This window comes from Falco biarmicus, chromosome 7, assembly GCF_023638135.1.
Source record: "Falco biarmicus isolate bFalBia1 chromosome 7, bFalBia1.pri, whole genome shotgun sequence".
Lineage (NCBI taxonomy): Eukaryota > Metazoa > Chordata > Aves > Falconiformes > Falconidae > Falco > Falco biarmicus.
This window is the reverse complement of record NC_079294.1, coordinates 13,678,472-13,966,413: the sequence shown is the minus strand read 5'-3', so window position 1 is coordinate 13,966,413 and position 287,942 is coordinate 13,678,472. Positions and strand designations below refer to the sequence as shown.

The window sequence follows — 287,942 nt, the reverse complement described above, 5'->3', positions numbered from 1 at the left end:
TGCTCCGTGCCTGCCTTTCCGCTGTTGCCCTAAGGCGCGTTGCGGTTACCTCTGCTTGAAAATTCAGCCTGAGAGCAGAGCAAAAACTGTTAAAAGTGGGGTTTAGGTGTTAAAGGGAGCGGGGGTGGAAAAACACCACCTTTTGTCCGCAGCTGGGGAAAAGCACGGGCCAAATTTTAAATCGTAAGGTGCAGTTTCTCTTAAATTACAGCTCGCTCCGGAACAGGGGCCGGTGCTGGGGCCCGCGGGAGCTGCTGAGGGCGGGCGGAGCGAAGAGCGCGGCCACGGGCGAGCGTGCCGGCGTGGCGTACGGCGGCGCCTGGGCACCGGAGCAGGAGCAGGCGGGGCGGCCCGGACCCGCCTCCCGCCGCCGTAGTGGCGGCCACGTCGCCCGGCGGCTGCGTACGCGGCGGTGGGCGGTGCGCCGCGCCGCGGCCGGGCTGGCGGGGCAGGAAAATGGCGGCCGGCATCCGGGAGAAGCAGACAGGTAAGCGGCTTCCCGCCGTCTCCGCCGCGGCAGCTGCGCTTCCCGGGGCTCGGGGCAGGGAGGGAGCGAGGTCAGCCTCACGCTGCCGCTGGCGGCTCCTGCCCGTCGCCCCCCCGCCCTCTCCCCCGGCGGGGCCCCGGGGCGGGCTGTGGGCGTCTCCGCGCCGCCTCGCCTCCGCCGGGGGATTCGCGCCCTCTCACCCGGCTCGGGGCTGCGGCCAGCGGGACGGCGGCCTTCCCCCCCCCGCCTGCCTCGGCCGTCCCTGCGGCGGAGGAGCTGGGGCGCCGCTCGGCTGCCTCTGCGGCCGTGGGCCTGGCCGAGCGGGGCTGCGGCGGCCTCTGGCCGCAGCTGCTGCTGACGGGGCTCGGCCCCGCTGTGGGGCACTGGGCCGCGGGTGCCCCCAGCCCGCTCGGCGGCGGGGCCAGCCCCGGGAACGTGCCCGCGGGAGCCGCCGCCGCCGTGTGGGATCGGCGCGGGAGGGTCTCGCCGGTGCCCGTCCCCCGCGGCCGTGGGGCGCAGGGTGCGCGCTCCCCCGTGCCAGCGGCCGTGCTCCCGTGGCGAGGGTGGCGGGGAATGCCCGTCGCGGGAGCAGAAATAACGCTGCAGGTGTGCCGCTCCTGTCAGGACGATACAGGGGCCTCGCAGTGTGCACTGACCCTCAGGGAAACGGAGAATGCGAGGTTTAACAGCTACCGCTAACTATGCGGGGGGGGGGTTCTGTGGATAAGGGGTTTGCTGTTGCCCCTCCTTGCACATTGCTGTGGGTCTGTAATTGACTCTTCTCTGTCTTGATGCTGCTTTGCGGAGCCTTGAGCCACCGGTTTGAATGTCCTCCCAAGGCACAGAGCGTGTGGGCTCCGTAGCCCTCTGCTACCCTTATTTTGCCAAAGTTTTCGTCAGTAGTTTCAGCTGTAGTCTCGCCACCTTTTCCTTGGTAACTGCAGTGTCTTTATGGTGGTGTAGAGGATTCTGGATGCATTTATTTAACATGAAATATTTGAAATCGTCTGCCTAAAAATCTCAGTCTGAGTCTCTGTGTGGACCTTAAATATTTACTAATATCCTCCATCTTTTTGGACCAGTCTACTTTCTGTAATCTCATTCCTGTGGCTGTCTGCCATTAATAGTACTATTTGATGTTCCTTTGCAATCCTGTACTTCTCTTTGCTACCTTCCTAATAAAGCTCATTGTCTTTGAGTTCTTATTTCATACAGCTTTATTATTCTCTGTTGTGCTTCACCTGGTTACTCGATTATTTCAGGCAACCTTTGCTACTGAACCCACATTGTCTTCCATCAGTGAGGTCATTTGCAAGGAGGTGGATTGAATAACTAAAAGATACTCAGAAAAAGGAAAAGATATATTATCATTTAGTGTTTGTATTACCATTTATGTGCACTGTCTGTTGTGACCTTTATCCTGGTTCATAACCAGTCAAAGCACATAATGGTGCAAGCACAGTAAAAACCTGATCCTTGCCCCGTAGAGCGTTCAGCCTAAATGTAAATGAAATGGCAATATAAATACAAGAAAGGAACCCAGAGACTTGCTGAGTGTTTGTCATGATTGTCACGGCACATCACTGGTCTGATTACTGTCTTCCTTAGAGAGCTTACGCCAAGCTTTAATTTAAATGGTAAACTCTAAAAAGCAGCTGCTTCAGATCCAGTAGTACCAAAATACATAGCCCTGCAGCTTATACAAAATTGCTCATATCACTGAAATGTATGGCAGTTGTCACTGGCGATGAGGGAGCCAAGGCTTCAGGAGCAGTCTGTAATCAACTTTCAGGACTGCTCCATGGTGTTTAAAAAAAGGAAAAACGTATTAAGCACGTGGTAGGGAAGGCTGGATTTTACGGAGACCCAGCACTCACTGCCAGGTTGGTTCCTCCCATGGTCAAGTTTCACTGCTGGTAACGTGATTTGAAAAGGCAGTACACAGGAGGAGAAAGCAGGGACAACTGCAAAGGAGGACATCAGAAACGTTACCCAGGCACGGATGGATGGTTTTAGGAAAGCCAATATTTGACTGAAGTTGAGACTTGTAGCGTATGTCAAAAGCAATGAGAAGAGCTTCTGCTGTGGCATTAGTAGCGGAAATATTAATAACTAAAAATGTTGGGTCATTGCTAAATGGAGCTGGTCATTTAGTGGTGATGGACACAGATAAGGCTGAGGTACCCAATGCCTTCTTTGCCTCGGTCTTCACCAACAAATTCTCCCAGGCCTTTGTGTCACTTCGAAGTCAATCATGGAGTGAATCCTCTTGGAAAATACTTCTCATCATGTGAAGGAGAAGGCACGCATGGATTTACGTATGGTAAATCACACCTGACCAGCCTGATTGCCTTCAGTGATAAAATATTTGGATGCGTAGGCAACGGGAGAGCAGAGTATGTAATTTACCTGGACTTCAGCAAGGCTTTTAACATTGTATTCTTGGATCCAAGTGAGGATGTTATGGGCTGGCTGGTGGGACAGCTGGATGCTTGAAAATACGGCTGGATGGTCAGGCTCAGAGGGTTGTGATCAGACATACATACCTGGAGGCAGGTAACGACTGGAGCACCACATGGGTCTATCCTATGACCTGTTCTGTTTAAAATCTCTATCAGTGACTGGGAGGCTGTGTCAAAGTGCACTCTCATTAAGTGTGCAGGTGACAGCAAACTAGGTGAATCTGTTAATACACCAGAGGGCAGAGCTGCCACTCAGAGGGACCTAGATGGGCAAGAGGAGTGGGCCAGCAGGGACCTTAGGAAATTCAACAGTGGCAACTTACATAAATGCCTGCACCTGGAAAGAAGGTGTGCAAGGGACTGGCAGACCAGAGAGCAGCTCTGCAGAAAAGGCCCACAGGGGTTGTCTGTGGCCAGCGAGCTGACAGTGAGCCCACAGTGTGCCCCCATGTAGCAGCATCCTGGTCCATATTCACAGGAGCACAGCCAGCAGATCGAGGGGAGTGATTATCCCCCCACTACTCAACCCAGGAGACCACATCAAGATGCCATGTCCGGTTTGTGGCTATCAGTACAGGAAAGATGTTCGTTCATCAGTTAGAGGGAGTTCAGCAAATGACTGCCAAGATGGTCAGGGGCTGGAGCACTGTGAAGTGAGGCTGCAGGACTAGGGCTTGTTCTGCCTGGAGGAAAGGTGGCTTCAGGGGGCACCTAACAACAGCTCTCCAGTACCTGTCAGGGGGACATTGAGAAGATGGAGCCAGGCTCCTTGTGGTGGTGTATGGCAGGAGAGGGACAACACGCATAAAATGAATTGAGGTGTTCAAACTGGATATAAGGAAAAACCTTTTCACCACAAGGACAGGTCACAGTGTGGTTGTGGCACCTCCGTCTTGGAGATCTGACTGGATGAAGCCCTGAGCAGCCTGGCCTGGCATCGCAGCTGACCCTGCTTAAGCAGGCGGTGGGACTGGAGATCTCCTGAGGTCCTTTCCAGCCTGAGCTGACCTATGATTCTGTAAACCCCAGGGACCTGCACTGAGTATGCTTACAGGATTCATTTAGCCGAAGACTCAGAAGTCAACCGTTTCTGCGGCTGTCCATTTGTGAGCAAAGTGGTATACATTGCCCTGATTTCTGCAAGTTTTGCCTCTGCAAAGCTTTGCAATTATTTTGTTTATGAGTTTGAAGAGAATAGCCACTAACTTTGATGCAAATAGTCTTTTACTGCTAGTCACAGATGGGGCAACAGCACTTAGTGTATTGTTTATTAAGGTAAATTATAAAACTCCTTGCTTAATAGATTTATAAGCTGGAGGTGGGTGAAGGAATTTGCTTTGGTTTTCTGTGTTGAATGGGAAGTTAGGTGAAAGCACATTCCTGCTTCAGAGAGTTTTCTTGCTGCAAGTTGGGGGTATTTTTGTGCCCCTTGAAGCAGCAATTTCTTCCTATGAGTTCTCAAAATGTTTCAAAATGTGTGTCAGTTTCAGTTAGGTGTAAAGGTATTTTTTTGTTTGTGTGAATAGTGTTGTTCCTGAGGGGTATGAAAAGCAGATCAGGGGAATAAATCAAACTAGTTGCTACTGTACAGAATGCACCTTCAGGAAGATACTGGAATTACTAAGGCAAGCTGCAACAGAATATAGCCAGTATAACTGCAGGGAGAGATTCTTTCTTCATGTTTTGGGACTCACTGCTTTTCCTTTTGCAGCGTCTTCCAGAGCCTGTAAATCCTAGCTGATGTGTGCCACTTGTCAGTCACAGCTGCATAAAAATAATGCAAATGTGATTTGTTGCATTTATATTTGATGATGGTTTTCCTCTCAAATGAAATGTGTAATAAAATCCTGCTAATGTGTTTAATCTCTGTTGGCAAAGTGGTAAAGAGACTAAAGCATTAATCTGCTATGTTTTCCAGTGGCTTTGAAACGTATGCTGAACTTCAATGTCCCTCCTGTTAAAAACAGCACAGGAGAACCAGTATGGAAGGTAAGAAGTATTTTAACAGGAATAAGAGAATTTATAGTGTTCAAAAAAGTTCAGAGTTTCAAATTTTAACCAACTCTAGTATCTTCTCTATTATTAACCTCTACAAAATAATTTTTCATGTGTTGTGAATATACAGAATATAGTATCGGAATTACTGAGCAAAATACATATGTGAGAAATGGGCTGCCTGAAGACCCAATGACTGATCCTTTTGCAGTATTTTAATGAGTAACTAAGTAGAACATTTTTAAGAAGTACTTAGGTCTCATTGGTACCTATTGGCAGAAACTTGCATGATACTTTACAGGTATCTGACCCACAGAGTCAGAAAGAAGCCCATAGAAAGGGAAGAGCTAGTGGTAGCTTTGAATTTAGAAGCAGCTGAGCTCAAGCTCCCTTTGTTAGCTTTAAAAAATAACTAACATGTAATTTGTGAGTTTTTGCTACCACAGAGCATATATTCTGTCTCTTCATCTACTCTGTTGCCTTTTTCCTCTCTGCTTCTCCCTGTTTCCTCTCAAATGCAATCAGAGAGGTTCTTCACTTACAATAACTAATTTCTGACAGCAGATTCCTGTTTGACTGACACATTTCAGGGGGTGGAAGTGGTTATTTTCCCCCTGCCTCTATCATTGGGTTTCTTTTCATTCTTTTTTAAAATGTATTTATTAGTAAGCACAAACGGAAGTCAATGACAAATTAATGATTTATTATACATTGATAAACGTTTAGCACTTTTCAGGTTAAGTAGTAGTTCCTTTAACCTGAATTCCTGTATCCACTGTATCCTGTATTCTACAGTGTTCACTTTTTACAGCTCTTTGTAAGAAGATGTGTATCTATTTCAGGTTCTCATTTATGACAGATTTGGCCAAGATATAATCTCACCTTTGCTGTCAGTGAAAGAGCTGAGAGATATGGGGATCACTTTGCATCTGTAAGTACTTTTAAAATATTGGGATTTTTTTTTCCTAAAAAGACCTTTATTTAGTATTCCCCAAAATCATGAAGAAAACATTGAAAATCATTCAATAAATAACTACTAAAATAAAGGTTATACCCTGACTTGTTACTAAAACCAGATGGTATTACTCAGAATCAGGGACTGGAGAGAGAATTCCAAACACTGTACAGCAGGATTTCTAAGTACAGGAAGCCCCTGTTCAAAAATAAAAATTATCCAGTAGGTAGTTTTTTGGAGTCTGTCTGTACAAATCCCTCTGTATTTACATACGCTAAAATTATTTTGGCACAAGCTGTTTCATGGGACTGTGCATGTTCTTTGCTTGTCTGTTTACATGTAGAATTTAATTGTCTCATCAAACATGAAATCTTTAGGTATTATTTTAAGAGATTTCCCATTTCTCTTTCTCCAGATTGCATTTATTTAGTTCATTGTCATTCCTTAACTGTGATAATAGTTGTGGAGAAACTTTGAAGATACATTTATTTTTTCCAAAAGTTTATCAGCTTCTACTAAGTGAAGACTAGAAATGGAAACATAGTTTAACATGTTGACATATCAGCAGAAATGTGAGAAAAACTTGTAAGCACTTTGGCTTTAAACAGGAAAGGCAAGTTTAATAGTATGAGATATGCAGGTTTTTTTGTTATCATGTTAACAATTAATAATTGGTATATGAGCTTTGTAGATACAGTGTTTTACCTACCTCTGAATAGATTCAAAAATCTATTTTTGAAGATTTGTGAAGCCTTTTCTGAAGCATTGAATAAACATTGGAGACATCTGTTAATATACTTAGCCAAAAATTACACAACTATGATTTTTCGTGATTTTTTCATGTCTTGTTCTTGCTAAAAATGTAGCCGGATATAGGGAGAAATCATAGGAAATTAAATGTGTCTGTACAAATAAATAATTTCTTTAGCTTTTATCATTTTCCACAAATCAGTGGAGAAACACATTAGAGATGTATTTTTCCTCCTTTTAGGCTTTTGCATTCAGATCGGGATGCTATTCCAGATGTTCCAGCTGTTTACTTTGTAATGCCAACAGAAGAAAATATCGACAGAATGTGCCAGGTAGCTTGCATGCTTAATGTTTCAAATGAGTGGACACAACTGAGTGTGTGAAGCAATTCTGCACTCACCAGGGTGTGACTGTTCTATATTTAGTTCTTGTACGTGTCTGAACACCTTTGTTTATATTTTTTATATATTAGCACATATTTATAATAAAAATGTTACCCCACATTTTTACCTGCAAAGCTTCAATTTCCCAGAAAGTAGAAGGGTAAATATGTCTTCTCTGTTTTGGAGAGAGTGTTGGGAGTGAAAAGACAAGAGGCAGTCGGCACAAATCGAAATATAGGCAATTCGATTTAAACATAATATAAAAGCTGTTTTAATGAGGGTGGCTGAACACTGGAACAGATTGCCTGAAGAGTTCATGGAATCTCCGTCCTTGGAGGTGTTCAAAACTTGAGTGGACAGAACCCTGATCCACCTGCTCGGTTTGACTCTGCTTTGGGCTGGAGGGTTGGACTAGGCTAACCTCAGTTTTTCACATTCTCTGGGAGGAATTGGTGGAAGGTTGACATCTTCGCCAAAGGAAGGAGAAAAAGCAAAAGGTATTTTTGGTCAGTGGTAAGGTGTGCAATAGAAATTGCTGTCTGGTAGCTTAAATTTTGTTTCCTGTTTTTTGCAATTCTGTGTTAGGTTGTTTATATCTACTTACATAATCAAAACACTGCGTACGAGGCTGTATGAACAGACAGCTAAACACTTCCAAAAAGTTAGTTTGACTGTGGATAACTGGAACTTCACATCGTGAAAGTATGATTGTTTTTTAGTTAGTCAGAAATGTATTAGTTCTTCTTCAGGAAAAAGGTTGTGGTTTTCCTTCCTTTCAGGACCTTCGAAACCAGCTTTATGAATCTTACTATTTAAACTTTATTTCTGCCATTTCAAGAAGTAAACTGGAAGATATTGCAAATGCTGCCATAGGTGCTAATGCAGTAACCCAAGTGGCTAAGGTAAGAAAATCTCCTAGGGTCTAATGATAAAGATACTACCATTACAGGTGTTACTGTATTCTTACTTGGCCACTTGAGTGCCATACACAGCTTTTCTGACTGAATCACGAACAAAATAAATGTTTGGCTAGGTTCAATGGCACACATAGATTTAGTGGGGGGGAAAAAAGGAAATCTACAGTCGTCTCACTAATGCAGTTTAGTACCATTCTTCAGCTTAGTCAGGAGTCTAGGTGCTGCAAGACCTTTGTGCTAAATGATAAAAGGGGGAATACAGTGGTTTCAGAGAATTCCCGATCTCATCAGCTCAGTGAGTGCACCTGGTGCATATATGGTGGGGTGGGATTTTTAGCTCCTAACTACATGAAAAGTGTGGTATGAGTGCAGTTGTCATTTTAAATAGACATTATACTGTAGATGCTGTTATACAGTGTACAGTTATAATTAATACAGTGTACAGTTATACAGTATACAGTATATATATATTATAATACAGTGTACAGTTATAATGTACACATAAGTGTACAGTATATACAGTTATAATTTAAAGGCAGGTGTCAGGTACGTATCCTCTTAACTTTTGTTGAATGCCTGTACCAAAACCTGCAAATTACTAACTATAATTATTTTCACATATACTTAAATTCATTCACTACTTCTTACTCCTGGTAGGGAGTACTACTGGCATGAGAGAAAGAAACTGTTGTGAAATGAAATGAAAATTACGAGTATTGTTTAAGCCTTAGGTCTTCAGCAGGAGTAAATTGGTGCTGCACTGTGGTGCAGCACTGTGTTTACTTTGCTAAATCTGTTTTTCTGTTGTGATGTCCCATTAAAATTTTATGCTGTAGAGAGGTTTAATTTTTTTCCTGAATGTGTAGGTATGTACAATAAAACCAGAATTTGTCAGCTATAATTTCGGATTGTGTAGATATTGCCCTCTTTCCTGCCTGAGAGCTCAACACTGTTTATGTTGTAGTCCTTCATATTAATAAAAAATAAACCTATACTATTATAATGTCCTCCAGGTTACTTTTTTCAGTGATAACTGGCTACTAAAAATTTGTCCAGAAATAACTTGAACTGTTTTCTTTTAGCACTTTTTAGGTGCTGTGAGGTTTTGTGTTATCACTCAATTCTTACGCAGGCTTTTTAATTCATACATCGTATCTTGCGTTTCTTTTAATAGTAGTTCTGTGAAAGATTCAAAAAGTAGATGGGTTTGTTTATGCTTCACTCTGGACTGTTCTGACGATTATTCCTTGATTTCTAGGTGTTTGATCAATATCTTAATTTTATTACTTTAGAAGATGACATGTTCGTATTGTGTAACCAAAACAAAGAACTGGTTTCGTATCGTGGTAAGTAAAATTTGTATAAAAATTACACTGGAATGTCTAAAGTTGAGATTTACTTTTGAAGTTGCAGCTAATACCAAGCAATGATATTGTTTTGCTTTGATCTACTCAGAATTCAGGATAATCTTGTTAGCTGTGTAGTTTAAAGTCATGAAGGATACAGTCCTTAGATATTAATTTCAGCATCTTTACTACACAGCTATTGTAATATTGAAAAATAATTACGTATTTTTAAATAACAAGTTTAATAAAGCAAAACTGCAGTATAGACATATATGGACAGTAGGGCTTTTTATATTTGGAATCACATAGGAAAAATTTCGAATTGTTTACACATGTAGATACAGACATTGTGGGTGGCTGCTGCATTTAGGCAGCACTATCTAGTCATAATCCCTTCAGCAGTTCTGCAGGAATTCAGTATTTTGTTTCTGTGTGAATTGTCAGCTGGAGAGTTACTGTAAGGAATGCAAAGCAAGAAAAATGACTTCAACTGATAGAGTTTCTAGACAGTGACGAGTTGGTACCTACTTTTCTTATTCAAGACATGAAAATGGGGTGTGCAGGGGGAGGTAGATAGGATCAGGAGTTGGAGTAGCGCAAGGAAGAATCTGGGAAAGGGCACTCTGGAAAAGAAGAAATGCTGATTGCTTCTGCAAGCATGTGAGCCAAGCATATCAGCTTCTTCATAAAGTCTCAAAGTGGCAAGTGAAGTCAGCTTCATGAAACTTTTTTTTGTTTTGGTTTGGTTTTTTTTTTTTTTTCATTTCTTGGGACTTCTGTTGGATCTGTTTTGGAACCTAGCCGAAAAACTAAGTGGCTGCTTTTAGGTCAATTACCTCTACAGCTATGGTGCTAAGGCAGCTCAAGTCAATATATATACGAGCTCTCATAATTGTCCACATAGTTTTCCTTCCACCTTTGCTCTGATTTTTGTGCTCCCTGACCCATTCAGAATGCTAAATCAAGAGAGAACTGTACCTGTCCTGCCCCTCTTACTCAAATGGCTAGCTGTTATAGGGTGGGTTGTCTTGCTTCCCCTGCTGTAGTTTCCCTCATCTTCTCCTGCTTTTAAATCAGAACCAGTAATCTTGGAGCTGCAGAGTGTTTGTTCAATTGACTCATTCATAGAAAATACTAGCTCATTTGTGTGATCCACAAATCCAGTGCAAGGGAAGCAGCAGAAGTGTGTAAGTCAGAGACAAGATAGCCCTTTTTTAGCAACAGCTCCTCATTGCTGTAGCATGGTCCCAGTGTCACACAGTTAATTCCTGCTTTATTTGGATGCACAGAATACTCACTAGTGACCAGGTAGAGATGAGAAGTCTCCATATGCCTAACATTTATCAGTGAGATTTTTCTCCTCGCTGGTCCAATTTTGGAAGTCTGTACCTTTCTTTAATACCGGATCCATAATACTGAGTTCTGTCTCATGCTGGGGATTGATTCTGTTGTCAGAATGAAGGGCATTTTTGTTTGAAAAGCAGACTTTTTTTTTTTTTTTAATGAAACCTGCTGTTAAGAGTTTTAGTAATAATTGTTTTGGGATGTGTTTGTGTGTAGGTAAAGATACTTGACTGAATCTCATAAGATTCCTGCTAGCTAACAAAATTTGAATTAAAATGACTGACAGTGTTTTGCACCCATCAGTTTCTGTGTGCTTTGCTTTCCTGTCTTGGGCTGCTAAAATTTGCTACACGACACGTGGTTTCACACACTGTTTAAACCAGTCTAGAAGTGGGCTGTTTCCAAAAGCTGACCGAACAGAAATCTGATCTCCCATAGAAGGTGATTAATTTTCCCGTAGAGTGCTGAGCCGATCCATCTCGCTGTGTGAGTTCTAGATCTGACATAGGCAGGCAGTAGGAGTGCAGAGGCAAAGAAGAGGTGGTCTGGGTTTGCCTTTGGAAAGTAACCCTAGCAGGAAACTGCCGGTTTGTATATAGTGTCATAATCTATATAAGTCAATGTAAATCTGATGGTGATGACAGGCAGCCTGCTGTTCTTGCAGCGGCAGTGCCATCTGTGGCCATGCATGTAGCCAAATGAGTGAACTAAGAATAAACATAACAAAAAAGGTTAATTTTCAGTTTCCTGGCTGTATGGCTGTGTTTAGAGAGAGGTAATGTCACGACAAATAAGCCTGATAACAACACATTCTCTCTGTCCATGTAGTGATGGACAAGAAGTGGTGAGCTTAAACTGCAACAAGAAAGTTTCTGGTCAGATACTGGGAGCAATTTCTAACTTTAAAGATAGTGAAATATTAGAACAGATTACCTATAAATGTTAGGGCATTTTTATGACTGGGAGGCTTTGGAAATTGGTTTAGGCGGAGAAATAACATGGGCTTAACTCATCTTTGGGAAAGAGGACTGACTACATAATCCCTCAGGCTCCTTCTGGTTCTGTTTTTCTGTGAATTTGTAGAAGGAAGAGTAAATGCGTAATACTGCCATAAAGTCAATGTTTCTGCCATCCTGTTTGATGCTATTCGAATGCTTCTTTACCAAGTTTGGATCAGTTTTGTAAAACAACAAGAAAATGTGTAGGAGACACATTTCTGTATTTGAAATTCAGAAAGTGGTGAGAAGCTCACCACTTCTTGTCCATCACTACATGTAGCTTACTTTTCTTTAATAGATGCGTCCCCCCATAAGCTTGTTACAGTGGAGAGAGAGGATTATATAGAAAAGGTGATAGAACAGCTCACTGAAAGATTATTAATGGAGTTTTTCAAAGGTTGGCCTAAGAAGCAGTAATATTGAATATTTGTGTTGATGGCTATGGTACAAAAAAAAGAAATGTACTCATAAAATGTACATGTTACACAAAATTAGAAGGCACCAACAGTATGCAGATTACTGGAACATCATAAATGAGTATCTTAAATATAATAGTAGAGAGGGAATTAGATTTTAAAATTGAGAAAAGCAAGGGAGTAAAAATAAGATTATTTACCCCCTGTAAACTGGGAGACCATTAATTGGAGATTAACTACAGAATGATAACCCTAGTTAATTTCAAAGCTTTGTCATTACAGAAAAATACAGATATTGGAAACAGTCTGCCTGTCTTCGTGCTGGTATTTCAGAAATTTGAACTTGGAATAAAAAAAAATGCTGAGGGGGGTACTTCTATTGCTGCTCTCATCCTAGCAGCCTAGTAAAAAGTTTGACTTACTAACTATAGCTGCTGGTAGAAATTGCTAATATAATCCATCTCTCTAAAGTTCTTAAGAGTACAAAAACAGGGGAGAAAAAGCACCTTTAAAGTTGGAGAATGATTATGGCTGGCCATGCATATATCTGGAATGGGAGGCTTATTAATGTTCAGATCTTTGAAGTTCATTTTTGAAGAAAGAGTATAAGACAGGTAATTACGTGAGAAATGTTTAAAGGTAAAATAAACAAGGATGGGATTTATGGCGTGAGAAATGAGACAGTGCTTGACTTGACACCAGTGATAAGATTAGGTTTGATGTTTCCTTTTGGCGATTGTATTCTTGTCAGTGTTAATTATTTAATAGGAGTGTTGCTATGTGTCTCTTGTTCTGACCTAAATATGTGAGGGAAGTCTTTCCATCTATAGCGTGAAATGTTTTAGAACTTGGGAATTATCCCTAACCTAGAGACTGACAGTAAATTTATTTAAAATAAAAAGAAAAAAGAAAAATCTCCATTACAAGAAGAGGGATTTAGAATCTTTAAATATAAATAACTGCATAGTGTAATTCTCTTTAAATTACATAACTGATACTTGAAGATTTTATATCTGAAAAATCGTTTCCAAGTGGATGGCCTTTTCTCTTGCATAACATGGTTTTCTAGGAAGTTTTAAATAACACAATATTAACACAACCCAGAAGTTACAATATGCGTTGTCAGAGATAATTGGAAAAGATTGTATAGTGTTTGACCTTATACAATGAGCAATAATTGAGTTCTCCCAATTTTTTGATTAAAAATAGAAAAAAAGGAGAAGAAAACTAATGGATGTGCTAGGAGGGGCATTTCACAATAGGATCTGTTCTGCAACAAAAGCTATTGGCTATTAACAGCCATTAGGAAGAGGATTACTTTCTCAGTGTTGAAGTGGCATAAACTTCTTTACGCCTATTCTTAACTCTTTTCCACACCTTTCTAGCCATTAACCGACCAGATATAACGGACACAGAAATGGAAACTATAATGGACACTATTGTTGATAGTCTCTTCTGTTTTTTTGTTACACTAGGTAAGTTTTCAAATTCTAGCATATTTTCCATATGTTTTCCTTTTAGAAAAGATCCATATTCAATGGGATACCTAGAAGTTTAGTCATTTCCTATAGCAAATTAAAGGCAGAATTAGATCTGTGACGGAAATCTTAATAGTTCGCAGGGTTGGTTAATGTTCTTGCTCAAATTATTGCTGTGCTGAGAACACTGAAACGCAAAGATCCGAATTCACTGTTTTTACAAAATCCTAGTTTGCAATGAAGATCAATAGTGCTTTGAGTTTGAATTTGCAGTTCTCAAAAAAACAAACCAACCTTACAGAAAAAGAAGAAAAACCCCTCACACAAACCTGCAGGTTTTTTTATACACACACACAACTGAAATAAGCAATAGGAAGATATGTTAAATTTACTTATTTTATTGTGTTTTCTTAATGCTTAGGTCATACGTTTTTCATAGTGATGGCATTTAATCTTAAATTCTCACTGAAATCAATCAGAGAGAGCATTCCTACAAGGGGAGCTGGGGATCGCTGTGGGGCAGTGTTCAAGAGATTCCCTTGGACCTATTGAGTTCTTTCAGGTGTTGGTGTGATACAAATTAACTCTCTTATACTTAGTCACTTCAGCTCTGTGGTATTGGAATTTTCATATTTATATAAGGAAGGGAGAGACAGTAGCTAAAGGTTTTGAAACCTGAAAGCCAGTGGAAAATGTGCCTTTGGAAATAGCATTAGTCTGCAGTGAGTTGTAACTGATACATTGTGGTGGTGTTATGGTACTTATTATTCTTGTTCTCAAGGGACTTATAACCTTTTGAAACGTAACTTTTGATGCTTCTATATGAGATAGTTTGTCCCCTCTATAGTATATTAGCTGTCTTTCTAGTGTACACTATACTTTCTTGTAAATTCCTGTATGAGGTACTCACTTTTATTTAACATTTCTATATAGTACTTTTTGTTTCATAGATAAAGACTGAAAGAGATTAATACACATTTGTATTTTGCACTTGAAAAATTTCATCTCCAGAATGTTACTAAAATTTGTTTTATGAAAAGTACACTAAGTTGTAATTTAAAAATTGTAATGCAAGTAGGAGTCAATATATCTTTTATTAGGAGCTATTCCTATAATCAGATGCTCAAGAGGAACTGCAGCTGAAATGGTGGCAGTGGTAAGAAACTATTTTCTAAACAAGTATTATTGTTTTAAAACTTTCCTAACACCTTGTTTATTTTCTCAATACTAGGCAAAGATCAAATGTTACTGTATCCTTTTCCTTATGAAGGAAATAAAACTGGAAGGGAGATACACCAGTTTTCCTTTCTGGTTTCAATTCCATGGAACTTACCTGTAGAAATTTTAATATTATGGAATCACGATGATGTGAATGATCATTCTTAATCTAGAGTTTATCAAGATTTTCTGATGGGCATTATAGTTACAACCATTAAGCTGTGTCTACACAGTTTAAAAAGCTGCTGTCTGGCCTGGGTTTTCCTGTGTGCCTCACTTAGAAATTTTTATCTATCTTACTGGGAAACCCCATAAGTACAGGCATTTTTATTATATCAAATTAAACTGACACTGAACTTTATCATCAAGCAGGGATGAAATTACCAAACTAGATCACAATTAAAAATCTCTACAGCTGTCTTCATTAGGAGTCACTGTGCTTAGTATCTTCCATCTTCCTCACATCTTTCTTGGACAGTGAAGCCTTAATATTGGTTAAACTTAAGCATTCAGTGCGCATGCATTCCTATTAAGGGTAATCTCATTTTTATGGAAGGCTTAGTGTGGCAGTGTCTGACAGCCCCAATTTGCTGCTGCTGCTGTGGTTCCCTCTTGGTGCCTCCTGCAGGTGTTTTCTATCTGCATGTTTAGGAAGAGGGTTCTCATTGCCTGGGAGGACATTAGTGGATGTAAAGGAAGCATCTTCTTTGTGGTCCTAGATACAAATATAAATGCTGGAGGGAGAAAATAGAAGGAAGAGATTTCTTTCTTTCCCGTGACCTAGACTTCCTGCAGCTAAGACATTTATAAACTACAGAACCAGCACAATAAATCTTTAAATAAAGAGATTAGGAAACGATTGGTTTCTTAAAAGCTGTTTTGTTTTTTCCCCCTTCAGAAATTAGATAAGAAGCTCAGAGAGAACCTAAGAGATGCCAGAAACAGTCTTTTTACAGGTGACACACTTGGAGCTGGCCAGTTCAGGTATGGTGTTATAATAGCTGTGTATTTTTGTTATTTGTATTTTAGTTGTCTGAAACATCTCATTGGGATGTCACCACTATAATGAAAACTATATTTACAAGAGTTTGTTCAAATTCTATATTAAAAGAATGTGCATACTTCTAAGGTAGTTTTCCAATCTTTTAGCTTAACCTGTTTGAGAACTTTTATAGCTAGTAAATGTGCAGTCCTAGGGCAGTGAGACAAAGATTATTTAGTGAACCAGGTAATTTTGTTCACCCTCTAAACCCAGCAAGAACCAAACTCCTGCAAATACACTCAGTTTACAGGACCGTGATACGCAGTTGGATGTCTGAATGTGGCTGTTGGCAACCTTGAGTCTATTAAAAAGAAGGAAACGCCAGTTTTCTCACTTGTGAACACTGTTACCAGTTGTAGTTACATCAAGAGCAAGTGTTTCTCAGCTGATCCCTGTATCTATCAGAGGAGGACTGCTTAAGGACCACCACCTGGATAATTAGATAATTAAGGACTGTTAAGTCATGACGATTTGAATCCTTTGAGGGGAAAGAGTGGTGAGAAAAGACATTGTGATGCTTGTATGCTTCTGATAATGTGTTCTCGATAGCCTCCCCTGGGTAGCCTTGCCCCCAGATAGTTGAATACTCCACAAGCTGCCTTGGGAAAGTGTATTACAGTTTACACTGTATGAGAAAATATGAGATGTATTGGGAGTACTGTAGCTGAAGGAGGCAGTTAGGATCTCCTAACTGGATATAAAAGTCATCATATTTTTATCTCAAATTGAGAGCGGAACCTGGATAAAAGACACAAAAAAAATCAAGAGTGGCAAAATGGAATGAGATTGAAAGGTATTAGGAGAGAAATAGCTGTGAAATACAGTTCCTTGGTTTTCAGGGGAACTGAATTGTAACCGCTGTCTTTTTTCATTCAGAGGGGTGGCTTGTTTTCCTGAGAGTATAGCATCATTACCTTCAGAAAATCAAAATACAAGGAATGGGAAATATGGGAACTTTTAACCAGTTAAATGGCTTTGGATGTTTAGTTTGGTTTTCAGACTCGTGACTAAGGCTCTTGAGATTATATATCTACGTGAAGATAGTTACTGCAAGGAAATTCAGAGCGTGGAATTAACGTGCTTTTATTTTGTTAAAGTAAACTGTAATTTAGCCATCACATTTACCATAGGTTAGTGTACTTAAGGGAAATGGTTGCAATACTGTTCTGTCAATTCACAGCCTTTCTGTCTTCACTATAAACGTTTCATGTAGCCGTAACCCAAAACATTTAGGCATCTCTGCATTCTTTTCCCACAAAATTGTGTATTGATGGAATTACCACAGTGCATCTCAGAAGATGATAATTTTTTCTTTATGGACTTGTATATACTAACAAAGAGGAAAATTAAATTAAAAACCCTTGGAAGAGAGATCTTATATTTGAGGTTTGTACTGGGGATTAAGGTCGAACATTAACCACTCAAACAGTTGTTTGGAACTCAAATGTGTATCCAAACAAAGATATACTAGTTAATACCTAAAAGGCTGGTTACTGTTTAGTGTTTTGACTTCATCTTAATATTTATTAATTGGTAATTTCACTTAGTACAAAATAAAATAATCTTTTTATCATGGGTAGGACAGTGGTTCATGGAATTTCTGGCAGTGATCAGCCCCAGATGCTTTGGGGGAGGCTGGAGGAACTCTGCAGTAGGCAGTTTGGCTTTTAACTTGAAATATGATGTAGAAGCTGGCTGATACCACTCAGGATGTTACTGGGGTGTTTTAAACATGTTTAAAGAAATACTAATACAGTGTCATCTTTTCAGCTTCCAAAGGCCCCTGTTAGTCCTTGTTGACAGAAACATAGATTTAGCAACTCCTCTACATCATACTTGGACATACCAAGCTTTAGTGCATGATGTTCTGGTAAGAATAAATCAGATTTTGTTACCAAAATTATTTTTTCACTCACTTTGTTATTACACTTAATACCAGATTCTCTCTTAATCCAAAATCTGTTTAGTCTGTTTTATTTGGAAGTTGTTTAACAAAATGCAATTTGGAAGATTTTCTCAAGAAGGTTTATTTAGCAATAACTTTTGAATAATTAAAAAGTTGAAATCTTAGTATTATCAAACGATTGGTAATTCAGCAATCCCAGCTTTTTCTTCAGTAGTTCATGAATCTTTTATGTTGTGTAAATGCTAAACTCCATTAAGCGCAATTCAGTTTTGGCAAATAAATGCTTTTAATGAGTTTTTAAACCGATTTTATTATGTTTGAATTTCTGAAAATAAGTTTCTGGTTTTCTCCACAAGGTGGTGTAGGTGTTCAATACAGAGATACCAACTAGTATATGACTGCTGTGAGGACTCTACAATAGATTTAATAATTTTGGGGAAATTCGGGTAGCCTTAAACAAGTTCCTCAAGTTCATTTTATAAAACCAGTAGTAGAAATGTACTTGAATGAAAACAAATGCTATTTACCGAAGATGTATGTGTTTCCTAGATAGTTACAGAGTAAATAATAAAAGATAATATAAGTAAGAAGAATTACTATCTGGAGGCTTTTTTATACTGTAGAGTTAGTCATGCAAATCCTTTCAATATCTAGCTTTGAAAAATAATTTGATTTTATTATGGAGACTGTTAGAGGAATATGTAAAATACGCACATGCATCTATGTGTTTCTATACAAAGCTGGTTGTGAACTGTATAGTCATACATACAGTGTTGTCAGAAACTTGCATTGCTATCATGAAAGTATTTTAACATTAATGGGATGTTTTAGGACACTTTTAAATTCTGCTTTATGTAATTCATCCATTTTTCTTAAACTTAAGGGTGCTTTTTGCAAATAAACAATTTTTGGCTTGATTCTTTTAGGAAAGGTATATATGAAAAAAACACAGTTTGCACTGTTTTCTCCAGTAGCTCTTGAACTGGCTAGAGACTTGCAAATATAAGTACTGAATTGCTACAGGTTTCTTTTGAAAAATCAGTGAAAGAGTAGGGGATGAAAACCCGAATTAGAGTTTTTACAGGTGTAAAATGCTTTTGCACAAGGTCTACACTTATTTTGGGTTTGTTAGCTACCAGCCATTTAATCGGCAAATGTCTGCTTACTAGATAGTAAATCCACGCAAAGCTCTATGTAGTTGCCTCCTGCTCAGGTACCAGGTAGAGAAGGTAGTGTCGGGTGGCTTCAGGCATGTCTTGGGGTGGTGCTTCGGTGCATCGAGATGCACAGGTCAAAAAGGTAGTGGAAGCTGAGGACTAGTGCAACAAACATGGAGGGGGATTAGAATAACACTAGAAGAATGCTTTGAGGATCGTGGGACATTTATCTGGACTGTGTCAGACTTCTCTAGTTTCTCTGGAATAACTTGTTAAATGGTGCATGTTGCACCTAGTTTTTGACTGAGGTGATAGGATTATGAATTTGTCTAGTGAAATTGTAACCAAGTGGCCTGTGATTCCACGTCAAGGGCAAAAGTTTAATTTCAAAACCAGTAAAGTTATTCACCCTAAAGGCAAGCGTGCCAGGTTCTTCATGTACTGAGCATAGTATTTCATGAAATAACCACAGTAGCCTTTTGAAAGGCCATAAATTGTAACTGTGCAAGTGTTACCGAGGTGACAATTATGTAAACTGTACTTTGAAATAATTTTTTTCTCATTTAAGCTCTCTATTACAATAGTTCAGGAATTCTGTGGGGGATTGAGCTAAATGTTAACTCAACCACAGAGTTGTGTGCTGCATCCATTTAGATTATAATTGTGGTGTTTCTACACATAAACAGGCTTGTATGAAGAGATTCCCATTTCTGAATAAAAATCCTTTCAGGAGTGGACACAGAAAAATGGGAAGCATGGATATAAAGCCTTATAAAGACAAAATGGGGAGGTGAAAAGAGGAACACTAATCATTCAAAGAATCATTTTGGTAAAATTCCTTGTAAATGCCAAAACTAACTTGGAAACTCAGGTCACTGGTGAGTTAAGTTGAGCCAAATCATAGATCTCCATTAAAAATTGCAGCTGAATTCACAGTCAAATTATTTTTTTTCTTTAAGTTTTTATTGAACATATGTACTTAAAAAATACTCTTTTCACGGAAATGTTAAACACATCTTGTAAGATGAGGTTTGTGCTCGTTGACTGCATGTGCTTTCTTTGAGTAGCTACTTGATTTTGTTTCTATTCTGGCATGGATCGTTTATAGTATTTTTTTTAAGTGTGAACTCTGCCAAGGGATAACTAGAAACATTTAAAAATTTATTTCACAATTTCACTTACAATGATCTAGTTCTGTGCACTGTAATTAACATAATAAATTAACATAATACAGTGGAGTTTTATTTCTGGAAAAAAATATCTGTTCTAGAAGATTTGTGACAAATTCTGTTGAAGATTTTACTCTTTGTCATTTTTTGCCAAGTAAAGAGCACATTTGAAATTTTAAATGTTCTTGAAAAGGGTTGGAATAAAGTCAGCAAGTGGAGTACTTACTAATCTTTGTGGCAAACCAGAGGGCATATATATGCTGCAGGAAATACAGAGCTGTCCTTGGCAAAGAGAATGAGGGAAAGAACCAGAAGACATACAGGGAGCAGTGTGGGTGATATATTGTGTCATCTAGCAAAAAGATGTAGTGTCTATGTTCGTGCATCTGTGGAAGAAGAAAAGCTATATGGAGAAATAGCAGCTTTGTTGCAAACTGTTGCTTTATCATGCACTCACTATTTTACTAGTGTTTTAAAAAATACAGAAAGAGCTGTGAAGGTGTAGCTAAATAGTCCTCACAGTGGATATTCCGGTTGCTGATGCCATGAGCTTCTTTGTGGCTTTGACACGTTTGCTGTAGTTCTGTAAGTGAAATTCAGCCTTGGAGACCGTTTTTGTCTGCAACATTTATACTTTTTAGTTTTGGCCAGTTGTTAGAGCTCAGTTATTGCTAAATAATTTATTTTCTGTACAAAAAAAAGTGTTCAGAGTTCAGTGTCAGAAGATAGCTTGCATGTGAGGTGACCAGATGTCTTTGCTTGACCTTTATTGCTTTGTTTGATGCTTTTTCAGTAAGTGTGAGTGATTTTGGAGTTGTTACATTGTTGCTGTTATTACCTAGTTAGTAAACTGATTCCTGCCCTCTTATGAAATTCTAATAAATAGCTATGATAATATTTTTTAGAAAATGATTCTAGAAGATAATTGGCTAAGTATAAAAGATGATTAAATAAGGAAAAACTGTCAAATATTTACTTAAGATTTCTCTTCTTGCAGGATTTCCATTTGAATAGAGTTAACTTGGAAGAATCAACAGGAATGGAAAGTTCTCCAGCAGGTGCTAGACCTAAGAAAAAAAATAAGAAATCCTATGATTTAACTACATCTGATAAATTCTGGCAAAAGCATAAGGGCAGGTAAGCTGTGTAGGTACAGAGTTTACATGAATTTAGTCAATATAAATTCTAAGTATTCTTCATATTGTGGTAGTTCTATTTTTAAGATTCTTTGAAAATATTTTTGAAGTTTGTTTGGTTTTTTTAAGGTATATTGGGTCTAGCTGAGGTGGAGTTAATTTTCCCCACAGCAGCCCTCATAACGCTGTGCTTGTATTGGCAGCTAGAAGGCTAGTGATAACACACCAGTGCTTTGGCCGCTGCTGGGCAGCGCTCGCACAGCATCCAGGCTGGCTCTCCAACATCCCCCCCGCCACCTCCATCACCAGTAGGCTGGGGGTGGGCAAGATCTTGGGAGGGGACATAGCCAGGACAGCTGACCCAACCTGACCAAGGGGATATTCCATACCATATGATGCCTGCTCAGCAATAAAAGCTAAGAGAAGGGAGGAGGCGGGAGGGGCATTTGGGTTTTTTTCACAACGTTCGTTTTCTGGAGCAAGTGCTATGCATACTGACACCCTGCTTCCCAGGAAGTGGCTGGATATTGCTTGCTAATGGGAAGTAGAGAATAAAATCTTTTGCTTTGCTTTGCTTTCATGTGCAACCTTTGCTTTTTGCTTTATTAAATTGCCTTTATTTTGACCCATGAGTTTAGGTTTGGTTTTTTTTTTCTCCATCTTATTTTCTCCACCCCCTGTCCTGCTGAGGAGGGGAGTGATCGAGCAGCTTTGGTGGACACCTGCTGTCCAGCCAGAGTCTACCCACCACATAAGGAATGATCATTGTCAGTATTCGGTGTCCTTATTAATTGTGTGTTAGCTTTTTGTTACAAGAGCACAAAACTGTTCTTATCAAAATTATATACAAATATTGAAAGCAGTGAATCTGTCTTAGAAAGTTCAAGTAAACCTATAGCAAGATGTCATTATTTTCACTGATTTGATACTGCTGCATGATTTGTGTATTGATATTTCTGAAAACGTTTTCATGATCATCTTGATCATGCAGCCTGTCTGGTTCTAGTGTTTCAGTTTGTTGATTTAACTGAGCCTAATGCGGAGTATTGCATTAGTCCTTTTCCAGAGGTGGCTGAGTCTGTTCAGCAAGAACTGGAATCCTACAGAGCCCAAGAAGATGAAGTCAAAAGACTTAAAAGTATCATGGTAAGTTTTATCACCTGTATCTGCTTTATGTAAAGTGTAATAGGACTTGTGGAGATGCTTCGCCCACTCTGTCACCCCTCCAGAAAAAAAAAATTATCAGCTCATGCTGTATTTTAGGCATAGTACAATCTTAAAAGTAGAACTAGAAGTACCATATTTCATGAGAAGGTTCAATTTCTTGCATTTATTGGTGTTACATTTATATAACTCCCATCTTAACTGTAAAACACAATCCAGACATTAATACCGTTCTGAGAAAATAGGTCCTAAATGTGCTGACTGTATTTGCATGTGAGATCTTCATATTTATTATGACTATTGTTATTCCTCTTTCCAAACCCTTCCTCAAAACCCAGGGTATAGAAGGGGAGGATGAAGGAGCAATAAGTATGCTTTCTGATAATACAGCTAAGCTAACTTCAGCTGTCAGGTAAGGAATCAATAATGCATTATTGTTTAACTGGGAACCATTTCTAATTCTTTCTGTCATTTCACTTTTAATATTGTTTGAAATAAATAACTTTAAAAGTAGGCTACTTAGTTCAATAATAGAGTGTAAATGTTTTATAAATAATTCTGGTAAAATGCAATGCAATGTCCTAGACAAATACTTAACAGATGTGACTTCCACAGCATGTGTATGAGCCCTGTACACACGGCTTTGGAGTGTTTTCTCAGCAAATCTGAATAAGTGCATCATAGATTTGCTTACGCTTTTTCACCAGAAAAAAACAACTGCCTACTTCTGCATTCCTTTGTTAAAAAGATTGCTAGTGAAATCCACTTCTTGAAGGACCTGTTGCTTTGCACAGTGTGTAATTAATTACATTTTGATTAACATATTTACTGTAACATCTGTTGGCAAGATTATTGTCATTAAGAACTCTCCTGCTTTTGGAGACTTAGCCGCCACGGATGACACGGGAAGTCTGAGATCTAGACTTGTTCCTCATTGTAAATCTGTTTTTCATTCCACCGATGCCTTGGAGAAGGGAGATGTTCAATTCGCTGCCTTTTGCTAAGACCCCAGTTGGAAGAAGGAACAAAAATTATTCTGAGGATAAATGGGGTGATAGGCGCAGTGTCCTGTGAAATCCAGCATGTGCCTGCATTAGTTAGCTGTCTCTTTGTGAGTTTCAAACATTTTGTATGCTATGCCCTGGTTAGAATTTTATTGGAGTTACAAAGGATTTGGGATGGATCAGACCATTTCAAAAAAGTGAGCAGGTGTTTCCAAGCTCCATCTTATAAGGTTTTAAAGTTTTGTACTTCTCAGGATGCTGGTTTTCAGGTCAAGGCAGCAAGGTATGAAAGTGAAAAGGATCAAAAGCTTTAAAGTGATAGCAAGAAAAAAAAATCATATAAGTAAAGATTCTGAAGTTTTACTATTCCATTAACCTCTATGTAAGTTTTCTGTAATCTGGCATTATCAAGGAAAATTTTATTGCCCTTCAGAAAATAATGTAACACGGTAAACACTCCTATTGCCATGTTTCGGTTCTAATCCTTATGATTATGCCGAGAAGACCAAATACCATTGAGAACCTCCATTCAGGCATGTTTCTGTTGGAAAAATTAAAGTGTGCTTTGCTGTTTTGTTGTCCGTCATCTGAAGGGTATCTTCTTCCTGCTAGCAGATGATAAAACAACAAAACAGCAAAGCCTAGCTTAGGTCTTGGGCTTTACAATTTCTACAAAATTTCTACAAAAACTTTGGAATATGTATTAGTAATTAAAAAAGAGACTTGAATGTAGGGGATATCCTGTCTTTTTTTCCTTCTTTTTATTAAATGCAGCCCTTTACAAAGGCAGAACTAATCACCTTGCAGCTGTAAGGTCATTAATGGCCAATCACCGTATGTAACATTGATTTTATAATTGCTTAAAGGAGGAAAGAAAGTGTGGTTACTTTAATTTGATGGTTCTTCAGGACATGCCGTCAGTGTCATCAAGTGCCTTCTCATCCGCTTATTATTAAACTAAGACACTTGCCTGTCTGGGTGCTTTTGGATGTGAAGGTGTATAGATCCTGAGCAGTCTTTTATACATGTGATGCCCAGGTGCGATGAGTGAAAATCACTGCTGATCAGTAGATCACAACGCCTTAAGTAACAATTTTTCGACAAAGTAAAATTAACCATTCAGTTTGCCATTGAACAAAAGATTTCTTTTGTCACGAAGCCTGCATAGCCATGTTCTGTGCAGAAGCGCCTGTGACAAATTCCAGCATGTGCAGAAGTTGTGTGTAATTGACAAATATTATTATTATTTAATATAATTTCTTAATTATTTGAAATTAATTGATATTACTTGACAGATACTAGTATTTGACAGATATTGACACTTTTATATGTATCAAAGATTAACTAAATGTTGAGTATATAAGCCGTAATTCTAGTAGATTATTTGTTCAGGTAAGCAGGGCATATACCTGTTGTTGATCATAAGGTTTCAATAGGAATATTAAATTACCCACATTATCTGGCTTTTGCTAGGCAAGGTAAAAACCTGGTTTTATTACATGTGGATAATGTCCTTCTGTTCTGAGAATCATTACATCTATACTTCATGATTTTTAGTTCCAGTCCTACTGTGTTCTGTAATTTTTTTAGTTTAATAATCTTTAAAGGTCCCTTCGAACCCCAACTGTTCTATGATTCTATACATTTTTTTGTACCGACTGTACACAATACAGAATTCAACTAACAGTGCAACTCAGCAGGTTAGTTTGTATTTAATCTCTTCAGCTCTCTTCCAGAACTTCTGGAAAAGAAGAGGCTCATTGATCTTCATACAAATGTTGCAACAGCCGTTCTGGAGCACATAAAGGTATGAGTGCTCTCCAGCTTCAATTTTCTGTTAGGAGTGCTCCTTACTTGGAGAAATACATTTGAGCAGGTGAAGTAAGATGAGAAAGTGAGCCTTCTCAGTTGTGCTGCCTTTTACAGAAACCACTATATAACGTTACTTAGGGTGGGAAGGAATGAATTTTGAATACCTCTGCATGGAAAGTGAAGTAAACAGAGCAGTTTTTTTCTTCTCAGAATTTAATAGTATACCCTCTTTTTTTTTTTTTTTTTTTAAAAAATGATGGCCACAACCTTTATTGTGGGTTGAAGTCTTTCTAAAATAAGTTTATGATTGAAGTGTTTCATTTACAAATGTGTCATAGCAAGTTATGACTTAAGTCTAAGAAATTTTCTGTTCTGTATGTGTTTATCAGAAGGGTACTGTGTACTGTTCACCAATAAAAATAATACCCAGAGGTGTGGCGATAATGATGCAAGTTACTAAACTGGTCTTTCCAGCAGGGTCTGTGTTAGATGTCTTGTGCATCATTTAAGCACTTCAGAAGGATGTTTGTCATCTTTTCTGTTTAAGTCTGCTGCTCTTGTATCAAGAGAACTTGCAGATGGTTTCAGTATCAAGTAAAGACCATGGTTACGACTAGAATAACTTGGAAGATGGATCTGTTTTCACAGTATGAGAACAGAAATTATAGATGAGGCTTTCAGAAACACTGAACTTCTGTTTTTGAAAGTGATTCAATCACCAAGTCTCACTGCAAATCAGTAGTTAGAAATTTTACCCTGTGCTATTTATAGCTTATTTAAGGTGAAGTGTTTTGAAGCTAACTTTAACATTTGTAAAGTGCTTAAGATCTGTCCTCAGTTATTACTGCTACTGAATGTTTTTAAACTAAGTACTATAAATGGACAAAGGATTAATTCTGATTTTTAATGATTATATTAATTTCAAATATTAATAAAATTGGGGAAGAAATGTAAACATGTTTCTGTGTTTGGCTTATGACTGTAGAGGCTAATTTATGTGCTTTTGCAGTATTAGGCACGCCAGTTTTCATACCTGGCAATTTAAAAGCAGTATGTTAATACTGTTGGAAAAAAATAGAAGTTGACAATGTTGATACTGTGTTTGATACCTTGTCTGTAAATTCACTTTTCTAAGAAAAGTACTGAGATGGTAAGTAATGGCAGGCCTACACCAGTAGTATTTTATGTATTGATTGTTGGACAGAAGTCAGGTTTCAGAGGAAGATTTGGAATCGCAGTAACATCAGTTTTGATCACCAGTGTCCTTTTGGACGTGAACAGGAGTCAGATGCTTGGTCATTGTCCACTGGGTGACAGTGACACACTTTTCTGTTACCTGGAGGTGGAAGGAATTCCCTTAGGGTCCCCCAGCTGTAGCACTCTGCTAGCCCTTAGGCTCTCTCCCCCGACAGGGAGCCTGCTATTAAGGGAGCTCCCACCATGTGGGGATCTTGTTTCTCCATGAATGGTTCTTAATTCTGGTATTGCGGAGTGCTCCGGCTCCTTACCTTCTTACGGTGTAGCTGTCAGAGAAGGCTGTGAGACAAGTGGACGTATGGTTTCTTCAATATGTCGATGATACGTGCATCTCTACCATCTCTTCGTTTTGAAGGCAGCGCTTCCTTCATCTCCAGATAGCTGGGAAACTACCTTAAACTCAAACTAATGGAGAAGCACATGGGGTTTTTTCTGTTGGAATTTAGCCACTCTACAGCCTTTTCACTGGATGAATGTTAAGTTTCTTCTGACTGCTTTGTCCTGTCCATATTCTCCCCTCTTTTCACTCTCCAGTGGTACAAGAAGTATCTTTCTGTCTTGAGCTGTGGAATTTTAACATGCAGGATGACATACTACCCAGTGGATCCCTCCAGTACTCTCAAAAAGGGCAGTATCTCAGCCAGTACTTTTAAAAGAAATTCTCATGGCACCTTGAGGCCGTGGTTAATAGGTTTTGTATACAGTTAAATAATTAAAGCAGAATAGGATAAGAGAATTTTTTTGGCAAGCGCTCAGGTCATGATGAGCTAGTGAGACACCATGCTCCTCTTCAGGTTACTATATTTTCACTTTTAAAATAATCTGGAAGCACATTCATATTTTAAAAGACTGTTTGCGTTATCGATTATGGGGTTTTTACTACATTAAGTATTTGAGCATTTTTCTTCACTACATATAGGAGAATCAGCACAAAGAATGCTACAAGACCTGCTTTAGATATACTAAGAATATAATTTTTCTTGTAGTCTTCTTTTAGTGTTCAGTTTACAGCTGCTTTCCACATTCACTTGGATCATTTTCTAAGACGCAGCAACAGGAAACCAGAAATTAATCAAATACTTTGTGGTCCTGGCAGTTTTCTGGCATATCTAGGTGTTTAGCAAAATAATGGAAAGAATGCATCGCTTTTTTCATAAGCTGAACCATCAAGAATTTATTGTCAGTGCTTAAATAAATGCATCCTTGTGTTGCATTGATGTTTTTTTCTCTGAAGAAGATGGTGACTGAAGGACTGTATCGAGCAGATAACAGATTTAGGAGTAGATTTATGGGTATCTTTCTAGCTGCTTTAGTGTTAAGTAATGCTTATTATCTTTGCATGTTATTCTAATATGAATACTAGGATTACTAGTATGTTAAATCTTGTCACATGAAAAAGTGTACATGTACACTTTCCTAAAATTATTAGTTGCAGAGGGGGTAGTTTAGATAACCTCTCGCTAAAATTCTATGCATGTGAATTTAAGTGGCAGGGTTTCATGTGAATTATCTGTCTTAGATTACTTACACTTGTTTGGTTTAAGTCAGGGGTCCTCAAACTACGGCCCGCGGGCTAGAAACGGCCCCCCAGGGTCCTCAATCCGGCCCCCGGTATTTACAGACACACACATCCCCCCCACCGGGGGCTGGGGGGGGAAACCAAGCAGCCGCAGATGGCTGCCTGCCACTGCATCCACGCGCCGGCCCCCTGTTTAAAAAGTTTGAGGACCTCTGGTTTAAGTCTTGGGGGTTTTATTTCTGCATAATTTTTTTATCATGTATCTCCAATTTTGCTTGATCTCAAGGCCTGATGCTTTGAATGACCCCGTTATTGGGTTAGCCAGTAGCCTTTCAAACGATCAAATCATATTTTGTAAAGGAATGCCATTATTTCAACTACTCTGTTTTAAATGAGGTCACATTTTTGTCTGGTATGCGTTTGTGAAATACATATGTCACAGTGGTCCAGGCTGTTTTTCTGTAGTTCAGAACTGATAGAGTAACTTTGCAGTAAACGGGCTTTTTCTGAGATCAGTTAGTGACCTTTCCACAGCATCGTTCTGTGCAGTGCACTCGAAGGGAACCGGCTGCAGCTGCCACTTTCACCCTTCTCCCAGAGTTTCTCTTCCTCTTTCGTAGGAGCACAGTATAATTGCCTGACCAACCTCGCTCATTCTGGGGGCTGTTATTTCTGGTTGCTCTCCGTCAGAGAGATTACAGAGAGATTCCTCTCATTAATTTCTTAGAAAATGTCTCTTCTTTCTGTATGTTCTCTTTCTCTCTCTAAAAGGAAGAACGATTGTACTTAAAGAGGGTAGGAGAGCCTCCCACAAGGCCTTACAAAAATGGCCCTGTAAGAGATTTCATTGGGTCTTGCTTTCACTTCTCTGCTTAAAAAAGAAGGAATTTTCTGTTCTTTTTGGAGTACAGCGCTTAGGGAGAGAGTCCCATGCACTTATCTATAAAATAAATTTTGGCTTATGAACAGGCTGTTTCTAAAGGTGCTAAGTTGAAAGCTTTCACAAATATTTAACGAAACAAAAAAAAGAAAAAGACAAAAAAAAAGAAAAGATAAAGCAACCTCAAGTGTAGCACTTTGACTGCAACACTGATCCTGTCCCTGATTTGGCAGCCAGAAAGGTCTCCTGAATGAGGTTGGTGTGAAACAAGATGTCAGGAGACATCAGAAATCAAGAGCAGGAGGCAGAAAAGGAGTAACTGTAAATGTAAATGCATCTTCATTTTATTATTGGTTTTTTATTATTTTTCTTCACCTTGCTTGCCAGTTTGGCACCCATAAGAACCTCTTCTTTGCTGTCTTTTTTTTTTTTTTTTTTTATTGAACCTACAGGACTCTTTAGCTCCTGTTCCCAGCTTTTCCTCTTGGCATGTCTGTGAGTTTGCCATTGAGTGAGCAAAATTGCACTTAAATTAAAGGGGACATCTGCTTCTTATCAGCACTTCTTAGACAAGTTGGCTCTTCGGGAAGTAACTGTCTCATTGATGTGGCATATCTGGGAAATCTGTCAAAAGGTAACTAGTAGTGTTTAAGGCTATTCAGTAATCCATATTAAATTTGTTTAGGTGTCCTTCTAATCCCTAGCAAACCAGCATAACAAAAATACTGCCCTAATTAGCATCTTCCCTAGTAACCTCTCTTAGTTATCTAGTGAAGGAGCATCTGAATAGACTCACCACATTGATCCATCTCTTTAGTTAGTGCTTTTGTTGCATCAAAAAAAAGTCTCAATAATTTTATATTGCTGCTATATTGCTGCTTAGCTCTGATGTCTCTATTGCGGATAGAAATAAAGGACCTGAAGTTTTAGGATTTTCAGTTTGGGGTTTTTTGTGTTCCCCCAAAGAGTGCTAAGCTCACATTTCAAAAGTAATTGTGCAAAATTTTTCAAGAGAGTGGGTGTGCATGTACCATTAATGTTATAGCAAACACGCAGCCAGTGAGTTTTCTTTGCTGCGGTTATTCTGCTTTGTTTGACAGTCTTAGTCAAACAGTCACAAAGTTGCACAAGGTTGAGAAGAATTTAGTTTGTGCTCCAAGTAAGTTGACATACAAATAAAAGTCTCTCATGTTTGAATTACATAATTTTATTTAAAAGTTGGTCTGTAAACAAATATAGTGAATTAGTGAATTTTTTTTGTATGTTTTACATTTTTACATGCCATCTGAATAAATTTGTCTTAAGTAGATCACCAGCTAAGATAATAAGGGCATTGCCAAATTCAACAGTAGTATATTTATCTTAATAAGATTGTTTCCACATTTCAAGACAATTCTTTGTTTGGTGGATGCCTTTTGTCTGGGAAAAGTTTTTTAAACTTCAAAACATTGAATTTAGCTCCATGGAAGGAGATACAAATGCAGTTAAAACACGGAAAGCAAGTGAATGTATTGGAAGGACTAGAAAAACTGTAGTCACTTCTTTGCAATTATTTTGTTTTTCTAAATTTAAGGAAACTGTAACGCAAATAGTCTCTAAGATGCTGTGGAATTGAAGTCACAGAATGTATCTTGACATGCCAGATACCAAATTGCATCTGAAGGACTTGGAAAAAGGCTGGTAGTTCAGTTCTATGCAGACTTCATTAACCACTGATAATCACTTTAACTTTGGCTAAATACAGGATTAATCCAAGGTTTTACGGTAGCATAATTACCAAAATTTGTCTGTGGCTACTCTTTTAACATGAGTTCAAGGTAAATACAGCTTGAAAGACACTCTAGCTCTTTTTTTTGTTGTTTTTTTTGTCACTTCATTCACTTTATATGTAGTTATTGTCACTATGACAAAAAACAGAAGACATTCTTCTGCGCCTAAAAGTAGTGAATGGTCATTCTTTGAGCACTCTTCATGGTAATTTACTTTATAAGCTGTAATTACAAGCTTCCACAAAGGCTGTAAATTAAATTGCTGGTCTGCAAGTGACAGCTCTTCTCAATGAGTTTAGTAGATGATGAATGAGAAATATAACTGGTTTGTAGCTATCTGCATCATAAGCTGATTGGCAAAGGCTTTCAGAATTAAAATATTCTTGTGACTTACCCCTTATTTTGTATTCTCATCTCCAGCTCTTTTTTGATTAACTTAAAATAGTCAAAAGGTGAAATGTACTTAGGCTAGAGAAATGCCTCCCCCACCTCTTTTTTTCTTCCTTTTTTGGGGGGAGGTGGTGAAATAACTTTTTTTAAATTCCATTTCCTTATTTGTGATTTTAAGAATAATTTTAGTAGAATTCAAAAAGATGTGAAAACCATACTTCTAAAGTGTTTATGTTGCTGTCATTACAACAACCACTGCAGTGGGTGAGAAGGTGCTATAGCAGTTTTGCCTGTCTTGGCATTATCAGGCAAAATTTCCTTAATCTCTTAACCAAAGAAAAGCACCCGTGACTCTTGCCTCACTCTGGCAACATCATTTCAGTCTCCCAGTGGGCATGGTGTGGAGCTGTAACACTTCCAAGGCAATGAGATGGTGATCCACTCTGCCGGTCTCTTTGAGCCAATACATAGCTGAATGTGTCTGAACACCAGGGTGTAGTTAGTTACCAGACATCAAGGTTTTGTAAGCTGTGTACTTGTAACATTGTTGTGATGCTATATTGTAATCTTCAAACACAAATAATGCTCTGTGATGTAACGGGAATTTTTAAAATAAGTTTTGGAATGCATTTTTCTGTCTGCAGATGGTAAGTTCATCATATGGTGGTTGAGCAGTGCAAAGCTTGGCTGTTTGTGCAGTTGTATGGCAGTGCAGTCATTAGTGGCCTGGCCATGTGGTATCTTCCATAAAGCTTTTTCCTCATTAATTTTGTGCTATTGCTGTGCCATCCTCCCTAAAAAAAGGATTTTCACAACTTGATCTACATGTGTCATTGTATAATGAGAGACTTCTTTTCCAGAGTTAGCAAGATAATCTAATTATGAAGTCCTCCATCTTTACTGTGAATGAATTATTGCAAGCCTTTGATCTGAGGTAGTTACTTCGGTACCAGACCAAGCTGGCAGTTGCCACCTTTTCTCTGGGATGATGCCTTAAGATATTTAGGGATTTCCCACATTTATTTGCATTGAGTAATTCCTTGTTGACTGAGGCTTGAGGCTCAGCTTAAATTTGACATAATATTCACTTGACCATTATTTTTTCCTATAACAGCATAACACTAAGTACGATGGCATGTAGTTTTCAGCTGTGGCAAAACCATAGTTGAAAACAGAGCTCCTCTTGCAGTTTAATATTTGCATGTCAGACAACCCTTGCTTAACTTGTGTTTTCACTTTTAGTACGAGAATTGCATAAGTGCCAATTTTCTGAGAGTTAATGAAAACATATTACAATGCAAGCATTAGTTATTTTTACCGATTTTATTTTAAAATAAAGCTTTACAAGCAATCTTGATAACTAAAACTATATACACCTTTCTAAAGAGGAAATAAATATTCTTTCACAGTGTTAAGATGTTAACGCTAACACTTACTCTTTTAACAGAGTCGAAAGCTGGATGTGTATTTTGAATATGAGGAAAAAATAATGAGCAAATCCACTCTGGATAAATCTCTTCTGGACATGATTTCTGACCCAGATGGTAAGTACTGTAAATCTGAACTTAGTATGAAATTTGTTAAGGTGTACAATAAACCTGTACCTGTTGGGACGTCAGGATTGATGAAGAGCTTATGTGCAACCTGTGCAAGACTTGCAAAGAAAATGACTTTGAATTGATTTTTAGTAGCAGTCTAGAGAGCTTGGTACGTCAGTTGGGTAACAGCCAAAATATTGGCAACTTCTGCAGCCCCACTAAAATCCTTTCCTAACTCCTTGTTTCTGAAGGTCAAAGGATTTTAACTTTTGTGCTTCTCCAGTATTAGTACAGCATGGAGTCGTGTGGTCTGAACAGTACTGATTCTTTAAAATCCTGCTGCATGTTTTACAGCACATACGTACCTCACAAACAGAACGAGAAAGGGCATTTTGTAGAATTTGGTTAGATCAAAGTGTTTTACTGTAGGTAGCTTTTGCCTGTGTGAGGAAAAAGATGGATGGGAGGAGGTGAAGGGAAACAAGACATAAATTGGCCGGTCCACTGAGACTCACCTGAAGTTTTGCGTGCGTTAACCCAGCTGTGGCATGTCTGTTTTCATTGTCTGAGAGCAATGCTTCCCAGCTTCTGTTTCACACATGGTTCACACATAACAAAGCTTTATACACTGGGTGATACTCAAGATGTGCTATTAGCAGGAGTCACTAGGTCTGTCTGTAAAAGGTTGAGACTAGAACGGGTTCTGAACTTTTCATAGTATCATAACATCAACTCTTGTTTCAACCTCTCACAACCCGAAGTGTGTCACAACCCTCTGACCAATTTCAGTATGTTCTCATACCAGTTGGCTAGAACAAAATAACCTGCAGAGCAACACTGTAAAACTTAATGGCCTGTCTGTATATTGGCAAGTACATTGGCAAACCTTGAGTGTTTAGAGACCCAGGGTTCCTGCTCTTTTTCCAGTATGTTCTTTAAGAAAATGTTTCCTTACTGCATGTTTAATGTGTAGTCTTGTAGCTACATACTGGGCGTAATGTCTGCTTGGAGTTTGTGTAATGATTCATATTTATAGAAAGAGTATATATAAATCTGCTGACTTTTAAAAAAAATCTTTGATTAGTGTCTGTGGTATAGAATCAAAAGGCAGTAGAGGAAAGTACACAGCTGGTAGAAATCTGAACTAAACTTTTACTGATCTTATATTGGATCAAGTCTAGAAACACTTTCAGAAAATCAGTCGTGCATCAGTCTGTATTTCGGTACAGACATTAATTGTTAATATGAAGCTAATAAGAATATGTGTAATCTCTGCTTTTCTTAAGCATCAGTACAAACTAGTCCTTTTCCATGTTCAGAATTAACTGTTCCTGTACTATTTCAGCTTTTATGTTTGCATGAACTTAGATATGGAAACAGAAATTATTATGCTTGCTAGTATTTCCTACTGGATCAATTACTTACATGAATCCACATTTTCTATGCTTTTTTGGATTGCAGTATAAAGCAAATTGTTTTCCAAGGCTGTTGTATCATAGCAACTTTTCTATTAGCGAAGTTCCTGGGTGTCATGCAAGAGAACAATTAAATTTCCAAGCTAGAGTTTTCCTTCTTAAGCCAAGTATTCAGGTGTTCCTAGTAGCACATTAGCATTTCATATGCATTGCCTAGGTTTAACGTAAGTTTATATAATAAAAGTATTTTAGTTAAATCACAGCAAATATTTCTGGGCATGCTGTCTTGTAAAACTGGCCAGCTTCCTGTGTGATTCACTGAGAAATACCAGCAGAAGACATTTTGAAGAAATAATGTGTCAAGTTGTGCAATGTTTTCAGTGTTGAACTACTTGTTTGCATTGTCTCTGGGGATACTTGTCCTGTGGACAATGATACCTGCAGAACTTTTCATAAAAGCACTTACGCTTGACCAGTTAACAGCTTCAGGTTTCAGCCTCCCATTTCTTGCTAGGTTGTACCGCTCGGGGCTGTTAGCTGCCTCCCAGTTCAGCGGATAGTATCGTGTCCTGGAGTAGCAATAAAACAGGAGTCTCTGGTTTTGCTTTGCTCTAGTGGTTAATCAGTAGCCCTAAAGGCTGTCTGCTGGCTTTTGAGTGGAAAATGAAATTGTCCTGTTCTAGGTTTACCAAGTTAAATTTTCTTCAGAACATTTAGCACCCCCCCTTTCCACGCAGTCACAGACCATAGCCTAGAAAAAATAGTGAACATTTTACAGGCAGCTGACCTGGGTCTCACAACCATTTATCATGGCTACGATTTACATCAGTAGTACATCAAGAGCAAAGTACTTTTGCCAAACAAGGTGGTTTTCCTAATATTTAGTGAAGTGTACACAGTACAATTGCAGACACTTTTTAAAAAATTTGTTATCTTTTATTAAGACAAAATATCACTTACACTCATGTGTAAGCAAGACCATTTACACTACTGTGAGCACACACCTCGTAGGAGTTGTGTAGACATGGTAAATGGGCCCAGCAAGGAAAATGGTGGAAGAGCGCAACCGTATTCCAGTTGAAACTGAAACTTAGTGGTCAGCAAAGCAGGAAAACAAACTATAAACTGGCATGCTGGAAACCGAGTTTCCAAGTCGGTTACAGAAACCAAAATCAGTTACTGTACACTTAGAATGTTTAAGTGCTTTTTTTATTCAAGTGAACTCCAAGTGGATGTCTACCTTGAAAGCTGGCTTTTGGTTTAGGTAATTCAAAGTGTCTTCTGTTCTTGATCTTCTAGCTTACTGGTATTTGGTAAAAGTTAATAAAACTTACTTCCCAGAAAAAAATATACCGAGTCATGAATGTTCATTATGACAGAGTTTACTTTTTAACTTCTGCCAAACTAAATACATGCTCACATATAAACACAAGTTGCAGATTAGACGAGACAATCCCCTGCTGACATGATCCACATTCCATAGTGGGAAACAACCCAAACAAAAAAAACCAGAAAAAATCTTTTTTGTTACCCACAAGTACAAGAAAATGTCTTTTTTTATAAAACATTGTTCTATATCTAAAGCTTCTAAAATGAAGTATCGGGTTACAAATTTGAAGTGTGTGTTTTGAGAAGTACTTCTGAAATCTTAATTTGAAATTACGGTCTTACTAATAGTGATTCTCTTCTAGAAAAACGTAGATGGTGGTGAAAATCTGCTGTAGGAGCTTGTAGTCTGAGTAACACAGGAAGGACCACATCAAAATTCACCCCTGCCTGCTCAAAGTGCTGATTGCCATTGATAATGCTTCCCAGGGGTTTGTAGCAGTGTTTTTCTCCAACAAGTGGTGTGACAGAAGGTGATTCAGGAGGTAAACTCCTTCCTGAAGGCAGTTTGGAAGTTCAGGATTTTTTCCTGACCAAAAGTTCATGTAAGTGTTTTTGCAGCCCTCGAGTGTTTCAGTACAGTCAACCACAGAGCTGCATAAACAAATTGTAGAGCTAAAGAATAATGTTTTGTGGCTTTTATGATTCTTCTATAGTCTCCTCTTTCATGGATTTGCTCCCTGCTAATGCTTGCAGTCCCTGCATAAAATAAGACATAATGCCACTATGTAACTTACTTAGTATGTTATTCAAAAATAATATTCACTACAAGCAAAAGGGGAAGTGTAAGTAAACTTTCAGAAAAAGTGAGCCAGTCTAATCCAACTTTTAATAAAATTGCTATACACTGAACAAGGCTATGGTTGTAGATAACAACTATTATCATGAGAGGTCTGAATGTACATATATATATTGTTACTGAGGAACAAGTAACATAGCAGCATAGTTACAATTGTACTTTCTTGATTTTTTTTTTTTCCCCCCACTTCAGCGGGAACTCCAGAAGACAAAATGCGATTATTTCTTATCTACTACATAAGCTCAGCTCAGGTACCTTCAGAGGTATGTATGTCCTTTACAGCTTCCAACACCAAATTCTGCCACACAGGATTTTTCTGTGTTGTTTCAACTCTAAATAGGTATATCCGCTTGTCTTTGAAGCGAAGTATGAAATGCCCAGGAAATACTAAAACTTCGAATAAATTTTGTAATATTATCAGGGAATCTGCTTACAAAGCTTTAGCCACCATTTCAAAGGATATGAATGACCAGTGAGAAGGAAGACTGTATTTTGAAATACTTAGTTCGGAGTTACTGCAAGACACCTCTTGGCATGCTTTCTATTACTCTGCTCCGCTGCTCAACAGAAGTAGATAAAACAAAATGTTAATATATGACTCTTTTCATTCTGCTCTTCTATATTCAAGAATAATTGGGTCAGTTGAATAGCAGATGAATAAAGGAGAAATGTTTCTTGTGCCAGTATCTGAATAATTTGGGAAACAATATCTTAATATTTCTTTTGAATTTCTGATGATTAATTTCAAGGAAGATTTTTATTATACTGTATAACTATTATGCAGTATAAAAAATATGTTGGGTTAAGCAAAGAGAAAGTATTCTTACAAATGTATATTAATTCCTCTTCATTTTTATTATTTGCTGTTGTGACGTTTTACAGAAAACAGTGTTCTGTTAGGTTTTTTTAAAAGATGCTGGTATAAAAGACTGTTCCCATATCTGAAAGTGTACAGGATTTAATTCCACAAATACTGTTAAGTTTACTGAGAGCTGCTCATAGCAAATTGCATTTCAAGTATGAAATGGTAGGAGATTGGATCAAGGCTTATAATTACTTTTTAACTTTGGTTAATGTTACAGCTTTACACTGCTTATTTAATAGTTAGGTAAGGATATCTTGTCTTTCCAAATAAAGAGAGTTAAGAGTAGTTTCGACCTTTTGCAATTATCCATTTCATAATTTCAGATTGATTTGGAGCAGTATAAAAAAGCATTGATGGATGCAGGTTGCAATCTTGCTCCTTTGAGCTACATAAAACAATGGAAGTAAGTAATTTCTTTTTTTTCCTGCATGAGGCTGTAACTGGGTGATTTTATAGAACTCAGCATTGTTATCAAAGAATTGTGTGTTATTTGTCATACATAGTAAATAATCCTTAAACCTTCATTCTGACATAATTTTTTGCTGCCATTGTTATGATAAGTGCAAATCTGATTTTAAAGCTGAACTCCAGAAATGCCAGAACACTGTTGAACATGACCCATAGTAGTGTACTTAATGATCTGACAGAAACAACTTACTGAACTGAATGAAAAAAGCTGTGCTCGTTAAGAATCCACACTCTTTTGGCTCATACCAAAGGGCCATGCTGCCTATCAGTTATTCTAGTTTTACATGGTATCAAAATAAAGTCTTTGTCTTTTAAGTATAAAACCTAATTTCTTTCAGTTCCTCAACTACTGTATTTCTAGACAAGAGGGATGCATGTAATAAATAGGTACTTCCTGAAAGCGTTTGAGAAGTAGAAGTTTTTTCGCTTTCAGATGACCAGGGCAAACATTCTGCAGCGGTATGCGCCTTGAGATAAGCGGTTGATTTCTGTCCCTGCTTTCACAGGGCTTTCACCAAGATGGCGGCGGCTCCAGCCAGCTATGGAAGCACTACACCTAAACCTTTGGGGTATGCTTTTGATTAATTTGCTGTAAGGCTGTGGGTTCTTTCAGCTGATTTTAGCAGTACTGAATGTGTGTTTAGTGCTATACAAGGCCCAGAATAAACCATTCCCCCGTTTGTAAAAGTTGTACGTTACAGACAATTACAAGCACTTGTCTCCCCTTAACAGTGCATAGGACTTACACACAGGAGAATAAAAGGGTCTGTGACTAAAACCACCAAGTAACTTAATAAAGTGATATCTGCACCTGCACATTAAATGTGCTCTCGTAGGAGAAGAATTTGGCAGCAGGAGATGGATCCATGACAGCCATCGTTTTGAGCCTTATTTAGTCAATGGCAGAAGATAAGTACGTTCCTGTGTATTTACAGCTGGTTCTCTCCGGGGCTTGGAGACACTCAGGGATTGAAGAACATGCTGCTTTTTCATTAGGATGCTCTGGACTGATTGTCGTGTCTTGCTTGTTGAAAGGTGTAGTTATTTATTTCAAGACATGAAAAGAAAAGATAACGACTGTGCTAAGGGTGCTCAGATCCCATAAGGATATGTCACTTGGGGATTTCCATGCTTGAGAGGATTTGAATCCTCATTGCCAACTTTACTTTCAGGAATGCACCGTCACTGTCATAAGCAAACTGTGGCGCAGTATGGTTAGAGAGAACTCCAGTGCTGTCTCACATGGAAAAATTACCGTTTGGTTGCTTGGAGACACTGAGCATCTCTGTTAACTCTGGTGATTAGGACACCCACTTGAAAGGAGCACTCAAACTGTTGCATTACTGAAGTGGTAAAATAAACTGTTCAACGGCTTAAAGACTAGAACTCAAGACTCCTATTGATAGGTGAGGATCCAACTGCTAGCTTACAGGTGTATTGCCATACACTCGACTGCCCTGTGCTTTGAAGAATATATTTCATGACAAATGGAATGACTTGGTACTTAAGTTCCATTGACTTTAGTGGGAATTGGGACGTCAGCATAAAGCTTAAGAATGCGTATTTAAAAAGGTGGTCTCACATCATCTCTGTTTTGGTTTTCAGCCTGTTTTCACGTGTTATGAATACAGGATCACAGTTTGTAATGGAAGGAGTGAAGAACTTGGTACTGAAGCAACAAGTAAGTTTAAAAACGAATTAAAAAAAATCTTATCATATGAGCATTGTGAACATTTAGAAAAACAACTTTCAATACCTCTATTGTATTAATAAAATCAGGTTTACAGTAAAAGAACGAACAGCCTCTGCTGGTGGATAGATCTACCACTTTGTAGCTTCCGGTTTTTAGACAAGTAGAAAATAATGTTCAAATTGTCTTTGAATACCTCCATTTGTAAGGGATTAGATTCTAGTATGTGCAATTAAGACTGATTGCAGTATTATAAAAAGAACAGCTGTGGAATACTCAAAATAGACTAGACTTTCATAAATAAAAAAAACCCCTCCATGTCTTTACTTAGAACAGCATGTATTAAATATGTATTCCAGAGTGACTGAAAAGCTGAAAGTGTTCGTTTTCTGTTCAGTTCCAGTTCAAGCATTTCTAGTTTTCCCATGTAAGTAATGTACAACAACCATAATCTTGAAATGTACTTGAAAAATCACAATATGTTTATAACAACATGGCCACCTTCAAATATTTACTTAACTTCAGAAAATGTTTCCGAGTATAACTTGGATGCAAATGTCAATGTACACCCTGCAAAAGAAAACAAACGACAAAAAAAAGACACTGATTGTATAACTCGTAGCTGAAATATTGAATTGTGGTTCCCAGAAAACTACTTCCCTGTAGAGGACACATTATTTTCTTCAATATGCACTTTCATTAGATGGCAATAAACATTTACAGTTAACAGTCTTAATTCTGTAATATTTTGACATCCAGATTTCTAAGAAAAAGACCATTTGTCATACTGTAATTCATAGTGGAAGAATCAGAATTTAAGTTAGAAATACAGCGTATCAGAACTAAACAAAATGAAATGTTACATCTAATGAAAGGTATGGCTTTTTGACTTCGTTAATCTTATAGTAGCCATTGTTTGTTTAGTCATCCTGTTATACACGTAATTTACGCATGAAAACTATCAGCTATCATGTACAAATTTAAAAAAAAATGGTGTCTGTGGCGTTTGTAGGGTAGTCAACAAAAATAATTCTGCAGGAATTTCACTATAACTACATACAATAAGTTGGATCACAGTTACAAGTCAGTGGTGTGTCACGAAATACGGTTGAGGAAATATATATGCGGCTTGATTGTATGTTATATAGATCTTCAGATAAACTGTTACTTGCAACAATAGATAATTATATTCTAGATGAGACTTCCTATTCTTGTATTAAACATTTTGTCATTTATTTTAACGTGTGGCTTTGAAAAGTTAGTATTACTCTGGACAAAATTACTTGCTTTCTTTTGAGTTCTGAGTAAAAAGTCACAATGCAGGTGTTTTCAGAATATTTTTTTTCTGGCTTTTAGTTCCTTCTCCAGGTGTTTTGGGGTAGCCAAACAAAATGCTGTTCTTCCTCATTTTTTTAAGTCTGATGTAGGTTTGTGGTATTCCTGTTAAAGTTAACTTTTTATTTCTCATTCAGTCATTCAGGGATTTACATTGTTTTTTTAACTAAGTGTTTTTCAGTGTTATGTGTAGATCATCCATTGGAATGTCTTTTTTTGATATATTCTGTCAACAAAGCACATTTCCAATTCTGTTGCTATGTAAACTCTCCCTCAGTTTATCATACCTAAAGTGGTTTGGCTGTTTCATACTTGAGATCTTTTGTCGAAGCTAACATTTCCCGTCTTAAATAAGGAAAAGTCATCTTGAATCTCACTTCAGTTTATTCCTTTCCAGTTCATCCAAGCTTTTGTTGCCAGGATTGCAGTTTTTTACCCATTTCTTTGACAACAGTAGTTATTTTTAAGAATCATGCCCTTAATTCTCATCTTCAGCTTTACAATTCTTTCCTTAAATGGCAAAGTATTTTTTTTAAATAAAAATTCATACATTGTCACGTCTCCACATATTGGTAATGCCGAAATACAACTCTGTTCCTGTCTTCACACTTTTTTGCACTTCATCCTCTAGCTGGATGTTCCTCAGATGTTTGCATTTGCTGTACAGAAAGGTAATTTAGATGATGATAAAAATGGTCAACCTTTACAAAATATAAGAGGAAAAATGTTTAATGTAGTATTTCAAATGCTCTGTAAACATTCCATAAATAACAGTGGGGCTGTGACTAATTCTTAGTAAGCATTTCAGCATTCCATTAATTTCACATTATTTTTTACAGAATCTGCCAGTCACACGTATATTGGACAACCTTATGGAGATGAAGTCAAATCCTGTGAGTATAACTGCCTTCATATGGAAAGAGGTGGAACAAATGAAATGTTGAGGCTGTGATATGGAATATGCCATGGCTTTTTTTTTCTCATGATAACGCAGTTAAATCTAGTCATGCTGTACCTCAAGAATAGAACCGATTTTGTAATTACTTCGTAAGATTTTGTGCATAGGAATAATTTCTAAACAATGACAATTCATTGCGTCTCATTGGAACTAATGTTTGTGAGGTTTTTTCTATTCTGAGCTTCTGTTACACTTGTGCTGTACTGCGTTTCTGTTGCTTCTAAATTTCTAAAAGTTAAACTGTGGGCTGAAGTTTTCTTTGCGTCAAGGTGATTTTGGTTTTTTTTTTTAAGAGTGCAGTCTCAGAAGTAAAGTAGTTACAGAGAGGCATGTTAGAGAAAAATTAGTTTCCTGCATGTTCAGAGCTTTGCTATTTAGAGGAAAATATTTTAGTACTCATGTAGTCGCAGTTTGCAAGCAGAGTTAGTTTTGTGTCAGAAAAGCCCCCTTTTTTCCCCTTGTTTCTGTGAAAATTTACTCAGACTTACGTAAGTTACAAACTTTTGAAACACTTAAATGTTAGCTAGATAGTCAAGATATTTGCTAGAATTTACAGCTAAAAATAGCCTGTAGTCTTTTTATGTGCATAGCCAAAGCAGTCTTTTTTTATGCTATGTATTCCATTCTTTCAGAACTCTTGCATTACTCTTTGCACAAACTTGTTCTGAAAAATTTACCTGTTAAAAGTCATTCAGAAAGCTTTCATATGTTTGCCATATCACATCAGTCTTGCTGTTTTAATGATATCTGTGTCAGACAGAGGCACACTTGCAGGATCTCACCCTGGTTAGTAGATTTAAAACATTTTTCTTAGTCCACTTTCACCTTCATGTATTAACAATATGTAAAGGGAGGTAAATAATGGTGAAATATGAGAATGATAAACACACAAATAATCCTGTCTTGTCTTAAACAGTGCTTGGTGCATAATATATATCATGATTGTCAGCAGAAGATCTGCTTTCTCTTAAAGAAATTGACAGTGTTTTCAGTGACAGTGCATTGTTGTTCTATTTACAAGACTCGGAAAAGATGTACAGGCTAATTTTATCTATTCCACCAGTAGAGGTCACTCAGAACACTTAATACAGAAAGCTGACGTTAAAAATTACAGATAATTTAAATGCAGGTAAAAAATGAAACAATTTTTTAAAAAGTAAACCTTTTTTTTTAAACAGTTTTAAAAGTAAAAACAAAAGGCTACAAGTTTAGGACTTGATGTGGAAAAGTTTACAAGCTGTACAGGGTTTTTTTGCTGACTTGATACTGTCACACTTCACTTACGCCACGATTACTTTGATAACTTGGAGAAAACATTGATCTTCTCACTTGAAAAAGGAGAGATTGACCCAGTCTGTAAGACTGTGGCTTCATGTTTCACTGCCGTATCAGAGACTGGAATTCACTCCCCAAAGGCAGTCCTACTCCTCAAGCCATAGGAGATCAGGCAAGCCCTAAAGAATGATTCTCCTAACCTGCAGGAAAACTGACAGCAACTGTTTGAGTAAGTTTCAGCTAACAGAAGCACCCGCGAGTCATTGTGGAATATGTTTAGACTTGCTGTATCATCAACAGAAGGGAAATTATATCTGGAAGAGGTCAATATGTAGAAATACACCACTGTGGCCTCTGTTCATCTTCTGATGTTTGAGGTCTTTTTTTATTCCCCAGAATAGGAAACTTGCACTGCAGGCAAAATACAAAGGGAGGGGGAAAAAAGCTTCAGGTTTCCGGGATTTTTTACAGCACAGAAAAAAAAAATCTCCTTTGTCGTTCATTGAATCTTACTAGCCACAGTGATCAGTGTATGAGACATACATACAGATAAAAGTTGTAATGCAAAATTAGAACAGATCGTTGAGAAGTCAAATCATTACTACAAAGCATGTAAATAATTTATTTTCTAAATATAAAAATGCAACAGTAAAGTAAATCTATGAAATGTACAACTTACACCACCGACATTCACAAGTAGTACTGTGAGTTGAAATTTTAAGCCTATTCAGAACCATATGGTGTGCAAAACTCTTGTAGGGTTGTCTGTAAATCATTTGTGTGTTACTTGTCCCTGATGCTTCTTTTGTGTCACAAGGACAGCTACCAGGGAGGACAAAGGAGTCCATACCTGTGCTTTCCAAGTTTTTCAGAAGCAGGAACAGATGGGACAGTTCTTACGGTCATAAATACTATCCTGTAATTTTAAAAATTTGTCTAGATTGTTTTAACTATAGTTACACTTTTTCTTGAAATACTTATTCAGAAACATTCATTGATGGCTTTAAAGAAATCCACTACTTGGGGTATTTTTAATAGTAACATTTATTGGTCGAAGCAGGGTTTTAAGCAATTGCTTTTGGATAATGTTTTTGTAAGGAAATGTTCTGTTCATAAATCTAATAACATAGTTGCTTTATTTTGGTATTGCTAAATAGAGATTGATTAAAACCTTAAACGTTCCTAACACACAAAAAAAAATCATACTGTCAAGTACACACAAATTTTAACCCATAGATACGAAACTGACCACCAGTTTCTATAGAGTTTTGGAGTTTAAATATCTTCCTCAAAATGGTTTGAACCTTGAGTAAGGACAATCTTTGATAAGTAAACCTTTAATATTTTTATGGCAAAGTTCCAAAATACAGTATGTACATTTGTATTGGCTTAAGAGGTAGATAAATTGTATTTGTGATCTATATGAATGGAAATATATTTCTGTTAATATCATCCTTTTCAGTGAATATGGTATCTTGCAGGCCTAGGATGTATTGTATTATAACCTTTCATGCATTACAATGAAAAATTCTGAAAATGGGGTATTTCCTTAATCCAAACCAGTTATGTTAGCTTCTGCAGAAAAACAAATACAGACCCAAAATCAAGGATATTTCCATGGGTCTTTTTTCATTTTAAATTGAGGTCTTAAAAATTAAGTTTATACTTGCAAAAGTATGAATTTTATTCTTGAATTGCTTCAGGAAGTCACAAATTCAGTTGTGTGTAAGGAAACTGCTATACAGTTGCTTTTATTGGCAGACTACCTATTTCTTAACGCAAATAAAATCTAGTAGGGTTTCTTTCCCTGCACTCTGAGACCTGATTTTAGCAGGAATAGTATATTTAAACAACAACAAAAAACACCCCTGGCTTATCAAATTTCTATTACTTTACCTCCTTTTGTGTGTCTACTTACACAAGCCCACAGCGAAAAAACACAGTAGTAATACATTCAAGAGGAAATGTTTGTAATATTGGGGTAAAAACTGTGATTTTAGTTCTGGCATTAATCTGTAATTCATTCTAACAAGTAGGGAAGCTGCAGCTCTTTATCAGAGTTAAAAGGTTCTCAAATACCTCTCAGTTTTATTCTAGCAAGATCAGTCCATTCCCAGTTCTCTCATTACTTCAAAGTCGCTCTACCACCTTATGTACGAGAGTGCCAAAATCATGAATGCTGGCAGGCTTTACAAATGCAGTTGAAATTCCTGCTGGAGCATATAAAAGCATTTTACAGAGGTTCAAGGTGAAATCAGATCTAAATTAAATTTTTTAAAGAGCCAAACTTGAGTATAAGAGACTTATTTTATGTAATTACATAAAACTCCTTAATAGCAAATAGGTTTATTTTGTGTGTGTGTAACCACCACGTCTAGTAAATATTTTGTAGTATTAGAGATAGTTAAGCTTTGTAAGCTCTAATAAATTCTCCAGATAATCTGTCTACTACTCAAGAAGAATTATTTCTGCTCTACAGAATCATCAAAACACAGAGCTCTTGCATGTAAGCACCCAGATGAAATCAACTGTAGCCTGCATGCAGTTTATCCACAAACTAAACTTCACAGTACCTGGATGAAAATGCAGAATAGAAACAGAAGGAAGCCAAGTAGCTGTCAGAATGAGTTACTTAGAAGTTTTGTTTTTCATCTGTAATAACTGGCAAAAATCCTTATTGTTGCCAATAAAAATATTGGAAATGCCTCAGTGTTTTGTATGAAGAATTTTTTTTTTTTTTATAGTTCAGTCAGACTTTTCAAATTCTTGTGGAACTCATTTCTTCTTCAGGAGCTTAATTTTGGTTTAATAGTAGTCATAAATCATGAAATGAAAAGGGTAAGTTATGTAACAGTAGCAGATTTTGATCTGTCTTGTATTTGGCATTTATTGCCATAGAAGCGTTTTGTTTTATAACATCAAATTAATAGTAGAACGCTGTAACCTGGAAAAATTTAGCATTTATAACTAACCATGTGATATTCTTCTAAAGCTGGTAACACCTTAATTTTTCTTTCTGCATACTGCCTTTCTGTTGGGATTTATTATGCAACCAATGTATTTTTTGGAATGTGTAAGTCGATTTTAGATGAACCAGAACGAAAAAGCTCAATAGGACCCTTCATAGCTCTCTCACTGTTGTTTATTCTGTACTAGCTCAGTTATGTACAAATACTATAAATATTAGTGGACATCACAATTAATTTTGAAAGATGTGACTGCTGAACGGGAAATGGCATTAGTTTGAATGATGTTTAATGTAATAGGTACAAGCAGAAATTCCAGTATTTTAAGATAAAAACATACTTTTTAATAGGAGACAGATGACTACCGGTATTTTGACCCCAAGATGCTACGAGGCAGTGACAGGTGAGTTTACTATGAGTTTTCCTTCTACCCTGTGAAAAGACTTAACAAAAATCTTGCTGACTACAAGTAATTAATTTTAATCATTAATTCTAAGTCAGGACAGTTGGTGTTGAAGGAATTCACAACAGGAACTTGGATCAACCAGATAAATTTTTGTTACTCTGCAAAAGAAATCTTTTGTTCCAGTGACTGAACACACTGCTAACATGTACATCAGTTCACGCACAGGAATGTGTACTCTTACTTAGCAATAATAAATGTTAGACCTCTTTATATCTTTACTTCTTAATTTCTTTTAAGCTTTCTGATTTTTCACTGTTAAAGAAATTTTGGTGCACTGTCCAACGACTTTTTAATTTATCATTTTTGAAAGAGTTAAAATTTTACTACAACCCTTCTTTAGTAATTTGTTGAAAACTTCTTAAAAATTATTAAAAACTGACTGCATTTGCTTTTGTATTAGGTAGGTTTTATATTTTTATATATAATATATACTGAAATATTTTATATTTCGTATTCACGTGTATGTGAAGGGGGAGTTAGATATGGTTTATTTGGCTAGTAAAAGAGAGGAAGAAGAATTACACTTGGAAGTTTATAGATTTATGTGGTTTGCTTTATATCTTTGACCAATAACTGTGGCTGCTAGAAACGGAGAACATACGTAAATTTAACATACCTTCTAAAAATAATTTTCATTGAACCTGTGGGAAAACAATCAACTCATTTAATTGCAGGGGTTTATTACAGGAGAATATGGATAAAGTAGGGCCAGATTTGGGTTTAGTTATTGGCATTAAAATCTGTACCCACTTCCTCTATTCTTGAAACATGGAAAGTTATTTCTGATAGCATAAATAGTAATAGGAAACAAATTTCAGATAATCATATATGTTTTACTGAAAAGTACTGTTAAAGACTACATAATTTCAAAGATAAGTGGATTTTGAAAGCATCAAAGAAAAGTGCCAGTATTTGATTTTTCATTTTAATTGCAGCTTTCACTGTTTTGTTAAGCTTTTATAGCATTTTTGGAGGATTTTGTGCAAAAGTGCAACGATTTGTTTTATTAAAGCCAAAGGGCTTTCCTCATGTAAATGTGCATTTTTACCCACTCTGTGGAGTTGTTATGTTGCTTTAACAATATAAAGATATACATTTATAGCAGTTCAGGAATGTGCCATTCTGTGTAGCTATAGAAGTCATCATAGTGAAAAAACCTTTAATTTCTGCTGGCGGTTTGTTTGGGTTTTCTACATAAACTCAAATTACATTATTTAAATCATACTTGAGCATGACAACAAAACTCTAGTATAGCCATATAGCAGTTTGTCTAATTCCACCTTAAAATATTTATATAGCTGATAATAAAATATAGGTTAGCTGGCTTGACAAAATATTACTAGTTTAAAATAACAATATCTAGTAGTATAATCAATGGGATGGTGTTAAAAAGTGACCAATGCTTTTTCTAACCTACTTCGGTTTTAAGAAATACTGGCATTTCTACCTATTATTTTTTAAATAGAGTAGGAACTGCATTACTGTAATTCAGTTTTAGCAAAACAGTATCTTTGTGTCCTGTGTAAAGCCCACATCAAGTATAACCAGGCCTTCCCCTCTGACACAAAATGTATGTAGATTTGTCTTACCATACTCGAACAACAAGAGAGATGGGCTAACTGTTCTGCTTCTGGGGTGCCTGTAGTATTCGTGACAGATCAGAGCAACATATTAGAGATAGCCATTCCCTCCTAAAATCAGATTTTCTGATACACTGGAACCTGTGTTGAGTCAGTTGTTGTTGTCAGTCGCTCAGAGAAAACTTGAAATAGTTGAAAGGAAAAAGGCAGTGCTTTTACTCTGTGTTAGAACGTAAGATGTATTTGACTGCCAGGGGCTGCAGGCCAGCACAGGGCAGTAAGGCAGCGGTGGTGTGTGAGCAAAGGGCAGGGAAGCAGAGGGACCCTTCAGAGCTTTCTCTTTGCTTCTTCCCTTTCTCCTGAAGGTGCGAGGTGATGCAGAAAAAGAGGGTTCTCCCCCTCTCCCTGCTACCTCCCTGTGCCTAGGACTGTGTATTCGGATGGAGAGGAAGAGTCTGCACCACCCAAAGTGTAACTTACCTCTTCCTCCTTAGATCATTTTAATCCTAATGTTCTTGCGTTCTGCTGTCAGATGTCACAGCATACCTGCTGCCTGTAGTAGCGTTTGAGATTTTGAAGCATCAGTGTGTACTGCAAACTGGCTGGCTTACCTAGTTAAGATTCCAATAGGCTGTGTTACCAAGTGTCATGAACTGTGCTGATGAAATTTTTTACTCGCTGTATTTGTTCCTAGCTAGCAACGCTATAGTTAGAGCATTGTCATAAAGCTTATGATTCAAACAGCCACCTTAAAACTGAGGCAGTAAAACTCCTATCTACTCATGTATTCAGTCCTGTAGAATTTCAAACGTAGTTTTCCATAACAAATAATTCAAATAAAATACTTGGAGAATGAATGCAGAAAAGCAATTATTGTTCTATTTTATATCTTTGTCTAGTATTCCATAGTATTCCATAAACATGATGTGTACATGATACTTACTTTGCATATTTATATTAATGTCTAATCAAATTTAAGTTGTAATTTGTTTGTGTTTCTTTTTATAGCTCAGTTCCAAGAAACAAAAATCCATTCCAGGAGGTAAGTCATGTAGAAATAATTTTCCTATGTTCATGAGTTAAAAAAATAAAATCCTGAAGCACCAGTCATTTTTGATGATAGTGATTAAGAAAACGGAGGTCTTGTTTGCAAAAACCACTTGGACTAATTATTTCTAGTATTAATTATAATTAGCTCTTATTCTGAAGAACTCTTTATCTTCAAAAGACTATGTAAGCATTGACTAATACTGGAGAAAAAAAATCCAGAAAATTCTTCTAGAGGTATATACGGGGATTTACTAGTATCATAATTGGGGGTTTTAATTTGCTGAATATCCATTTTCATACCAGATCTTCAGAATACTTTCTAGATTTAATCTTCCATCTGGCCTTAAACAGCAGTGTTGACCACTGATATAAGTGACAGTATTTTAAAAAGTCTCTTTTTATACAAATGCCAGTAACTTCCAGTATTTTTCAACATAAATATTTGCAAATAGTAGAAGTCTGTTACTTACCTGATCTTTCTACCAAGTTCTGTAAGCAAAATCTTTGACATGGCAATATACAAATGTCTCTGATTTCTTGTGAAATGTCCTAATTAACCTCCTGAACAAAAGAAATAGCACATGGTGTCATATATTTGGCTAGCACGTGGTCATAGTAAAAATGTCAGTAGTAACATAAATCTATAAATATAAATAGATATAATATATAAATCTATATAGAATTCATACAGGGTAGTCAAACAATTTTGGATAGTGAATGTTAAAAAAAAAAAAAACCAAACAACTATTAAGTCTCCTTTTTCTATTCATTAATTATTCTCTGTTAAACATAGCCCAAGAAATACTGAAGGCCTTTATCTGAAATATTATTGATTATAACAGAAGTATTTTATTTGTGTCCCAAATTAATTCTTAAGCATCTGTAGAAATATTTTAACTGTTCCTATGGCCACTGGAGACATCTGTGCACAAAAAAGTTGAACATGTTGAAACTGCGTATGTTTCAAATACTTCTTAGTAGAAGACAGGGACATGTTAAAAGCTCTCAGCTTGCTCTTCTGAATCCTACTAAAACTCTTCTGTCATCTTCTTTCAGGTTCAGGTAGGAAGCTAGTGGTTCTGTCCAGTTTTTACTAGACTGCAGTGTGATTAGGATGATTTTTCCTGTATATTTAATGATTTGGTATATATATTACTACTGAAATGTTAAGAATTTGAATGCATACCCTGATTATGTGTGTGTTGCCTTTCAGGCAATAGTGTTTGTGGTTGGAGGAGGCAACTATATTGAATATCAAAATCTTATTGACTACGTGAAGGTACGTGCAGTCCTGTTGGTTGTAGTTTATAACTGACTGATAGAAACCAGTTTTAGCAGGTTTTCTGTAACATTTAGTATTTAGAAGATTCAGTCTACGAAATTAGCCTTAACATCCTTACTATATACAGAGTCTGGGGAAAAAAAGTGTGTAAGAAATCTGTAGAAAATGTGGATTATTAAGTCAGACCAACAGCGTTACTGTTTCTGCTATTTTTGCCCATGTTGCACTTTCGAATTGAGTAAATAACGCAGAATGCAGTTTATTTATCTTCATACACACTAACATGGTTGAGAACTGTCAGCAGATATAGCTAACTGAATTAACCTGTCTTCTGTACTGATACCTCAAACACTGTCTGTTTGGCTGGCCATACTGTTTTGGAGTCCTGTCCTAGTGTTCATTTGCTAGTTCCATTTCATAGTTAAGTAAAGCAGCCACAGTACCATAGCCTTGAAAGTAAGGAGCTGCTCAGGATTCTCTAGTTCCTAAGCGTCACGAAAGAGATACTACAACACTTTTTCATCTGCAACTTAGCAATATGAAGTCAGTTCAAAACAAGATCTACAGATAACAGTATCTTATTTTACAACAATCTTACTTGAGCGTAACGTCTGTCATTTCAGAAGCCAACATAATGCAAATGCTATGCTACCTGTCAGAGCAAAGATCAGATTGGCATCAATATCTAAGAATTTATTATTTACCCACATTTAGAAGTTTTCACTCACGAGTTAAAGGAAGCTCATTCTTGATATGCTGCATCATTTGAATCTGTGTAGAAATCATAAGAGGTGTCGTATGCACAAAGAAGGAAATACATAACTGACTCTGTAATGCTGGTATAACAGATTTAATTTCTCTGGTTCCAGCTGGCCAGCCTAGCAGAACACAGGTATACCAAAAATTAGTGGATGGAGAAAAGTAACTACATCATTACAGTTCTTGGGGAGCAGGGCTGAGATTCAAGCAATTTCCAGGAACAAAAAATACAAAAGGAATCTTGATAATTTATTACTCACTTTGAAATTTAAGAGCAGCAGCATACTATTCTTCCTGCCTGATCTTAACCTTGTTCACGGTACGATCACCTGTCCTGTGGCGGACTAGATTGAGGTTTTCCACACAAAAGAATAAATAGGGAGCATTAGTAACGGAAAAAACACTTCTTCCACAGAACTAGCACATGAAAGTGTTATGCCCAGGTAAATCTTGAAGAACATAAAGCCAGAAAGTGTGTGCCGAGTTGTTTTCCCCTCTAACTGGCAGCCATTTTCGAACGCAGCTGATCTGGATAGGGGAAAAGAAAGGAAGAGGAATTTAAGTTAGAGTAATCATTTAGGCTCAGCTTAGCACTTAATCACTATTATTGATAGCCAATTATAGCATTCAGTGGGGCATCTGCCTGTAGCAGAGTACACTGTCAAACCTTTGGCTTGCTCCTTAGCTTACCCAAAGCCACTCCAGGTGCCCTATCAATTCAAAAGATGCCCAGCAACATGTGTGTTTGTGATACATATTTGTTACTTCCTACTAAAATAAAACTCTGGAATCCCCTAGAGGCCAATGCACTTCTCTGATACACAGCTGCATACTGACGAGTGTTTGCTGTGTATGCATCCATGTATAGTGTGTATATACAGCACATTTGTATGACGACAAGTTAAACACTTGGCACTTCACACAGAGTGGCAGGAAGCTGAAGTTTCTGAGAAATAAGAGGGCAAACAGGAGGTCATTTGGTAAAAAAATGGAGAGGACAGAAGGAACTGAAAAATACAGGAATGGTAACATGAAACCTTACAGAGAGTCAGAAGTTGGATGTAGTTTTTCTTCTTCTGGAAGCCATGGACAGAGGTTTCTTCTTCATCAGTTGTCACAGCTGAAGGCTGCTCTGAGTTTCTCCAGACTGTGCGCTTGGTCAGCGGAAGATGACCTCCCAAGAGGGAAGATTCCCTCACCTTTATGCCACTTAGCTATTTGCTCTTGAAAAACCAAGAAAGGTTAATGAAAACCCTAATTCCACCTCCTGCCCTCTGAAGACTTGTCTGCCTCTCCCAGGTGACTCTTCCAGGCTTATCCAGTAAATTTTATTTTTCCCTGTGGTACACTTCCAGCATCTGTTGTTTCAACAGATGTAGCATATTAATTATTCTAATATTCAAGCAGTCTTTCTCCAGAATAAAAAGAGAGAAAAATCAACAGCTCTGTTCTTGCAAGCAGATACCACAAAGATTTTATTCACTGCTTTATTTTTCTAAGCACTATCTGTTTTGCCAGTTTGCCTCTGAAAGCACAGAGAAAGTATTTTAAGGCTTTCTAAAACAGGAAGTGATGTTCATGCAGCTTTTGATATTCTGGGATTTTTTTATAGGAGAATTAAGAGGAACCCTCAAGTCCAATTATTTGCAGTTCTGTGCTAGAATGGACTATCTCACATTGTCAAAAAGCAAATATTTATAATGTTAGTGAGGCAGATTATGCCTTAAGATAAATATATTGGCCAAGCCTCAGTTCAACATGCTGAAAACGTGTCATCAAAATTGCAAGCTATTGGGAGCCTCCAAGTGGAGACTAGCACACTGCTTGTACAAAAGAACTGAGCATGTCCTTTAATTTCCTTTTGTAGATGGTTAGGAAGGTACTGCTTGGTAATCTGTTCCAGTCTACCTGTGACATACATTATCATTTATCACAAGAAATTTAAATCCAGCATAGTTTTTCAGTCGTGAAAACATACTGGACTTTGAAGGGTACTGAGATTATTTTTTAAATTTTTTTAGATATTATGCAGTTTCATCTTGGCTCCAATAATTATCTGGAGATAGTTAATTATTTATTCCATTCAAAGAGCTCTTTAAATAAAAGCATACATGTTTTAAAAATCATACTCTTAGAAGTGTATATATGACAGAAGTGTACATTAATGTGTTTTAGAGCTGCCTGGAAGGCAGCAGTCCCATTTCACAATTATTTGTATAGTTTAAATTATTTATTTTGGTAGTAGACAGAAACAAATGCTATCCAGTCATATTTGTGAAAGTGCAATTTGTCAAAAGCAAATCAAACCCAAACCTATTCAGGCATCAAGATTAAAAAAACCTGGCTTGAAATGTGGGAAGATGCAAGCTTAAGTTCCTGCTCAGTGACAACAGCTTATTACCACAAACCACTCAAAATCAGTACAGATGAGGACTTGAACCAGGATTACCATCTCCCTGCTTAGCGTGCAACCACCAGCTAGGGACTGTTCGAATCTGCTTCTGTTACCTTCTGCTGAAACAGCACACAATTGGTAATATATATGAAACAAGATCATTCTGACAAGGCTTATGTTCCTATTTTTCTCTTTAATAAGTAAGTTTTACCTAACTAATTACAGGCAAACGCAAAATAATTTTAACAGTAAAACAGATTTCTCAAGCCTGTGCTTGAACTTTGAAGAGCCATAGGATTATTAGCCCAGCACTGGAAATAAACTTAATCTCAAACTATGTATTACTTAAACCAGTTTTCATTTCCAAAATGCTAACGTAACACTTTGGTAGCCTTACTATCAAGTGAATACTGTTAAACTAGAAACTGGGTTTATTATGCATCCAATTAAAATCAAATATAATGTTGTATTTCAGAATCCCCTTACAAAAAGAGGGCTGGTTTTAACATTATCATATGGAAATGAATTACAGCTTGAAGTTTTTGGGCTCAAACATAAAAGAAACAGTAAATACGTTGTTACTGTTCTTAGCGCAGGGTTGAGTTGTTTTCAGGGGTAGGTTTTGCTCAAGTATAGGTACCTCAGAGAACGAAGCATTCTAATGCGTATAAATGTGTAAAATGCCCCATTTTTTCCACTTTCCTTCTGCCTCTGGTCTCTTTTCCACTTCAGTTTAATCACAGGGTTTTTCCCTATAGTGGAACAACTGTTCTTTTTCCAGCTGAAAGTGCAAGACTTCAACATCATCAAGTTTTGGTTTTGTTTTTTTTTTGTGGTATACAATTAGTTTAAGCCATTTCTGCTACTCTGTTAAACACCTGATTTCTTCCTGTCTTTTCTTTTCTTAGGGTAAACAAGGCAAACATGTCCTGTATGGCTGCAGTGAACTTTTTAATGCTACACAGTTTATAAAACAGGTAGGTACTTTTGATAGACTAATATTTATTACTGCTGTAACTGTGTGTTGACTTATTTACATCTCCCCATGGATTTTTACAAAAAAAACCAAGCTTAATTTGTGAAAGATTAATACATATTCCTGTTGTCTGTTTTCACTTGATTGAAATGGAGGTTAGGAGTCATTATTTTTAATCAACTTTTGAAGACCTGTATTGCCAATGTGAGTTCACAGGTAATACAGGTGAACAAGTTCATAATAATTGCCTTACCATAAATCCTAATGAAAAAAAATGACCCAGTTCTTGATACTTTCACAAATAGCATGTCTTTCCAGGCTATTCTAGCAACTTTTTACAAGTTAAAAACAGCTGTTCCAACTGTGATCTTTTAATCTTTGTCCTAAATTCTGCTATTTATAAACGCTGGCCTAGTGGGAGCTTGACATAGTCCATACCTATACTAAAAATCAGTCTTTAACTGCACTAAAAAACATTATAATCGCCATTATTTCTCTATGCCTCATTCCAATACAAATGCAAAATAAAAATTATTCACAGTGGTCAGCAAATAGCAGCCCTTCAGTAGCTGTCACCACCTATGGTATTGCTTCCTACCAAGATGAGAATAAATTGTTATTTAAAACTACATTTTAAAGAACTAAATTAATTTTTGCTGCACTTGAAGGAGACAAATGGTACTTACCAGCATATAACTCCTCAGTCAGCTTAAGGCACTGTTTTGTTGACTTGACTGCAGATGCTGTACCTTTACCTCTGGATTTATTCAGATCTGAAGATGTGAAGCTCCGATCCTCTCCTGTGAGGGCAGGGATTAAATGTTCCATTACCAGCATATTTTTAGTTGTAAGAGACAAACAAAGCTTATAGGACAGAAATATTTACTGTGTGAACTAGCTATTAGTTTGACTGAAAGAATAAGATTAGCAACCTAATGGTTTTCTGTCTCTTCATCTTTAGCTGTCCCAACTTGGCCAGAAATGAGACTGAAACACCATTACCCGGATGGCAGCCTGACAACAGAGAATTGCTACGACTTTCAGATATCTTCATTATCTATAATTTTGTCATTATATTAAAACTTAAACCCATTTCATTAATACAATAACTTTTAAGAAAAAAGATCTGTAATTAATATGGTGTATATCAACATTTCGGAAATAAACCTTAAAACCTACTATATTTTTGGTGGGGGTCAGTTTCACATCATTAAATGCAATATTAGCGAAGTTACATGACAGTGCTGGCTGAAAAGCATAGCATTTTCAAGTTCTTGTATATAGTTTCTGTTACAGTTAACAAAGCAATAGCTTGAAGAAAAGGTCAAGTCTGTCTTTAGGAGATGTGTTCTTCTTGAAAGCCAGACTATCTTTATTTGGCAAAATTGAAAAGAACAAAACTGCCTTTTAGGACGACAGACAAACAGCCTTAGTGCAAGAGAACTACTACTTCTGGTTCTTACCCTTTTGTTTTACCGAAGTCGTCGTACTTAGATTTGTGCAGTCTTTGCTTGATGGTCCAAAGATGTACTTGAAGATACCTTCCATACAAGTTTCTGATGCAGTAACTTTGCTTTTCTCTTAAGAGAAAATGGCTTGTCTACACAGTCACAGTTTCAAACTGTAAAACTGAAATCTTTAATAATTTTCTTCTGCACATTTTATTGTAACTGCTTTGACTGTTATGTTTGGGAAGAAACCAAGTCATACTCGACAGAACAGCTCTGAACTGTTTTACAAGCGCATATTTAAAATAGAGTTTTTAACAGTTGCATTAGGTAGGGGCGGTTTAGTAGTTTAAAGAATCTCATGATATAATTAAGTTTCGCCAGTAACGAGAGGTCTGGAGAGTGCATATGGGAACTGAGAGAAAGTCACAAAGTTTCTTTATAGATGTACGTCTCTGCCTCTAGAAATGTTCTCTCTGGAAACAGCACTGCTACTGGTGAAGCAATACTATGTCTTCAAAATGAGGTCTAACACTCAAAAGGTGAAAAGAACACACTTGTGGGTTTATTAACAAACTGAGATTGTAAGAATTACTAGCTTACTGTAAATTTTTCAGCAGTTTTTTGTACTGTTCTTCAATGTTGAATGTTAATTTTGCTTTAAGGCAGTATTTTCCCCAGCTAGATTTTTTCAGAACATCTATACAAGAGATGCAGTTGATCTATTCCTTAAAAGTACCACAGTAAAAATATGTGTAATCTAGACCATGTTATCATAAGGTAGTAACGTTATTCTAATATCTCAGCTGAGTGTTGTAAGCTACTCCAGACTACTGCTATAAACTTCGGATTTTGCCAAGTCAGTATATTGTGGCACTACTGACACAGCAAGGGCTCACTCTGCCAAATGCATTTTTTTATTCTAATTCCATATATATAACCACATTTGTTAGTAAAAACAAGGTCAAAGCACATTTGGAAAAGAAAATTACATTTACGTTGTTTGCTGCTTCCTGTGGGAGTTAGTTCCAGGAGCTTGAATAATGCATCCCCAAGCAAACTGTGCCTCCTATGTAAAGATCTTTAGCCTTGCAGCTGACAACCAACTTTGAAAAATCTGCCAATAGCTTTTTGTCCTGGTCTTGACCTTGCTTATTTGAAACAGGAGCACTCCTAAATCACAGCTTACAGAATCCGCTATTTCAGTGAACTGTAAAGATACCATAAATTGGTGTCTGTGTTCAAAAACTTGATTTGCAGCTTTTACACCGCCTCTGGAGACAGGTTTCATTTGTGCCCAGCTTTCTAGCTGGATCTTCAGGTCTGTTGCGTGAGCATGCACTGGTCAGTTCAGATTTTGTTTTTTTAAAAAATTAATAAATACAATTCAAACACACTTCTCTTTCCTCTCCAAGCTAGTTTTCTGGGTTTGTTGTATTTATAGCCCTAAAGCGCTCCATTGCCATTAAAGTCTCACATTTACCACTTTCTGTAACAGCATACTCATCATCCTTCCTCCCTTCTGGCATGACCGCATTTATGGTGTGCTGGTTTTTGTTACCTGGCCCTTTTCCCTGAATACCTATGTGGAATCAGGAACGTGGAATGCTGTACAAGAAGTCTCCATGGTTCATCTGGAGGCAAACAACGCCAGAGGCACGCTGGCTCTTGGGCAAGCTTATTCAGTTCATAGCCAGTCACTATGCCCTTCACATCCTCAACGGTCCCTCAAAGGCCTGCGCTTAAAGGAGAGGTTATACCTGGCTCAGCAAGTCTTTTAATTAAAATAGTGCCAGCAGCATTCGTGTTGCTAATAAATATTTTAGGTGGCTGCATGGAGGGCCAGGGAGTTTTGGAACTCTCCGAGCCTCCCCTTTGTTAGCAGGCCTCAGGCAGGGCTGGCGGGCAGGGCAGCCCCAGTGTCACCCTCTAGCGCAGCAGCTCCAGCCTCCAGGTCTCAGGACCGGCGATTCCTCACCGGGATCTACCTGCCCGTTTAGGTAAGTAAAAGCAGCACAAGGCTGAGTGCCAAGTGCCACACTTGTTCTCGGGAAGAAGGGAAGCAGTCTGGTCTGCAGCTGTGGAAAAGTGGTATATCTGTCTTTCAGGAAGTATAGACAAACCTTACAAATGGTTGCATATACTTGGCACTTAAGAATTAATTCAGTTTGAAACAATAACCTTTCGCTTGGCTTTCTTGTTTTAAGTTGCAGATTTTAGAATATTTAGATGGCCATTTTGCAAATTAATGATTGGTTTAGTGCTTTTGGGGTTTCAGAATAAGACGCTTTTAAAGAAGAAAAATAATAAAAAAGAAACAATTAGAATGAGGAAAAGAAACCTCTGGAGACGACCACTTGATTTAAATGCTAGTTTAACACCAGTATAACATTATCTGATTCAAATCAATATTTCATCCCTACGTTAAAAACAAATTTTGCTAGGTTTGATGGTGTTTACATAGGTCTGAATGGAATGTAAAATAGCAGCTTTTTTCCCAAAACTCATCAGTACTTCAGATAATAGGAACACTGCTATCACTTGCAGTTACAGAGCCAATACTGCTATGCATACGAAGCTCCATGACTAGAGCTGAAAAAAGTACAGCACTCATCTTTTCAGTCAAACAATACAGTCCGAAATTGCTTAATTGTTAGGCCAGTGTGTTGACTGAAGCAATCCTAAACGGTTTATGAGTAAGTACATAGCAACTAACTCCAAAACTATCACAACCGAGTTCTTCAGATCTGAAATAAAAGATGTTGGGCCAAAACCTCCTATGCCTTGTTTACTGACAGTGGAAAGCTCTACTCGCTCTCTTTGGTTGGATGATTCGTTAGTTGTTACTCATTGCTGACAGATGGCTCTGGCTCCTAGAAAGGCAAGCTTGGTCAGTGTTCTAGCGTTACAGAAAAATTAGCCACAGTGACGATGATTTCTCTGTAACTTCAGAGATCAGAGAAGATGTTAATAATTTTCTTGCAGTGAACCAATAGATGATTTGACCCACTTCTGTTTTATCTGGAAATGGTTTAGTGATGCTACTCTGTGTAGAATTCTCAGTCATTTTCAGCAACATTCAAATATATTCTGCTCCTTAGTCATAGAATCATTTAGGCGGAAAAGATGCAGTCATATGCCACTGAGACATGCATGCCGTCCTTCAAAGTTGTCCAAAAATCTGCATCTTTAATCTACCAACGCATCATAATTTTCTTTCTAAAATTATAAACCCTTTGGTAGTTCAACTGCCACAAGAATTTGAAATTTAATTATAAACTTTGTAGCTTTCCCTTTATCTGCCAGTGTCTTTCCCCTTCTCAAAACCAAGCAGGACCAAATTTTACAGTTTTAATTTTTTTTTTTAATTTTAAAATACCTTAAACATATCCCAGCTCTTTCTCATAATTGCATAGGTTGGCTTTCTTCGTCTGGCAATGGAGGAGTGATCTTTATCCTGTGAAATGAGACACATCCCCAAAAGCCTCAAGTCTATCAGTCCCGAGTCCTCCCGTCTCACATGTCTGCTTTCCTATTTTTGGCAATCTAAGGGGTAGATCATGTGTATAATTTTCTTTAGAAGTGGTGTTTTTAAGGAATTTGGAACAGTAAATAATAGTTACCTTGCATGTCCACAGAGTTCCTATTTGTGTTATGTATCTATCATGATAATAAACGATGAAAATTAACCTGGATGGAAATGAAGTGCCAGAGAGTGTGTAGCTTCCATTAGCAAAAATTGGCGTGGATTCTTTCCGTATTTGCTGGGATATTTTGGTTTGGGTTTAGTAGTAATTACTTGATAGGAATAAAATTCTCCATCTTGTTTCCTATAGTTAAAACCATTCCCCCCCGCTTTTTTCTCCCTCTCCCCAAAAAATTAATGATACCTTCCCTCTTCATATTAGACCTTCAAATATTTTCAAATTATACTGAAGATTTAGTTTTAAAAAATAAAGGGGTTACTTCTACCTCTTTTGGGGGAGTAAAATTACTCGGGTCAACTCAAATAATTTTTGTGTGGTGGGCTTTATTAAGCCATTTGATTTATTCCCTGAAATTAGCTAGGACCAGTTGTACAGCCAGCTACAATGGCAAAGCCTTCCCAGTTCTTACTGCATCTTTTACAAGGAGAATAACTGCAGCACCTCGTATAAGGTGTCAAATTTGGCACCTTATACATGAATGACATCAGGAGCCCTGCTCTGAAACATTTATTACACGCAAGCATATGATTTAAAAATAGAATCCAAGCATTCCATCTCAAATATGCCTCTCAACAGACTTTTTAAACCATAAATTGACACAACACAGTTTTTATCAAACGCAAATAACTATGCTTAGACACTTTTTCAAGACCACAAATATGAACTGTATAAAATGGATTGAATAAGGGCAACATTTTCTTCCATCTATAAATCCCATATGATCAGTGTCTTCCTACTTGATTTAGTTTGTCCTTTTATGCAACAGTGGTTTCTGCTATGTGTCTATAACAAAGACTATCCGATCAGGTCACAAAACCATACCAGAGAGAGGTAACAGCCGAAGATAATGGATTATGACACAAGATGTTTCACAGGCAGGCACACGATTTTTTGTCTTGAGCTTGTGTATTAACAAAGCTAGCTGTTGTATTGCCAGTTTTGCTAGCACTGAAATAAACCCTCTCTTTTTATAAATGAATGAAGTGAAACACTGCTGGTGCAGTATTTTCTTCAGATTCCCTCGCCAATATGTTCCAGTCCTCTCAGAGGATCTCTTCTGCTTCATTTTCCTGGGATTGTTGACAGCTAAACTACTGGGCTCCAGCTGGGATGTGAATTCACCCTTGAACTAGAACATCGATCCGTTTCCCATAGAGCCATCACCAGCCCCGGGCCCTGTCCATTCAGATATAGTTTGAACTGGTAACTCACAGTGAAAGACACCAACTCCTAAACATCACAGTCTGTCCAGCTGCAGTACTGAGGACATTATTTTTCCTTCCCAGTAAACAAAGCTTTGGTTAGCCAGCCTTCCCTCACAGTAACCACTCTCCGATGAGTTCTTTGAAAGCAAACGCCACGAAGATAAGCACTGCTACACAGGAAAGGTAACTATATAAACCTACCCTCTGCGGTTTTCGTATTTCCATCAGTCTGGAAGTAACCTTTATCAGAGGGGGGATACGTGGTAGTTGGCAGGAGAAGAGGGAGGAAAAACACACACATAAACTACTGGAATTCCTCTAGGAGTAAGTACCAAGGAAGACAGGCACTTGCTTTGTAGACCCTCACTGTATGTTGCAGGGCTGTTGTGCAACTCTTACTGGGAAATTGTACAAGTCTGCTTAGTCAAACCATCAGCGAAAACCTGATGAAAACTGATGTAGTTTTATAATTGCGGCAGTCAAACCATGAACACCAAATCCCTGATGTTTTCCAAATTCTTTTTCCTTCTCTAGGTGTCATTAATAATTTGTTTTGCTATTCTGCTGGCGTGGCCTCCCTATGTGCCGTCTCTATCTAGTCAAGATCTAGGCTGCAAGTGCCAAGCTCACTAGAATCCCAGCCAGGCTTTCTACAGGGCCTCAGAAGTTCCAGTGTCCCAGCAGAGACAAGGATTTAGCCCCAAAATGCTCGTATTGATACCTCAAAGGAAACAGCTAGTTCCCTTCCCAAACCCACAGAAATATTTGTACATCTAAAGTTCCTGAAGCAAAAACACATCAGGTTTAGAAGAATCTTTTGGCACAAGATGACTTTGCTTTCTGTTACCTATTTCTAATAAACACTCATTTCGGGAATGAAAACAGCGCTATGAAAATAAATGCAACTCTGGCTGACTTAGATCCAGAAAGGATGAAACCTGGACTGCATTCTTTGGAAATTTTTCACAGTAAGAAATCAAGGACAAATGTCTCTATCATTTAGTTACATATTTTGATGCTGTTCAGATACATATATGTATATACACATTTTCACAATGACAACAGAAAAGCTAAATTACCTCAAAAGGTATGCGCCAAAAGGCAGTCTTGCTCTAGCCGCCTCCTCCTTTTTACTGAAAAGTATTACATTAAAGGGATCTCATTTTATTCAAGTGGGTTTATTGTTTTGCTAAAATGTACCCTTTCTATACACAGTATTCCAATTTCTCTGATCGTGGCTAGTGCTCCTAAATGTAAGATTTCCACTTCTGCAGCTGCTCCCTGAAGAAGCCTGTAAGTGAGCAGCCACTGTGTCCAGGTCCAACTGCTCAGACGGGTTTGTTGATTTTGGATTTTTTTTCCCTCCTCACAATGGAGGGATGGAGCGGGATGGCAGGACTGACTGCAATTTGCAGACGCATCTTGATAACCATCCTAGTTTCCCTTGCTTATTGGAGAACAATTCTGCCTGCGTCCACCAGCTCAGCGCACGGCCTGGATCTCAGCTTGCAGCACAGATTGTCTATGAGAAGGACCCCAGGGCCGCTCAAACTCCAGCGCACCTGAAGCTTGAGGAGCAGCATTCAGCAAGGCACAGCGCCGTGGCCAGAGCTCACAGAAAGCGTTGCTGCCTGGGTAGGGAACTGGCATCAGTGAGGGCCAGGAGGATCTATGAAAGAGGCAGGTCCAGATGAGCCACCTTCCTTCTCCCAACTGGACGCCCAGATCAGAAGGTGTTGCGGTAACACAAGCAGAAGGATAGGAGCCACCTCTTTCCCTTGCTCCTCTCTCCTACCAGAGGAAGATGGACAGGAGAAAAGCAGGGCACTGAGCCATGAACCTCTAGTGACCATCTATGCTTGGTAGCATCTGTCACCAAACAGAGCCAGGAGGGAGACTCTGGCATCCAAAAATCACATCCTGCTGAGCCAGGAACAAGACTGGGGACACACTGGCATTTGTCACTAGAAGAATCAGCTACCAGGGAACCGGTGAATAAATTCACATATTTAGGCACAGTACTGAATACCAGGAAAAATGAATGCTGCCTACCCAAAGAGTATTTGCAGATCTGTTGTCAACAGAAGCTACGAGCACAAAGAGAATGCGATTCAAATGACCGCAGGTGGCTCTGAGATCTGGCATGTTGTTTGGTGCCACAGCTACAGTTCCATTGTACAAAACTTTGCAAGAAGTATACAAAAGATTTAGCGGTTTGGCAATAGATCACCATTAAAAAAAAAAAAAAAAGGTGAAGATTAAAACCTTTAGGTTGATCCTACCGTTCCTTTATTGGAAACCCTGGTTTGGAAAGGAAACAAAACCTTAACTGGTTCCACGTATCAGAAAGAAGCTAGCTATAAACTAAAATCAGCTTTTGCTACTGATACCAATACAGCTGTTTTGACAGGAAGCACAAGAAAAAAATCAGTTTATGCCACTGGGCAGTCCTGCAACGCATACAATCAGCTTCCCAAGTCTTTCGGAGAGGCTGGTACACCTACAAGAATATGCAACTCTATGTGAATCAAATGCTTGAAAAAACAATGAAACACAAACAATCAAGGAATATCTACCTGCAGCATCTTATACTGGTTCGTGTGTTCTTTTGTTCATCCCCAAATTCATCAAAACTCATCAGAAACATCAGTACTTTATGTGCTACAATGGCAGACATGCAACCTGTATTTCCATACACAGAAAGGCAGAAGCAAATTTCACAATTCACAAAAAACCCACAAACCACGGGTTTAGAAATTTGAAATTTTCCATATCAGTTATAATTAGATGAATGTTTTGCCTTCCTTGTTGCAAGTACTTTTATTGTGTTTGATACTTGAAAGGTCTGAACATGTCTGAATTTAAGGCGGCAGTAGGTCTGTTGTTTTGGAATGGGAAAAGAGTTGACACGATGATGTGAATGAAAATAAAATTGTTACTAATCAAATGACATAAAGTTCTTTTACACGCTATTGACGTTAAACCTGACTGGTAGGTGGGTATTATGAGCCATACTTAAAATGGAATGCAAGTCACTTGAAATAGATTTTTTGTGTAATTTTAATAAAAGTGTTTTTCATAACTCAGTGTTCCTTTTTCCTTTCCCTACTGTGATCAGAATTTAACTGCCTGAAAGTTCATCTGGCAACGGAAATGTTATTTCCAGTTTGCCTACAGATACAGTCATTTCTCAGGGGCCGGCTCATAGCAGACGCTTTTGTAGATAGTCTTTAAACTTTGCCATTTCAGAGGCAGTCACTCTTGATCAAAGGATGAATAAAAAGCAAGGCCTCAGGAGATTCCTTCTCCGCTGACTACCTCCAAAGGGTCCTCTCAGGTTACGAGCTCTCTGAATCTCAAAGCTACCTTTAGTTCCTATTTTTATCTTGTAAATTCCTAGACCTGTAGACCTAAAAGCAACTACAAAACTTACTCATAGAATAAATATCACCTTATTTCACACGCTGCTTCTAAGGAGCGAGGGAAGGGGAGCTGTGGATGGAAGCCAATGCCATAGCGTAAGCACCCAATTGATCTGGTCATCTTCTCCACAGGACAGTGTTGCTGCTTCCTGGACTGCAGAAGAGGGTGTATGTTTGTAGGACAAATACACGGTACTTGCTTTGAGGGCTGCGAATGAAGAACAGGACCTAGAGAGCAGCATTTAGAGTGACAGTACGAAGAGCAAAGAGAAAACGCACCACAGCCATGCATGTGAGCACCATCCTTTTTTAGAGAGTGAGGTGAGAGCATTGGTGCAACTGAAGGAATAGGAAAGAATTAGGGAGCCATATGCACAGTAGGAAAGAAATGGCTAAGAGGGGTAAACAGCCACCATTTGAGTCAGATTAGCTCTTAACTGGAGTCTCTTAAAAGATGTAAAAGAAAGTACAGGCACGCAGGCATACAGAACTATCCTTGTAGGAGGGAAGTTTTTGCTACTGCAAGAGAAAAGGGCCCTATTCTACTGAAATAAAGTACTGGCTATTTAACAAGACTTAACAAAAAAGAAAAAAGCATCTGAGAACAATGTATCTATTATAGCCTTGTTTTCCACAGATGTTTTGAGGTGACACAGAACAGCTTAGTAGCTGGGTGTTCTGTTTTAAAGACCATGCTGTGAGTCGTTCCGGAACAGAGCTATTTTGGCTATACAGGGCTTTTAAATTACCATTTTTGAAGTATACTTAAGCTGGTAAACTATGTGTAGCTAAAGACTTTTGTTTGAGGAAGAAGTGCGGGAGGCCAAGAAAGGTACCTCCAAAAGGAAAATGGGCTTTATTAAATCAAAGTGCACAAACAGTTCTAATCTTATCTGTTTTTCATGCATCACTGCAGCCTTAGTAAAATAACGTATTTCACTTTAATTCAAAACTAACATTTCTAGCACCTAGAAAAAGAGCCTTTGCTTTGCAAAAATATTTTTGCAACAATCAGGTGTCTGAATGCACTTCCCACAGAACAGGCACGAGGTGAATAATTATGCTATAAACTACATTTGACCTTTAAACAGCTTTCATTTTGAAATGGGCCTTTGCTGAAGCAATGGCACTATTCATAACGAAAAAATTAAGCGAAGTGTTTCAGCATTACCTTAGTTTCCAGAAGTTTGAACAAATGAACTGCTCTTTAAGTAGCAAGAAACACAAGAATTTCCCCAATCTCATTAGTTCTTTGTGTCTCACAGAAGGCCTGGGACCAGCCACGTGCCCGGTCTCCAGGTACCTCCGTGGCGCTCAGGCTGTAGGCGGTCAGCATCCTCCCTCGTACCCACAGCTTATGCAGATTTGTGGGCGGCAAAACACAACATTATTTTACTCATATCCCACCATAAAGGTATTGCTGCCAAGCCTCTGGGCTTGACCAGCAACTTTCACATAAATACAACTAAACTATTTCCAGTGTTTGTCTTACCCATTGCTGTCTGAAAGACCTTTGCCCAAAAAAACTCATCCTAATACTGCTCCACCATCAAAGCTTTTACAGGATGAAATTAAAATGGCATAACTTCAAATCTCTCCTCAGCACCAGTAAAATATTCAAATACATATGCTATAATGTAAAACGTAGATATGCATTTATGAAGAATATTGTTTGTGGCCAGCAGTATTTGCTGTCATACTATTATTTCTGCCCACAGTAAACACTCAGAAAAGAGCACTTTCATTCTGAGGTTGAACACACAAAACTATGTCACATTTAAGCAGTGCCTTTAAGAAAAGATGCCCATCCAGAAGTTGCAGAGCTACCTCTGAAGATGTTTAGTTTACCTGAACTCCTGAATTAATACCACAGGTGTTTGAATGTATTACATTTCTAGTAAAAATCCGAATGCTTGAGAATAATTGGCTGGGCTAAATTATTTTAAATCTCACAAATTAGAACCTCTATGCAAGTCACAGGAGATAGCTTTCCACAGCTCCTGTCTGAAGGCTGAAGCAGTCCTGACACAAACGGGATATTGCCCAGCTCCGCATCCCCGTGCAGTGCCCATGCCCCTGAGGAGATTCCATTTCCATCAGCCACTTTGGCAAGCACCCATGCACACACTGCAACAACCCGACACGCAGAGGGGACCACCATGTTCTGCCATTTAGTTGGCCAGAAACTACATGAGCACATGAACTGCTGCAGCTGCTAAAACTTTTGATGGCCAGTTTAATTATTTCCATCAATAACGAAGAAATCCCAGACACTACCACTGCCAAAAAAAACCCCAACTATAGCTATTGTTACAAATGGTTAACTAAGAAAGTTTTAGCAACCTTTAATGTTTAGTAATAACATGGGGCACTTAAAACTGTTTTTCAGCCAGGTCTCATGTGCTCTAAAGGCTTGTAAGTTGAGGTCAAAGTTAGAAATTTGCAAACTACTTTGATTTTACTAAAACATGCACACGCTCTATATAAAAAGACAGATTTTTCTAAAGCGCTCATTGTTATCTTAATTCTGCAGCAACTAAAGTCAGAAAAACAAGGGAAACGGCAACAGTCATACTAGCAAGACCAGGCAATCCAGCCAGTCTGGCACCTGACACAGAATCACAGAAGAGTCAGGGTTGGAAGGCACCTCTGGAGATCATCTAGCCCAGCCCCTGCTAAAGCAGGTGCACCCAGAGCAGGCTGCACAGAGTCACGTCCCAGCAGGTTTTGAATCTCCCCAGAGAAGGAGACCCCACAGCCTCTCTGGAAAGCCTGTCCCAGGGCTCGGTCACCCTCAAAGTAAAGCAGTTCTTCCTCAGTATTCAGATGGAATATTCCATATGGCAGTTTGTGCCCGTTGCCCCTTGTCCTGTCACTGGGGCACCACTGATAAGAGCCTGGCCCCGTCCTCTTGGCACTCGCCCTTAAGGTATTTGTGGACACTGAAAAAATCCCCTCTCGGTCTTCTCTTCTGCAGGCTGTACAGGCCCAGCTCTCTCAGTTTCCCTCATCAGGGAGATGCTCCAGTCCCCTCAGCATCTCTGCAGTCCTCTGCTGGACCCTCCCTAGTCTCTTGAACTGGGGAGCCCAGCACTGGACTTGCACCATAGTCAGTACCAGCACCCTCAGAGACAAAACATTTCTGCAGCCCTGAACTTGGTTCTGATGCAGATTTCTATCCACTGTTGGCTGGCAGCAACAAATTAGTCCAAGCTACCAATATTTTGTAAGCTACAATCAAAAGCCTTCTCATTGCAATTACTGTATTTGAGCATTTGATCTCATTAACACTTTGTAGATATGACATCTGTGTCCTAGCTTGCTTGATTTTTTAAAAACCATGAGTTTAATGGTAACAGCCCAACTTGAGCCCTTCTTGAAAATTGCTAATATACGCACATAAAATACACAAGCAATTTCTCCAAGTAAAACAACAATGTATTTTCAAACACTGAGGGCAGTACAATATGTTTCTATGTATAAGACAAGATAGTGGGAAACTGACATAACAAAATCCCAATCACCACTGTCGCTTCCTCACAGTTGAATAAAAGAGTAGAAATAATGAGTCTTCTAAAAAGATCAAGTAGTCTGACAGCTGTGGGAAACCAATCCAAAATTTAAAAGGACAGCTGCCACTGCTAATGAGTTCTTGAGGTATTGTTCACCACCACGACAGACACAAAAGATACACAATTTAAATGCAAGGAAATATTTAGTGTCTTTTTTTTTTTGAAAGAGCAAGCTGCATACGCTTGCTAATCCTAACTGTGGCTTTTATCATTTCAGCATTTATTATGCTACTTCTAGGAAACTAAACAGACATGCTAAAATTATTTCACTATTAATACTAATGGTATCACCCACCGCTGACTCGCTAATTTTCTCCAGACAGGTGACTCTACCAAGTTCTCTTTTCCATTCTAATTTCTTTTCTCTGCTCACTCTCCAGACATTTTCACACGCAGGTTTTCTTTCTCACTTACAAATCTCCACTTGGCATTCACTAAAATACTACAGGACATAGTTAAAAACCAGAGGATTAAACTCCATTTAAACCAACTTGATAGAAAAGCAAGAACCTGGAGGGGTGCAGGAAGACACCAAACTGTTTTCTACTGACCTAATGGCAAATGTCTCCCCTGAGAAGTCCCTACAGATTTCAGGTGGAAAATCCTCCCCCACCCTCCAAAAATCAGCCTTCATCCGACGGAATAGTTTAATTTAAATCTCTACTAGTATCTTAAACAATTCAATCTTATGAAATATGAACCATTAGACATGACAATCCTAAAATACACCCTCTGCCTTCAAATACATCTCTCAAGCAAGCACAGGTAACAATGCATTTTTCTCCATCTATTTCTTTGCACAGCCACTGAAAGAGATACCCCATCTGCTGTCACATAAAGGGACTAGTCTACACCACACGAGAAGAATCTGTTTCTATGAAATTTTCATTGAGGTTAAAACACAATTGCTTCGAGACCTCTGAAGTCAGGAGGACAAGGATCTTTGCACTTTCTGAAGCCTGAAAATCAGTAACATAATGAAGCCATAAAGGGGGAGAGGAGAAAGGAATACCCGAAATTTTTTTGCCTCTTCAAACCACTTAAATATTGAAAAGGCCAACTTCACTTTGAAGTTACACTTTAAAACCTTAAAAGTAAGAAAGTGGGCAAAGGTAAAATTCTAGTGGTAAAAACCTTTTTTTGCTGACCCTCACGTAATCCTGCTCTTTGCACTTGGTCAATAAGGCCGCCTGGGCTTTACAAACTGCATCCCTGGCAGCAACAGGTTGTGATGTGTCACAAAAATCAATGTTTACGCAAGATGTAAATTGCCCTGCATGTTTGCTTCCTTTGTATGCAAAAGCTTATGGCACATCCAAAAACCTTAAAGGTTAATATTTGCAAATTTGAAATTTGAAGATAAAAGGTTCACAGTCTAAATTGAAAACTAATAATTTTAAAAAATCACACTGAAACAGAATTATTTGACATTTCTGCAGAATTTTCAGAATTCCTACATAGTGCCACAAAAATGAAAGTCAGATTAGTTACTGCCCATGGCTTTGTTTATGAGCCTTACAGAGCCTTTTACGTATGTGGAAACTGTTCTAACAGCAAAGTAATTTCAACCACAACTGCTTAACTATTATCAGTGGGAAGAAATCTACTCAACACTACCAATAGTTGCCAAAGCTAACAGATTAAGTCAATATACTCATCTGGAAGGTCTATATTGACCTATTTTGGAGGTATGACGAGCCAAGAGAGTTCGGAAAGTGTTCAAGTAGTGAGTTAATCTTATTTTTCTGAAGCAGAAAAATTTCCCAAATGCCTTTTCTAATTTGTCTTAATTTTCGTAAAATAAAATAAAATAAAAAGGAACCCTAGAGAAAGTTTACAGATGTACCACATTAATTATTTTGGTCATGGTGAGGTTAGTGAATATGAAAAGTGAAAGGCCAATTTTAATCGTAGAGGTAAGGTCAGTCCCTGCAAAGTAAATGTGGAAGAAAAAAATACATTTATTTAGAAGCCTAAAATACTGTTCTACAGAAAAATTTCATGCCGACTACTACAAACCACAAGAGACAGAAAAGAAGATTAATTTCCTAGCAGGTAAGTAAGTAGAAATATTACAAGAATCAGGTACTCTCTCCCTCTTGTCTGCCAAAAGTTTGAGCTTACAGGAAATTCAGGCTGGGGAAAAGGGGACAAGTGAAAGGAATTCAGGTTTCAGGTGAAGGAAATAATCTCTTCTTCCAGAGGCATACAGCCTCTTGGCTTTTTTGTCTGGCCCTGTGGCAAGGAAGATTAAACCCAGAGTAAGCATAGAACAAATAATCCCGGAGCTGACAAAAAAGGAAAAGTAAAATTCAGTGGGTAGAATAAATCTGAGAAGAAAGGAGAAGAAAAGGGATGGATCCGGGCACCAAGGACCAAACTGAATTGTTCAGCTAATAATCAGGAAAAATCCTCTTCATAACACCTGACAAGGGTGTTAAACTGGGAAAAAATTATTACTAGTTGTTGTGCAAGCTAAATAGCACTCCTAAATCTTACTTGAAAATACTGAGTAGTTATTTATCACAAAGGAAAGAATTTTGCTCAGCTCTTGCTGGAGGGCCAGTTATTATTGAGACTGTCAGGTGAGAAGTATTCTCCACAACTTGTTTGAATAGGATAGCCTTTATCAGTAATTTTTAAACAATAATAATCTTGGACCAATGTAATTTAAAAATACAAACAAACTGTCACTGAGAAACGAGACAAAAATCAAATAAACAAACAGTGCAATGAAATAAGGACGGAAGGCCACCTACATTTTTCCTGAAACATGATGTTTTTTCAATGTCTAATTTTTTTCTCTGCTCATGAATTTGGAGTTACCCACATCCTAAAAATGCTCTGTTTTCTACTAAAACTTAGTGAACATAACAATAACAGAAAGGTTTTAATAACATGCACACTGAACACTGCACCCACGAACAATCAGCGAAGTTACTTGCCATTATGAGAGACATTAAAAGCAGAATATAAAAAATAACTTTATTTGCACAAACTGGTTTTCTTCCAATCCCACCTACACTTTTTTCATGAGCTAGTTGGGGGAGATAAGAGAAGAAAAGGGGATTTACATGACAACAATTCTACTGTTGTCAGAGGGCGATATTGGTATTAGTACACAGTAAAACCTAACGTTTTCGCAACATTTCTGTTTCCAGATAAACCCTGTTGCCACTGTTCTTCAATACACCCTGAAAAATGCTGTCCTTTTTCCTCCTCTAGCTTGTTCGTCGTTTTTCTCCTGTCCGATTTAACATTAAATTCTGTTAAAATGCGTACTTCCAGGCACTGCAAAGGATTTACCCTTTGCCACACTCTACATTGATTCTCTGTTCTACCATTGCTACAGCTGACAGCTACTCAGAAGACGGCTGGTGTCAACCAGGACTTAGACCCTGCAAAGGAAGTTTTGTGGGAAAAGAAAAAAAAAAAGCCAGAGCTGAGATGATTTATGCAGGGCAAGGACATCTGCCTTCAGTGTCTAGGGTTAAGGAGAGACCAGTGATCCTGCACTCCACACCATCATTCACTTGGAGCCCTTTGCTCTACAGGGTGTCAGCAGCTCTGAGGGATGCTCCCCCATGCAATTCACACCACAGTAACAAGCTGCAGCAACAGCAGGATACAGCAAATGCAGCATCTGGAAAGCTGTAAGGCTGAACCCCTTATGCCACACTCTGCAGTCACAGGGCACAAAAGAGGCAGGAAAGTGAATGTTAAGCAAGGCTTTGCTGTTAAGATGAGGGAGCTGTGGGACCTTGCACATTGTGGAGTCCTTCCATCAGCACTAAAAGCCTTTCCCAGAATGGTATCAGCTAATCCAAAGCGCTTACCTCAGAAACTGGAGCATTCTTCAAAGCACGTACCAAAACCCAACAAACTTCAGGGCTACCTCTGCATTAATCTGCATGGATCTGGTGACACGGTACACTAGAGAGATCCCTCCAGAAGACAATGCTCAGAGCCAAAGATCTGAAAGGACTTTGGCTTGGATTCAGCTCCTGGAACTCTGAAAACTGTAATTTTCATTTTTTCCTCTCCCTCAGTCCCACTAGTGTTAAGATTTATATTATGTTCCTATCTTTTTCACTCGAAGAGTAAGATTACCTCTATTAAGTATGTTAATAGTTTGACTGAAGGATGTAATTGCAGTAAAATGCAACATATAACTAACAATGTCATAGCATAACCCAGACCAGTCTTGTGAAAAACCAAACAAGCATGCCTTTGCTTGAATTGCACAAAAAATTAATTCTGTTAAAATATGGTCTTTGTAATGGTTTTATTTTTATTTCAACATAATCACTTTCAAATAGGAAGCCCTGTGGATGTGTGTGGCTCAACAGCATTGTGACTGACAGCATGAAACCTGGTGATGATCTGAAGATGTTACTAATTGAAAAGCAGCTGGTAGATCACAAGTAAAGCTAATTTGTTACAGCTGGATCACTATTTGCCACATGATGCAGATTTTATCTTTCTAATCAGTGAAGACTTACACCTGCATGTCTCTCCCCCTCCTCCTTATCTCCAATCCATCTAAGCAAACTGTGGTATGCTAGCTCTGCCGAAATCTGGCTAGCTCCCAGTCAGGTAGATATAACCAGAGGTATACCAGGATACAGCACAGCTGGTGGAGCAATCATCCCCAGAGAAGTTAGAAACGTGGTTTTCATGGGTTTATAACAAGAACTTTACAAGGATCTCAAAAGCAATGGACCTGCTCTAACACTAAAAGGTACAGCATGTGTTGTTCCTTTTGCCTCCATGAAGACACACCAAGGCCCCCCAGAAAACACCTTTACAGTAAATTCCCTTTACCAAGGCTCACTCCTTTCCACGGTATACAACACGCTTACTACTACTTATTTTTCACTAGGACCTCCCTCACACTTGTAAACCTGCTGTTGAAATTCTCTATTGACTTTAAACAGCCTAGGCATCATAACAAAAAGAGCTGAAGACTGCGTGCTAGATGGATTTTCCAAAATTGGTACAGTTCTAATAAAATCCCTTTAATCTTCAAAATAACTCCAGAATGTTTCTTGGATCCTTCCCCAGCTTCTCCACAAAAAATGAAATAGCGCCATTTACAGCTTCTCCTTATTTACAAGCACCCCTTTCTCCACAGTGTTATTTATTCCTGTCTTCCCAGGTATCACAGCAAAAGAAGTTTCATCACATAAAATAGTGTAGTCAATAATTATAGCTACTTCCTAGATCAAGTGCTAAGTTTGCACTAGAAACAAAGCCATATAGAAGAAAGTGTTTCACAGAAAACTACATTAGCACTTTGATAACTGAAATCAGCAAAACAAGTGACTGAAGCAGTGGTAAGCTCTGATCTCTTAACTTTTTGCACTGCTTTTTGTCCACCCTTCCTTATTATCCTGTCTCCTGCCATGTTACTCCTTCTCAATCCTTTTTCTAAAATATGTACATGTGTTTTTCCCAAGCATATGATTTCTAGCCTCCAATGGGCTGCAGCATTTGGGGGGAAGGAGATTAGCTATGGAAATTTTTAAGCACCAGAGGACCTGAAAATGCAGATAAACAGATCTGTCACAGTCATGAATGTCAGTTTTTCAAGTCAGAATCATTTTTTTTACCCAAGCTTAAGGATGCTGCAAAATTACCATTTGGAAAAAAAAAAAAAAAAAAGACTTTTTTTTATGATATCTACCAAAATTAGCTTCCAATTATTTTAAGAATGTTACACGATTAAAAAGAAATAGCATGAATGTATACTACAGCTTTTCACCACATGGCCCAACAGGGAAAAAAACCCCAAACCCAAGCATCACTTATATTTATTTATTCTAGGTATACTATTTCACTGAAATTCACCCAAATACAAAAGAAGTTCTCATCCTTGACTACATGTTTTACACCTTCTGCTTGTGTAAAAAAGTGCATTTGGAATGACTAAATGTCAACAGATTTAGTGCAATATGGTATAAAACAAGTAAAACATTGACTTACTGTGAGGCGTTTACATCCAAATCGTCAGAATATTCTTAGATACAGCAGTTATTTCAACAGAGATTTAGCAGAAAAAAAGTCATTTGAGCCACAGGGTTTTAGCTTGAGCCTTGAGATTTTAAGTTAGCTGAAAAGAAAAAGAAACTAATGAGCCAAACTACAGAAAGAGTTGTGGAACAAACCAGCAGACAAATGAGATCCTCAACTGAAAGTAAATTGCTAGAACGTCATTTATGTCAATCTACACCAGCTGAGGCTGTGTGCCCTGAGATCAAGTGGTCTGCAGCCCTTTCTGCTGGGCAAGGGTCTGCTACTGTGTTTGCGCAATGAGGTGCAAGAACTGAGTGGGGGAAAAAAAGCAGGGAGGGGGGTAGACAAATTCAAGTTCAGTAACAGCGAAGAGGTGAGGTAAGTCACAGCTATGACACCATTCTTGCTGGCTTATCTGTAAGTTAGGGCAGCTCCAGAGTGCACTTCTTGGTCCTGCAGGGAGGGGTGGGGTGGAGCACAGCCTAGCACCAGGGCAGGTGGGTTTCCACAGTCCTGGTTCACTGACTATCAAGGGGAATCAGTTAGGCAGGATTTTATCTTCCTCCAAGTGACACCCTTCTGCAGGAAAACAGAACAAGTGGTGGGATAGTGCACACGCTTGCAATTTGCTAGCAGGAGATGAACTCTGCAGTACAGATGCAGCTGATCTCTCCCCTGCAAAGCAGAAAGTATTTATGTTAGTACTTAAAAAGGTGGCAAAGTGTCATAGCTCTGCATGCGACACCATTTCAAGCACTAGTGACCTTTCATTTTCTAATGTGTTTTTAAACCAAGTTTTCCACACCCCTATTCATAACATTATATTCTTATGCTACCACACTAACATTTTAGATTTCTATAGTGTTTTCATCAGATAATCTTAATGTAGCATGAAGGTCAATTTGCGCTTCATTTCTGCTTATCTTGTACCCAGACTCCCAGACTTACTATAAGACTGATTGATTTAGAGTAGGAAGCAAAGTATATCTTGTGATAACTACTTATTTGACATAGGTGCATAAAAATTGTCAAAACCAAGTTAATAGTACCCAGTCCAGAACTGCAGAAGGAATCAAGAGAAGTGGCACACAATCTGCCAGCAGGTAGCACTGCTCTCAACAAGCTGGAATAGGCTGGCACCCAAGTGGTGGCACCCAGGTGGGAACACTTCCCTACACCAGCCAGAACAGAGGCTGGTCCGTGAAAGGAGAAAACAATCCTTTGGACCAGACAGATCTTGACCCACAGAAAAGTGTATATAAACATCAGTGATACACTGTGGAGCTTGGAAAAAGTCAAGCTTCCCTTGGGGGAAAAGCCCTTGAGCCTAGCCATCTTGGTCTCAGAGGGAAGAAACACCAAAGCCGTCAAAGCCAGTGATGTGGCATCAGACTCACAGCATCATATACATAAGGACTGAGTAATAAATTGATTAATGTCTGGGGTTTAGCAGTTAACAGAAAAATTAGTTATTATCTCAGCATAAATAAATGTCGGAAATTTTGAGGTTTTGCCTGGTCTCTAAGCCTCTCAGAGTACGCCCATCATGCTGGTCCCAAACTCACAAATAATAACAGCAGCAACATGTGCCTTACAGCAACTCTACCGTACAGAAAATTAGTATTCCTTATTTAGATATGAGGACACTGAGGTATAGAGAGGTCATCTGATTTTTTTCCAAAACTAGCAAAGCTAGTGGCACAGCCCTGATCTCCCAGGAGCACGCTGTGTGGTTCAGCAGAGGACTGATGGCAAGCTTTGCAAGTGATCAAGGCCAACAGGACTAGAGGCCTCTATACTGCTGACGAGGATCTGCGCTCACAGTCCAGACCACAGCTCCATCTGGTCCTGTCAGAAATCATAGTTTGTCCTGATAATCAGAAAACCACAGAAACTAGTCATTTTCAGTATTCTTGCAAATAAATTGTTTCAGTTCTTACTCTGTACCTCTCACCAACACATGAGAAATGTAACCACTGACCTATCATGCTCTAATATTTGTGGATTATTTCTAATTTCTGTGGTAGAATATATCTACATTTCATAAAATTCTAAGTACTGCTTTTTTCCAGACCACAGCATAACACGATGGCAGAATGTTCTGTAAACCTATATATATGTGTGTGTGCGCGCGCGCGTTTGTGTGTGTGTATGTCTTGCTCTGCCAAGACATCTAACTGTTGGGTGAAGTTCTGGCAGTTTGGCAGACACTGGGCTCTAAGATTAGTTACAAGAGGACATTTGCATATAAATCTGTCTCTATTTATGAAGCCTAAGAAGAGAACTGTCATTGGGTTTTACTTATGAGAACAAAGTATGAAAATCTTCATAGAAGCTGAGAAAGTTAAACCTTTTTCTCTTAAGTTAAAAGTCTCTGTTAGGTTTGAGTTAGGCTTCTAGACATAGAGACTACAAGCCATATTTTTAATGACCCATGTTCATTCATATAGGTGCTCAGATTGTTTGTGTGGACAGGAACATAGCCATGTCTGCATACACTGTGAAGTTTACATTTGAACTAGACCCATTCTGTTCCCCTTCTTCCTTTTCCCCCAACGGATTTCACTGCTTACCGATCCAGCTGGCTTGCTTCAGGCTGCAAGTCAGCTTGCATGTAGCAGGTAGTTTGGATTTGACTACAAGTATCTAGATGCATGTATAGTCACCTATTTTTACATTTAGTCCCCTCTTTCCAGGAAGGAAACTAGGGCAAGAGAGGCACATGCAACTAAGGAAGATAGGCCACAGGTTTCAGCAAAGTAAGGTGAAGTGTGATGTTGAAATTCAGAGTATAATTCATCGTGACAACGACCAGACCCGAGCTGCATTACAGTCAGTTTGCCTTATGTGACCAGAAACTCCACACCTCTGCTGAATCACCCCTACATCACTGCAGAGCTTCCTTCTGAGACGTTCTCAGGAATCAGGAATGTCATTTGTTAGAAAAAAAGCCAAATATTTTAAACTCCATATCATCTCCTACCATTGCAGTAAATAATCTCAGAACTCCAAAGCCGTTCCTGATCACCAGCACTCCTTTTTTGAAGTTTTCTTTTCTTAATGTTAAAGGCCAAATTCAAAGTTTCTTCTAAGTGATTCTCAATATCAGAATTGATCTCAGATGAGCTTAGCCTCTGCTGTTGTTTTGAATGAACAGATCAGTGTTAGAAATGTGTTTTTAGAAGCAGTACATTATAACTGCTTGTTGGCTTCTTTCTATTCATTTTTGTGAGTGCCTCTGAACAGAGAACAGATTATTTTTGCAGAGATGACTGGCACTGTAAAAGCCTCATCAAAATGGCAACATCGTAGACCTCTTTCTTTGACAATACTTGTAAGGCGCTTAACTTTCCACTTTTGGCCTATTATCCTCCTTTTTAAAAAAAAAAAAATAAACACCATCCTTCTATTAATATATCCTTAAAAGTCTACGGAAATATAACTTCCTGTATCTCTGCTCCCTCCATGAAACAGCATCTGCACTAGGTAGCAAGCTCTCCCACTGCTGAAGCTGTATGTATCCTAGTACCAATAATGACAAAACAGTAAAATGAGCTCCATTTTTAATGGAATGTCAGTTAACATTTTTCCAAGTATAACAACACACATCAACTGCAACTTTAATAATTTTACCAGCAGTTTTTTGTTTGAATTTACTTTTAGTAAAGCTTTAAAATAATTTTCTGATTAAACATTGCTGAAATGCAATGGAAACACTGTAGAAATTATTTTGATACCCACACTGATACCCAGTCAGTTTGGCAGCATAAGCATCAAGTTTTCGATCAACATCTCAACTTTTCTCTGCACAACTTTGCAAACTGGTAACAGTTTGCATGGAGAACTTGACATCTGACAACCCATTTTACAATTTGCTCCCGTTATTCCTGAGCCAAATCCTGCAAAGTCTGCAAACTCCTACAGCACTTGATGGAGTGACAGGTGGTCAGAGGGTTAGAAATTCATCCCCATGTAGGTCGGCACCTATTAAACACAAGAGCTACTGGTTTTTAATCCCCAGGATCAGTTTCTGAAACCTCTATACACATCATCAGGAGGATACAGCTGTTGCAGATCCGACAAAGCAAACACAAGCAACCTAATGCCAAAACGGGGAGACAAGGGAATTTGTCTCTCCATGGAGAAGGGGCTGCTGTGCAAAAAATGTGAAACAGGTCACGGAGGAGGCAGTTGATGCAACCACAAGGAGGAAATTTCATCTCTTTGGATCCAAGTGCTGGATGTGTCTGTGAACAACCATGCTCCTCCACAACGCACATAAAGGGCAAAGAGTAGATGAAGGGTGTTGATATCAAAATGATTCAGGAGAATTTTATGATTTGAAGCTCAGAAATTAACACAGTTGAAGTCCAAAAGAGAGTGTAACCAGACATTGTAACTGCAAGACTATGAGACAAGGAAGACCTGGAAGTTATGGCAGTTCTTAATTTATAAGATTAATACAAGCAGTGTTTTCATACTAAATAACTGAGCAGGTAAAAATTAAAAGACTACGTATTTTTTAATATTCATAATTAAATTAGATACATCTCCCTCTGCTTCTTTTTCTTTGGCCCCAAATCCTTTGATTTGTACAGTGGTTTCTAAATCTGTCCGGCTGATCAGGTTGGTGGGTGGGCGGGTATTACTTACTAAGGGCCCACTCAAACAGGGTGAATTAGTGTTTCCTGTTCTCACACACCTTCACCAGCTTTCTATTTCCAGCCAAGTGGCCTATACATAAACATTTCCAGTTTTACTAGTATAAAAATATTCTGTCATGTGACACTTAAGTGACATGCTAGATACGAGTCCCAGCTCAAGAGAATAAACATTTCAAAAAAAAGATTCAGTTAATTTAAAAGTGACTGAGTGAATATGTGCAAAAGCTCTATTAAAATTTAAACTTTAAAAATTGTAAATTAAAAGCTGTTTTAAAAATAATTTCATAAATTATTTTTATCTAGTCAATTTTGTTATTCAGAAACAGAAAAAAAATTGTTGACATAGTAAATCCACTCAGCTGAGATTTCAACTATCTTAAACACATCCAAAAACTTGTATTAATCTTTAAAGACATTTGCTTTAGTAGTGCACTCAAATCAGAAGTGAATTTTGTGTTGGTTTATGGCAGAATATTCTCAGTTGCTAATTTTTGACTGCAGATTTCTAATTTTACATGGAAATATGCAATTGACACAAAGAGTCCAAATGCAAATATGGAAAAGAGAGGTTTATGTTAAATAGTTCCAGAACTATTAATTAGGAGAGATAAAGCAAAGTACTCTCAGAAGAAAAAATCCGACAAGAAATTACCTTCGCAGTTTTAGTGAGTTGAGGTGAGAAGACCACCTCCTTCATGGCCCTGCTTAACACCAGCAGAAAGAAGCCTGTTGTTTTCAGCAAGAACAGGATCAAACCCGTGGCTGTAAAGGTGTTAATGGCAGCAGAGTTCATCCTACATTTGAGACTGCCGGTGCTGGGCCATAAGACATTGGCATCAGCTGCTCCTTCCCACCTCCGGCTGCGTGGTCCTGCTCTTCTGCTGCAGCTTCCCTGTTCCGGCTATACCACAACAACTGCTTGTGGGAGCACAGGGTAAACAGGATTACTGAAAATAACCCTTTTGCAGAGTTATTTTTAACCTGGATCCCTTCAGATCATGTCAGGGCGGCCTCACAAGCCATTGTGCACCTGGGGTTCGTAGTAGTGCAGGAAAGCGAGCTGCTGATGGCACAGGGGACAGTGGGAATACAGAGGACCCTTTAATCTGGCTTTGCCCCTAGAGGCAGAGCATTGTGAAACTACATCTGTGTTTAACAACTCCGTGTACGATGTACACAGTCTTTCTGTCACACCCAGGAGAGAACAATGAGGTTGCAAAATGCTTAAAAATCATTAAAATACTTTTTCTTTCTTTTTGTGTCCCTATAGCTAAATATACACACAGAGAAGATCTCTTGCAATATTAAACAAATGTTTTCCTCACTTTCTTTATGCTCTCGGTGTAATTCAGTGCCTCTTCTAAAGGAGGCCATCAAAGCTAAGTCACAGGGTGTCAGAGACATTCACAAGAGGAATAATAATTATTATTATGCATATAAATGTATAAACCTGCAGCTAATAAACTGCATGGCAACTATCCACAGCAGAAGCAGTTACTTCCAGTGCTAGTAACACAGTACCTTCCAGACCATTTTTTTAATGACAATGACCTCACAGAGGGGAAATAGCAGTACCTCTCAGATAAAAGTGAAGAAAATATGTGCACACCAGAAAAAGAAGCCACTTTCCATCAGGAATGAAGACTGGCACTGCTCTGAAAAATGGGAGATTGGAGCTGTACTTGTGCCTTGTCAGTGCATCACCCACAGAGACTGAAAAAGTGTCTATGCACTTGCGCAATAAACACTGAATAAACACTGGAGAGAGGAAGATAAAACTCTTTCCTAAGCAGCTCTCTCCTTTATCTGTTGACAGATGAGTCCAATCTTTCCCATATCCTCATAGGTAAGCTCAGAAACTGTGGGTGAGATGGGTGGACAGTGAGGTGGATTGAGAACTGGCTGAATGGCAGAGCTCAGAGGGCTGCAGTCAATGGGGCAGAGTCCGGCTGGAGGCCTGTAGCTAGTGGCTTCCCCAGGGGTCAGTGCTGGGTCCAGTCTTGCCCAACTCACTCACCAGGGGCCTGGAGGAAGGGGCAGAGGGTGCCCTCAGCCAGTTTGCTGATGATACAGAACTGGGAGGAGCGGCTGGTACCCCAGAGGCTGCGCTGCCATTCAGCGAGACCCGGGCAGGCTGGAGAGCTGGGCGGAGAGGGACCTGATGGAGTTCAGCAGAGGCCAGTGCAGGGTCCTGCCCCTGGGGAGGGACAGCCCCGTGCACCAGTACGGGCTGGGGGGGACCTGCTGGGGGGCAGCTCTGCGGGGAAGCACCTGGGAGCTCTGGTGGGCAGCAAGTTGCCCACGACCCAGCAGTGTGGCCTGGTGGCCAAGAAGGCCAATGGGTCCCTGGGGGGCATTAGGAGGACCGTGGCCAGCAGGTCGAGGGAGGTGATCCTGCCCCTCTGCTCTGCCCTGGGGAGGTGCATCTGGAGTGCTGGGCCCAGTGCTGGGTTCCCAGTTCAAGAGAGACAGGGAGCTGTTGGGGTGGGTCCAGCAGAGGGCTATGAAGATGCTGAGGGGACTGGAGCATCTCCCTGATGAGGGAAACTGAGAGAGCTGGGCCTGTACAGCCTGCAGAAGAGAAGACCAAGAGGGGATTTTGTCAATGTCCACAAATATCTTAAGGGCAAGTGCCAAGAGGACGGGGCCAGGCTCTTATCAGTGGTGCCCCAGTGACAGGACAAGGGGCAACGGGCACAAACTGCCATATGGAATATTCCATCTGAATACTGAGGAAGAACTGCTTTACTTTGAGGGTGACCGAGCCCTGGGACAGGCTTTCCAGAGAGGCTGTGGGGTCTCCTTCTCTGGGGAGATTCAAAACCTGCTGGGACGTGACTCTGTGCAGCCTGCTCTGGGTGCACCTGCTTTAGCAGGGGCTGGGCTAGATGATCTCCAGAGGTGCCTTCCAACCCTGACTCTTCTGTGATTCTGCAGTTCTTTCTCAGAAGCTGCTCTCTTCTCCAGGCTTCTGGGAACTAGCTGCTGTGAGGAAGTTTTTGAATAAAAAAGTTTCCTAGCTCAGAGCAGCAGCAGCAAGGGAAAAGCCCACATCCTTGGGCTGGCTTTTCTTGCAGCTTTTCCATGTATTTTTCAAGAGTCACTTGGTCCCTGGCTGCCTGTTTGAAGGACTGGCTGCAAAAACAAACTGTAAAAACAAGCTGTTCAATTGGTGGCTCTGTACTTAAACAGGACATGAATATTAGCTATTTTAATCTTTTTTGGGGGATTATTTTTAATGCTTTCACAACTCTTACTCTCTGAGACTCATCTGGGATTGATATTGCAGCCAGAGAGGTTTTGGAGTTTTACTTCATACTGATACTTTGCCATGTAGCTAACAGGCTTTTGCCTTGTTAACAATATTATACTCCAGTTAAGTAAATAAATATTCACCATGTCTGCCTACTCCTTCTTGTAGCTCCTGGTTGGACAAGAGCCTCAACCATTTGAAAAGAGTAGAATAAGATCAATGCTTCAAATGATACATGGGCAAAATAAACAACAAATACAGCCTATCCAGCCAGTTCTCTTTTCCCTGCCTTTTCTCTCCTGTATCCCACTTGTCACCTTTTTTCAACACCTCATTCTCTGCCTCTTCCTTTTTCTGTGCTCTCCTCACTTGGTCTCACCATCATTGCCAACAGTTCACTGCTGCTCTTTCCAAACTCCAGGTGACATCTTGTTGCCGCAGCAATATCAGACATAAAAATTTACATCTGCAGCCAACTTCTGTTCCAGCCTGTAGCAATAGGCCTCATCTGCAATGCTAATACTTTTGAATTTGCCCCTAAAATTGTCAATTCTAACATTTTCACTGCATGCTATTTGCTCTGTTATACTTAACATGCAGAAACTTTTCTGCTAACCCATCATATTTTCCGTTGTGGGTTCCAGACTTTATAAATACGTCTATAAATTATATGTAGATAAATATATTTGTATAAATACATATATCAGTTTTTTAAACACCCCTACAAAAAAGCCAATGCATGTATGGAGGCTCACACTTACAGACTACTTCCTCCAATCTGCCATTACATGTATAACACCTGCAGATTCATCTCTAATCCTCCTGTTCCTCTACCCACTACCATCCAACCTACCGCTCGCATATGAAAACTGTCATCTGGCTGATGCTACGCCACCACTCTGATTTCAGCTTTCACATCATCTCACACATTCAACTGCCTGTTCCGTAACTCACATCCACAGCGGTATGTGGAATTCAGCTTTACATGCAATGGAAATCCATGCTTTGCTTTCTACCAGTTGTGGAGACAGGATATTCATGACCGGCCAGAATTCCTGGGTCACCTGGCATGGCAGAAAACAGCAAATGGGGTCACAGGCACAAGGCAACTAAAGGCACTTACTTATGGAAGAAAGGACTGCCACCTCCTACCAACCACACTAGCGAGGGGTTCCCAAGTTAAGAGAAAGGTAGGCTCCCTTGGTTCCCTCTGTTTTCAGTGAAGCACATCTGAGTGAAATTACTCCTTTGCCTTCTGTATTACCTGCAGAGAAAGACAAAGCTGATTAACTTCTGAATTATCAAATAAGTTTGCAGTCCAAAATCAGGTGGAAATGGATATTGGTGACTGATTCTTTAAATCATTACCCAGAGAATAATAGCCAGCACTCCCATTTTAATCATTAGAATTTCTACCTGTCAATGGCATGCATGTGCATCACATCTACCATGGCTTGGCTTTCATTAAGGGGCCATCTTTGAAGTACGTGGCAAAATATATACTATGAAATACACTACATATATTCTATTTTCTTCAAAACCGTACAAAATTATTACTGGTTTCCTAATGAGAAAATTAACTCGGCTAACTCAGTATTACATATGTCCTATGAAATTGTCCAGTTTAGATTCTGAATTTTTACTGACAGTTGAATTGTGAAGTTACAAATGAAAAACTTAACTGTCATTAAACTTGAATAGAGAATTTCAAATAACCTAGTAGTTGGGCATTATGAAAAAAAATACTTAAAATATGTATCTAATAATTATTCAAAATGTAAAGAAAGCATTACCTCCAACAACAAAGGACAAAACAAGGAAACCCGGCAAGGGAGGGACAGCAGCAGCACAATATATTTTTTGTAGCCATGGTTGTGAGGGAGGTTGTTTGGGTTTTTTGCATTTGGGCTTTTTAATCCTGGAAGCAAGGAAAAAAACGGTTAGATGTGGCTTTGCATATGTCAGATGCGACAATGAGATCAAATCCCTTTCTGGGGAAAGAATTGCTTCACAGAGTGTTTGATTTTGAAAGAGCAAGAACTCATTGTCTCTAAATTTTGCTGGATACCAATAAATGCTGGCATTAGCGTGACATTTCCCTTTGAAAGCTGGAGTACAGAATTAACCCTAATGAACAGTGCAAATCTGCAGCCCTTGCTAAGGCAGAACAGTGCTTACTGTCACGGACTTCAGAACAGCTCACGTGAACATGACTATGGGTTACAGCCCCCAGGTCTTTTACTAACACTTTCATTTTCTACCTACCAGGTGGAAGTGTGGGGGGTTTCTTATGTTTGGGCTATATTTCAAGCACCTAATGCATTATTAAAATCTTCTGATGAAGTAAAGCATTCATAGTGGTAGCTTACTTAATCAGTTTAGCTTAGCAAATGTTTATAGCATTTGCTAAATGATTAAATATTTCTTCAGAAATGTACTACAAAGTAACATCATAAATTTAGATATATATTTCTTGTGTTCTAACAAATGCTTCACTTACAAAAATGTCTTCTTTAAAAAATATGTTCTTCTCCATGTGGCATAATAAGTTATTTTTTACCTCTCAGACTGGACATGCCTGTAAAATACCAGTTTCTCTCCTGCAATATAGTAAATTACAATCCACAAATAAAACTGTCTAAACAACTCCGCAATGATTCTTTTTCAGGCACATGAAAGAAATATTCATGTGTGATCTGTTTCTTGGTGGTCTTCTTCAAACTGTTTTGCCTAGATTTTTCATACACATACATTTCATAGATGCATTTATATTGGCCTTAAGTTCCGCACATGTATCAGCCAACTTGTTTTGGTCTACATTGGCCTTATCCCAGGTCTTGTGGGCCTTAGTGAGGTGAAAAAATGTTTATAAAACTGAAGAATGGACCTCCTACTAATGTTCTTTTAAGAAATTGTCGGCGTTTGGATCAGAAACATTAAAAAAGTACATTTAAGAATTCCTTTAGCATCATTTCCTAGAAGAGATTCTTAATTTTAATTTAACAAATTAATGTTAATTAAATGGCTGCAGTACAAACAACGACAACAAAAATGTGAGGAATATAATCTTCCCCTGTAAAAGTTAAAAATGTGCACATTCACAAAAAATAAAAATAATCTTTCTCAGCAAGACGCACTTGCAATAAATCAACTTCTGAGGCTTGTAGCAGCTCTTTGTGTGATATTGTGTGACATAAACAGAAAATCTGAACATGAAGTACCGTTCTTGGGAAGAAATTTGACAAAGCTGTAATGTGGTCACCTCATTACAGAGAGATCAACCGCTGCTAATAAAAGCAGATAACTTGGACAGCCAAATCCGTAGAAAAAAATGTGAGCCCGCCACGCCCGCCACTGGCAGCTGAAAAACAAGAAGTACTTGGCTTTGTGGACACTTGAGTCCCACAACTTTTAACTATAGAATAACCTATTTGTACTGCTGGTTGATTTGCCTGCTAAGTAAGGATCCAACCTTGCGCAAAGATCCCCTCGCCTTGAGCTCTGGCCTCTTTAAGTAACCAGGGTATCAGGGACCTGTTATCCTAATACCTGCCTAGAAGATGCTGTTCTCTATTCACCTCATCAAACATGGGCAACTAAAACTTTTTCTTTCTAAGCCCATTTTCCAGTGGAGAAGCAAAGTGGTTTCTCCAACATTGGTGTCACGATACAGCCTCCCTAACAGATCAAGCACACTCCTGAAAGTCCCAGCCCTCCCAGGAGCCTGACCTGCCTGTTGGGGTAGGGCTGTCAGGTGCCTGGGACCCTCTGTGGGATGCACAGCTACCCCAGCAAGTGTCCCCCCCCTTGCATGGGGCCTCAGCTTGCTTGGAAAGGAAAAGTGAAGGGGCACCCACCAGAGAACCTTAAGTCTTCATCAGAGAATGGCCCTTTCCATTTATTGATTTATCTCTATGTCTTTCATATTTCATCCATGTTTTCTTGACTATCACATATTTTTTCTCCCTTTACCTTCATGGCTACAAGACCTTTAAGATATAAATAAAGCTTTTGATAATTTTCATGTTCCCATTAATTATTTCTCCACAGTTTGGAAAAACAAAATGTTCCTTAATGTTTTTTTTTTTTCATCTTGACAGATACTGACAGCTTCACACACACCAAGTTTGAAAATACAGTGTGCCTGTTTTACTTTGCATATTAGAATCATCTATCATATCAGGTGATATATATATATATATATATATAAAATTTTTACTGAACTTATTTCATAGATGTAAGCAAATGCATAAAACTGCAAAAACCACTGAGGTACTTTATTTTTTATGAATAATGAATTATTCAGAAAACAGAACTGCAAGGAGATGTTCTACAAAATACAATTAAATCTGGTGAAAAGATGATTTTCTGTCTTTAATAGTAATATTAGGATATGTCAACATTTCATTTCAGAAATGCAGGGGGGGTTACTGATGCTTTAAAAATAAACCCGACTACATTTTCAAATCAAAATTCCATATTTTTTTTAGTTAAAACTTTGATGTGGAGAAAAAATAATAAAGTAAAAGAATTAATTTGGGATCAAATTGAAATAAAATGCTTTAAAATTTGGTTCAGATATAAATCAAAAATCTATTCTTTACTCTTCTAACAATAATCAATTTGTGTCATAGCTGTTACTACAAAAAGAAGTTAGCAGCATAAGTCATGATATATACAAATAAATGTGCAACTCAGAGATAGTTAATGCTAATAATACTTGAGGTAACAAAATAAGAACTTCAAATCCCATGCCACACTCACATTTTAAGAATTAACTGATCCCCCTGCCAAGCTGGAAGATACAAGAGAATACTTCCTCTCTTTTGATATCATGATCTGAGCAAGATTTTAAGAGCCAACATAGACAACAGCGTCAAAAGAAGGGAAATAAATATCAGTAAAACCAGAAGGAATTAAAACAAAAATCTGAGAACAAAGCGTACGAGTTTAAGGCCTTTAAATCCTTTACAGGGTGTGAGTCTCGGAGACATCAAGGTAAACACTGTCATCCTAAACCGTTCCAACAATTCTATCATAACCTGAGGTACTCTTCATATTTTTCAGGCAGTCCTGAACTTAGCAGTTCAGAAAGATCCTAGTCCTACAAAAATGCGCCATCTATATGTGAATAAAGTATCTTAAATTTTTATCACAAAGGATTACAGCAACACCTGTTTTAAAAAATTCAATTTGGAAAAAAATGCACAGCTATTGATTTCTGCACTGCTTATTATTTCAAAATATTTTGTATCACTTTCAGACTATTGCTAGCCGACAGGGGGAAAAAAAGTTTGCACCAAAGTGAAAATCTGTATTCATCATTCAGCATGACTTTTTAAAACAAAAGAAGCGTTGTTTTTTTCTATCTTTTAGTCTCTGCTGTTTTGGAGGGGGAAAATATTTCCTCTCTTTTGATTTCATGATCTGAGTAAGTTTTTAAGACCCATTTACCAAGACAGAATACACTGTTAAAAGAAGGAAAGAAAATCAATAAAAACAGATGGACCTAATCCAGAAATCTCTGGTGGCTCAAAAATACCATTAACTCACACAAGTTTTAAAGAAATTAATTATTCACTCCAACACTGTGCTGAATACATTTCTTATAATAAATCATCTCTCTGAATTGACTGGAACTGGCAGAGCCAGAGGCCTATATACTGTTTGCTTTCTCCTCTTGAGCTTGTGTTCTTTGCGAAGAAACCAGGCTTGGCTTTCCTTCTACCAACGCATACGCTCAAACAGCCCAGACAAAGAGCAGCTTCACAAAAGGTAAAACTGATGTGCTGTTAATGTGCCGCAAGAAAGACTGGTCACAGAGCACGAAACTTGAAGAGCCTGCAGTACGTCCTTAGAGGACCTTAAAAACATCTACCCTTCGTATTAAACATTCCTCTGAAAAGCAACGTTTCACCACCATGTATTTCACCAACAGAATCAGTCTGTGGCTATACAGAGCTATCCACCCTTACTTCAGGGAAACTATCACTTTACACATGCCTGTGTAGGTGGTATCTTTGCATTTGCCCTGTTATCCACGGCTGCCCTCAAGCCACCTGTCCCAGAAGAGCTGAGTGATGAAGCCAGCTAAGGATGGGTTTCTGAATACTTCTAGTTTTAAACAATCCTTTTTGTTACAAAGGATGTGCACATGGTAAAGTCTTGTTTTTGGCTGATGCCAGAAAAGTTAAGCAGTCTTACCAAGCACACCTACACAAAACTAGATACCAGTCAAACCCGGGCATCCTCAGGCATCATTTCTTGATGCCACAAACTGTCCACAGCTCCTTTCCTCTGCAGGAGGAATAGAGACTGGCACTCACCATTGCCTTCAGGGAAGGAAAAATGTAAGCAGTTTACTTCATGCCCACCATTTCCACACCCTAGATGCAGTTACTGAAGCAGTCACGTTTTTAGCAGTGAATAGACTGGAGTTATGGGAAATCACTGTTGTGGTAGGTACTTCCAGTGTCAAGAAAATGTATTCAAATATCTGCTGAAGGGAGAAAAAAAGAACAATGAAGGACTAACAGGGAGGAAAATGCTCACAGCTCCATCTTTTGCAAGACATGGGTAGCAATCCAACTACAAAAAAGGCAGAGGCCAGGTCTAGCATCAACTGCTTCAAGTTCTAGTTGAGATGCCAAAGGAGATGAATTTTGAAGTATGGATCAAATTTAAAGTGTAAAAAACAAGTGATTCAACAATATAAATGGTTAGATTTTTTTAAAATCAGAAAAATATAAACATATATATATTTTTAAAAAAAACACAAATGCTTAAGATAAATGCTGAAGTGAAATCTGAATTCAAATTTAATTACTGTAAGTGATAGACAATAGTAGCCTTGATTTAAAAAGAGAGGTTTAATCTCTAGAAGCTACAAGCTTCCCTGGATCAACTATTATTCTTCTGCAAGTCCCTATTGCACCGAACATAACAGGAACCCAATACCTTCTGAAACCTCTGAGTGTTATCAGAATCTCAATACTAAATAAAGATAAAATGGTACATAAATAGATGTAATAAATCTTAGTTATCTGTTATTAAAATTCTGCTACAAATATTCTACACAACAGATTCTATTAAGAGGTGTTTTAACAACAGTTCTTTCTAGAAATTGATAAGTGGTTCTCTTCAACCAGCTGTACAGATGCTTAAATAATAGCAAAAGCATGGGGTTTTTCTTTCAATTAATAAACTACAACTAGGTTAGGCTTTCATTAGTTTATGATATCCAAAATCCCAGTGAAATATAAAAGAGTTACAATGGGTTTGCATTATTATGATTTTGGGCGACCCATCAGTGACACATTTCTGCTTGTCAAAATGGCCAGGCACTGGCTAGTTTTGGCAACATGAACTTTTCTGGGCTAGCAATAAGTGTGTGTTACAGAGGGTCTTGGCAGGTCATGCATGTTTAGAAATTATTTCTCACTCATTTCTTTTTTCTTCATGTATCACAGCAATCAAGGGAAAAGGTACCAATTCAAATTCTAACCCAGGGATATTGTTTGTCCAATTCTGCTCCATATATAAGGAGTTAAAGTGGATAAACTGAATTCACTGTACGTTCACTTTATAAATTTAATCAGAATTTTTTTTTCCATTTAGGAAGCCTTGCAAATATTGTGGACAAGTGTAAATGCACATGAAGGAAAGACAAAGAATTCATGTTTTTAAGAACGGCTACAGTGTGTGTGTGTGGTGCCCTGGATTACCCTTGAAATGTGCAGATGACCATTACCGAAGGAAGTGGAAGGAACAGCATGTTCACCAACTGCAGAGCCAGGAATAACAGAAGCCACACATTCAACAACAGCCATATGACTACAGGCAGGCTCTGAGCGGGCACTTCCCATTTAGAATGAACTAATATTTCTATGAAGCAGAAAAATGCACCTTGCTTACCCAAAGCTACATATTTCTCTAAGAAATGCATGCACCTGAAATAGGAAGCAGCACCTCTAGCCTCTTGACCAAATAGATGCGTGAGCCCCCAGACTACAAGTGCTAGCTACAGAAGCAGGATTTGAAATGGTCAGAAGTCAGCACACCTTGGGTTTCATCCCAGAGATCAGCATCCCTAGTTCTCAGTGTAAAAAAAAAAAAAAGATGTTCTGACTGGCAGTTTGCTGCTGCGCACAACCTCATTGCTGCCCAAAGTGGAACAGAAGACCGAATGGGCAGCAGATGGAAGTGGGGCCCCATCCTTGTCACTATTAATCATTTACAGGTGTTTATTATTATTTATAACATTTGCACACAGAAAAACGTTTTTAAAATGCTAATAAAAATACACCTCTGGGCTAACCAAGGTCTTCATGATATCCCAAGCTAAGCATCCAAGAATGAATCCTGAGTCATTAATCACTTCTGAAATAATCACTACATGTGTTTTTCAATTCATATGTGAAGTAATTTTAATCTATTTGCTATTATCTTTATTATTTTGTCCCCAGACTTCATTTTTATCCTCATGTCAGTGACATATGTAAAGATAATTATCTGAGTTTATACAGTAATAGAATCCACAGTATCAAACATGCTTTAAATTTTCTCTTAAAAAAGGTAAGTCTCTTCAGAGATCATTGTAAGAACCAGCCTTCAGGTTACTGTGGAGAGCACACAACAGGACAGGGCAGAGGCAAACTTAGTACTGGTCATGTGTGAGAGGTGGCTGGTGCTTTGCCCGTTTGTGGGGAAAGCCCTGAGAGGAGGAGCGGAGACAGACTCACATCTGGTCCCTGCTCACAGAACTCTGCACTCACCATATAAAATAAATTGCTAATCTAAAACATATAAACTGCAGGCAGGTGAGGTTCTGCTGCTCACCAGGAACTGTATTCTAGCACTCATGCTTGAACTCTTAAAAGGAGAGACCTGTATGCAGCTCCTCGTCTTCCTCAGTGCTCGAGGCAGCCAGGCAAGGTGCCTGCTGCCTCTGCAGCCCCTGCTGAGGTGCCCCAGTGGGCCTTGGCCAGCTGCCGTGGTCTGCTGCATGTCCCTACCTGTGAGCACTCTGCCTCCAAAAGAAGGAGGCAAAGTAGTTCCCAGGCTGGAGCAACCGCCGCACCAAGCTCTGGCTGGGAGCCTGCCAGGTGACAGGGGCCAAAGGGCTGCCAAAGAGCATTTCAATAGTGCGACAGGAACGGTGGCAGAGCTCCCGTACTCCAGCCTGCACTCTGGTGCTGCTTAATACTGTGTGTATGTATACATGCACGTACATACACCTAAACAAGCATTTCCCCTGCCAGACACTGTGGCAAGGCTGTAGCCACTCAGCTCAAGGAGTATCAAGAAGTATGGGGTTACGCTTTCTTTGTTTAGGCACTGCTTTCACCATTCATTTGCTTCCTTCTGGCTCAAGTGTTTTTATTTATTCTGTGTGTTCTTCCTAAGTGGGTACGTTTCAGTATGATTTACTAACGAGCCAGTAATTTGGCAACAAAACAAAAACCACTGTTCATAGAGGAGCCTAACTAAGGTGATAGCGGTAAATAACAAACCAAGCCCAAGGGTGTCAGAAAACGGGCTGTGCCCACAGGCACTGCAAGGTTTGCCATGTCCCCTCTAAGGTGCCTTCAAATTGCCTGTCTCTACTAAGGCACCAACCAGCCTTGCTACAGGTGGCTGCCCAGAGCCAGGCACGCACGTTTGCTCCACCATCCCGGCACCAGTTTGCCTGCCTTATAGTGGCCTTCCTGGCAGTATCTTAATGCCCTTCCCAAGACAGCACAGTTTCAAATGGAAAAATCCCAGCAGAGCTCATTACCTCTTAAACATAAAATTGAAGGCGACGCACACAAGTCAATGCAAAACAGTTTTGGAAGACTAAGTAAGTAGCCTTTGGAAAGAAAGTGTATAGAAAAGCATTGTAGGTCTGAAAGGAATGCAGGCACAAGCCAGAAACACAAAATCCCAGAAGATGAAAGGGATCAGAGAAAAGAAAAATGTCAAGGGGAGGGAAAAGAGGACTGCAATGAGGATGGGTGTGCGCATTTTCCCAGTGAGTGATCTGCAAGGCGCGGGGCTCTCACTAAGGGTTTGTGGAGTTGAAAGTTTAATTACTAACTTTCTTCTGCCCTTTTTGGTCCTTGCACAAAGGCTTTCTTCACACAAAGGACAGAGAGGTTTCTGTGGGGTTGTAGGGTATGGCAGCCAGTGTCCCTTCGTTCAGGCATTTCCCGTGTTTCCTGTGATAAACGGAATGCCTCCCCCTGTTCCTCCTGCCTTTCCCTCAGTCTCCGGAGGAAAACATTCCGGGACATTTCACTGCGGCGAAATACATTAACACGTGTGAAAGCAGTTTCTCAGGCGCGTCGCTTTGCTCTCGCCACACCAGTTATCTGCGACACAAGCCCAGGACACGCCAACAGCCGCTCCCCCCCTCCCCGGGCAGGGCTTCGGCTCCGCGGTGCTGCCGGCCTCCCGAAGCCCGGCTATGGCAGGGGCAGCGGCAGGGAGCCGGCCAGGGGCAGCCCCCGGCCCCTTCCCCTCCCGAGCCGCGGGGAGGGCGAGGGCCCCGGGGAGGGAGCGGGGCGGCCGTGGGTTTACACCGCCGGCCCGGAGGTAACGGGGCAGACACGCCGCCGGCGCTGCCAGCCGCAAGGCAGGCACCCTCCCTAAGACGCCGTTTGGCTTCCCAGAATTTTTTCTTTAAAAAATAAAACTGAACCAAGCTCTCTTCTCTCTTAACTGCCGCAGCTCTAAGAAAACGGTGAACGGAGGGCTGTGAACCGTTTCTGGGAAGTGCCGAGCAGCCTCAGCACCTGCGGGACACGCGGGGCGAGGCGGGCTCCGGGACACAGGTTTCGGCGGCCCCTGCCAACTCGGTAATCGGTCACCGAAGCGGCAGGTGACCGACCCACTCGGGGGAGCCCTCGTTGAGGAGGGAGCCTGGACAAGCTCTCGGGATCCGGAGAAGCCGAGAGAAACGCCGGCAGAAGTTCCTGACATCTGCACCAACTGCCTTGAATAATTTTGCATTTGAGATGCTCCCGTAGGAGAAGAGCATGTCATGAGGGAAGCACCGCCACCTTCGTCCTGTGTGGGAAGCATCAAAATGTGTTTCTGGGACGATTAAAGCCGGGAGTTCGGGGGTTGGGGATGTCGTGTTCTCACCGCTTTTGCGCTTAAAACTAAAAAAAACCAAACCAAACCAAAACAAAACCACAAAAAAAACCCGACACCAAAAAAACCAAACCAAAAACCACCCTAAACAAACCACCCAAAAATTTACGAATAACTTACCCGGTCAGGTTTCCTATTTTGCTCTATGGGCGTGCGGCACGTCTCTGAACGGATAGCAAAGTTCTCAAATATATTTATTTTCAATTACACGAGGAGATATTTCACAATGCGCATTTTTATGCGACCAGCTATTAGGTAAAATAAAATAAAATAAAAAGCCCGAAAGCAAGTCGCATTGCTCAGCTGCCTCCCACAGACGGCTGCTGCCGTGCGCGCCCGCCGCCGGCGCTGACTGCAATACCGGCGCTTCATTTTCTGCCCCGGCAAACCCGTTAAAGTGCTGATTCCCGTGATTTCTGAAAGCTTATTTATATTTGAAAGTTTATTTCTGGGAACAACCATACCAGCAGAAGTTAAACAGCGGATGCCGGCTGCCACCAAAGACCACAATTTTAAGGCTTTCGTTGAAATCAGCGCACTCGGGCCTCGCTTCCCACCCCTCCACAAGTAACCTGGTCATTACACACCCGTGGCAGCTGATACTTTACGCCACATATGCTGGTATGCATTGAACTACGAAAACGAAGCAAGCTCTAAAGTGGAGGGGTTTGTTTCGTTGGTTTGGTTTGCTTTTGTTGGGATTTTTTTGGGGGGTGGTGGTGGCGTTTTCATTTAATTTAAGCAAAGTTTGGCTTAAACCAATAGCAAGTACCTGCAGTATTTACGCTAACATTTTAGCCCAAACAGAAACGTCACAATAATGCTGGTTAGGGTGCTTTGGTCTCTTTGAAAGGTTAAATTAGGTTTCAGTTCCCCGGGTTCGCCCTGCAGCCCAGCGGGACGCGCAGCCGCCGCCGCACGGCCCCAGCCCCGGGCAGCGCGCCCCGGGGTGCCGAGCCGGCAGGGGCCGGGCCGGGCTCGGGGCAGCTTTGCCCCTGCGTTCGCTTCCGAGCAAGGGCCGGACCTTGCGGCGAAGTGACTGACAGCGCGCTCGCATTGCTTACAGTATCTGGAATAAAGGTATCTGAAGTGAGGTATCCAGAAGCTGTAGGTGGAAGGAAAATAGAGGAGCGTGCGGGCAGATCTGGGAAGGCAAACGGCAAAGGCCGTCCTGGCCGGGCACGGGAAGGTCCTTGTGCCACCGCTGCCTGTCCGGAGCGGGGCTGCTCGACCCGGACCGCCTAAGGAAGCTCCGGGGCGCCGCTACCGCAGGGCCCGGGCCGCGCCCCGGTGGAAGGCGCAGGCGGGGGACGCGGCGGGGGAGGGAGGGCAGCACCTGCCGGGCCTTGCTCGGCGATGGGGCCGCCCAGCCCCACGTCCGCTCCCTCCTTCCCTCCCGCCCCGGCCACCCTCGCCCGCCCCAGTGCTCATGCGCCGCGGGAGAGGTTTAAAGCGGGCGCGGCAGCTGCCGCCGGCTGTGCGGCTTCGTGGCGGTGTCGGGGCAGCGCGGAGGGTCCGGCAGCCTGCGGTGGGGGCCCCGGTGGGAAGGCTGAGCTGCTCCGTGCCGAGCTGAGCTAGGCTGAGCCGTGCCGCGCCGCTCTCCCCTCGGCTCTGCTCTCGGCTCCCCCGAGGTGCGGGCGCGCCCCGCCACCATGTGGCTCGCCCCCCTTCTCCTCGGTGGGTACCGCGGGGGGCGGCTCGGGGCCGGCGGGGCGCGCAGCAGCGCCCCGACTCGCTCCCTGTCTGTTCGCAGGCGCCTTCCTGCTCTGCGGCCCCGTGCGCGGGAGCGACGGCTCGGGTGAGTTGGCCGCTTTCCTCCCTCCGCCTCCCCACGGGGGGTTTCCCCCTCGGATTGTCTCTGCCCGTCCCTCCCCGCCGGGAGGTGACGGTGGCCTGGCCGCGAGTGCCGGCTCGGCGCTTCCCCGGTTGCTGCCGCCTTTCGCCGGGCTGCGCTGAGGGTCCCCGACGGGGGCCGCCAGCCCGGAGCCCCGCAGTGCGCCCCCGGGGCCGGCCGGCCGGGCCCCGCCGTGTGAGGCCCCTCGAGCGGTGGCCCCGGGGGAGCCTGCGGAGGGGCACGCAGGATGCCCGGGAACGCTGCCAGACGGGGGGGACCCGCACCCCGCTGGCACGGGCTGGAGAGCTGGGGTGACGGGTGTCCCCGTCAAGGGGGGCGCTGGTAGCGCGTGCGAGTGGGAGCGTGTTTGTGTGTGTTACAAAGGCACTTGCGCAGTGCTTGGCGCGCTGAGGATCTCCGACGTGGTTCAGACCATGGAATCTATTAAAAACTCTTATACCTGCCCTGCCGCTATTCTAACCTGGGAAGCAAAACAACGTACTTAAGATGCTAAGCAGGGCAGGGAATGCCTGTTGCACCGTGCCCTATTGGACTGCATCCCCCCTGCTGGAGAGGGGGCTCTCCTGGAGCCAGAGCCAACCCCTTAGGAACCAGGAGCCATAGCGAGCAGTTGAAGAAATAATGCACCAGAAGAACGCGGGCGGTTTGTCCGCACCTTCCAGCGGAGCCTTTCACCAAGGGAGGGCAAGACCCTCCAGAAGGATGCGCTTCCAGATGCAGACCTGGCCTGCAGAAGGTGAGTGACTTCAAGCTTTTCTGAATGGTTGTTCAGGATTTCAAAGTCATTAAGAAGCAGGATTTGCTGCTCATTTTGTGTTTAGGCAAGCACTTGGAAAATTCTGCTGTGCAGAAGTGATAATAGCTATATGTTATAGGAGTGCTATGGCTAAAAAAAGGGGGAAAATGCACAGCAATAAAAAAATATTCCAACTTAATTCCTTTCCTTCCTGTTTTACAGGTGCATTAGAGGTGAAGTGCTGACAGTCAGGAAAGAAGTGAAAAATTTTCTCTGATGCTTCTTCCCAGGGCTGGAGAAGAAGCGACTGTAACCTGAAGGTATCTGACACCAGCTAAAATAACATTAAGGGAATATTGGCAAAATGGAATATTGGTACCAGGATGTGCTTGTAGTATAAAACGTGAACAGTTGCTGTAAGATATTCTCTCTTACCATTATTCTGAGCCTAAATTCAGCGGCATTTGGTTACTGAGCTAGAAGCTTCCAGGAACTTTTATAAAAAGTGCTTAAATTCTGTTGTTCAGAGTAGCGTAAGAACATCAGTTTCCTCAAATTTTATTTAGGCTCATAACTACTTGGGGAGATCTTAAATGATCTTATATCTTTCCTTATACTCCCCCTGAAATGCATACAAATACTGCAGAGTTCAACAGGTTAGTTACCATACATGATGCTGTGTGGGTGGGTGAATGTTGGCATGTGATGGTAAGTGACCTTAAGCTGATCAGAAAAAGGCAAGTCTCGGATCAAAGTGAAAGATTTAGCCCTGACCAGACTTTTTAAATCCCATTGTCTTTGTCCAGATCTTGTACTGGTGTACTTAAGATTACATGAACACAATCTGTGAACATGTTTTCCAAAATATAAACAGGTATAGCTCTACTAGTATGTCTTTTTTCTTTTCTTTCTAGTGTGGATAAGATTTGTGGGAGTGTTCCTTGCGTAGGATATAAAAAACAGGCTTGTTTGAATACTAAAGGACTTCATATCTTCCTGTTTTGCAAAGATACAACACTAAATACTGAAAGGAAAAAAAAAAGCATGATAGGGATGTACTTCATCTTACGACTCATGAAGTTATCTTATTGTTATGAATTATTTTTTTTTGTAATGCACACAGAGATTATATTTTTTTTTCCTTTACATAAACTCTGCTGTTCCCAAAGCACTTCATGGAAACTTCAGGATTAGAAAAGCCCAGATTTTAGCTATGGATTTTATTTTCCTAGAGTCTTTTAAAGTAATGACTCCTGTCAAAAATGAAGTGAGAACTTTTATAGGTGGGTGTAAGAAACAGCTATTCAAGGCAAATCTGAGTACATGGGATGAAGTGCTAAAAAGATGGAAACTCATAGAATGAATTGAAAGCATGGTTATTGGGTGGATGTTTTAGGAGACTGAGCCTTTACTTTTTTCTTTTTTTAGGTCAACAGTGATGGAAGACATTCATCCCTACCTTTAAATATGGCTTAAATCAGGAAGAACTACAGTTTTTTTCTTTGTTTCTGTGGTGCACCCTGATGTGGTGTGTTTGTGGGGCTTAAAAAGCGTGTGCCTTGAGAGAATGGGATGATGGTCACTTTATTACAGTTCTGAAGGCCTAAGTTTGTATCGCATAATGTAGGTTTCTAGTCTTTATCCAGAATGGATAGAAGTCTAGGACTGAGTCCCTTCTTGTAAATTACAAGCTTATCTTTCTTCCTCCAAAAACATGTGAATTCAGAGTATGGATCTCATAAGTATCAGAGAAACGTCTCCACTGCTACTGCTCTTGAATTCTTAAATTACAGTGATTAAAACATACAGGTTTTCTCTCTGTTACTTAGATATGTATCTCTTGGGTGGTGTCAGCTGTGAAGTATCTTGGCCAGACTAACAAAACCAACCACCTTCAATTTTAATAGTAATATCACATGTGAAACTTTGGAGAATGATTATTATGCAAGCTGGCAAAGAATTATTTTCTAGTCTCTAGTATTCAGACCCGATTAATACATTTTCCTATTCACAAGGGACTACTTGTAGTTTTATGGGTTGGATAGCTGATGATACATTAAAATAGACAAACAAAGTCCACTGCAAAGTTGGTATTGTAAGAATTTCGGTACCTAGTACTACTCAGTTTGATACTGCACCTAACACCCCTAATATTGGTCTCAGCTATAGAATTATAGCTTACAGAAAACTAAAATGAAATGGTGGATTTTTAACTAACAGCATCATGTACCTCAAAGTGTGTGTTTTTACCTCTGTGCTTACTGTATGTTAGCTCTTAAGTCATGCAATGGCAACTTGCTCCCTTCCCTTGGAAGCCCTCCTCTGATGGTGTAGATGAGAATCATGACAAGTCTTTAGGCTGCCAGTACCTAAAAATCCCATGGCTAGGCTACAGTGGATTTCTGTGTTTCCATAGCCAGGGAAGACGCAGCAAGATTTCCCTGCCCCCAGCCTTCATCTTTTGTGCTGTGTAAAATGTTAGTCTGACATATGACTGTAATTAGTAAGTACCTGGTAGTCAGGCGAATACAGATCTCGAAGTGATAAAGGGCTCACTAACTAGACATGTCTAATTATTGTCTTTGTATGCACAGCCTGCCAAGGAATTCAGTCAAGTACAGTACATTAGAAATGACAGGTATTAAAGCTTCCTGTGGTGTCTTGCACTTCTAGAGCCTGGAAAAATGTTGCAGGGTGCATGGCACAAGCAGTACTGTGAGAGCAGAGATTACCTGTGATTGCAGTGATTCCTCCAAGGATATCCAGCTTTCCAGCTGCTGTTTTATCCTGATGGTCTTGCTAGTTGCCATTTGGTGGCTATTGATTAGTGCCCAGTAATCGGCTAACACGCTTGTAGAACTTTCATGAAAGGATTAGGAGACTTGAACAGCAAAACAAATTGACTGTAGCCTAACACAATGATACAGCACTTTTGGTAATGAAAATACGGAGCTTCTAGGTATAATCATGGTGATTCTGCTTGGTTTTTGGACTTGTGTTTTTAAGGCAAATATATAAGACTAAATGTGGAGAGGATGTAAGTAGTTAAGGCTAAGTCCTAAAAGAAACTTCTTTATTTCTTAGGGTACTTTAGAATCAAATGTCTGTACAGTGTTTTGCTAGGTAGACAGCTTTTGTTATCTTAAGAAGGGAAAGATTAAGAAGTGTTTACTGCTGCTTTTTTTTCTTTTTTTTTCTTTTGGGTTATATAGATGTATTTAGCATATTTAAGCACATTTGTGCTGACAAATAGCAAAGATTTTTCAGGAAGATGTGGTTAGGTAGCTTAATGTAACTTCAGTATAGCATTAATGAATGTTATGTATACTTACATGTAAAACTATACATGTGGTCTATGAACATATGACTTGAGCCAGAATTAACAGACACTTCCCTGTACACCTCTGGCTGTAACTGTCCTGCTTTTCAGTTCTAAAGTTTGTGAGATTAGCAGGAGGTATGATCTCTTCCATCCACTGATGAGGAACATGTATGCTCCAAATAATTTCAAATACAAGCTGCTTATGCTGGGGTCAGTAAACGCCTTAGGGTAAGAGTAGAAAGAGTGGGCAGGGAAAAAGGTGAGAGACAGATCCCAGATCCCTGAAACATACTCTCATTGGGATATAATGCAGTGATGCATGCACTGATACATTGGCCAGCCTGTCAGCTCTCTTAATATTGTGAAGAAGTAACATTCCAAGTGCATGTAGAAATGGTTGTTGCACCTTCTAGTGCTCAGCAAGGGCAAGATGTGCTTTTAGGAAGTTCAGAATAAATACGCAGTCATGGGTTGAACTGACAATGCTGAGTTGATGGCAGTCTAGGCCAAAGTCCTAATCTGCTGTGCTGTCAGACCAGCTGAATGTGCTGTCCTGTGTAACAGAAGGATGGTAGTAAGTATCCAAGATACGACCTCTTAAGGTTTTGAAAGAAAAAACATCAATTTGCCAAGCAAAATCATATACTGGTGTAAATCTGTTTCTGCTTACCTCCATTGCGCGCATGCAAGCACAGTGAAAACTTAATGATGATAACCTGAGAAGCATGCTCTAAGAAAAAAGATAAAAAGAGAGTTCTATGTGAAAAATGAATGTGCCTCAGCTGAATAAATAACAACTTCTCACTGGGTGAATTTGACAGTCCTTTGCATAATGATAATATTGTAAACTTCGTTGATACGAATATTCTAGGTGTTAAGTTACTGGAGCAAGGAGATGAGTATTCCTTTTTTTATACTGGCCTTAGTAGGATTTCTTGCAGAGGCTAAGGGAAATGCTGCTGTCAGCCTGCTTCATTAATGGCACTCAAGGGAAGATTCTGAGTTTCCCAAGTGATTTGTAGATGTCCTGTGGCTGGACATTGCTGTGGGAATGTCAGTCTTTTAATTTCTCCCTTAAGAGTCTGCCCACTCCTGTGTTCCACAAGCCTTCAAAGGTCTCCCCCTTACCGTTCTGTCTTTGCAGTAAACTTAAGAGATGTGAATTGCTTTTTCTTCTGTAATATTTCTTGGATTTTTTTTAATGTTTTAGTGTTGTTTGTGCACTTATTTTTACCCATTCTACCTTTTTCGGATGTTCCTTTCCCTTAAATAACTTGTGTGTTCTTGTCATAACTATACATTTGTAAGCTCCAAAGATGTCTTTACAGATGTACTGCAGCGTAAGCTGAGACGCTCCCCAATTCCAAATTCAAACTTTGCTTTAAGCTTGGAAACAATGGAAAGATTAAAAAAAACCAACCCCAAAACAACAGACTCTTAAGATTTTCAGGTCACATTCTTCTTCTTTTCTTTAGCTTTCACTGCTATCACGTGCTTTACAAGAGGACTTGACCTTAGAAAGGGGACAGAAGATGTCCTTTGCCCAGCAAATTGTCCTCTATGGCAATTCTATGTCTTTGGAGATGGAGTTTATGCCTCTCTTTCCAGCATCTGTGGAGCTGCCATACACAGGTAAGTCAGGTGATTGCTAATCAACGTGTTAAGCAAGTTTATATAGTCTTGCCACACTTCTAATCTTAACCTTTTGATGCCATTGTTATAAAGATCTTTCTGGATTTCTGGAGTCATAACTCAATAGGAATGTCATTAGGAGAAAACAAGAAAATTTGCCAGCTGCCTAGCCATTATCTGAGTTGTGTTTAAGTGTTCCAGAAAACCACTTTAACTTTGTCTGAAACAGCACAACAGCAGGTGGACTTTCACTGTCAGATTACTTACGTGTCACTAGTAGGCATGGAAAGATATAGTGTAAATAGTAACTAATTGGAGAATAAAAGCAGATTCACTTTCTGACTTCCATTTACATGACACTTTTTCTGAAACTGCTGAAATGAGTTTAACCTCCTATGCAAACGGACCTACCCATAATTTGGCTGAATGTGGTCCATAGACTATTACTTTTAATCAGTATTAGGGTTGGGTTTTTTTCTCTTCTGACAATTGCTTGCTGGGTTTTAGTCTACTTAATGATATCTTAATTAGACCAGTATCTAGCTGAATTCACTTCTGTATCAAACAGAAAACTAAAGACTAAGAAAAATATCCAGATAACCCATGTTAAATAGAGGTTATTAAAAAAGCAATAATTCCACAGGGGAAGGAAAGCAGGCTGGCAGATATCTGAGTTTGGGGTTGGGGTGGTGGTTTTGGTTGGGGTTTTTTTTGTTTTCTTTTTTTTTGAGGAAGGAAAAAGATTTAATTACTTAGTTGCCAGGTAAAATCTCTCATGGATCAATTTTTAATAAGGATACTTTGGACAAAACCAGCTCGAGACAGCAAGATACCTATTTCAGATGCCTGTGAAAGCCAGACTGATTCCTGACTGTCTGTCTACGGGGAGTTTCAGACTTTGATTTTAATACTTTGAGAAAGCTTTTGGTTATTTGGAGGATTTTTAGCTTCATTTATTAACTGGCTGTACAACACACAACTTGGTCACTGAGACCTTTCACGATATACTTACTATGACAAAATAGATTCAAAACTATGTAAGGTTTTATCACTCTTAAGATAGGACTGATGTTTCAGCAACAGAAACTTGTTTTAGATATGGAGAAAAGCCTAACAGTAAGGACAGAGACTAGATGACCTGCAATATTATAGGAACTACAATACAGTGCAGTTTCTAAAAACAGATAGACATATATCTACTGGAATAACTAGATAACTATAATTGATCCTGTTTTGAAACAAAAGTACAGATTAAACCATCCTGCCCAAATGTTTCCTCATTTCTGAGAGTTCTATAATTACATATTATTGATATCTTTAAAAGCAAGACTTCCATCATGCATATAATCTAGATTACTTACATTTGAAGAGGTACTCTTGGAAAAAACATATTGAGGTCTCATTATTAGAGACATTTTTTTACTCATTATTGGAGACCTTTTTTAATGTCTTACTCCTGTGAATGAGATTTCATTAGCATTTGTGGATTACATCATTAGCTATCCAGAATCCCTTTGAGCATCAGGAACTTCTTAAAACTAGTTTTATTTAGCTTCTAGGTACATTCATGTTAAGATACACATAAACTACAGTTAAACAAAAAATCACAACATCTTCTTATATTTGTATATTCCAGATAAGACTACTGCTGCCCTTGCAGAAAGGCTGAAAGTATACTTAAAAGCTTAGGTGAAGCAAAGTGTTTAAAAAAAAAAAAAGGGGGGGGGGGGGGGGGGGGGGAGAAACACAGTAGTTTCAATCCTTTTTTTTTTTTATCCACAAGCAACAGAAAGAAATTTTCATAATACATTCATGTGATGCTGAAGTCTGCTATCGGAGTATTTTTATTTTAAAAAAAACAAAAAAAATTATAAAAATTACTAGAAGATAAAGGAGGAAAATGAAGGTGGGGTTGAATTAATATTAATTGCTTGATACTTTACATGCTGTAAAGTACAGACTAATCATCTGAAATAACATTTAGGGGGCTATCATTACTATCCAGGAACTTAATTAAAGTATGAATTAAAATCCTATAACTTTTAACAGTGCTTCCAAAATTCAGGCTAGTTTTGTTGTATTTGAACTCCAAAGAAAACTAAAACTAATTTTTTTTTTTAAAAAAATTGGATTTAAGGAGGGATTTTGAGTAGAAACGCTATCTGGAATTTCTTAAATGCTGTAAAGGAGACTTAAGAGCTAAGTACTATAGGGGCAGCTAGAAAGAACTTGGGAGGTATTCTGGGGCTCTGTGTGTATTTTTAAAGCTTAAAGAGTTTGTTTCAAAGATAATTGCATGTCTCTGTGTGTGTTATTGCTAGAACAGGCTTCCTTTTGGTCCTTCTGTAAAAAGAATGAATACTTCCATTCAGTGTGCTTTAAGCGTCTTCATGAGTGTTTTAAAAAAAAATGTTACTTCAGCTCTTCACTTTTCCCACTTTAGATATATGCAAAAACTTTGTGAGATAAAGTCTGCATCAAATGTGTTTTTTTTATAGAATGTTATATGGGAAGACATCTCAGTTTTCTTTTTTTTCCTAAGACAATGTTTGTATTTAGTGATGTAGCCATTTATTATAACATTCCATTTCCTTACGGGTTGCCAAAGATGTCTTTACTTAAAGAGGAAAAAAAAAAAGTTCTTGCTATCAAGACTTTTTTTCCAAAGGGATTGGAGACTTGAGTGTTTTGAAAAGTCACAAAGGTTCCTAACCAGTTCAACTAGGCAGCAGTCTTCAACTTCCCATGCTGGTGGTGACAGTGATTGTTAGACAAGTCCCACCAAGAATGCTGGTGGGGCTCTGCTCTGTCACAGCTGGGGAATACTTTTATAAAAGGAGGTGGTACAAGAAATGGAAGATGCAGATTTCTTTTTATGTTTTGTATAGTTTTCTCCTAGATAATTAAGTACAGGCATTTAAACATTACTTAGCGCTTCAGTGAAGTCAGTACCTTGCAGACTATGTGTAAGATTGTTTTCCAACCCAGAAGCATAGGAGTACAGAAAACACCGTAATTTTCCATAGTAAGTGTCAATATAAATTATACTACAGGTGGCATGTGCACCCCTGTTTGTAAAACCTGCCTCTGACAATCTGTCTCCAGACATTGTGAGGATGAGGGCTCTAACAGAAATGAAAGGATTAAAATATACTTACCCTTCTAATCTGTGCCTTCCAGTAAGGATGTATATTAACAATGTTCAAGTATTCCGTATACGACATGAACATGACAGACGGTAGTAGAGCATTTTGAAAGAGCAGAATATAGGTGAAAATCTTCTGTTTGGGAGAACTGCTGGTTTTGAAGACTGCCTTTAAGTTAGGGGCTATTAGTCTTGGTCTTTCACAGTCAGAGCAGAATTTGCTGCATGAGAATGTTTTGTTGGTTTGGCTGTAACTGTTAGCAGCCAAAAATACTAGTCCTGGTAAAAAAGGATTGATGAACGGAGGAGAGGTGATAGCTGTTTAGCTCTCAGCTAATTTCAGTGCAGGCTACAAAATCCAACAAAAACATACGAAATAATGTGTTCCTTCTCACTGTGTTGCAATAGCTGAACTCCATATTGGTCTCGGAGGTACTCCGAGAAGATATTGCTAATAGGTAATAGTAGTAAGTTATACTGATGTAACTAGGTATGTGCTTTGAGAATTTTGTGATTTTTTTTTCCAAAAAAACTGAAACAACCACATCCAGTTTAAAACCAGGTGTACCCTAAATCACATTGCATGGTGAGTGCAACATAGCTCTACACCTTAAGCACAGCTGAGTACCAGGCCTGTGCCACTACAATGACTGCTGCTGTTACTTGTAGAAAGCACAGACAGACAACTATTCACCATTTCAAGAAGCATCAGCCTTGGGAGCAGTGCTTATATATGTTTTTCTTTTAAACTGGAAATGATTGAGCATGGGTCAGTTCCCCCCTCCACATACATCTCAGTTTGGACCCAGCACACGAACTGGAGTTTAATTCCTTCATTTTATATAAACCAAGTAATGCTTATTCCTATGAGCAGTTCCGTTACTGTGAGCTAATTATTACCACAAGAAAATACTATATAATGCATGTAGAGAATTTAGCAGAATTCATTACAAATATTTCTGTATTCTACAGATGAATAAGCTTTCTGCCTGTTTTAGTTTATTATATTTGGCTTTTTCTCTCCTTTTTTTTCCTGTCCTTACTTTATGTGTAATTACTTTCAGGAAACAGAATATTTATTTAATATTGTTCTCTTTCTGGGCAGAAGAATAAAAGATTTATTTGTTGGGGGAAGAATGGAGAACCTCCTACCAGGCTGACACTATGCAGGCATGAAGAACTGTGTTAAATCTACCACTGAGTGATTAATTGGATTAATAGTTAGAAGGTCAAATGAAGGACTAGGTTCTCAGCTTGTGCAGTTCTGTTCTAGTGCCAGTTGCACTAAATGGAGACCTAGCCCAATGTGATAGTTTTTAGATGCTAAATAGGCATGTAAATTTTTGTCATAACCTTCCTAACTCGTCACAGGGTGGAACTGTTTCTAATTAAACACTGGGGTCCCACTCAAGTGTAACAAAGGCATATCATGGCATTACCAAACTGGCCACAAAGTGAGCACAAACATGAATGGCCCCTGAGCCACTGTAGTGTTTGCTAGAGGAATATTGACAAAAAGGTTGTCCAGCCAGAGGGATTTCAGAGCAGCTGTAGATCCCCTGGGAAACTTTGGTATAATGCCTGCTTCTGCTGTAGAGCCGCCTTTGCTGCCAAAAGCAATAGGGGTGCAGACGAGGCAGAAGGAGCATAACCTAGGGGGCCAGAGAATGCTGGCATGAAACCCTGAGCAGCTCCTTATCAGTGAATGAAGACAATCAGGCAGCAGTAGGAGATTACATTTTGGAGGAGGACGCTTCTTGGAGCGATGGAAAAAGGTGGGTTATGTGGAATGAGCTTGCAGCTGCTGATAAGAAGGAAAGATGGGGATTCAGGTAATACATCTGTCTTGTCTTAAGCCCCTAAGGATAACTTTTTTTTACCCAAGGACCCTGTAGGAAATGCCAGCTGCTACTACAGCCAGCATTCTTAGCAACAGGAACTTTCAGGTCATAAATATGCTGTTGGGTAGTATGGCAGGCCTTCACCTTTCTGCCTTCCCTTCTGCGGAAGAAGCAGATGGTCTGCCTACATAATTAGCATAAAAACATACCATGTGAGTTTCTGAGCAAACATTTTGCTTCTGGACTGCAAGATTAAATCCGCTCAATATATTCTTTCAGCAGCCCAGCTGCAGTGCTGCTGCCCTTGGGCTTTGGACCTTTCCTTGGCATAGAACATTTAGTCTGTGTTCAAATCTATTTCTCTTCGCTCTAACACTTATACATGGGAAAAACAATTGTTGTCCATTCCACTGACAATATTTTGTTACCTTTAAACAGTTTTATCTAGCTGATCCTTACTTACACTTGGAACTAAGCCCATTTAAGGGAATATCCAATTGGCTTCATCTCCAGCATTTTTGAACAAGTCAATAGTTCATAAGCATGCTGCAAAAAGTGTGCTCTCCATCAGCCAAATCTATCACTACTTACAAATTCTAAGAAGCAATGGAAAATTTACCCAGAGGAAAAAGACTTTCACCAGTTGAAAACCTTGTGTTTCCTCTTTCTTTAACGGGAGATAGTATTTCAGCTTTCTACTGCTGTGTCTAAGATTACTGACTGCAGTTACATCTATAAGGGTCACATCCCATGGCTGGAATAGTCTCTTTGTGGTCTAGGCATCAGGTCTAATGTGCAGGCTCCTTGAAAAACACATACAAAAATTGGTTAAGGCAAGCCAGCCGTGTACCTCTTTCTCAGAGAGGGCAGATAAACAGTTCTTGTGCTTACTTGGAGGTGCATGAGGCTCTAAAAAGCTTCAATTCCATCTGCTCATCTACTTCAATTCAGATTCTCAAGTATGTTTTAAATTGAATTCCTGTATTTCATAAGACCTTTCTCTATCTTCTGCTACCCTTGGCCAGTATGCTTTCTCCCATGTGCTATTGCAAAGTGCTGGATTGGTTCCTTGTGTATATGCTTTTCTGTTTAATTTATGTGCAATTTTGAGTGAAAAATACCATTGAAGTGTAAATTATGATTTGCTATTAACAGTGAAGCTAGGCAAGAGAATGGACTGACAGCTTTTATATAAAGTTGCCATAAAGCAGTGCGGGCAGTAGCATGAAACATAGCTGGTAAGGAAGTGAAAGTTGTTCCTGGAAAATCTGCAGAGTTCCAGTTTAATCAGAACAGCCATGGCATGCAAATCAATCACACAGGAGCAAAGAACAGTGGTGAAAATCAAAGCAGATTGTAGTGACATAAAATCATTCTGAGGAAATGCATAGGCACTTCTTCACTATTTAAATACCACTGCAGATTTACACAGGATGAATCTCACTTTAAGTCATTCATAAATGATTGCAAAAAGGAATTTGCCAGTCTGATTCAGAATACAAAGGCAGACTGACAGTATGGTTTATTCCACTTCAGCATATATGAGCATGCGCTCTGAGTAAACTGGCTGGAAGAAACATCCCTGGTAAAACTGACGAGACTGTAAAAGATGGCTTAAACAGTACAAAATGAAATGGCAAGAAAAGAGGAGTAACTTTCATAAAGCTGTAGTTCATGTTATATTTACATCTAATGTCAGCCCCCACACGCATTAAAAATAGCAGAGCTATTACATGGAAATAGCGTATCTTCAGAAGGCAGTCCAGAGCTTTATGGCTTGTGATGAAATACAGAATCAAATATTTTCAATAAATAGATAAGGAGCAAAGAAACGTACTCCAGTTTCAGTGGAAAGCTTGCGGCTTCAATGGAGACTATCTAGATGATAATTTTTTTTGTCCATAATGATCACATGGCAATCAAAATGAAAAGACAAAATGGATCAATATAGACAAAACTGGTCACACTGCCTAAAATAAGCTGACATCATTGCTTCTAAGAATAATTCTTAGGTTGAGCTTTCGGTATAAATGTTGTCTTGAGTTTTAATTCAGCCAGTGCTCAAAGTTGTGAATCCACAACAAAGGAAGCTGGAAGAGATACCAAGCTCTTCTTGGGAGCTAATGTGGGCATAGGGCAAGTTTGCTGATGTAAGCCCAAAGTAGCTTCGCTAAAACTGAAAGTATAAACTTAAACTAGAAACTGTTCCAATTAAATACAAATATTCTCTTTCTGACATGTACTTCCTTATGCATTAAGTCTTCACACCAGTGAAGGCTTGAATGCCAAAGAGAACCAGGTGCTAGAGAAGAAAATTGTTATAATTAGACTAAAATTTTCTAAATACATTAATGTGTTATTTTTCCCAAAGATAATTTTGACTTGCTGAATTTTCCTGTCATTTAAAAATAACCAGTTAGAAGCTCTGGTCTGATTTTTCTCTCACTGTTTTTTAAAGAACTGTTAAGTGCTGTTTGTATTTGCCAATTTTATAATCTGATTTTAAACTAATTCAGGGTAACTTTACTAAAACTCTTCTGACTATATACTGTACACAGTGTTCCCAGATGAGAAAATATCTGTATATTTTTAAACTGCTATCATAATCTTCTAAGCTGCAAGAATTCAATATGTATCACCACAGTTCAATTTAGAAATGCAAATCACATCTATGAAGGAGAAATGTATTTTAACAGCAGTCCACAAGGAGATTTATGTGGAAGTTACCTTTGCCACAGATACAGAGAGTTTGTGTTACCAGAAATATACGCAAGGTTTTCTAAACTTTGGTCTTGATTATTCTACTTTCACAATGTTTTAAATCAGATTAGGCTGGAACCTCTTTTCAAGCAGGAAGCCAAACGTAAGAAAAACAAACATAAAGGCGCACATTGCTGTGTTTACATAGTCTTGAAATGGTTGGTTTTGTCCCACAGTACTGTACCTGCCCAAGTTCTACAAAGTATCAGGCTTATAATCCGTCTTAGAGAAACTCAACATTGAATTTTGGCCTCTAAAAATAATAAACGTTCTTTCAGTAGCACATAAAAAGATCTGAACAGTTCTGATGCCTATTATTGTCAGTTAGGAATTGATACTGCCTTGAAACATCACTCTTCTGCATCAAGTTGAACATTGCCAGAATTTTAGAATTTCCTGACTTTTTTTTTTTCCTAGGTCTGTGTGCTCTGCAGAATAGTTTCTTTGAAAAGTCTTTTCAGCAACTCATATCCTGAACACAACTGCCTTTTTCAGGAGGCTACTATCCAATATACTAATGATGGTATAATTGTATTGCATTTTCTTGTGATTAAAATGTCTGATTTCTAACAACTCTTTTTGTATCTCAGTGGGGTGATCACCAATGCAGGAGGAGCTGTAAGGGTACAGACTCTCCCAGGACAGGAAAACTACCCTGCTGTAAATGCCAATGGAATCCAGTCTCAGGTGCTCGCTAGATGGGCTTCATCCTTCTCAGTGACTCGTAGGTGGATCACACTACTTATTTTTCAAACTATATTTGAAATCGTAACAGAACTGTAGGAAACTTCTTCAATGCTCCTGTATGCATAAACAAATGTGATTGCTATCTGAAGTGTAATAACCGAAGTTTTTGCTTTTAATTCATTAATCCTCGTTTTTCCACAATTTCCTTAAAATACTACTCCAGCGAGACTAGCTAGTCTGTAGCAGAAGCTGAAACTTAAAAATGGATCACAGTTATTTAGAATATAATGACGTGATAGCAGGCGGTCGACAGTGCAGTTCCACAACAGTTTAAGCTGTGATCGAAGTCCGTACTTCGATCCTGCTACTGCAGTCCTGTCCTCCTACCGCTTCCAGCCATATAGTTTTATCCCTTCTGCCCCCCTGCCTGCCTTTGGGCAGGCAGTAGAACTGTCAGGTCCTTCAAAGAGCTTGTGTAGCGTTCCTTGCAAACAGAACACTGACCCTCCAAAAACGGGAATAATGTCAACTTAGATGTGATGTGGTCATTAAGCTACAGTGTGACACAGTGGTTTTTCAGAAGTTTTTTTGTCCTTGTAGTTGACATACTGTGCCCAATTGCAAACCATTATCATGCCCGGCCACTTGGTTGAGGTTAAACCACCCTCATAAAATTGTATAAAGAAGTCTATTGGTTATATATATTGTTTGGCTCCAAAATACTGAAGTGTATGTGTTTTCCGGTATATTCTTTCAGAGCTTGGGAAACAGAGCTCTTTAATGTGTTCTTATTGTTTACACAGCTAAAATTTAGCCTGCTATCTCTAAGACAGTAGTAATCCTCCATTAGTGTTTATTGCAAATTAATGGATAAGAATTTGGGATTACAGGTGCTTTTGGTGAGGGTGTAAATGAAATACACCTCCTCCAGATCGAGTCCTGAATTTATCTGCTAGAAACAATAGCTACTACAGCTCAAAACTTCTCATCAATTGATATGCTGTAATTACACGTCGGCTGCTGCCGTTTCAAATGCAGGAGCTCAGAGAGGTTCATTACCAGTGAAACAAGGAGTGCGATACTGGATTACACCAAATATCTGTCTAGGCCTGTGTCCTACTCCCAGAGTAGCTAATGGCAGATGATGAAGAAAGGTTATTGGAAATATAGTATTCTTCAAGCACTTGTAATTTCATCTAAATACACTAAAATAACATAAATTTATTCTTCCAATATTTTAGCAGGTACCAAGAACACAGCACTTGAAGCAGTTGGACGATCGGTATCAACAGCACGTCCTTCTACAGGTACAAGTTTTCTGCAACAAGGGAAGCTTCTTGTGATAGGATGTGCTGCAGTGCGTGAATCCCTGGCTAAAATGACGTTTCATATGATTTATTTATTTTTAAAGAAGAAAACATACACAATATCTGGTTTTGCAGTACAGCTATCATCAGCAAAAGAAGGAATTATTTGCAATTGGCAAGATTGATTCTAATTTTGTTAATCTTCATGCAAATTAAAAAGAAAGAATGAATTTGGAAGAATAATACAGATATCAAAGGAAGGAAAGAGTTCATGAGCTTCTGTGATATTCTTTGCTGTCAAGTGACAGAGAAGATAATTAATTTCTTCTTAGAGAACTAGTAAACAGCTGAGTGCTGTCAAAACTTGGAGAAATTTAGATGCTATGTGAATTTCTCCACAGAAAATGCTGCATTAAAAGTCTAAATCAGTTTTTGTGAAGCCTAGTGGTATGTAAATACTGGACTTGGATGTTGTATCTGAATAGAACATTTGCTTTACGGTTTAAGTCATAGTTTGCTTCCAAACCATTAAAACCGTGCACAGCACAGCAGGATTGCTAACTGAGAAATGGTAGCACTTGGGGGGGTGAGCTACAGCAACCCACCCAGGTTTCTACCTTTCAGTAGTCAGCTGGGCAGGTGTAAGAAAGGAAGGTTAAACTGTTTCATTTGAAAAAGAATATTCTCCAAGGAGCAAAGCAGTAGTAGTGCAAGTTTAAGAATTAAACTGATTGACAGTTCCTACTGCAGATAGACTGCAATGTAATTCTTGGAGTCTGAGCTTTTTCTGGTTTACTTTTGGCCATTCATCTTCTTGTTCTTAAATGATCCATCTTGTTTCCTTCACTGAAGGTAAAAGACCTAAGAAGCCACTTGATAAAAAGGCTGGAAACAAAGGTAAGAACCCACAGATTTAACTTTTGCAAAGAAAAATTCTAACGTTTATTTGGTGTTAAGTTTAAGTCTGATTATTTTGGATATTCACAGACTGTAAAGCTGATATTGCATTTCTCATTGATGGAAGTTACAACATCGGCCAACGTAGATTTAATTTGCAGAAAAACTTTGTTGGAAAAGTAGCTGTGATGCTGGGAATTGGCACAGAAGGGCCTCATGTTGGAGTTGTACAGGCCAGGTAAGAACAGGTCTAGACAAGGTATAACTGAGTGATTAATAAGAGAAGTCAATTAATATATCACTCCCTATTTTGCAGAACAGTATTCACTCAATAATGGCTGATGAATAGCAAGAGAAAGCAAACTCTTTTGAGCTGCAGTGTTGTGTAGCACTGCAAACTCTTTTGAGTGTTTGCTCTGTGCTATACTGAGATGTCCTTGTGAGGACATGACAGATTTTACCATCTTCTGCCCCTGTGATTCATGATCTTTGGATAGAGAGCAGCTGGACGTTTCATAGCCCCTCTGCTGCTGACAGTTTCATAGCTCATCTTAGTAAAACAGCAGAAAACACTCCACAAAGGAGAGATGGCTGGTTTTAAAAATTGTAGAGAGAGAATAGTCACAAATGGCTATATACAAGTACAAACCAGAAAACTGCTGTTGCCAACCTATAGGTTACTACAGCCAATATCTCCAAATTGTAAATGGTCAGGTTTTTATTTTAAGACTATTCATAGAATCATAGAATCATTTAGGTTGGACAAGACCCTTAAGATCATAGAGTCTAACCATTCACACTACCTTGTATGTTCACAGACTGCAAAACAGTCTCACAGCCACTGCAACATCCAGCATGTTGGTAGAAGGCTTATTTGAGCCACAGCTTAGTTTGCGAGCCCTCAGGAATAGCAGTTTTCCAGGTTTAACCACTTTGGCTATGGCTTCTCTGGAATAAAAGACGCACAAAGAAGTCTTTAATTCATTTATCACAAGACAATGAAACATCTGCTAGATTAACACAGTTTCTCTATTGCGTCTTTCATCATTAAAGTCTGTTCCTCTCCCCAGCCTTTAGGCGACTGTAGAGTAGGTGTCAGAGTCTGAGTTAATGACCTAGGCTTGCTCTTGTAATCACTAGAAAGACCACATTCCTGGCACAAACCATCTAAACTGCTTTGGATGCCTCTTTTAGGACATGATGAATTCCATCCTGAAAAAATCCAGTTTCTAGCTGCTTGTAGGCATCTAAAGCTAGGGTAAATGAACCCTGCTTTTCCTGTCCTGGGTTTAAATACTGTAAGGTGAGGAAAGATTTGTGGAGAAACTAAGTGATCGATTTAGCACCTTGAATGTTCAACTCCTCTTCATTAGAAATTAATCCTACAAGCAATAATCTTTATATCTCAAAACTTACCATTTTTAAGTTACTCTACCATAAGATTCAGCACTGCAGACCAACTCTCCTTGGCACGGGGGTTCATTCTAGTGATTCTGATGCAGGATTGGGCTGTTTATTCATAGCAAGAGCTTTCTGAGCTGCAGGTGTTTATCTGTCTATTCTTAGCATGGCAAAAATAACTTCATTTCTTTTTGTTTTCTACTGTAAATCAAAAGTGAAATCTGGTACTTAGCACAGCTAAAGTCTTTCATTTCTCACACAGAGTCAGTAGCTACTGTACCTTAAAACTTCTCAGATCAAAACACTCAAACTGCATTTCACAGAATGTTTTTATAAAGAAGGTATTTCTCATACAAATAGTAGAAGACCTACCAATTTTCAATTACACAAATGCATTTAGTTTAACATCTGGCATGTTCTTTTTTATTTTTGTGCATATATTTTTCAACCTAATGTTTTCAGCTATTAGATAAGCCTCAGAACCTGCCTGTTCTTAATTTACACACTCAGGTAAATAAGTCCTCCTACTAAGGATTGTGAGAATTATTAAGGAGCATACTTCCGGTTTAGTAATTAAAAATATAGGGAAGAATATATGTTACCAAGAACAAAATGATTCAAAGTGTATTTTAGCTTTCTAATGACTAGTGGTATGAAAAGTAAACTACGCACTTCATTATTCTTTTTTTTTTTTTTTTTTTTTCCCACAGCGAACATCCAAAAATTGAATTCTATCTGAAAAACTTCACTGCTGCGAAAGAAGTTTTGTTTGCCATAAAGGAATTAGGATTTCGAGGAGGCAATTCTAATACAGGTGAGTTCATAGGTCCATGCAAATAGAAATTACTTCTTTACATATGTTTATACATATAAATATATATATATAGCTAAACACACGTGTGTGTGTATATACTGAAGTTCTTATAATTCAGTTAGTTAAGAAAGTGTTTTAAACGCCACACTCATCTTAGTCGGGTTCAACATTTTTCAACTAGAACATTGCCACATCTTCCATTTCATTTCCAGAAGTTAGGGTTGCTTATTACACATTTTGTTAGAGTAGAAGTGCAAATATCACTTCCTGCCATGGACTTTTCACTAGTATCAGAGTGATATCTTGAGACAAACTCATATCAAAAAGGCTTAGCATTTCTTTCTTGCTGCGTGGCTAATTAAAGGGTTAGAATAAACTTGGAATAAGTAAGTGGTTGTGAAGAGATGGTTGCCAAATGAGGAAAACAAGCATTCCAAATACGTTGCGTTTGACAAACTAAATTTAGGTAGCTCCTCAACTTTTTTCCTTCTAATCCATTTGAAAGGTACTAATATATCTACTTCCTGGTACAAAACTAGACCTGTGGGCAAAAAAAAGTCAGTGATTTCTTCTTCAGCTTTATCTGTGAGGATTTTTTGTGGGGGTGGTCTGGTTTTGGGTTTTTGGGTCAGTATTTCTTTTTTTGCCTTTAACGTACGGATTGCTCGAGCTTTGTTATTACCAAATGTCCTGAGACACTATTTCACTTTTACACTGGGATAGACCTGTAATCATAATGGGAATCCCACACAATTTTGTGTAGGAAACTGGTACCAAAATGCACCATTATGATAGGCACTATTTCTTCATATTTTCTTTCTGTTCAAAACTAGGAAAAGCTTTGAAGCATACAGCTCAGAAGTTCTTCTCTTTGGAAAACGGAGCACGCAAAGGAATTCCCAAGATCATTGTAGTGTTTCTAGATGGCTGGCCCTCAGATGATATAGAAGAAGCTGGCATAGTGGCCAGAGAATTTGGAGTCAATGTATTCATTGTATCTGTAGCAAAACCCACAACAGAGGAGCTGGGAATGGTACAAGACATTGGTTTTGTTGACAAGGTAAGAGAGCATATCATTCTTTGTTTTTCATTCACGGGTATTATTCTGGAGAATTTACTTCACGGTAACATTCTAATGAACTAATAAATACACATCTATATAAACTTATATATATAAAAAATATTCTTGCAAAACAGCCAATGAAATTATTCCTGCTAATAAATGATTCAAAAGAATAGCACCAGGAAGGTTAAAGAAACACTGGGGTGTTTTTTCCCTGCTACAGGGGCTACACAAAGGTACCACTGTTCTCCCACTTCAGACTCTTGCCAAGTTGTAGCTCCTGGACTTTGTAGTTTCTCAGTGTAGGAGATTCCCCTATCTCAGGTATGGTTAGATGTGTCAAAGCAATGAAATGCAGATACGCTATCTCCTGTCCTGAAACAGCAGACAGGGAGGCATATCTTTCCATACTTGCTCTATGGATAATTATTTGCCTACTTTCACTACAAACAGGACAGGAAAGATACATCCTAGCAAGTTCATGTGCAAGACATTCACCTTAGATGAAAAGTTTTGGATCTTGTTCTGTATGAGTTAGAGTAGGAATCATATCAGAGATCACCTACTCTCACATGAGCTTTTTAATCACTAGTCTTTACTTTCTCTCCTGTGAGAGAACCTCTCATTTTCCACAGGGAGGTTTTAGGTGTCTTAATTTCAGAAGAAATTTCATGGTTCAGTGTGAACATAATGAAGCACTACAGCACTGCTGCTTCTAGGCACCAGATAGCTTGCTGCTGATTCCAGGGGTATTGCAGGCAGGTCCAACTCTTACATACTTGGAGGCACAGGAAGATGTGACTGAGGCTGTCCTTCTCCTGCATTTTGATCTTAGCCAGATTAGTTATCACCACCTTGGAGAGCTGATTTTAAATTTAACCCCCTTCTCAATCACCTTGTACTTTACACACATCTTATGGAACCTAGCAGAAAAAGAGATTTTACTTTGAATGACCTGGAGCTGTATTTTCTACCCAACTGTAAGTTTGTGTTTATGATGTGTTATACATCAAAAAAAATAAAGGCTTACTGAGTTCAAAGGGAAAACACAAAGACTAGTTTTCAGTGGGTAAGCAAAACTACAGAAGTTTGAATTGTTTGGATACTCAGTAACATGACTTAGTTTGCTTTCAAAAGCCATAGTTGTGTTTTCCAGTTGTTACAGTTCTTGTGAATAAAGTTAAATTATTTGAAATTTCCAGAGGCCAGGGTTGACTTTAATGGATAAAATAAGCTATATTGTAGCTTTCATTGAATCCAACTGCAGATGTTTATCTTCAGTTTCTTTAAAAACCAACAAGCAAAAGATCCTACCACAAAGTCCCACCATTAGGCTCCAGTTCTAACCTGTCTTTGAAAGAAAATCACACAGGTGTTCTGATGATTATCCATTCAGCTGCTGTGTCAGTATTCACCTGTTGACTTCTTGTTTCCAAACAGGCTGTCTGTCGAAACAATGGCTTCTTCTCTTACCAGATGCCCACCTGGTTTGGCACTACCAAATACGTAAAACCTCTTGTCCAAAAATTATGTTCACATGAGCAGATGTTGTGTAGCAAGACATGCTACAACTCCGTCAACATTGGTTTCTTGATAGATGGTTCCAGCAGCGTTGGAGACAGCAACTTCCGCCTTGTGCTTGAATTTGTCAGCACCGTTGCAAGGGCTTTTGAGATCTCTGACATTGGTTCCAAGATCGCAGCTGTGCAGTTCACATACGATCAGCGTACTGAGTTTAGCTTCACAGATTACATCACAAAAGAAAAGGTCCTCTCAGCTATCCGGAACATTCGCTACATGAGCGGTGGCACTGCTACTGGTGATGCCATTTCTTTCATAACCAGAAATGTCTTTGGACCAATGAAAGATGGACCTAACAAAAACTTCCTTGTTGTTTTGACTGATGGTCAGTCTTATGATGATGTTAGAGGACCTGCTGCTGCAGCACAAAAAGCAGGTAAATGATTTATCTTTGAAAGTGATGGAAGTTGATTTGTCCTATCTCTGCTGTATTGTGAATGTTAAGATTTTAAAGTGTGCAAACACAGCCCCAGTAAGCGAATCAAGTATCATACCTGTTTTAAATTTAGCAAAATGTAAGTCCCAAGGAACTGCTTTCCATTAGGATGAAAAAAATGATGTGCTATGGAGCCAGGTATGAGTAGACTCACTCATGGCAGCTTAGTGAAAAACAGGAGAGAAACTAGTAGTTTGAAAATACAGAGACAAGTAGTGAAGCTCCAGTGATGCCATCCACTCCTCTCAATCATCATCCAGGAAGGGAATTAGCAGTTTTGACTAAAAAAACTTAGGCTGCTGATGCTTGAAAGCACCAAACATACACAAAGGATCCAAACTAATTTTCAAAATCATTTTACAGTGTTACTTGGGTTTTAAGACTGACATTCTAACTGCTACATTCCTATGTGTCACTACACAACCAACTAAAACACTAGCTCTTAAGATGCCCCACATGTCCTTCAGGATTTTTACTGAAACAAATCATTTAATTCTTGCTATTTAGTGGCAAAGTGTAATCGTCTTTGCCAGACTGCAGCTATTGAATCTATACTTTTCCCATCCAGATTAATTCATGGATGTAGAAATGACTGTTATTCTTTTAATAGGCAAAATGGTCTTTATTTTTTTCTTATTGTAGGAATAACAATCTTCTCTGTTGGTGTTGCCTGGGCACCTCTGGATGACCTGAAAGACATGGCTTCTGAACCAAGAGAATCTCACACTTTCTTCACTAGGGAGTTCACAGGATTGGAGCAGATGGTTCCTGATATTATTAGAGGCATCTGTAAAGATTTTTTGGACTCTAAACAATAAAGCAAAAATCGCTGTTGGATATTACTACTTTGAAACTAAAAATCATGAAAATGAAATGGTCCCTCTAAAGTACAAATGTTTTATTCTTACATATACTGTCATAATGCAAGGGAAGAAGAAGGGCTACTTCTTGTTTCTGTAGTCGGTCAAGGATTCTTGTGAGCTTGTTAGAAGTTGTACTTCATACTGGAACGCAGAATTTGGCCAACAGCTCTTATTTTCAATACATATGTAGTAGCCCCAAGTTTAAAGCTATGCAGATTGTGCACTTAAGGCTATCAGGTATCAGCAGAGGAAACAATACAGCTCTGACATTCTTGCTGTCACTTGCTAATGTCTTCTTAAGAATTAGAAATAATTTCAAATACACAGTACTTCTATAAGCCTTCTGTAGCTTACGATTCTGTATCTTTTCAAGGAGTTCTGCTGATAGTATGAAGTGCTTCCAGTGCTTCAGTTGCACAACATCCATTATTGCCAGGCAATTTAAGAAAAGAGAGGACAGATTGTAGCTAAACAGTCTATTTGTACTAGTGAGGTTTTGCTATTGTGAATGATACTGCAGTCTCAGTTGGCAAGGTTCACATCAAAAGACATTTAAGTTCTACCCACAGATAGCTGCAGATCTATGTTCAGTTCTTTTGGCACAGATTTTGAAAGGTATTTAAGGCACAGGAGTTATTTTTGGATCCAGATCCTCAAACATATTAGTTGATCCTACTGTTTCCTACACCACTGAAGTCAAGAGTGATATTCCCGATATATCTGACAACCAGATTTGTTCCTGTCTGCTGCCTTCTACTGTCTTTATTTTAGAAAGTTATTATCGGGTGGGCAAAGAGATTAAATTAGACCATACACTGGGAACTGAAAGTGTTCAGATCCAAAGGTAGGTTTCAAAGTTTGAAACCTAACTGATTTGTATCAGATTATGTAGTTAGTGAAGACTGTAGGCAGACATATAAGTGGAATTCAGTAGCTTACAAATTAACAACTTTCTAATGCTAGTAGAAACATCTTTAAGGATATGTGAGGTTCGCTGAAGATGAAAGAATAGTTTTCTTTAAAAAAGGCTTTAATTTGATTACATACCTAGTAATGTGTTGATACATTTAGACCTAAAAGTGCGTAGTTAAAATGATGCAATATTCACTGAGTTATTCCAGATTCCTGGTGTGAATAAGATACTTCAAATATTCTTTAGAAATTACATTTTTTTTGCAAGTAAATTATATAACAGAAAAGAAAACAGGACTTTCCCATCAATCTAGGGTTTCCCTCCTCCCCCTGCTATTGATTATAAAAGTCATAGTACTTATGGAATGGCACAGAAGGGATTGTATTCATCAGGCTTTTGTTGTGCATTTTTTAATAACTTATAACTGGCTATATATTACACTAAACATGAATGGCAAAGAAGCCTTGTATTTTTCTATGGTTATGTGTTTATAGATACGAGTATTCAGCTATTGCTGTATAAATTCATATGCAATATCAACTTCGTGTAAAAGTTCAATTCATTCAGTTTATAAACTTTTTATAGAAATACATATTGCAAGAAAGCTGGGACTGCTGCTATCTGTTTTAATGTCCTGTAATATAAAAGTTTTTATGCTGAACCTCACATAGTATAGCTTAAGTTGCATGTGGTGCTTCCTAACTGTATGTACCATCTTAAATCCCAATTTGTAACAAAAAATCCCAAATCATCCTCAAAGAGCAAGGTTACTATTTATACAAATATTTTAATTTGAATGAGTCAGTATCAAAGTTTTAGTCGTTCGTACTAGGTATGATGCTAGTTGAATCTTCTGAATATTAATCACGTACCAGCTAGTAGAATCACATTTTCTGTCCCACCTTGTTTTTACTGTTGCAAAGGAGGCAGCTTTACTTATGTCATTCATTCATCAATGAAAAAGCAGGTCTGGATCTCTGGGAGACCGAAACCTGCAGAGCTAAAAGTCCAAATGTTTCACAGGAATGGTGATGCCACGTTACTTGCACCCTTCATACAGCCCAATTACATTGAGGGAGGAAGTATGTACAGAAAATACTTCTTGAAATACACAAACTTTGTGTGTGTCAGCATTTGTGAGCACAGTTTTGATCTGGAAAAAAGTCAGTGGAATACCGGTAAAAGGATTGAAACCTTGTGATACACAGAACCAGGGTGGAAAGGATGGGGCCTGTGCTGTAAGTGGAAGGTAAGCTGAGGAAGAACATCATATAGAGGGTAGCACGATGCGATGTGAAGCTTGGGTAAGAAGGTAGGTAAAGCCACGTGCAAACTCCATTTGGGAACTTTGCTGCAGGTATCTGTACTATCCATCAAAAGTATGGCCTGCAGGGGATCAGTTCTGTATTGTGACGCGACTGATGAAAACCATGCCAAGGGGGCTGGACTAAATGATCTTTAAAACATCCCTTCCAATCTAAACCATTCTGTGATTCCTTTCTGCCCTATCCCTGAATAGTACTTAAAAGGCTCAGGGAGGCTTAGATTTGCAACCCCACTGCTGACATGCACATAAAAAAATCTGAGATGCGTTCGCTCAGGAAAGAGTAGAGGATTCTGAACTTAGCTGTTTAAGTACTTACTGCAACTCCCAGGTCTGTTTCTGAATTTTACATTAAACAGTAGTTAACACAGTCCAAAATTCATCCTTCCCAGTGGAGCTCCCAAAGCAACCTAAATTTACAAAGTTCTACTGATTTGCCGTCCTAAATAAACCAAAATTACTTTTTCTAACATGATAACTTCCAGTAAGGGCTGCAACCTATAGCCATGCATATGCATTGGTTCATACATGCACCAGAGCACTGCAATCATTCACTGCTAGCAGACCAAGGAAGACACCAAATCTGTTTCTTACATTTGCTGGCTGAATTCTTTACTTATAGGCTATTTTATAACTGAAGGTAACGCACAACTTCCTCTGTCATTGCCAGTATGCCTTTCTCAGTCCTGAAAGGAAATTGAGGCCAGGGTGTCTGATTCTGCTTCCAAGGCACCTCAAATGCTACAGCTCACATAAATTTCAGGCACTTAGGTTCTCTCTGACCATGAATCACCTTGTACATCTTTTAATAGCATGATGCTTTCTAGCTATACACTTGTCTGACAAGTGCCATATACAGGAAAAGCGGGTAAACAACAGTGCCAGACCTGGAACGTGGTAGCAAAAGTCTTTTACATTACATCCTCAAGCAGGTATTGATATTGAACCAGCAAGGAACAAGGAAGTTCTGAAAGTAAGACCATCCTATCATTAATAGATAATAATAACTTCAAACAGTATTTACTTCGCCTTTCAAAATCCATGCAAATGAAGAGCAGCTATGTAGTAACCAGCCAAAAACATTTGCATCAGAAGCCAATGACTGTACTTCTCTACAACTTATAAAGTAATTTTGAGGCATGAAAAGAGAAGAAAGAAGGGGGGGGGTGTTTTTGGCACATATGAAGTAGTAGTTTCTCAGAACAGTCGTTTCTCCCATAAATGTTCTTAATTACATCTATTTACGTTTCATATTAGTGTTGTCACATAAGCCTCCTCTTTTACTAATACAGATAATGTATTTTCATCTCCTTTGTTCCGAAGAAGAAAAGTGGTGACAACTTATGCCTTGCTTTCAAGCTGTTTCTAATGGGACAACTCTCAATATTACTACCTAGCTCCACCAGTTTTGTCGGCACTTACCTTCCTTTCATTAGGCTGAAAGGTAAGTCAGCTCCAGAAAGCATCAAAGCCATAAAGAAATCACAGAACATTTCTCTGTTGCATGCAAGTGCCACAGAAGGCCTGAGCACACTGTCAAAGAAGATCAACCGGTATCTTAAACTGCCTGAAAACTGGAGGCTTAGATCCCCAGCCTAATAAAATCTATCCAAAAAAAATCTTACTGACTGGCTTTGGTTTGGACCTGGGACAGCAAACAAATGGTTTTCTTGAGAAGCTGAAGCAGAATGTGTTTGTTGGATAGCTTGTGATCAACAATCATCCAAATATAGACAGAAAATATATGGAAACTTCCACTGAACAATTTGTAATTTAAGTATGAGTAACTTTCAAGTTATATATGTCTATCAGCTGGAACACACATTCTTTTGCCCTCTGGCTTCAACAGGAATTTTGCCTCTGGCTTCAGCTGAAGGAAGAATAGATCCTGAAAATTTGCTGTCTCTGATTAAATCCAAGGTCTTAATCTCTGCTTTGAAGCAAGTGCCCACTTTAAATTTAATCTCATTAGGATCAAAATTTCCTTTCCTTTCAAACAATCAAGTTTGGTTAGTGAAGTATCCTTGACCATAAGCACTTTTCATTACCTGAAGGGTATTTACTGTTTTCTTACTCTAAATTTTTTTACGTTCATCTGTGTATATATACAAATGAATGCTGTGTCCTTACTATTTTTCTTTACATTCCACAAGCAGAGCAGTTGTCTGCAACAGTAGCAGGGTCAGCTGAACTCCAGCCATCCCAGGATAAGGAAGGGAAACAGCACTGCTTTGGCCAGCTTGTTTGCTACAGGCAAAGGGAGCAGGTAGCATCGCTTCCAGGCCGCCAAGCAGCCCAGCCTTACGCTGAGGGCACTCTCCTGGAAGCCAGGCACTGTTGGTTTGAATATACCCTCAGCCTCAGGGTATAACTGAACCTACAGCTGAACTTCATACTGGACCAGTTCCTAAGACACCGTCATGAGAATCCTGCATAACTGTTTTTGCTAGCAAATGCTAACAAAACTTTCCCAGTCTTCACTGAGGTCAGATACGGCCTTTACTACTTAAAGGCAATCAGAGTATGGTAGAATGTAAGCAAAGGGATAAGAACTATTTTTCTGCCCTGGTGTATGTGATCAGATTACAAATATGATAAACAATTCTCTGCCAAAGAACACAAGTTAGAGACAACAAGTCAAAAGACTGAGAAAAAGACTGGCAAGATTTAGGAAAATAATTTGAATTACATGGGAAAACAAAAATTACTAAATTAACATTACATTTAAATTTTTGGTAAGTTTCAAATCTAAAACTATATCATTAAAATAGTCTTTTTTTAAATCAAAACCAAATTCACAGTTATGTAGTTTCTGGAATTCTCTGACATTTACCCTTGGGTATTTTACTATTTTTTTCAGAAAAGGAAGATGGGGAGACAACAGCTTTCTGCCATCTAAATATTTTAAATAAAGTGAGGTGTGCAGCTTTGTCCTGTTGAACCAATTCTGGTGAGGACTAGGAGCCAGTTTAGAAACAAAACAGAACCTCTGGCACAGCACACTGATAGCAAATACATCAACAAGGACTTTAGCCCCCCAACCGTCTGATTTGCTCAAATCCAAACGGACGTTAACACCCACAGATCAGAGAAAGTGACCATGATCAGTTGCCTCTGTAAGCCCAAATACCTGCCAAAACCCCCCAATTTCTGATTGTAACGCATGTGTGCCACAGAAACCGTCAGGTATTAGATCACTCAAACTGGAAGAAATATTTCTGGCCTCTAAGAAATTCTGTACATCAGCTGTTAGCTAAACCATCTTAACAAAAATCCACGCTCATTAAGACTGGCAGAATCAGCCACTTGCGTTATCAAAGGCAAAAGAGTCAAAGCACTAACTGAGGAAGCTGAACTACAGTTTCTGTTTTGCAAACAACTACCCTAGTAATGAAGTGGTATTGAAAAAGCACTTTGCAAGATTTGCTGCCCTTAAGATACAATGCAATGGTATTTCTAAGTAACACAGAAAAACTCCAGTGAAAACCTCTGGCTACCAACTAGTCCACAAGGTACATAAAACAGAGCTACAACACAAGACTGCCACTGCGTGCAGGGAGTCTGCAGGACCTTCCAGGAGCTTCTGAGCTCCCGCCAGCAGCTGCGTCTCCCAGAGCCCAATGCTTCTCTCCCCACCCCCGCACAGGGCAGCTTCCCAAGGGAGCTGAAGGGTTTGGAGTTTGTTTTGCTCCCAGCCATGGCTGAGATTTCAGGGAAGGCAGACGTTACCTGTGCATCAAGCAGGAGCTCTTTATTCCCACTGAACTGTAAGTCTGACAAGAGCTGCAAGACAAGATGCCCCTAATCAAATGAGCAGCTTTTTCCTCAGAAAAGTTTTCTTTTTGGAAAGAAACTGCCATACATTAATTAAAAAACAACAAGAAATCTGCCATTTCAAGGTACAAAAGAGCAACTAGAAAGACAACTGAAACAATAGAAAAGCGTCTGCTTAAAAAGGTCAACTAGGCCAGTCACCAGAAAGCCACCACCAGCGTAACAGGCCCTTGGGCCAGCTCTCCTTTCGTAAGAGACAAACATGTCCCCTTGGCCAGCCACCATTCATGAAGAAAAACACCCGCTCTCAGGCCTGGTCTGGGGAGCACCCAGTCGCCATCGGTCGGTCGCTCCCCACCCCCCCAGCCCCCAGACTCACCGGGATCACCCCAGGCTGGCAGCCAAGCAGGAACAACAGCTCCCAGCGGTCACATGGCAAGTCAAGCTGCAGGTGGAGGCAAGGGAGAAACCTCAGGAAACCCCTCAGGGGAATGCGACCAGCAGGGGTGGGGGGGCGGTGGGCAGTAGGATCAGCCCTCCCAGTCCTCCGCCATGGCTGCAGGCAGGGCAGGCCCCACGCTCCCGCCCTGCCCGCTCACAGCTGCTGGGCTCTGCCCTTGGGCCTCCTCCAGGTGAGCCCCATCAGCTCTGCCCCACCCACGGCAGGGGGGCCACAAGCCCCCGCACCCAGCCTGCGGAGTCATCCTCTTGAGTTCAAATGGACACAGGTTGCTGTAGGTCACACACACATCCACGACCTACCACGCATATGAGCAACTCTTCCCTCCTAGAGGTTTCTCAAAGCCTCAGGAGCTTTCCAGAAAAGCTGAGACACAAAAGCAGATGAGAGAAGTTAGCAAGCCAATGCGCACTAACAAATGCTTTAGAGTGAAAGGAATTAAAAGCTTTATAGTATTATCAAAAATGTTCAGCTGCAAAAAGCTTCAATGCAACTTGAAGAGGAAACTGCTTAAAATAATTGGCCACATAGCTGATGCTATTTGTTTTTTGTCAGAAAGGAACCGAGGACAGAGCTGCAAATCATTCCCTTTAGTGGTATATTCTCCCTTCAGTTAAAGGATCTCCAACACATCCAAGACAAAGACATCCCAGAAGCAAATACTCTTTGATCACCACATGAAGTATTTATTCTAAGGTGTCCAGTACTCTGAAGGAAAATGCAGCGTTTCACCTCAAGAGGTCTTAAATCTCATTCCCCATCTTTTGTGATAGAAATGAGTGGTTCTAGAAGCCACTCAAAAATTAACCTAGCATCATTTTTATTTGAAAGACCATCACTTTTCAAAGGTTTAATGCCATTTGTAAGGAATGGGGTAATATCAATACTTTTGAACTTCACTAAAACAGGTAACAGCTCCCAATAATACCTGGCATAAAAGAGGCAGCCTTTAACCCACACAGCTAGTACAAGATCACTATTGAATTCCTACCTGTAGTCTCAGTTTTATAAATATATAAAATCACAGCACTGATCCATTAGCTTAGAAGATTTAAAATTTTGTAATAAATCCATTAATTCACATAGCTTTAAAATGAGAGCATCAAGTCTCACAGTGCTGGTAAGACTTAACAGAACATTGTAGACAGTCTCCACGTAACTGAAGACAAATGTGTATGTTGTTTGCATATGAAAATATTAAATGGTTAAGTAGCTATTTGCTATTTGTTAGAGGTTAACAGCTAACAACCATCAATAGCTTAGGTTCACAGAGACCATCAAGAGGAGCCATATGGTCGTAGGAATCAGTTCTCTCTCCTCCAGTTAAGACGGCATGCTACTCCGACAAGGTTATGTGATAGCACTACATATAATCAAAGCAAGAATTCTTCCACTGCCAGATTAAACACCCTGGCACTGCTGCTAGACACTGCTGGTGAACCAGGATGGCTAAGGGCTGGCCAACAGTTCACCTCCCCAGTGATTTTGCTTGAGGAAAACTAGATCAAATCAGCTGGAACACTAGACATGACCTTCCAGGAGGAAATACTAATCCCAAATTCAAGATGTAGGGAAATCAGTAATTAGAAAATTGATGATGTCCCAATAAAGTTCTAGACCACAAAAAAACAGGCCTCACAGACATCTGTTGAGTGTGATGTGTCTCTGAAAAAAAGAAGACATAGCTACTGTTCAAGTACACAGCTACAGCTTCCAGTTTACAGTCTTCAGCAGACTTTTACAGAAAACATACTCAGAGGTTCAGTGATTCTTGGGGCGGGGGGTGGGGTGGGTGGGTGTTAACCTTATGACCTAGGCTACCTTACATTGCCTCCTTTTCATTACTAGGGATTTCCGAGTTAAATTGAATATCCTTAAATTCTGTAAATATTCAAAAATAGAAGTATTTTGTTACTATACATGCACTTTTCAGAAAGTCAAGATGACTTCTTTTATGGGGGTGGGTCATGAAGATATCCAGGTAAAAGGGATGACTACAAAGCAAGCATGGTCTCCACTATCAAAGTCAGACAAAATCTGGTTCCATGTTAAAATTAAAAAACAAAGCAATGTACTTATGACATTTATAATGTTTTGTAGCTTGAACTCTTCATTAAAACAACCCAACTATTAATATAAGCCAATTAGTCTGCCTAAGACTCAAGGATGTGTATTTGCCAACATTCAACACAGCAAGTGTTAAATGGGGAATTTCAGTTCATGCTCACCTCAGATGTACCATTTAAAAACCATTTTGGAGCCTTCTGGTTTTGTTAATTTTTTTAAAGTTCTTTTAAAAAGAACATAAATATGCATGTGTGTGTATGCATATATAGGCACTGAGAGACACATTGTAATGAAACCAAACACAACTAAAAGGTAAAGTCTGTCATATATCCATACCACGCACCTTTATCTGGGAGGAAATAAAGTTACACTCATTTTCCCAGCAGGATTTATGTAGACCACCTTACCTGTGTGTTTAGCCTCCCTGCAAAAATACCAGTTGTTCAGCTGGGATGCATTTGTTTGAGACAGCTTTTATGTGTTAAAAGGAGCAGCAGTCAGCACTGTGTGACCAAGAAGCTTTCCACTGATTTGCAATGGGTAGTGCTAGAGAAGCACGAAGTACTAGGAGTATGCCAGGACAGAGTGTGCTATCAGTTTTTCAATAAATGAATTAACATAGAATAGGCAAAATGAACAGCGCCTGATAAGGTTTTCCACTAGGAAAAATCTACCAATTGTCTCCTGGCAAATAAATACTTCCTTAGGATTTCTGAATTAGGGAAGGTTCTTGATTAGGGCTTGTTACACCCTTTTTCAGATGTGCTTGGTATTTATGTATACAAGATGCTGGACCGCTGTCACCACTCGTCTGCTTAGAACAGTTCCTACAATAAAAAGCAAGACGGGGTGTAAGTCTTAACATCAGTCATATCCTAAAATGCTAGAGGTACTATTCAACACATTTAGGTATCCTTCCATTCAGGTTCTGAGCCAAAGTCCTTTCGGTCTTTCTTACAAAAGAGAAGTAAATCAGTCCTCTCGTAAGTTAAGGTGTTTTTGCTAAATAAAAACATTTATTTCAGCACTATTGTTTTTCCCCATCACCAGTACTACAGCTCTTCTGTTCAAAAAAACCAAAAGCCAAATAAAGGTTTTAGCGTGTTACACCCCACAAAAAACAAAGACTGTATTAGAAATAATTGTCATTATTTAGTAAATGAAGCATTTGATCCACTATACGTTAGTGAACTAAGATGACCGTTAAGATTTCAATTAAGGAAAATAAGCAAATATTTTTTTTGTTTTACCATTTCAATTTTAATACAATTAAAAAAAAAGATCAGTTATGCATGGCAATGTTTATTAAACAATCACATTTCATTTAAGCATTAAAATGCAGCAGTCTGAAAAGCTGCCAGAAACAATGTTTGGCTTCAGAAAAGGCGATTATGAAATTACTTTCAATAAAATTCAAATACTCTCTTGTCTGTTGATTAGTTGAATGCTTTAGACTGGAAGGAACAAAAAGTGCAAGTCAGCTGAACGTCACTTTCAAAAGTAAAATCTTAGTGTCCTACAAGCAGTTACTGAAAGGCCTCACCTCAATCTTCAAGATAAAGGACAAAATTCTCCAATTTCTATACAATTATAATTTACTGTAACATTTCAAACAACGTAACATTATTACTAAAACAAAATTAAATTCAGAATATAACTGCAGTATTCTGCCTACCAGGAGCACCTTTTTTTCCCTTTTTTTTTTTTCTTTCTTAATTCTAATTTGCTTGACATGAGATGGCATGAGATACATTCTCAGTGCAAAACTGGAAACTTACATGGAACAATACAGTTACAACCACTTACAGGAACATGTTCTAGCTTAAGGTAATTTATACCTAAACATACTACTTTCAAAATCTAGGATTCGTATTGTGGTAGTCTGTTTCTGCTGATACACTTTCAGGAAAGTGACTCATCACAGAGTAGCTAAATGTTGCAAAAGGCTAAGCTCCAGGTCAAAAAGACTGCCCTTTTGTGCATCATCTTTATTGGAGGACTTGTAAAGAAACGGACAAAGGTTAATAGATAACATTTGACATAAGGGCAAATTTTAAGCATTTACAAAAGGATTTTTTATAATTTTCTTTTTAAATTTAACAGAATGATTCATTGGTAGTTTGAAATAAAAACAGAGGACCTTTCTGGCTCCTGAATCTCGAGACAGTGAAAACCAGCGTGATTATCATCTTAAAAAGGCTGTAACAATACACCAGCAATTTTCAATTTGTTCTTGTAAAAATCTCTAAAAATATTGTGAAAACATGTTCTTATAAGTGGGAACTGCTGCTTGAAACTGAACACTTGGTTGACATCCAGACAACTATTACAATTTTCCAAAAGCAAAGCAGCTTATAAGCATAATAAACAAATGGTCATTTTGCTAAAGTTTAGACCTAATTTAGTAATTTGTAGAATGACACTTTCAAACTGTGCAACATAAAATAATGTAGCCAACAGTAAGATACAGGTACACCATTTAATATTTATTATATGCATTTTATATACATTATTTTTCAACAGCTGTACTTTTGCTATGTGGTACAATCTTAAAAATTTGCTGATTCATAGTTTGTAAAACAGAAACCTTACAAAACTCATCAAAACTCGCAAACTGATCAGAAAAGTTTTGTGGAAGACTAGAAAAAATACTTTATTGTATTAATCATGCATTACACAAACAAAATCTTTAGTTACACCATAAACTGAAGCACATCTGAAAATAAAATAAAAGCAGGGAATAACTAGTCAAAACACAGCAGATTTATGAATCTTGAATCAACTACTTTTGTATTCTATTTGAAACGCAAATAAAAATAATTTTCACTCCAAAAGTTCTGAAACAAGATTGCTTTTTGGAATCAACTCCACTCCAGGTACTTAACCAGAAGAAAAAGACTTTCTTGGTTTGCAACTTTAGAATTATCAAATGTCCCATTTTCTCTTCTATTTTAGACTGTTCAAAGAGTGCCATAATAGATATACAGGGCCCTTTAACACACTACATAAAAGGATATAAAGACCAACAAAAAGTGAAATAAATAACAATAGGCCATTAGCAAGATGGGTAATCCTTGATAAATAAACTCGTAAATACAGTAAGATGTACAAAATATCACATAGTGATAGGATGCCAAGATTAATTTTTTTTTTTTAAAGAGTTCATTTGGGGGTGTTAACCCCTCTGTGTTTCATTTGAACACATTTTACAGTCCTTTATTTATGAAGACAGTTATGCGATGATGAAGAATTAGCATCCTTATGCAAGGACTTAGCTGAGCTGTATTAGGCAAAAGAAGGGAAGAGTGTGGTTACACGGCAGCGGGTCAGTGAGATCTCTGTGTTTTAGGGTTCTATAATGCAGAAAAACATTATCAATACAATCTTGAGCACTGTTGTGACAGGCTAAATATATAAAAAGACTTATAAAAACTAGAATTTTATCCAAACATTTTGTGCAACTAATGCTAAAATATTTTAAGTTAAATTTCCTTTCTTTAAAGCAAAATAAAAGTTTAAAAGGGGAATCTGTGGCATTCAACTGATAAACAGAAGATTACTAAGAGATGAAAAGAAAGCTACTCTTGGAGCTCACTTCCCCCCACAAGAGCACCACATTCCTAACCCTAAGGCAGCACACAGAGTCCAAAATAAGTCTTTTGTAAGATCAGACTCCACGTTTGCTTAAAGACACCTAAAGAACAGACATACGCTCAGTTCATATCCAGTCAAGGCTACAAATACTGGTTTTCTTTTTTGTATTTCTCCCCACCCCCCCAAATACAGTAATTACAGTTAAATGAATGAGCCTGACGTTGTTCAAGATGTGGTGATTTTTCACCAACTTATACCTGCCCCACATTAAGAGCCTTTACCCAGGCAGATCAGATGTAGTGTCTTACTGGTAACCTTATCATTGATGGCAGTGACGCATTCCCTCTTTTTTGTCCAAACAGACCTGCTGTTATGACGCAGGTTTGTTCTGCTATGTCACACAAATACTTTGGCAAGGGCATCAGCTCCTGCACTGGCAATATATGCTTTTGACGGATGAAATGCTACATCATAAATTGATTCATCCAGCTTTTTCCTATGAGCTGTTATTTCTTGCACACATGTCTTGCTGTCCAAATTCCATAACCTAATGGAACAATCATGGCCTGTTTAGGAAAAGAAAGAAAAAAGACAAGAGACAAAGTCAGGTTTGTTAGGCACTGGAGTGCATCAGAAATGCAAAATTTATAGATATACAGAATAAGAAAAGAATCCTTACTTCCAGACATTAAATAGATTCCATTAGGATCTACAGCTAGACTTGTGACAGCATCCAAATGAGCAACCATAGAATGGATCATTTTACCTAAAAAAAAAACCAACAAAACCAACAGTGAATTTCTGAATTATTCTTTTTTTAAAAAATAACATTCCCAATTAATGCAATATAGAACAACAGACTTACTTAGATCCCAACAATATCTGAATGATACAATTCTATTAGAAATCACTGTTTCAAATGCAGACTCTTGTATAAGTATATTGGTAAATGACACGCAATGCAAAAAAGCATTCCCATTATAGTGCTCTTTAGCCATCTGACAATTAAGACCAATCCTAAAATGACTGGGTGAGAACCTCAATTTTCAGTCCCTTAAAAGTCCTAATACCTACCCCAGTAGGACAGAGTATTGATGAAACTTTGTAAAAAGAGACTTAGTGAGTCATACCAGAGGTCCATCTATCTCTGTCATTGCTAAGAGAGAGGCTATTGGTGATAAACCAGGGAAGAAAATAAAAACAAGCCAACTGTAAGTGATACTTGCCCAGAATACTCTCCAGCTTCTAACAGTTAATTGTTCAGTTATGTCACAGACATGAGGTGTTATCTCTGCATTCAACTACGCTTAATGCATTTCTTGCCAGTGACCTCCATTCCTGGACTCTTAATAGCATCTTACGATGCTTTTTGGGAAGGAGTTCCAGAATATTTAACTGCACATAAGACCACCTCTTTCTGTTTTGAAGCAGTCACCCATTGGGGGTTATCAACTGGACCTTAGTTCATGTATTGGAAAAGACAGAAATAAATCCCTGTAAGACCATGACCAACATGAAGAAAGTATATCATCTTCACCAAGTCGTCTGTCTTCCTGAAGAACCTCAGCCTGTTTAGTTACTAAGATTCTTCCTGAAGAAGCTAAAAAGCTACTGAAGATCTCCAATCATCTTTTAACCATTCTCTGAAACATTTTAATTTGGCTACATCCCTTTTGAGATAAGGAAGACCAGAGTAACACAAAGTACGCATGTGGATACACCAAGAATTCATACAAAGGCATTAACAGTGATTCTTTTTGTTGTTTATTCCTTTCCTTCCTCCTAACTTTCATTTTGCTGTTCTGACTGCCAAGAAAAGAACTGACATTTCCATCCAGCCTCTTCTTACAACTTTGTGGTTTTACCTTGAATAAGAACAGTCAGCTCAGTGATTATTATTTTATATTATAAAGTTTGTTTTTCCTTACATGCGTCATTTCACATTTATCCACATGGAATTTAATTTGCCTGCTCTTAAGTCTATTAAGATCTTTAGTTCCTCCTCGTCAGCCTTCATCTTTAATACCCTGAATTAATGAATGTCAGTTAACTGTCAACCTACTGTCCCCTGTCCAGATGATTCTTATTATGTTGAACTGCCGCTGATCCCTCCAGGACATGGTAATTTATGTCACAAACAGACCATCTACTTCAACTTTCTGCTTCCTGTTTTTGACTCAATTCTTTGTTCATGCAAGATTTTTCTCCTTATTCTACATCTTTGTTTCCTTGAAGTAATAAATTTTAATTTCAAGAACAATCATTGCAACACATTTAATCACCACAATTCAAATACATTCATGGCAGGTGAGAATGGGAAAAAAACATCTAGTTTTTTTCTTTGAAAACAAAAAACCCAAGAATACTGTCCCCCACTCCACCCAAAACAAACATACTTAAAACAGAGGTTTTGCACATGTGCTTACAAGTCAGCTTATGCTGATTTTTTTCATCTTCCAACTTTTGGTAGTACAACATGCAGGAAGTGACTGATAATTTGATAAATGGGAAGTTTATATTCATTCTTATAATTATTCCAAACTTTTTGTCATGACAGACTGTGCAGTTTTTTCCTATACCTTTCTTTCCCCTTTTTTCCAGATCCTTTTCTGCCTTACAAACTTCATCAGCAACTTAAGTGTAACACAGAATCCCATTACTACAGTGAATTTAGGGTTACTTCTAGTCTAATAGGTACTAAGTAGTGTTCTTTACTCTTCAGAGTTGAAAAACATAAAACTGATATACACTTATGAGTTAAAAGCATGGAAATGATGAAGACAGGAAGAAAATGGTAGACATTCTATAAATTAGCAAAGTGCTAACTTTAGAGGACCTTCTCGTCCCTCACAACTATCTCTGTTTTGAGAGAGTAATTTCTGACTGCTGAAGTCACAATTGCAACAGGTATCACTATTTCATAGAAAAGGTACTGAAGAGGTTTAATCTTAAAAAACCCAGAGTTCTCTTTTTGTAAATCTGCATCACTAGTGAGTTTTCTACAAATGGATTATGTCCTATGCCCATCCAGATTTACTTTAAACATACTGATATATACAGATTAAGTTCCGTTTATCCTTACCCGTTTTGTTGTCAAAAAATTTGATGTGTCTATCTTCATGTGCTGTAATAGTTACAGGAAGTGTGGGATGACTTACTACCTTGTTAATATGATTATTTGATTGTACACCTGAAAATAAAACAAAAAAATATTCACCTGCCTTATAGGGTTAAAATTAAAACGAGATTATTTTAGCACTACACTTTATCTTACTATATTAACTAATATATAATAAGAGCATCAATATTATTTAGGAAGAACATCAATGAGTCTCGTAAGAAATAAGTTTCTTGCTTTACCGGATGGGGCTAAGACTCTAGCCAATGTACTGTCAGGCTAAAGCTGTGTAAGTGGTTTATACACATGAAGGGTTCTTGACTGAGGTAGCAAACAAAGCAAGGAAGTACTGCAGGGGCAGCACTAGCCAAGTAGAAACAAACTGTGGCATCTATAATATATGTTTAGCACACAGCTCTTATACATCCACATCAAAAAAGACTGGGGGGGTGGGCAGGGGAAGGATCCAAATAACTGAAGTCAACCCAATCTATTAAGGTTGCCAGATATGTATACGTCTTATTTCAAGTTAAAGAAACATGAATGGTTTAGAATGTCGTTAGAAGTTTTTAGAATACTCTTTAAAAAACATTTTCTTATCTTGATATGCCAGTGTTTCAAGGCTTGTTCCCTTCACTTCTGTGCTTAGTTTTTGTTGATTTCATTTAAGATTCTCTTCAAACTAGGAGAGGTATTTCTCCAATTTGTGATTTTCTTTCTCACTGTCAATGCCAATTTTTGCACGTTATTTAGAATATAGCTTTTACATGGTTTTATAACCGGTGGTGAAGTCTTTATATAACCTACTTAATACAGTAAGTAGTAAACTAGACTGCTTGGAGGGGAGAAGCAAATTCTCTCCCTATATTATTCTTTAGATCTCATTTCATAGAAAGGAATGACCAGAAACTGGCGTTTTTCCTTATGGAACACTTTCACAGGTTCAAGAAAAGAAGCTATCAATGCTCTTCTATCTATACAGTTTCATCAGATACACTGAATTCTCAGAGCTACATTTTTGTAGCACCTTATTTGTAGCAACAAAATTTCTAATACTAAAAGTTTCACAGGAGAGAGTGTTTCAGCACAACCTGTGTAGAATTCTGCACTGAACTAATATTCTGCTTAACTTATTTATTTATGTTAATATCCTCCGTGTCAAGGGTATATAATGAAAAATGTGTTTTAATATGCAATTCAGACAACAGAATCTTGAGAACCCTTAGCTTGGAGAACAAAAAACCATGGCTTTCAAATCCTGCTAATCCACAATCTTTTCCATTGTTCCTCTTCCAAGCATCTAACCAACTTCCAAAATGCATGATGCAGGAGAGCAGCAAAACTTTTTCATTTACTTCACCATATAATAAAACTTTGAAAAAGGCACCTCATCCAAGATGGATAGTTAATACAAAACAGCTTTACTTACCAGATTCTATTTGTGATGAAAGCATTACCACTGACTGGGATGTTTCTAAATCATAGATGACTGTGCTGCCAGTGTTAAAAGATGCCACCATATGAGCAGGGTCACAACCTATAAAGTCAACTGATGTAGGTATTCCATGCTCTAGAAAGAGAGAAAAATGTCTTTTGAAAGAAACGCTTTAAAAATCCTTGACAGTTTAAACATTTAGTTTGTTTTATACTCATACTTCAAAGAAATTCACTCCCTCCTTTAAAATAGTGCTACAGCACCAGGATTACTTTATTAAAAGATTTTTCCCTTTAGTCCTAGTTTTGATAAATGGGGATAATGAGCCTGGATGCATCATCAGCTGCCTCATAACAGATTTTCAAAACCACTGCAAAAAAACCTTACCTTTTTCTCCATTGTAAGTGCAAATACAGGGCATTTTTTCTGGTGGGTTCCATAATCTAATAGTGCCATCTGCTGAACAAGATAGTAAGTGATTCTTTACACTGCTGTAAGCAAGACCCCAGACTGCATCTGTGTGAGCAATTAATGTGCCAGCTAGAACGTTTGGCTCTGAAAAAAAAACCACAAAAGTTCAGAAATGAAACCTTCTCAGTGAAGAAACATTAAATAAGTATTTTCTTGTACCTCAAGATAAATTAAATTCCACATAAACCTGTCATATGCCCCCCCCCCGCCCCCAGCCTTTCCTGTTTAAGCAATAGCTAGAAAATTACACAGGAAGTAGTTTTGCACAACCATCGCCATAATTCTAAAAAAAAAACCCCAAACCAACCCCAAACAAACAAACAAAAAAACCAAACCACCAACACCCAAATAAAAAATTCCACCAAACCAACGAGCCAAAAATGCCCCCACAAACAACTAGGTCCCTTTTTCCAGAACAATTCATGCTTGTCATCACCTCTTCTCAGAGGCACTTGTTTCTTCCCTTCAAACTGAGCATCTTAAAGATGCTTGGTCACAGCCCTTGCTCTGTACAAGGTGCAAAAACATCTGACAGGATCAGCAAACACTGACAATGCTGTTTTTACTCTGCATACTCTGACAACACAGGAGCATGCTCTAAAACTCTCAAGCACTGTAATAATTAAACCAAGATTATTTCTGCTATGGAACAGGGAAACACATTCTTATTTTCTTCTCTCTGATACCTCATAGTTATCTTTTATAGAGGGTTTCTTAATCTATTCTCTACCAGGCATTGAGTAGAGAAGTGAGACAAAAAGCTAAGAAAAAATAAGATAAGGAAAAGAATAAAGCCAGAATTTAATTTTGTAGAAAATTAAAGACAAGTTGGTCTTGCAATCCAAAACCCTGCTAACAAGCTTTAAGGAGGAAAAAACATCCTATTAAAGCTCTTTTTTAAAAAAATAACCATCACTTGAGTAGAGACAGTTTTGTCTGAGGCCCATGAAAATTATACCAACAATCCTACCTTCACAAACAAATCAGACTAGTCTCAGTGATTAGACTCTACTGAATAAATTTTTAGCAGAGGGGCATCTATGTTTTAGGGGACAGGGTGCAGCAGTCTTCCTAAATTGGCGCAAGACAGTACTGCTTCCCATTCCTGCCCATCTCAGTGCCACAGATTACGCAGCCTGAGTGTTGTATTAGCTCACTCATTACATTGACAGAAGGGAGAAAGGAAGAATTCTTGACTTTGTCCCATTCAGGCTTCACTGAACCATGGAACTGCACCCTTAGAAATACACTAAACACTAAATGCTGATCACCAGCAACAGCAGGAGACTGATGCACAGTTTTCCAAGCAGTTATCAGCTCTTTAATTTTAGAGACATCGGTTATGGGAACAGAGATACAAATCAGAAACATGGGACACAGAATTTGAGTACACTCATCTTAGTTTTCTGAGAAATTCCTATCAGGAAAAATTAAATAAACATTCAAAAATCTGGAATTTTGGTTCAAATTCGTAAGCATAAACATGCTTCTTAAATAAGAGTTATGATAATTTTTTTTCTTTAAACCTCAGAAATTGCCAGTCTTCCTGTTTCAGTTCTGTACAAAGTAGATCACCAGTGCAAGCAGGAGTAATTAATGATTAACACATACAAAAAGTTGAAAATACACAATTTAGCTGATAAATGGCAATTACATTTCACAAAAGCTCTAGAAAACAGATTAGCATCAAGCAGAAAATTAAAGCTGAAGACAACAGTCATAAGTTGTGTCTTTTAAAAGGTACTTACCATAGGTATCATATGGATCCACATTAGGGCTAGGCATGTTCCACCACTGGATGGTTGCATCAATACCACCACTGAAACACTGCTCTCCATTGGAACTAATTGCCAATGACAATACAGGTCCACTATTGGGAGAGACAGAACAAGAGGTTTATTGATACTGCCTGGATAGAAATTAAAATCTGACTTAAAAAACCTGGATCGGAAAGCAGTTTAAAAACATTCAAACTCCAAAGAAACAATTCTGTTAAAACCTTTAAGTCTCAAGTGATACCAACTTCTATTAAAATATTCATAACAAATTCACTAAAACTATCCAAATTCAAGAAATTCAAACCACCACCTTATTCCTCAGAAACAACAGTAACTACACCTACAAATGGTGCTTTTCCACAGTGCATCTAACGCCAATCTAATAGCTACTTATGCTGGAAGAGGTGGTTGCAGGAATTCAGAATCCTCCTAGTCACATGCTTGATCTCCTGATTTTTCACTCATTGAATCTGCGTTCAACGGGGGTTTTTTTGGGTCCTGATGACTGCATCCATACTTTTAATTTCTCAGACCTGTATGTGAAGATACTAGGCAAGCCTAATAAATTCTAGCTTATTTATCTTCTTTATGTATATAAAATCCACAGTCCAAGACATGGGCATCACTCAGGTGATTTAATTATCGTGTTCTACAACCTCTCCTTTCCATTGCAACTAACCACATTTGCCACTTCCTGTGCTTGCGTTACCATGGTCTATGCCAGTTGTGACAGGGACTCAATTTTTACCTGTTTTCACAAAGTATAACAGACCTTGTCTATATGTTGTAAAAATAGAATATATATTTGTGGCTTTTACACTGAAGTGACCTATGAAACCATAAGATAATGACAATATATTTATCAAGCATTAATTATGTCAAACACTTACATATGAGCCCTAAATGTGTAGATGGGTTCTACATCTAAAGAGGCACTCCTAAAAGAGAAAGGAAGAGTTATTACACTACACGAAATTTCTACTGAAAAGCTCTGAGAACTTTTAAGAGTTTAATCAATTTCAAAGGCATTTAAAACACAACTAATGTTTTATAAAAACCCATATACTTGCTTTTTGGCAGGAACGGTTTTCTGCAAATTCCAAAGTTTTAGAGTATGGTCCTCAGAGGCTGTAACCAGCACAGGCTCTACAGGATGAAAAGCTAATGCCCGCACTCCATCAAAATGACTGCGTAGCGTATACTTAGGGTTCCATGTCTTTCGGAAGGCATCTTTATTAGCTGGCAGCTTAAAAAAAACAGAAAAGGAAAGGAGTAATAATTTTATCTTGGGTTCAAGAATACATATAATATGTATCTCCCTGTATTATAGGAAAACACGCTATTTTTGATTCAGCTAATGCATGTTCAATCTTAAACCTGCATTTATCTATTGATCTGTCTACATGCATCTCTAACTCCCTCTCTCACATGCAAGGTAGTCTGCAGATTTTTCTACTGTCATAGTTTCTTTTGTCCCAGAGTGGAATGGAGTACAATGCTGAATAAGCAACAGGAAGTCTTGATTTTCAAGAACTGGCTTTAACTCTTCTGTGCAGTGGTATTTTAATTCTTCTTCCCTGAACAAAGATAAAGGTTTCATTGCTTATCATGTGGTCTGCACCCAAGGAAGAGATTACAACTGCTGAAAGTTTATTATGTTTAAGTGATAAATGAAATGAGCTTCAGGTCCCTAGTGATTGACCTTCTTCAGATGAGTAACCTGACTGAGAATGACAGGAAACACATAATTCTTGAATACTTCTACACATGAAGGTATGTACACACAAATAGGTAATCCAAATTTCAATACATATTTGTCATAATTTCAAGCATAAGATTACATATAAGTATTTTTAAAGTCTTCAGTGAGTTTTAAATATATCTGTGAGACAGTAACTTAGTTACTATATGAAGCAATATATACAAACTTGACATTTATATATTGTGAACATCCAATTCATACTCTTAACCTATAGACTGTTAGGCTAAATTAAAAAAATTACAGCTGCTTGATATTAATTATAGGTAACTCTGAGGAGTTACCAGAAAACCTCAAACTCATCTAGTGACTGCAAGAGACTACTTTACAGCTTTGAATACATTTTACATGATGCAGAGAGCAGACCCTGAAAAGACTACATCCCATTTGTCCAAAGTTTCCATGAGGAGAAATAAATGTGCAGATACTTCTCTCTGCCCCTCAAGTAATAAAAGGAGTTTAGAAAACTGACTTTAGTTAGATGACCAAAATTAGCACACTAAGAATGAACAGAAACTAGTCCTATCCTCTGCCTTGCACACTATCTATTCACCACATAATTGTTAAAATGTTTCTCAACTATAGGCCAGAATCTCTCAGTATCCCAAGATATTTTCACCAACACTATTAACAGACTAAAATCTCCCGTAGCTAAAAAAATCTTAGTAACTTATATGTGTCAGGACTAAAATAAAAATCAGATCATAACATAAAATATGCTGTACTAAGTACTCTTGGACCAAATCTATATCCTGGACTGAATTACCACTACTCACTCAAACTAAATTTGATTCTATCCAAGCAAAATAAATAGAAAGGCTCAGGCAATAAAATTTACTGTTCTGAGTTACAGATGTGCAGGCACTTACTTTTGCCTTATATTAACGTAAATTTCTGGCCTAAGCACAAAGTATGCCAAATTCAGCTCAAGCAACAGAAACTTGCTATACTGACATGTAATTTGTATTTTTAATACCATCTAAATACATATCACAAAGCATTTTGTTTTCAGACTTCCTACTTCAGAGTATATTGAATATCACAGTATTTTTATTGAGACTTAAATTATTTAGCACTACAGTGCATATTATATACAAACTCCTTAAAAAGAACAATCTTTGTTTCAGGAACAGAATGGAATTCTGGAGTTCTGCAATAAACTTGATAGATTTCAGCCCAAGCTGCATATTTATTCACCTCTCAATCTACAGTGGATAAGAGAAGGCGGGGGGGGGGAGGTTTTTGAAAAAGAAATTATGTTTTTCTAGCAGAGTCCCTCAATATTTTTAATCCTGATTACGTAATGTATTCATGCAGCTGGATAACTCATGTTGCCTCATGCATTTGTGGTTATCTGGGGCCTGGACAAACTAAAGGCAAAGATTTGAAACAGCAAAACATTTGGAATAGCAATGGTTAATTTTAGTGCACGTTATTATGTCTCAGATTAGACAGAAGACCTTGATTTTTATGTACAAAGTGCATACACACCACATGGATTTCTATTACAGTTGTGATGAAGAGTCATTCAAGAAAATCAGGACCGAATACAGTGGTCCTTATTTTTCAAAAAAAAGGAAAAAAATTCATTAAATTTTTTAATGGCTGTTGCAATCATAATTTCATTCTCAGCAGTTCTGAGGAATCTGCTAAAATGTGAGGTACAGAATTTACAGAAGTTATGAAAAACAAGGTACATTTCCTATATTAAGTACAGCTTTTAAGCCTTAATTTTTTAAAACAGACTTGAACATCTTAGTTCTTTTAGAAGGCACCATGAACACCTTCCTAGAAATCTAGTTATATATAAGCGCATTTTTTCTTGTTTAATTCTTTTTCCCCCCCATCCAAGTTTCCACTGAATCTTGACATGCTTACTGCAAGAGTAACAGAACTGGCACATCTTTAAGAAGAGATCCTTGCAACCTCTAAGGCAAAACCTAACTACTAGTGCATTTTAAAAAAATATTACACCTCAGATAAACACAGTCAAGGGCTTGGAAAAGGGATTTGCTGATTACAAAGGATAAAACATGAGATACAAAATGGGCCAGAGATACAATGGAAAAGTAGTAAAATGGGACCCTGTAACAATGTTCTAAAGTATGACAAGCCTCTCAAAACAGAAGGTGGACACACTGCCCCATTGAGTCTTAAAGCTCTACTGTAAATGCCAGAAGATAAAGCCATGACAAGACAGGCTATGGAACCATACAGCTTCACTAGCTCTTTCTCCCTTTTCCCCTGAACTTTGGCGGGCTTTACTAAACAGGACCAAAAGGGGTCAGCTGAATCCTTGATCCTAGTCCCTAGTCAGCAAACAGCCACAGAATAGCTGATTAGAATAGCAGGTCTACCAAAACCAAGAGTTGTTCCCCTGCCCAAAACCACCAACCAACACCCAAACAAAAACTCTGCCTAGGTCAGGAGACAAAACTCTTTACATGTCCTAAAAAAATCTTTACCACAAAATCTCCTTAGAAAAATAGAAACCAGACAAACACCACAAGAAATTGCTAAACAGATCAGAGGAGCAATCAGAAATCAGAAATGCCTACTTTCTAATACTTGCTCAATTAAACTTAATAAAAATCTCTTTTTGCCTTCATTTTGTCTGTATGGGAACACAGGCAAGCAACCTATCCGTTCTGCCTTGTAAACCAGTAGCAAATCAGACTGAAAGAAGCTACACCTCAGCTAAAGAAAAAAATAAAAACCAAAGACACCAGGGAAGGAAGATACTCCTTGCCCGTGTGTTCAACAGAATCCTTACAGCACAGTAAGGTGATGTGTATTTCCCTGTCTCAACCAACTACTCATCTACAGCAAACAGAGGAATTAAAAAGCAATACAGAAGAATCGGAAAGCCATAATTAGTAACTGTAGTCAGTGTCTTTCAATGTTTTAATGCTGTTTTTCCTTGATAATGTGACTGATTTGAGATTTCAAATTTAGATGCTCTGATAATTGCGGACTTTCCATTTCACAGCGAGTCCTACAACAGAAAACTACCACCATCCTGTGCAGGTATGAATCCAAGAATATACATTTTTCTTATTTGGTTAACAATATTACTCCCTCGGCATACAAATAATTACATACACTGAGGTAAATATAAAGAACTAGATATCAAAAAGACATGACTTGAGATGACTGTACTGTATTATAGATGGCTAGTCTTTTGGACAACTTGTGCACTAACACATTCACATACAGAAAAAGTTTCAGCTGTAGTTGAAATTCTTAAGGTTTAAAACTTGATCTCCATCTTGTCCACATATCCTTTCCTTTTCAAAACACCACCCTCATCAAGGAGTGATACGTGAAAACTAGTGAAAACCTGTTGTGGCTTAATTCATGCGCTATAATGGCTCACACAAGCCATCTGAACAGCATGGACCTATTGGGACCAAAATGGAAGAAGTAGGATTAAGTGGTTTGGGTTGTTGGTTTTTGTTACTGTTGTTTTACTTAAACTAATTTAGCTGAGCATTACCTGCTTATTCGGAGATTTACTAGAAAAGAAGGTGGACTCAGCTAAGCTCATAGGGGCATGAGATGAAGATGTCCTACAAGTACAAGGTAAGACATGGTCTTCTTGCACTGCAGATCAGTTACGTGGAACAACTTCAGAAATTAAGAACTATCAAGGAATTTTTAACCTGAAGGAACATTGTGATGGAGAACTAACAGCATCTGAATTTCAGTCTCTTCAGATTCATGACAGGATCTGGTAAAAAAAAAATTATTTCCATCTATGTTATCTGATACTTCAGGTTTTTATTTACTGACATAAAAAGACTTCAGAAGCCACCATACACTTTTCAGATATGCTTTAAAAGACAGCAGATATGCTAAAAGCACTGGGAAAGGAGGATTGGATAGGAAGGAGAGAAATCAAGTGATCATTACGGTCAATCACTTCTCATTCCTATTCGGTGAATGAAACAGGAAGAAAGCAAAAATTTACTTCATCTCTCATCTCCTGTATCAGCCAGATATTCAAGTATGAGATAACCTCTCCCCACAGATCTCCTAAACCAAGCTGTAACTGAAAAGCCTCTAATGAAGGGTCTCAGTGAGAAAATTTTGAAAATCCAGCTACACTGAAGCAGTAACATCATCTTCATCTACAGGATCACTGACACCTTCAGCAAATTTGTGAGGTACTGCCTTCTGCTGCAAATTCTTTCTCTCAGGCAGTATTTTATACTTGTGTATTTATCACCTCTATTCTCTGCTTTAAGTTTTTCAAGAGCAAAGGCAACTCCAAGTTCTATTCTGCATTGTGCTTTGCACAATAAAAAAGTATTGTCAGGTTTGTTGCAAGTACCACGAATTCTCCTGAAACAGTCTGATCAGTTGGTGTTGATTGTATTATTCACTGTAATGCTTCCTGAGTTTGTCTTGGCTCACCTGTCTATATTCCTCCTTCCTGGAATAAGAAAAATGGCTGCACACTTTTATGAAGAAGCTGTACTTCACAAAAGAGAACAATATATTGCAACGTTGCAATGTTGCAGTCAAGTATGACATTTTCCACAAAATCAATCTTGCTTCTGAAAGTCTCTCACAGGCCATCCTCTACAGGCCAACTTTCCCTACACTACTGGAGTTCTTGAAGGAGACATCAAAAATTCCTTCTTCTACATGAAAGACATTATTGTAATCTCTTTAGCATATAAAGAAGTATGGCGTATTCACTATTACGGCATCAGAACAAATTAATGACTGCATTAATTTGATCTAAGATGCTTTTAACTCAGCGTTGGCCTCTGACAGTACCTAAAAACCAAATATACTTTTAGAAAAAGTACAAGAATAGTGCTGCTGCTTCTCACTGTTCTTCCAGACTGCTATCATTTCAGCCCAGGAACTTGTTCCTTCTATGTATATAGTAATTCTCAATGGAGAGCTAATTGGAGAACAATGGATAATAATGACCTATAATAGAGATATGAAGTATTCTGCTAATACTGGAGTTGTAGAGAGATAGTGGGATCTATGCTATTAATTGTTGCTGATAATCATTCCTATGACACTAAAAAAGCCAACCACAAATGAAGCCATGCAAGATACAGTATTACAGACCAACCCTAAGGCTCATCATACTAACTAGTCCATGCATTAATTGTCCAGCATACAGGTTGACTTGAGATTTTGGTGGGCACAAGAGGAAGAAAGAAGGGTGCTTAACAAATACATTAGATTTTTAGGAGAAAAAAGAAGCAGAAAATTCTGTGATCGTGAATGTGTGCCTTAAGAGCCACAAGTTATCACGTTACCTTCATAAGTTTAATGAAGGGCAAGTGCGATCCACCAGACCTTGATACTCCAAAGTTCTGAACTTGGAAATAGGACAGACACAGAATGCAATCCAATTGCAAAAACAATTTGTGATCTAATCTCACAACTGTAGCTGCCTCACTACTGAAAGTATACCATTTAGTTTTTTGATGCCTCACATTTACTGTCAGTAAAACAGAAATAACACTTAAAGAAAATAATCATCTGACAAGTTCAGATGCTTGATGAGAGATTCCGAAGTGCTTTAAAATAAGTACTTCTCCTCATGCAAGTTAGCATTAAACTAAACTTTTCTTAGCTCTTTGATGAAGATACAGACAGGAGCATTTAAAACTTACTCAACCAAGTAAATACAGTAGTATTTAAAACAAACTCCCAACTATTCAACTTCATAGTTCCCAGAGGAATTTACTACTAGATAAGAGTAGTGGTTAGGAACATCCAGGTCTGGATGTTTCAAATTTAAGCTGCCTTAAACCATTTACAATTGAAGCTTTTAAAAAACTTTTCTTTGAAGTCCACTTTTTCAAAGATTTCATTGAAACTTTTTTTAAAAAGTGGTAATTTTCAAAACAATTGTACATGACCCTCAAGTCAGACACATTTTACATGTGACTTACACTGGAGATTTAGTGAGACAGAATGCAAAATCCTGAGAAAGTTAAGATGCAAAGAGCTGAAACTGAACTCTGGTATTATGTTGTGTAATTTCCCAGAACTGTTATGTCATTTGAAATGAAAAAGAAAACATGAAAATCAATCTTTACTGTGAACAGGGCAATATATTAAACAAATTTAGAAAGTACTCCAAGTATTTGGAAAAGTTCTTTCATTTGTTTTATACAGTCCAGTAACAGAAGGACGGATAATTAACAGTTTCATCTGTTATTCAGGCAACAGAACTATGGAACATACTGCAATAACAGAGAAATGTAAGTATTTGCTCTTACTTCATTGCAGCAATTAATAATCCTACCAATTATAAATATTGAAAGACAACTATGACTAAAGAACAAGTATGTAGTCACACACAAGTATTTTCAAGACCCTGTAAAAAGCTATAAACAATTTATTTCTTCACTTCGCAGATTTTAAGCTTTCAATAAAATCCCTAAGAATGGTTTCCAGTACGAACACCATGTATCTAACTTGAAAAGTTACAGAAACAAGGGAGGTACCTCACGAACAACCGTATTAGTAAAAAAAACCCAACCAACAACCACAACCCAAACCCACAAGACACTAAGTACAATGTGTGAGACTTACCTGAACCTTAACGAGCCATCAAATGTTACTAGCCAATGAAAAATTCATATACCACTACTGGTAGTAGCTTAATGAATATGGTCAAAGGAATGTCAGAATACTCTGGATTATAATAAAAACACACCCTAAAAGCTTACATCTCAAATACACTACTATATATAGTCTATGCTGTTAACACTACATAAACATAAAGGGTAGAACAAAGAAAAAAGTTAATATTTGTGTTTTGTACATGCCATGTCTTTGCAATATTCCATCAGTACATAATTGCCATTTTTTTCAAATTCATGTTAAGACAACAATCTGTATTTTATGTCATAAAATCTGAATTAAATTATTTCAGTAGAAAACAAACAAGTCAACTCAATTTTTATTACCCAAATTACTTAACCCATTCACAAGGTGCTCCCTCCTCCTCCCAAGTAATACGCTTTTTCTAATGAAACCTCTGTTTTCTGCATCCGTAACGTTCAGGGTGAGGGAGAGGGGACCCAATTATTATTGATTAAACTGTATAAAGAATTTTAAAATAAAATTGCACTTACATCATAACTATAGTCTGCATCATTTGTTACTGTCAAGTCTGCAAGGTCTCCAAGGCCCAGTACACTTAACAACACATCATCAGAACCCATAATAAATGACTTGCCTCCTCCAGGTGGAAACGTTATTGGCTCAGCTACAAAGAACAAAACAGTTTCTTTAAGTCTCAATATAATTCAAACTGATTAAAAACTGCATTATTCATCACTTAAAACCAAAGCAGTTTAAACTGAACTTACATGTAGTACATACTGCCCCAACCAAAAAACAGAGAACATGAAGACACGCACACAAGTGCAAACACACACACATATATATTAAATACACAATTCTTATATCATGCTTTGTCATTTGATTTCAACTTACTTTACAGAGGTGTTCAACAGTACTGATGAGTGACTTGACTGACATTACTTTACATTGCAACATCGAATATATGTCCTAGGTCTCCAAATTCTTGGCTAAATATTTCATTCACTACATCATGCTAGCTGTCTTCTATCCACTTGCAAATAAGTCTCTGTGCTTTATTCTACTCAAATACCTCTACTTTCATGTATAAGTATTTTTCATCTCTCAGGCTAAAGGCCTCCTGCAAAATATCTCTTCTACTTTGATTCTTTTAGATGATTACAAAATGAAAACATCTGTTATTCATTATTTCCCTCACTTTCTCAGCATGATTCTGGCATCTAATTTAAAATACACTCAAATTATATTTATCTTAGCTAGCTATGACTTCCCCAAATTAAAATTCAACATCTCTGTTAATTATAATTTAGAATGAATACATGTTATATATAAACATTCATTCTGAATTCACATCTGAATAATAAAGCTTCAAATACTGACTCACATGCTTTATACTCTTCAGCAATTCTGTGTATCTCCTTCTACCCACAAATATCAATTTAGCAGTAAGGAACAGAACTAAAGGCTTACACATTGTAATACTTTAGCATATCTAAGAAGCTGCTTTAACATCAGTATTCCCCTCTGTGCAAAAATTAAGACACTTGTTAGGTAGCGTACTTTAGCTATATGTGAACTTCAGCTAAGTGCAAACATGTCAAATACGATTTAACATATTTTGCATATCTTTTAAAAATTAAACTTGCCTGACTTTTGGATTTCACTGATTTGGCAGAGTTAACGGTCTCATTTTAATGCCACCCCTTGATCCTAATCCTCTCAGAAAAACCTTGAAACTCAGAGAAAATAAAGTTTCCAGATCTAAAAAACATCCATATCCTGTTTTGTTTCACAAAAATAGCTCCAAACAAGAGGACTAATAATCAACACATTCCTGTTAGCAACATGCATCTTTATTAGTCTGTTTCGCCACTATCTGAATGGTAATCTAGTTATGTTCCACTCCAGCTGAAGAAAAGGAACTAAAATCAGGTATAGTTACAGATGTCTGGCATCACTGCTACGGCTACTCAAAGAGGACCAGCACAGCTAGATGCAAAAAATCACTCCAAGAATTAAACAAATTCTAATGCTTGAGAACTACAGTGCTACTAAAAAAAAGTAACATTACTAGCACAGGCAACACAACTGTATGTGAGAATCTAAGAATATAATCTATGTAAGAATGAAGACCATTGCTCCTACAATTGCATAAAAAGAGCAAACAGTATTCCAACTATGCACAACTGCCTCTTTTTAAAACATTCACAATCCCTACAAAGGTCTTGAATCACCAGAATGCTACATCAACAGCCAAAAAATAGCTTACCATGCCCTTATATGAATAAGCTTTTAATTTCCATTAATATTTTACCAAAACTCTCCATTTGACAGTCCTATTCCAAACCCCTCTTATTCCAGAAAAAGCCGTATTCCTGGAAAATACTCATTTTCCACGTTCTCACCTATTCCCCTTATTAATGGGTTTGGGCTATTTTGAGGGGAGTGACGGGGTATCCAGTCATCCATGCTTATTAGATGAGATCAGAATTTCTAAGGATTGATTCCTTAGTGAAAGTGTCTGAGCTGAGCCTAAAAGGAGGTACAAACAATATGTTTGTTTGTATGAAGCTAGAAATAAAAATAACATCACAAACTATGTCTGGGTGAACCTAAATTGTGAAAGTCTCAAATTAATATCAATTGGCCCTGCAGTTACTTCACAGACCAAGCTCTTCCTGGTTCTTTTCTGACAGAAAAAGTGTGGGAGAAAAAAAATAAATTATAAAGGCTACAAAAGAAACAGAGAATGTTTTTTAGAGTTTTGTTGCTGTTATCAATGTCTGGTTGGTTTTGTGGTTTGTTTTTTTTTTCTTTTCTTTTTTACTCCCACAGGAAGACTCCAATACTTTTCTTTGGAATTTCCAAAAATGGCTCACCTCGACTGTCTTGGCAAGGTCCCAGCCGCCCAAATACAAGTAGCCGTTTACAGCCCAAACCTCCCAAGTCATTACAGAACAGAGCTGATGACGACTGGGGAAAGGAGGTAATATGTTCATTTTAAAATTGACAGCACTTTCCATTCCTGTTGTAATGCTGGGACTCCTGTCTGGTCTTTAGGACAGGCCCACACAAGGTTTAAGTATGCCCTTAACATGTCATACCAATTCTTTGTGAAAATAACGTCACCTGTCCTTAACAGATCCACTTTCATAAGCTTTATAGTAAAAATGAAGTGATACCACAAGAAAAACACTACCACATCAAGAGTCTACATGATAAATCTATCAAGCTTTATTTCCAGAGGTGAATATCCCTTTATTTAAAGCTTCAAAAGTAAATGTTATCCAAAATTTAGAAGCATATTTCACAATACTAAATGTGCCAATATCTATGTGTATGTTGTATAACTATATTTTATTTGCACATTTTATTACTTTAAAATAAGACATATTCAAAGTTTAAAAATGGTTGGCAAGCTGTTTTTATAAAAAGAAAAGGCAGGAAAGTAACACAATGAAAGATGATGTTATAGCTACTAAAAGACCCACGACTCTGCACATCAAAAACAATGCAGTTATATGAAATTGGTAATTTAATAATTTACTTGAATGCTTTCATCTTTAAAAAAATCAAGTATTTTTGTAATACACACAGTACAATATTATCCTCATAGCATAGTAAGTAAGTTTAACTGAGATTGCAATCAATAATTATCAAGTAAAAATGTAAGTGATAGTGTAAGTTTCTTTGTAGGTGAAACTAGGCAAAAAAAATGCAGTTATTAAATATTTGGTCAGCCAATCCCAACCAGCTCTTCTTACCTCAAGTTCTTGACATCATACATAATAACTCAAAATCAAACAGTAATATTTGTACAGACTGAAACTGCTTTAATCTCTAATCAGAGATGTATCTTCATGTGCGCTGTTATTGTCTACTATACAACAGGGACATCTTAATCTTCTTTTCCAGAAAGTTCATATGTGGTACACCAAAAGCAGCTGTTAATGCCTGGGCAATTAATGTTACTGCTATTTTTTTGTCCATCTGTAGATGGACACCCCCACAATCAATAGATATTAAAAGAGACAAATAACGTCAATAATGATTCTCCATACAATACACTGGATGGAGAATCATGCTGCAGTTGATTCTGTTTCTGAAGGTCATGCCAGTATGGTGAAATAGAATCCCCAATTTCTTATGCCCAAAACTATCAAGTATAATTATGGCATAACAATTTTATAATCTTAATTTAACCAGGCATTTGAAAGTTAAAAAGAAAAGCCCAGCAAACCAGAAACACATCTTCAGAGGTATAAGAGATACATTCCCAGCCAACTAGAACCATAGTTTACTTTCCTGCCTGAACCCTCTCCTCCCTTGAAGAAAAAAAGTTAGCTTAACAATACGTTGTTCTCTGTAAGAAAACAAAACTATCAACCACCATCTCAGAACTGTAACACTTCAGAGTCTGACATAAACCTTAGGTGCAGTCACAAGAACATTATTGCTTGGCAACATCCATCAGCAATAAGCCAGTGTGTCCCAGCAAGAAAGCCTAAAGTTATTGACAAAAAACTTAGCTTTTAAAACACAGCTGAGTAAATAATTGAGCAAAATCTGCATTTTATGATAACGAAGTATTTGGCCTTGTTAACAAGACAGACCTAGAAGGAATTCAAAGACAACACTAAGTCTGTCTGCTTGCAGCTTTGGACTATACAGTACAGACAAAACCTCAAAAAGCCACAGTTTTCAGGATAGACTTTTTGATTGAAAAGCAATTTGCACTCTAATATTTAATTTTAAAAGTTATGCAGAAACCACAATTAGCAGATCTGATTGTAGAGATATTCTACTACTACTCATAATGATCAATGCCCAGACTACACTGATAAGCTGAAAACATACAAACACATTAAGTATCATGAAAATAAAATTATGAAGGCAGATATTATTTGAAAATAGTGTGGACAATCTTTATTTGAAGTATAGCACAGTAACTGCGAGAGGAACCAGGCAATAGAAGTCCACCCATCAAGTTCAAATTTAGCATCTATTTCTTTAGAAAGATTTTGTCCAGTATTATTTTAGACATCAAGTCTCTAAAAGAGATAACTGCTATATGGCCGTCCTTAAAAATGAACATGTGTTACTTTGCCAAACATGTATGGCCTAAGAAAAACAACCTAAGACAGACTGAGGGAGCTGTAACTGTAGGGTCACATGCCCTTAATACCTTAACAAGGCTAAAAGGCAACCTAAAGCATGTAAATACTAAACCTAAATACAACCTAGATGTACGTGCACAAGTTTTATCACGTGAAACTTCACCACTAGGTTTTTCAATTGCTCTCCACAGGTGAATGTGATCCTGGTTCATCTTTAAGTCATAAATAAAAAAAAGATGAAAAGGAAGGCAGTAAAAGAGAAGGTGGGAAGACACACATTTTATTAAAATAATAGTTTGGGAAAACAACAAGAAACTTCCCTGCAAAATTCTATTTTTCCACTTGCCTGATGGCAGGCATTTGTGGGGGCAGGGGTGAAAAAGAATAGGAGAACCAACAGATTATCAGGACCAGTAATAATGCAAGTTCTTCCCACTTCTGCTACAACTGACAGCATGCCAGGACTTCCGGGTCAAAGATCATCAATGAGAATTCTGAATGAGTATGTTCTGAGTAGAGGACAGAATTTCCATAAAGGTATTCTAATCTCAAAGTTAATACAAGGAAAATCATTCCTTCAAAACCCAGAACTTTAAGCCAAATACATGATTCTGGACTATTTCGATAATAATTTGCCACTATCTTCCATTGCCTAAGATAATCCTGAAACTGAAACCAATACTTTGAAAAGAAATAATGTCTTTGTACATTTGTGTATACAGACAAAGAGAATTTTTTTTTTAAAATAACATTAAACTTGAGAAAGAGACAAGTCAGTCTCATAACTTAAATAAAAACTTTTAAATTTCACTTTAAAATGCAAACTATCAAATATTAATACTCACCTTTTTTTTTCCTCTCAATCAATAACACCCTATTTGTAAAACGTTTTGCTAATGGGGCAGGGTGGGGGTGTGTGCCTGCAAACAGGGATTTAATAGTAATAATAGTTCCAGAACACACTGCTGTACATGAAGTTGTTTTAAAATACTTATGAAATAATGGTGAGTTACAGTAAGCCACAGAATGTCAAGCCATATTCTTATAAAACCATTTGGGAAGAATTGCAAATAAAATAATAATGTGGCAATCTGCAATTGCATTAAGCTTTATAGAGGGGACAGTAAATTACAGTGTGTGCTTTCTAAAAGAAATCTCCTGAAATATAATAAGTAGCTGAATTTTTTGTACCTTCCTCTGCTCTTGCACCTTCATGATCAGTCATTCTAGAAGAGGGTGACCTAGATTGATTAATGATTCCTGAAGGGATGTGGGGTATCTCATCATCGCCCAGATCAGCTATCATGTCGTGAAGTTTTGTCCTGTTGACTCCTGTAAATTAACGTCAGCAGCAAAGATTCATTTGATTGCTACCGCTTGACTTGACTGAAGTCTAAAAATCCATTAAACTAATTAAACAAGAATAATTACTGACGGGACCTCCTTAAAATAAATACAATGCTTTGCTTTTGTCTTTGTATATTAATAAAAATTGATCTTTTGGAAATCAAAAGAAGGATACAATAAATCAAATCTAAAACTACATGCAAACAGTTTTAATTCACTAAATCAAAGAATAACTCCTTTGTGTTCTGTAGATCTACTCTACAATTTCCTGCAGGAGAGAAAAAAAAATATAATCTTACAGCCCTACTAAGAAGGCAAATGTCAAAAGAACATCAACTACTAAACAAAATACATACGAATTAAACATTTGCTATAGTATTATACTAAACAATTTAACACTGAAAACCAGAGTGCAAATAAAATATAAGCTTAAAAATGAGGGGAAAAGTACAGACAACTCATAATGGGGGTGCAACAAACAATTAACTTTCACCGCTTCTGAATGTTATTTAAATTGTATAAAGTGTTTATTAAACACAAAAGCAAGAATGCTTCTACCACTGTATGAAACTGCAGATGTGTATTACTTTTATTACACAAGTATGCCTCTAGAAACAAAGCATACTGCATTATATGTGCATTAAATTCATAATGTTGACATTAGCAAACAAGAATAGCATGTTAGAAATTTAAATTTTTTAAAATTAGTAATTCCTTCTTCCACCTTACAGCTTGCAGGTCAAAGTGAAGGCTCAACCATAAAGTGAATTTTCAGTAACAGAATTTCTTTAAAGAAAACAATCAACAACAATGCAAGACATTTAAAATAAAACCCCTACTGCCGTGCTGCCAAAAGCTATGCTTTTAAACTTGCTAAAACATAAGCGTTCACCATCTTTAAAAGGGCATATTAGAACTTAATTATTAAATATATCAATTTTTTAGTAAAGTAAACATTAGCAAACAATTTCTTATACCCTGAAGTGACATGTATCACTTTTATTAAAAAGGAATTAGAAACTTAAACAAAAGCTTTATCCTCAAAACAGTAAAACAAACACTAGCATTACAGACAACTTAGCAAAAGCAGAACCACTCACTTAAACAGTTAAACACTAAACCACACTTTCAAGTAATACCGGATCATTTCAATTTTTAGATCTCACTGACAAAAGGTTCAAATTGATGTGTCCAAAGACAAGTATCCACACCAATAATTGAATTCTCTGGAGATAACAGAAAATCCTCTGGGGAGAGGAATGGCAATGAAAAATATTTCTGGACGTAGAATCACACTACAAATATACCATGCATACCCCAAGAGGGATGCCATACAACTCTTTTCATTAATACTTGCATAACATTTTAATTTTGCCAAAAAATATAGAACTCTCATTTTCTGTTTTGTGCTTTTAGTATTTTTCTTTACTTTACAGAACACACTATTCCAATTGAATCTATGAAGGCTGCTACCCAGAAATCGTTTGAGAATACAAAAGGCTTCCAAAATTTTCCCTTATGCAACAAAACAGATTTCTTCAGTGGTTAAGTTTCATTTCACTCACATGTAGAAGTGAGTCTAGAAACTTGTGATCTCATCTGATGAAGCGAGTGTAAAACAATAAAAATGAGGAAAGTCTTTTTTGCACTAACATTTTTTTCTAATAGCCACTAGACTACTAGGATTTCAAGTGTACAATACTTAACTGCAGTCAGCAGGTGCAATCTCATATTTATATATATATATATAAAAAAAAATTTCTTAATATGGCCAGGTCTCTACCATGCTGACCACAAAGCTACCTTTTATCTATATTCCAGTTGGCTGTCAGCCAGCCACCTACAGCAAGCAGCAGCAGATACATTCTTGAAGATACTGTAGAGTAATCAATAAATGATGGGATAAAAGTCTGAGTGGTACCCTAAACTGTTTAATATACCCTTTGGTTGCCAGAAGAAAACCTATTTTCTTCTCCATGACAGAATGCATGAACACATGGATGGAAAATGCCAAAGATGGCTTATGAACTCTTACTCACATCCAAACTGAAAGCATCTTTTGGAGGTGCTTTCACACCAAATGCATAGGTATGAGAAGTTTGTCTCAGAGCACACTCAGTAGTAACTAGACGCAGCTCCCCTGCTCTGCTACCTTGAAACTGCCAGTCATTTAGCATGTCACTGTTTAGGGGACTGATACTGATGCACTTGCCTTTTAATGTTTTTCAGTATGTTTAGTCATTTCTTGTCCTTCAGAGGCTTAACCTCTGAACAGCCCTCAACCCATAATACAATACAGACAAACTCCTTTCTGAAGTTTACAAAAGAGCAACTGTTGTTCCCAACAACAACTCTGTTATTTCATGCTGAAAGATGTCAATATTCAAGATTGTGCCACTATCGCAGAAAACTGCGGATTTCAAGTAAGTGCAAGTGTACCTTCATATAACTCTTGAAGTATTTTAAATATCAAAAGAGATTTTAAAGATAAGGATGTGTTGCCTCTGCATAAGCAGCTATGTTCAATTCTATGACTGTGTTTTGTCAAGAAAACACTAGAACAAAAATAAATCGAGAAACAGGAACCTGTTATGAACAAAAGCAAAACACATACAATCCCATCTCAGTGTATCCTCCTTTGGAGATCAAAAGTGAAAAAATTAGTTGAATATTCAGTGCTTAAAAATTGTAGCCTGAGAAGCTGTAAGCACGTTTCTTTTAGCTCCAAGATGTAATAGCCCAAGTCTCAATATAACACAGGGATCCTTGTATATCCTACAGGTGATGGTAATGAAGATGGCAAAATCCAAATCCGTTTTCATGCCTACTGACTTTTACGCTGTATTTCCAGAATCAAGGCTAGCAAAGTGAGTGGGACAGATAGTTTCATAAATACAGAAAAATTAGACTGAGGGGAAAGGGGCAAGAAAGTAAAAAAATTATTAATGTTTCCAAGGAAACTAAGGAAAAGCAGTAAAAGGATCTTCATTTTAACAGTGATGTACATACACAATGCAAGATGTGAAAACTATTTTTCAAACTGCTAAGAACACATTACACTGACCTGATAGTACAAAATGAGATATGCATCATCATCACTACTACATTCTGAAAGTGTGACAGACTGTATCTGAAAAGCAGTCATCTGCTGATTTACCCACCAAAAAAGATCAAACTTGGGCAAGAAACTGGCCTTAAATTCAGCATATGACTATAAAAGGTAAGCCTGGTTTTGTAGACATCAAACCTAACTCCTTACCTATTTAGCACAATGAAGTCCAGGACAGGTTGTCGTTGGGGTTTTTTTGGTGTTATGGTTTATTTTTTTTAATATAAGAACTCTTCAATAAGCAGGTTTTGGGTTATTTTACAGTACAGCTGATGTTTTAAAGGCAATTAGAGTTCGGGGTGGTTTTTGGTTTGTTGTGAGGGTTTGGTTTTTTTTGTTTTAAAAAAGATCATAAGGAAATAGTATTTCTACCTAGATGGTGACTATTATCATGACAGAAAGCCTCCCTAGCGCCCCATGCCCCGCCCCCCCAAGTGTATTATATTATGAAAACGTATTGACAGAGTATGACCTACACTTAAGTGTTCCACCCAGAAAAACATACAAATGCAGATTACAGAAGTATCAAAATAGAATCCAACCTACTCCTGTTCACTTACTTATCTCTCATTTGGAATGAAAGTTACCATACCTGGGCCAGGGCTATGAAGACCCTGTTAAGAAGACGTCTATATACAGATTATGGCAGTTATCAGAAGCATATCCAACAAAAGAACCAACTAGAATGTCTGCCTGTTATGCTGTTCTCAAAGTATTGCAAGAGGTGATAGTCAAGGTACGTATATTTGATCTTCATGATGAGACACGTATTGCCATGCAGATAAATTCTGATACTGCTCAAAATACGTTCTGATAAAAGTCTGACAATATGCTGAAGAGTGAAGTAAGAGCCGAATATTCAGAATGATGTTCACGAATGATCAGACAAGAGAAGCAGGAATAAAGAAGCCTTCAACATTATTTTCAGTCTCAGAATATTAAAAAGCTGAGGGAAAAAGTCTACGAATCAAACAATTTAAACAAACCTGCCCAACCTTAAACATATACTTTTACTGTGTGTGGAGTTCTCATTCAATTAGCTTAGCGATTTAGAGGCCAATATTTAATCAGAAACTACTGTCATAAATGTGGCACGAGTGCAGAATCCCACAAAGCACCCTATGAGATTACCTATACGAGCTCAGAGTTTCTCAATGGAGAATTTGAATTTACAACCCAAAATTTTAAACAGTGTCTTACGTGACCTCACAGCACTGTGATGCACAGCAGTGTCCTAAATATCCCCTCTACGTGAACATTAGCAGGTTTCAAAATTACTTTAGGTTAAGAACATACTCCTTTTAAGCTTTGATAGCGGAACACACATTATCAAAAGACAACATACGTCAAACAATAACTGATGGCCATCATGTCATGCCATTCACGGTACAAAACATGTTATACCTTGCTGAATGGCAGGAAAGTGGACAGGAAAGAAAGTTTTGATAATAACATTGCACAGTTTTAAATTTTGCAACAGGACATTTTAGAGAGAATCATCATTATTTATTTTAAACAATGCTGACAACAAATTTAAGTCTGTAATGTATACCATTCAAATGCCAATTTTTGACAAATTAGCTATTTTTGATAGAGGAAAATTATGCTCCTCTTCTGGAAATTTTAAGATTTACAGATGGAAAACCAAAAGGTTACAGAAATTCTTGACTGCATAGCAACCAAGGAAGCCACAAGTGCAGCAAAGATGAAATCCTTTCTAGATGATCCAAAATAATGCCACTATAACAAATTTGGAGACCCGAGAAGAGTTTTTTCCACACAATTTATAATCTTGGAACAGCATTACTTGATCCTGTTTTACAGCTGCTTTGCCTTGCATAAGCCAGAAAGTAGAAATTAATTGGTGTGATGGCTGTGAAAAGATTAGAATCAAACCAGAAGTACGGTTTCAAGAACTTTCTGTATGGGATAACCTAAAGGCACAATTTTTGAGAGAAGTATGAAAATCCCCCAAAGAATGACTTTCTTTTTTCCAGAACTCAAAACATTTGCTGTTATTCTGCACTTCCAGAATAACACTGGAATGTTATCTGGAATTCCAGTGTGCTTCCAAGAGTCTAAATTGTGAAGTTTAATAAGAAAATTACAAACAGAAAGTCCCATTTTAGTATTAAAAGGAAATTTCTAACCCTACAAAATACTTTCTCTGAATGTTGTATCAACTGCTGATTTACATCCAGATTACTATTGTAAATTCTAATAAAACCAAAGACTAGGCAAAAATCTTTACTTCAAAGATTTTCTATTCAAATGTATGTGTGTACATGCAAATCATGCAAAATTGCTGACAAAACCAATCAACATGCGCTAACTGAATTTTAATTAGATGTTACAAGTAAATTCAAATCTTGATAATTATAGAATTATTCTTCAAGTGTTATATTTTAATTATCATTTAATTTAGTTAGTACATATTCACACAATTTTTCAAATAGAGAGAAAAAAAATTTTACTAAATATTGCCAGAAACAGAAAAGTATGTTATAACATACTTTCAAAAAAAAACCTGCAATCAAGGCAGCTTCTCGAGAGTGATATTGAGTCCACCAAGAGCTTTGTGTAGTTGATGACATACAAAAGCACTTTTACCAGGTACTTCAATATCGAAGTTCAGTTCAACATACATAGTTCAAATAGGTCAACTGGTTTGAAAACCCTTTGAAAGTAAAGAAGTGCCAACCAAAATGTGGTAACTGCACAGAGAAGTGAAGGGCACCGTAAAATAAAGATTATATCCTAAAGAAAGCCACAAAAAGTTTGTATTTGCATTACAGGCATTTTTTAATTCGCATTGCCTTAAATTGTAAAAATAATTACAAGCCCATAAATACCAATTACAGCTTGATTCAAGCTCATGTTAAAAAACTAAATAACACCCCCCCACAGTACGACAGTACTATACTTTAAGAAGCAGATAAAGTTTACATCTTTCAGAAAACTCCTCAGAGTAGCAATATCCTCAAAATGCAAGTTGTTCATTATTTTTACACTCACATTTCAAAGCATTAAGCTCTTTACCCATTTAACCTTAAATTTTTATGTTTTCAACATTTCTCATCTATGAAATAGCTGTCAAAGGTTTTGACATATTCACATTCAGCAGCTAGAAAGTTAAAGTTGGTTGCCCCCATTACAGAAAACGATGCTTAATGAAAAACACAAAAACAGAACTTGTGAGAAAAAAATGTCCTCTATAGAGATAGGCAAAAAAGCGTTGCATTACAAGATTCAGAATCTGCACTTACTCTTTACCCCTTTCTTCCCCTTTCGTTCCTTCTTGTACTGTTCCTTCAGTTTACTTATTAGTCCCTGGTCTACATCCCAAACCTCAGCAGTTGGGGACAGGTCATCTTTGTCTACATGCAGCATATTGTTAAAAGAAAAAAAATCAGCAATTGGCAATGCAAGCTGTTGGCGATTTACTATTATAGCTGTATAAGAGCATTAATGAAAGTTCTTAAGAAATCTTTACTTTAAAGGTGCAGTCTCAGTTGTAAGTTTACAAAATACTAAGTTTCATTTCATACAGTTTTCCAAGGCACTGTATAGTATCAGTTACATATTTGAAAATTGTATGTTAATTTGTTACTAAGGAGCAAACAAATTAAGCTTCATAAGTAATTGTTTATGTTAAGATACTTCAAAATACACAAAAATTCATTTGTTTTCAGAAACAATTACTGCATCTTTAGAAAGACAATGTTAAGAAATTATTCAGCCAGTGTTGAATAAGCAAATAAAAGTATTCATGCTACATATCTCATGAAAATGCAAGCTGAGTAAGTCAGTGCCAGTTTATTCGTGAAGACCACCATGCATCCTCTCACACTCATTCTACATGCACAAGAAAGAAATTTTAGTCCTACACAGAACAAGGGAAACATGTCTATAGGTACAGGTTTTTACATAAAGATGAAGAAAATTAATTTCGTAGGTGAATAAAGTGTCATCTCACTGCATTCCAGCAATTAAATTACAATTAGCAGAAATACAACATTCCACAGTAGTTTCAGAAGACACATCTTTCTCTGTTTGACCAATATTGCAGAGTTAATTATTCTCCAAGAAAAGTCAAGCCTCCACTTCTCTAAACTATCCATCTCAAACATGTCTAGAAATATAGAATTAATAAAAGAATAAACTCGTTTCTATGACAAGATAAATGTAACATTTGCAGCAGCACTTTTGCTGGGCAACAGCTAAACTTGGTTTGTATGCCAGTTAAGCTTATGCTCGCAAATTCTTTAGGCATAAAATAATAAAACTAAGTTCCTCATTTGCCAACTTCCAATCATATCTACAATATCAGTGTTTCTATAAAATAGCACTTTTTGAAGTTATAACCATCACAGTCATGAAAGTGCACAAGCAGAGCCATACACAGTAGAAACAAAGAAACATGAATTTAGGATGCAAGCCAGTAGTTATTCCAAGTACATGTTTCATGACAAAACATGACAACACATGAGGAGATATCCTAGGATACTGATGCATCTACCATCATTCAAAAAGGGCTGATCAATGACAAAGAGAAACAATCTTCAAAGAGGTGGAATACAGAAACAGCAAGGGTGGGAAAGGCGTGAAACGGGCACCATAAGGGCACAGTCCCCTAGCTGTCCACAAAGAACTGCGAAGAGGGGAATGGAGCAATGACATCCTACACCAAACTGCAGCTACAACTACCAAACTGCAGACACAAAGACCTCAGTATTTATGGTCGCAGGGCCAAAACACTGACAGAGAAGACTAGTGATTTGTCAGGTGATGCAAGAGGCACAGAAAGGTAAGTCAGAGGATATGCCCAACCAAAAGAGGAAGGAAATCAGGAAAGACAATTAAAAAAATCCAAACACCTAAAACCCAATGAAAGAAAATTAATTTAAGAACATGTTAAAATTAAAAAAAATCCAGAGCACCGTTAATAAAAGCAAAATAATCAGCCAGATTTGAGGATTGCAGAGAAGGATTCAAGAATTAAACTGGACTAGAAGCTGACCATATGTAACAGCAATGCAATGCTTGTTGTACAAAATAAAATACCCCACAACAAAACTGTCATTCTGGTATGTTTTTAAAAGTGTGGTGTATTAAACTAGGAGTAGTCTACATAATTCATCGATGGTCACAACAAAACTGAAGTAACACGTTCAGTCTGTGTTCTACACTAGAAGTTTAGAAAATTACTGTAGATGGCAACACAAACAGGGCATTACCGATCAAGACAATGGATCTGAAGGAACCGGGAAAACAGGAAAAAACATAAGCCTGCAAACATGAATACTCAAAAACAACGCTATCAGCTGCTGAAACGTAGGTTGTAAATAGAGAACTAGACAAAACACTAACTGATTAAACACAGAGGCTGTGAAATTAATTTCAATTACGATTTTCAGAAACACCCAGCAGTGTTTCTCTCTGGTGCACCTAAATATATTCAGCTATATCAGAAAAGAGCCACGTAACCAGAAGAGCTCCACAATTCCCCCTTAGTCGAGAAATTCCTCAAACTGCCTGCAGTGTTTATAACCCACACTAAACTGGCATCAAGGATAGTGCAGAGGATCTACATTGTTCAACACCATTTAATGAAGAAATAATGAAAAAAATATTGTAAATAGATTTAACTTTAAAAGATGACCCAGAGGACCACTGGATTCTAGTCACACTGCCACCCAGAATTCTGGGCACAGTCAGTCATTCTCTGACTCATGGTCCATCTGTAAAAAGAACTTTTGTGTTTCATGGAGAGCAGAAATTAAGTGATGAACACGTAGTTAAGTGACTGAAATCATAAGCAGAATAAGAAGACTAGATAATATGTAATATCTGTAATATGTAACAATATGTATTTATTCCTGTTTAAACAGAGATTCTATATGCATCTTTTTCCTGGCAATGCTGTATCACAAGGCATTTATAAACTTTTAAATCTAAAAACATACATTCATTTTTTAAGTATGCTGCATACTTTAAATTCTTTATTTAACTGTTTGAATTTGCTCATCTTTTACTGTTTTGAAGATAAGCCATTCCTAAGTAAAGCATGACACATGAAAGAATTTTAGATCATAATGTTTGAAAATAATTTAAGATTGAAGTATATTAAATGAGTCACAAAAAAAGAACATGTACATAAAAAGCTGTACTATAGGAAGGGGAAAAAAGCAATCCAAACTTCCACACTCAGTGGCTGATTTGAAGAAATTTCCAATAGTGAAGATGTTAACTATCAAATTTGGTGATGAAGTATTTTAACATATCTGAAGTTAGACTTACAGATAACACTTTGATGATTAAGTATTGAAAGTAATAATAAAGCAAAACTAGGCTATAGGTTTTGAGCCTAAACATCACAAGTTTAGTTTCCAGATACTAAACAAAAGCATTATAAAGAAATACATAAGTAAACATTTACATTTTTTCAGAGAGCCCAAATCTTTGCAAGAGCAAGACGTGATAAAAGGATGCCAGTAACAGGAAAGCTAACACAGGAAGAAAGAAAAAAAAAAAAAGCTAAGCAGATAACCCAACAGAACAGCTATTTACATTATGAAGAAAGTATCAGTTTTAACTGAAATTCTAAGGTTGATGATTGATGAAATGGTTTAGAAAATAATGGCAAGTATTCCTTTAAATGAAGTTCCCCCTCTAAATAAATAAATGGATGCACCTGAGATTTCAAGTAATAACAGTTCACTGAGTTAAAAAAAATGTCACAAGCTAAAATAAAATGGTTTAGGCAATATTTTAGTTTAGAAGGCATTTAAGTGGGACAGTATTTGAAATATTATTTTTGACACATAATAAAGAAACATTATCTTTAAATGTCAAACTTATACACTGATCTTTAAAAAACAACCCCAGGACTTGACAGATTGTATCCTTAAAATCTATTTAAAAGAACAGCTGTATTAAAATCAGTGACGTACTATAAAAAAAAGCATTGCTACTACAGTTGGAAGTATGTCTTCTGACTCATTTAAATAGTAAGTTAGTACAAAATATGCAACTTATGAATATTGTCTTCATATGGCAAGACTTAGAACACATACTTCTTAAGATGAAAGTGAGTTTATGTTTATTCCTTCTTTGCCACTTCCTTGCCTCAGACATGAGTGTTTTGGCAGCAATGGAATTACTGCAGTTAAACCAGCTGTCACATAAAAGCAGTCACAAGTGTGTAAAAAACCCTAAAATGTTCTGCCTCACTTTTGCTATAGGTTCACTTAAACTGTAATAAAAGATATTCAAACTGCTTTCTGAAAAGTGTGGTGGGTCAATCCAATTTTTAAAGTAGATTTTTAAATTTTATTTTTAAGTTTGGGACTGTGCTGGTTTCAGCTGGGACAGAGTTGATTTTCTTCTCAGTAGCTGGTACAGTGCTGTGTTTTGGATTGGGTGTGAGAATAATGCTGATAGCAACAACTAAAACCATCAGTATGTTAAGTAATGTTTATACTAAGTCAAGGACTTCTCAGTTTCTCAGGCCCTGCCCGTGAGAGGGCTGGAGGGGCACAAGAAACTGGGAGAGGACAGAGCCAGGGCAGCTGATCCGAACTAGCCAAAGGAATATTCTGTATCATACTCAGTATATTAAGCTGGAGAAGAAGAAGGAAGGGGGGACACGACATGTTTGGAGTGATAGCATTTGTGTTCCCAAGTAACCATTATATATGTTGGAGATCTGCTTTCCTGGAGATGGCTTAACACCTGCCTGCTGATGGTAAGTGGTGAATTAATTCCTTGTTTTGCTTTGTTTGCATGCATGGCTTTTGCTCTGCATTTTTTAAACTGTCTTTATCTCAACCCACAAGTTTTCTCACTTCCGCTCTTCCAGTTCTCTCCCCCATCCTGATGCAGTGGGAGTGAGCACGCAGCTGTGTGATGCTTAGCAGCCAGCTGGGGTTAAACCATGACAGCCAGCAAATGAATCGCTCAAAAACAAGTTTGAAAAAATTTAACTTGCAAAGACAGCATTGCAAATAAATCACAATACCCCCACCACTGTTGTGGTTTAACCGCAGTCAGCGAAGTACCACGCAGCCACTCACTCACTCACTCACTCCCCCCACACCCTGGTGGGATGAGGAGAATTGGAAAAAGGTAAAACCCGTGGGTTGAGATAAGAACAAATTAATAATTGAAATAAAACACAGTATTATAATAACAACAGTAATGAGAAGGAAAGAATAAGAGAGGCATAAAACTCAAGTGAAAAAAAAAAAACCTACGAGATGCACAATTGCTCACCACCCACTGATGCCCAGCCAGTCTCCAAACAGCAATAGCCGCCCGCCCGCCCCCCCCCCCCCCCCCCCCCAACTCCCCCCAGTTTATATACTGAGCGTGACGTTCCATGGTACGGAATATCCCTTTGGCTCGTTCGGGTCACCTGCCCTGGCTCAGCTCCCTCCCGGCTTCTGGTGCACCTGCTCGCTGGCAGGGCACAGGGAACTCAAAGTCTTTGACTTAGAGTAAGCACCACTTAAAAACAAGTGAAACATCAGTGTGTTATCTACATTATTCTCATCTTAAATCCAAAACAGCACTGTACCAGCTACTAAGAATAAAATTAACACTACTGCAGCTGAAACCAGGTTTCTTGGGTTTTATTCCACTCCCTGCCCCTCTCCTTTTCATTACGATTACTAGTATTGTTTTACTTTATTTCAGTTATTAAACTGTTCTTACCTCAACCCACAAATTTTACCTTCTTCCAATTCTTCTCCCCATCCCACCAGGCAGGAGGAGGGAAGCATGCAGTACTTAGTTCCCAGCTAGGGTTAAACCATGACAAAAAGCTAGTTCAGTCAATTTCAGCTGTCTGCTTTGAATAAAATCGATAAATCTTTGATTGTATGAATTGTAGTATAAAGCTGTCTTTCCTTCTATATACAATAGTTATAAGACTGAAGCTAGAACCAGAACTTTCTGCATCACTAAGCTTGCAACATCCCTTCAAATGTAAAGTCAAAACCTTGACCTCGGGTCTTACGAGATGTCTTATACCAAGAGATCTGCTTGTTCAGCTAGATAAAAAGATGATCAAGAAACTAATCAAATAACATTGTCTTTGAAGGGGAACAACACCAAGCCACTAAAATGCTTCTAAAAATACATACGTATCACCAAAACTAGAAGGTAACAGTTTTTCTGGCTTTATCTTCCAACTAGAAATAAGACTGAGTTTTAAAAATAAAGGTAACGGACCCTTTGATACTAATTTCCAGGAAGGAATGCTTTCTAACCCTTGGTACCTTCAAAATCAAGACTTTTCTAGATTTTCCTGCAACACATGCCAGTATTTTGATTTCTGTAGACCCTTATATTCTTATTGCTCACTGAGGTGTTTATCCAAGTATGACAAATTGCCTCAATGACACAAAATGGTCAAACAAGGTGATCTAGTGGCACTTTTTGGCCTTACAATGAAAGGCTTAGAGTATGCAACCACAAAATTGCTTGTACCACAGTTCATAAACGAAGACAAGTCAATTTCCCATTTCAAGGCAGATGTGAAATTACTTAGTTCATATTCTTTCCCTACCCAAATTCTCTCCCTCTTGCAATTTCTTCTTTTGAAACAGGTAGGCTCCAGGAGTTTCTGATTTAGCATATTTTCTTTCACATTAGATTAGTAACCTACTTAATTTTATTATCTACTCTAAAATTAAAACAAATAAATAAAAAGTTGGGCCAGTACAAAAGTGCTTTATTGATTCTACTAATGCAAGCCACATTAGCAGTAACATCTAAAAATCTCAGCCAGAAGAACTAAATATACTAATTGCCCAGTTTAACAAGTACACCAAAAAAATTCATTTAACTTGAGCACAAAAAGTTTACAACTCCTGATCAGAAAAAAATAGGGGGGAAGATAATCTAGATTTGAAAGCAAATTTAATTCAGGTATGAAAACTTTCAGAAGTCTAACCTTTCTTTTTCAAGAAAGAAAATATTCTCTTTTAGTTTTGGAATCAAAACTAAAACCTGAAACAAATGTAACTACTAATTGTATTTGTGGCAAATACAACAGCATAGATATACATATATATATACACGAAGCATCCAATACACTATGAAGTAAGCGTCAGTTATTTGATCATCACAATCATCCACACATCCATACCACCTTAGAAGGTACTGCAACTCTTATGTACTATCATGAACAAGTATTCCTTTCTTTTCTAAATGCTTTTGTTAGCATCTTACCCCACTCTGTTCCATCTCCTGAACTTCGAGCTTCTCCAGCTCCCTCACCATCTTCAGCTGTCACTAAAAAATCAAATTCTTTCAAAGCTTCTTCAGTATCTGGGTCATCTGTTAGGTCAGCAGCTAACCCTTCATTACCAATCTGCAAGCAGATAAACATTTTTCAGCATTTGAATCATGAACAGATTTTCTACTGAAATATTTAGGTTAGAAGTGATATAGACTTACTCCGAGTACTTGGTTACAGAGGAAAACATTTTTCAACATGAAATGTAAAAAGACACGATATAATCAGATTTAGAGCTGCTTTTGATCAGTAGTCTAGTGATAATGAGGAAATTAAAAGAATACTGACACTAGGCTTCACAACAAAAGCAATCTTGTACATCCCGGTCTTAATTTTTAACGTAAAACATATCAGTTGGAAAGTTTTCTTATTTTTCTTGCAATATCAATAGTTCTGCACAGCAGCTTTACAAACAAGCTGTGTTTTCTACTGGTCCAGAAGCGTTTTTTCTTTTTTGCTTTCCAGTTCTATTTCAGTGTTAACCGTAAGCATGGAAAATACAGTGGTTTCAGAACAGTGTCTTTTTACTAGTTTTACCACACCTTCATCTTAAACAACCCTCCTCCCTACCAAGGCATCAGTAAAAAGCTTTCTTTTATTCTGCGGGTAGAGACTATTTCCACATAACATGGGGTTATGTTTCTATGACTTGTAGAATATTTTTAGTTTTGCAGAAAGAGACAATTTTTACAAAGGTATGCAATCCTTCTGTTTTCTATAAAAAGAACAAGCTTTGTCAAGAGTCAAAAAATTAGTGTAGTGTCTTCATACGTGCTTAAGAGATTTACTTATTAGACAATCTTTTTATCAGACTATCTACTGCCTCAGAACAAAAAAAGATTCAACTGATTGGTTGATTAATCTATTTCCCAGAAGTACAAGTTAATACCAAAGGTATGGTAGAAAACCATTCCTGACAAGTCAAGTTGGGAGATTAAGACTTGCATCAAGCCAAGCTAATGCTGCTAGCTATTTCAGGAAATTCAGTGCAGCCAGAGGGGTCATCAAGCTACAGAATATTCTACTGAGCAAAAAGCAATAAAACTGTCAGTATAATGTTTATAAATCAACATCTTTACATAAAGAAGCCCCAATGACAGGAAGACTCTTCTAATACAGAAGAAAAAGAACTAAAAAGGGACGGGTAATACAGCCTATCCTACCCAGAAAGCTGCTCATGGAATGGAAAACTAAAGACGAAAATAAAACAGGGCAAAACTTAATTGAACCTTAAACACAAGGTCACCTGGAGACAACTATCTGCCAGGCTCTTAAAATATCACAGTAAAAAGCTGCATAAAAGGAAGAATTAAACACATATTTGACATGGAACTGGTTTTGCCCCATTACATAATTCAGCTTCCCCTAATGAGTTGTTCCTACCTTCTCCAAAATTCAGAAAGGGTGCAGATTCTAGTATCTTAAATTTGCCTCATTAAGGGACTCAAAATATGCAGAGAAGCCAAGATGAAAAAATCAATTATCACTTTAAGCAATTAATTCATATTTGCAAACAGGTTGGTTGGTTGATTTTAAGTTTTCAAGGTAATATGTTGAATAAACCACCAAATTCACCAGTAACACAACTGCTTACAATCCATTCAAATTACAAAGGGGCAACAACATTTTAACATGACACATTTATAATCATCTGGGCAAAAATTATTTCCATTTTTTAAAGGGGATTTCAGATCTGTATCAAAATTTTTTTTAAAAAAAATATTTTACTTTGTGTTTCTTATTTATCCGGTGCTTTTCTTTTCCTTCTGCAATATCTTCTATCATGTCACTCTCTTCTTCTTCATCACTATCATCTGCATTTTCTAAGAAGTTAAATGTTTCAAGAACATCACCAGAATTCCTACATAAATAAAAACATTAAGGCAGAATCCATTTTACTTGCTGAAGAGATTCTAGAAGATTAATCAGATTAAATGCAATAGCTACCTAACAGCTTAAGGGCTTTAAAATTAGCAGAACAAGAAATGGTTGTACGAAGAAGTTTCTACAGGTGTCTAATTCCTTATGATAAAAGAACTACTCATCAGAATCTTTCCTTAAAATGACAACTCCAAAGTGGTTATATGACAAATTCAACTTCAATACACTATATATTTTCATATATATTACATAAATGTCTTCTATTTATATTATATAGATACATGTGTTCCTATGTATAATCAATTTCAATTAAGTTCGTAATCATTTGTAGTCAGCTGCACTCATAGGCATTCATATACTCAAACTGACTAGTAGATATCAATGACTAAGTAAAACAAACTTTATGCATTACTTATCTTTTCACTTACCTTTTTATTTCCTGTCCCTTTTGTTTTGATGAAGGAGATTCACCCCCATTAAGGATCTGTTCTAAGTTCTTTGTCTCTACTGAACCGTTTGGTTCTGAATTGGAGAGCCCAAGCAAAGACCTTACCCGCTGGGAGCGTACATCCAATATTGTATCTGTATAACCTACTTCCTGAAGATACCTACATGCATTAAGAGAAAAAAAAAATTATATTTGAGGGAAAAATGAAAGAAATTAGTATTGACTGTTAAAAATTAATACCAGCATTATGTTGTTTATGGAAAAATAAGCTTCATCACTACCCATCTCATATGGAAAACCTTACCCTAAACTGCTTAAAGCTCAAGACTATGAAGTTGTGAAAAAGAAACCGCTATTTACTCACCTCAATTACCCTGTTTCATAGAGTAAGCATGTATACAGCTCCTCACACTTCAGGGAAAACTTTGAATAAACCAACATTCAACAAGGTTACTTACTGTCTCAGTAACTGTCTGCCTTGCTTCCAGGTCAATTGGCTATTTTGAGGTACTGCGGGAACCTCCATATCTTTGGTTTCTTCTGAAAGATACAGCATCACAGTTGGGTGGGGTTTTTTGTTTAGTGGGGTTTTTTGTTTTGTTGGTTTTTTTTAAAGATCAATTTACTTTTTACAAGATAGCAATGAAACTAAAAGCAAATCTTAAAAAAGCTTTAAATTAGATGCAGTCTTAAGGAGCATTTCTTAATTTTTTTTATAATTCTTTGCTGAAGCATCAATTAAAAAATCCTTACCCTTTACATGCACAAAAGGAACTAGACAAAAAGATTTAACTTGTACACAAAAGAAAACCTTGGCCTGATCAGCTGAAGTGTTACTGTTAAGAAAACAGGCTTTATCTCTCACAAAACAGAGATGCTTGGAAAGCAACATGGGAAATAACGTTAACAGAAGCAGTGACATGTATCAGCATTTGGAGACCTAGTTAACACCTAACTTATACTGCTTATAAATACATACAAAAAATCCCATCAAACAAATATGAATCATTATTGCTAGTTTCAAGTGGATAGAAAAATACTCAAGATGTGGCACTTCTAAAGCAGAAGAGAAACCAACAGAATTTTAAAAAAGGGGGAATGAGGAATACAAATCTGTAAACCACAATTTTAAAGGTACACTACACAAACACAGGCCAACAATGTAACTTCCCAAAGACCTATATTTCAAGAGAAACCAGGTGCAGTTCTGCTCATTACATAGTCCACAGTTATGAAAAATGTTTTCCTCTCTCTGCAATATTGTGAAAAGTAAAACTGTTATTATCAACTTTTTATCTACATTGGATGCACTCCAGGGTACCAGTAAAGATAGCCTATTTTTTTTCCTCTTAGGACTTTTCTTCCTTGATTTAAGATAAAAACAGAAGCTCAACAAAATTTTTTCCAGTCAATGCAGTACAATACTTTTTCTTCCTCGTTCTTTAAAAACTAGCATCCCATAGAAGTACCAAAGCCTGATAGTATTTCTTATGTTTATTCTGAACTTACGCTTTCCTTCTGAATAGATGGCACAACGCAAATAAATATTAAATCCTTCAAGGGGTATTATGAGAAATAATGAGAAGCAGCAGCTAAATAAGGAATTGTGTAACCTTATTTAAAGCTTTCTTCAACATTCAGACCTCTTTCAAAAAAGGAGAGGTCAATTAATTTTGATTTTCAGATTAAATAGTATTTACCCAATACCAAGCCCTTCTTGGACATCTTCTCTGTAACACATCTAAGCGGGGGGGGGGGAAGACTGCAAGATGCAATAAATTTAACTGAGTAAATCTAGAACAGTATATAAGCAAATTATACTAAAACAGACTATTGTCAAAAAGTTACCTGATTCAAAAGTTGGCATTTTCAAGTCACCTTGGTTCAATTCTGTGCCATATTTCAACTTATGGTATTTTGCCCTGAAAAAGTATGCAAATGTTTTAACAAATTAGCATACAATGCTTTTATCAACTCTAAGCATTCTACTATTCCCATTTAAAACAACCATACTAACACAATACAATTTATCACAATAAAACTGTTGTGGCAATTACTGCATCATACAATTATTTCTAGTCTTTCAAGAACACAGTTGAGATAGTCTTTTTACAATTATTTACAATTAGCAAATAACTTACAAAGTTTAGAATGTTCACCAACAACGTGGGGTTTTTCATGTGTCAACTACTAAAAGAACCTTTCAAAAACCAGTAGGTTCAATTATTTAGCACAGGTTATTTTTTCAGTTGTAGCACTGTCACAGTCAGCCAATCATACTACAATGAATGAGCCTCCTATTTGAGATCCCTGCCTATTTGCCACCCAGAATTTCCACGTCAATTTCTCTCCTGCTCTGTCTTTCCTTATGAAAAGCATCTTTCCCTCTGAAGAAGCAACCACATTAGAGTGCTACTTTCCCTCATCACATGTATTCTCTTACTGATTTTCTCTTCCTCATTGACTGGAGGCTTAGCTTCCAATTCCTGCTCAGGCCACTTATGCAAACATGCCTCACTCCTTCCCATCCCCTGACCTCTCATTCTCCATCATTTTTTAAAAACTTTATCTTGATGATACTATTTCGATGCAAGTATGCACAAGCCTTCCAAATCCTATTCTCTACCCAAGCTGCCTATGAAAATGTCTTCATCTCCCTTTACCTCCAGGAATAGCACATGAACTACTTACACCTGTATCCTGGAATTCTCTAACTTTATCCTAGACTTTTCATAGTTTGGCTTCTACCTCAAAGATCCTTTGCAAAAATACTCAGAATCTCAGGGAAAAGAACTCTAAATATTCCATAGTAGAGCCCTGCAAGTTCTCCGTAAAAATGCTAGAAGCCACATTTTCTATAAAATACAGCCGTCTTCATAATTCCAAACCAAACATTTGACAAAAGTTTTAAGAACACCTTAACTGTATCTAGCTCCCACCAATTTTAAATACTATACCCAAACATGAAATTTCTCAAGGTAAGACACATAATAGAGCACATGCTGGACAAAATCAAGAATTTCGAACACATCTTCTCAAATAGCTGAGCCACTGCTGCAATTTTTTCCAAACTGAAGGTAAAAGTTAATCTCAAATGCTGCCTGATATATTTGATGGTATAGAACGTTTTCTGAACTACAGAAGTTTTGCTATAATTGCAATTAGGAACAGTCTCATTAACAAACTGTCAGTAGATGGCACTATTGACCCTTTACAGTAAGATAAAATCCTGCATTCCATAGCAATTACACTGTAATGCTAAAAAACATGAAAAACTGTAAGGCTCCTGAAGACTAAGTATTTGTGTGACCTGAATCTGACTCACTGCCAATTAAACACAATATTTTTTAAAATTATTTTTCAATAGTTCATATTTCATCCATGCACTACCAAGACTGCCTACCCTAGGTGTTCTCCTTAAAGTGAGAGGCAAATCTTTGTTCCATATTGTAAGAGGGCAGTGTTCCACCAAGCTTTCCAGATAAAAGTGCATACTATGACTTATATGCCCTATAAAGTACTGTACATTCGGGGCTAAAAAAAAACCCAAAACAACCACCCACCACAAAAAAAATAATTAAGAAACCGTGAAACTAAATAAAGCTGATGAAATGTTTTGGCTCAATTCATAAGCGAAACCAATAAAATCACTAATTGGAAAGCCAACTTAAAGCTGTTCAATTTAGAGCTGTGGCGAATACTATTTAGGAGCAGTTGTTCCATTCTAGAGCTACAATTTCAAAACAATTAAAATTCTGCTTTAATTGTTCATTAGAGAAGATAATGATGTTATATCTAATCTAAAATTATACCAATGACTAGTCACTACAAATAAGCCAAAATATTGCTGCATGTAACCAGGTCAGTTGTGTCTTTCACATCACATCTGATGCTCAACTTCAATTTCACAGCAAGAAATTAAATTTTTAAATTCCAATAAACTATATATTTGCACATGTATTCCTTTCCATAATTTCACACAAACAAGGGTAATTATTACAGATCTTAAAAATCACTAACTAGCTACAGTGTTGTTGACAAGTCAGGGATGTTACTCCCCCATATCACACAGTAACTGAATTCTACAAGAGGCATCTTTTGAATCCTTTGAGTATTGACTTGATATTCTTCTAAGGCTAAATTTCCATGAGTGAAAAAAAGAGGACAAACAGTGCCCTAAGTTGTTTTAACTGCTTGCTGCTATTTAACTGTTGAATCCCACCACTCAAGGATACAAGCCAGCTCCAGTCCAAACCACATGAAGTCAAAATATAGCCACAGTTTTATGATCTCAGCAAGCCTTATTAATTTAAACACAACCATGCTAATGAAGCTTGGAGCAGAGTGGCTCAGAGTACACAACAGAAGTGGTCTGACTGGTCTGTAGAGCACCATAAAGGAATATACACTAGCGACAAACAATCCTATACATACAACTACAGGCCTAATTTTATTACAGAAATTGATACAGAACTACCAAAATATTTAAGGATATTAAAATAATTAAAAATTACTTCTCTAAAACTTTATCACACATTGTACACAGACTTAGAGATAAATACCAGAAATATCAAGCTGTTTTGTAACTACTACTGGATTTTATTTAATCTTACATAATGATGTCCTGTTTCATACCCTTCTGAGAAATCACAACAGCTATCATTGCCTGAATGAGTTTGTTTCTGACTCCCTATAATCTGATATTTCACTGCATGAAACTTTTTGACAGCATCAGGGAGTCAGCAACAAGAGGAGGAAAAAGGACGTAGAGAAGAATCAGGTGCAACATTAAAAACTGTTGTCAAGAATTTTCAGACCTGAAATTCTCATGATTTCTTTTGCTTTAGACACTGGTTTTTCTTCATTAGTTATGATTCTTTACTCAGAGGAAGAATGGCAAAAAAATAACATCCATTGTCCTGAACTCTTCATTCAGTGCAACAACCAAGAAACTAACATATTACATTCTTGGATGATTTACTGGCAAGTCAGTACCTACTTGCTTTCCTTACTCAATTGGTCATACTCTTGCAATTAGATCCCCTCAAACTACTGAGCATTTGTAGCAAAAAAAATAACAGAAAACTTCCTTGTTGCCTCCCACACATTCACCAATCAACCCCAGAGTTTCAGTTCCTGTTTTTAGCAATCTTCATGAGAACTCTGGCTGGGACTTAAGCAAGGATTTTCCTCTTGAAAAGTATGCAGTGTTGGCTTGTACCACTAGCCACAAGAACTAAAGCAAACTGCATGTTTCTGCTGTTCTGCTTCTTTTGTACATATGTTTACAAGTTTCTTGCCCATCAGATGAATTTTGGAATTTCATGGGAAGGCAAACTATGAAGGCAGCTGCATTTCAGGAGAAAGCAGGAGTGAGCTTTCACCAACACCACTCATCTTCTGCATTCTGTTATATGATGTCTTCACACTCCAGCTGTAATTAACTGCCTCTGATGTATTTCAATAAGTAGGCAATCCTCACAGCCTTATGGTATGCATTTGCAGAAAGCCTCTTGGTGCAGCACAGAGTTTATTACTGCCAAAAGAACCAAACTGGTCTCCAACTTCACAAAGTTACTTATACCCAAGACACTTGGGTCTGCTATAATAGCATATTATTCCTTTGATACATGCAGTGTTCTTTATAAGAGCACCCACACCCAAACACTTTGCATACTTTTCATCTGCCTTGAATCCAGCGTGACTTGGACATTACCTATATGATGTAAGCACCTAACTTTCAGCCTTACACTGGTTGGAAACCTTGAGTTACTTTCCATTTTGAGGACAGGGCTGAATGAAGAAATAGATCCTTTCTGCCTATTACTTTACCAGAAAACACATGTGCTGATATTGCTTTCCACGTGAACATATGCCCTTTTCTGAAGCACCTTTATACTGGAATGTTCACACAGAGGTATGTCCGCATCCTTGCCAAAACATTATTTTTAATATGAAACTAACTAATCAAAGTTATTTCTGTACTAGTCACTTACCCATACTACTAACTGAAAATTTAACATACATTTAGACATACACTTGGACAACTAACTTAATGTCCAGGTGAAGCCTCACAATACTCTGCTACAAATTTTTAAGATTGCTCTGGCAGAAATGTCCCCCTCAAATCAAAATGAACAACTAAAGCTATCTCTTTTGTTGTCTGATCCTCAAGATGTTTACACTGTTGAATTCAGCTACATTTTAAGAGCAAGATAAAATTAAATATAAGAATTGAGTCCACTACTGAAAATATAGGCAAATGACAAGATTATTTCCCTAGTGGTTTTGCAAAATCAAGTACTAATTTTGGTCAAACAAAATAACCAGACGACAGAAGAACACACAGGTTTGAAGGCCATTAGCCTGCATGGACTGAATGGAATTTTAATTTTTAAAGCATTAATTAATGCTACAGAAAACATACCCACTGAGACTAGAATAAAAACCCAATACTTCAAAATGTAATACTAACTTGTAAAGGATTCTGTTATGTCACAAAATATAGTTTCCATCGTGCAACACACACAAAGTAGTTGTAGGGAATCAAGAGAAAAGTATTTCTATTCCTTTCAAGTTTAATACCACTGAAGAGCAGATAAAGGCATAGTAATAAGGCAGAAACAGTTTTAGAATGTTTGTTCTTCCTTAATATACTATTCTCTAACTCATAAAAGAGAAACTGCAATTTGAACTTTGTGTGTTTAGGACACTAGCCCAAACAATTTGAAAATTATACTTTTTATTATAGCAGACACTAACATTTAGTCAGAAAACATAGTGTAAAAATGACCAACCATAAAGACAGTTTACATAAAGTAACATAGAATCACCTAGCAAAGATAGTTCACAATGTGATCGAATTCCTTCTAGTCTGTAAAGTCTTCCAGGTCAGATAAAAACGGAACAGTTTTTATACCTACCTTTCTTGTTTTAATGCATATTCTAACATTTTTATTCTTCTTACTAAATCTTTCTTCAAATTTTCTTGACCCTTTCTTTCCCCTTGTAAAAACGCTATCCGAGCCTGAAAACACACACAAAAAAAAAAAAAAAAAAAAAAGGATTTTATTCCATTCTGTTCCCAAATCAAAGCAATGAAGTCTGGCTTGGAAGGAAGGAAAAAAAAAAAAAAGACACAAAACACCAAAACCAAACTGTTTCACATTAATAATTTCAGTCAGTCATTAACAACAATATTTCTGCCCTAGAGACTAAGTATTATTTTCTGTTCATAAATGCTGGCAACTTTGCCTTGAAATAAAGGTATTAGTATAGTAACTCTAAAAGAAGGCATAAATAGCAGTCATGTTAAACATTTTAATATATGCACACATTTTCATCCTTATGGCATTGTTTGCATAAATTCTACTATATATTTTCTTCCAAACCCAAAGCCTTATTAAAATAGGTACACAGCATACTTTTAAGCATTTTAGGTTTTAATGCCAGTATATTGAACAGATTACATGAATGCAAATACAGGATTTATAAATCCATTATACAGGAAACAACTATTTTATGGATTCACATTTTACTTACTACTGAAGACAGCTGAAGGTCAGAGTATCACGGGAGAATTGATTTTTGTGTGAAGTTCTATATGGAGAAAAAGAATGCTTTTTTTTTTTTAAAGCATCAATCATATTACCCACCTAACTTACAAATAAGTAATGAAGCTTCCCACTTGCCTGCTTAGTAGATAACAATGAATACAGTAGAACATACAAGCTATCTTAACTAATGCAAAAGGTCTAGTGGAAAACTACAGTAGTTGAAAAATAAAAGTAGTAAAGTTTGTTGAGAAAGAATTAGTCTCTTCACTACAAAGTGAAAGGACTTATATTTTGTCATTTGCAAGCCAAAATCCTATGGAAGACAAGGGAATTTGCACATGTGAATACAGAATTTAAATAGTTAATGGTATTACTGGATTGGCCATCATTACAAGAAACCACAGACTCATTTGCCCTCATTATGACTTTAAATTGACTGAAGTCATTGGACAGCTAATTCAAGACAAGACTTAATACATATTTTTCTTGAAAGAGGGATTAGAAAAATAGAATATGGGGAGTAAAGCTGAGACCACTTTGTTCTACAGAGCTGAAGATGGACTAAGAAACAGCAGAGCTTTAATCAGCACCTAATCCATCCCCTTGAAGATTCTGTTAAAAGCAATGGTTGTACACTTTCATTACTTTCAGTGGTTAAGAGTCTGAAACAGTCTAACGAGGATAGCATTCTTGCATTGCTCCTTTCTCAAGAGTAAGTGATTAACATATAGAACTTCACACATCAGCCCTGATTTTAGCCCCCCTGGCCTTCTGCTTAATAATAAACCAAATTATAATGCGTTCTTTCACCTTGCATTAGCCAACTAATGATTTGATCAATTAAAATTTAAAATCCTAGTGAGAACAAGACAGTTACATTTCAGTTAAGAGTCTGTCATCAAAGCATTCTCAACTAACCACTGCCACTTGGTGAGAAAGAGTAATTCACCAAACAGTGCATGGCAATAGAGAAGGGGGTGGGGGGGAAAACCAACACCAGACTTAGTAAGGATTGCACAGGTACTTCAAGATAAAGTGTAGAGACCAAGATCCAGAATCAGCTGTTTTAAACAGTGGGCTCCCAATGGAAGGGGATGGAGAGAGTTGAACAAACCCAACAAATACACTCAACTGCAATTATGTTTCTTAGATTCTAAAAAATACCGTACCACTGCCTCTAATTCAAAAGAAAGCTAACAGCCTTCTGTAGAAAACTACAAGTATACATAATTTGCCCTCCTCTAGTACCTAAGGCAGCAAATGACCAGACAATTTCACAAGCCCAGCTTGTTACCCCCAATTTTCACTAGCTGAGGATAAGACAACAAAAAAATAGTATCCTTATACATAAATACGGAAGTACACATAAAATAGATATAAAAGTGGCTTGGTTTTTTTTTTTTTTTTAATAATCACTTTACATGCATGCAATACCATACTTCAAACGTTTGGAAATTACTGTGTGCACACAGATCTTTTTTACAAAAAAAACCCCTGCATACTTTGATAATTATCACCTAAGAAAGGTTATGAAAGCTTTTATGCTCATGGACTTGAATGCAGTTCTCAACTCTTTCCAAAACTCTGCAGTTCTCAACTCTTTCCAAAACTCAAGTCACCTGTAAACGATGGTCTCCTTCCCTTCTATTAGTCTTCTTTCATTGGTCAGCACCTTTTCGTAAGTATTTGACAAATCTTAGTTGCCAGCTGCAGCTGCTGGGCCTTATTTAATCTTCAGTTTGCTGATAATGGAGAGGAAAATAATATAGCTGCAATCATACACAGAGGGAGCCATCTGCTCCTAAACGCTCACAGCCAAACTACTTCCTTCTTCTGGAAATACTTCTGCAGCACTTGACGAAATAGAATTAAGTCTCCATATTTACTAGATATTACCTAGATCTCGTATTTTTCAATTATACAGGTTAATGAGCTGAGTGATCCTACAAAGCAATATACTACAGAAATAATGTTACAAAAATAAACACAACCCAAAAATCCACCCTATGAAAAAAGCCCTCAAAAAATCTTTTATATACAATTGTATGCATAATAATCTTCAAAAGGTTGAACAGAAAGATTGCCACATATGAATGTACTTCATAGTCGGGTTTTTGACATTTTTGTCAATATTAGCAGACTTTTAGCATCACTTTCTGTAATTGCTTATATACATATTTGACTGATTTTAGGAATTATTTTTTTAAAACTTCATTTGTAACCATCACATGGTTAAAATGTAATAGAAGTCATCTATGCAGAAGTTAAGAGCTTTATCTTAGAAATACGAAAAAAATCAGTTTAGTCCTTAGGAACACTTAGTCATCAAGTCCCTCAATACAAAACCAATAATAAGATCACTGCAGATTTGCTGTATAAATTACATTAATCAACTTGCTTCCTTCAGTATTGCACTGAGAAATAAGAGGTGTCAAAACTATCACTTGACATGTTGCATGACAATGAGCCCTAAGAATGAACAGAGAATTTCCCAACACTGACTTTTCAGAAGAGCAGTAAATTTCAGGTTCAATAAAAACAAAAAGTAAACAGATCGGTCTCCCTCAAGGTTGCTGTACTCTTACATTCCACAGACAAACACTTAAGAAATGCACTCTATATAATACAACTTTCTCAATCCTTAGATATTCCCTTCCTTAGAAACAAATCTCAGGAGAGCTACATTCAATATGATTTCTAACTACACTGATGATTAAAGATTGACTGGCACTAAAACTAGGAAACGAAATGGCACAGAACAATTTGGTACTCACCTTCCCTCCCTCACTCCCAGTTACAACATATTCTTCCCATTGTCTTAAACCAATCTGCAAGTCCCCAGGCTAATACTAACCGGAGCAATCCTCCTCCTATTTCTGTTCCTTTTACTGTGCTGACTTAGCTGCTTCTGCCACCACACATTAAGCCTACTGAGGAAATCATTCTATTTATTTTTTACTCAGTTCTGAATTACATCAGTTTCCTGATCCTACTCTGTATAGCCATGGGAGTACTTTGGCTGGCACAAGGGATGCAAACAGGATACTGAAGTAACAGCTCCTTTCAGTGACAACATGGTCTTAGATCAGCCTAAACTTACCATGATATCATAACCTGCATGTCCAGGGCATAAAAGTTGCAAAAACAAGAGTAGAGAGGCTAAGAAATTAAAATACAGGACAAGTCCTAACTCTTTTGAATTACAAATTCAATCAAAATGTATTTTAAAAAGTGTATTAGCAAGACCATTTCTTAAGGGGGAGAAAACGTTATTTTACAGAACATGTATAAAACACTGGATCTGTAAGGAAAAACATAGCCTCCCATGGCTTTAAAGAAAATCCAGCTGAATTTAGCTGTGTACAGATTCTGTTGGATTTTTTTTTTTTCTTCAGATTCTTCAAACAAGCTCAACCAGGAGCCTCTTTTGCAGGGCAGATTCCTTCTCTTCTACCAGTCTGTCCCATTTTGATATTTACGGTAGTTTCACAGATCTCCAAGATCCACTATCTTTCTACAAAATTCAGTGACACTTGACAACTCTGGGCTCCCTCTGCACCTTCGCCCTCAGCTGTAAATAAGAGTACCACCACATGAACTTGCACGGTTTTATTATGAAAGTGAATTCAGGGAGCTCTGAGCAGCAGATAAGTGACAGACACTCTGTATTTGTGCAAGGATGCATGAAATATGCCTGAAACCAGGCAAGATGGAATACAAGGATAAAAAGAATTACTGAGCAGCTACTTGAATAGTACAGAACCCACAAAAAAGAACTGTCTGAGGTTAAACAACTACAGAATGCACATATAGCAGGGGACAAACAAAAAATCCAACACCTAATATTCTAGACTTTGTAAACTTAATATTGCTTTAAGGGCAGTTGCATTTCAGACATACATGCACTACATGTCGTATCTGGAAAGATTTTTATCTTTTAAGTAGAAAGTGTGACCATGGGGAAACCAGGCAATAGTCTTTCACACAACGAACTGCAAGACCTCAAACAAGAAAATGAAGTTTTCCTTGAACGGTAGGAAATAAGTAAATCACTGATTACACTGTTTGAGCAAAGTGTAATGGATGATTTAAAGTAGTTCACTAAAGAACTTCCATGTAACTTTAAATTATTAGAAGTACTGCATTTCACAGAGAAGCTGATAAATCAAAACGTAATAAAAAATGTTTTCTGGGAAGAAAATGAGCAATTCCTTTTCCTTCTTTTTAAAGAAGCTTGAAAGGTCCTCAAACTTAGAAATTAATGCTCTGCACTTCCTACAGCACTACCTATAATAGCAGCATTCATATTAAAACCGCATTTTATTGCCTCAACTGCACAGAAAAGCCCGATTTAAAGACAATCTTCACATTGATCAAACATATTCCTCTTAGTCATTTAACCACTGAGGACAAAGGACATAAGTTACTACAGCATTTTGGGCAGGTAAAATTGCATATGCAACCTAAAGGGTGTATAACAACTACATACAGGATTTCATAGTCTTATTTAATTAATAAATCCCGATATGCAGTGTTTGAAATATTCAAACATCTCAAACCTGGCAAAACATATCAAAAGAAAAAAAGGCATGAAACCTGAAGAGTAAAGGAGGTAAGACAGATTAAAGGACTTGCCTTACACTGTTTGTACAGGGAAGTGTTAGTGTTCCATTCAAACAATCAAATTCTAATGGATTTACCAATACAGGAAGGAATGCAATCAGTGAGTATACTTTCTTTCCAGTTGTAAACATTGTTAACTCTCAGACTCTAGAAGTGTTATTTTTAAAAAATTCAAGTATATGTAAAGCAATGCCAGCTGCAATGCAATGCCTGTGTTTTCTTTTTCTAAAGTCTATTCAGACTTCTGGAAGGAAGGAAGGAAAGGCCTTCAGTATTTTTGAAAGAACTGCAACACACTGAAGCAGCTTGAATATACATACCCAGTGCACACACAAGTGTATGCTTATCCTACTAGGGTATGCCACAAAGCTCAAAACAATAGTAAAATATTTTTGTAAATATTTTGTTTTAATCACAAAATTATTGTCACACATAAAAACTAACTTCATCTTTATTTTTAAAAGTTTATTGTGCCAAAGATGAAGGAGAACACTGTTTTCAAAAACTAAAAAATACTATGGAGGTGAAAGATTTGACTCGTAACAGTAAGAGTCATAATAAACAATGGACACACCTGTGTAGCTACTGATGGTCTAGTTCCCATTCACAAAAGGAAAGCTGAACAGAAGAGAAGCCTTCACTTTCAGTTTTCGACACAGTTTAAAACCATCTCATTCAGAACACCTAAACATCACACATGTAAGCGTTAAGCACTTCAAAGAGTTTTAGTGTATCCTTACGGACTTGATTATGTCTATACATTTATTACAATTAATCTTATACTGTCAACTGAGGACTGAAAGAAGATACCTTGACTATTTTAAATAAATTTATATAAAAAAATAAAAATCAATCTTTATTTTGCAAATTAAAGTCTCGGGCACAATTCTCTCCAGTAAGCTGTGCAGTGAGATGTCACTGGTCTTATCAAGATCATACATGTTTCAAAGATATACCACTTTTAAATATCCTGTAAAATGAACAGTAATTGAAAGACTTCAAATGAGAAACATTACCTCTCACATGTTAACAGAAAACCTTTATTTCATACCATAAGCCCAGGTTTAAGGTCCAGAAAAAAAAAAAAATTTCAACGGCTAGTTAATACAAGTGTATATTTGAGCAACATTTGCAAATGAAGATCATTTTCTGCACAACCTTATGAACACTCAGTTAAATATCAGGTCAGTAACTACTGCATGCAAAGTAGCAATGGTATTAAGATGTCTCCTGAAGGTTCCCTTTTTTATGGATCTTTTCCATTTGCACCGATAATCATTTCTTACTCCTCAACCAGTACTTTTTCTAAAGACTCATCTGATCACTTTCTGATTGCTTTTCAAAAGCAATACTTAAGCACTAGGAAACTGACATACTTGAGCAACTGTCCCACAAGAGTGGTAGACAGAAAACTCAGCTAGCTCTAAAGAGAAATTTGGCAGGTTAGTGACACAACTGACAGATACAAGAGAACTTACTCATCTCTAAGTCCCCTTCAGCCCTGCAATGCGTATGGCGAAGACCATGCTTCCAGAACTCCCTCCTTCCCTGAAGCTGTCCTTCCTCTTTACCACTACCACGGTATCACCCCCAGTCATTCAGTTTGCTTCTTTTCACTACAGGGCCAAATACTGTCAAGTTTCATCAGCTTCCTTGAACAATTTACAGAAAATCCAGCCTTCAAATTTGCCCTCTGCGCTAAGGTCAAACTTCTAAGCCACAACTTAAACTCAGTATGAGATTGCCTTCATTCTGTCACTATTCCTTACTAGAAATTTTCCATGGAATCATTTTTTCTTGTGCTAGGATTTTAATAGCCACTCTCCTAACCAACACAGTATTTATGAATACTGGAGTCACAAAACTCAGATTAACTTGTGGATGTGTTTTTAGAGACTAACACAGTCTAAATTTCATGGTCTGGGAACTAAGTAAATCAACTGTCAATAGATGCCTATCCCGCACACAGACACTAGCAGCGGGGGTGTGTGTGTAGTCACTTGAGACTATCAGGCCCCAAAAAAGTTAGAGGCCACTAAAACCTATGGATTCAAACTCTCTTACAACAAACATTCCTGTCAAAGACTATTTTTTTGGAATAACAAATATAAGTGCCTTGGAAGTTTACCATATTGACTGCTCTTGTTCTCAAGTGTTCTTCATGCAACAACAGACTTCCAAAATTTTGTTCCAGTTAAAAACTTACAAAATACTGAGCACAGTTTAATTTATAATAAGTTTTTCTTTTCCATTTTAGTCCCAGAGGCAATCCTTAAGAAAAGTAAGTTGCTGCCTAGGAATTTTTAAAAGAACTGTCATCTTCCTGGGAGAAGATTCTATTCTGTAACACTGAATTAGACATAGAAAAAATTAACTTCAGGAAAAGTGAAGTTAATCTGGTCATTATCATCAAGATACTGCAAGAGAACTACTACAGTGCTCCATGCCACAGTGTTAGAATATTAGCCCCTGTCTCTGTATGCCAGCTCTCCTCCCAACACACCTCAATTTCTGTAGGCATTTTATTTTAGCATCATTAAAGACTCGTCCACTAGCAAATTTTAATTTTCCTTTGCAAATCATCAAGAACATCAGCATCTAAGCAGACCCAAGATCCAGCAAATTTTAGCTGAAAGCTGTTCAAGAGCTGTAATAATTTCTTGAATCAACTGACAGTTAACAGGAATGCTTGCAGGTACTAGATTACCTAACCAGACACAAATGCTCATTTTGACCTCAAAAAACACTCACTCATTTTTACCTCCAAGTTATTCTATCTTCACCAATATCAATATAATTCTACTGAGATATTACAACCTTTCCATTCAAACATCAAATTGAATGCCATAACTCAAGACAATTAAGTAGCCAAGTAAAACATAAGCAGCAAAAGTTATTTCTTACTACTTACAAACACTGTTCTTTGAGGAGTCTGGATAGTGTACCTCAACTGCATTCCTTTAGCAGGTTGAATAATCTATGAAACATGTTTGGACACAAGCTCCCAAGACTCCAAGGCAGTTTTGCTTCTAATAATAACGTAAGAAAGCTCTGCAAATAAATGTAAATTAAACTAAGATCTCTTTACAATCAGAACTGTTTCAAAACATAAGTATCCTTCAAGAAAGTATGTACTTCCTGAACATCAAGTCATGTAAAAATGAAACTAGGAATCCTACATCTGTTCTCTTCATTGACTTGCTATGGGACTTTATTTTCCAATAAATAAGAATATTAGTGTTCACATGACTTTTACAGAAAAAAATTAATGGAGAATGTTAAATAGTTTTACATATCAACACACAGTCACTTTCAATGGGACTACAGAAAACTGTGAGAACTAGTTAGGCAGTTTAGTCTGCCAATACATAGTTTGGTCAACGCCAAAATGTAACACAAAACACATCCTACATTCACCTTCAGTGTTTCTTTATGAAACTATCTAGCAGGTCTCTGCCACGATATTCACAATAGCACAAAGGTAGATCGTGTTAGTGTCCAAAACAGACTGCTGCCAAAAGCCTCTCACACGCATTACCAAATGAAGCAAGAGTATACACCCCACCCACCCACCCCACCCACCCCCCCCCCCCAAAAAAAAACCCCAAACAAAAAACCCAAAACCAAACCCTGCCAAATTTCTTCGTCATTTAACACATCGGAGCTTGAGAGCATCGTGTCTTTCATGCGCCTAGTACTTTCACTGTCTCAACAGTTTTTATAAAGTCAGGTACCTATTGCAAAATATTGGGAATAAACAGAGAACAAAATAAATGTCCTGTATTTTTCCAGGATCAATGCTACCTTCTTTCTTTGCCACATACAGCAGCCAAAAATTAGGGATTTTTCCACAGATTAAAATACATTTTTATTAGACTACCATTTGGTAAGATATCATTGAAGGTTTGCATTTTTAAAATAAAAGTCAGTCATGGTATTTTCTAAAGGTCTGTGCTGGAAAAAATCCACAACACAATTGCAACACCAGCATCAAAATCTGAACTCTTGCCAAAAATATCAGCTATCAACTGGAAGTGTTCCCTCCCCCAATTAACAAGACTTTATACAGTATTTCCTATGTAAACTTTCTATTTTGGAACATTTTGTGTATTATTCCAGTACGAAATGCTTAAGGGAAGCAAAGCTTGTGAGCAGTGTCTTCTCTTTGGGCAAACTTATGAAAGCAGACACAGACAAGCTTGCAGCCAAGTCAGAGTCCAATCACCAGCTTTGATAAGCAACAGCAAAATACACCGTAACCACAGATTAGATTGTTTTAACCACTTGAGAAATACTCTTGACCATCGCAGCTATGACACCACAGTACAGCAAGTACTTTGAAGACATTTAGCGTCATCATAAATGTCAGTTTATTCATTAAATAATGTTCTAAAGTAATGCTAAAATAATTCCTAAAAAATCTGCACTCTACTTTGAAGTCTCTGAAGCACTTTTCTGCCCAGACCCAAAACTCTCGATATATATTTACCCATACCAAAATAATCAAAGATTCAACAAAGCACAAACTGCTGAACATGTTTGTATCTTCTCTGTGTGCTACTGAAACACAGATATAAGCTGCTATAGACAGGTCTGCAATTCATACACAATACTATGTAATGGTTCTAATTTACAGCACAAACGGATTGCAAAACACAGACTGAAATGCAGTGCAACCAAAGCAATGGTAAGAGACCTTAAAGAAAGATCAGGATTATTTTGCAATCAGGAGTCTTAGAATTTACACTGCAAGGGTTCCTGTATGTTTTCTTCTGATTTTAATTCTTCAAGAACAGTTTATAGCCTGACAGGCATATTAAACAGCCCACCAACTACTAAACTACTGTACTTTGATACAGACTATTGGTAATCTGATAAGGTCTCTATTTTAGCTAATAAATGAAAAAAGTCATTGCCTTTCCTAGCAGAAACTAGCTATGTTGAGTACATTTCACCTATGACAGTACAGATAGCACTGGCTTCCTTTCCATTTAAGACAGCCATTCAATCCTGTGAATATGCAAGATTAATCTACAGTACTCTCATAATCAAATTCCTGCTTACCACTGCAGTCTTCTTCATAATTAGATTAGAACACACAAAGCCAAAGAAGTGATACTGAAAATAAGCAAACTATGCATTTGTGTGGCTGTATGTACTTATAAACACACATACATTTTACTGGAATTTGATTTGGAGAATATGCTTTTTCTATCCAAAGCAGGCAATATATAACACTTTTTATTTTCAATCATACACTTGAAGAGATTAATGCATGACTCCAAAGTCAAGGTGCTGGAGATTCAGCTTTTATAACACATTTATAAACTATCTATCTTCCAAGAGGAAAACAATAGTCCTCTAGGTTCTCTAACAGGATAACTGGAGTGGGAGAACCTAGGAAAGTATGTTTTCAAACTAACAATGATGCAAGTAAAATTGATTTAAAAGTCAAGAAGATCAATTAAAGTAGTTTGAAATTTAGACAGAATAGATACTTAATTCAGTTACCTTTGGACTGATTCAAATATGACTTGAGATTTAAATAGAATAAAAATACCCTGAAAAACCAAACCAACAAGAGAGAAAAAGAAATCCCCTAGTTCCCCCAGTAGCTTATTCCAAGGGTCCAGTTTTTCATTTAATTATGATGCCTTACAAAAAAGCATACAAAGAACTTATAAACTTAATAGCAGAAAATTAGACTACAGAGTAATAGATGGCTTATTTTGAATCCATTCATATTTCTTCTGTGCCTTCATGTAGAAAGGATTTGTAACTTTTAATTGTACAGAAATTATTTCAGTATTTTACACTTGTTGCCTGATTATTTCTTTGGCTGTTCTACCAAAAAAAAAAAAAAGCAGCAGCTACCCAACTTAACACATGTATCTGTCACATGATTTATACCCCTTCCTTAGGATAATTTTCCTTTTTTAAGGTGAAGTTTCCGTCTGCTGTGTCGTACCCCTGTAAACAATTTTCTACTTTAAATCAGAAAGCGTCTGAATATGTCTAAAACCCAGGGAGGCACCTAATGAGGCTGCCGCTCAAACTTCTTTTTGATTAGCCAACAGGACTGAATTCAATGGCTCTCTCTTCAAGAGAGGCTGTTATTTCCAGCCCTCAAATTTTTATGTTGAATTTTCAGCATTCTTTTCAAAATTACTACTGAAGAATGGGACATTATATTGCAATGTTGACCTTGCCAGTACTGCACAGATCACAAGACAAAAATCACTTCCCAATTTATAACTCCCACTTAGAAAGCCAGACATCATCAGGGGTTTTACAAATTTCTTTTAGCAGGAAACTCACAGCAGCCCTGGAAGAAAGCAACTCAGCGTATTTATTTCAGCACACAGTCACCCACTGATGCAGTTTCGCTTTCTGCCACTGCCATCTATATTTTCTACATTTCTCCTCAATGCATGAACCTTGCAAGTAGCATCTTTTAAAACCAAGAATAAGTTTCACACCTTGGCCCCATTTCCAACTAAAATTATTCATATACAGTCTTTTAAACTGTTGGGCATTTTTTGGAACACATCTAAGCTAGCAAAAAGTTTTCTTTCCAAGAAAGTCACCACTACAACCAGTAAGACTAATCATACACCATCAGCATCACTATAGTAGTGCATTACTCCATTAAGATGTAGTTATATTGTTGTTATATACAGCTAATAATCAAGTGCCACAGAGTTTTGTTAGACACAATACTAAATAGAACTAGGCTCTTTATTATTACTAGTGGTTGTAGTACAAGAGCACACATGCCAGAGTGAAGCTGAACACTTTGTAGTGTGGCAGGTCCTTACAATCACTATAGTGGAAAGGGAAGGAAAAATCGCAGCATGGCAAATATCCTCAAGAACATACATTTCCTTTCCAGAACCGGCAACATTATTTATTATTTAGGAATACAGAAGGGGAAAGTATAACCTGCAGCACACTGCTAACACAGTGACCTGAACTGACCTAGACTGTTCTAGTGATGAACACTCATGTCAATGTTCATCAGCTGCAGGTCAGTAACACACATCCCCAAGGAACAGACAGAAGGAAAGTAGAAACTACTAGTGTTACAACGAGAATATAAGACGACATCTATATACACATAAAAAAATACAGTATTACAGCGCTAAATGAGCTTCGCATCATTAAGGTAGTGACAATGTTGACAGTAACAAAATCAAATACAATCAAGTTGACGGAAATAAAAGAAAAAACAAGAGAGTAAGACAGTTAAAATACAAGTGTGTAATTAAGTGTTTTAAGGGAAGCATCACAGAAAATTGATAAGGAATGGGTATTTTGCACCTCCTAAATGTTAATCTAGCCTCCTGGCACAGAACAGTGCCAGCACTCTCTTAACTTATACCACTCTATCAGAATTAACACAACCAGTAGTCCTGCCTTCTACCAATTCAACTGCACAAATCTTGCTAAAGCTATAAAACAGAATATGCCTCATAAAACTTGTAAAGGTGTTTACATGTTCTCCTTGAATACTTCTGAGAGTTCTGTTTGTCAGAATAGGATCTTTTTCTTTCCCAGTGTCTCAAGGCGTATCCCAGGATTCTGCTTCTGCACCCTGGGGCCCAGAAGTTAAAGCACCTTATCCTCAAACAATTTTAGTTTCATAACTCTTGAATTGCCAAGTGTTTTAAAGAGTTAAACTTTATACTTATTCCCTACTTTGACATACTGTGATACCTAAAATACAAGCAAATGTACTGAAGCTGTCTGCTGGTAAGCTTCGTATGAAGCAGACCATAGTATTCACCTTGAAAAATGTATTTTGAGATGAAAATTATTTTACACAGAAACAAACCACAGTTTCAAGTTAAATCCTAGAATCAAGCATTCTCCAGCTTCTTACAGTGGTCACTAATATAGAGCAATGGGTTGTGAGGGTTTTTTAGATATTTTTTTCTAGAAGGAGTATTATAGAACCAACCTCAAATTTGGTAGCAGTGGTTTGAGTGACCATATTTTGGGTAAAGAGAATCCAAGGTGAGCAAACGGAAGAAAATACACCAAACAATGTATTTAAGGGGGAGGAAAAAAAAAAAAAGATAATCAGAACTTCAGGCATCTGAAATTTCTTAAGTTCGTTCCCTGTTTCAGGATAATTTCAATCAGCATCCACAGAAGCACAGTTTTTCAGAAGGCTGTGGCCAAGACGCAGGATTTTTCAATACAAATATATATATAAACATATAGAGTACCTTCAAAAAGGCTAAGAATGCACTCCATCTTCCAGTTACATTGTTTGGAATTTACTGTGAACCCAGAAAAATTTGCTTTTACTCCTAATGGCTAACAGCAAGTTACGTCTATTTAGCCATTTTTATAAAAATCCTAGAGGCAGAAAAAACTACACACTACTTGAATTCATGCTGTCGGCTCAGGACTGATCCTGAAGAACAGACAACTTCATAATTAGCTCTTAATACCTGTTGGAGTTGCACAAATGAAGGCAGAAGATATCATTAAACTTAGTATCCTGCTGAGCCATTGCTCCGAATATTTCAAGAACAGTGTGAGTGACAAAAAATAACAATCAGATATGCAAACAAAGCTCTTGCAGGTCATTCTTTGTCCTGAAGATTCACTAAATCAGTGGAGGATCCAACTTCCCTAGCCAGCTCTTCATCAATTAGGAAAAAAGGAAATCATTATCACTTTCTCCAAAGTTCTTAAATGACAAAAAGATGAAGAACACTCACCACTATCTCAAAACCAATTTCCAGTAGGAAATAAATTATTATACCACCAGATACTGCACCCACCAAAAAAAAAAATCCCTCAAAGCGAGTTTCCTTAAAGAGCCATTAAATGCACATACATGTGATAGCAATGAAACTAAGACATAAAATACATGTCACAGTGGGTTTTTTTTTTAAAAAAAGGTAATTTTCATCAAGAAGTGTTACATAACATACTTTTAGGCTGTGCCTAAAAGAAAACCTCACCAGAGTAGCTGTTATCAAGTAACAGTTCTGTGCATTGCATTTAAGTAAGAGTGACTTTATTCCAAATAATTATTTATGAAAAGGCAGTTATTACACAGTAAAAACACTTTTGCGCCAAGTGTTGACAGCAGGGAGTTATTTAGGAACAATATTCCAGGACTGATTACTTAACTACTATGCTGATCAACATCTTCCTATACGTAAACCTCATAGCTATTCAGCTATTTCCTATTTGATTTCTACATGGATCTTTATGTGCCTCTGTGTCCTGCATTCTTTCACTGTCTTTTGCCTCTCTGAGGTGTGTACTGCAAGAAAATTATACAGAAATGTTAAAGATCTGAATCAACCGTTTAAAAAAGAAAACTGGCAGAACAAGGCATAAACAGAAAAGCAAACACACTGGGACTTTTTATGATGAACACTCTAATCCTTTAGAGCCACAAACAGTATCTCAATTTTATAGTGAAAGAAGTTAAATATTAACAAAGTACCTACCCTCTTTTTGCAGCAGAAAATCTTATTCCTATTTACCTTTAACTACATTGAGAAATCTCCTTAGTTCATGTAAGGAGAACTGCCTGTCTTTTAGTGTAAGGTCTGATATATAGCACTTGCCTTTTAATTTACAGTCAGGTCTTCTCTGTGGATGAATAATCCACAAAAAAAAACCCGAAAACAAACCAAAACAACAATAGCTCTGCACATTTTCAGTTTGGAACTGCTGCCAAGAAGCCTATGAGGAAGGCAGGATTCACATATACACACACAGGACAACACTTTCAGCCTTCAGTAAACAGGCACCTGAAGTTCTACCAGAGGCTATCTGCCTCTAATGCAGTTGACTAAACAGCTTACAGAAAGCCACAGTAGGGAAACCCTTGATTATGTCTAATTGCCCTCTACCCAAAATACACAGAACTCTCAATTCAGTGCTTTAAATTTCAAAAGGCACTTAACTCTACAAAATATGTAGCTGTTTTCACCATTAGCTTAGAAAAATTATTAATGAACAGAAGTTTCTGGGTTTTACTGTTAGACATTTGCCGTTTTGTACTGGAAAAAAGTTTCATTATAAAACAAAGGTATTAAATATGCAAATACTTTATAATGTAAATAAACATTATTCACTTGTACAGACAGTTACTTCTGCACCCCTGCTACAGCAAGCACCTTAACAGCTTGCACGAACTGAAGTTAGCCATTTCAGGTGCGTGTATTACCCACACACCTCATGGCATTTACAAGTATTGCAAATAAGAAAGTTGATCAACTTTTTACAGCCTGCTTCATTTTGGTTTTGGTCAGTGCCGGTTAAGTGTCCTCTGTCATTTTTGTGGGTTTTTTTAAGGTCTGCTTTTGTAGTTAGTGATGCTTAATTTCATAATGAATACTGAAATACATCTCTAAGACCCAATGAAATAGCCATTTATCAATTATACATATTTTCTAACTTCAATGATCTAGAATACAATCAATAAACAATGCACATGGTTAAAATACACTGTGCATTTCACAGTTGCAGCATCTGCATTTTCTGACTGTAACCTTTGCATGTTCTATCACAGTTAATGCCCCTGACATCAATCAGGGTTGTTATTTAAGCAAAACAGTACCAAACCAGCACTATGTGTATTTTCAAACAATCAAACCAAAGCATTTCAAAGCTGCCTCATTGGTCATAAGACTAAGACTGGCTACGTCTGGTCAGACCAATAGACTACCAACGCCAGTATGCCACTTGAACTATGGGCAAACAGGTAGCTCCACAGGAGCAGCACAAAACCAGAATAAACCTCAGAAAATATTCCAGATCTCCAAAAACTTGTAAAGCAAAAGTATCCTGAGCCAGAAATAGTGTTTTAATTTAGACACCCCCAGGGACTTTTCTTCCACAAACTCATCCAAACACTTTTTGACCCAAGAGCATTTTAGTATCTACAATAGACCCCTGCAAAAAATTTCACTAATTCCTGAAAAGTCAGGGTGGTGGGTTTTTTTATATATTTTACTTCATGCTTCCTAGCTGCTGACTGAGACGCACCGATTCTTTCCTTAACTAATGACCATTAACCATAACTAACCTCTTCCACTTCAAATCATCAAAATTATTTGCTTACCAAAAGCAAGGCAAAATCTATACTATCAGTATTAATTGTTCCTCCAATTTTAAGGGAACATTCCCAGCATTATCCCCCCTTCAAATCTGCAACACATTAAAACAAATCAAATACTTCAGCAATTGATTCTTGCTACACTTTGTAAACACAGAAGCTCTGAGAAAGGTGGAACACTGCACACTATCTACACTCTGAACATCTTCTCATCTACTTCATGACATTAAGCCATTTACGTACTTACAATTACATGTAAAGTACCTAATTTAGATAATCACCTCGAATCTGAACTATTCCCATGAAGATGCACCTTTTGTTGTTTGGTTTTGTTTGTTGATTTTTTAAAGAACCACCTATTGGGATATAACTGCAATATTGATGAGGTTCCCAAAGTTCATAAAATTCCTTTAATAGCTGTTCTCCACACCCCAGGAGAAAGGGTGGAGGAAAGAGAAGCATACAAGTACCATTGGAAATCAGTAGGTTGTTTCGTTTTTTTTTTTTTAAACACTTACGTAAAAAATACAAAATGCTCCCACAATGTCAGTGAATAGTTGAGAAAAGAGCATTTGTAAAATTAAACTAGGAACTTCAGTTGTACGTCACTAAAGCTGTCTTTATATGATAGAAAATTTATTAACTGCCATATTAATCTTTATGCACATCTGAGTTAAAAGGATGCATACTGTTTATACTGGAATTGTATATACTTTTTTCTGAGTACTTACATTTCTTAATTATTCTTCCTATTCGTCAAAACATCTGGAAATAGTGTCTTCCGTTAATTATCTCTCAACACATTCTTGTGTGACTTTCAAGCATAAGACAGAGTAGTCAATCTCATTTTCACCTAGTTCAGGAAACGCGAGAAAACTGCACAACTGAGACCTTTGTACTAGCCAAGCATTATCAGCCTGCAAGCCCCATAAGAAAGTGGAATTCTTGATTTCCCCTCAAAAGTTGCAAGTCTTCCTATGACACTCTTTTCAACTTTATCTTCCTTCTCTAAGAGTTTCTGTAGTGCACCTCCACAGTGTTTTCCTATACATTTTTCTTTTAGGAGACTGCAGAGCCACTTACCTCCTAAAGGAAACAATTATTTCTAACAAATATGTAATATCCAACAATATGGGCTTGCTATAACTCCTCTAAAGCACACAAACATCTTCAAAAACACCGACTGAACTTATCTCAGTGTAACAGCTACCAACATCAAGGTCATTACACTGACAGATCAAAGTTACAGTTACAATCACAGAACACTGTTACAGTGAAAATGATTCTTTTAGTTAACAGACTAGGGAACAGACCCAGTCTATTACTTCAAGCAATCGACACAGTATGCAAGGCCATATCATTTCCTTTCAACACAGCAGTGAGTAAATGCTAAGAAAGCTACTGTGCTAGACAGCATTACAAGTGAAAGGGGAAAAAGTGTACTATGGTTCAAGTACTGCACTCCTGATACTTTACATTTCTGTACTTGACACAGATTTGTGCACACAGGTTTGGCAAATAGTTATGCTGCATCACTTATGCACACAAACAGAACAGCCATGCACCTGAACAGCTGGAAAAGGTAACGTAACATTATTAACATTTAAGATTTACAGTCCAATAGGAATGAGAACTTAAGTCCTCTAGTACAGGACTTCTAAGAGCCACAGGGTTGAGACGCTTTGTCAGTCATTATGGTTGTGGTACAAACCCCAAGAAAATGAACATGCACTGTAATTATAAAAATGTGTCCCATAAACAGGTAGAACAATAGAACAAGAAGTTGATGACAAGATCCGAGGAAGAATAAACTGTTAATGTAGATCATCCCTCCCTGCACCAACACCCCCATAAGCAAAGAACACTCTTACCAGGGGTGGGCAATTCTTCCAGTCACTTGAACTATACAGGAAAAAAAAAAGGGGGGGGGGGGGGGGGGGAGGGAGGGATATCACTCACGAGTCCCATTAATTTCATACTACAGACGAGGAAGTATCTTATTCTTCCGAAGAATAAGTGTCAAATTCAGAAGGTAAATAAAATCATATATATTGCTAAGGCATTTGGTTTTCCACATACTTGTTATAAAGCATCGTTTGCAAAGTTATCAAGTTAACTTAGAAAGAACATGTAATTGCCAGCACCAAGAAACAATGTTTAGAGAGTTTACTGTCATGTTGAAAGAAGGAATAAATTACCTGCATGAGAAGACTTGCATCTAAATCATACAACTCTCATACTTCCATATTAATCAGCTGTTGTCATGCTGTGGAATTTTTTTTTCTTCTTTCAACCCAGGAGGCCTCAATCATCAAAAAGCTCACACTTGTACATAGTATCACAGATGATTAACACTCTCAGCAGGTTCAAGGGACAAAACTGTTGTCTGTGGTCCAAACTACTAAGGCTTTTTTAGTCTCAAAATGTACAGGGAATTTACAACTCAAGTTGTAGAACAACAGAAAAATGCAGCCCTGGTAAACATATCTCTTCCAAAAATATTTTCAGCACACTCCTGTATCAGTCTTCACTACTATACAGGTTGACATTTAAAATCCAAAGGTAATGCCCTCCCTCCATTCTATCCTGGGCTTCCAAAGTCATAAAAATCCCCACCCTCGTGCATACGTACTGTGTAGTGACTATCCCTTCTCCGTCTCATGACCTGATGCACACATGAGGTAAAGTGAATCAACACATATATAGCCAGGGTCAGATCTGTATCGTACCTTCAGAAATAAGCAACTGAAACAGTATGGCCATGGATGGCAAATAGCAATGACAAACAAAAGCAGCAGACTTGGCAGGAACACATCACAGTGTCTAGAGGCCACATGAGTTCACAGCAGCGCTTTTTCAGTCAGACAGAGCTTTCAAAGTCTCCAAACTGAGCTTTACGTTAGAGTACAGAATGCAGTACTTTGTTTTAAAGTAAGAAGCCCATACATAAAAGAAATATTTCAAGATGGTTTTTGCTTGCTAGCGAAGGGTGCTAAGCAACTTATTTACAGAGAGCTATATTACTAAGACACTAGAGAAACCCAGCGAAATAGTCCGTTGTTCTCTGCTAAAACCACCCACCAATGTCCAACAAACTGATTTTAAAAGCAGCCGTTCCACAGGGCTTAAAATAGTAAAACCAGCAGTAAGTGAAGGAAGCAGTGAAACCTCTTCACTTGCTTCCCTTGGCGTTTTCTAAAATTCCTTCATAATTACAGTTGTAACAAAAATAGTGCTGATTACGTGCTTATTATAGAGTTGAGAAGTCCTGAAAGAATTGCCCAGGCTCAGGTATAGTTCTTGGTTCTGAAATCTGAAAGTAAATACTTTGCAAATGTTGGCTGCTGATGCAGCATGCTATTAAAAACTAATTACAGTGCAATTTGATGGAATGCCGCTTCAAGACAGTAAATATTCACTCAATATAAAAATCACCAAAAATTCTTTGGAAGCAACAAAGTTTGTTTAACTGTTATTGTCTACCTGTCAGTCCAACGAAGGAATGACGACTTCTACATGGACATCTCACATTCAGTAGATTTTTTAACCTGTACATTAACCTGTAATAGTCTATGCACAGTTTTATTTTTATGTACAATAAGAATTAGTAGAAGTGCCCTTTAATAGAAAGCAACATCATTGGCAAGAGATCTATATTGGAATGCCAACACTCGCTTTCTACCAGGGAGTTGTTCGGTTTTGGTTCCTGAGATCAAGTTCACAGTTTTATAAATACTAAAACGACCATGCCGCAGACCCATCAACTCCTCGCTATTCTTCAGCGGTTGTTCCTCCATTAGGAAATCTCCAGAGAACTGAGACAGAAGGAAAGAGAGCATACACACGACCTGTCTCAGACCAACGTGCCCGGTCAAGTCCTTTACTTGAGAAGTGCCCGGACACCCTTTCCCGTCCTCTCCCTGCTCGGGAGGCAGGCACTCCTGCCCCTACGCTGCTCCCTCTTCTGCCCCCAGAGCGACCGCTCGCCGAGCTTCGAGGAGGCGCCGGCCCCGCAGGCCCTCGCTCCCCATAACGCGCGCCCAGGGCTGCGGAGGCCGCCGGCCCGGAGGCCCCGGAGTCATTGTGCTGGGGTGATCCCAGCTGTCAAGGCGCAGCTCGCCCCGCCGCGGGCGGGCGGGGAGGAGGGCCAGCAGCCCCGCGCCGCGGCGGCGCCCGCCCGCCCTTCCCCAGCCGTCCTACGGGCCCCGCAAGGCGCGTACGGGCGAGCGGCCTGCGGAGCAGGGGCTGCCTCCGGAGCCAGGAGCCCAGGCGGGCGCCATGCTAAAAACCAAAATGGCTGCCCCAGGGAAAGGAGCCCAGCTAAGGCCGCGAGGGGCTGCGCCTCTGCCGGCCCCGCCGACCGGCGACGCCGCTTCGCCCGCCGGACCTCGCTGGGGTACCGGCCCCAAGCCACAGCGACGGGCTGGGCCCCAGGGGCCCAACGGGCTCCGCTCGCCCGGGCAGCTCTGCTCCCGCACCCCGAGCGCGGCCCGGGCCCCGAGCCCACCGGAGCCTGTCCCAGCCCGCGCCTCGCTCCGCACGGAGCCCGCCCTCGGCCCCCGTACCTGGAGCTCGGCCCGCTCCACCTCCCAGTGCGCCCTCTCCATCTCGAAGCGGGCCCACTCGTGCTGGATGTAGTGCAGGATCCCCGGAATCGTGTAGTGCTGGGGCCGGGACAGCTCGGCGGGGCCCACCGCCTCCTGACCAGCCGGGGCCGCGGGGCCCTGGGGCGGCTGCTGTTGCCCTCCTCCTCCTCCGCCGGCCCCGGCCCCCACGCAGCCCCCACCCGCCTGCAGGTTCATGTTCCCACCCGCCTGCGGCGGCGGCGGCTGCTGCGGTCTCGGGGCGGCCGCCATCCCACCGCCTCCTCCGGCTCCAGGGTGCTCGTCCATTGTCTGCGGGGAGCCCTCCTCCTCGTCCCGCGGCGGGGGCCTGGAGCAGGGGCCAGGGAGGGGGCGAGCGGAGCTGGCTGGGGCGGGGAGGAGGGGGGCGGGCCGGGCGCGGGGAGGGGGGTGCTGCGCCGAGCAGTATCCGGGTGTCAGAGCAGCGCCGAGCCGCCGCCAGCCGCCATTACAGCCGTCGGCCCGCCCACCCGCGGCCGGGCGGGGAGGGGAGAGGAGGGGGGAGCCACGCGGCGCATGCCGGGAAATCGCTCCCCTCGGCCGCCGACTTGCTCCGCCCGCACGGGCAAGGCGGCGGAGTGCGCATGCGCAGGAGGGAGGTGAGCGGCGTGCCCCGGGGGCGGGGGGCGGGCGGGGGAGCGGGAGCCCCCTCCCGGGGTTGGGGTGGCGGCACGCTGCCCCGGGGCAGGGCAGCCGTCCCTGCCGCCAGCTGTCTCCGTCACGGTGCCCTCCCCTCTCCGCCCCGGGGCAGCCCGCTGCCGGCAACCGCTGCCGCGAGGAGGGGGAAGGCCGCGCCCCGCCCGCGGCCCGGCCGCAGGTGGATCGGGGCCGGGGCCGGTGGGCCCGGGCGCGGCCGGGGAGCGCGGCTGGGCGGTTTCCGTCCGCTCTGAAGCGAAAAGGGGAAGCGGTGGCGTTCGGCTGAGGCGGCGGGGTTTGGCTGGCCGGTGCCGCGGCGGCTCCGCGCCTACGGAGTGTCAAACGCCCTCGGGGCAGCCGCCGGGCCGGCCTGTGCCTGGGGGCCTGTGCCCGCTCCCCAGACCGGCGTGCGAACGGCACAGCGGGGCTTGAACGCTTCAGCCTGTAAAACTCATGGCGGTGTAATGGTGCGCTGAATTTGCCCTGCAAGGAGGTGGTTTTGGAATAGATTACTTAAATTTATGATATGTCCCTGGAAGTTGGCTAATCTTTTAAATGAATGGTCATCTCCATGGTCTCTATGGTAAGGCATGTGTGTACTATATTTCCTCCTCAATGAGAAAGGGAAAGTGCGCAACGTTTGCCATTTAAAAGCCTTTTCCACGTGAGGAAGGTTTTGCCAGAAGTGACTGGTTTATTTTATTTGGCCCAGTTTTATTTGTGATGGCAATGCTTTGTTTGATGCCATGGTTTGGATATGGTGAAATTACCTCAGCTGCAAAATACTGCTCTGAAACACAATATTTAAAAATGACCATCGCATCCTATTTGAAACTATCTGTAGGTCACCTGTTGTAAGGAACGTAGGAGTTTGGTTTTGCCTCCCTCCAAAATATTTACGTGCTGTACTCATTCTGTAAAAAAATGGGTAGTTTCCTAAAGAGGGCTTATTCTTGACAGGGTTGGAATTCCGTTCATCACTGAAAAAATAAATACCGCTTGCCTCAGTACAGGCGTTTCCTTTCTCTACTAATCTGTCCTCAGGTCTGTATTGATGTTTTAGTTGGTTTATCCAGTCCTTCCTTTCTTCTCCATTAAATCATTTCCTACTAAAATTTCATCCTACAGTCTTCCTGATTCCATACAGATTAGCCAATCTAAATCCAGCTCCTTTCCACCTCAGCTGATTTTTTTCATTGTCTACCAACAGTGTCAAATCATTACTAAAAATGAATACTGACCTCATAACCAGTTTAGCCTTTTGTTTAGCTCCAATCTTATGGGACATTCCTCATTCCTGAGTATATGGGAGTTACTGCAATTTAATTCCGTTACTATGTTCAGCCAGCATTTTGACAACTCAACAGCAAAGGAAAAACTTTTTTACTCTTTCCTTCCTCCCTGACTTCCCTAGATGAATAAGGTTACTTTTTTAAAATTCCTGATCCTGAAGTTGAACACAGTATCTTATTTTAAACCTTCATAGATAATAGTTGTTTCATCTTTGAGTGAATTACAATGTGCACAATAAAAAGATCTAGAATACAAAAATTGCTTTTACTGATAAATATTATTAACACTGCATGTGATTTTTATTAAAGAGTTGTCCATGGTCAGAACAAAAATAGGAAGAGCAAGGGGTTTCAGTTATGTGAGCGATCTTCATTTGCTGCATACTTCTGTACAATAATTTCATAGCCAGAAAGCTTCAATAGACATATATCTTAAAAATAGTTGTTCCAATGTTGACACCTGCTTGTGCCTCTGCCTCTACTTAGCCATTTTTCTTGTTTTCATTAATGCTTTAATTCCAGTTTAGCCCATTTTGTTCCACATTTAGTACACATATAAAGTGCCATTAGACCTCTGCATCCAGAAAACCAACTTGTTTAGAGATGGACAGTGCAGTAAATTATTTGCTTATAATTCTATCTAACATTTATTTTTAACTCTTGATGAAGCAATTCTGTAAAAATGTGTTCATACATTTCTTGTTTGTTAGATCCTATCTTACTTAACATTTTAGCTGAGAGCTCCAGAATGTTGCAAAACATTGTTATAGCAGAATAACTAAAATACTTCTAAATCTGTGGACATTGACTAGTGATTTTAGCTTGAGAGACACATCTGATTTGAATGATAATGTACTGCAAGAAGTTTCAAACTTAGGTTGTTTCTTTTTTTGTAATTTATGTGTCAGATTATGTATAAATATTGGAGAAATCTTGGACAAAATAAATGAATATTAAGTTCTTGTATCTACTGGAGGAGTATTAAAATTATGTTTACAATACGTTTTATATTACTGCACATAGAATCTGCTGGATTGGCCATGCTGGAGACTTAAGACATTTTTATCCGCAGAACAGGTATTGCAGGCTTTGCTTCTTAGAGGTCTCAACCGGTATCTGAAAAGACAGCGTTTAGGGGTGTGACTCAGACACAGGGATAACTTACTTTGAGGTGTCTCATGCGGTTATGTGGCCTACAGAGCTGGCATGTCCAGGAAGCAGTTCCTGCATGGCTTCTGTTTCAGCATCTTGAAGCAAACCAGGCAGGTCTCAGTTTACCTTGAAGTACAAGGCTGGAGTTACCTGTACAGGCAGAGGGCAGTGAGTCTGCCTAGGGGCAGTAAAATCAAGAAGCATCTCTCTTGGTGAGCCAGGGTCCTTAGTCTGCTGCATATGTGCTAGTTTAGAAGGAGTTTGAAGCCATCATATTGTAAGTCATCAATGGCTACATACTCCGTCAGTCTACCAGCGTGAGTTGTCCAAGCAAATCACAATACCAGTTTTCTCTCGTAGATATTTATCTGTGAGAGATACTTTAATGAGGGTGAGATCAAACGCAGTGAAACAGCGCATATTTAAATCACAGTAGTTAAACAGTATGTTGTTTGTGTGTGTGCCAAATAATCCTTGCAGAAGAAATATTTTGTAAAGGAAATGAGAGTGCTACTCAGTCACTCCAGAAAGTTCATTTCCTTTGAAGGAAAGTGCAGTTTCAAGACCTTTTACATCATCACCAAGTGATACCTTCTCAGGTTTTTGTTTCTAGGGAGTCTTCATTCTGTCACAGAGTTTCGTAGGTGTTTCATAGATCAGGTATGCATGAAGCATATACTGTATGCTTTTCTGGACAGTATTTCTAATGCATGGTTGACTGTGATGGGGCGAGCTGGACTTGACAGTCCCATCAGGTTCTCGACAGTCCCTTTCAGTCTTCGGTTCCTGAGTGCATTTGTGATGCAGATAGTTGTCCAGTGACCTGGAATGAGACAGCCTATTCATTTCTGACAAACAGCCTTCAGATAGTAGTGTCTTTTCATTACTAAAATGAGCAAAATAATAGCAGAGATATGAAAGGTTTGCATCTTGTCACCAATTCCCTTGAACCGTTTGATTCTGTGTGCATAAAAGCATTGTAATTTGTGTGTATGTGCATGGATACATACGGGCATGTGCGTGAGAATACACAGAAAAGCACGTAAGAGTTGTATCAGAACAAATGGAGCTATTTTCATAGCCAGACTACCAATTATTGATCATAAAAGGTAGCTTCTCAAATACATAGAACTTGAAGGGAGTTTCTCCACCCATCAACATGCACAGATATGTTTTGTTTGTTTATTATACTATACGTGTTTCTTTACATCTTAAATATGCAAAACTAATTCTACGATGTTGCCTGTGTCTGAAAGCCAAGATGAAAAGAGAAGAAATAAACTTTGTTTCTTAGAAACAAAACTCAGTAATTTCCTTTTTTGCCTAAATTGTGCAAGCAAATATTTTTATTTCTACAAGTGATTTTTTTTTTTTAGAATTATTTTTAAAGGAAATAGAAAAACCCTTAAGATGTTTTTAACACTGGCATTGCTCTCAAAGTCAGATTCCACAGCTATGCTTGCATGGTTTTTGTAAATAAAAAAAAAATATTGTTTGTACATGTAAATTTATTCCAGTGTTTCTACACAAACCTGTGTGCTTGTGCTGCCATTTATATGAGCAAAGTTCTGACTAACATTATGGAACCTGTCTTTGGGGCTCGTGGGAGAATACAGAAATGACTAGTGATACTAGTGGTCTTCTTTCCTACAGATGTTAATCACCGGTTCTAATACTGCAAATAATGTTTGTCTCATAAATTACAGATAACACATTTGGGTACTGCTGTGGCTCTACCTCCATTACAACATGATTCATTTTTTAATATATCTATTCTGGATAAGAGCATTTGTGAGGATTAAAAAACCAGAAAACATCTAGTCTGAAGTATTTTCATATGTAAAACAATCCAGGCCATTCATAAGAATACATGCAGATACAATAGTCACAACGTCAGAAAGGGATTAACCATGTAGAAAGATTAGGTTAATAGAGGAATAATTAGGATTAGGGACTGATCCTGCAATAGGATCCATACCTATCAATTCTTCGCATATTTTTTCTATTATGTATTGCTTAATAGTAACTCAAAGTAGAACAGCTCTGTCAGTGCTCCTGGGGTAGTTTTACTGTTTTCCCATTCTCAGATCCCACTTGAATATCTGCAGACATTCAAATCAAAAGCCTCAGCTTTTTACTTTTCTGGGATGGATTTGTGCAACTTGCTGATTTGTGGGAGCAGGACTTGTGCTCCTCAGTACCGGTTATAACTAAATTGTTAAAGTAGCTTGGAAACAACTTGTTCAAAACAGAGGACTGTTAATTCGTGCTTCAGCAGTACCAAACACAAAGATGAAGCATAGAACTAAGAAGAAAAAAGAAAAGCTGTCCATGTGGCTGTCATTTTCTGTTTAGCTTGAACAGACATGTTTTGCAGTTGGTAGGAACAACATGCTTAGCTTTTGGGCTCCTGTGTCTGAGCTTGCTATTTTTTTCATTAAAACAGTGGGCAGCAGTTCTTAGGTTGTCTGTCTTTCAGACCATAACCCTTTTTAAAGTAGCTTTAAAGCTTCAGGTTTGTTTGGTTCGTGAGGTTGGCCCTTGCTAGAGTACCTCATTCTGAGCTGGAAGGAGTCATTCATTCTTATCCTTACTTCTTGGAAGGTGTGTATCAAAAAATGACTAAGACATCTCACTGGTTTACCTTTCTCTATGCCTCAAATAGTTAAGACATCTCTTTTTACTGCAACTCTAACTTCAAGCAGCAATACAAAATAGGACACGTGTGTGTGTGTGAAGAGCTACTTACGAAACACAGGACAGGTTGTATGGATGGTACTCTCCCGTTTAGTCATAAATGTCAGCCTAAGCTGCCATCTCACAGTGAAGATCCCATCATAAATTTCCACCTGGGCCCTTTTTTCTCTTAATTACCTGGTTCATACTTTCTCAGACCAATTTGTGGTGGTTCAGAAGCCCAAGGTGCAGTGGGCAGGCTGTGTGCACCACTGCAGCAGCACTGACCAGCATCCATGATTCTTCTGTTGGAGTGAATCAACAGAAGTGTGCTCCTGTTCTGGATGTGAAGAGACTTCACCGTGCTGGGCAGAGGTGAGAAAGTTCTGAGGCTGTCTTGATTCCAAACAGATTCTCTTGGTCTGAGGACTGATTCTGGACTCCTGTTCCCTGGAGGTGTCACTTAGTTGAGAAATGAATTCTCAGTAACAAGTCTCGTTGGTGAAGATATATTTGGTATGGAAACCTAAACTTCTTTGTTTTTGGAATCAATCACAGTACACTGAGGAAAACGGGATCGCTTTCTTGACATCCAAGTGATGAGAACAGAGGTGGCATTTCCTTCTGAAAAGAATTATGTGACCAGTATGAATCAGAAGTAAGCAGTCATTAGTGTCAGCACAATATATTGGGATTTTTTGTATCACTGTTCAAAGATTTAGATGTTATCACCCATGAATGGTACATAGGCAGTTTATTCAAGTTGCTAATAATATATGGCAGCACCGATGCAGCTTGCCTTGTTACAAAAAATCAGCGTATGTTTAAGTGTGTATGAAGTTGCTGCCTCAGAGACCTATTTTGGTTTTTGTATTTTTTTCCCCTCTTGCTTTTCTGCATTAAGTTACCCTGTTTTACACGAAGAGCTACACTGTATTGCTCTGTGGATTCCTGAAATGTTTTTATTCAGCTTGGACTTTCTGACAGGAGCTGTGAGACCTTAGGAGAGAATATTTGCACCAGGCAAGGAGTGACTCCTCAGAACTGGAGTAAAGAAATAGCTTTTGTGGTAGTTGTTGTATTTCCAGTGCACAAACCTCAAGAGCATTTGGGCCAGTAAATCTGTGGTCCAAATAGAGATTCAGATGGAAAACATTACAGTGACTGTTTTCTGGCATTAAAGAAAATAACCCAGAACTTGTACTTCAAAAAATTACATCTGCAGCTTACCCTTTTTTGCATGCTTTTCAAAACCTGAAAGATTTTAGTTGTTTAGCAAGCAGATTCTGATACATGCTGTGCTCTTTTTAATAGCCTTTTTCATTGTTTGCTGCATGTGGCATGTTTATACGCTACAACTATATTTTAGTGGCATTGTATGAATTAATATTTATTTAGATTGAGGTTAAGCTGTTTTGAGTAATTAACATGAACAAGTTTCTCCTTAGGTATCAAAGACACACACTTGGTTTTCATTAAGTGCAGAATCTACCTTGCATATCAGGGTGGGAAATGAGATGGGAGAAAACATTTTAGCAGCTCCTGGTCTGGCTCAAGATGTGTGTGTTGCTACTTCTGATACCCAAATATTTAGGAGGCTCTCATTCTGTGTTAAAGAAATGATCATGTGTTGTGGCTCATGCATTTCCCTTTGTCCTCTCTCCCTTCAGTCTGATGTCGGGATGGTACGAATGAAATTGTTGAATACAAGTTGGGAGCAAGGAGTGGTGAGGGTGCTCATAGGCCAATTTTGCTTTTATCAGCTGTGTTAATCTTATGTTTTGGTATTGGGCAAATTTCTGGTCATGTTCTCAAACAAGTTAGCATGCAGAAAGAAAATGGGGAGTAGATTTATGATTTTGAAGAAGTAACTGTTTAGTCTTCTAATTCCACAAATCCTACAAAGAAATTAAATTGCCTGATAATGTGAAAGCTCTTATTTATTAGATAGTTTGTGGTTATTTGGGGAGGGGGGGGGAAGAGTTTTGCTCAGGGGATGCATGCAAAAGATTAGAGATTTTTTTCTTATGTTCTGTATTTTGGCAATAAACTCAGTCTTAAATATATGCAAATCTGGGCTGGTTGGCTTTTAGGAAGTCTTTTATAAAACTCCTGATTCTACTACTTTTTTTTTTTTTTTTCCCCTCACAGAAATACTCTTCTTGATTCCTGCACCCCATATTAAAATCTATTGCTGAGATCAACAAAAAAGAAATGATAAAATTTTTCCTTATGGTAAACAAACAAGGTCAGACAAGGCTCTCTAGGTATTACGAGCATGTAGAAATTAATAAACGGACAATGCTGGAAGCTGAAGTAATCAAAAAATGTCTCTCCCGTTCAAAGGATCAGGTAACACTTGTAGTTTTTCCCCTAGCCATTTTATTTTATTAACATCTCACATCTTTCATGTCGATAATTCTGAAAACACATCAGTTTCCATTGCAGGTCATTATTTCATTTGTACCCATGAAGAAAAAATTGTGTTTCTGGATTATGGGTTCAGTCAGTTGAACTGATACTCTGCATTAATAAATATTTGTTCCTGAGGCTTACAGAGATTTTGGAGTTTTGTGTATCACTGTCACAAAGATTCCTTCTGTTTGTTTGAAGAAGCTCAGAAGTCCAGGAAGAATTTATTTTATCCTTTGATTGCTTGTCTGGTAGAGATCGATAGAGTTGTTACTGCTGCTTTGCCAGAAGGTGGTAGGAATTAGCATTGGCAGCTCTAAGTTAAAAAAATTAGGAGAGAGGATTCCAAATTATGAAAATACAGTCTAAAACACAGGGGGTTTTGGAAACAGAATTTTTTAGGCTTCTGAATTAGGCATTTTTATGCAAAAAAATGTTCACGCTTTCTGCAAGAAAGAAAATTCAGAAGGTGGAAATTTTTTTAGATGAAAGTTGTTTTCATGGCTCACTTAATTAAACCATTGGTTCTTTTAAGAAAAGTACCAAACTGAGCACAACTTTTGGGCACATTACATTGGAGGAGAAATCTGTGACTTGGACCGTGAGTGTTTTTTGTTTCATGTTCAGAATTCAGCTTCTTCAGTTGTGTGTGCCCTTGAACTGCGATCCTCACAGTTCAGTCTGGACAGCTTGGGGGCGGGGGGGGGAAACAGCAGTTCCTATAAAGTGCCTTAGTTCAGAGGCTTGACAGTGGCCGAAGACATGAACCCCCTCCACAGGGCTGTTGCGAGAGGCTGTCGGGACAGAAGCCCCCCCCCCCAGGGCGCAGGGGTGCTGCGGTCCCGAGGGGCGCAGCGCGGGCGGGAGGCGGCCCCCGCAGCCGTGTGTAACAGCGCCATCTGCCGGCTCCGGCCCGCTAAAGGCACAGCGGCTCCCCCCGCCCCGCCGCGGGAGGGCTAATGCTCTTCATTTTTATATAAAAATACCCATCTTTTTTTAAACATGAAACTGACCTTAAGGTTATCTCTTTTGGAAGTGCTTCCAAATGAAAATTTAGGGAAAGTATTGACTGCTTTGTAACCGTGAACAAGTCGCTTCAGTTCTGTATGTTCCAGTTTTTCCATTTAAAAAGTGGTAGCGTGTTTTCCACCAGCAGGTGAAAAGTTTTGTGTAAAGTAGTTAACCCTACTACATTTCTTTCAAGTCAGAATTGTTTGGTGGCTCTTGGGAAATCCGTTGTTCTTTGTGGGCCTTAAGAACGTGAAAGCTTTGGGTCTTTTCAGCATTCTGTGCTTAATACTGTTTAATGCTTAAATGGCAGCTACTATATTTGACTTGTTTTACTTCTGCCTAGTGCTCTTTCATTGAGTATAAGGACTTTAAGCTGGTATATCGGCAGTATGCAGCCCTTTTCATAGTCGTCGGAATCAATGAGACAGAGGTAAGAAATTACATACCCTCTTGAAATGAAAGCTTGTGGTGATGATCATGGGCGAGAGCTCAGGTCCTCTTCCAGTATGGAATTTTGCAATAGCAATTAGAGAATTTCAAGAAGTCACTGCAAAAAACCCACCCATTTTCATTTCTGTGAAAGAAGAGTAGGTATAAAAGAAAATGTGGTATGTTTGACTTCAGTCTATAGCAGTATACTGAGCTGTTATCATGAGTCAGTCTTCCTGAGCCTTGTACTGATTCTGCTTTCTAAATTTATGTTTGATTAAACATAAATTTATGTGGGGTGGTGTTTCTCAACAAATGTTAAGCATTACAGCCAGAGCAGCTGTCTCATCTGTGGTGACTTTCCAACTGCCCACTGTTTTTAACCTCCTTGGGCAAAGAAAAAATTCCCATACTGTCAGCTAGAAAAATGCCAATTTATTGTATTTTTTAACAAAAGGGGTGGGGGAGGGGCGAAATAAGAGTTCTGAAGTTGACAATTACCATTATTTCATGCATTCAGGCTGAGCCTTCAAGGCTTTAGTGTTTACATTGATTCCTGGTTCTCAGAAATTAGTTAAAGCTCACTACTGGAGATCTGAACAGGCTGGTGTGGAAGGTAGCTGCTACCTACCACTGTCTTCAAGTCAGGGCTATAACAGCATGCCCCGTGGGGCAAAGTCTTGTGGCTTTGCTAGAAAAATCACCCACCTGTACTGCTGCAGCATAGCCCGGCCCTGTGCGGCAGCTGGCTGGCCTGACTTCAGCATGGGAAGGCAGAGCCTAGTTAGCTGTATCTATCTATGTATCTGACCTGGGTGACGGTGGAACGATGGGTGTGATGGGATGGCAGCAGCCCAGGCAACACGAATCCATTGGGTACTGCAGTGCTTACTTGTGTGGCTGGCCTGAAGCTTCTGCCCCTGAGTGCTGAACCACACCTCCTCTTGCTATGAGCTTGTGCGCTTTATTGTATTTTGTAGTTGCTTTTCATACACCACAAACTATACTATTACATTTTCTAGCTGTTTCATTTAATATTCACTTGGGTTTAATTGAATTTCAGAATGAGATGGCAGTATATGAACTAATTCATAATTTTGTGGAAGTTTTGGACAAATACTTCAGCAGAGTGGTGAGTGAGACATTGACTCTAATATGAAATATTTCTTATTTTTCAAAGCTTTCGTACGTCAGTCATTTGAGGGAATAATCAAAGGGGAAATTCTTTTTTATATTAATTTAGAAATATGAATACTATCACTGTAATAAATAAAAAGAAAAAAAGAAGAAGTAGTAGCGGCTGATTTTTCAGAGAAGTAAAAGTATGCATGGGCTATAAATCATCAGACAAGGAATATCAGAAATATTTGTGTTAGAAAAGCATGTTTTTATATGCTTATGCTCTGGGGTTTCTTTAGGTCCTCTACTTGTAAATTAGCCACTGGCATTTTATACATTTTAAAGAAATAAAGAAGTTATTCTTTACAGTTCTTTTTTGCGGTTCTTAGCATGACATCCCCCAAATGAACTTCATTCATGACAAAGATGGTGTAAGCATTAAGCAGGGAGCTGACATCACTCTCACTGAACAAGATCAGAGGGATGGAGCAAATGAAACCTCAAAAACTAGTCTGCACTTGTGATCCCCACTTTGTTGTCATGCAACAGCTATTATATAGGCAGTAATTTTGTTAAAGATTCAACATCAAACATAGCTCCAGTTAAAATGACACTGTTCCTGTTAGTGAGTTTTTTTTTGCTTGCTTGTTTTCACAAAGTTTGAAAATGCAGCAGTATAATCCTGGTTAGAACGTGCTGTTTAATACAGGGTTTGTAATAATCTTGTTATAGAGAAATTTGACTGAAAGCATACTTAGGCACAATTTCAGTTTATTTATGCTGAAATGTGTTGGATATCCCTCTCAGAAAAGAGGACTGGATAGTTTCCTCTGTTGTCCATGTGCTTGAGGGTATTATGTTAGTAATTATACATAGAAGAGTTCAGCGTGCAGGATCTGTAACGAGTTTCCAGGTCCTGGTACCACAGCAGGAGTGGCAGAGCTCCCTCTGTGGATTCAAGAACATGCTTGAAGAAGTCATCTGGACCCTTCGCTATTTAGATGCCTGGCAACTGTTTTAAGCTATTATTTCAACTAACGTCGCATCAGCCTGTTGAAACTGCTGGTACTAAGTATACCACTTTCTGACAGTTCAGAATTTGTCTCTTAAAATTGTTATGATTGTAGTCCCAGCCTAAGCAGTGATAACCAGGAATGGAATTTGATCCCAGCAGCACAAAGAATGCACGAGAAAATTTGGTGACTTCTTATTGATCTAATTGAGCTAATAGTTGCCAACACTTCTCTTTTTTTTTTCTTCACTTGAGGCCAGCAAAAATGCATGTAGTCCTTATACATGTAAATGCAGTATATATAAATTACTTGACCACATATGTAACCCAACCACTAATAGTTGTTAGAAATTTGCTGAATTCATCGTACCACAGTTTTGTGTATTTTCCATTGCATTTCAGGTTTGAAACTAGGGGAACCTAAAAGGGGTGGGTGGTTAAAGAAATCTCATGCCGTTCTGTGGTTCTATTTTTAATAGCATATAACATGATAAATGCCAGATCACTGAAGAAGAGGGCTATAATTCTAGCTGGGGTTTCTGGCAGAAACCACACAGCAAGAAAATATAAGTCTACTATTATGGATTAATGCTTAGGATTTGCAGAATTTTAGCAGAATCCAAAATTATGATGATGACAACGGAGACAGAACTCTGGGAAAGGAAAGAACATCTGTCCTGCTCTAGAAGGACATTTTGTCATCTATTATTTTTAGGCTTGTGAGCTTTAAACATTCTCACATACTCTATTCTTGTCTAATGGAGTTTACAGAGCTCAAATATCAGAATAAACATTAACAGAATTAGGGGGAAAGCTTTCAAAGTTGCTTGTGAGCTGTAATTCCGAGTCCCCTTCACTTTTATCTGGCTACCCAGATACTCTGGATACTGTTCAGAATACTTATTCCAGTGTTTTCAACTAACATCTTAATGCTGATGGAACTTAAACCGATCAGGCTCTTAAAATACAGTTCTTGTGATGCATAAAAGATTCCTAATTGAAGAACGGCAAGAGTCACTCAGCAGAGGCCTGTAGACTAGAATTAGTGCAGTTTGGAGGATCTTTAGCCTACAGAAGTAGTAGGAGTTTTGCCAGTGGGAACTCTGCCTAAATCCAGGGTTAGACTGGAAATGTTATGGAAACCATGTTAGCAAAGTAAATTCCCTTGGTAGCAGATAAAGATTCCCTCTTTCAGCAGGCTGGGGAAGCTCCACCCCAGCTGCGCAAGATCTTAACTGCTGAGGCTTTGATTAATAGTTTCTAAATGTAGACATTTAACTGAGGCAGCTGAGTTAGAAGTTTGGTCATCCTAAGCTTCCATTACTGGCGGTGGAGACCGATGAGTATCTCGAGGAAGTGAGTCATGCCTCAAGTGCGCCGAGTCAACTGTTGAAGGTACCCATCTCTTCTGTTGACTGCAGAGAGACCACAAGTGCTTCTAACTTAGAGTTTGGTTAAATGAATAAAACTACTTGGGGTAAATCCAGGCCAGGACTGGGAAGGAAATGATGACTATACAATGAATTGTGTTGCTGGGGCAGGGGAGTAGTTAGAAGTGCTAAGGGTCCAAAGCTTGGAGCTGCGTTCCCTCTCCTAATATATCCAGCCCAGCTACCACAGCCGTGGGTATATACAATGTCTAGATTTTGCTGTTCAAATTTTTTAACTGTGTTTTTGTATAAATTGTAAGGTTGGCATTAACATCCTATCTCTGCAGAAGGAGGATGAGAGAATATAGGGATGGAGTTGCCACGTTTAGCGATGTTGGTTTTCCACCCACTCATTCAGATGGCACCGTCTATATTCAAATTGTGGCTTGTGGGTGACAAGGGATGTGTAATGTCTAATGACAATGAGATGAGAGATCAAACTGTAAATAATGGTTGTCTATCTCTTTTCTTTTCAGAGTGAATTAGATGTATCCTTTTCAGTATCAGAAATCCATTTATCCATGTCTTTTTGGTGTATGTTCCAGTTCATACTGTCTGCGTAGCACTGATTGTCAAATTTTGCACTTACAGTAAGTAGCACCATTTTGGCACCTTTCTGAAAGTGTGGCTGATGTTTATCAGGGTCACCTATTTAAATCCTTAGTCGTTAAGATAAGCCTGGTACCATTTAAAGACAGACAGGGAGAGCTTGTTTAGAACTAAGTACCATTAACACCTAGACATGAAAAGTTATATTAATGGGGGAACTTTCAGGCTTAACTAATTATTACTTCAGGGTTTTACTTTAAGTTTACAATAAAATAGATAATTGAAATGACTGCAGTAATAAGAACGTTACAGCTGTGTCTTGAGCCAAATAGCAGCAGCATCATTGTAGGATCAGGTTTTCACTTTGATCTTGCTTCATGGAAGTCTAGGTGAGTTTTACTTTCTGTATCAATGGAAAGAGAGAAAGGCCTGGGAGGAAGAAATTTAGGAAACTGTGCATCACCACAGGTACCTTTTTTGTTTCCTGCCCCTCCCCTTACACAGCTGTATCTTCATGTGTACGATTTGCAGGGCATTAACTAAAATAAAATTTTCAAAAATTAACTAAACCCAAATACAAACAAATACTAAAATATGGTCCTGAACAATTAAACACAAATAGCAAGTAAATAAAATACTGTATTCAAAGAAAATGAAGCCAGGAGAATGTAGTGCAAAGAGTCTTCCTCTTCTGTTCTTCCAGTCCTACTGCCCGCTCACTCTCCTCCAGCAATCCTTATGCCTGTGTTTGTTGCTGGTTAAATGCAGATCTACTGGTACAAAAGAGTCAATTATACACCGGAAATACAGTTGCTACCCTGGAATGAAATACTGTAATTTAATTTATTTACCTTATTTAAGAATTAGTACATAGGAAGAACATAGAAAAATTCTGTAATTTTTCTTGGAATTGTTCTTTACTGACAAAAAACCCCCAAAGGAAATAATTAATTTAACTTTTGTAAATATTTTAATTTTTGTTACATGCTGGTACTCCATCTTATTTACTGAACCTAAATATATATGTATGTGTATATATACTGTCTGTATTTCCTTCCTGAAATTCACAAAATGCTGTGGTATTAGTATAACACTCCTAAATTCACTTAGATTATGAAAGAGCAATAATGATATTTCAGCATGAAGTGACGTGTAAGGTCTCTGAGCGATTGTGTAACGACATTTTTTGGATTCAGTTACAGTTAAGGATTAGAACTATGTGTACTTGTGTATGAGCTTTGCTGAATTAGAGACTAACCTGATCGATTCATTAATTATACAAATAGTCCCCAGTCCCCTATGTTTCCACATGGTGTACTTTGAGTCTGCAGTTACCCGATTCTTTTATCTTAGATTGTTTAGAGTAGTGATGATTCGAAGTTCTGCCTGCCTCTGGTTGTTTCCATGCCAAGAGGCATTTCCTGTAGTTGCACACTTAGAGTTACCATCAGTAGCCCATTTATTCCTGTAGAAATTAATCTTCTACACAGGTCTCATCAGCATGAGGGTGTGAATCTAAATATTTGGAAAATAGGGGTGTGCATTATTATCTTATTTGATAATACTGGAAATAATATTGGAAAAGTTTGTGTCTGATCTGTGTCTCCTCAATATGTACATCTGAATGATGTACATATTTTTTCTACTCAGAAATGTACTTTTCTACATTATGTATTTCAGGAACAATTTTAAAATTAAACATTTCGCTTCTGTATACGTACAAAATAATTCTCTCATTTAGGAAGAAGAGCTTTTCGTAAGTTGAGAGGATACTTAAAATAGTTGAAATGAAGTGAGATACCTTCAACATTAAATGTAAAGCAGAGGTGTAACAATTAAGTAGGTTACTCAGGACTGTATTTATTTTTGACAGCAGCTTGAATAGCAGGCCCAGAAGAACAATGTAAGATTTGGACTACGAGTGTCTTAGATGTTAATGCAGTACAAGCAATAATCCATCAATATGCCTTTCACAGTATGTAAGATAATACCCCACCTGGGATTAAACCACTTCCATTGCCAAACAGTCTTACACTAACTCTTATATTCAGTACAGTTAGCTTGGATGCAAAATATCTGACAGAGGAAGTACTGTTGGAAGGTCTGCAGCAGCGAACACCAAGTAGTGTTTACAGAACCTTTGTATACAGAGGATCTGGTAGGAGACTGTCAGAATTTCCTGTCTCTATGTTATTATTTGTGTGTACGGATTCGTAGGAAGTTTATTTCAAAAGTAATAGTGGCTGTTCTATATAGAAAGTAGTGTTTACTAACAAGAAAAAAATAGTAGGAAATTACATGAAATCCAAAGCCGTGGAAAACAGATCATCATCATTAAAGGCTATTCACCCCCGCACAAAGCAAACTGCAGTTAAATCTAAAGGCTGAGCCCATCTCGCAGTTGCAGTGTTCCTGGAGCCCGGGCTAAGCCTGCAGCGTGTGCGCCGATTCTTAAAGCTGCCCCAGCCACGGTGCATTACCCCAGCGCGCCCGGCAGCGCAGCGCCTGCTGAGGCAGGATTCCAGCTTTTGTGTAGGTACAAACACCTGATTCACCCAGGGCACCTGCGCTGCAGCTCGCATGGGCCTGAGCCTGGCTGAGCTGTCAGGGAAGGGCACCCTGGGCACAAGGCAGAGGCTGGGTCCCGTCTGAACCCTGCCCAGCAGGATTCAAACATGACGTTTGTATGTGTGTATGACACAGCTGCGTGTGATGCTAAACAATGGCGAAGTTACCTTATGCGTACTGCAAAAGTGAACACTGAGTAGCTGCTAGCCGACTAAGTAACTACTTTGGAGTAGCCGTGGTTTTTACAGAAGCTTTTACATGTGAATTGTAAAGCATTTAGCCATTGTTATGATTTCCACTTTCATTCTGAGTCAGGCACATGCTTAAGGGTACCTATGACGGAATGACATAACATTTCTAAAGCTGTTTGGTTTGGTTTTAAAATATCTGCAAGAAGTGTTATTGGGCCAGTTGAATGAACAAGTACGGAAATTGTCTGAGAGGCGTTGGATCCTGAGGTGTTAATAGCACTAGCTGAGCCTGACTTCTGTGGATTAAGTAAGTGGGTGGGATTTTCCGTAGCTCTAAAACTCCAGCTTGGATGGTGTAGGAGCTACTTTCTTGGTGTGACGGGACTACACAAACGCAAGCGTTACCGCAGCAGCTTTTGTAGGGAACAATATGCTGGTAAGCGTGAGAGTTTCTAAAACTGCAAAAAGTTGACTTTTCTGTTGCTTGAACTGGTGAGGCAAAGCTTACTTGAAGGCACGTTACTAATTTACGGAAGAAACAGATACTTATGTTCCCCTTGTGGGAGGGGAAGGGGAAGACAGGGTGCTCCAGGACCAAGCATTTGAAGAATGTCGTCTTGATCCAAAAAAAACATCACATTCCATTGCAACTAGCTGCTGCTGCTCCTGCAATAGATAAAAAGCTTTGATACAGGGAGTGCTTTGTACGAACCAACTGTATTCTTCAGCTCCCCCATGGAATAACGTGTTCAGAATACAGTGCATTTAAGTCGTAAGAAAATTGAATGCTTTATGTATTCTGAGAATTTATAAGGCTGCACTTCAGTTTGTACTGTAAAATAAGTAGATGAAACTGAAAGCTACAAAAGGATTATCTTAAAACTGTTGTTCAAGAATAACACAGAACTTGAAGGCACCGTTTGTCTCCTATTTAGTGTCAGCATAGTCATTTGAAGAAGAAATGGTCAGAAAGCATCAAATGGGTGTCAGTGCCTAAAACCTGCCTTTAGATTTACCCATTAGATAGACTAGAAGTTAATTAAAGTAAATGTCAGCAAAGATAAAGTCAGAATGTGTGACTCTAGATTAAAAACCAGAAGCAACTCCAACTAATCTTTAGCTGAAGGTGAATGTCCAGGATGGAAATCCAGGCTTTGTAATGCTGGACATTCAGTAGCAAACCGTCGGCCCTAGCAGTAGCAGTGCTGTAATCTACACAGCTTCTGTTTGTGCTCCTGGGTGTGTTACCTGATCACCAGGTGTTGGCTGCAATTTATCATCTCTTAAGCCCAGACACACCCTTAATTACTTGCCCGGAAAATTCTGAGATATCTTAAAATGTCTCTATATGAAGAAGTTAGATATCACATGCAAGCCCTAAACGTGCTTTTTTCCTTTCCTCCTCCCCTCCTTCCCCTCTCCCTGACTTAACTATCTGCCCATGTAACGTTCTGGGGAGGAGGCACAAGACTCACATTTACCTCCTCTTAGTATGTATGTGCCATAAAAACTGTGTTACAGTGGTAAGTACCATTAATGTTTGTCTTTAATAAGGGCAGCTCTTAAAGTTACCGGAAGCCAGTATAACATTTAAATACCAGTTGTAGTAGAGTAGCCACAACGGCATTGACTGAAATTTGTAAGGATGCTCAGGGCTTGCCTCTTTTCACCTAGGCTGACAACTTTTTAGCAGCATTTCCTAGCTGGGTGCTCTGAAAACTTTTATTACAGACTTTTATCTACAGACGCAGAGATTAAGGTCTGTTTTCTTCTGCACACTTTTTAAAAAATTTCTGTTAGCCTCTGCACAGATCTAGTGAAAGTCCCTTAATCCTCTTTTGTGGGCAGCCAGGATTCTTACTGGAAGCAGGACATTAAATGACAGCTCTGGGTGGAGCACACGCACCGAATATGGCTTTTTCCGGTTGCCAGTTGCTCAAACTGGTTTGCTGTGGTGCTTTGCAGCTGGGTGTGGATCTATGACTTCAGGGCTTTAAACCCTGAAATTTGGGGTCACTTGTCAAACAAGTGACAGGTGGGGAGAACGAGCCTTGCCGGGGATCAGAGATCCCTATCCCTCAGGGGGCAGGGCGTTCAGGCTGAATGGGTAAGCAGCGTGTGATGAGATGTAACCATAGACCAGTCGTGAGACTTGGAGGGAGGGGGAAAAAGCCAAAGCTGCTCCCTGTGCCATCTGACTGCCAAGAGCAGCCTGGTAAAGGGGGTGGGAAGGGAACAGAAAAAGGAAGCCGGTATGCGAGGCTGAGGGCAGAGGGTAAGGAATGCTTTGGGACCTGCCAAAATCAAGGTGCTAGAGCTTTCCAGAATGGTATTAGTATCCCCATTCAAACTGCAGGTGAAATCGCTGGTTCTGGAACAGTGACTGCGAGAATAACTGGTCACACAGATGGATGGAAATGTTACCGCTGTTTTCTGTAATGAGCAGACCAGTTTTGAAATAACCTGGAGTGGCCCTGCAGGGGAACTGCCATCTCATCGAACCATATTGGGTCTGAGTGGAACAGCTGAAAGATACTTACTGGTATGGGAGCAGTTTTCCTTTGGCACGCTATCAGCTCGTTAGGAAATGCAGTAGGGGAAGAAAGCAGTGTTAAGTGTGTTTTAAATGTTTTCTTAAAGTGATGCAGAAGAATAAGGTGGGAGCAGCACGCTGCTGCATCATCACAGATCCTGGTTGATCCAGTCGTCTGGGTTTTAGAGCCGTAGGACTCCCAAAGGAAGAGTAAGGCCTGGAGAGACGGGAGCTCTCGCTCCACCGTGGGAACTGGAGCACTGTGAATCAGTGGTAGTGTAAAAATTAAAAGCTGGGGAGGAGGAGCTGGCTTTATCGCTTGTTGAAACCTGAATGGAATGTTATCTGCCTTTGTTAACAGATCCTCCTGCCCTGTGTGCAGCAGTGCCAGAGCTGAACTAAGCAACAGCAGAGCTGTCGTCCTGAGTTTCTCATGTTACTGGGATAAAGAAATCCTAACTTCTCAGAGTAAAATATTTATGTAGAGAATGTTTACTTGAAAAGTATACCATAGGAAGAAATTTGTCTCTAGTCCTTAATCTGCCAAGCAAAGTAAAACTACTATCTTTGTCTCTGGAACCACAGAAACTGGGAGTGTTAAAAGTTTTAAGGGTAGTAGTGCTCGTCCGTATTGAAAGGCACGAGTCTGACTTCTAGAAGCAAGTTAGGCCTGCAGTCAGACCTGGGAAGAAGCCTGGTTATTTAAAATACAGCTCAGAATTAAATCAGGTGGTTAAGTTTAGGCCAGCAAATTGGAACCTATTTGATGAACCACGGATGTACAGAAGATCTTGTTGACAGCTACAGTTTCTCTTCCTCACTTAACAGTAACGAGTAGTAAAGTTATTTGGGGGCCTGAATTCCGTTACCTAGAGGTGCTGTGCTCTTGGTCAAGCAGAATGGATTTGTTGGAGCAGTGACACAATTTCTTACCCTTCTGCAGGAGCATATGGTAGCGCTCGCTGCAGCCCAAAGCGCTCACAGCAATTTGAAGCAGCAGAGGAAGGCAGCAGCCTGCCAGCTGGGTTCTCAGCGACGTGACCGTACAGGTTCACCCTACAGCTTAGCCTGAACAAGTTCAAGCTTCTACTTCTCATCTCTTAGAAGGGTGGTCGCACGCAAGGCTGACGTGACTCTGTGCCCCTCTTCTTGCTTTAACAGAGATAGGGACAAAACCTGAACCTTCTCTCGTCGCAGGATAGACAGTCAGACTCCAGAACTTGCACGTAACAGCAGGAGAACCTTGAGTAGAAGGCAGGAGGTGCAGCTGCTACCAACGCAGCTAAACTTGCCCCTGGAGAAAGGGGGGTTTGGAATTCCCCAGGCTGAGGACAGGCTCAGCCTCTGCCCTCCATGGGATTCAGGCAGGCTGCACCTCTATACGTTTTAGAAGACACCAAGCCAGTTGTCATTACACGAAGTAATCACAGAAAACTCCCTCTCTGCATTCCCGGAGAGGTAATTCAGCCTTGGTTCCCTAGAATCTGTGAATTGTTTGATGGGTCCGTCTTTCACCACTCACTGCAGGGAAAATAAGGCACCTAACTGAGGTCAAGGAATTCCCTTCTCAAAGCCAGGTGCTGAAAAACGAGGCATGGAGACATTCAATGTTACTTAATTTAAATCCATTCCTTGCATTTAGACCCAAGACTGTTCACTTTCATGAGCTTACGTCGGTGCAGCTCTGGTGCTTTAAAGTGTCTCCCCAACCACTTGTATTTATTTGTTCCCCCTAGGGGGTAAATGCAAGTGTGTGGCTTCTCAGCTGCTCTGTACAGCTCGGCGCTCCCCCTGTTCCTGCTTCGGCAGAGCGCAGCAGTTAGCTCCACCAGAACTCGTGCTGCAGAGCAGTCCCCTTAAATGCCCCAGTCACGTTCAAAAAACGAGACTTAATCTTCGTCACGCTGAGCAGAGGAAAGCCTTGATGCCTTCTAAAACCTGCCTCTTGCTACTCTACTGATCAGAATGGATGTCCACAAACATAAATACAACGACTAGGGCAAAAGCAGGCTGGCCTCTGAGCTCAAACTTGTGTTGTTTCAGGTTATTTTCCTTTAGGTGAACATTTAGAGATAAGTATATTTTAGAAAGTATTTAAAATAGGAACCATTTACTTCTGTTCTTCTTCCTGAGCTTTATTACTCGATCAACAACTCAACTTCACATATCGGCATATTCCTTTCAAGCAGATCAAACAGCGTTAGTAACTTAGGATAAGGACAATTTGAGAATCATATTTTAAGAATTTGGCTGACACTTTTTAAAGAAGAAATGCAGAATATTTACATCTTCGCACTCAAGGTTGTTATCCCTTGGTAACATTTTATATTCAAGCAATACATGGTACTCAGGCAAACAGTAAAATTAACCATCTACATATAAGCTAAAATTTACCTTGAGTTTACTACTATGTAGTAATCTTCCAGGACGAGATATACTGGGGCTTCAGCTTCTCTACTACAAACTTCTGACATCTCTCTGATCAGAAAAAAGTGTCAGTTGAACCATTTTCTTAGCTTTATTAAAATAAACACCCAAATAAACTACAAGAAATCCCTATTCTTGTAAACTTTGGTTAGACTAACGTGCCCAAGGTTTGCTCTGAATGTTGTTCAAAATACACTTAACTTGAAATGTTTCCAGATAATGTTCAATTTGGACAGAGTGCACATCATTTTGGATGAAATGGTGCTGAATGGTTGCATTGTGGAGACAAACAGGAACAGAATTCTTGCCCCTCTGTTTGTGCTTGACAAAGTGGCAGAAAACTAGGAAGATACAAGACTGAATAAAAGCATTTTACAAGAGATGGTGAAACCATCAAGAGCATGCCAACAGCATTTTTCTGATGTTGTAAAACTGACTCATGCAATACTCAAATTAGTTGGAAAATATTTCCTGTTTCTCCTGTACCCTACGTACCTAATGGAAAGGTACAGCTAAACATCAAGTGGTGGAACCTTCAATTTCAGCTGCAGCTTTATTGACACAGCAGAAACCTTTCTAGAAGTGTCAACATTTTTTAAACCGATGATAAAGTAATGGAAACTTACACATGACTGTCTAGGTATCACTCTGAATTACCTAGGAGAAGACATAAAATACGGAAATATAAATTCAAACTGAGTTTCAGTGCCTCCTTTAAGCACCGACTTGATTTTATTTTCATACAGATGTACTGTAAATTAAAATTCTGTAGCTTTTATGATGGCTTTTTAAAAAGCTGGTTTCCCTTTTCCATGCAAATAATGGTTACAAAACAAATTTTAATAGCAGTAGTACAGATGTATTTAGTATTCCTGCATACCGTGTAAGTTGCAACTGTAAGTATCTGGCACTTAAATATTATAACATTAATAAAAGATAACTAAAATCAAGTGTTTGATATTTTTTATCCTTTTTTATCATGTTTGCTTTGTAAGTTACACAATTTTTTTCCTGTTTTGGCACATCAGTATATTTTCTTTTCGCTTGTACGTTCGATCCATGCGTCATGAATAAAACATTTACAAAAGATGAGTAATAAAAGGTACCTAAGTTTCTCAGTACCAGTAAGGTACCAAACCAGATCTCCCTTCTCGAGCAGGAGCACATAGCTACCCCAACTTGTATTCACAGGTACAGGGCACACTGATTAAGTCACTTAACAATAACAATCTGAGCTAACTTTCACTTACCTTTCCAGAATTAACGTGTCTGGCTGCTTCTTCATACCTTCCACACCAACACTTAGGCACACTGATACTGAAAGAACGTACACCGTACAAGTTTTATGTGTGAAAGCAGGTAGCTGTCACGTCTAAATTGCACCTAGAAACCAGGGTCTAAGAAGCAAAAGAGGCAAGTGTTGTGCGAGAGAACAGTCCAGGCAGCTTTACAGTAACACCACAGTCAGCCAAACGGGTTGACATTGTATTCGGGGCAGATACTTTGTACGCAGGGCTTATGCGACTGTTTACTTGAAACACAATAGACGCAGGAGTCCGGGATGGAGGAGATGCCTCTCCAACGCCGCATTGGGGAAAATGTCAAACATGACGCCTGTAAAGTCCTGTGAATAATGCTATGAAAAGAAATCTGGCATCAACCTCATTTATATGTGTGAGGCAGAATCTTCTGGCAAGCCCTCCCTCAGCAGTGGTCCAAGAAAAGGCTGTTACCAAAGAGAACTGGCACAGAACAAAGCTTACCACACAGATTCAACTAGAATAATAATTTTTCTTTGCTGGTATCAAGTACGTAAGTATCTTTAAAGACATATTAGCACCACACTTTATCTTACTGTAAGCCACTTTTTACCAATAAAATACTGCACCACAGGCTGAAACCAAGAGAGGCACTCCACCTCCAGCGAAGCTGAATCAGCTGCATCATTTGACCCAGTTTTTATTCCAATATAATGAGGAACTATAACCTCAGGTCACATGGGCCCACGGCAGAGCACCAGAAACTGCCACATGCAGTGTTACCGCTGCCAGGCTAGTTCTTAAAAAGCTGCACTGTGTGATTTTGAGAAGATCTGAGCGCAGAGATAAAGTTTGTGAGATCAATTATCGCCACATAGTTCTTTTAAACCTTGAAAAAACTATGGCACATTATTCAGAACGTGTACAAACATCTAATAACGTATGAGTATTAACGAAGTATTCAGAGGAGACAGTTTGATATGTTGCAAACATTTTAATGATTACCTTTGAGCTTACACATTGGGTGGTTTCTTTTAAACTTCAAACTGCAACAAGTTAAATAAATGTTTATAATATACAAAGAAAGTACAACCAAAAGTAAAACTTGCTTTAAGTGTGCCTTGCACTAGGAACCAGTGTTTTTTTTTTTTTAATAGCTTTATCGTTGAGCTGCACAAACACACTTAAGGATTTGATCTTTATAGCAGGGCATTTGAGAAATCAAAATATATTCCCACTTGAAAGAAGGGGGGAAAAAAAAAAAAGTTGTGCATGATTATATGCAAAAACCTGCTAAAATACTCCAATAGTGCAGGCACCATTAAAAAAAGAAAAGGCTGGAGATGCCCATTAACTCTAAGTTTTAAGGAAGCAAGTTTCTGACCAGTTAGCTTAAAGCCAGCAAAACAGGGATCAGTGATGGCAACTGTAGTGTACAAGGTATTAAATGACAAACTTTACACAAATACACTGTTAGAAATTTGTATCAGTGAACACTGAAAATCTGATGATCTGTTCTTTGGAACAGTCAAACAGACCCACCTTAATTCCCAGTTGTGCAAGCCCTTGAAGCATCACACAGTGTTCTGTGCCAATTTCTTGCTGGCTGTGTAGTTACAAGGATTTATTTTGTCATTAGCAGCTAACAAACTTATTCCACATGTTTCTAAAGCCTCACAGGTGAAAAAAAAGGCAAGTCTCATCAGAGCACAGCGTGGAGATCGTATTTTTTTTTTTGCACACAAACACAAGAGGCTTCACTAGTATCAAAAAACACCTTCTCACGTCCCATGTTGCAGTCAGCAGCTCAGTTGAGGTGGAAGCCTTTCTCCATGGTAGCAGCCAGCAGGCGCTCTCTCATGATCTCCTCGGAAGAATACTCGGGCAACTTCAGGTAATGCACACACGTATTCACGGATGGATAACTTGCATCTGTAGCATCAACCTGAGGAAAAGAAAGAATTTTTTTTACTGCGGTTGTTCACAGCGCTCGATATGGAAGTTGGAAGGCATTTACTGCGTACGTAACGCCAGCCGTCAAAACAGCACCGTCAGGAAAGCTACAGACCAACTTATAAATATATTTATAATATATATTTATTATACATAATAATATATATATTTATATTATAAATATGTCCGTTAATCTTTCATAAGCCAGTATGAAGTCAGAGAGCAGACCCAAAACAGAGGTCAGTACTGAAAGCTTAGCATGGTGTCATAAATTAAAAAACACCAAACGAACCCAAAAACCCAACCCGGTGTTATTTCTTACTGTTACAACTGTTACACTCAAAAGCCAAAATAGCTGGCTTGAAGGGCAACCTGGAGAAGCTGTACCTTGCGTACAACAGTGAGGCGGGGATGTAGGTTTGCCAGGCCTCCTGGTGGGAGTGTGGAACAACCAGTGGTGAACTGGAGAAAAGCTTTCCTTTCATCCGAAGACATACCGCATAAGACTCTCACAAATCGAAGGAATCCAGGGCTTAAAATAAATTAAAATAATTAGTTATGATAACATTACAAGAGAGTGGCTTTTTTCATGTCCCTTAACTTGAGACAGTACAATTACAATCTTTAGTCATGTCTAAGCAGGAAGATTCTAGTGCCTGTTCAGTATTGAGTTAATAGAACATCATAAAAGCCACAAAAATACTTCTGTAATCTCCTTGCTGAGTATTACACAGGAAAAATGTAGGTAAATAAGAACTTTTCTCCATACTTATCTTGGAGCGTTATTTGGGTACCTTGTATATGAACGGGTAGAGAAGCAGATATAGCTCAAACGTATTATATGGGAAAAATCCAACTGACTACAACCCAAGACTTTTCCTGTACTTCTGCAGTATACAGCCTCTTCAATTTATCTCTGATTTCAGTTATATGGTGTTAAAGACCCCGAGGTGAAAAAAAATCCAAAAAACCCCGTAACAGACTACAACAGACCTCCAGACACCACTGCTTTCATCCACATCAGCCCCGGGAACGGGGGGGATGAGAGCATGAAGCAAGCACAGCCTGCTGAAATACACCCTCGGGTATCAGGCACTGTTATCTCAGCTGCATCTCTGCATGCAGGGCAGGGTCAACAGAAGAATCGCACCACACAGCATCTCAGACTGATTAGGATACTTCAGCATGCTTCTACTAACGCAGCTCCAGAAGTAACTTGTGTTATTGCTACAAAACATGACGAGCAGCAGAAAACCCAAACCCAAGAAATTCCCAAAACGTCAAGACTACCTCCTGACAGCAAATCACCAGTATATTTGTTCCCTGCATAGTACGTTTTCTTTTTTAACTACACTTGAAAAGAAAGAAATAGGAAATAAGGGACAGGTAACAACTATACCCAACTGAACAGAAATTATAACCACCACCTAAGACAAAAGTAAAAACTCTGAAATGCTGTTCTCAATAGCCCCTATTAGCTGCCATTACGTTTCTACTAGTTGTTTTCATTTTAGTATCTTAACTTTTTTTATCCTCTCTGACCACAAAAACACTGAGTACCTTCTAACCTATATGTTGTAGCATACATTGTTATTTCATGTAGTTTTAGACAATCACTTGCCCTTCAGTGACCACCAATCCCATTCAATTTAGCATCTTCATCTAATGAACATTCTGGACATCTTGTCACTGAATGTATCTTTTAGATACTATTTAAAAATCACTCAGAATATAAGTACCTATCTCGTGTATATCCCAGTTTAGGTTCAGTATAATTGATTATATCCTCAGCTGCCCAAGAAGGTGATTGATTTCCACAAAGAATCATCTGAACTTCTTCATGGCTGAAGGAACTCAGCTTCTCCATTGGAAAGACTCTGTTGAAGCCATCTTTAATTTACACAAGATACAGTCATAAACATAAGTAAAAAATAACGTCAGCATTTCAATTGTATTTTAATCAAGCTAGAATCAATCAACAGTTTCTTAATTACGGTAAACAGAACTAACGCAAAGGTGTTAGGAAATTAATGTCTTACCTATTGCATTCAGTTTGTTTTTGAAAGCCATTGTATACCACCACTTTAAACCAGCACACCCTGAACACCAATTAGTCCACCCACCTAACCACATATATATTCCTCCACATTTAAAATTACCTCTGAATGCCTCCATCTGTTTCTGTATACCAGTATGCATGCAGAAGTCAAACATGAGATCTACATATTCCTCTGCATTATCCATTGTTACAGTCTGCGAAGACAACAGATAAATACTGTAAGAGTTCACTTTGCTTTAGAGTTACTGCTGCTGAAGTTGTAGAAGTAGGTTGTTCCCTTACCTCATCTTCACCACCGGGCTTGAGATCCACAGCTGTAAACCCATACACTTTAGATGAAGGGCAAAACTGAAAATTTAGACTTCAAAATACAAAGACAGTTACTAATCGCAAACAAACCTGATACAGCTTTTGCAAACACACCAGATTTAAAAATGACACCCCACACACCCAAAAGCATTTCACTACATTTGAAAACCACTGTTTGTGAATCATTTTGTATATACATTAACAGTGGTACCACAGTGCAGAACTACAATTAGTAATGGACTACACAGATAATGCATCTTTCAAATCTATGGTATGTGCATGTGCGTATTCACCCACTATTTCTTTGGATTTGATAAAGATATTAAACTTTATGAAAGTTTTCAATGGTTATCAGCTTCAAAACTACTTCAAATTGTTTAAATTCAGTTCACAGACTCAAAAATTGCTTTATGTTGGTTTCCAGCACTAACAGTTATAGGGACACTTAACGTATTGGACATGGAGGCCCTTCAACGGTGCTACTCGCTTTCCCTCTCTAACAAGCCACAGTCAGTTCCGCAGGGCCATAAGCAATCACCAACCACGCAATCCTTGTGGCACAACATGATTTTAACAAATAATCCGTAACATTAATGGAAGAAGAACTACTGTTGTTTCAAAAGGAGCAACTCAAAATCACAAAGGTTGATACCCTGACACAAGTTTACACAGGTACGAGCGCTTTTATGTCTTTGACATTTGCTAAAACTTAGCACACAAAATGTTCTGCTTAACATGGATTCAAACACTGGCCTGCATGTCTATTAACAGGATCTGAAATTTCATCTGTCCTCTTTAAAAAGTTCTCCAAAAATCTTGATAGATGTCAATAGTCATCACAGCAAAGAGATTACAGATTGACACTTTTCTAAAGGTCTTCACAAGTATTTGTGTGTTTCTAGAGTCACACAGCATTGCGGTGAAGCCACACTTGAGCTTAAACCTTAGGAAACTGAGCAAGCAAGAACAGAAAATCCTCAAACTAAGGAACAAGAACATAGCTACAGATGTCAAACTGGATCTCGCAGCATATTTCAGTGATTCTCCCTTGCAATGATACTATTTAAAATGAAGAAATCTTCATTTTTAATTATACACTTTGACAATTGTCTCTAACACAACGCTGCGTATTTATAAATACAAAAACTCTTACCCCAAATCCTCTATGCTAAGTGGAGGCCCCGAACCTGATGGATTTTTCAGCATTAATTCCTGTAGTTTTGTGTTCTTTTCATCTTCTGACAGACTTTTGTTGCTTAAAATTTGGCGCCTTTTAATTGCAAGGTCCTTTATTTCTTTTAGAAACCTAGCTCTATGTGGATTTACTAATTCAAAGTCTTCCCATGTTAAAATTCCATTAAACCAGGCAGGAGGTTTAGGTTTTGGTGGATCGAGAATAAATTCCGATTTGGAGTCTTCTTCCAAACTTCCTACTGACAAGGAATCATGCCCTTCTTCTGTAGAAGCCTCCGACTGACTTTCAGTACAGTGCAAGTCTCTGTCACCCCGTGACTCATAAATCAACTTACTCATGTTACTTTTGATGTCCCCCATACACATGAGTTTAAAAAAAGGCTTAGAAATCGGTAAATCCACAAGTCTATTGTCCTGAATGCATTTAGCCAAGAAAATTCCAAGGAAATGAAAGAGTTTGGTTATTCTTTCAAGTTCATCACTGTCTTGTGGGAATGGTGCTGTGAAGAGTCCACATGACCTCTGTACATAGTAGCCAGGGGGTTTCAATCCACCACCAATATCAACCTGATTTAGGAGACACACAGAAAAAAGTTGACATCGTTCAAGGTGAATTTAATCACCTGTCTGTGCTGTTTAAGTTACTACATTCTACTTCTCTGTTAAAAAGAGAACAGGTAAGCAAGCAAGCTGTGGAGCAGAGTGGTCATTCTTGACCACAATGAGTGGCTGCTCACTGATCATGCGTTCTTCCCTTCATGGACATCTAGCTCGTTTTTCTTTTAAACAAGTACTCAGTTTAAAATGCAAATTGAAATATACCTGACGAGACTCATCATCTGGAAAATCATCATCACAAAGCCAAGCTCCCAAATCTGTCCTCTGAAACTCCGCTGCCACCAATGCGTAAAATTCCAAGGTAGGACCCAGGCCTGTTCCTTCCTCCCCTAAAAACTCAACCTAGAAAAACATAAGGAATGTTAGTAATGAAAGGAATGAAAGGAAGTCCCAGTGAAACGGTCAGTGCTGGTTATGGAACAGGATATTCAATATCCCAGCCAGTTAGAAATAGCTATCTAACCTTGTTCTGCTAGGCAGATATGCTTTACCTCTAGAACAGATTTTCTGTCTGCATGAATCTGCATGACATTTTCTGCCCATTCCATCAAGGATTCACCTCGCGGAACTTTCACTCTTTCATGTTTGAGGCGTCCAACTCTGAATTCTCCTGGATCATCACGTCGCACTGTGCTTGTGGTCCTTGTCCGTTCAACAGTGGCTTCACGTCTGTTCTGTAGCCATACAATTGCTCTGGAAAAAAACGAAAACCATTTGTTTTAAAACTTCGATGTCCACCAGCACAAAAACTTTAAAGTAGCCACTACGAAAACATTACCTTGTTAAGTACTAATTAAAAATAATAAATAAATCAGAAGGAGGTAAATCTACACACTGAAGTATTTCTCAGAAATATCTGAAATGCCCAAATACGGGCTGCTTTGTATTTTATGAGTTTAGAAAACTAAATAATTTTTAATTACTGTGAAGAGCCAGCCATAAACTTCTGATGTAATGGATACCACCAATGAAAACATACAATTCTTGACCTGAATTACTACAGTTTTCAAATTACAGTGGAATGAACAGACAGCAGCATTTACTGTAGTACTTCTTCATCACAGATGCTCAAACCTGTTTATAGACGCTTGTTACAACTTCTGTTACATACTGCAAGGCAGTTGTACATCACCCCATTGATACCTACCAAGTTTTACAGCAAGTTTTACTTACATAAACACTTATTAGAGAAACACAGAAGCAAAGCTGAAGTGCAATCATACACATACAGACCCGTATCAGTGAAGGAAGAGCAGCCGCCTCTAATAGCAGTACTTACATGAAGTCAAAAGTTCAAAATTCTTGTATGTGTTGTCAGCTACGCAGCAATAAATTACAAAGCTACCATCTGTTGGTTGTTTTGCCAGTATGGTCAAGTGTCCTGACACAGACTGAAAGTGTACACACCCAGGTGCCCACATGCATATACACACAGAGTTCATCTGGAGTCTATGAGTTTTAAGAACTATTTCCAGTATTTTGAGAGCTTAAGAAAGCTCTTTACTCAGCAAGTAAATACTACGCAATGTTTCCTGAAAGATCTCTTTAAAACACAGGTTTTTCTAAAACATTACCTTCTTTCAAAAGAAAAACAAGAAAGCAACACATGGTCCAGTTTTTTGGACTATTTTTCTGTAGAAGTTCAATTTTTCCATACTAAGATTTAAACCGATGCATTGCAAGACAATACCTTTTCTTCTCTTCAAATGCCTCATTTTACACTCTCCATGAGGCGTTTCTACTGCGTATTACACACAACAGCAATTTTTGCAGCTCACTGCCTACACTTCTTCCTCTTTGGAAAACAAAGAAGTGAACAAAAACTGCCAGGGAAACCCACAAAAACTAACCCTTCCTTCTCATTACATAAAATTAAACTTCCAAAAAGGTTTACGCTGTCTACATACTCTCAAGGTAATTGCTGCTGCAATCAAAATATTAAGGATTCCTAGGTAACAAAGCACTTCAGAGGTTATCCTTAAATATTTTAAGGCCTGGTTTTGTTATAGTTTCATTAAGCAGCTAATACAAACCTTTGAAACAGCATCCTTTTGTTAGATATTGTCTATTTTTTTAAGACTGTAGTGAATTAAAAATAAATGAACCAAAACAAGCAATCACCAAACCACTGTAGGCACTATAAAAATAAAACATATGTTCTTTGGTTATGTTTTCAAAAAACATTTAATTCACATTTATTTTCAGGATATTTTCTCTGTTGTTTCTTACTCCTTTATGCAATGAACTGCAACCCAGTTACTGCCTGATAGGACAACCCAGGTAGAGGTACACAAGCAAGTCTTCAGCTGAAGTTGAAAAATGTACTTTCTTCAAAGGAACTTCCTGAAGAGTATCAAACAGAGGACGGGCTACTCAGCATAAGCTTCTGTCATGGTTTAACCTGGCAGGCAGCTAAACACCACAATGCTGCTTGCTCACCCCCAACTGCCCCGTGGGACAGGGGAGAGAACTGGGGGAAAAAAGTAAAATCTTTGGGTTGCAATAAAGACATTTTAATAGGAGAGAAAAGAAGGAAATTAATACTAATAAATAAATGATAATCATGATAAAATAATTAGTGATCCACAATACAGCTGCTTACTACCTGCTGACCTATGTCCAGCCAGTTCTGAGCAGTTTTGGTATTTCCTAATATCCAATCTAAACCTCCCTGCTGCAACCTGAGGCCATCTCCTCTTGTCCTGTCACTAGTTACCTAAGAGAAGAGACCTACCTCCACCTGACTACAACCTCCTTTTGGGTAGGTGTAGAGAGCAATAATGTTCCCCCTGAGCCTCCTCTTCTCCAGACTAAACAATCCCAGTTCCCTCAGCTGTTCCTCAGCAGAGCCTGCAGCGCTACGTGGGGCTGGTGTGACCCAAGGGCAGGACCCGGCACTGAGCCTTGTTGAACCTCATACAACCGGCCTCGGCCCATGGGTCCAGACTGCCCAGATCCCTCTGCAGAGCCTGCCTGCCCCCAGCAGATCAACACTTCCCCCCAGCTTGGTGTCATCTGCAAACTCACTGAGGGTGCAGTCGATCCCCTCATCCAGATCAACTGTAAAGATACTAAACAGACCTCGTGCCAATACTGAGCCCTGGGGAACACCACCTGTGACCAGCCACCAGCTGGGTTGTAACTCCATCCACCACCACTCCCTGGGCTCAGCTGTTCAACCAGCTTTTTACCCAGCGTAGAGTACACCCATCCAAGCCATTTCTTCCCTCATCTTCCCTTTTTTTCTAATATCCAAAATGCTTTACATTTGGCAAACAAAATCTGTCTTGTTCTGTGAATCAGCAATTAAAAAAATTACTAATAAAAAGAAAGCAGCATTAGTTGAGGGGTTTTTTTTGTGTTTGGTTTTTTTTTTTTTTTTTTTTTTTTTACCTTGATGCTCCAAATGCTGTGCATGTGAAGTACAACTGTCTTGTTTCAAATGGAATTAAGAAAGGACACTTGCTTGTTAGCTGCTCACACCAGTCTGGCAAAGCTCCACTTGCAAGAGCCAAGGGTTCCTGTAGTTTAATACAAGGGAAAAAAATAAGTGTTTGTAATATTAGATTCATGTCATCCCAATACATTTGTAACTAAGTACCTAGACACCCAATACACTCAAGTACGGAGTTTCCACCTGGGCTTGAGCAAGTTCCTCCTTTCTCAGCAACTGCCATTTATTTTATTTTTTTTAAATGCTATGAATGAGAAGTTCACAAAGTTTCTAGGAGTCAAGAGTGAACACAAAGCACTTCGGAGCAAAGACACTACAAGCTGCAGTAAATCTCTGGGATCTGTACTACTCAAAAAACTGTGAGGAGATCTGAATATAGAATTAACTGGAAAGAATTGCTTCTGAGTTTTGCCCAAAAGTGATTAGATACTATGTCCTCAATGCAAGACGACACAAAAGAAACTTGGTAGTAGTAAAGTTGCTCCCCACTGAAATATTACTACAGTCCTTCCTAAAAAGCAAGTATAATAAAAAAAGACTGCAGAAATAATTACTAGAAAGATATTTAAGAATACGAAAAACTGAACTTTGTTTTAGTGAATAATCAGAGCAACATCACATAATTAAAAAAAACCCTCAAAAAGTACGTAAGGGTGAAGCAAGTCAAGAATCTTCATCATCTTCAAGTATTTTTTCTAACAAAAAAGTAGTTCTACTTAACATCTTAAAGTACTTGAACAACTACATCTTATGGTTTTCCTTTGAATGCATCTAACTGATCTGCTACCAATATGTTTTTTAAATGCCATTTTTGAAAGCTTTATGTGGAAAATATATACAACAAAATGTTTGTGAACCCTAACACAATTAAATTAATTGCCTTTGATACAATATGATCAGACAGACATAGGTACACTACATTCTGTTTGGTGCAGAAAAAAAATTATTCTCTATAATCAAAAGATACAATTTGTTATTTTTTTCTTGGTGTGTTTTATTCAGACTAGTCTGTTTTTACAGAATTTACTCATACAAAATATAAGGAAGTAAGCGTCATATGAAGCAATTCAAAAGTCAAAATGGCAAAACCCCCTAACAATTCCAAAGAAAGTAAGGAATAAGAGTCTTAAAAACAATGTTACATATATACATTGTGCATTATACATTATGTAATACCTCAATCTGTTGCAGAATCTTCGTAGTAATTTTTTTGCTTGTGAATTCATCTGGTGGAAAGTTAAACTGAGGATGCTCATCCCCTTCTGAAAATAATCAAGAGAAAAATTTTCCTTTATTTTGTTTTCATTAAAACATTTAAGAAGCTCTGCTAGGTAACTAACTTACCTTCTTGAGCTGTTCGCGCTGTGTAAGGGTCACTAGCAACTATATACAAAATGCGAAGTAACTGCAGAACATCTTCTACTCCACAGGAGTTCTGCCCGCTGCCAGCTTTGGCCTGAGGTTGTTCCTTTGCCAAACTAAGGATATCAGAATTTTGAAGAGTAGAAATGGCCCCCTGACTTAATCCAGACTTTGATCCATGCTCACAAAAATCCTGTAGAAGAATTGTTAAGAATGGAAACTGTATGCATTACTGTATTTAGGATGGTGCACTCCAAGTTAATGATTTGAAAAATCAGGATGGTTACCATGTTCAACCTCAACACTTAGTTATATTGTGGATGGTTCAAATCATGATTCAAATGTATTTTAACATGACCAGAAGACAGAAAAAACAACGGTAGCAAAACCTAAACTTGATATTGGCACGTGAACATTCAACTTTCCTATCCCTGTCATATCCCTCCTCCACAAGAATCTTTAAAGCTGCAAAACAAAGCACACAGCCATTCATAATAAAAAAGTTTGGATGCAGACATATACCTTGTATGCAGCTATGAGCTGGGAACAATTTCTGTTTTTCCTAATACTTTTATTAGTGCCGGTTAATTTCCAGTGGCGCAGGAAAGCTGAGTCTGCATTCTTCTGCAGGTAGGTTATCAAGTCATTCTTTGGTAATTCGTCAGTGCCAAGGTACTGCTCCACATGCTCTACTGACCAGCAACCCTACAACAGGAACCACCAAATGTTGGCTTTTCCTGATTGTAAAGTCTTCAAGATTTCACATGCATTACACGCTGTTTTTTTTAAGGAGCATGCATTTACAAATATACTCACTCATATCCTTTCATCAGTAATCAAAAACTGTTAGTTTTTTTAATGTAGCATTTCAAAAACTGCAGTAAGATTTGTTTTGCTTTTGTCTGAACAGCCACAAAAACATACAAAGTCTTACCATTTTTCCACTTTCTTTCTCTTTATCAGAATCCTTCATTTCTCTGTACATGATTCTAGATACCAAAACAATGAGTTAATATTTCATACTCATAGCACATCCTCTAAATTCTGAAGTTTAAATGATTCTAGATACCAAAACAATGAGTTAATATTTCATACTCATAGCACATCCTCTAAACTCTCAAGTTATACATTGACTCGTTAGACATCGATGACATTTAGATAACATGATGTAAAACAGCAACAGCAGCTGTCCTTTGCTGCACAGAACATCTGGGATACCCTGACACAGCGAAGCTCTTAAACTCATATTTAATTTTCATGATGTCAATATTTATCTCGCAACACATTTAATTTAGGTTTCCTGAAGTAAGGTTTGAGTAATCAAACAACCTTGATGGTGCAAATTTCCCAAGCCAACTTTAGGTTCTTCACTACACGTGCATCACCTCTTTGAAATTTTGAAGTCCCAGGGTAGATTGCCATGTATTAACTTAGGAGATATTTACAACTATTTCTCATGTTTCATAACTAGAAAACAGTTTTGTTACAGCACACAACTGTTGACCCAAGGCAACTCAGAAAACAGGTGCAATGTGTAAGCACTGCTGAAATCTGAAATACGAGGTTAAAAAACTGCAACCAACTTATTGCAGTTTTTGCTTTTGTGTAAGTCAGTTTTCTCGTAGGAACAAAGTTACATTGGTGTAGCAAATGGAAAACACGCACAATCATGTAGTCTTACAATTTCTGTCTATTATTTTAAAGCTAGTAAGGTCAAATAAGGGTAGAGAGAACAGCAGAAGTTGGAAGGGACCTCTGGAGACCTAGTCCAATACCCTTGCTCAAATGGCATATTTAAATGGAATTTCCCCTGTTTCAATTTGAGACATTTTATTCTTGTCCTTTTCACTTGTCACAACAAAGAAGAGTCTTCCCTATTCCTCCCATCAGGTGTTCATACACATTGGCAAGATCCCACAAGCCTTTTTTTCTCCAGGCTGGACAGTCGCAGGATCTCTCAGACTCTGTGTGACAAATGCTCCAGAGCCTTTAACCACCACAGCAGCCCTCTGCTGGATTCACACCACTGCCCGTATCTCTCTGGTACCGAGAAGCCCTGAACTGGACATCGCACTCCAGATGTGTCCCACCAGTGCTGAACCGAGGGGGAAGGCTCACCTCCCTCAGCCCTCCTAATGCAGCCCAAGATGCTGCCAGGTCTATAGCTGACTCGCATTCAATTTTATGCCCACCAGGACCCTCAGGACCTTTTCCGCCAAGCTGCTTCCCAGCCAGCTGGCCCCCAGCCCGGACCAGCACACGCAGTTATTTTTCCCCAGCTGCCAGATTTTGCATTTCCCTTTGCAGAACTTCATGAAGTTCCCGTGTCCCCCTTTCTGCAGCCTGATGAGGTCTCTCAGAACAGTAGCACAATCGTCTGGTGAAACAATGATTCCTCTCAGTTTCGCTTTGCCTGCAAGCTTGCCGAGGGTCTGCTCTGTCCCACCATGCAGCTCATTAATGCAGGAGTACCAACCCTTTGGGTACACCAGCTGGGCTCCATTGCCTGGAGGTCGATGGAGTCCATAACAACTGTCACAACCATCTAAGCTTGGCAGTTCAGGCAGTTTTCAGACACTATCTAGTCCATATTTTATTAGTTCACCAATGAGGGATAAAGTGTTGAAAGCCTTGCTGAAGCTGAGGAAAACAACATCTGCTGCCTTCTGCTCATCCACTGAGCTAGTCATCTTACTATTGAAGGCTACCAGGTTAAGTATCATTTCCTCTTCATAAATCCATGCTACCTACTTCCAGTCACCTTCTTGTCCTTCATTGTTTGAAAATGGTTTCCAGGGCTATTTTCATCACCTTTCCAAGGATGAAGGACAGCCTGACCAGTCCATAGTTCCCTAGATCTTTCTTGCCTTTGGGGAGACTGGAGTGACACTTGCTTTCCTCCAGCCCTCAGAAATGTCTCCCAGTCACCACGACCTTTCAAAGATAATCAAGAGTGGCCGGCTCCTGCAGGTGCATCCCACTGGGTCCCACAGACTCATGTTTCTTTAAGTGCTCCCTAACCTTTTGCCCTTCACATCTCCCACCAGATTCAACTCCAGATAGGCTTTGGCTTTCCTAACCCTGTATCTTCATGCTGGGACAATGACTCTATATTCCTCCTGGGTCACTTAACCCTTCTTCCACCTCTTGCACGCTTCCTTTTTATGTTTTGAGTTCTGCTGTGAGTTTCTTGTTCATCAATGCAGGTCTCCTACTGCCTCTGCCTGACATCCCACACACTGGGATGGATTGCACTTGGGTCTGGAGGAAGTGATCCTTGAAAAACCCATCACCTCTCCTGGACCTCCCTTCTGTCTAAGACGATATCCCCATGGGATTCTTTCACGCAGATCCCTAAACAGACCAAATTCTCCTCTCTTGGTCAATTGTTTTGACTTTTGAAATATTGTGAACAAGTCACAGCTGAGCATTAGACATTATGGTTTTTTTTGTTTTGTAGTCACAGCACTAGCTATACAACCAGTAAGAACAACCTGACATAAATGGAAGAAAAACTAACTCTAGCATTGCTTCCTACACAGGAGGAAGAAAAAACTAACATTGTTTCACACCTGTTTCCTAACCAGTCACCGTGTTCTTTACACAGAATAACAAACTTGTAAGCTTACGTGTATGTTGGCTCCCAAATACGTCTAAGTTTGTCAGATTTCACGTTGCCGTTACAGGAAAGCTGTAACAATTTCTGTACATAGTAAAAGATGGTAGACCGGAAGTTCGTTAGGGGCAATTCCACTTCTCGAGTTGTTCCGAGACCTGAAACTTTCAAGGTGAGTGCTAAACGTGGCGAAGGCATGCACTCAACCTCTTCCAAGAGTTCTGAATGAGGTGTACCTGCATGTAAAAAATCATTTGAGAAGCCATTAATACAGAAATATATAAAGCATGACAAGTTGGCTCAAACATTAGTAATAATAATAAACTAGCTCAATAAGGAAGCGTGAAGAGTTCCTGCACACATGCCAAAGAGATGATCCTCAGTTCTAACTAGGAACTATATTTAAGGGCTGTAACTGCAGTACTTCTTTATGCCAGTACAGCTACCAGGTATTTCTGAAATGCCTACTGATCCTTACATCTTCATAACATCCCCTTTAATATGACGACAGCACATGCATTCTTTTCATACACAGCATCCTCCTGTTGTATTGACCTTTCAGTTCACCAAAATCAACAGTGGCTTGTTTCCACATAAGCTCAACCTATGTATTCCTTTCTGTAATGAGTACTGACTTCACCCACACTGCTGACCAAGAATGAACTAAAGATCAAGATGACAGGCGCTACGCTGCTGGTCATACCAACTGCTCAATCACCGTGTCAGCTTCCCCCCCGCCTCTGCTCTGGACTCTTTCAACAAGCCCTCTCCAACCAAATCTATTTTGGGTAGCTCAACACACAGATTGCTCTCTGCAGCTGGAACCAGACATAGCAAGACATCTATCACTAGTCCAAGTGAAATTCATGAGTATGCTTGTTTCACACAACATTTAATTTATTTTTCCCTCAATAACACTTGAAGCTGCAGAGGTAGACAAAACTCTCATTCAAACAGAGAAAAGCCATGCAGCCACAAAAGCATGTTGTACTGGTCAATAGTAATAGGATCCCCAAAGCCCAATGGACCCTTAACAGAGAGTCTCCATCCCAAAACCAGACCCACGATCACAAATGCCTTGTCAGCATACCTGGTGGAGGGATTTCTAGGTCAGTTGTCTGTTGAACATTAGTACGACCAGGTCTTGGGTCAAAAGCAGGAACCAGAGCAGAAAACTGCCTTTTCAATACATAATCATCATCCCATGTTCTTCTGCGGCCTCCTTTGGTTTCATACTCCTCTTCTTCCTAAAAAAAAAAGTAGTAGTTTTTTAGATTCTACTACAAAGAATCATTTGATCAAATATTTAACAGTCAGTTAGGGAATATAGCAGTTATGTAAACTAAAACTCACACAAAAGATACCAAAGCTGGCACGTAACAGTATTATTTGCATCTAACTGGTCAAGCAGGAATCCAGAGAATTATCAAAACCACAGACATACAAAAATCCACATAAATGGGCTAACCTTACACCAGGTGTATCTACAGTTCTTGGAAAGAATGAAACTTTCCATGAAGCACCAAAGTATAGGGAAATACAGACTACTGTAGACCAGCAAACTTGGTGTAGGTGTAGATGTTTTGTGTATTCCACAAAGTCTGGAATATCAACGATTCAAATAAATCAATGGTGTCAAAATAAACATAGTTTTTTCTGAAAATAAGAAGTATTTTTTTGAATGTATACACATATATTGATATTTAATGTATACACATTTTACCCAGAGATTAAATCAAATCCCAAAATAATGGCACTATTATGGTGAGAAGAAATCTAATTTTCAATAAGCTGTAGCAAGTACTGCTTATGACTTTTCTACAACACGCTTTTAATCTGTTCAACTCCTCATCGATAAGAATTACATAGCGTATCCAAGGGAACAGAACTGGAACACAAGAAAGGAAAATTTTCTTTTCCAGATCCGATTCTTGCTGTGTAATCTTAAGTAAAGGCTAATTTAGCTATTTCTGCTTCTTCCTGTGAACAATAATAGTAACTCCATGTAATAATTTCTGAAAAGTGATCAACAATCTACAAACTAAGGTTATTTTTTGCATGTAGATCCACTTAAACAGTACTGGCTTTTCCATGCCTAACTTCACATCTTTATGCAGAAGGTGAAATAATGAAATATTCAGGAATATAACTGAATTTCTATTAAAAGCATAATCACCGTAGGTTAAAATGCTAATTTTTTGGTTCAAATGACTAAAAGTTTGCATAGTAATTACAAGAGTAAGTTTCTATAAGTCCATAAAACAATATTTACATCTATGTAATAAACACTAAATTATCATTAGTGAAGTCTTAAATTTTTTACTCTTAGACCTTGCAATATCCATTCTGATCACTTCAGTAGTGGTAGAAGACCAAGCATTATTCATACCACTAAAAAACAACCAAACGAAAAGCCAGAACTCACAATAATGTAGGCAACAGCCATGTGGACTAACCTGCTGGAGTCTGACTTGCCCTCCCCTTTTATTTTTTTAAGGGATAATTCCTCTGGCATATTTAATTATTACAGTTTACTTCACACAGCCCTACAGTTAAACATGCCCCAGAACTGTATCACCACAAAATTCAGCAGCCTACCCCCAAAGTTATACCATTTTATCAGCCAGTAAACTACTGATCCATCATTTCTAGTCTGTCAGCTTGTCCCCAGGTTGGTTTTAAGATGTTAATTCTGGCCTATAAGGTCTCAGGGTGTGCTGGTGTTCAAAAACACTTTTCTGCGGAATAAATGTTGAAGGTGTGCAATCAGACTTCTACAGAAAGGGGACTGCCCCGTAAGTTGTCCTATCTAGTGAGGCCTTGCAATTTTATCACACCCACTTCAGTGCATGAGAAAACAGCTTTCTTAATACTCAATTATATGCAAGAATGGGGAAAAGGGACAATGAACTGTCTTTGTAAAGTAGTATTCAGTTTGCAGCCCCCGAAAAGTGTAACATGATTCCAACTTTGGCATTTACAAGTCCTAATGGACAGGTACTCCAAACTAGTAGTCCAAAATCTAAATACCTTTATTTTAATTAATGGGAAGACTATAGCTAGGACCCCATATCGTCAAAAGAACCTGTGGATTTTTAATGCATCTGTTAGCCAATTAAGATACTATCTATGTTAACTATACTGTACCATAACTTCCTCATATTCTTGATCTTCTTGGTTATCATCTTCATTTTCGTCATCTTCTTCATCTGGTTCAGGTAGATCCTCATCATCATCTAACTCTGCCAACAGAGTACTAGCTCGGCAGCTATCAAGAAAATCTATAATACATATATATACACGTATTTACATACAGAACAAAAGCCAAGAATAACTTTTAAAGCAAAATTTTGAAAATTAAAGAACAGGAGCACTGGGAAGAGTGATAAAACAAATCTCACTTAAACAAGCAAAAGAGAGAACTAAAACACTGCTTATGGCATAATAAGATTAAAAGCTGTGATAAAAGCATACACCTGACAAAAAGTCCAGGGGTCTAGTCAATAGCATAACTAACAAAAGAAGCACTTAACATTTGTATAATTGAGAGTGATCAGCAAGTGATCGGTTTCTCATTCGCTTATATCAAATGTTTCATAATTACACTTATTATAAATTACAAAAGATGGCAAAAAATGGTACACAAATGTATACTGCTTCTATGTCTAATTAATTTAAGAACAGATTAGTGATGTAATTTCCACTGAGAATGTGTGGCTTAAGACCTCAAGTTACAATGTAAAGGACATCTAAAATAACCATTTAAAAGTGATAATTTTAAAGACTCAATTGCTAATTGATTAACAACAAGCTGAAGACAGATACAAAGTTCATTTTCACCCACCTAGTACTAACACTTCAAAACCAACCTCCCAAAACCAAAAAAGTTGACAGCCATCCAAGGTGGACTGAGATGTACCATTGAAGTTTTAAATTTTTCTGTACACATATAAACTATCTATACCACCCAAACACCCTTCAAATTGCTGTTAATGCCCCAACAGAAACTTTAAGGAAACTATTTGCCCCATTTTTTATGATGTATTTTAAGACTTGTCACATAATCAAACTATCAAATGAACCTTAATTAAAAGAGTAAGGGGAGATGGCATATGCATATATCTTCATCGACTGCCTCCAAGCAGCTCAATTCCAATATCCATTGAAATTACCAGATATTTTTCAAGCAATTTCAATAGGCAGCTAAATAGAACACAACCTTAATCCAATCAAATCCTAAAGAAATCAAGTATCTTTTCTTTCAAGAACATCTCACAATGCAATAAACTTCACATTAGGAAGTACTTTCCCATATCTAGCCCAGATTTTTCTTGACTTCATTTCATCAGCTTGATTCCTAGATATTATCAACCTAGTTACCTAAATCTTCTCTCACCGTGTTCATATCCTGCAAATAACTTCTGTCCCAACGTCTGTTTCTAGCTCAGAGTGTCCACCTAACAACTCTGAATTTTGTTCCTCAAATCACATAATTCCATTCTCTGTGTCATTTTCATTTCTGTCTTCTTTCCAATTATTTTTTCAATTACTATTATGCTACTGAGATACATGGAACCTTATACACTGTTTTAAGTGTATAATGCACCTAATGGCAGATGCTTTTCAATTACTGAGTAATACAAGGTACCTCAGACTGAGCATGTAACATGCCTATACAACGCAATGAGGAACAACATTTGGATTTTAATTAGAAGTTCATATGCAAACTACGTTAGATACTAAACTGACTTAAGGAAAAGGTTAAGTTCCTAAATAAAATATACCATAAATAACAATGTGGGATAGAAACTACTGAAAATAAAAGACCTGAAAACATAAGGAAATACTACTATTGGTTACAGTAATATAGTAAATAGTACTACTAAAAGTTAACATTATTTTACTTACTGCCTTACAGAACTAGTAAATATGACAAGCTCAACTTTCAAATACTTTTCAGTAAATAAGCTACTACAGGAGAAAATCACAGTAACAGAAAAAAAGGAAAAATCATTAATGGGAAGTCTGCTTATGTTCATTTAAAAATGAAACTTACCATATAAAGAATATTCTGCCTCCTGACCTGTATCGCTCTCACTAGATGTTGATGTTAGGCTAGTAGTTAGAGTATTACTAAGCGACTGACCAACAGATAAAACTGTAGTTGCTGTAGCTACATTGCTGCTGCTAGTAACACTGGATGTAGACATGGTCACTGTTGATGTGGTACCAGTTGTAGTCAGATTAGGAAAACTTTGGGCACCCATAAGAGGAGAAGCTATAGATAAAGATATGGTAAGATAAAATAAATGATTTGACGAAGAGTACAATTTACATGCATGATCCTGCGTTGAAAAATATATTTGGGGTCGAAAAATTATCAGATGTGTTATTTTACAATTAAGAACAACAAAATAAAGGGGAAGGGTTTCCCAGTGCAAAAGTGCACTCTACAATGCAGATGCCCACTTCTGAGCATATTCCTTTGCATACATTTAAAACAAATTTTATTAAATAAATCTCCAAATCCCACCATAAATCTGAAATCACTTAATTTCATTTTCAACATATGAGAAGTATTTCTGAAGTCTGTTATTCCAATACTGTGTCTGTCTTAAAGCCTAAAACATAATTTAACCTCTGAACAGCAAAATAATTAAAGTTATACAGGGAAAACAGTTTAACTATATATAAACAAACTGAGAACAGAACATAATAAGACAAACATAGAATTTGTGATTTTTGTGCATTTTTCCGAAGTTCTTAAAGCAGCTTGTTACCTTTCACATAACCATTAGCACAAATAGCAACAAGTTCAGGCAACAAGCCTTAGTTGGCAGTACTATGAAGCATGTGACTGAATATCTTACTTATGGTGGATGATTTATATTATTATTTTTCAGAATAAGCAAGCAACAGCTAAGAAGTTACCTTACTGCACATTCAAATAAAACACAGTAGATGCATTTTAGTTAGCAACTGAAACACAACTGAATTCACCGTAAACTCAACAGAAAGAATTTCAGATAGTGTACATAACTGAGTGTAAGTTATATCTATGTGCAACTACACATTTACATCCCAATCTTCCAAATATTTTCTTGCAGGCTTATCTGCAAACACAGGAAATTAATCACATTTGCATGTGCAAATTTGAGGGGTCACCTATACTTACATTTAAACCAATCTGCCTTTTCTAAAATTTATCAAATGCAAGTTTTGCAGTTTTCCAGTGAACATTTTCATTATTGTAGCTTATGAAAACTAAGGCAGTGCTTTCTTATAAAAAAAGAATAAATATCTAAATTCTGTATTTCAGACTATTATTACCAAGGTTTGCAAAGGCTACTACCCTTGAAAAAGGATAAAATATAACAGATTCTTCCCCTAAGTGCATTTGGTAGCTATTTGAGAAAAATTAGTATTACTGTTTCTGGGTTTGCTGTTTGTCAGTTACTCCCACACCAAGGAACCTAAGTAACAGTTTTTAAATAAAAATATAAAAATGCAAATAAAATCTCAGCAAAGGTGGCCCAAAGCAGGTACAGTGCTTGAAACTATTTCTATGCAGGAGAGAGTGAAGTTTAAATTTGGGGTTGTTAATAAGCCCATGCTTATCTCTATGAAAGCATGGAAATCTTCTAAACCAAAGGGTTTTTTTGTTGTTTAAGAACTTGAAAATAAGCTGTTCAGTATTCATATCTTCCACTCCAATTAATAATAGTAAACTCTTTGCTGCTACCATAAACAGAAAAAAAAAAAAACAAGTGTCAGCATTTCACTTGCTCAGACTTCAAAAGCAAATTGAAACTGCCTACTCTAGACACCACTTAACTCCTGGCAAATACTGACGTTTTAAAATGCAACCACTACAGCAAGTCCAGAAAGACTTACATCACTAACCATGATTTCAGGCTTCAGTTTTTTGTCGGGTTTTTTTTGTTTGTTTGTTTTGGGTTTTTTGGTGTTTTGGTTTTTTTAAAAAGAAACTGGACAGACCAAAACAAATAAAAAAACAAACACCCAACCCCAAAACAAAAAATATCCAAGCATTTTACAGTATTCTAATAGAACTCTGGTCAGATTGCTCAAATTCAGTCTCTGATCTCTTTCTGGGGCACAAGTTTCTACTTGTATAAAATGTATAAACCAAAATAATTCCTACATGAGGGATAATTTTAAATATATCTTCTAATATTAAATCTAATGTTTAATTTGCCACATTCTTATTTCCAACTTCAGTACTGTATGATATCAAACATTCATAAAATCTGTCAAATATACTGTTGAACTATCTTACTATGTTTTTCAAAGGTGCTGTCTCTCTCCTCCCAGCACAAAACTACCTCTAAAATCGAAGCACTGGCTATCTTCCTAAAAGGGGATCAGTTACTAGAAATCTTCCCTTGAGTTATCTTACATACATTTTTAATGCAGGCTGCAGATGTTCCCTCCCCCCTCCTCATCACCGTATGAATGTAAGAATACATTAAAAAAAAAAAGCCTTCCCAACAAAACAAGAAAACACTCACTATTAAAAAAAATATCTAGAAATGCTAAAAGCAAACACCACGTTTTTAAATACAAAAAGCACAAAAATCCTAGAAAGGCATGACAGCTTAACAAGAAACTGAGTGCTTCTTTCTGGCTTGGGTAATTTTTCTTTTTCTAACTTGCCTACCCTATGAAATGCAGCTCTCCAGTTAAAATACTATCACTGGCACTGAACAAAATACCTAACAAGGCTGGCTGAGTAACAGCTCTGATGGGAGCATGCTGAAAATTCACAAAAGTGAACCCACAACAAGCAGGTTTACAACTTACTTGCTAACACCTTAACCTTACATATAACCTGAGAACAGGCAGCTGTTAAAGCATGTATGTAATGCCATTTAAAGCACTGTTAACTACAAACTTCCTTGCACTTGATATGCCAAAGCTAAGCCTTAATGACCATACCATCTTTAGAAAACACACACAGTGTTAGAGTACATTAAGTTACTCTGCCTGACAGAATGCAGGAATCTACTAAAATCTCATCATACTGCAGTTCACTTTTTTCTTTTTACTGTGTTCATAGTTCCTAAACTCAGGGACTTCACAATACGCATAAACTGCCTTTCCTGAGGAAATAGAAACAGAAATGGCCTACATAAGGTGAGTATGCATAATCTACACAGAGCAGAATGCAAAAGTATCCCACATTAGCTACTGTTCTTCCAGCCTCATGATCTAAACCATACTCTCCCTCTTCCTAAACATGTAAAAGACATCAAATTCAAATTATTTTCTATTTGATGGGTACCACAGCGTAATCTGACATCACAGGGCAACGTAACACTTTGCAGCTGACAGGAACTCTCTGAGCTCTTCATGAGTTCCACAGGTACACACAAGGTCAATGCTGCTCTAATTTCATTCCTCTATCAGGCCAACAGTATCCAAACTTCATTAAGTCTAACGAAAGCCAAAGAAACAACAAAAGCATCAACTAAAAATAAACACAGTTCACTTACTTGCAGTACTCATGACATTTCTTCCCAAAGTATTAGTATTGTTATCACTGCTACTTCGGCTTAAATTCATATTGTTTGTGGCATTGGTACGTGCTATGTTTGCCACTCTTCGTACAAAGGACTCCAGGCTGGAAGTTTCTCGAGATGATAAGTTAGGAACGCTTGCACTGGAGCTCATTGGTGCCCCAGCAGCCAACAAAGAACTGACCGAGAGTCTGTTACTTGCTGAAGAGCTTAGAGGTCGCTGGGAAGCTGCTTCTTTGTTAGTCAGTTCAGAGACTGAACTCACGTCAGGAGAGCTTACGCTAACAATTCCCATGGATATAGCACTGGACTCCCCCGGAGTACGTATTGAGTTATCAGGACCTAACTTCCTCTCTGCATTTTCGTTTCCCATGTCCGCTGTTAAGGTGCTGGTGCTTGCACTGGAAGATGACCCTACTTCAGCCTGGGGTACACTATCAGCGGAAGACAGAACAACAATTGGTTCATGGACGTCAGTGCCTGAAACTATATTTTGCTCCATTACACTCTCTGATCTCCGCTCCATTTTGGTCGAACCCAAGCTGATGTCGCTGCTACTGGCCACGCTACACACAGAACTGCTGCTTCCTTTTCTACTTGAGGAGCCTGCAGCAGCAGTCGTCTTGTCTGGACAGTTGTTTTTCACCAAGCTGCTCCATGACTGCGTTGTGCCTGAAACAGTGGATGAAACAGGTTTGGGTGATGCCGCTGAATCAGGGTCGTACCCTGGTGCAAGCTTGAGGTCAAACTTTCCTTCTGCGCCCATACGGTAAGAGTTAGAGCCACCAGCATCCCAGGTGACATCAATCCAGCCTGGAAAGGGACAGGAGTTTGTGAGATCCAGCAGAAAGCAGACAGGAGCGTGTCAGACAGTAGCTCCACAACGTGGGATCAGCTTCTCATAAGGGGTGCATGCCTGGATTAATAAAGTCACTAAACAACCCTTAATGCCAATTCAAAATGAAGTGTTTAAACAATTTGGTATTTTAAAATGTTCTTTTACTTTAGACTGAGGCAGCAAGCATCATCCGCCTCTATCTTTAGGGGCCCAGAATCCAGCCAAAAGTAAGGCTTCCTTCAGGAAGGAACCTGAACTACTAAAATCTTCCAACATTTTATTATTAGATTCTCTAATAACAAAAATGTATCACCACAACTTTATTATATCTATCAAGCAACTGTTATTCTTGCAAGGACATTCTACAATGTTTTTCTTTGTTGGATGCTTGTGGATAAGCATATTTACCTGACAGAACACATTTTATGAAACTGATTAGTTTGTGATTTCCTATTCTTGCCCTATAAAGTGAAAGAATTAATTCACTGATACTCAGCTTTTTAGTTCAATAATTTACACAGACTCAAACATTTCTTATTCATAGGAAAAAAGTCTTACAGCAGTCAGTTAAGGACCACTTCCAAGTAAGATTTCAGGGTTGCGGGAAGAATAAGTTTCACAAAACAAAACTTTATACTGGGACCAAAACAACACTGAAAAGAGATCCTACTCTTAAATTCCTTTATTAAATTACTATTTGGAGTACTTTTTTTTTTTTTTGAGTATAGTATTTTTTAACAGTTGAAGTGTAATAAATCTGCAATAATGAGGATAACATGCAAAATTTAGCTAACTAGGACAGAAACAGGGGCAAAACAATTTATTTTTGCTTGTCTGAGTATGTACAACAATCTCGGAGTCACCAAAAATAATTCCTTCTAGTATTTCTTATCGTACACTAACTGTAACAAAACAGTGTCACTATTTTAATTGATACACAGTTGCTTTAAAAATAAAATCTCTAAGCTCAGTCATCTTTTGTAACCTCAGAGAAATTCAAAACAAGATGTCGAGTCCAGATGTGCACACATATTTTTCTTTAATAAAATAAAAGAGAGCTAATTTGAAGTAAAATGTTCTTTTAGTACTGTCTTTTTGTCTTTTTTTTAGTACTGACTTTTGACTACTCTAAAGTCATCACTTCGACACCAAAATAGAAGATCACAAGCAATTTTCTATTTAAAAATATCACTTTGGAGGTAAAGTATTTAAAAATGGATAAAGTTTTCAGATATGGTAGACATCTCACGCCCACATGAGCAGGTTTAGATTACATTATTCTTGTATGATTTTATTCTATCTTCATGAGCTATATCCGAGTAGCTTCATGTCACTAAACCTCTGAAGGTTGTGAAGCAAGTCTGAATTTTTTCTTTTTCACAGTTTATTCACCTTTCTTATTAAATACAAAAGGAAATTGTAATTGAACAGTATAATTTTTTCCCTTTGTGAGTGTCTGAACAGAGTATTTTGTAAAAGGATAACTAAAAAACTGTTCTTTTTTTGTATAGTTCCTTTTTCTAAAATATTAATTACAAACAGTTTCAAATCTGCGCAATTTTTTTAATACTTAAGTGTGTACTTGGAGTCTTACTGCTGCACCACTACAGCCCTAAAACAACTTAAGATTTGTCAACACTTGTGAATAATGGCAAAAAAGTCACTGGGATACTATTTTCAAAATTCTTTTTGAAAGACAACTGTGGCAGAAGTAAGAGTATGCTAATACACATTTCACATTGTTTGGCATTACCATTTGATAAATTTCACTTATGCTTAAATGGGAAAGTTTTGCCGGAACATAGGAATGAAAACTGATTTAGTGGAATGCTACTCACCAATAATACCTAAAGTCTTCAAAGTGAGAATGTAGCTATGGATACTGTTGCATCTGATAAGAACAATACACAGATGATGGAAGAATTCCCTACAAGCTATACTGAATGCCTTAAATACGATTCAAAGTTTCAAAACATTTTAATTTAGACATTGTACTTTGGCTCCTTCTCCATGTTTGAGAACTGACAACTCAACAAACTAGAAGAAATTTTAAAACCTAGCTAAGAACGAGCCGAAGAGTGGCTGAAGATGCTTCAGAAACAAGGCAAGTCTTCTACACCCCAAAACAGGGGGAAGAGAGGGAAAAAGGTAGAAAGCCTGTTCAGCTGACAAGATCATCACCTCTTCTGGAGCCTCTTCAGTATCTTAGCTGCCTAAGCACTGACTTCCTTGGCTGTTGCAGGTTTTTATTTTGCTCCATACATGAATTACTTTTCATGCTTTTAATTAAAACAATAACAACTTGATCCCAATGAAGCTAGCAAGGTAGGAAAGGTACAGGACACAACAAAAGTCAAGAAAAATATTGCAAATGCTAAGCTAGAAGAAACGAAGAAGGTAATAATAGATTTTGCAGGCCCACAGCTTAATTACTTTGCATCAGTCACCTTTTTCTTCTTTATAACAAACATCTAAACAACTTGGTATTTTAATCAAAGCTCTACAGAAGTTTCATTTACAGCAAAATTATTTTTTTCATGCATTAAAACGGAATTTCACAAACGGACCACAACACTTGTAGTATTAGAGTTCCTTCTCCCCAAAATATTCACAATTTTATTAACTTCCACAACACACTACAAAGGAAATACTTTAACGCTACCCGTTCCACATGAACTAATCATGCCATGGACGTTTACAAATTCAGACAATTTGTGCTCACCATTATGCAACTCTCCTGTAACAGTGCCTTCACCCTGAGGGCTTCCATCCTGATCTCTCCATTTCCAGTCAATTCCTCTGATTACACGAGCTCCTGGAACCATATATTTCAACACCTGAGAACGGACCAGACGTCGCTGCCTTCGCAGATTTGCTTCAGCTTCTTTAGCAGCTTTTCCTACAAAAAATGTAAGTCTTTTCATTTCAATACACAAGTATCAAATGGGGAATAATTTCGAGCTTTTTTCTAAGCAAGTTCCAGTGCAAAAGTTAACCTGCTTTTTTGCACCAATTTTTGCATTGTATGTTCATTAGCATTTTAAAAGAACAAATAAGATGTGCATGTTCTTTTTCTTACCCAGCTGATCTTCACATACTCCATTCACAGTGCCATAAAGTTCAAATCCAGACAAGGAGAGGTAGTGTGTTTGCCCACTGGCATTCTTTCCCATCTGTTTTATTCTAACATGTCTCCAACCTTGTTTCTCATCTTTTGGAGGATCTAAAGGCCATGTTGCTGTAGACCTTTAAATTTATTAGAAAGGGGGCATGGTGGGGGACAAAAAAAAAAAAAAAACCACAAAATAAAAAAAAAAGCAAAACCAAAAATAACTTAGTACCAAAGCAAACAAAACCATAATGCTGATCATCTACGGATAAAATCAGAAAACTGCCAAGAATACAACCATTAACACTAAGGACAAACTCTGGGTAAGCACTGGCATTACTGTTTTCTCAGAAAAAAAAAAAAAAATCAAATGCAAAACTTACACTGATGGAAAAGCACAAACGCCATCATGTGAACCACACAGAAAACTTATGAATCACTTATTTTCTGTCTCATTCTTGATAATTTAGATCACCTACCATTTCTTTATAGAGTTACATTATTACACCTATAGTATACATTAGTCTACAGCCAGGTATATTTTTAACCGAGCTCAGTTTTATAAATAGTGGCAAAATCACTGACATACCCCGGTTCATTGAGACTGCAGTCATCAACATGAGTATATAAAGTAGTCCAGTTCTGACCATCCTTAGATACCTGGAATACCCAATTTCTGAGAGCAGATCGACCATAACCTCGAGCATGGCGTAACGTGTAAGCTGATGGTATAACCCAAAGGCCAAGATCTACGGCAAACCAAGCATTCTTATCGTCGTTGGTATGACAATTGAGAGCTGAACTGTCACGGCTTAGGATGTCTTCTAAACGGCCATAAGGCAGATTTCTTCCTTCTGATGATGTAACCACTACTAACCCATAGGCTGCTGGATTTACCCACTCATATGCAGTTCTATATTAAAAAGAGAAACGTACTGTTCAATTATGACTTACATTTAGCAAAACAGGTATCAGTGTATCTGATATGCGTATGTACCTTTCTGTATATGTAAAGTATTAATTTTATATTACAGCCGAGTTTATTACAAACCAAAATGATTAATAACATTTTAGATAATTAGTTAACTTTAGAGATGTTCCAAACATCACTTTACTACAGGGTTTTAAAAAATCCCAAAACTAAACCAAAAAAAATGCACAAAGCCAAAAAAACCCATAGCAAACAAAGACCCAAATTTCCCCACCCCTTAATTTCTTACGTAAGCACACAAATTCTCAACAGAACTTCAAGGATTCCTATTTTCCTATTACTTAGGTAGAACAAAAAGAAATGTAATTCTATTGATCAATATATAAGCAAAGATAAGTCCCACTCCTAAAAAAATTATAACACATTTCCTTTAATCATGAATTCTCTCTCCCCACCCCACGGATGACAGTTCATTGTGTTGACTTCAAAATAATTAGCTTTGAAGAAACTCACTTTGCGTTTGTCCCAATCCAGTAAATAATTCCATTTTCATCAAAATCATGTTGGTGCCTAAACACAAACGTTTGGCCTTCACGTAATTTTCGTACAAAAACAAACGAAGCTCTATCAAAGTCGTACCATTGCTTTGCCACCTACATACGAATGAGAGGTAGTCAAATATTAGAGATGCAAAATGCAACCCATTCCTTGTGAACCATGTGTGGGGTATGCTGCTCACCATTTTCAGAAGATACTGTTCTAGAGATTCAACAGTTGCCAACGGCTCCATCTTTAGCATTCTACCAGTTCGATCTATTAAAGATGTCTCCCCTGAGGCACGTTCCAAACGAAACCTCAAACGCCTTGTTAATATCTGAAAGAGTAGCCAAATATTAATATAGGCTTTTCTGTTTAGCTTTTGTAATTTTAAGAAAAGCAATGTACTTCACTATAACAATTTTAATGGCATATCGATTATTGTTGTGCAATTTAAACTATATTAGATTTCAATGCTTTAAAAAGTAATTCCCTATACTTGATTTTTTCAATTAACCCAACAATTCTTTAATATGACAGTCAATGTATAAGTCAATTACACATTCAGGCTAATATTTTCTCATTTTTCATGTATTTTCATAGCTTTTATTTCCAAATCTTGCAGATGAGCAACTGCAATAATACACAAACTGCAAAAGCTTTTTCAAAATATTCAATAGCAGCAGCGTATTTATGAATTTTCTGCAACAATCTTCTAGTAATTTAACATCAAAACAGAAATACACTTCGCTGCCATCTCACAAAATCCTGAAGTATGCTTTCAAATGGAAAAAATACGACTCTGCAAAAATGGGAAAAAACAAAGTAATATTTTTAGCCTAATTGCAGCTTTCCTTTATAAAAAATTGCTGATCCTGCAGGTGTCTTGTATTACCAAATGAACACACAGCCCTAGAAGGGACTTTTAATAATTACAGCCCACCCCTAGTCATCACAAACAAACATGTCTTATAACTGTCTTCAACAAGATGCTCATTCAAGTAGTAAGGATACTTACTAGGGAGCATACTCCCACACAAAGAGAACAATACTTGAAGACAAAAGAAATAACAAACACATTGTCTCTTCAATCACAATTTACTTTCACTTCCGTGTAAAAATGACAGTAGAGAACACCCAAACACATAGGTTAAGTGTTAGAGGATACAGATGCCAAAAAGTTTGTTGTTCTTTATCTGATTTTATCTACTTTATGAGAATATTCTTCACACAGACTTAATGTGTGTAACTTTTCCTGAACTTCACATAAAACATGCAGTTGTGTATCACTCAGCATAATATATTGCTATCACTGTGTATTTACCTGAAGATTGTACGTAGATCCTGGTGTATCATACAAGTGAAGAGGTAGACGTTCAATAGATTCTAACACCGCTATCAGTTTCCGAATTAATGCAACTGCTGGACGACTGTGAAAGTGAACAGTTACTGTGTTACCACACACAAAGAGAAAAAAAGAATCTACAGTATCTCAGAGGATAGTACCCAGCTGTAGCAAATATCTCTGCGTGCTACTTCTGCTGATACCACATGCTCCAGTCACATGGTTACAGCACAGTAAGAAAAATATTGATCTGCAAGTGATGAACAGAAGTCACCTTTACATTTGTCAACAGAGGTACGTTCACTATAGCTGACTCTTACAGACATACGTAATTCAGTAAAACTTTCAATTGCTACTTCAGTAGCAGGTGCTCTCTTTTAAGACCAATCCTACTCCAGAGAAAGATAAATTAAGATGGAAAGAACAGTTCCTTTGATTTAAATTACTTTAAAGGTATCATACGGCTTCACAGATGCGAAGTTTTTTTGCTTTGGTTTTTGTTTTTACCTTTCATCGTCTTCATTTTCACTGAACGCTGTTTTGAAAACATTTATTCTCTCTACCAGTTGACTACAGTCTTGTTTCACATCTAAATCAACATTCTAAGAGGAGGAAAAAAAAAAACAAACCAAACTAGAACACATTACTCCTAATACAAAGTAATATATTCATTCTTTATACTGGCAAAAATATCTTTTTAGTCTTACTGAATTTCCTATTCAAAATCTGCATGTCAAAAGCTAAATTATAGCAGCCATTAGAACTGACCAGTGTTGATTTCAAGATTTTTCATGGCTTACTTCAGTTGAAGTCATCTATTGTCATAGCATATATTCAACGGGTAGACCACTAACTGCAGCAAGTCTCCCTGATTTTCATCAAGATGGGGAAAAGCCACATTTATAATAGATTTTCTCAATTAAGACACATGCCTACATTGTTTTTTTTAAGAAAGTTTCTCTTCAGAGATTTATGTTCTATATACTCACATTATTTAAAACTGTAAGCAATGACTGAACTAAGCCACTACTGCACATCTCATACGGAGAAATAGTATTCTCATCCTTCAATAATACAATTAAGTTTTCCAGAGCAGTCTTCATTAAATCTCTCCAAGTATTTTCTCCCTCAATACACTGAAAGACAAAAAGGCAATTAAAGTGAAACAAGTTAACAGTTTTGCCACTTGCTTCATTTGAAACGTATTGTCCCAGTGAGGTACGTAACTAGGAATTACATGCATGAATACCCCCACATTTCCGACAGACATACTGCGACTTTCTATGACAGACTAGTCTGAACATTATGATGTCATTTCCAATGCCATCACACATTATAAATTAAAGGAGGTACACTCACCTGCCTGTTTGTATGAAGTTCCCATGCAGACTCTAACTGAGTTGCTATGTTCCTCAGTGTTACAACTACTCCTCGAGGCATGCTTTCAACAGCTTTAAAATGATCATCATATAAATCTCTCGCCATAGTGCGTACCTACAAATGGATTTTGATAATCAAAAGTCATATCTTACTGTAATGAGCCTATTACTGTTCTCCAAGATGCTAGAAACTTGGTCATCTTTTTCAAGAAGTCCATCACAAAGCAAACAAATAGGGAAGAACAAAACCTATCACACATCACGAAAGGCAAAGGCTGTGAAAGGATGAGGAGATAAATGGAAATACACAGAATCTTTTTGAAACTTACAGTAACTACGCTTACCATCATATATTAAATTACAGCACGAAGGTAGGAGAAAAGACAGGACTCTCAATCTGTAAATCTATTTCTTGAGAACTGTATAATGGATCTAGTAATCTTTTTAGAAGTAAGATTAAGGGGGTTTATGCTATTTCTGAATGCTCTATTCTCATGTCTTAAACCAACTCGCACAAAAAGTCCTTATGTGACCTTATACTAAGAATTACTTTTTCTACAAAGCATGGATACACAAAGATACAGATTTGATAAAGTAAGTTCTTATTAAACAACATTTTGCTTACAAGAAATTTCCTCAAAATTCGTTCCCTTTCATTATCATCACATGTGCTACAATAATAAGTTTCACATGCTCCGGAGCTACACAATGCCATCCTAGATATGAAAGAACACTGCCTTCTCCTTTTATCATTCCACCTAGCCTCATTCCCACAGTATTTTAATACTCAATTTAGTGTTACACTTCCTCAGATACAAGTGTCCTTACATGCTGCAGATTTTTGGTGTTACAGAACATATCAGCTGCACTGTTAGAAACTGCAAGAGAAGTCAAGACTGAAGATTAGCCTGAGCTCTTGACATCAGCTGGCCAAAGAACATGCAGTTATTTTGTGGTTTTGTAAAAAGCTTAATACCTGATTTCTTAGTTCCTCTTTATTTTCCCCCCCTCAGTCTGAGAAAAGAAAGAATTTCAGAGAAGTCTAAAATGAAGGATTTACATGTTTTGCTTCACTACAACAGAACGCACCGTTCACTTCCACCCCCCTACCTGTCACAATATCCAGTCTAAAATTAATATCTGAATGTAGTGAATAGAAGTAACACATGTTTCTGACACAACCGTAGTATTGATCATAACATCTTTTCTTTCTGTATATAAAAAAGAAAAACCTACACAATTATACAAATACAGGTCAGGAGGCCTGGATTTCCTTACTTTTTTTTTTTAAAAAAACATGCACTGTCCTCCAGAAAAGCAGAGTTTTTACTGCTGTATAAAAGTACCTGAAGAAGTGCTTTGTCCTGAATGAAAATTTTCCCCTTCAAGTTTATCCTAAAATTGTGTCTAGTTGAAATCAGAGATTTTAATCCTCCAAGAGGAAACTACAACTTCATAAGAATATTACAAAATAAAACAAACTCATTTAAATTCTAAGTATACAATTCACAGGTGCTCACCAACCTTTTGCTTTGTCTTCTCCAGTTTAGATTTCAGCTTTCTTCCTCTTTTGCCTGTCCAGCCAGTCACAAATTCTGACCCTGCAACATATTTTTTAGAAAAGTCGCAATTTCTCACAGGTATGAAAAGCAACAAACAGAGTAACTACCTCACGTACACTTGCTCCTACCTGCACATAACACATACCTACATACTTACCCAAAGAGGTTTCAGCTGTAAACGAATGCTTTGTTCCCCTGTTAGACTCAAACACAAAGCCTGGCAGATCTTCTTTCAGTATTGTAGCTTGTTGACCATCAGAATTGTGAATAGCAATTTCTCCTTCTTTTAAACAGGTGAGTGACCAGTTTCCTACAGTAAGTTTAGTTGGCCCTGGCGCCGATAAAATTGGCTGGCTTGTGGTAGAAGGTTTTACTTGGCTTCGAGCTCTTTGCAACTTCTCAAGGAATTCACTCCTACTTTCTATTTTAAAAGAAACAAACATTTTTTTCTTTTCCAACAATTGATTCCACCATCATATCTCAAGCTTTTTTTTTTTGCAAAAGCAAAACAACTTAGTACATTCAATGCAAAATTAAGTTTGAAATTAAGGGTCTTGAAGTGTTCTGAATGTCTTCCCAGTACATTTCTGTACTTTTAACAGTGATTTATTCCACAATAGCTTCAAAGTGGACAATGCAACTCTTTCTGAATGGTGCTGTTGATGGATATATTAATTCATCCTTACAATTATAAGAAGATCAAAGAAATCCATTATAAACTTCTAGTCTTGCAGAAATAGTTTTTTTATTATGGCCAGTATGAACTATTGTCAAAAGTGAGTTTTCAGAAATAGGAAATTAAATTAATTTTCCAATAGGAAAACAGCAACTTCAAAACTTCAAGCAAGTGAGGAAAAGATGCTGAAGACCTAAAACCCAGAAAAGAATTCACAAAACTTTACAGATTCTGACAATCTGCATATGCTAAAAGCAAATTTGAGCTAATATTTATTTGCTCAGATTGTGCCACAAAGGCACCCAAAACAGATTTTTTTGTAAGCTATACTAAAACTTTTATTCATCTCCTATGTAGAACCTGTACATTCATCTCAGAGCAAGTAAGAAAGCCACGATTATGCTACTTACAGTGACATGTAAGTATTCCAAGTTATAATACAGATGTTCCTAGTTCTTATTAATTACACAAATTTTAAGGACCTCTATATCTCTGAGAAAAACATGAAGTAAAAGAAACTCTAAGAGCACCACAAAAGACTTGATTAAAAGCTGGTGTTTAGATGGAGATATTTAATACATGACAAACAGGATCATATCCTACTTTTAGGATATGTAGGTAATCTAGCCTGAAATTATTCCAAACGACTAAGTGAGTTTTTATGAGATATTTTGATATTGTAGTAATTAAAAGGCTGCACACATTACCTTTGAAATTAATCAGCATAATTCCAGAAAATTTAATTTCATATTTTTTTAAAAAATATTTTTAAAATTCCCATAAAAATTAAAATTGCAATAGCATCATTAATGTAAAGATTACATCTGAACTTCAAAGTTAACAAGTATCCTCATCTTTCAGCATACTGATTTAATAAATAAAATTTTGGTAGTTCATGAACTCGTAAAATTGCTGTTTTCCTTTTGCTGCAATAACTTATGTTCTAGGTTTTTAAAATTTGCCAGTATTATTGCCATATAATACAAAATAAATAATCTCTATACAAAAATAAATATGGACTCTTGAGGCATTACTAACTTTATTACTTAAAATTCATAGCATCCAGAGAAGACTTATTAAAAGACTTTTGAAATTTCGTAAGTAAAATTAAAATTCTGTTAATGAAAACCTTTCCAAATTTCCACTATTACATTTTAACAAATTTATTCTGTAGCATGTCACACTGACAGTGCAATGATTATATGTGGCTGGGAATAATTTTGGGTTCCCTTAGACAGAATTTTGAGACTCACTTAAAGCTTCAGAATTACCATTAAATTTCAATTTTTGCATTGAACTCTTATTTTTTCTACAATCTCAAACAAAACAAGTATTAAGCTAATGTGGAGAGGGGTGAGTACAGACCTTCCAAAAATGTTCGTTGTATACGTATTTCCTCCTCCCATCCCAACTTTCATCATGCAATACACACTAACGAATTCCGTTACTCAACCCTCTATATTCTTGCCAGTCAAGAAGTTACTAAAAAGTATACCATGAGATTACTCAGTCATGATTCAGGACAGCAGAACATATAGTATAGTTCAGGACTTAAAGATACTAAATCTACACTGCACTGCAGTAATTGTAGTTAACCAATACTCGCTTCTTATCTATTAAGTAAAAGGAGGCTGTTGCACACTCTTAGAGCTAATGGTTTAAGTTCAATCAAATTACGCTCCAAGATCAGCACTCTTAGTAGATGTCTAGTTGACAAAAAATTGCAAGAAGCCTCACATAATCCTCGTTTTATCTCCTTCCCCTCCCTAAGATCCATGCTACGTATCTTGTTCAAATACTTGGGATTTATTCCATCTTTTTTAGAAGACTGATATGAAGAGACATCTTGAATTCTCAATCTGATTTCTTATGTTTTAAGTTCTCTTCACTCCATATTCATCTGAGTTGTCCCCATTCCACTCATCTTGTATAGAAATAGTGAGGTTTCATCTCCAAACCATATCATTTGGAAGGAAGAAAGCAAAACTGGCATCCAGCGGCTATAAGGATTTAAGAAGTTAACCTCATGGATCTTCTTAAAATTGTATCATAATATAAACAAGTATCTCAACAGAGGAATTGTTTACCTTTCAAGGTATGAGCCTTGTTAAAAAGAATGCAAGGATACATTTTCTGATAAAAATTTAAAAATCCTAGAAGTAGTTTCCAGCTGTGTTATAATCTAGAAACACATTACACCATTTTGTCTTCATGTCCCAAAACTGATGGATAGTCACTAGCACTTCATTTTTATCCTGAATCATAATATGTTCTGTTATTTCACTCAATGGCTTCTTTAAAACATAACAATATTGCAAAGCATTTTATGTCTGCAGGTTCATAAAGGCATGAACTGTTGCAAAAAAAAATAAATAATGAGACGATAAAGGAGGGTTGTTTCTGCATCCAGAACAAGTTGTGTATTCTGTACAGAAAATTAAAACCACCTGTGCATTGCCACTGCATAAGGTCTGTTCCCTTGTCCTCTCTCCAACAAACAATTAAGACACTGTAATTTGTTTCCCAATCTCGATGAGAAACTTTCCATTACTTTGTCTTCAAACACATGCAATTTCATTCTGCTAGCTAGAAGCAAACAACAAATCACCATTTCAACCTGCTTTTCCTGGGACGGCCACTACAAAGTGCTTTTAATGACTGGGGTGAAAAAATTAAGTATGCATGGAGAAGAATCAAAACAAAACAAAGTTAATACACTTTTACTGGCAAGATGTTTACTTAACACAATTCACCAAGGAAGTCAAGTTATGGTCACATGCTATCTGATAAAAAGCATCACAATTAACTGACCACCTTCCACCTGTTTACATCCTTTACTATTTAGTAAGCCAATTCCTGCAAAACAAAACAGCTCCAATCAAATGATATAAACAAATATAACCATTTCAAAACTTAACTTGGACTTGAATTGTAAAGAAACTACCTGAACTATCAGATCCTCCTTCAGGGCTGCCACTGGAATACATTGTGGCGAGTTTTCCATCCAAGATAAATCTGAACCATCCATTACTACCATTTGATAGCTCCAGGGCTGCAGCGTCGCTCCAGATATACAGACAGTCCCTTCCCCTAATGATTGACCAGTCTCTCCAGTGATATGGTTTACCCTGTTGCAGTTCTTTAGCATCTTCCTGTGGTTCATCCTCCTGTAACAGGTTTGTATTAAACAATCAAGAAAAAAAACCCCACAAACCCAAAGAAATCCAACCCATTAAAAAAAACCCCAAAACCAACAAAAAACCCAACAAAAAAAGACACTTTAAAAAAGCCTGAGGAGAAGAAGAATTACTCAAACCATAAGTATAGGAACTATACTACTTCTGTCTGTAACATGTGTCTTTAAAAGTATTCCTTAACAGAGTAAGATACTTTAAAGAAGTTTCCTTTCAGATACAAATGTATCTACTCAACAATTAACAACACCCTACTGATGGGCCATTCACCTCTGTTCAAAACTTGTCAGAAAAGAATCACAGAATGGTTGATGTTCGAAGGGACTCTCTGGAGGCCATCTAAATCCAGTTGCCCAGGACCATGTCAAGACAGCTTTTTAGTATCTAAACACTAAAAAAAAGAAGAAACCCCACCCACCCATGCCCCCCCAACCCCCACACTCCCCCACCCCCCAACCAATCCAAAACCCACAGAAAAAAAAGCTTAACTATACAGTTAAGGCTTAACTATAAATCTTAACTGAATGAATAACAGAAGTGGTCTATTACCCATTCTGTTGATCTGAGTGGTCAGTAACATGACTGCTGGAAATTGGTAACTTCAATATGCACTTAAGGTTTTCATTATGTAGAAAACTATTTTCTTTTTTGTATTTTTAATATATTCCGTAACAATGTTTAAAACATCTGCAATTATTTGATGCATGTACATTGGAAGAGATGTACTTTGTTTAGAAAGGATTAATTTTATTTAGCACTCATTTTCTAAACACTAGAAAAGTGTCAATCAACTTGACCATAAGTAGGAACAGGAAAACTCAGCAGATAATAATGTGCTAACAGAAAATGAAGTTACAGAAAGCAACAACAAAAACAATTAAAATAATTGGTATACAATAAGCATTAATTTAATAACCTAACTACCTTGCCCTGGACATTATCACAACCCTGAAAATTGTACTAGAAGTGTTGGTTTTAAAGGAACAAATAAAGCTATCAATTCTGCATTTACCTTCTCAGGTTTAGACTCCTCTTCATTTTCATCATCAGATGACGGCCCCGCCAAAGTTGACACTTTACTAATTACACCAAGTCTAGCCAGCTGGTCTAGAAAAAGATCACCACCTTTATCCACCAAATCCCTTATGATTTGCAAGGCTAGCAAATGGCCATCATCATCATCCTGTAATACATTGGGATGAAAAGGACATAATAAAGGAGATCTCTTTAAAATATGTTTACATGCTGAACTTCACATGTGGTCACAGATGAATGCTATAAACACTTTAGGATTAGTTATTAACAAGTATGTGGAACCAATGAGCATCACCCCCCTTTTTGCCTTAGTTTCATAAAAGGACAGTATTTCCTTGCCTCCTACCTCTTGATCAAGAACTGTAGCTGTTATCTCAACCAGTATTGTGGGCAGATTATGGCCAGCATCAGAGTCGCAAACCTCTTTCAGCAGTGCCTCAGAACAAAAATGGATCATTTTTCTAATGAGGGCAAGACTTGCTTTCCTTTAAAAGAAATCATAGGAGGGGGAATTATTACAAAGATAAAGCAAGCAGTAATAAAACCAACAAGAAGGTTCAAGATAAAACTGCTTTTGCACTACATTTATACATGCTTTCAAAACAGAATAAAAATTAAATTACTTTCAGTTCTCGTTATTGGAACCAGAATTGGTTATTGGTAATAAATTCTAGATTATCTTTAACAATAATGCACTTGCTGTTCTTTTTTGATTCTACAGCACTATGAGTCTAACATATTTTTCCTTCCTCAGCCCTTCTCTAGGTATGTCGCAGCACTCTCCAAACTAGTCGGCTGCAACAAGGTCTTTTACCATCTCATACCAACACACCCTTCATGTCAGTCCCTCTGCTGCCTTCTCCTCGTCTCTCCTCACCCAGGGCACACACGAGCTCTCTCTCTCTTCTCTCTGCTTCTTCCTCGGCTGCCCAACCTCTTCACAGAACAGCCACAGCTGCACCTTGTCTACACCAGCCAACCCACCACCCCTGAAGCCAGCCCACAGCTGTATGTTATCAATGATAATTAACCCAGCTTCATTCCTCTACATAGGTAAACTATTCTACATTCTGTCTTTATTCACTCTTATTGATGGCAATTCACTTCTGCGCACTTTGTCTTCATCATAGGTATCCAGCCTTCCATTTGTGTCACATACTTACCATGTTTTCCTGAGATCCCTGTCGTTTTAAAGTCTAAATTTACTATTAGATCACGCAGCTTTCCATATTAGAAGCTACAATTAATTTGGAAACCAATAACTTCTGTATGGTTAAAGCTGAATTTTTCATTTGACTAGCTTTTAAAATGATTTACTCGATTCATAAAGAAAACTTTAAAACTACAGAGAGACAACTGCTTCTTTCCACTATCTGCAACACCAGTTAATCATGCACAGATTATTAACATAGTTTCTTATATCCTTCATTTAAATGACCTAGTTTAAGCTCCTATCATCAGCTCATGTACAGTCTCCACTCAAGTCTCTCTTTATCTTGCATTTTCACCCCTCAAAGTACCTATAAACACTGGGAACACAAGAGATGGAGCAAATGCTATATTTTTAGTGTACAAGGCTGAGAGGTTATGGTCAGATGCAATTTATCACAACCATTATACCACCCACTGTATTCCTTTTAAAGTATTAAATTAGATTACATTCTTTTAATTCTCTCAGTAAGAGGCATCTTCTCTAGCTGATTAACACTTAAGCTGCTAAGAAGTCTTCTAAAACCTTCTAAAATAGCTTTTTCCAGCCTTTCCAGTTTTCCAGTGAATGTATGCTGATACTTTATCAGTTTTCCTCTCCCAAATTAGTACTTTCAATAGAGTGGCTACAAACAGCTGTTACTAAATACACGGTCCATAAAAAGTACTATATGAACACAGCATTTTTTCATCATGCTACTATAGACAAGAGTATGCCTCACTCTCCCACTTCTAGTTAACCGTACTTTTTTCAAGACACCACTTCCCCAGAAAGGAAAAAATGCTACTTAAAATACTAAGTAAAAATCAGACTTGCAAAACTTTTCAAACCATCACTTCTATTCAAACAGAAATATGCTTAACTTCACATTATTTAAAGTTTTAGATGTTGTAATTTTTAAATTAAAAAAAACCAACCACCTTGGCTTTTTAAACAGAGTGTATTAAGAAATCCAAAATATGCAGGGAAGTTGTCTACTAAGACAGTATTACCTTATTGAAGGCAACATAGTTTGTTGAAATGTTTGTGCAAACACAGGCAATAATCTTTTCAAGTATATAGGTGCCATTTCTGGATCTCCTTTGGGTTCGTTACATTCTTCCTCATCCTTGTTTGCATCTTTCTTTTTCTTCTCATCTCCTTTGTTAACAGGACACATCCAGTCCCCTGGAAAATATATTTCCCCAAAACGTTCAAAGACAAAAACCCAAACAAACAAATAAAAAACTCCTTCAGATAAACCTAAGAGTTTTCTTTACTAACACCTAAGTACCTGAAAGGGAATATGCATCCTAAAAATAAGAAATTTACACGTGCAAGACTTCCTGAAGAAAACCATTTGATAATAAGCAACACCAAAGACCGGTCACAGGAGAAGCTCAAGAGTCCTTAAAGTGAACTAAATATGAACCCATAACAACCTGTGGCTCCAACACTACAAAAGTCTCACGAGCAGGTGAAGTGCAGTTCCCACGTAGAAAGAAAGGATGCCAAAGAAGCTACCAAAGCTGAAGCTGACATCCTCTGAACCCACAGCAAAATCCCAGTCTAGTCCCATTCCACAGCTGAAGAGCAGGACAACTGGCACTGCCTGTGCCCAGCCCCCAGTTTCTTCAGTAATCCCTGTCCCCTAAGAATATCCTAAATATTAAGATTTTTACATGTACTTTGCAGGTTAAGGAAGGCTGGTCACAAAATGTATTATTTTTCTTAAATGAATCTTGATATAGTAAAAACCTAATAATCAAATTAGTAGAAATGCTCAGATAGGTTAACTAAGAAGGGCATGGAACTAAGAACCGCACTCACCTGGAGACTGAAGAATAGCTACTACTTCACTATGCCCCCTTTCGCGAGCTTTGTCTAAAGGAGTTTTCCCATCTTCATCTCTCAAATCAGGGTTTGCACCATGTCGTAAGAGAGTCTGAGAATATTTTAAATATGAAATAAACATTAAGATTCCTTCTTCCAATGTAGTAAACATGTTTTTCATATATCTTTTCTACACTTCTCTCATGCTTCTAAGCAAAGTTAGACCATCACGTTGCTTTTTATATCCGGAGAGCCAACATAAAACTACTTTTATCCATATTACTGCCCTATCATAATGAAAAATTTTCATTGTGATAGACACTGTGAAAAACATGTAAATATATGACACTGCAAGTATTAAACATATTGCATCAAAGACATTTTGTACAGAATAAGGGAAAATCTCAGCATGTAAGGCTTTAAGTATCAGTTTAAATCATACCTTTGCTACCTGAGGTCTTCCAAAACATGCTGCATAATGTAATGAGGATGACCTCTGACCTCTGTTAACATCAGCACCCCTTTCACAGAGAAATTCTACCTGTTAAACAAGAAAAAGGAAACTAGGTCTTTTTCATCTCTTTCTTTACATAAATAACCTAAGTTTTTAAGATTCTATACAACTAATTTACCATTTCCTGAGTTCCAAAAGCTGAGGCCCAGTTTAAAAGAGTTTGTCCTACATCATCCATAAAATTTACTTCAAAAGCTGAAAGATAAAATTAAATTAAGTAGTTAAAGCTCCCAGAATCATAAATTAAACTTCAGCAATGTTCTTTAAATAAATGGCAGGTCTTAAGAAATATGAAGCATAATCAACAATTCTAGGGAAGCATTTATGCCCTTAACTGCAATTAAAAAAAAGTAAAGTAGCAGCATAGAAATTACTACTAACCAGATCTGTTGTGTATTTAACAAAGTGAACTCATATATAAAAATTTGCAAAGTACTACCTAAGCATTTGTTATGACACTGTAGATTACAAAACAAAAAAAGATTTATCTATCTCATTTTCAGAGTATTTCTGCTTACCTCCTGTGTCAATAGCATCTATTAGTGCATCAGTGTCCTTACTGCGGATGCAATCTATCAGCTGCCGATGAGAACGTTCCCCAGAACTATCCAGTCTTCGCAATCCTGGGATTCTGCCTGTAGATCCAGCACTGGATTTTGGCAGGGCTTTTCTCCCTTCGAACAGTAGCACCAAAAGAAGATCTACTAACCGCATGGTATCCAGTACACATCTCTCATCACCCTGCAACGCACTTTCTATAGAATCTGGAAGTTCAGATCTTAGGAGATCCTGGAAATAATTAAAAGTCTGAACAATAAAAAATATACAGGGCTTTAGAAAATACTATCAGAATTGGGTTTCATGTCCATATGAAATGTTTCCTTTTTTCCCCTCCTTATAAATAACCTATATATATGTGTGTGTATGTATGTATATAAAATCTGTACATCTATATATAAAATAGCAACACAAATCTTGCATATATTAAAGTACATGAAGGGAGAAACCCTATGAGAACAAAAAGCTGTAGCGTAAAAGGATTTCTTACGTGTGTCACTACTGGAGAGCCTCTACACAGGGTTGACAACAGGCTTACAATAGTTGACACCTGATTACTTAATTTAGAGTCTGCAGCTGTAGATGGTGCTCCAGTGCTACTCCGTCCAGGTTTGCAAGCTGAAGATGGTCCTGATGCTGTCCCACCAGCAGCTGCCATGCGAGATAACAACTCCTCAGTTAATCCATGCTTAGCTAACGGGGCTGGGTCAACTCCACGCCGTGTGAATCTGTCAGCTAATGAAGCAAAGCATCTCAGAGCTCCATCTGAAACCTAAGAAAGAAGTACATGAGAAATGATAAAAAATCTGTTACAAATAAGAAGATCCTAAGGGGGTAGTGATAAGAATACAGGGCCCATCGAAGAAGGTGATTTCCCTGGGTTCCCTTCAGTGAATGTGAATGGAGGAGACAAACTTTTTTTTTAAGCCAGAAACTTCAAGCTGGAACCCATCAGTGGCCTGAACTGCTCACTGAAGGATTGTATTATTGTTGGGTTCCTCCGTTCTTCCCCCCTTCTCTCTGTTGATGATATACAGTAATCAAGGAAATGATTTTTCTTTGTCTCAAGGTCAGTACTGTGAGCATCTCCTTAACTACATGAGCAAAATCCCACATCAATCTAAAACAACACATTTAACAACCAAATTAATAGATATTGGAAGCACATTTTTAAAAGTTTTTCGTTACAGATGTTGTTCTTAAAGAAAACTATTTATAATCCCCCACCCACTAGCAATTGTCCGTTCTGACAACACAGTTTGGGGAAAAAAAAAAAAAAAAAAAAGACAACAAAACAAACCCACAGCTTGGTATTGAAATATGGAATGCTTAAACTTCTGGTTGTTCTGATGCTAGAAACTGTTAAAGCAGTCTTCTAATAATAAAACTTAAAAACCCACACAAAAACCAAAGCACCACGAAAACACACTATGAGCTTTTACTTCCAAACATTTACTGTATTTCAGATCTGTTTCTCAAAGAGCAATGAAGACAAAAAATTCTTTACAGTTTTACCTTCCGTAAGTATCGAATACAAAATATTCTGTTATAATTATATTATAATTCATAGTTAACATTATGTTAATTTTACAATGTTATATTAATTTGGTGCTTTCTATTAAAAGAAATGCTTTCAAAGAAGCCATTAGCTAAGGCACCAACTCAGAACTCCTGAAGTATTAAACTGACAGTGAAGTTATAGTTGTATTTAAAGGTCTACATACTTCTCTTAAGTAAAAGAATTTGTTCAACCGGACCAAGCCTAAATATAGGACAAATTGGGAAAAGCAGATTTTACCTTTAGATAACCCAGATTGTCCACTGACCACCTGACCCAGGAATACACGAGCATTTTTGTGACAATAAAATTTTAACTTCCAAATTTAGGTTTCTCACAAAAAAAACCCAAAACAAACCACCAACAGTGACACTGTGGAAACAAGGCTTATTGATGACCCTCTTAATCTGGCAAAACAGTACTGCTGGCCAACCACCCAGGAAAGGATCTGGCTTCTTTTCATGTCAGTATTGAAAAGAAAGGGAGGTTATGCCTTTAACGTCTCTTTCATTACACATGAAAAGCGTCTCCATCTTTCAAATCAAGAGGCTCGCACAGGCATATGACAACAAGCTCTTACGGCACATTTGCCATCATAGATGTGCAGCAGCAAACCAAACTGATGTCAAGAAATAATTTTACAAAAATCAACCACAAATCAAAAACCCAACAGTATCTATTATTTACCAACCTCTACATTATTACAGTTCTTACTCCCTAAAACGTCATAAACTTCTGGTGTAGCCCATTTTCAAAATGATTGTCAGCTATCACATAGCATAGGCTTAAAAACAGCTACTCATCAACACACAGAACAAGATTAGAGTATCAGCCACACTTCATGAAGTTAAAATCTTAAATCTCCATTAAGTTTGCAAGGACTTGAAAAACAAAATTTCTCCTGAATACGTGCAAAGCATGCTAAACTGCTGGCATCATCCCTGCATGCCAAGCATTCTGATTAATCAGTATTTTTTTGCAAGGGATATTTTCTTTAACTTGTAATGGTCACTGCTCGTGTCCTTTGGTATTTTGCTCCAGATCTTTGACAGCTCAATGGATAAACAATTCTGCCAATCTTTATGTAATCCGTATATATTTTATGGGTATTTACCAGAACAGCTCTGTCAGAAATACACAAGAAAGGTTCAGTTTATTTAACGTACCGCATTAGCGGCATCAGTTTACAAAGCAAGAGAGAGTACTGTGGGAAGTATTTACATTGCTTCTCACAAACTGCAAGTTTAGTAGAAAGGTTAAAAAAGCAACTTTATAAATAAGCTGCTCCTGGGGCTACATTCATATGGCCTGAACTCTTTCCTCAAGTGATGTTACTAACTGGCAGCCCACACAAAAAGTGACTGAATCCAACGATGAGGATGAGGGGGGAACAACAGAACTTTACAAAGGAAGTTACTGGGCAAATCTGTAACACACATCAACATTCACTGTAAATCCTGAGGTTTGTTTCACACAAAACAGGTATCTCAAGGAAACAGTACAGATTTACTTATCTTCATCTGGGTTGCTCCAATCTTAAGCACACTTATCTTAAAGCTAAACTGCTAAAAGATTAGGTTAATTTGAGCTCTCATGCAGATTCCCAACAGCCATTCAGATCCCCAATTGCTTTTTTCAAACACATTATAAATTGTGAAACAGTTAAAATACTACAGATTTAGTCTAAATTCAGGATTAGCTTGCCTGAGATGATCAGTGCATTAATAAAGTTATGTAATGTCTAAAAAGCATGGTAGCTTGTACTGAAATAGTGTGACAGTCCCCTGCCAAGTGGGTCTTCCAAAAAGATCTAAAAATATATTTAAAACAATTTAGCTCACAGGCAAGAAGGCAAGAAGATTTAGTCTCCCAAATACGATGCGCTTAATAAACCAGACTCAGAGGGTAAGAAATGTAGAGAAAAGAATGAGGACAGAGGTAGGGGTGAAACCGTGACCGAGTATGATATGGCCAAGAAGCCTGGCCAGACTACAGCAAGAATTTGGCTAAATAGCTATTGTGAAGCTTTAGTGTAACGTTCACGCAAGGATTCTACTAGTAGGAAGAAAATTCCTCTAGGATTCATTTCTCTAGATTTTACAAGGACTACTTCATCTCCAGTTAATAAAACTGCAATAAAGTGGTGTTGCATTATAGCAGTACCACTTCAGCTGGCTTCCAATGTAATATTTTAGCATTGATTACGGATGGTTTTATTGCTTCTCTTAGTTTGGCAAAAGAAAAACAAACCAAATTGATTTTTGTCTCTTACTTACGCTCAATTTAATAGTGACTGTGGTGCAGTCATAGAACAATATTTACTTCAGAAAGTATTTCAAAATGCACTGATAAGTTACAGGATATTTTCCAGTAAAGTTTTCAGAGGTTAAATAAGATCATATTCACACAATAGTTCTTGGAGTCAAAACACTAAGCAGTATTTTTATCCTTGTCATGACAACTGTAAAAGGAAACTATCATAATATCCAAATATAACAACTACTACGTAAACCGTATAATTGTGGAGGCTATATAAAAATACCTAGCCATTCATTTATTAAACATAACAGACACTCAGTTCACAGCATATTGAGACAACTATTACATTACCTGATGGTCTTCGTGTTTTAATAAACTAGACAGTGATTCCACACAAATCTCTAATGAAGAATCCTGAGGCTCCATTTTGCCACAGAGTCTGGATACTACAGCCATAGCTGAATGCAAAGTATCTTTATGAACAAGGTGTCCACTGTCACGAATGAATGTCAGAACACAATTCAACCCTCCAGCTTCAAACACAGCTCCCGACTCACGCGTACAGATTAATTCTAACACCTATGACAACATAAAATTTAATTAGAATGAGGTAAACATAAGAAGTCAGTTATTTGTTTATATCCATCTACAGCACTGGTTAAGAAAATGAAGCTACAGAACAAAAACCCCAAACTCCTCAACACCCAGAAAGGGCCACAGCCTCCAGTAATCTAGTAGTTACAGCGTTCTTCAAAAATACACAAGCAAATACAAGAACATTTCCCAACAGCATGGTCTTAACAGGTGTTCATGAGAGACGGCTAGATAACAGCATCTCTTCCTGGGATAATTAAGCCTTTGGATAACCCACAACCAAAAGCGTTACACTTCCAAGAGCACTGTTACTCCAGTGCTTCAGTGTAGTGCTTTTGAGTAGACTAAAACTAGTAAATAGGAAATACATGCATAGAGTCTGATGCCATGGTAATCAAGGACTCTATATGCTATCACGTGCCATGAGTTATGCTTTAAACAGGAAGTTTTGAAGGTCTTGTAAATTTTTCTGAAAACTTCACATAGGTGCAGAGGAGCTGTGTCTAGTGCTAGTGAAGAGACAACAGACAATTGTTCTACAGCAGGTAATGTAACTGTATGTGGAGCAATTCTTTGTTCCCTTTTTAGCGTAAAATTAGCCCTTAGCATTCTAACCATGTGAGATGAACAGGAAAACTTTCTTCTGGGTTTTGTTTCTTTTTCTATGTGTTGTTTTTTGTTTGTTTGTTTTTTAAAGGAATCTCAGCTTTGAAGAGCACCAGACTGACCGTAAAGATAAGCAGCATTGCTGGCAGGTACACTTCTATCATACTCTGTGTTTTCACTTCACATTTTAATAAACTAAATAGGATTAGAATATGAGGAAGCTTTTAATAACAGCAAATTTTCTACCTCCTTCTTAAAAACAGAAGGTTCTGTTAAAAACACGTACCTTCACACACTGCTCAGCCAAATCTCTGCTTGTTCTGTTGTTAAGTTCAACAACTACTAAACGATTACAAAGTGCCTTGATAGCTCCATCCACTCCCACAATCCTACGGGTGCATTCGGCTGATACATCCAGATAATACGTTATGGCACGAGCTGTTACTTCTAATACATTGTCTGGAGCACTTTCATCAAGAAAAATTTTGCACAGTGCTGGTAAAAAAGTTCGAGGAGGGCATCTGCAGGAAAAAAAAACCACAACACAACAACACATTACTAAGTTGTGCAAGTTTCTCTACATCACCTAATTTCGTACAGTTTCACATTAACAGATTAAGGCTTTTCATGATTTACTCTATTGGTTTATAGTTGGTTCAGAGTATTCATTTAGAATGCTAGGATGCAGGCATCTCATACACTCCCCAAAATTCAAATCAGTTACCTGAAAAGATGCTGTATTAAAGGAGGAAACCAGCAGAAAAAACCCTATTCTTGGAATTTTACAATCATACAGGAAAAATTTATCCTCTTGGGAAATCATTTCAGGAATTAACCTCACATCACTAAATGAAATCTATTTTTTCTTAACAGAGCTTCAAGGTTCATGATGATAAATAGCTACTTAATCATGAAATAGTGGGTTTGATACAAAGACTAAAGGTTTGGGTTTTGTCACACAATTTAATTCTCTGAGTGGTCATTCTTCCCTATGTTATATTCTCACTTGTCTTTTTATCCTGTTTTACCTTACCCCATTCTTTTTCCCCTAACCACACTGAGAATATATTTATATTCATTTTGCTTGCTTCTATTGCATTTTTTCCTCATATTCATGCCTTGGTAGCCTTTGGCTTTCCTCTTTATTGTTAGCCTCATTTCCATATGCAAGGACAGTCAAGAACACTCCCACAACTTCAAAACAAAATAAGCAAGCTGCAACAGTCCTCCTATCCCTCTGACCTAACAGTATACAAACTAAAATGTTTGGTCCTAACCATGCTTTTCACTCTGTGCTTAAGACCGATTTGGATCAAAAGTTCTAAACCATGGAGCTATACTTTCAGATAATTTATCTTCCAATAGCATACTTACTTAGCAATAAATAACAATGATTGCTCACCACAGTGGTAGAGTACTTCCAAGGTGGCGTTGGGGAATTAAAGGAAGGGGATGTACACTGTGACAGTAGTCAAAAAACCTGGATACCTCATCACCAGATGCAGGAGATCAGACTAAATCTACAGGAAGCAAATATTGCAACTTTTCCTTAAACTCGGCTTTTGGCCTGCAAAAGAAGGCCTAAAACTTTTTTAAAGCCAAAAAAGAACAAAAATAATAGCATGCTTTTTGGTCTGGAAGACTCATTTATGAATCACTCCGTGGAATAACCCAGAGGTCATTCAGTATCCCATCTGGTATGCACAGTGACTCATACAAAGGCACCAAATACTGGGACAGCAAAATGCCAATAGTTTCCTTGAAGATCTAGCCACGCTTTATGAAGTAATTATATTTATTTGTCAGTCATTATTATTTATTACCCAATGATCCTTAATGACATATTTAGTAGTTATATTGGCCTATCCAGCCTATACTGTCTGTTAACTCTTTAAAAATTTGCTGTTGAACTCCACTTTTTTAAGACGAGTTTAACAGTAACACTGCATTTAAAATACATTATCCTCTTGAAAAAGAAGCCTGAAATCTGTACTCATTGTTAGAGGACTACCATACAATGACATAACGAGCGTTTCATGACACAAGATTCAGAGCAGACAGTGCTACCTGTTCAAGTGTTTTGCTGTTGGATCTTTTACACTGCATTTTATGCAACAGCAGACAGATCACTAAAACATTACTATGAACAGTTTTCTTCAAGCATTATATTGCAAAAGACTACCAATAAAGACAAATCCTAAAAAAAAATAAATATCCAAACCCATACACATATAACTAAGTGGAAGGTAAGCAACTCCACTGTCTCCACTGTAATTCTAGCAAGTAGTAGTAAATATTTTTCTTAGATTTCCAAAGACAGCAGCAGAAAAAACCCTCTAGATTTTTGCAGGGAGTTAAAAGCAACACTTGGCAAATCTAACATTAAAATTTTTCCTATGATTTAACAGTTTATAAAAAGACATAGTACAAATGGCACTTGGCTGTATTTTCTGAAAATATAAATTTAAAAATTTTAAGAAACCCATTCCTGTCCTTAAAACACCTGTCTACAAGAGCCAATTACCCAGCAGATACAGCAAAAATATAAATTTACTAAGAGCCTATCATTTATATTGAATCCTTTGTCAGCACATAAACGCCAGTGCACAGTATCAGCAACACTCTTCTTACAACAGCACAGCTCGCTGGCAAAGCTTAAGGGTTTGGTTTTTTTCTAAAATGACTTTTTGGCAGAGCCTCTAGCTACATTAGTCAGAGACCATACTTTTTCAATTAGGAGGCAAATAACAACCTCCCCTTGCTGTCAGGACATTTGTTTTCTAACTTAGAGGAATGATTTCCAGTCCTCCAATAAGGAAACTAAGTTGTATCATAAGGTTTCAGGAAGAACCTGTAGATACGTCACACACAACCTGTGGGAACTGCCCAGTTCTCAAAATAAAAAGCAACCCAGACTTCGACTAATTTTCTCGACTATGGTAAGGCACGTTGAATTCCTATAAAAGCAGCAATAATAACTTCACTTGTTCTGAAAAAATTAAACTATTCATCCTTTCTGAAAATAGCAGCTGATCTAATTTTAATAAAGAGCTTTCACAGAAAATTCTTTGAAGCTACTTCAACCTCCAAGCTCTATGTACTTGATGCTTGTTTCTTTTAACAGTTTGGATTTTGGTTTTTTTATTTTGGTTTCAGGGGTTCTTGGGATTTTTTGGAGGGTTTTTTGTAGCATTGTTGGATATTCCTAGTAACCAGGAAGTAGAGAACTCGACCACACCACGTAGAAAAGGCAGCAGAAACGTTTTATAAAGATTTATTAAAAGACAATAATGAAGACTAAAGAGAAAAAAAAAAAGGAGGAAAAAAGGTCATACTGCAGCTTGAAGTGCTTTCTCCTCCTTTTTCCTGCAGTAAATCAAGAAACAGCACACATGAAATCACAGGCTTGAAAGTAAAACAGAACAAAACACACCAGCTTTGTGGCACAAGATTTTATGGACTATCCACTCCAGTACATACTAATTTACTGCAAACTAAGCATCTGCAATGTGTATTATCTTTAATATTTTTTTCTTTTAAAAAGTTAATTCATTGTATTTCAATGCAGAACTCATTCAATAATTTCAAACAATTGCCTGTTACCTAACAATGAAGAAAGTCTAGCCTTCTAATTGAATGCCCTGGTCCAACTATAAACTAATCTAACAAACCATATAATCAATGTGTAACAGAAAAATGCATAGTAAAAAAGGTGAAAACCAGTATCGTGTATGAAGAAGTATCAGCCAAAATGATGCATATAAAGATAACTTAAAGCTTGATTGTTATTACAGTTCACACAGATTTAGAAGTGATAGAAGTGTAAACTTCATTTTTCTCAGCCATTGTTGGGGGGGGGGGGAGGGGGCGGGGGAGGGGCGGGCCACAGATCAAACCAGACTTTTTCCTTAAGTCTCCAAAACAGAAAATGAGCTGCTGTTTCTTACTGTAGCACACTGTGTTGTCAAGATGACACCAATGACACCACTGTGTCATCTTCCCCCTCATGCTTCTCCTAACTCAAACAATTTGGTTCAAGTTCTACACAGTAATACAAATCAAGTTGCTACCCCTAAAATCACAGCAGGTAATGAAATGCATACAAAGTGACAAGTATTTCTGAGGAAAGCGAAACAGACAAACCTGGATTCTATCAGCCCTGAGTCTCTAAAAAAAAAAGTACTTTTATTATTGTTTTACAAACACTGCCTTAACAATCTATTATATACAGCTACTATTTTTTCCAAGAGGTCATAGCTGGCAAGAAGTCCAACTCATGCCCCAAACGATGATAGTAACGTTGACATTGACTTTGAAAATAAAGCCATCAGTTAGATTCTCAGATACAAGAGAGACATTTAGCCAAAGCAGTCCACAACGCACCAGTTTGCCTAGACAGGACCTCTACGCTATCTTGCCCATTGCTCTGTAATATTATTTCAGGCCAACACATTGCTGTACCTCATTCTAAGCAGCACACCCTGCAAGCTTAAAATACCACCTTCTTCCCACCTGCACTTTATTGCAGTCTTGTGATCATTAGACACATTAGTTCAAGACAGAGCCCCGTTCATTAGTAGCTCTGAACCTCTCGCTGCATTGTCTTCTATCCAGAAAAGTGGCTATTAATATTTAGCCCCTCCTTCTCCTCATCTGTTGCCCGTGACATAGAAGTCATTAGTATTTGTCATACTGGGGCATCCAAGGGCTCTTGTGACAGATCAGGACCTCCCTGCAGTACCAGGGCAAACCAACAGATTCCATCCTAGAAAACCTGAAGTATCATTGTACAATAGGACAGATACAGACAAAAGAATGCAAACATATCACCCCACACTATTACATCTTACCTTGATATGTCAGCAGTTTTAACAACTGCTATTTACTGTTCAGCATATTGCATCGTTACATTGGGTTTCCTTATTCCACTTCCTCACAGCTTTTTAAAGGATGTTACTACTAGTTTACTGTCAGCTAACCCACTACCAGCATTTACTGCTATTTTAATAGAGAGGTTCTAGGGAAGGCAATTTGTTATTCTGGCTCCTCCAAAAGCTATCGAAGGACTGAATTGCACTGCTTTCATTAAAACCCACATTTGCCACCCAAACTGCTGTTCTGAACACGTGTGCAAAATGATCAGGTAAGAATGACGCTCTACTTTGCTTTACTTGGAGCAGCAATATTCAGAACAAGAGGAAGATATACAACCTACACATGAAGTGCTACTTCTACTGAAGGTAGCAAAAAAACCTTTGACCTTGGTTCTCTAATAATTACTTATATTCTTTGCAAAATATTTAGTCCAGGCATTAGAAGATTTGGTAGAATCAAAAGCAGCAGCTGAATAAAGGGAGAGCAAATTTACTACACAACTAGATAAACCACATGGACTGCTGAGAGTTTTCTAAAGGGATTAACACACTTACGGAACATCCTCAATACAAAGCAACAAAACCAAACAAATGTCAATATTCTGTAGTAAAACATCACTGTATTTATTTCATAGTGAACACTACAAACTAGTGTTCTAGTAGACAAAAGATGGTTAGTTACAAAGGAACTCTTAAAAGATGCACACAGATTACATTCATAAGCAGGCACATGCCATAGAGAGAAATTCAGATTCTTTTTGCCTACTGGAGTACACTCAGACCTTGGCAGTCACCGAAGCTCCTGCTAGCACGGGAACAGAACAGTTCTGTCATTCAACAGTCTAGATCAATGGTTGAGCCTGTAATAGCAGAGAAGGGCACACCAACACATCCCCAGTGCTCCAGCTACAGTCTTCTCCCACAGGCAGCTAGAATAATTACAGCATAAAATTGTACAGCTGTCATTCTGAAGAACTTCAGTCATTATGCTGCAGATAACTTTTCTATCAATAGCTGTGTCACAAACAGAAGCACACAGGTCAGCTTTATAGAGATCACCCTCTAATCCCCAAATCCGCACTAAGCTATTACATGGGTCTCTCATGGTTGAAACTCTCAGCATCTGCTCTACGTGTCTCAGGGACAAGAACATGCATGTGTGAGTAGTGTCCGAGAAGGAACTGGAAGGGGTAGATGGCAACACCAGCACGCAATGGAAGATGGGATCAAGACTGTCATCGCCATATAGCAAGTGTCCAAAGTATGCCCCTCCCTTCTGTCACACAGCCCCACTGTAGATTTCTCTGTGCTAGCATGTGACCCCTAAAAAAAGGGAAAGTTTTGCCCTTACTCAGTGGATGGTCTTTACACCTCAAAACTGTGCAAATGGGCTTTCGGAGTAATCCTTGAGTTTTCACTCAATCCAATCCTGAGCAAAGTCACCTTGTTACTAAAGTGTAAGCAAAGGCAGCACAGGGAAGAGAAATCCACTGCTCACCTGGAAGCAATTCTAGCAACCAGGTTCTGAGAAGAGCACTTTCTAAAGACCAGCCTCTCTTTTTAATGAAGCACCAGGTAAGCAAATACAACCAATACTGGTAGGAACCAAGGAATGAGTCAGACAAGCCATGTTACATATGTGTCACTATTAACAACTTGATTCCAAGGTAAATCTCGACTGACTTTCTTAAGCAGGCCAAAATGGATCAAAGAAACCTAAAACTGTCTCAAATACTTGCTGTAGGTTAGGTCCCATCAGTAATATAGACCCAAATACTGTGCCAATTAAGGCTATGCTCAGAACTAAAACGTACTTTGACAGGTAGTGAAGCGAGGCATTTCAGGAGTGTCTGCACCACAGTGGCTGCACGCTGGACTCACCTTTTGAAAACCATCTATGTGAGAAAAACAAGGCTGCCAAAATTTCCTGGGACAGCAGGGAGACTGAGGGCAGAACGATGGCTCTGAACAAACTGATGTGACAGGACAGCAACTGCTGTCCAGCTTTTAGTATGTTTCCATCTACTGACAGACAATGCTTTTGATTTCCAAGAGAAACCACCACAAATAAACCTTTCATCACTGCAGGCTTCAGCTCCCACTGAGGGAAAAAAAAGTGAAGTGCATAATTTCTAAACTTAAAACATCCCAATATCAAAACCAGTTTCACCATGTTGCTTTTACCTAGACCATGTATTAACTAAAAGTAGTAATGTACCTCAGAAAAAAAGAAACTGTGACCAAAAAAAAATTGCTTTATCCTCAAAGTCAGTGATGGGAGGGGAGAACCGTTCACAATGACCTATCTGCAGTGGAATGAACAAAAAGATAATGGTGAATTTGTGCTAATAGAGAAAAATGTATCTATTTTTTAATGGTTTTTCTTCTTTCAAATTAGAAAATAATGGCCAATAGGCGTTAATAGTTACCTCCAAAGTTTAGGTTTCTATTTAGGCACCTGTCCTACTGAATATGAAAATTAAAGGACAATCTTTTTAGGTTTTCATTTCTAAGAAGCTATATTAACATCATATCGGGCACTTCCTCAAGTACTTTAGAAGAGTATTCAGAAGAGCGATTAGGGACCAACTCAGTGAGTTAATGAGGTTACTCTGCAACCAATGCTACAAGCTCTTGCTGATAATACTGTAAGTCTCTCTGGATGTCCACCCAACTTCATTCCTGTACTCCTAGGATAAGAGCTTCTGCTACTTATCATCTTGCAAGTCTTCCGCTTGCCATGTCTCAAAGGCCTTGCTGGAAGACAGGTTTGTAAATAATTTTTTACAAGTCTGAAATAAGTACTATTCACTATCAATATTTACCCTTCATATTCTAATCAATTCAGATTAGTGCAGTAGAGCATTCTCTGTTCCCTGTACTAACAGCAAGAAAAGAACTAAACCACATTAAAAAAAAAAAAAATAATCAATGATTCTGCACAACTTCTATTAAAAAACATATTCATACTTTCCGTGTTAAAATGAGTTTATTAGATTGTAAAGACCATGATATGCAAATTCTTTAATATACAGTCTTCCTTTGCAGAAAATGTAATTGATCTAAAAACATTTACCAAATATCACAATTGAATTGACAAGGTGTCAGGAAAGGCTAAGGGAATTTATTAATATATTGCTACAGCACTTACAGCATTATAATCAGCACATGCCATATACTGACACACTTCTGAATCCTTTCCTACACCCCCACCCCCCCCCCATCTCATCCCCTCTTTAGGAACAGGAGTGTCCATAGGGATGTAGAATTCTTAAATAGCGACAGCAATAAGCTCCTGCCAGTGCTAAGCTCTTAAACTCAAATGAAGTGACTCAGCCGATTTTACAGCTTGAAGTAAAAAGTAAAAAAGTAAAAAAGTAAAAGGAAGTAAAAACAGGCACTGTAAACCCATTTCTGTACTTACACTTCATATGTCAAATGCACTTCAAAGCCTTAGCTAAAACAGCAATAACGGTAAAGCCTACTGTTGTGTTTAAACAAAACCCAAAAGAAGGAAAAAAAAAAAAGACAACCCCACTTCATCCCCCAAATGGTTAACGCAACTACTGCTGGCATGAGGGTGTGTTACTCAGTTCCAGAGTAACCGCTGGATGCAGTTGACACAGGGCCCCTGGCATGTGACGCAGCCCTGGCTTCAGGCCCCTGCTCCAAGACATGTGACTTGTGGCAGAAACCCAAGCTCATCTGCCTGCCAGCACTTGTGCTGGATCTTTAATTCATATCATCTGCTAAGACCAGTTAAAAGTGGGAAAACAAGGAATTATATGTGCCTACACTATTTAATAATTATTCAATATTTAATAATTTTATATAACTAGAATCGGAAATATTGAAACCTCATTAGTAAGGTTTTTTGAGGGAAAATATACCAGTTAAATATTTACAACAACGTGTCATGCAACTGTAAAGTTTCAAAGAACAGATACCCTGCAGAACTGATTTGTTCTTAAAGCAACAGTAATTCCAACTTATTTTTGGGTAACTAATGTTCTTCCTTTCTACAGTCTCTACTCTTCTGTGGGTGGAGATCTCAGACTTTCCCCTATTGTTTCTTTTGCTGAAATACCATTTTGTTTCCACATATAAACCAAAAACATCAGCAGAGTAATCAAGATCATCCACATGAGAATTGCCCACACCCCTGCACTGCCTTTATGCATTCTTTTGGAGCCACTTCCAAAACATTGTACACTGTTTTCTTACAATCCTGTTACAGAACAAATAAAGGCCAAACCACATCCACTTATACGCAAGACTTTAGAAATACCACACTATATCTTAAAGGTACGAGGAAGAAGCAACTAAAAATGAACTGCTAATTTAGGAACCTTTACAATTATAAAAAATTAAAAATTTTTACAACTCTGAATCTCTACTCAACTGCAATCATAGCTCACACCAACAAAATAAAGGTAGAGAATAAACAACTCCATCCTTTATCTGTTCCAGCAGAAACTGCATTATTAGAAAAAGAAATTAATTTAGAAATCAGATTTGACATTTAGCAGCACTTTCAAACTTCCTTTTACCTAAATAAAGGACAGACAGCTGAACCCTCTTCTGAGAGTTCACTATTAAGAGAGAACACATCATTTGAGTATTCAACCACACATACAATAAATATCAGTTGTGTAAAATGAAAGAAAAAGCGCACAAGAAACAGCTTCTGCAGAATAGGTAATTTCTCCATTTCTAAATAAATTATGGTTAGCTCTGCTCTTCAATTTACAAAGGATGTGCTGGGATGCCTTCTTCATTTTTCAGTATCTTATAAAAGATATGTCATGCCTCAGGGTAGTAATTCTACATATGTTTGTTCCGTCTCCAGGATTTTGTAAATATTTTGCAGAAACTTGGTCCATGATAGCTAAATAAATTGAAGAACTTGAAACTACAGATATTTCTGCCTATGATTTCCATTAGTAGCAACCTCAAGTGTGCAAACATAATGATTTGAGCACATATTAAGTTTGTTAAAGTTTCAAAATGAAATAAGCAATTATAACAAAAGTATGGTTTTGTGAGATTACCTAAATACAAACATCTCCTCAGTAGCTTTGGCTGGATTTCCAGGTGCTCAAAAAGAGAACCAACTTAAACAAGAAAACTTCCACTTCCCCATTACCAATCTACCGAACATCTACACTGTCTATGCCTCTTATATAGCCTCTTCGTAAGAGGCCAATATTTAAAATAATTTGACTAGCACAGTTATTCAAGAAAGGAAGCCTGCCTGTTATTTGAAATTCCTGTAACATCTATTTTATTGCTCTCACCCAGTCTATAAGGAGATGGAATCTTGCGAAAGGTCATTAACTCGCTGCCTTAAAATTCTGCACCTATCTTTTGCCTAGTACTTGCAAGAATCCCTTCAATTTTATCTCACACACAAAACCCTGAACAGATCAAAGGCTACTTGATGATACTCTACTGGAAAAAAAAAATGGAAAAAACCAACATGCAGACTAGTAAATAGTGACAAAGAGTGTGATGAGTTACACAGAACTGTCTGGACTACTCAGAGGCATAAGCTCATTCAAACAAAATGTGTTTTAACACACACAAATGCCAAGTTACAGATCTTAGCCTATGTAATACATCAAGCCATACACAAGAAGCATGCAATCATATCTTGGAAAGCAACTCTGAGGATAAATAACTAAAACCACACTTCCTGCACAATGTTTTGGAAACATCTAACTAAATTTGGGATGTATAACTAAGAGTAAGTTATGCTACTATAAACAGCATGGATGAAAGCAAACTGGAAAATATTTCCGAAAAACTCTGAAACTGAAGAACTGGAGAGGGGGAGGAAGATCAAGAGCTGATCCTTGTGTGGAAGTACGTTCACAGCAAGAGCAGTATTGACTTTTAATCCAATAAGAAAGGTTGGACTGACCACCCACCACAAAATGTGGCAGTCCAGCCAATTCATATGGAAAAGGACAAGCCAATTTCAAGACGACAACTAGGCAGCAGACTAAATAGCAAAACGGGGTAAAATTAGGCAAGATGCCCTATTGGAGGCATTAGTTATTATGCTTGTATCAAACAAGACACTCAATTCAGTAACAACAGAGTAAAATATGAGGGCCTATGACAGAAGAGAAGATGTTAATTTAGATGACCTAATCTTCCCTTCCGGTCTTTGCAACCATTAGGATTCTCAAAATGACCAGACAAGGCTAATTAATCTCCGTAATACCCGTGACAATGAGGCCATAATTCCAATTTTACAAAGAGCAACCAGAAAGACGAGTTAAAACTCTTACCACTGCAAAACCACTACCCAACAACAAAAAATAACCTTAACAATCAGAAATAGTTCTAAACAATATGTTGTAACAAGATAGTTCCCTGAAAAATACAGCACACACCCTTACTTCCATCTCATAAAAGCTCTCTATACGACGCTGAAGACCCTACTACACTGGAGTCCACAGACTCAATAACTTCAGTGCTGGCATTTCCCTGCTGCCACACTCTCCGACCTCATTTAAAAGACAAAAAATGTCTTTCAAATCACATGAGTCTTGCCATTGTAAAGCTTTCAAAATTTCATTTATTGAGACGTCTGTATTAGTCCAAACCAATAATTCATTAAGAATGTATGCTTTGCATGGTTAATAATAACGAAAACTCTAGTCTATTGTTGACAGCAATACTCACCCTAGTTTACTCATGGCTGCACTCCAGCACAAAACTGTAATAATGGCCTGACTTCTCCTCCTCCCCCCTTAAAATAACAAAACAAGCAAATCTGTAGGCCACACAACATGAAATCACCTTGATACCGACAGAGCTGCCCTCTCAGCCGGTCAGTTTTGCCACAATTGTCATATCTGTTACATGGTGCTTTACCACTGTCTGAATTACAAAGATGATTTTAAAGCCAGCCCAAACTTTAAAAACAGGCCTGAAAAACACCACTTCAGATTCCCATCCCTACCTCTACAATAAAAACTGTTTTTCTATATATATCTAAGTTTGATTTATTGGAGTAATACAATCCTGATAAATACAAGAGCCTGTAGTTTTACAATCAGGTGGAGATAAAGTTAAACTGCTCCACATTATCCTACCATGGTCTCACTAGCTCACATCAACACAATCCCTGGTTCATCAGAGTTATCTTCTTACACTTGTTATGACATATTAGCGAGTACAAGGTAAAGATATACCTTTTCCCTAGTAAATATATCCTTAGGAAAGGACAAGCTTTAATTAAAATAAATCTGTTTTAAAAAAAAAAAATAAACTGAAAGAGTTTCTATTTTACACATTAGCACCCTAAACTCCAATCCTTTATATAATTTTGGGGTTTATTTGTCGAATAAGCTGGTAACTCTTGATAATTCTATGCTGATCAAATCTGTTAATGCTAAATACACAGAGGCGACTTAGGGCACCGCCAATGGGGAAGATATACTTTATCTTTCTGAGCATTAGTAAAGCCTATTTCATTTGTTCAGCATAGACATGATTTTACTCAGGTTTTACTTTACTTGTAATACTACTGCCTTGTAGAACAATTTTTCTTTGTAATAATGAAAAATGATTAAATAACACCTTCCTTGCTAAACACTTTTACTCTGGCAGATAGGGAATGAAAATAGCAACACAAAACCCAGATTTGAGGAGTTTTCATTTATTTCAGCATAAGTAAACAATCAGACAGGGCAAAAAAAAGATAAATTGAAACACCTATGTGGAAAAGGGCTATATTGAAACAAACAATCTCTACATTGTCTTTGAAATTACCTGTAACCATCTAAACACTGAAAATATGATTTCAATTATGTTTATATAAAAGGCTTACTTAAAAATCCTGTTAAAGCTGACTTAATAGCACACAGTTTAACTCAAATTTGGGACCAATACTTATAATCTCGAGTTTAGGTGGTTTACTCCAAGTCAACTGCTTAACAGAACCATTTCTATTTACTCATTAAGTTTCTGTAATTTAAGCTGCTGGCTTTTGCTGCTGGTAAAATGTTAGCCATTCTTCATGCTATGTGACTAACAGTGTCTGTGACTCATTATCACCAGAAGATGAATATGCTGTTGATTTTTGTAATGCTAACATGAGTAACACTAAAAATAATCAGTTATAATATGTAAATCTGGGGAGAAGTAAAGAAACGTCAATTATTTGGCACCACTACCTGTTACTGGCTACATACCCCGCAATCTGTTGTGGTATCGTTAGAACTTTGCCAGAAGGCTACAAAATACACCACCATACATTTGTACCTACTTCCGTTTTTCTAATTTAATCTGAAACACTTGTTTCAATATCCATTATTCTTGTATGGAAACAAATTAATAGCTTTAAAATACACTATTTCCTTCAGAATATATCTGTGAAGTAACCCTACTCCTTTACTGCAAAATGAAGTACAACATTTTGCATCTATCATTTCAATACCTTTTTTTTCTCCTCCAAGTTTGTGATCTTTTTTTGTTAAGTAAGACTGTGCATTACCCTTAACTACCTAAGAAATCAGCCTGGAAACAGTGTTGCGCTATTAACCCATAGCATTCGAGTTAGTATTTTTCATAGCTTTATTTCATAGCTTTGCCAGTCCTCACCATATGCAGCTTTTAAACACTAGGTGTACTTCACTAAAATGATTTTCTTCTTAGCTTACATAACAGCAAACAATTTCTTACGTAAAAGTGGACTAATACTTAATATTTAGTCACTGATCCCTAAAACACATCACATTTCATTCTCCAAGAAATTGACTGTTTTAAGATTCCACCTTCCAGTCGCTGAATTCCACAGATGAAAAGCTTTCTTAGTCAACATAATTACTAGTAATTAACAATTCCAAGATCAGCATACAAAAAAATTTGGGACTGTTCTTCTTGCTTAATAGAAAAAAAAAAATTTGTGAGGTCTAGAGGCTGGTTTTCTTACCAACAGAAAAATATATCCACATTATAAATCAGGCATACACTGAAACCATTTTCAAAATTAGTTCCTGAAAAATGTGTTTGGCAATCCTTCTGTCACACAGTAAATCTCCTATTCAGACCAGCAATAATTCCTTTAAAAACATTCCTGAAAAGCAACTTTAAAATATTATCAAGGATTAATTTAGTTATACTTTCTCAGCACATTACAGCTTTGGCTACTTGAACTGTCATTTGGAAAGATTTTAAAAATACTTCAAGACATCACCTATTTCTTACAGAGAGTTTCAAAATAAAGTCACCTTGAGATGCAGGCTGCGATACCACAGGCACCCAAGACAATCCCCTGAGAAGGTCTCCTATACAGAAGCGTGTATACCTTTCTCTGCTTCCCCTGTATTTCCAGTTACACAGTTCCACCTCTGGTGCTCATCAGACACTTCTATGATCTGCTTGTAATTCATTGTAACAGCAGAAAACCAGCCATCTTCTTTAGTGGGTTTAAAGAGTAGCTTGCTTTTTTAGTGAACTAGAAAGCCCTGACACTGGCATGAAACAAGAAAATGGTTGGGTGAAATAAAAACACTAAGTGAAAAATGGGAAGCAGCAGCTCTCCCTTTAGAAGGTAATGACCTACCATGTCCGCTCACCAAATACCATGGAACCATATCTTTAGTATACTCATGCTGACAATCAAAAATAGCAGTTTTAACTTTACTGTACAATCACTTCAACAGGCAGGGAACCTTGATAACTTTTTCCCAATTTGCAGTTTATTCTCTTCTGTTTAAGGGAAGCTTACAACATTAGAGATCAACAACTTAGAAGGCCAGTAAAATTAAATCATACCAAGGCTGAAAACAAAAGTTAAAATGCCAAATGGTATTTTAATGTTTCTTCTTTCAGACATAAGAACTTATTTTAAAACCACAACACTGCAATAACAGAGCAGTTATTATCTATATTTTAAGAAAAAAAGCCCTTGGACTATTTAATTCATTTATATCGAGATGAAAGTCTGTTCTAAATAAAATGTCTAAAAGCCACAACTAGTTTATACTTTAAAAGTTGACATTTCATTCCTGATTCTCAAATACCCAGAAGATATCCTTACAAACTAATTCTTCTGTTCTATACTGAACACACTGAAGCAGGAAGTTCACCTAGATTAGTCATAAAAACTCACTCTCAACTACCAAATTCTCTTCTATAGCATCAAATTAAGAAGTTGGTAAATCAGCTTTTCTGAGGCTGAAAATGTAGTACTCCACCAATACCAGTACTATGAGCGACAAACAGGGAAGCCAAATGTATCTCCCTACAATAAGTCTCTTCCAAGCCAAAATTTTACCTGTAAGCTTGTCAAGGCCAAGATCAGGAAATTTCAAATTCTAAAGCAGTGTACTAAACTGTGCTCACTGTTACATAACTACTACAAATCCAAGTTTTAGAGAATTTTACACTTCCTGTGATAAAAGCAGTTGTGAAAGATGAAAAAGATAACCCCAGAAAATGTTCTCTTCTTTGGTGCTATAAAATTATACACTGTAACAAACAGCCACTTTCTTAAATGCTTCTAAACCCACACTCCTAAGAAGTAGAATGTATCAGAAAGATACTCGCCATACTCTGAGATGCAAAAGAAAGAGAAGTGAGAGTAACCAAAAAAAGAGATGGAAAAGAGGAGTGATGCAACAGCATCAAAATCCGAACTGGGGAAACAAACTAAAAAAACAAACAAACAAACAAAAAAAACAACAACCAAAAAAAATATTTCCAATTTATAAGTTGTGATTCTTTATACTTTTGCTACCTCCTTTCCATTACTACTGGTGGGCCCTCACAGGAAGTAGTGTAACACATGCACAGCAACATTATTAAGTAATAGAAGTGGTTACATCAGCATCTTCTCCTGTAAGAAATATAAACACAGGTGACAGCAGGGGCTATATGAACTGTACAAATGCAGTTGAGGAGAGTGGCATCACCTGCAACATTCTTCAAAGATGGGGCAAAATCTGTGTGTGAATTGGGGTTAACATCAGCGGGGTTTTTTTGTATTTACAGAGCTCAGAAAAAGCTACTACATGTCTTGAGAAAAGTGTTGCAAGAGTATCAATGCCTAAATATCTAGTTGATCATGATAGTTTTAATGCAAAAAAAAAAGATTCCATCATTAAAAACAAAACAAAAAACCCCAACGCTTCCACATTGCAACTCTGAATACATTTCTTGAAACAATCAGATCATGTGTCAGAAGGCACTGCAGGTAATCACAGGACACTACATTTTTCATCAGACAACATCATCAGAAACTCTTCATTTCAGTGATCTACACTCAAGTTCAGTCTGTGAAAACATTTTTGAGGCTAAAAGTTTCTAGGAATGTTAAATGTTATATACAGCTACCAAAAGAGGAAAATAACATTCCATAAATGAAAGCCAAAACTACTTACGTTTCAAAACAGCGATCCACATTGTCTGACATCAGAAGTAGCATGCACAGCTGTTCCAGTGCTATTAGCTGCATATCCCTTTCATCTCCCTGCCCCATCTGCAGCCATTCCAGCAACGTGTCCGGGTCCACATCTGCCATGTTGGTTTTTTAAATTATAAAAAAAAAAAAAGCTGCCTCCACGTAATTTAAAAAGTACCAAAAATATTCTTTAAATTGTTCAAGCCAGCCTAACTTAAGCACAATTAGTATCTCTCTTCAGCCAGCCCCAAGCTTTCGTAGTTTTCACCTAGAAAGAAAACGTAAAAATAAATAAATAAATATCATTATCATCACAGTCTTGTCTTTACACTTTTTGGATCTCCTCCTTTCTAAATCATATGGCACATTTTTGAGTTGACATTAAGTTCTGCATATTGGATCAGCAATTATTTTTTTCAAGCTTCATACGTGAGCAAACAGTAATGAGTTTGTTCTGTTTCACTGCAAATAAATCTCTAGTTCTAGCTGACAATCAAGCAAGACTTAGAGCCTACTCTTGTTTACAGGATAACTCAAAATTTAAACTTAAGTAGAAAAACTGCGCTTAACAACCCTCTGTATATTCTAAAAGTTAATATAAAGACCAACTGTGCTGCCCTGCCTACCCCCTTTCTTTTAGTATCACTTTATAGGCATCCAACTTTCTGAAGGATGGATTACCTCCTCACTAAAGTATTCAAATACAGAAAGACATCAAATGCCACATTTTAAATACAAGCCTACTAAACAAAAAAATTGAGACTTGCAGAATCTTTGCGAAAGTTGTATTAATCTTTCATCTTTTAAACAGCATTCAAACACATGGACAGTAAGCTTTTTAGGTCAAAAGATAAAGACAATTTAAGTCTCATTTGCATTTTCAAGAATTAGGGGGTTGTTGGGTTATTTCAGAAAAAAATATATCTAACCCATAGCTTTTAAAAAATGCAAGAATAACTCAAATAATTCATGTACATATAAGGAAAACAACATTATTTGTTGGCCCAGTGCCATAGTTGTACATGTAAGCTGAAGACCAAAAAAGTCCCTTTAGAATGTTAAAGAGATATTTTTGACCTATGTGCTTGGTCTTTACTTTGTGTTTTACTAAGGCTCAAATTCACCTCCCACATCTATGAACACAGCAAACATGAGTGTTTTCATAGAAAACTAAACTGTTACAAACCAATCTCCGCAACTAAATATACAAGAAAAAAATTGACTCTTTTTAAAATATAGCTTCCAAAAAAAGGAGGTTTACCAAACTCCTAGGTAAATATGAAAGACTGGACTGCCTCCCTACAAATTGAGGGGAGGCAGGAGGGAGAAGCTCGATCCGGGCAAAGTCTACCTACTTGTTTACTTGCTGCTAATGAGTTAATAGTTAAAAAATAACTCCATCAAGGGCACATCTACAAAGTGAATCAGAAATTGGTATTATATGGAGAAACGTACACTGAATCAGCAGTGCTGTTTCACAATAGCTTCGAACTTAGAGATGTGACAGAAGTACGACAGATATGATTTTTTTATAGTTTAGAACTGTAATGACACTACAGGTCACTCAATCGCTGCTTGCCAGTTCTGTATTTTGTTATTGCTGCAGTCTCGCTGTAAGAAGTTAATACAAATGCTACTAAATTCATTTTCTGTGCTTTAAACAATGCCTACGGTCCTCCCAGCTGTTTACAGACTGTATTTCCTGTTCCAAGACTGCACAAAACTACTTTCTGCCAGTACAAGTGGGATCGTATTTTAAGTATAGTACTTCTTAAGGAGACTAAATTATTAACCGGGGGGGGGGGGGGGGGGGGAGGGGGAGAGGAAAGCTACAGAAACAAGAAAATTAAGAGGTACAGCGAAAGTGGGGCAAGCTCAACACAGGCACCTGCTGTTCTTGCACCCCAGACGGGCTCTAACCAGACGGAAACGAACCACCGAGCAGAAAACAGAGCACGGCGAGAGGCCGGGGCTCCCAGGAGAGCCGCACCAGAAAAGGGGCCAGGCCGCAGCTCCACGCATCCCCCACCGCCCGGGCCTAGGCGCACACACACGCCCCAGCGAGGCCCCAGGCCAGCCGGCGGGGATGCGGGGCCCCCTCCCCACAGCCGGCCTCCCGGGAAGCGGAGCCCCCGCACCGCCGCCCCCGCACCGCCGAGCCGGCGGCGTGAGCGGCTCCCCGGCAGCGCCGCCCCGCTCTGTCCCGCAGCCCCCACGCAGAGATCTCCCGGCACCCGCCGCCTCCCCCGCCCAGCGCCCCGGCCCGCTCGCTCCGGGCCTGCCGACACCGACCCGCCAGGCCCGGACAGCGACGCTCGAGTTCCTGGCGAGCCGCAGGCCTCGCAGGGTGACCCGGCCTGGCGGCTCAGGAAAGGCGCCGTCTCCCCGGCGCCAGCAGAAGCGGCCCTGCGCCGCCCCCGCCGCTCACCTGAGCCTCCCGGAGCCTCGTCGCCGGAGCCGACCCCTCCTCAGCGCCGCGGGGAGACCGGGGGAGAAGGGAGGAGGCGGCGGCGACAACCCCAACCCCAGCCCCGCAGCAGGCGGCAGCCAGCGGCATCCATGGCGCTCCGCCCGGCACGGGATTGGGTGGGAGGAGGGGGAAGGGAGCCGCGCCGCCGCCTGGCGGGGAGGAGCTGGCGCGGCCGAGCGGCCGCTGGGGGCGCTGCGGGAGCGGAGCGGCCGCCTCCCTCCCCCACGCCGCGGGCCCGCCTCGCCACAGCGGGGGAGGCCGCCGGGCCCGCGCCTCCGCGGAGCTGCCGCCGCCGCCAGCCGGCCTGCAGCTGCGGCGCGGCCAGGGCCCGGCGGCCTCCCGGGGCGAGGGGAGCCCGGCGGCCTCCCGGGCGCACTGTGCTCGCCCCGGCACAGCTCGCCCGCTCTGAGGGGTGCTTCGGACCCGGCTCCCCCGGCCCGGCGCCAGCCCTGGCAGCGGGGTCCCGGGGACCCCCCGGCCGCCCTCAGACGGCCGCGGCGGGGCCTGGGCCTGCCTGGGTGCCCGCCGGCCAGCGCCTTGGCTGGCCTTTCCCTGGCTGCGCGGGGATTTTTGTTTTTATGGTTACCGGTCATTTTGTTCCATGCCGTGTTCTGGTTATCTACTGCGTTCTAGTATACGGGGAGGGGGTCTCACACCTTGCAGGCCCCGCTTTTTGGCCCACCAGCGGCACCCCCGCTGAAGGGGCTGTGGTGAACGGATTTAAATGTTGCAGTCATGGGCCTTTCAGAGCAGATGTAACTTGCCCTTGTAGTGAATTTGAGATGCTGCAGCTCTGCTGTGTGCCCGAGTACGCATGTCGCCAGCTGCTGTGCCTATGATCACAAAAAAACCCCCAAATTGCTATAAATTTAGATCCAAGGGTTAAAAGGACTTAATAGCAAACTACTATAATTTAAAATGAAGGACTAAAAGCAAAGGATCTTCAAAATAATTTCCTTCTCTGTAGGGTGACACGCATTTTTCTAAGGAATTTAAGCTTATTAATGTAAGTACAGTAAATAAGATTATTGTACATTTGAATGTCACTCCTACCTACCTCATAGATGTTTCCTGTAATTAGAAGGCTAACACCACACACTGAACAAAAAGGCAATGGTACTCATGCTTGGTTAAAACTTACTGAATGCAGAAATTTTTATTGTTTGATGTTGTAGTAACACATCTAGAAAGTGCTGTCTTTACTGCTTCAGTTTCTTTCAGAATACAGGGACAGCAGTTCCTTTGTTTCTGATTCCTAAGGCAGCTTAGCCTTTCTGTCTTACCGTATTATGTCTCTCTTCACTGCCACTCATTCCAGCCCTGCCAGGATTTACGTGTGTATCCTTTGCCTATGCTTGTCCTTCAGAGGTCAGCAAGACTTCTTATATGCTTAAAGATAAGGACATGAGGCAGTAGGATGACTGAGTCTGCAGTCTTTAAATTTAGAAGCTTGATCTTTCACTTTCACTGTTGCAGAAGCAGCAGCAGAATTAGGCCAAATTTATGAGAACCGCATCTCCTAAGTGGCCTTGCTCCTGTTGCACAATGCTAGAACAGTTTCCTTTGCTTTTTATCGTGGAGAGAAGTTTCAATTAAAGCCACTTTATGGATTTCTTGTGGAGACCAAAAATAAATGCTAATTTTCAATTGTAGAGTCCAAAAACTTTGAAATCAAACAAATGTTTCACTCTTTTTCACATAGGCTGCAATTTCTGAATCATGGTTATCAAAATACAGATAGATTAAGGTACAAAGTTGAAAGTTTAAATATTGTACATGTAAAGATACAAATCATAGATTTTAAATACTGTTAAGGAGTGCAACACTTAAAAATACTGCACGTAGCTTTCAGTGCTGTACATGTTCATGTCTAAATGAATAAACATAAATGCTTCCATGTCCTGTTGCATTAATTGCCCAATTTGATACAGCTTTTTTTTATATTAAAAGAAGTGTATCAAGTAATGTATTACAGCTTTAGTCATGAATCAGGATTTTTTTTTCATTGTGATACATTTGTAGTATTTAAGTGTTCCTCAGTGATTTTTGTTCCTCATTATAAGCTTTCTTCTCCCCAGAATGAATCTGAAAAAGAAGAAATGATTTGCTGACTAGATAATCTCTGCTTTATATATGCTTACAATAAATATGTTCACAGTCTGATTAATACTTTTTCCACTTCATGTGCTGACTGGACATTCAAATTATTTCTGACAATTGTCAGAGAGTACCCCAGTGTGATATATCACAGCTATTGACACCCCTGAAGTTACTGTCTCAGACTCCCTTTGTGTACAGGACTGATACAGGCTGGTAGTACCTCTTCAAAAGTGACTGCTCTCTAACATTTAGTAAGAAGGAAATCACTAGCAAATTAAAGAGTACAGGCAGCAGATAAGAAAGGTGTAAGAACTGCATGAATCATTTATGCAGAATTATTTGCTTTCACTTGAATTTTCACACAAAGTTTTGTTCAGACCCCCAAATTCCCAGCCTGTGGCTCTCATGGGGTTAGTGCTAGGCCTAAGCATACGGTGGAAGAAGCACTTTGCATGGGTTAGTGCAGCCAGAAGGGGAAGGCCAGTAATGCCATATACTGAAATGACAAGTAATAGAGCTTGACTGCCAGTTGCTTTGAAGAAAATCATTCTGAGCATCACATGAAACTTGCAAAACCACCTACGGTTCCCCATACTTGTACAATGTACATATTATGCATTCAGTTAGAAAATTATCTAAATTCTAGCACCAGCTGACACACACTTCATGTATGACCTTGGCCTAATCCCTTAATCACTGCGTTTCCTCCTTTATAAAAAAAAAACAATATAGTAATGCTGGAGTCAGAAATGTCTTCGCATTTGTGGAACTGTGAGTTGCTGAGTCATGTTACTACATTAAGTCTTAAATAATACTATAAACCAGAATTCCTCTTTATGACTACACTTGAGCAGATCACACATGTAGGTGACTGAGGATGCTTTTGGAAATTAGGTCACATAAGGTCAACATAGATTGACCCTTGTAGAGCATGACAGTGACCGATGACCAGCATTTTTGCTGCGTATTTAGCTGGAAATTAAATCTTGTTTTTAAAAGAGAAAACATCAGTACAATTACAGGCATAGTATTATATCAGGAACACATGAGCCACAGAGAAATGTGCCGTGGGGGGTAGCAAGGGGCAGGGGTTGGAGGGCTGTGGATGCAGAGAGCTTCTGAGGCATGTTATAAAGGAAACCCCACTTGAGACAGCTACTTGGTAAGAAGACACTGCAGGTGTTCTCAAGAGGATTTGATTTTGTCTAGAATTCTGCAGAATCTTCTTGGGATGGAAAAAAAAACCCAAATTTTTTTTTGCTTATAGCTCAAAGAAAAATCACATTTAGTACTGCTTTTATATGATATTCAGGCTGGTGTTTTCTGTATGGTTTTACCTGGTATCAGAAAGAAAAATCTGTTGGGGTACTTTTGGTGTCACGGTGTGATAGTAAGGATTGTAAACTTCAGATACGAATGATTGAGCTTTCGTTACAGCAAATACAAACTAGCCAAAAATCAAACTTAAATACACCTACAATTAAAACAAAACAAGAAGTCTCAGATTACACTGTATATTTTTAATTGATACGGAAGCTAGAACCTAGTATGATTGATATTTGTCTTAGCAATACTGCCCACATCTGTACACATGCCAAGTCGTGTACAAATACATTCCAAAAATATCACTCCTCTGGAGTAAATAGATCAGAGGGTGACATATGCAGGCCCTGAATACCTCCACAAATTTAATTGAGTGGTTTATGCTAAAGGCCAGTGCTGTGCCCAGCCAAATAAACCAGGATATTTACGGATTATTTATTCATTTGCTTTAACACTTTTTTCTCTGCCACCCACACAATAGTGTAGTAGAAAACACTGAAAGTTCCTACTCCTCCAGAAACAAAATATGAATAATTTCATACACGTTTCATTTTTTTGATATTGTACTTGTAAAGAAAAAATAAGTGTTGACTACACATTTCAAAGCAAGGAGGTCAGATATTACAGAAAGTTCCTTGCTGTTTTAGGCAAGGTTTAGTTTTACAGACTTTGGCTATTTAAACTTGTTCTTAAGCATATCATTATAAATAGTTTCTTCAAGAAAACCTTTTTTGTTTTCATGCATAAAATGCAGTTGGTAAAAGCTTTTTTTATTTAAATCCTCCTATGTTATCATGGTCTCTTCTTAGCCACTTCACTGTTGCACAAGCCTGGAGAGCACAAACACAGTGTCAGTGCCTTGACCCTGGGTTTTGCAGCCCTGGCAGTCGCCAAACAGTTCTGTGCCCACTGTGCAGCGCGGCATGTTTGCAATGCACGGCCTTACGCAACCTGCTGTGGCAGGCACTGTGTGAGAGGTTGCCTCTTGCCGAGTCCGAGTGTTGCAATGACACATGTTGATGTGGTGAGCGCATGACTTACGATGACGTGATAAATGTGTGAGTGACATGCAGGTGGCCGGTGTTTGTGGAGGTACAGGGCTGAGTCATTGCTCTTGTTAGGCTCCTCCTCAGCAGAGCATCAGCTTCCCGGAAGGTTCTTATCCTCAGAGCTGAGTGAAAGAACGTGAACATGAGCAGAGGAGCATGATTTTCAGAAAACTGTAAATACTCCAGAATTTCTTCTTTCTGAAATTATTGTTCATCACCATATACATTATAGTGCTTCTTCCTAAGTAAACTCACCTATGTGGTTTGTTTTCTTTTCTTTTCTTTTCTTTTCCTTTCTTTTTGAACGATAAGTTTACTTTTTTGGTGTTCCAGGCTAGGGAATGAGAAGTGGGTAAACTTTATATCACTTAACTCCTTTTACCTCAGTTTACCTTCAGCTATATCACTTACTTGGACTTAAAATAGAAAATAACCTGCCCTCCCTCATGTCCCTTCCACCTCCAATTGCCAAAGGGGATTGGGCAGAAATTGGGGAACGGTTACCAATTTCAGGCTGTTAGCTGTACCCCATCCACCAGTAACACAGGCAACGGCAATAAATCTCAATCCAAGACAAGTGCAAGGACAGATCAGTGACTCAGGGCGCAGTATTCCTTTCTGGTTTTAATGGCACGGACTAGGTCATAACTTTCTGAATCAGAAGATTTGGGATTTGTTCCTCCTTCTGGTTTTACTCCTTGTTATGGGAGTAAAACACATGTAATCCTAGCAAGCACCTGATGTGGCTCCCTACATTTTGGTGCAGTATTATAAATGAATTTAAATGATCTGCACTGATGAGAAGACTTACAATAAGAAGACAGTGTCTTCATCACCAAATGAGTCTATATTCTGGGGCTAAAGAAAGCCCAGATACTTAGAGTTTTATTG

General features: G+C 38.2%; 5 protein-coding genes and 3 long non-coding RNA genes across 34 annotated transcripts; 3 read left to right on the top strand and 5 right to left on the bottom strand.

Moving 5' to 3' along the window:
* Positions 1 to 318: 318 nt before the first annotated feature.
* On the top strand, positions 319 to 55,338 carry SCFD1 (sec1 family domain containing 1). 2 transcript variants are annotated; one of them, XM_056345345.1, is made up of 25 exons: positions 322 to 487; positions 4,868 to 4,938; positions 5,787 to 5,875; positions 6,891 to 6,981; positions 7,812 to 7,934; positions 9,208 to 9,295; positions 13,439 to 13,528; positions 14,632 to 14,687; positions 15,648 to 15,733; positions 17,562 to 17,661; positions 21,021 to 21,160; positions 22,215 to 22,305; positions 22,662 to 22,735; positions 25,053 to 25,134; positions 32,402 to 32,498; positions 36,285 to 36,355; positions 37,281 to 37,360; positions 37,932 to 37,994; positions 39,031 to 39,106; positions 41,290 to 41,343; positions 46,000 to 46,052; positions 48,704 to 48,737; positions 49,959 to 50,024; positions 54,090 to 54,158; positions 55,119 to 55,338. In XM_056345345.1, the coding sequence occupies exons 1-25, from the start codon at positions 457 to 459 to the stop codon at positions 55,140 to 55,142; spliced, it is 1,899 nt and encodes a 632-aa protein (XP_056201320.1). In that variant the 5' UTR covers positions 322 to 456; the 3' UTR covers positions 55,143 to 55,338. The 2 variants fall into 2 exon arrangements, with proteins under 2 accessions (XP_056201321.1, XP_056201320.1); XM_056345346.1 differs by lacking the exon at positions 37,932 to 37,994 and having other exon boundaries at positions 319 to 487.
* Positions 40,313 to 45,993, bottom strand: LOC130152221 (uncharacterized). Its single transcript, XR_008822921.1, has 3 exons — positions 44,763 to 45,993; positions 42,086 to 43,599; positions 40,313 to 41,109 (listed from the first exon to the last, which is right to left on the bottom strand). It is a non-coding gene; the product is annotated as an uncharacterized LOC130152221 (long non-coding RNA).
* LOC130152220 (uncharacterized) lies at positions 48,236 to 93,927 on the bottom strand. 5 transcript variants are annotated; one of them, XR_008822917.1, is made up of 9 exons: positions 93,644 to 93,926; positions 83,237 to 83,361; positions 82,567 to 82,707; positions 73,497 to 73,623; positions 54,844 to 54,957; positions 51,477 to 52,009; positions 50,756 to 51,314; positions 49,216 to 49,306; positions 48,236 to 48,306 (listed from the first exon to the last, which is right to left on the bottom strand). It is a non-coding gene; the product is annotated as an uncharacterized LOC130152220 (long non-coding RNA). The 5 variants fall into 5 exon arrangements; XR_008822919.1 differs by lacking the exon at positions 48,236 to 48,306 and adding an exon at positions 92,700 to 92,827 and having other exon boundaries at positions 48,747 to 49,306; positions 93,644 to 93,927; XR_008822918.1 differs by lacking the exon at positions 48,236 to 48,306 and having other exon boundaries at positions 48,747 to 49,306; positions 50,756 to 50,905; positions 51,047 to 51,314.
* Positions 93,928 to 94,038: 111 nt separating this feature from the next.
* On the top strand, positions 94,039 to 118,443 carry COCH (cochlin). Of its 2 annotated transcripts, none has more exons than XM_056345348.1 (11): positions 94,039 to 94,256; positions 94,333 to 94,377; positions 99,968 to 100,124; positions 108,461 to 108,594; positions 109,802 to 109,864; positions 110,717 to 110,761; positions 110,852 to 110,999; positions 112,873 to 112,976; positions 113,810 to 114,036; positions 115,480 to 115,996; positions 116,699 to 118,443. In XM_056345348.1, exons 1-11 carry the CDS (start codon positions 94,232 to 94,234, stop codon positions 116,872 to 116,874), a joined length of 1,641 nt encoding a protein of 546 aa, XP_056201323.1. In that variant the 5' UTR covers positions 94,039 to 94,231; the 3' UTR covers positions 116,875 to 118,443. The 2 variants fall into 2 exon arrangements, with proteins under 2 accessions (XP_056201323.1, XP_056201322.1); XM_056345347.1 differs by having other exon boundaries at positions 109,799 to 109,864.
* A 9,479-nt stretch (positions 118,444 to 127,922) lies between these two features.
* On the bottom strand, positions 127,923 to 194,767 carry STRN3 (striatin 3). 5 transcript variants are annotated; one of them, XM_056345336.1, is made up of 18 exons: positions 194,242 to 194,767; positions 173,329 to 173,432; positions 168,254 to 168,327; positions 166,864 to 166,942; positions 166,386 to 166,565; positions 165,805 to 165,937; positions 164,010 to 164,151; positions 157,040 to 157,150; positions 150,509 to 150,649; positions 144,731 to 144,864; positions 136,924 to 137,099; positions 136,744 to 136,791; positions 135,824 to 135,945; positions 133,992 to 134,159; positions 133,599 to 133,739; positions 132,134 to 132,241; positions 129,731 to 129,817; positions 127,923 to 129,617 (listed from the first exon to the last, which is right to left on the bottom strand). In XM_056345336.1, exons 1-18 carry the CDS (start codon positions 194,566 to 194,568, stop codon positions 129,448 to 129,450), a joined length of 2,445 nt encoding a protein of 814 aa, XP_056201311.1. In that variant the 5' UTR covers positions 194,569 to 194,767; the 3' UTR covers positions 127,923 to 129,447. The 5 variants fall into 5 exon arrangements, with proteins under 5 accessions (XP_056201311.1, XP_056201310.1, XP_056201313.1 ...); XM_056345335.1 differs by having other exon boundaries at positions 166,864 to 166,945; positions 194,242 to 194,766; XM_056345338.1 differs by lacking the exon at positions 150,509 to 150,649 and having other exon boundaries at positions 166,864 to 166,945; positions 194,242 to 194,766.
* LOC130152222 (uncharacterized) lies at positions 151,613 to 157,033 on the bottom strand. Its single transcript, XR_008822922.1, has 2 exons — positions 153,014 to 157,033; positions 151,613 to 152,968 (listed from the first exon to the last, which is right to left on the bottom strand). It is a non-coding gene; the product is annotated as an uncharacterized LOC130152222 (long non-coding RNA).
* A 52-nt stretch (positions 194,768 to 194,819) lies between the features above and the next one.
* On the top strand, positions 194,820 to 216,685 carry AP4S1 (adaptor related protein complex 4 subunit sigma 1). Of its 9 annotated transcripts, none has more exons than XM_056345352.1 (7): positions 194,880 to 194,897; positions 200,272 to 200,429; positions 202,206 to 202,406; positions 203,821 to 203,907; positions 204,970 to 205,038; positions 207,944 to 207,967; positions 215,952 to 216,685. In XM_056345352.1, exons 3-7 carry the CDS (start codon positions 202,269 to 202,271, stop codon positions 216,078 to 216,080), a joined length of 447 nt encoding a protein of 148 aa, XP_056201327.1. In that variant the 5' UTR covers positions 194,880 to 194,897; positions 200,272 to 200,429; positions 202,206 to 202,268; the 3' UTR covers positions 216,081 to 216,685. The 9 variants fall into 9 exon arrangements, 8 of the variants coding, with proteins under 8 accessions (XP_056201325.1, XP_056201327.1, XP_056201331.1 ...); XM_056345351.1 differs by lacking the exon at positions 194,880 to 194,897 and adding an exon at positions 195,534 to 195,978; XR_008822915.1 differs by lacking the exons at positions 194,880 to 194,897; positions 215,952 to 216,685 and adding exons at positions 209,890 to 209,995; positions 212,450 to 214,546 and having other exon boundaries at positions 195,992 to 200,429; positions 207,944 to 208,057.
* Positions 216,686 to 217,968: 1,283 nt separating this feature from the next.
* On the bottom strand, positions 217,969 to 282,686 carry HECTD1 (HECT domain E3 ubiquitin protein ligase 1). Of its 9 annotated transcripts, none has more exons than XM_056345325.1 (42): positions 282,538 to 282,685; positions 280,090 to 280,377; positions 264,103 to 264,337; positions 262,968 to 263,195; positions 259,290 to 259,571; positions 258,760 to 259,048; positions 258,360 to 258,436; positions 258,170 to 258,268; positions 257,725 to 257,839; positions 256,908 to 257,082; positions 255,052 to 255,190; positions 254,683 to 254,853; positions 253,421 to 253,643; positions 249,946 to 250,221; positions 249,763 to 249,839; positions 248,219 to 248,353; positions 247,849 to 247,995; positions 247,367 to 247,461; positions 246,839 to 246,944; positions 245,717 to 245,851; positions 245,491 to 245,630; positions 244,636 to 244,959; positions 244,017 to 244,183; positions 243,660 to 243,836; positions 240,076 to 240,912; positions 236,616 to 236,837; positions 234,707 to 234,840; positions 232,650 to 232,806; positions 231,573 to 231,795; positions 228,878 to 228,932; positions 228,466 to 228,648; positions 227,926 to 228,136; positions 227,758 to 227,843; positions 226,521 to 226,648; positions 223,619 to 223,820; positions 223,332 to 223,469; positions 222,469 to 223,076; positions 221,289 to 221,367; positions 221,107 to 221,200; positions 220,687 to 220,837; positions 219,335 to 219,479; positions 217,969 to 218,939 (listed from the first exon to the last, which is right to left on the bottom strand). In XM_056345325.1, the coding sequence occupies exons 2-42, from the start codon at positions 280,227 to 280,229 to the stop codon at positions 218,802 to 218,804; spliced, it is 7,743 nt and encodes a 2,580-aa protein (XP_056201300.1). In that variant the 5' UTR covers positions 280,230 to 280,377; positions 282,538 to 282,685; the 3' UTR covers positions 217,969 to 218,801. The 9 variants fall into 9 exon arrangements, with proteins under 9 accessions (XP_056201300.1, XP_056201304.1, XP_056201301.1 ...); XM_056345329.1 differs by having other exon boundaries at positions 240,076 to 240,771; XM_056345326.1 differs by having other exon boundaries at positions 249,958 to 250,221.
* Positions 282,687 to 287,942: the final 5,256 nt, after the last annotated feature.

What these genes read in the sequence shown, in the direction of transcription:
- SCFD1 (XM_056345345.1), top strand. Translation starts at nt 457, where the DNA reads ATGGCGGCCGGCATCCGGGAGAAGCAGACAG. An exon ending in TGGCAAAAGCATAAGGGCAG is followed by an intron (nt 21,161 to 22,214) that starts GTAAGCTGTGTA and finishes GTATTGCATTAG; the next exon opens with TCCTTTTCCAGAGGTGGCTG. An exon ending in ACAAAAATCCATTCCAGGAG is followed by an intron (nt 48,738 to 49,958) that starts GTAAGTCATGTA and finishes GTTGCCTTTCAG; the next exon opens with GCAATAGTGTTTGTGGTTGG.
- COCH (XM_056345347.1), top strand. Translation starts at nt 94,232, where the DNA reads ATGTGGCTCGCCCCCCTTCTCCTCG. An exon ending in GCTCGCCCCCCTTCTCCTCG is followed by an intron (nt 94,257 to 94,332) that starts GTGGGTACCGCG and finishes GTCTGTTCGCAG; the next exon opens with GCGCCTTCCTGCTCTGCGGC. An exon ending in TGTGGAGCTGCCATACACAG is followed by an intron (nt 100,125 to 108,460) that starts GTAAGTCAGGTG and finishes TTTGTATCTCAG; the next exon opens with TGGGGTGATCACCAATGCAG.
- STRN3 (XM_056345335.1), bottom strand. Translation starts at nt 194,568, where the DNA reads ATGGACGAGCACCCTGGAGCCGGAGGAGGCGGTGGGATGGCGGCCGCC. An exon ending in GGGGAAGAAAGGGGTAAAGA is followed by an intron (nt 150,650 to 157,039) that starts GTAAGTGCAGAT and finishes GTTAATTTACAG; the next exon opens with GAGTCAACAGGACAAAACTT. An exon ending in TACACATTTAGGGCTCATAT is followed by an intron (nt 135,946 to 136,743) that starts GTAAGTGTTTGA and finishes CTCTCCCAATAG; the next exon opens with TGGACCTGTATTGTCATTGG.
- AP4S1 (XM_056345350.1), top strand. Translation starts at nt 202,269, where the DNA reads ATGATAAAATTTTTCCTTATGGTAAACAAACAAGGTCAGACAAGGCTC. An exon ending in TCTCCCGTTCAAAGGATCAG is followed by an intron (nt 202,407 to 203,820) that starts GTAACACTTGTA and finishes ACTTCTGCCTAG; the next exon opens with TGCTCTTTCATTGAGTATAA. An exon ending in ACAAATACTTCAGCAGAGTG is followed by an intron (nt 205,039 to 207,943) that starts GTGAGTGAGACA and finishes TTTTCTTTTCAG; the next exon opens with AGTGAATTAGATGTATCCTT.
- HECTD1 (XM_056345325.1), bottom strand. Translation starts at nt 280,229, where the DNA reads ATGGCAGATGTGGACCCGGACACGTTGCTGGAATGGCTGCAGATGGGG. An exon ending in TGCTTACAGTTTTAAATAAT is followed by an intron (nt 247,462 to 247,848) that starts GTGAGTATATAG and finishes TCCTCCTCTTAG; the next exon opens with AATGTTGATTTAGATGTGAA. An exon ending in AGAAAGAAAGTGGAAAAATG is followed by an intron (nt 228,649 to 228,877) that starts GTAAGACTTTGT and finishes TTCCTGTTGTAG; the next exon opens with GGTTGCTGGTCAGTAGAGCA.